The 214,498-nt window shown below is 48.8% G+C and overlaps 4 protein-coding genes, 1 long non-coding RNA gene and 1 other non-coding gene across 38 annotated transcripts; 5 read left to right on the forward strand and 1 right to left on the reverse strand.

Annotated features, from left to right (window-relative positions):
* Positions 1–7,959: 7,959 nt before the first annotated feature.
* Positions 7,960–41,603, forward strand: ACAD9 (acyl-CoA dehydrogenase family member 9). Of its 7 annotated transcripts, none has more exons than XM_063602565.1 (19): positions 8,072–8,321; positions 13,150–13,243; positions 22,038–22,139; positions 23,791–23,897; positions 24,920–25,020; positions 25,706–25,816; positions 26,124–26,202; positions 27,791–27,965; positions 29,748–29,821; positions 31,026–31,101; positions 32,536–32,606; positions 32,860–32,979; positions 34,593–34,721; positions 36,656–36,735; positions 37,444–37,570; positions 37,815–37,892; positions 38,492–38,620; positions 39,212–39,284; positions 40,973–41,603. In XM_063602565.1, the coding sequence occupies exons 1-19, from the start codon at positions 8,172–8,174 to the stop codon at positions 41,071–41,073; spliced, it is 1,977 nt and encodes a 658-aa protein (XP_063458635.1). In that variant the 5' UTR covers positions 8,072–8,171; the 3' UTR covers positions 41,074–41,603. The 7 variants fall into 7 exon arrangements, with proteins under 7 accessions (XP_003829456.1, XP_063458636.1, XP_003829457.3 ...); XM_063602567.1 differs by having other exon boundaries at positions 8,082–8,497; XM_003829408.4 differs by lacking the exon at positions 25,706–25,816 and having other exon boundaries at positions 7,960–8,321.
* On the reverse strand, positions 38,323–159,327 carry CFAP92 (cilia and flagella associated protein 92 (putative)). Of its 24 annotated transcripts, none has more exons than XM_055110406.1 (17): positions 155,681–156,106; positions 155,487–155,559; positions 119,413–119,706; positions 115,048–115,238; positions 113,936–114,149; positions 104,388–104,528; positions 103,322–103,409; positions 102,122–102,246; positions 97,620–97,766; positions 91,833–92,017; positions 74,001–74,905; positions 64,069–64,263; positions 61,642–61,939; positions 44,597–44,761; positions 43,844–44,050; positions 43,606–43,762; positions 38,323–38,804 (listed from the first exon to the last, which is right to left on the reverse strand). In XM_055110406.1, exons 2-17 carry the CDS (start codon positions 155,548–155,550, stop codon positions 38,770–38,772), a joined length of 3,411 nt encoding a protein of 1,136 aa, XP_054966381.1. In that variant the 5' UTR covers positions 155,551–155,559; positions 155,681–156,106; the 3' UTR covers positions 38,323–38,769. The 24 variants fall into 24 exon arrangements, with proteins under 24 accessions (XP_054966381.1, XP_054966380.1, XP_054966384.1 ...); XM_055110405.1 differs by having other exon boundaries at positions 155,677–156,106; XM_055110409.2 differs by lacking the exon at positions 119,413–119,706 and having other exon boundaries at positions 155,681–156,105.
* LOC134729906 (uncharacterized) lies at positions 43,504–44,575 on the forward strand. The gene is made up of 2 exons (XR_010111461.1): positions 43,504–44,022; positions 44,392–44,575. It is a non-coding gene; the product is annotated as an uncharacterized LOC134729906 (long non-coding RNA).
* Positions 130,118–170,254, forward strand: EFCC1 (EF-hand and coiled-coil domain containing 1). Of its 3 annotated transcripts, none has more exons than XM_034957308.3 (8): positions 130,118–131,139; positions 132,614–132,915; positions 159,763–159,920; positions 161,897–162,041; positions 163,234–163,399; positions 166,040–166,180; positions 167,900–167,969; positions 168,800–170,254. In XM_034957308.3, the coding sequence occupies exons 1-8, from the start codon at positions 130,444–130,446 to the stop codon at positions 168,934–168,936; spliced, it is 1,815 nt and encodes a 604-aa protein (XP_034813199.2). In that variant the 5' UTR covers positions 130,118–130,443; the 3' UTR covers positions 168,937–170,254. The 3 variants fall into 3 exon arrangements, with proteins under 3 accessions (XP_034813199.2, XP_034813198.2, XP_057157874.1); XM_034957307.3 differs by having other exon boundaries at positions 161,894–162,041; positions 168,800–170,253; XM_057301891.2 differs by lacking the exons at positions 159,763–159,920; positions 161,897–162,041; positions 163,234–163,399; ... (1 more) ...; positions 167,900–167,969; positions 168,800–170,254 and adding exons at positions 135,250–135,316; positions 141,796–141,942.
* Positions 170,255–187,949: 17,695 nt separating this feature from the next.
* On the forward strand, positions 187,950–191,920 carry GP9 (glycoprotein IX platelet). Of its 2 annotated transcripts, XM_003829412.4 has the most exons (4): positions 188,015–188,056; positions 189,765–189,856; positions 190,500–190,624; positions 190,733–191,920. In XM_003829412.4, the coding sequence occupies exon 4, from the start codon at positions 190,745–190,747 to the stop codon at positions 191,276–191,278; it is 534 nt and encodes a 177-aa protein (XP_003829460.1). In that variant the 5' UTR covers positions 188,015–188,056; positions 189,765–189,856; positions 190,500–190,624; positions 190,733–190,744; the 3' UTR covers positions 191,279–191,920. The 2 variants fall into 2 exon arrangements, with proteins under 2 accessions (XP_063458771.1, XP_003829460.1); XM_063602701.1 differs by lacking the exon at positions 190,500–190,624 and having other exon boundaries at positions 187,950–188,056.
* A 9,496-nt stretch (positions 191,921–201,416) lies between these two features.
* Positions 201,417–201,524, forward strand: LOC112439504 (small nucleolar RNA U13). Its single transcript, XR_003027778.1, has one exon. It is a non-coding gene; the product is annotated as a small nucleolar RNA U13 (small nucleolar RNA).
* Positions 201,525–214,498: the final 12,974 nt, after the last annotated feature.

The raw sequence follows: 214,498 nt of genomic DNA on the forward strand, positions 1-214,498 counted from the left end.
CGTCTCTACTAAAAATACAAAAACAAAATTAGCCGGGCGTGGTGGCGGGCGCTTGTAGTCCCAGCTACTCGAGAAGCTGAGGCGGGAGAATGGTGTGAACCTGGAAGGCGGAGCTTGCAGTGAGCTGAGATCACACCACTGCACTCCAGCCTGGGCGACAGAGCGAGACTCCAAAAAAAAAATGTTAAAAAAAGGGAGAAGGACTCATCAACACATTGCTGCCTGCAAACCCAGGGAAAGACCACCTTACACCACATTATATGGCATCTGTAAATCAACATGGGCCAGCGGGAGACACCAAGGCCCTACCAGGAGCTGCTCTTTGATCACGAGGTTCACGCTGCATCTTTTCGGGAAGGTTAAAAAATAATAAATGACCACCAGGATCACAGAAGGAAAGAGCTCATGATGTCCATGGAATTCACGCAGACCACATCCAGGAATCTTTGGAACAAAAAATTCACAACACCATGGCCTCATACAAAAATGCTGGGCTGCAGGAAACCTGAGGCAGAGAGCTCCATCATCACAGTGAAGTCCCCGCCTTCAGCAGATCCCACCAACAGCCACAGTGCTTCCCATCACCTGAAAAAAACTCATGTATCAAACTATTACACTTCTTCAGAATATTGGAAAATGGTGCATAGTTCATATGTTCTCATTTGTTTATCTTGTGTCCAAAGTGTCTTGTCATTCCAGGCCACTCTATTTCTTGTGTATTAATAAAAAGTTTGAGGTATAATAAGGCCTGCAGATCATATGAGTAAAACTGAAGATAGTCACAGTTCCCAGAAGGAAGGCAGGGCCACACAGGAAGCAGCAGGGTTGGTCAGGAGGCAGAGGGAGGGGTACTCTGAGCAAGCACCTTTCCTGTGCTGCCTACAGGGAGAAGAGTGAGGGGCAATGAGCAAGCTTAGGAGAGGGCAGTTCCAATCATTCCAGTCCATAGGGGTCTGGTTCCTGTCACTGAGGTGATTAGGGCAGTAGGATAATGGTCCCAGTGTGACAGCCCACAGGGGAAGTGTCTGGGGTGCGGACACTGGATTGGTTGGTTTGTATTTGAAAAGTGGGTTGGGTACAGTGGCGCACAACTGTGATCCCATCACTTTGGGAGGCCAGGAGCTCAAGACCAGCCTGGGCAACATAGTGAGATCCCACCTCAACAAAAACTTGAAAATGAAAAAATTAGCCAGGCAGGGTAGCACACACCTGTAGTCCCAGCTACTTGGGAGGCTGAGGCAGGAAGATCACTTAAGCCCAGGATTCGAGGCTGCAGTAAGCTCTGATCACGCCACTGCACTCCAGCCTGAATGACAGGAGACCCTGTCTCTCTCTTGAAAAAGAAAAATAAAAAAGAAAAGTGTACCCTTCAGAGGAAGATTGCTCTGGGGAAGAAGGTGACGTGGGAGATAAGGGGCCAAGGCAAGGTGACTTGGCATATCATGAGGTTGTTCAGAACATGACGTCCCGCGTATACGTAGAGGGCAGGTGTTGAAGCTCCAAGTTCACAGAAGCTAGAAACTTGGCCAAGGCCAGGGCTCAGTACAGTGTCACCTCCTCAGAGAAGCCTTTTCTGCCTATGCCATCTACAGTGAGAGCCTCCCCTGTGCACATGTCGCTAGCCGTTCCCACTTCATTCCCTTCATGACATTCGGGGCCTGTCCCCCTCAGCTCAGCATCCTTCTGGGCCTCCCACCTCACCCAGAGTAAAAGTCCTCAGAGCAGCCCCAAGGCCTGCAGGACCTGGGACCCCTGATGTCCTAGGTCTCCTCTCCCACCACTGCCCTTCTCTCAGGCCACTCCAGCCCCATCTCTGCTGTCCTGGTTTCCCTGAGCCCTGCTTCGCTCTCTGCGGTGTTTCCCTCTGCCACCACACCGAGCAATCCTCTGTTTGTCTCTCCTGCACAGTACCAGCAACAAGGAGCAGCTGGTTTTGTTTTTTTTTTCTAAATTCCTGCTTTTGTCTACAGCCTAGATCATGGCTGAGCACATAATAGGGGTCAATAAATAGTAAAGGAGCAATTCTTCTCACCACCTGATAGGTGTTTGTGCTCTCCAGTATCTACTCCTTCAGTGCACATTCACTGAGGCCCCACTGCATGCTGGGCCTGTTCCAGAAACCAAAGCACACCAAGGGGAGAAGCAGGCAGAAATCTCCATTCTGATGGGCTGACAGCCTAGTAGGAAAGAAAGAGAAAAAAATAAGGAAACAATACACAGGCAGGTGATGACATGTACCATGAAGGAAGACAAAGTCAGGACGTTTCTGAGAATGCCTGAAGGCATTTAGAGAACAACTAACGCAATGCGCAGAGTGTTCCAGATGGAGAGAATGCCAAGCGCAAAGGCCCTGGGGCCACGATGGACTCCATGTTTGAGTGTTTAGTCTGGATTCCTGGTTTTAAGTCTGTATTCAGCCTTTATTTCTAATCCTTCATGTTTCATCTTACCTAATTAACCCAAGTCCCAGTAATGCTGAGAGATGACGCTGGTTTGACCCAATGTAGTATCAGAGGAGGGGCCTAAAAGTGGTCATTCTCAATATAACTAACTTGAAGGCAGAGAGCACTGGACTTGCTGCTCAATTGGATGTTGACTAGGAGAATAAGAGGGGACACAAGTGACCGCATATGTTTGGTCTGAACAAGTGGAATAAGAGTCACCATTAACTAGATAAAGAACACTTGTGGGAAAACAGGACTGGGTGGGATGGGGAACTCAGATTTGCATATGCCACTTTTAGATGCCTATTAGATCTCTATATGGAGCTTTTGAGTACAAAGACAGATATAAAAACTAGAGTTGAGGGGAAAATCTGCGCTGCAAGAGAAATGTGAGCCATCAGGATATTGATGGTAGTTAAAGAAGTCAGGACACTAAATTAGGTCATCCACGGGATGGTTGTAGAGGAAAAGAAATGTCCACATTCTGAGCCATAGACAACTCCAACTGTGCTAGTGAAAAACATGGCCAGTGTTTAGCAGTTGAGGAGCCAAGAAGGAACCAGCAATGGACACAGAAGTATCAGCCAGTGAAGTATTTAGAACATTCAGAGTATAGTGAGAACTGTGATTCAGAAACCAGAGAACAAAGTGTGTCAACAGGGTGGAAGGATGAACGGTGTCAGATGCCAAAGATGGGCCAAGTAGGATGAGGTCTGAGAACAGATCACATGATTTGACAACAGAGAGGTCACTACTGACTTCCATGGCCATTAGGGACAAACGCCTGAATGGTAAGGGCTCAAGATCCATTAGAGAGAACAGTTAATGATGCAGAGAAAGGAAATTACCCTTCAGTAAGTGAGAAGGTCTGGGGTCTAATGAGAGGTTGGTTTTGCCAGGAGCAGACAGTTCATAGTAACAGAATGTAGATAATGTGGGCACATATGCAGGGGGAAGGGGTAACTGTGCCTGTGAAGTTCTCATCTGACTGCATGGATTTTCCCAGTGGAATGGGAAGCAAAGCTGACAGCTGAGAGAAAGGGCAGGGCAGGACAGGTGGTGCTAGAGGTTTAAAGATGGAAACAGATCTGAAAGATTTGTGTTCTTTCTTCGCCATGCTGCTGGGAGGCAGGAGGTCCCAGGATAGAGCACCACACTGCCCCAGGTCCTGGGTAAAAGGGTTTCCCATATGTTAAAGACATAGCTCTGCATTTCCTAGCAGGGCAAGCTGCTTTTAGTCTGAGTCTTAGCTTCTGCATCTGTAAAGTTGCTTGCTATAAAGGGATCAGCCTGACAACCTCAGAGGAATGTTCCAAAGAGAAGCCAGGGAATAACTTCTGTGATACAGGATCAGCCAACATTCAGCCAAGCTGAAAACAAGGCACCCCTAGGAAGGGGGAAATGCTACTGTGTTTACTCCTATTTTGTAGATGAGCACACTGAGGAACAGGGAGGAAAAGTGACTTGCTCCAGGTCACAAGATCTTCTTGAGCCTGCACTGTCCATGTCCTCTGCTGCACAGTACCTTCCAATCTCCATGCACTACATATCTCACTGGGCTGTACAACATCTTCACGTGAGACAAATCACTAGCTCCATTTTAAAGCTGAATGAATTGAACCCAAGGCTAAGCCTTTCACCTCTAAGAGGATGGTGTGTTTAATAACCTAGCTGTTACTATTGGCTGGGTTGTGCGACCTGTGGAAGTCACCCTGCAGCTAGATTTCTGCGGAACCTCAAAGGCGGGGGTAGGGCTAGGGCTCAGCTGGCAAGGAAGCCCACAGGCCACTAGATGGTGACATGGGAGCGGCATGGCCTGAGATGTTTAAGAATCAGAGAGGAAGCCTTGCACATTTTGGTGTCAAAACACCAGAGTCGAGGGTCACTCAGTAATCACTCACCTGGGTTTTCCCAAATTGTCCTGATAAGAACGCTTGACAAAACCATGTTTCTGCCCAGGCACTCCCTTTCCTAGCCCCTGCTCCCAAATTAAGTTCTTCCCAAGGGAATGTAAGTGGAAGGAATCCGTGATTTCTGTCCGGTTTTTAAAAGATGGGATCGTTCTTCGCAGTCTCCTCTTCCCCCAGCTGCAGGCAGAGGCCTCTAGGCCCTCGGGGATGGTGGTGTAAGGTGGAAGGGGCAGGTCTTTGCAGCAGCATCTGCAGGAAAGCCTTTCTCCTACCTTTTGGTGGTTTGGTGGTCTTTGGCTTGTAAAATAATCAGTCCAATCTCAGCCTCAGCTTTAATAGTAAGGGATCAAGCAGTAGTTTCTACTCAATGTTCCTCATACCCAGAGTCAAGGATTCTGCTATGCTAACACTAATATTATGGCTAAAGAATGTTCACTTTCTGTTAAGTTATGTTGTGAATCAGTTGTATTGATGTGAGGAGACATTCAGAACTACCGTGAGGATATTTTAAACAGTTGTTAAATCAAGTTTAGCCTAAAGCTGCTTCCTTATATATTTTAAGTTCGGCTTATAGGTTTTCTGCACATTGTGAACTATAAGTGGAGGCATAAACAGACCGTAGCCTATACTCGTGCCAATCACAGAGTTTTTGCCAATCAAATGTAGCCAACTGTTCAAACCATGTTCAAATAAGGCAAGGCAGAGCTGTAACCAATCCAGCTGTTTCTGTACCTCACTTTCTTTTGCTGTCCATAAATCTTCCATTACATGGCTGCGCTGGAGTGTCTGAGCTTGCTCTGGCTCAGAAAGCTGCCTGATTTGAATCGATTGCTCAATTAAACTTTTTTTTTTTTGAGACAGAGTCTTGCTCTGTTGTCCAGGATGGAGTGCAGTGGTGCAATCTTGGCTCACTGCAACCTCCACCTCCCGGGTTCAAGTGATTCTCATGCCTCAGCCTCCCGAGTGGCTGGGATTAGAGGCACTCACCACCATGCCCAGTAATTTTTGTATTTTTGGTAGAGACAGGGTTTCACAATGTTGGCCAGGCTGGTCTTGAACTCCTGACCTCAAGTGATCTGCCCACTTCATCCTCCCAAAGTGCTGGGATTACAAGTATGAGGCACTGCACCCGACCCGGCCAATTAAGCTCCTTTAAATTTAATTCAGCTGAAGTTTTTCTTTTAGTACACTGAACAGGGGAAACTGTTTAAAACAACATCATATTTCTCAGAGGCTAATACTTAAATATAAGATGGAAGGATCAAAGTGTAACTATTGTCATTTTTATCACTTGCTGTGCTAAGTGCTTTCATGTGGATTATTTTACTTAAACCTCTTAAAAGTCCTGTGAGATAAAGGGTATCATACTCATATTTACAGATGAGGAAACTGAATTTAGAAACTAGTATAGTAGTGAAACAGCAAAACTCTTCTGCTATACTCTATTGGAGCAATTAGAGACTATGCCTTAACATTTTTCTAATTTTTGTTTTGTAAAATTCTGTGCCACTGGATTTCTCATTTGGTTGATTTAGGGAGACCTGTGTACACTAAACATTTGACACATTAACAGAGTACTTGACTGATTTGACTACATTTGTTTGGCAAAAAAGTACAGCAGCTCAAAATTGAAACAGTTTTTGCAACATATGTATATTTTTCTTTGTTTTACCTATGGGGATAATTTACAAAGGCAGTTGTTTCCAAATACCTTCTTGTGAAGCTGAATGCTAAGCAAGTAAATATCAACCACTGATGAAGAAACCAGGTGAGAGACCTTAGACAAGGTAAAATAATCTGAAAAGATGCCTGCAAATATTTTGCAGTTTAGACTCTACGCCTTGCAGAGTTTTGAGCTCTTTTTTCTTGATGTTGTGTTAGCAATGTAATCTTTTTTGGTGCTGAGCTTAGCTTGCTGAGATGAAAGGGATTTCTTTTTCTTCTCAAGGAGTTGACACAATGGAAGATGGAGGCATTTCCCAACACTGTGGTCAATGCTACAGTCGGGGAACAAGCAAGTCTCCCCCAAAACAGGGATCGGAGTTTTTAAGGATAATTTGGCGAGTAGGAGCTCGGGAAGTGGGGAGTGCTGACTGGTTGGGTTGGAGATGGAATGATAGGGGGTTGAAGTGAGTTTTTCTTGCTGTCTTCTGTTCCTAGGTGGGATTGCAAAACTTGTTGAGCCAGATTACCAGTCTGGGTGAAAAAGCAGAGTGGCATTCTTCCTGGAGGAAGATCTGTAGAGGGCCCATGTGCCACGTTCAGAGCACTGTTGGGCTGTGAGGTGCCAGGCATGCCCTGCCTCCTACGTGGGCCCCTATGGCCTGGCCTTGAAACCGCCACTGCAAAATTATAACCGAGACAATGAAAGAGATCTGACCTAACCAACTCCATCTTGCTTCTAACCTCCAAGCTGTCCTTGTTCATTCCTGAGCGTAGGCTGAACTAACCTTGGGAAGGAATGAGTTTATAGTTTAACTTCAAAACAAAAATAGCCCTTTCCCGGGAAAACAACAACAACAACAACAAAAAACAACCTCTTCTTGCATTGGACCAGTTGGCCTTTGGAGGACTAACAAATTTGCTATAAGATTAGAAATTACAGTTTAGAGGCCATACAGCCTTTGGTTGCAAGAGTCTGAACGTCCCCCAAATGGTTCCTGGGAATAACATCACTGTTGTAAAACCTACCACCACCCAGACTGGTAATCTGGCTCAACCAGTTCTGCAATCCCATTCAGGAACAGAAGACAGCACGAAAAACTCACTTCGACCCCCTATCAGTCCATCTCCAACCCGACCAATCATGCACCTCCCACTTCCCGAGCTTCTACTCGCCAAATTATCCTTAAAAATTCCGATCCGTTTTTGGGGAGACCGATTTGGCTAATAAAACTCCCTCTCCAACACACCCGGCTCTGCGTGAATTACTCTCTCTCTATTGCAATTTCCGTCTTGATAAATCAGCTGTCTAGTCAGCGGGCTGTAACCTTGGGCGGTTACAGCCTGGCCTGTCCCATCCCATCCAATAGTTCCCATCTCTTCTCAGCTCTCTCTGTAGTTTCTCTTCCTCCGCCTGCCTTTTAAGTTAGTGTTTCCCAGGACAGAGGTGACTCAGTTGTATCCAGACCGCTCTGTGACTGAACACCCATTTTCTTTTCCTTTTCCAAAAAATATATGTAACATACATGTCAACTAGGAACAAAACAGTATCTCAGGAATCCACCATCCAGTTAAAAATGGACCCTTACCCTTACCGTGCCCCTGCAGAGACCCCAATACAGCGCATTTCCCTCATTCTTTTGCTTTTCTCAAGTTTTACCACGGCCTCGTGGCCACAAGTGACAAAAGAGACAAGTGGAGGCAGCTGAGCCGGCCTTTAGGTTTCTGTACACAGGGAGATTTCCCATGGCTGGCATTTATGGAAACAACCGCTGGTATGTGAAAAACAGGTCCGTCACCGCCGTCACGACGGCCAGAGCTTATACCCGCCGAGATGCCCACGGCCCCGGGACTACAGTTTCCTCCGGCCAGCTCCTTTGGCCGCGCAAGCGCAGTGGGGCCGGCGGGAAGCGTAGGCGTGTGACGTCATCAGGCGGCGCGGGCCAGCCAGGTGCACGTGACTAAGGCCTTGGGCGCGGCAGGTGGTAGACTTCCCGCCCTTCTGGCCTCTCCATCCCCTGCTGCGGGGGACCGCGCAAGCGCAGTGAGTACTGCACGTTGTCGCGGGCCAGTAACGTCATCAGACGTGTGTGTGTCCCTGCGGCGCTAAGCAAGAAGGGGAGACTGAGGCTGAGGCTGGGGAACATCGGGCAGCATGAGCGGCTGCGGGCTCTTCCTGCGCACCACGGCTGCGGCTCGTGCCTGCCGGGGTCTGGTGGTCTCTACCGCGAACCGGCGGCTACTGCGCACCAGCCCGCCTGTACGAGCTTTCGCCAAAGAGCTTTTCCTAGGCAAAATCAAGAAGGTAACGCGAGCCCTGGGCGAACCCTTGCTGTCTGGCTCCCGCTTTTCACCCTCAGCTGCAAAACTGGTGTTGAACTTTGTGAGATTCCCCAAACCTGCCAGAGAGATACACCCTGCGGCCGAGGCGTGTTAACACTCCGGATTCCTGAGTTCCAGGAAAACCTTCCCAGAGAAAGGGTGAGACATTTCCAAGACGGGGGACCCTTGGAAATGTGGTGGTGACGTGTTCCAGCTAAATTTTGTCAGGGGAATTCGGAAAACTCTAGGCTAGGTAATTAACAAAGCAGCCTTCATCTCAGCTGGTCTGGTCTCGAAATGTGTGGGTCTTCCTCTCTGATTCCTAAACAGCTTACACCATGTCCCTCCTCAGTCACCTTCCAGCGCCCTGGGGCTTCCTTCCCCAGTTGAGCCCTAGCGCCTCTCCCTGCCATTGAGGTTCCTCAGAAATCTGGCTCCAAGATGCTTCCCAAGGGTGGCACAACCCAGCCAATAGTAACAGTTTGGTTATAAAACACTCATTGTCTTCTTAGAGTTGGAAGACTTGGGTTTGGTCTTGGCTCGTTGACTTTGAAACTCAGTTGTTTTTTTTTGAGACAGAGTCGCGCTCTTGTCGCCCAGGCTGGACTGCTCACTGCAGCCTCCCTCCTGGGTTCAAGCGATTCTCCTGCCTCAGCCTCCGGAGTAGCTGGGATTACAGGCGCCTGCCCGGCTTTTTTTTTTTTTTTTTTTTTTTTTTTGGTATTTTTAGCAGAGACGGGGTTTCACCATGTTGGCCAAGCTGGTCTAGAACTGACCTCAGGTGATCCGCCCATCTCGGCCTTCCACAGTGCTGGGATTACAGGCGTGAGCCACCGCGCCTGGCCAAGACTCAGTTCTTTCAGCCTTAAAATGGAGATAGTGTTGTGTCTCCTTCACAGATGTGTTGTAGAGCCCCAGTGAGATAAACAGTGCATGGAGAGTCTTCTTAAACTGTAGAGTACTGTGCAGCAGAAGAGAGAGCTGGCTTCAACACTTACTAGTCTTGTGACCTTGGAGCTGACGGCTGCACCTCCCTGTGCCTCAGTGCATTCATCTACAAAATAGGAATAAACACATTTCTTGCTCTTTCCTTTGTATTTCATTTTATCTTCTAAGGAAACCAACAGTATACTTGCTATTTCCTCGAGGTGCCCTGCTTTGAACTTGGCTGAATGTTGGCTGATCCTGTATCACAGAAGTTATTCCCTGGCTTCTCTTTGGAACATTCCTCTGAGGTTGTCAGGCTGATACCTTTATAGCAAGCAACTTTACAGATGAAGAAACTAAGACTCAGACTAAAAGCAGTTTGCCCAGCTAGAAAGTGCGGAGCTATGTCTTGAACATATTGGAAAACCTTTTACCCAGGACCTGGGGCAGTGTGGTGCTCTATCCTGGGACTTCCTGCTATCCAGCAGCATGGTGAAGAAGGAACACAGATCTTTCAGATCTGTTTCCATCTTTAAACTTCTGGCACTACCTGCCCTGCCCTGCCTTTACTCTCAGCTGTCAGCTTTGCTTCCCATTCCACTGGGAAAATCCATGCAGTCAGAGAACTTCACAGGCGCAGTTACCCCCTCCCCCTGCATATGTGCCGGTATTATCTACATTCTGTTACTGTGAACTGTCTGCTCCTGGCAAAACCAACCTCTCATTAGACCCCAGGCCTTCTCACCTACTCAAGGGTAATTCTTTCCTTTCTCTGCATCATTAACTGTTCTCTCTACTGGATCTTGAGCCCTTACCATTCAGGCATTTGTCCCTAATGGCCATAGAAGTCAGTAGTGACCTCTCTGTTATCAAATTGTGTGATCTGTTCTCAGACCTCATCCTACTTGACCCATCATTGGCATCTGACACCGTTCATCCTTCCACCCTGTTGACGCACTTTCTTCTCTGGTTTCTGAATCACTGTTCTCGCCATTCTCTGAATGTTCTAAATACTTCACTGGCTGATACTTCTCTGTGTCCATTGCTGGTTCTTATTCAGCTCCTTGACCGCTAAACAGTGACCAGTGTTTCCAACTAGCCGAGTTGGAATTTACTAAGGCTGGGTCTCGTTTCATCTACAGCCATCTGCTGGGTGACCTTATTTAGTGTCCTGGCTTTAAATATCATCAATATCCTGATGCCTCAAGTTTCTTTCTTCAGTTCAGATTTCTCCCTGAACTCTAGATTCCTTTTGCTTTTTCAGAGTTGGGGGCTTTCTCTGTCACCTGTGCTGGAGTGCAGTGGTGCCATCATAGCTCACTGCAACCTTGAACTCCTAGGCTCAATAGATCCTCCCACTTCAGCATCCCCAGTAGCTGGGACTACAGGCACGCCCTGCCACACCCAGCCAAGATTCTTTTTTTAATCTACCTTTGTACTCAAAAGCTGTACTAAGAGGTCTAACAGGCATTTGAGATTAATAGATCCCAAACTGAGTTCCTGGTTCCCACCCAATCCTGCTCCTTCCACCAGCCTTCTTTATCATAGTTAATGGTGGCTCTGTTGTTCCACCTGTTCAAACAGAACACCTGGAGTCACCTTGTACTCTTATTCTCCTAGTCCACTTCTAATTCCACAGAAGATCTGGTTTTCTCTACTTTTAGGTTTTTAGAATCTGACCACTTTTAGGCCCTTCTGCTGCTACTTTGGATCAGGCCAGTGTCATCTCTCACAGCCTTACTGGGATTAGAGCAGAAACATGGGACATGATGCTTAGAATCTCAGATTGTGTAGGCCAGTGGTTGTCACCCTGCCCTAAGCTGGACTCAAGCTATTCATGGAGTGTCCTGGAACTGCTGCAGGGATGGGTGGGAAGTTGAGTGGGTGGGATTTGGGTGCCTGTTTTCCCTATCAGCAGTCTCAGTCAGAGCCGCCTGCTTCTGTCTGTTTTACATATTTGGTTTCTGCACTAGATTTCTTTGAATAACAGGTTCCACTTTTTTAGATAATTTACAAACTGTTTATTGCAATTGAACTCTCCTCCCCTAAGGCATTGACCTGATTTGATAACATCAGGATCTTTCTCCCACGCCCCTGCAATCTCTCCTGTGTGGCAGGTTTTCTGTGGTTGTACCTGAAGGCCAATTAGTTGCCAGGCTGTCTTATCTGGCCTGCCCACTGGTACCAGAATGATCTCTAACACAGCCCATTGCACAAGACCCAAGTGTCAGTGAGCCTCTGTGTTCAGTGAAGGAGACTGAGCTTTGATATAAAAGGCTGCAGAGTGATGGAGCCATCAGCTTGTTTTTTTTTTTTTTGTCTTTTTTTTTTTTCCTTGAGACAGTGTCTTACTCTGTTGCCCACCCTGGAGTGCAGTGGTGCAATCACAGCTCACTGCAGCCTCAACCTCCCCAGGCTCAGGGGATCCTCCCACCTCAGCCTCCTGAGTAGCTGGAACTACAGGCGTGTGCAACCACGCCCAGGCTGGTTTTGAACTCCTGGGCTTTAAGCAATCCCCCTGCGTCAGCTTCCCAAAGGACTAGGATTACAGGCAGTAGCCACTGCAACCAGCTAAGCTTGTTTTTTTCTTTTTCTTTTCTTTTTTTTTTATGGAGTCTCACTCTGTCACCTAGGCTGGAGTGCAATGGCGCAATCTCGGCTCACTGCAACCTCCACCTCCCGGGTTCAAGCAATTCTCCTGCCTCAGCCTCCTGAGTAGCTGGGATTACAGGCGCGTGCTACCAAGCCCGTGTAATTTTTGTATTTTTAGTAGAAACGGGGTTTCACCATGTTGGTCAGGCTGGTCTCAAACTCCTGACCTCATGATCCGCCCGCCTTGGCCTCCCAAAGTGCTGGGATTACAGGCGTGAGCCACCGTGCCCGGCCTCCAAGCTTTTTTTTTTTTCTATACCACCTTCAGGGTGGTTTTGGAATGGATGGAGGCAGGGATTCCTTTAAGTTGGCTGTCACTTTTAGTTAGGGACTCACCTATAAGCCTGTGGTCCTGGGCGCAGAGAGGAGAAAGCAGTGCGAGCATATTGATAGAGTAGAGAAATCTGTTGGCTGATTAGCTGTACAAGGTCTGAGGAGAAGGTTGAGGTCTCCCCAAGACTTCTCTAGAACACTTGGTGAGAGGCGCCATGAGGACAGGTGATGCTTGGGCTTATAGCTCTGACTCAGGACATCACTGCTCAACAGCCTGAAGCCCACATCCAAAGCTCATGTCATGCTGGCAATTGAAGGGGTAGCAGAGCCCAAAAGTCCAGAGGGGCTCAGCACAGGGAGCAGATGTCTGTGAGCAGGAGAGACAGCGGCTGTAGGGATCGATGAGACTTGGTAAGCATGATGTGCTCTTGTCAGCATAGCATCTTTGAGCTCACACAATAATTGATGTAGAATTGTCCATTTCAGTAAGGAGTTTCCACATTCACTATCTTCCACGATTCTCACAAGGGCCTTGAGTAAATATTACCTGCATGTTATGGGTGAGAAAGGGGTAGTTTAGAGAGCTGAAGGGATTTGGTGAAGGCCACATAATTAGTAAGCCTGAAATCAAGGACCAGACCCCCAGGCTTCTAAATGTTAGTCTTGGGCTCCTTGTTTCATGGGACTATTATCATCCCTTATACTGAGAAGGAAAACTGATGAAAATCGGGAAGAACCTATTTGAACAGGGGAGGGAGATGGATGTGGGTGGTGGAGCCTGCACATAGTTTCTGTATCTCAGGAACCTTGTGAGGTTTGCTTTCCAGTTCCTTCAGTACGTCATGTCCCGCTGGCCAGGGTGGAGTGGAGCACATGTTTTTCCTTCCCTTTTAACTGATATTTCCATGATGGGAGTGTGCTAAAAATTAAATTTTTTAGAAAATATTTACTATTTTTAGAAAGAAGTTTTCCCATTTCCAGAAGTTAGCCAAGATGAACTTAATGAAATCAATCAGTTCTTGGGACCCGTGGAAAAATTCTTCACTGAAGAGGGTATGTATGGTTTTCTTTACCATTGCCGATTTCCATTTTAAGGGCTATTTGGTTGATATTTATATTAGAAGTGACATACATAGGAGAAGTCTTCTTGAGGGAGAAATGGTTTCCACTCATAATATTTTGCTTTAGGTTTCATCCCTATTGCCATTTAATTAAAAAACATCCAGTTAAATGCTTCTCATTGTATTTGTGGTTCAGGACCACTTTAAACATTTCCATACTGTTCCAGGCCAACACTTCCATAAGCTATAATAAAAATGAATAACTAAAAAAATTAGATGGCAAAAAGCCAAGGCCACACACCATACAAGCCCATGGAGCATGTGTTGGTTGTTGTGGCAGTGTACAGTTGCTCTTAGTGTTTCTAAAGGTTGAGTTTCAATTTCTGTACTTTGGTAATTGTAAACAAAGAGTGATTTGTGGACCAGCCACAGTTTGGCACCTGCATGGTGAGGCAGCATTTGACCTCAGGTCCCTCTCTCAGAGCTGTTGGCCGGTCCTCCAGCCAGGGCCTTGGTGGAGAGTTCAGTGATGGTGGATGGACAGCAGGTCTTCCCTAATAGTAGGATCCTGGAGAGCTTTTGTTTATATGAGTTTTATCTATCAATATTTGCCATCTTAGGGGTTATTTTATTTTTATTTTACTTTATTTTTTTGAGAAAGGGCCTAGCTCTGTTGCTCAGACTGGAGTGCGGTGGTACCATCTCATCTCACCACCACCTCCATCTTCCAGGCTCAAACAGCCCCCCCAACTTCAGCCTCCTGAGTTGCTGGAACTACAGGTGCGCACCCCCATGCCCAGCTAATTTTTTTGTATTTTTCATAGAGACAGGTTCTCACTATATTGCCCAGGCTGGTCTCTACTCCTAGGCTCAAGTGATCCTCCCACCTTGGCCTCCCAAAGGGCTGGGATTACAGGTGTGAGCCACCATGCCTAGCCCCTCTTAGAAATTAAAACTGAGAAATTTAAAATATACTGTGGGGCTGGGTGCAGTGGCTCACGCCTGTAATCCCAGCACTTTGGGAGGCCAACGGGGGCAGATCACCTGAGGTCTGGAGTTCAAGACCAGTGTAGCCAACATGGTGAAACCCTGTCTCTACTAAAAATACAAAAATTGGCCGGGCGTGGTGGCGGGTGCCTGTAATCCCGGCTATTCAGGAGGCTGAAGCAGGCGAATTGCTTGAACCCAGGAGGCAGAGATTGTAGTGAGCCAACATTGCACCACTGCACTCCAGCCTGGGTGACAGAGTGTGACTTTGTCTAAAAAAATAAAATAAAATATACTGTGTTCATTTGTTTAAAAATAATAAATCCATTACATGTTAACATAATATTTTTAATAAAAAATATTTTGTTTTTTGTTTTTCCGAGACAGAGTCTCACTCTGTCACCCAGGCTGGAGTGCAGTGGTGCAATCTCGACTCACTGCAACCTCTACCTCCCAGGTTCAAGTGATTCTCCTGCCTCAGCCTCCCAAGTATCTGGGACTGCAGGCATGCACCACCACGCCCGGGTAATTTTTGTATTTTTAGTAGAGATGGGGTTTCACTATGTTGGCCAGGTTGGTCTTGAACTCCTGACCTCATGATCTGCCTGCCTCAGCCTCCCCAAGTGCTGGGATTACAGGCGTGAGCCACCGCGCCAGCTAATGAAAAATATTTTGAAAAATAATCAGGCCAGGCGCGGTGGCTCACACCTGTAATCCCAGCACTTACGGAGACTGAGGTGGGTGGATCACCTGAGGTCGGGAGTTCGATACCAGCCTGACCAACATGGAGAAACCTCATCTCTACTAAAAATACAAAATTAGCTGGGCGTGGTGGTGCATGCCTGTAATCCCAGCTACTCAGGAGGCTGAGGCAGGAGAATCGCTGGAACCTGGGAGGCGGAGGTTGCGGTGAGCCGAGATTGCGCCACTGCACTCCAGCATGGGCAATAAGAGTGAAACTCTGTCTCAAAAAGAAAAAAAAAAGAAAAGTAAGTTAAAAAAAAAAAAAAATTGATGGAAAGAGTGACATTGGTTGAAAGTTATGCAAGTCCTTTTAATGTTTGGCTTATTAGAAGACAGCTGGATTCTCATACCTGTTTGTGCACGTAACCTCTGGAAAAGTCCACTGTGCAGTCTTTTTTTTTTTTTTAACTGTCTTTTTTTATAATCTTCACACATGCTTTTTGTTTGTTTGTTTCTGAGACAGTCTTGCTCTTGCTTTGTCACCCAGGCTGGAGTGCAGTGGTACGACCTCAGCTCACTGCAACCTCTGCAGTTGAAGTGATTCTCATGCCTCAGCTTCCTGAGTAGCTGGAATTACAGGCACGCACCGCCACGCCTGGCTAATTTTTGTATTTTCAGTAGAGATGGGGTTTCACCATGTTGGCCAGGCTGGTCTTGAACTCCTGACCTCAAATGATCTGCCTGTAATCCAAAGTGCTGGGATTACAGGTGTCAGCCACCGCACCTGTCCTGACACGTGCATTTAAAGCAAGAAACACACACTTCCAGGACATAGGGCTCTGTCAGCAATCACTGTCATCTTCGTATTTGCAGAGATGTAAATATATAAGAAACCGGCTGGGCACGGTGGCTCACACTGGTAATCTTAGCACTGTGGAAGACTGAGGGGGGCAGATTGCTTGAGTCCCAGAGTTTGAGACCAGCCTAGGCAATGGAGCGAAACCCTGTCTCTACTAAAAATGCAAAATATTAGCCGGGCATGGTGGTGCGCGCCCATAGTCCCAGCTACTTGGGAGTCTGAGGTGGGAGAAGGTACTCAAGCCTGGGAAGTCAAGGCTGTAGTCAGCTGTGTTCATGCCATTGCGCTCCAGCCTGGGCGACAGGAGTGAGACCCTGTCTCAAAAAAATAAAAAAAAAAAAAAAAAAAAAAAAAATATATATATATATATATGCAAGAAACCACTGCAAACCAAACCCACTCCCTCTCACAGGAACAAAGGTCTCTTGGAATAAATAGCAAATGCTGGAATAAAAACTGTGTTCATTCAGCTGCCATGATGTGAATTCAAAAAGGAAGTTAAATCCAAGGGCAAAGCAGAGAAAAGAACATACAAAAATACACCTATTTCATGTACATTCAAAGAGGAGGCTAATCACTGTGGACAAAGGGCCCTCTGGAATGACAGCTGTAGGCAGCCAGCAGTGCCACGGAAATAGAGGCACTGTCATCTGGAGACACAGAAAAATCACATCCTCCCACAACTGGCCTCTATGAAAACCAACCAGGACAGACAACCCTTCCCCAAAAGTAATGGCCAAGAATAAAAGCACAAATATTGCTGGAAATCCAAGTAGCCTGTTTTACTGCTTTGAGTGACTTATATGCAAACCTAAGACTTTTTTCTGAATCCTTGATCAAGATTTATTCATGTAAAGGCCGTACATAAATTCTGGGAACATGGTACTTTGGACTATATATTGGACTCTGAGCCAAAACACTAAATACACTACACTGCGCCCCACTGTACAGTCTTCGGAGAATTAGAATTTAAAAGCAAGTAACATCTTAAGTAGTTTTAGGCCAGGTATGGTGGCTCATGCCTGCAATCCCAGCGCTTTGGGAGGCCGACGTGGGTGGATCACTTGAGGTCAGGAGTTTGAGACCAGCCTGGCCAACATAGTGAAACCCTGTCTCTACTAAAAATATAAAAATTAACCAGGTGTGTTGGTGCCCGCCTGTAATCCCAGCTACTGGGGAGGCCGAGGCAGGAGAATCACTGGAACCTGGGAGGTGGAGGTTGTATTGAGCTGGGATGGCGCCACTGCACTTCAGCCTGGGTGACAGAGTGAGACTCCATCTAAAAAAAAATAAAAACTAGTTTTGATCCTGTGGGACCCCCTAGAAGCAGCTCAGGTCCCCCAGAACCTCTTTGAGAAGTGCCAAATTGTCAGCTGTCATTACATTGCTTGGTTTTTGTTTGTTTCTTATTTCACATCTGGTGATCACAAATTATATGTTGCTAGTTTTAAAAGTTGCTTATTTATATATAAACATAATTTATAATTTAGAAATACTTATTTCTGCTTCTTTTCCTAGTGTTTATCTTCCTATTTGTATCTTTTTTTAGCTCCCATGGTCTCTTGTTCTTTTATTTAAACTTTTCCTATGTGGTTTGTCAGGTTTTTTTTTTTTTCAGGATTAATTAAGGAATAATTGATTTACAATAAATTGCACACACTGTCATGTGTCACATAATGACATTCAAGTCAATGACAGACCATATATACAGTGGTGATCCCATAAGATCATCATACCATATTTCTACTGTATCTTTTCTATGTTTAGCTGTGTTCATATACATAAATACCATTGTGTTACAGTTGCCTACAGTGTTCAGCACAGTAATATGCTGTACAGCTTTTTTGTTTTGTTTTGTTTTCCTTAAAAAAAAAAAAAAATATTTAACAGTGAGATGGGGTTTCACTGTGTTGCCCAGGCTGGTTTCCAACTCCTGGGCTCAAGTGATCCTCCCGCCTCAGCCTTCCAAAGTGCTGGGATTATAGGCATGAGCCACCACGCCCGGCCTACTGTACAGGTTTGCAGCCTAGGAGCAATAAGCCATACCATATAGCCTAGGTGTGTAGTAGGCTCTGCCACCTAGGTTGTGTAAGTCCATTCTGATGTTCATACAGGGAGAGAATCACCTGACGCATGACTGTATTTAGAGAGTACCCCTCAGGAGCCATCAGTGCAACAGAGGAAGTGAACGTACTCATTACCCGTCAAAGTTTCCTCGTGCCTCTTTTATTTCCCCCCTGTTTCCAGGCAACTGCTGATCTGTTTTCTCTCACTATAGATTAGTTCGTATTTTTTGGAATTATATTATGTGTGATTTTGTCTGGCTTCTTTCTGCATAATTTTGAATTTCATCCATGGTGCATGTATTGGTAGTGCTTCCTTTTTAATGCTGAGTCATATTTCTTTCTATGGATATACCAAGATTTGTTTATCCATTCAAGTACGTCAACATAGGGTATGTATCCAGATTTTAGCTATCACCAAAAAAGTTGCCATAAACATTCCTTTTTTCCTCTTTTTCTTTTTTTAAGAGGCAGGGTCTTTCTTTGTTGCCTGGGCTGGAGTGCAGTGGTGTGATCATAGCTCACTGCAACCCTCGAACTTCTGGGCTCAAGCCATCCTCTGCCTCAGCCTCCCGCATAGCTAAGACTACAGGCACACGCTACCATGCCCAGCTAATAATTCTTAAAGTTTTTTGTAGAAATGGGTTCTCACTATGTTATTCAGGCTGGTCTCAGACTCCTGGGCTCAGGTGATCTTCCTACCTCAGCCTCTTAAAGTGTTGCGATTACAGGTATGAACCACTGCGCCTGGCCTGTATTTCCTTTTTTTTTGAGATGCCATCTCGACTCACTGCAACCTCAATCTCCCAGGTTCAAGCGATTCTGCCTCAGCCTCCCGAGTAGCTGAGATTATAGGTGCGTGCCACCACATCTGGCTAATTTTTGGTATTTTGAGTAGAGAAGGGGCTTCACCATGTTGGCCAGGCCAATCTCGAACTCCTGACCTCGGGTGATCTGCCCGACTCGGCCTCCCATAGTGCTCGGATTACAGGTGAGAGCCACCTCGCCCAGCCTGGCCTGTATTTTATTTTAGAAACTTTATAGTTTTGGCCGGGCGCAGTGGCTCATGCCTGTAATCCCAGCACTTTGGGCGGCCGAGATGGGCGGATCACGAGGTCAGGTGATCGACACCATCCTGGCTAACATGGTGAAACCCCGTCTCTACTAAAAATACAAAAAATTAGCCGGGCGTGATGGCAGGTGCCTGTAGTCCCAGCTACTCGGGAGGCTGAGGCAGGAGAATGGCGTGAACCCGGGAGGCGGAGCTTGCAGTGAGCCAAGATCGCACCACTGCCTTCCAGCCTGGGCGACAGAGCAAGACTCCATCTCAAAAGAAACTGTATAGTTTTAATTCAGGTTTAGAACTATGATTCATTCCAAGTTAATTTGCATTTCTTTATCAATTTTACAATTTTCAATGTCTGCAAAAAGGCCTACAATTCTTAAATGGTTGGTTTATCTTTTAGAGCAATTTTTTTTTTTTTTTTTTTGAGACGAAGTCTCACTCTGTCACCCAGGCTGAAGTGCAGTGGCGCTATCTTGGCCCACTACAACCTCTGCCTCCCAGGTTCAAGCGATTCTCCTGTCTCAGCCTCCTGAGTAGCTGGGAATATAGGTGCGCATCACTATGCCCGGCTAATTTTTATATTTTTTAAGTAGAGACAGGGTTTCACTATATTGGCCAGGCTGGTCTTGAACTCCTGACCTCGTGATCCACCCGCCTCGGCCTAAAGTGCTGGGATTATAGGCTTGAGCCACCGTGCCCGGCCAGCAATTTTTAAAATAGGAAAAAAGGATCTTGTGGTTACCCATGTAGTTACTGATTCCAGGGCTCTTCATTCTCTCATGTAGAGTCAGATTCCCTTTTGCTACCATTGCTCTTCTGTGGGAAGGACTTCCTTTCACTTTTCATGATGTGCAGCTCTGCAGGGGATGCATATTCTCACTTTTGTATGTCTAGAAAAGTTTCAGCCAGGCATGGTGGCTCATGCCCATAATGCCAGCATTTAGGGAAGCCGAGGCTGTCGGATCACCTGAGGTCAGGAGTTCGAGACCAGTCTGGCCAACAGGGTGAAACCCCGTCTCTACCAAAAATACAAAAATTAGCCAGATATGGTGGTGTGCACCTGTAATCCCAGCTACTCGGGAGGCTGAGGCAGGAGAACCACTTGAACCCGGCAGGCAGAGGTTGCAGTGAGCTGAGATCACATCACCGTACTCCAGCTTGGGCGACAGAGCGAGACTCCATCTCGAAAAGAAAAAGAAAAAGAAAAGTCTGTTTCATCAGAACAGGTTTCTGTGTTGACAGGATTTACCTTTCAGGCCATTAATTGTGTTGCTCTGCTCTCTTCCTGACTTCATATTGCTTCAAAAGAGATGTCTGCTTCCATTCTTTGTTCCTTTGTACATAGTGTTTCTTTCATCTCTGGCTGCTTTTCAGTGGTTTTTAGGAAAATTGATTATCACATTTATTTATGTAGTTTTTTGCACATTTATTTTGCTTGGAGTTGTTTGAACTTCTTGGCTCTGTGTGTTTATACTGTTTATTGAATTTGGATAAACAGTTATACACCCATACAGTGAATACTGAACAACAAAAAGTAATCAAGTATTTATACACGCAACAACACGGGTGAATCTGTAAATCATGACCTGAGTTAAAGAAGCCCGGGAAAATAGGTGCCATATGGATTCATTTATATAAAACTTGAAGATGCAAACTGATCTACAGACAAAGATTTGTGGTTGCCTGGGGATGGTGGACAGATGGATCGATCACAAAGGGGCATAGAGACTTCTGGTGAAAAAGGAAATGTTTTTATCTCGATTGTCATGTTTTCACTGACAAGTATGTCAGAACTCAACAAATTATATATTATAAATATGTGCAGGTTATTCTTCGCCAATTATGTATGTCAATAAAGTTGTTAAAGGATAAAAAATGAAGGGTTTGGCCTGCACTTTTGGGAATCTGTAGTTCTCTTAGTGACCCATGTATACAAAAATTCTTAAGTGTAGGTTATGGTGTTTTTAACAATTTATAATACTGATGAAGTTTAATTAGCAATTCAGAAGTACACTTTAATTAATTTGATGCATACAAAAGTGTGCAATTATAGGTCTAATGCTATGCTATTGATTGTTCAGTTTTGCTGTAGTGAATGTGAATTTTTATTTTAGAGATGAGACCTCACTCTGTCGCTCAGGCTGGAGTGCAGTGGTGCCATCACAGCTTACTCAACCTCCCAGGTCAAGTGATCCTTCCACCTGAGCCTCCCAAGTAGCTGAGACTACAGGCTGAATGTGAATGTTGAATGAATGAATAAATTGGTGTTAAACAGGCTAAACTATCTCAGAACTTGTGGATTGTGCTGAAAGCAGTATGGCCTCTGGCAGTGAAGTAAACCTTGGCCCAGATACTGCCATGAGGTGGCTATCTAGCTGAACATTTTAGTACAATTCTGAGACTTGCATATTTATTCTCTCATTTCCTAGAAAATACTGGCCAAAAAAAGTATGAGGAATATAAGGAGGAGGAAAAACATGAAGTTTAACATGCCTATAGAAAAATTTACATCCCATGAATGTATATAATTTGCTGCTGTTTTACACAGCAAAAGCACCCCTGTGACTAGCACCCAGATCAAGAAATAGAACACCACCTAGCTCTGGCAGCTTTTAACAATTTTATTCTGGCCGGGCGTGGTGGCTCACACCTATGATCCCAGTACTTTGCGAGGCTGTGGTGGGAAGATTGCTTGCGTTCAGGAGTTCAAGACCAGCCTGGGTAACATAGCAAGACCTCGTCTCTACTGGAAAAAAAAAAAAAAAAAAAAAAATTAGCTGGGTGTGGTGGTATATACCTGTAGTCCCAGCTTCTCATGAAGCTGAGGCAGGAGGCGCACTTGAGCCTGGGAGATTAAGGTTACGTGAGCTATGATTGTGCCACTGCACTCCAGCCTGGATATCAGAGTGAGACCTTGTCTCTAAATAAATATATAAAAATAAAATTTTTCCTGGGCTCATTACATAAAATTGAACACAGGCCAAATGACCATGACTACAGAATTTCTAGTTTTGAAAAAGTTTCTACTCTGGGATTATATATGATTAATATATAAACACTGTCCTGTTTACTTATATTTGTAGAAACATAGCTTATATTTGTTTAATCAAGATTTTCCTCTTGGCAGTGGACTCCCGAAAAATTGACCAGGAAGGGAAAATCCCAGATGAAACTTTGGAGAAATTGAAGAGCCTGGGGCTTTTTGGGCTGCAAGTCCCAGAAGAATATGGTAAGTCAAGCAAACAAGCACCCAGCCAGTTTAGCTCTTAAGAAAGCACTCTGTATTTGTCCATAACAGGTCTAGTTGCTGGAATAGATGACACCATCTGTGGTGGGCTACATGGTAGGGGTGGACTGACTGAAGGACCTGTAGGGAGGAAGTGCTCTCGGGTCCTGTGCTTCTCATCCTAGCACAGAGGAATGAGGCATGTGGTCTGGCTGGCTGTAGAGTGCAAGGCACATCGAGGTGGGAGATTGGACCAGTGGGAACCTTTGAGCAGGGTCCTTTGTCCTATGGACTGTCCCTGTAATTCTTTGAGCATCCTAGTGATGTTTTTAGCCCCCAAGTGGCAGTTCTGCCTTATTAGAGTTGGCCAGTCACTACAACTTGCCTCCCTTATGCGTTTTCTCGAGTTGGTCACCTGAATTCTGCAGAGGTTAAAGGGACAGGCAAGCAGTGTGTAGAAGGCAAGGTAGACCTTCAAGGTTCAAAGGGATAGACCACACACATGTGTGCCATTTGTGTTTACCCTCAGGCCCTTTTGATATAAAATTATAAAGGCCAAGGATGCTGCTAAGCATCTGACAATCCACAGGACAGACCCCCACAACAGAAAACAATCCATTCCAAAATGTTACAGAGCCACAGTGGAGAAGCTCTGTCCTGGAGTCCTCTGGATACTGGGCAGTGGGTCACACTATAGTTGTTGCATTTATAAAGACCTACAGCTGTGATGGAAGATTCTCACTACATGTTAATTGATTCGATGTGTGTGTAGATATCTTCATATTTAAAGTATATATCTACATATGCTTGTATGCCTAGAAAAAGTGTGGATGGAAGTATATACACAGAAATGCGCTTTCTGAGGCACAAGATTGCGAGCTTTTTTTTTTTTTTTTTTGAGACAGGGTCTCACTCTGTCATCCAGGCTGGAGTGCAGTGGTGTGGTCATAGCTCACTGTAGCCCTGAATTCCTCGGGCTCAAACAATCCTCCCACCTAAGCCTTCCAAGTAGCTGGGACTACAGGCGTGCGTCGCCATGCCTGGTGAATTTTTTTTATTTTGTAGAGCTGGGGTCCTGCTATGTTGCCCAGGCTAGTCTTGAATTCTTGGAACCAAGCAATCCTCCCACCTCAGCCTCCCAAAGCGCTGGGATTACAGGTGTAAGCCACTGTGCCCAGCCCTCGATTTTTGTTTACTTTGTACCTTTCTGTATTGTGATTTTTTTTTTTTTTTTTTTTGAGACAGAGTCTCTCTCTGTTGCCCAAGCTAGAGTGCAGTGGTGCGATCTTGGCTCACTGCAATCCCTGCCTCCCAAGTTCAAGTGATTCTCATGCCTCAGCCTCCCGAGTAGCTGGGACCACAGGCACGCACCACCACACCTGGCTAATTTTTGTATTTTTAGTAGAGACGGGGTTTTGCCATGTTGGCCAGGCTGGTCTCGAACTGTTGACCTCAGGTGATCTGCCCGCCTCAGCCTCCCAAAGTACTGGGATTACAGGTGTGAGCCACCATGCCCGGCCTGTATTGTGATTTTTTTTTTTTAATATGGTGATCTGGCATTACTTTATAATCAGAAGAAAAAAAAAAGCCAATGAAGCCTTAATGGGAGGAATCTAGGGCTGGCCTGTGATTGATGCTGGTCCATCTCTCCTAGGTGGCCTGGGCTTCTCCAACACCATGTACTCACGACTAGGGGAGATCATCAGCATGGATGGGTCCATCACTGTGACCCTGGCAGCGCACCAGGCTATTGGCCTCAAGGTCAGGTATCTGGGGATTCTGTGTGGTGCTCTCTGTAGGTCTTCTGGAGTCACATGGAGGCATAGAGGCCAGAGGCTTGGTCCCTCTGAATTGGGCCTGATATCTGACCTTCAGCCCTGCCCTTCAGTTCCCTCACTCTGGCCACACCTCATGGTGCTCAATCCTCACACACTGCCCACATGCGCAGTGGCCTTTGGGTCGCATGTCCCTTCCTTCTGAATCCACCTCCTGTCCCCATTGCCTCTGATCCACCCTTCAAGGCCCAGGTAGGGTGCCACTGTCTTCGCCTTGGGCTGGAAGTGGTCTCCTCTCCTGAGCCTTCGTCCTTCAGCCTGAGCATGCCCCCACTCTTTATGCAAGCCACCTTCTCCCCACTGGGCTTGGAGCACCTTAGGGCAGGCCCAGGGTCAACCGCCCTTACTGGCAATCTCATTACTCAGATTATTTCTGCTTAATGTTGACATCAAAGAGAGCTGAATGCACACCATGCTCGGCTCCCCCACCCCAGAGAGCACACACATTCATGCAGATGTTTAGTGAAGAGGGGGACTGTCTTTGTGGCACTGGGAGGGCAGCAGGTGGGACAGCCCTGACACTGAGCACCTTCTTTAGGATAGGCTTGGTTCCAGCACTCCTGTGTCTTCACATTGCATCATCCAGACCCTGTCAGTGGGTGGGAGTGGCCCAGTTTGTGGATGACAAGATGGAGGAGGCTTTCTTTGGAAAGGGATATCCTTTGCCCAAGACCACTAGTCTGGGAAATGAAGGAACTGATATGAAAGTTTTGGACACAGACTGCAAAGCACTGTGGGTCGCACAGGCTCACGGCACTGGCATGTGCGCCCTGACCGTCTCCTCAGCAGCTTGGCTCCCTGGGCTCTGCCTGTGGCCGCTTGCTCTGAGTTCTTGCTGTCTTCTCTTGCCCGAAGTAAATATTTGCCTCAGAAAGGAAATGTTTCACAAACACCTCATGCTCTCCTTTCTCCCCACAGCTGACATTAGTCTGTGTCTGTTTTGTTTAGGGGATCATCTTGGCCGGCACTGAGGAGCAGAAAGCCAAATACTTGCCTAAACTGGCATCCGGGGAGCACATTGCAGCCTTCTGCCTCACGGAGCCAGCCAGGTCTGTCTCTGCACAAAACGTTATCCCTCAGCAGCTGTGATGTTGCCCAAGATTCACTGGGGCAAGGGGCTGTTGGTTTTGTTGAGTAGCTGACTTTTCCTTCTTTCCAAAATCTTGCAAAGCATCAACTCAGCAACTGTTCTTGCCATTCCTCTTATCTTCACCTTATTTCTCTGTCCCAGTGAGACTTGCAAGTGAGATACCACGCTTGACAGCACTTATTAAATAAATTTTTGTGGTTTACAACACACCTTGACATACAATATAGTAATAACGTTCCGGCTTCAAAGCACCTTTCAGAATATATAGCGTGGGTGGTACTGCTCCCACTTACACATTAGGAGCTGAGGTTCAGTGAGGCTGTGTGATCTGCTGGATGGAGCAGGGCTGCGGCAGCACTCGGGACTCTGATGATAAGTCCATCACCTGGACCATCCTCCATCCTGCTTCACTTTGCATGAGAACCTGGGAACAGTCATCCTTCCTGGGGTGCCCAGAACTCATCCTCACAGGACCTCAGATGAGCCCATTGCAAGCACCCATTTCCATGTTTAAACCTAAGCCCAAGTTGTTTTCACTGCCGCTTTTTTACGTGATGTATTGAAGCAGAGGTCGGCTAAATCCAGCCTCCTGCCTGTTTTTTATAAATAAGTTTTGTTTGTTTGTTTGTTTGTTTTTGAGACAGGGTCTTGCTGTGTCACCCAGGCTGGAGTGCAATGGCTCAATCTCATCTCACTGCAACCTCCGCCTTCAAGCGATTCTTCTGCCTCAGCCTCCCGAGTAGCTGGGACTACAGGCATGCCCCACCACACCCAGCTAATTTTTGTAATTTTAGTAGAGACGGGGTTTCACCATGTTGGCCAGGTCTCAATCTCTTGACCTCGTGAACCACCTGCCTCAGCCTCATGTTCTATTAATAGCAGCAGAGTTGAGGAGGTGAGACAGACATCCTGTAGCTTGGAAAGCTGAATATGTTATCTGACCCTTCATTTTAAAAGTTTGCTGACCTCTTACAAGTACTAAAACCTCCATTTTCAGGCCCTCAAAAGCATTCATATTTATTCCCAGTATTCTCCCTTGACCACATCTTTCTGCATCTGCAGTGGGAGCGATGCAGCCTCAATCCGGAGCAGAGCCACACTAAGTGAAGACAAGAAGCACTACATCCTTAATGGCTCCAAGGTAGGGTTCCTTCCCCATGGCCACATCAGGGTCTCAGTCACAACCTTCACTGCCACTGAGTGAGCACTCTCCACACACCAGGGATTGTACCTGCTGCTGTAGCACCAACTACCTTCTTGAGCTGCTTTTATGTGTTTGTTTTTAATTTTTTTTAGTTTTTTTAATTTGAGACGGAGTCTCTGTCACCCAGGCTGGAGTGCAGTGGTGTAATGTCAGCTCACTGAAACTTCTGCCTCCCAGGTTTCCAATGATTCTCCTGCCTTAGCCTCCTGGGTAGCTGGGATTAGAGGTGCGTGTCACCACTCCTGGCTAATTTTTGTATTTTCAGTAGAGATGGAGTTTCACCATGTTGTCCAGTCAGGTCTTGAACTCCTGACCTCAAGTGATCTGCCCACCTCGGCCTCCCAAAGTGCTGAGTTTACAGGCAATGAGCCACTGTGCCTGGCTTGTAAACCCAAAAAATCTTTAAATTTTTTGTTACACAAAGTTTCAGACATATTCTGTGTGCCGGGCTGGCCCTAACTCCAGCAGTCACCTGCTTATGGCCACTGTGCCTCTTCCAGCAGCATCGCCACCTCCAGATCGCATGGTAACAATCTCAGCATGCCTCTCTAAAAGACAGGAGTTTTTTTTGTTTGTTTGTTTTTGTTTTTTAATAAACACAAAGCCGTAATACCCTTATCACATTTTAAAAATTGATAATTTCTCTTTTCTTTTGAGACAGGGTCCCGCTCTGTCACCCAGGCTGGAGTGCAGTGGCACGATCTTGGCTCACTGCAGCCTCAACTTCCTGGGCTCAGGTGATTCTCCTACCTCAACCTCCCAAGCAGCTGGGAGTACAGGCACACAGCTAACTCTTTGTATTTTTTTTTTTTTGGTAGAGATGGGTTTTCACCGTGTTGCCCAGGTTGGTCTCAAACTCCGGGGCTCAAGTGATCTGCCCACCTCGGCCTCCCAAAGTGCTGGGATTACAGGCGTGAGCCACTGTGCCCAGCTAATAATTTCTTACATCTATCAGCATTCAAATATCCCTGATTGCCTCATACCTATTTTTGGTTTAACTGTTTGCTTGAATTAAGATCCACACAAGTCCCATCTGTTGCTGTTTGTTAAGGAGTCTGTTTCTGCCTCTGTCTCCCTCTGTTTCCTTTCCTCCTCCTCACCACCCTCCCGCCTTCTCTTTTTTCATTTCTTTGTAGAATTAACAAATAAATGTTGTGTGTATTTACATCTACAACATGATGTTTTGATATATGTATACCTTAAGAAATGATTAAACCCTTTCTTTCTTGAAGAAATGCAGTTGTCTGGCGGTGGAGCCTGAGCTGTCTGACAACTTTGGATGTTCTTTCCCCCGCCCCCGCCTCCACCCGGCCATCCATGTCCCTTGGGAAAATCCATGCTCTGGGGAAAGTGGGCTGAGCCCTGTCCTCTATTCACTCATGCTTGGTTGGCTTCTGCAGAGCCAAGGACCCTGCATGTCTGGCCTGAGGTCTGACTGGCAGCTGGAGCTTGATGGACAAAGACAGAGCTGAGGTGGGTCACATAGGGGTTTGGTTTTCTCCAAAGTCCATCTTTCTGTCCTCAGGTCTGGATTACTAATGGAGGACTGGCCAATATTTTTACTGTGTTTGCAAAGACTGAGGTCGTTGATTCTGATGGATCAGTGAAAGACAAAATCACAGCATTCATAGTAGAAAGAGACTTTGGTGGAGTCACTAATGGGAAACCCGAAGATAAATTAGGCATTCGGGGCTCCAACAGTAAGTAGCTCCTGTGCGCGCGCGCGCGCGTGTGTGTGTGTGTGTGTGTAAGGGGGAGACTGGCCCTTGACTCTGTCCAAATAGCAAGATAAAATGAGATTTAAACACTTTCAGTTTTTGTTAAGCATTTTAAAAAGATCAAATTAAGAATGCCACTTGGGCTTTTTCTTTGTTCCTGCAGCTGAGTGCTGCTCACTTGAAGGCCTGCTGGTCATCCCCTGCTGTAGCTGCCCTAGCAGACACACCACCTTAGAGCTCAGCTTACAGTCCCCAGCCTTTAGTTGTCTCAGTCTGCAGTGCCTGGCAGCCTGCTTCAGGCTGTGAGTTGGGTTCAGGTCCATCTGGGTTCAGGTCCATCTGGAGGCTTGTTCTTAGAGCAGATCATAAGCACCTAAGGGGCCAAGCCAAGCCATATAAGTACTATTTTTGCCGTGGGAGACATAGTCTCCCTCTGTCACCCAGCCTGGAATGCAGTGCTGTGATCTCAGCTCACTGCAACCTCTGCCTCCTGGGTTCGAGTGATTCTCCTGTCTCAGCCTCCCAAGTAATTGGGACTACAGGCGTGCACCACCACACCTGGCTAATTTTTGTATTTTTTGTAGAGATGGGGTTTCAACATGTTGCCCAGACTTGTCTTGAACTCCCGAGCTCAGGCAGTCTACCTGCCTCAGCCTCCCAAAGTGCTAGGATTACAGGTGTGAGTTACCATACCTGGCCACTTTTTTTTGGTTTGTTTTTTTTGAGACGGAGTCTCGCTCTGTCGCCCAGGCTGGAGTGCAGTGGCACTATCTTGGCTCACTGCAAGCTCCGCCTCCCGGGTTCACGCCATTCTCCTGCCTCAGCCTCCCGAATAGCTGGGACTACAGCTGCCTGCCACCACGTCCGGCTAATTTTTTCTATTTTTTAGTGGAGATGGGGTTTCACCATGTTAGCCAGGATGGCCTCGATCTCCTGACCTCGTGATCCGCTCACCTCAGCCTCCCAAAGTGCGTGAGCCACCACACCCGGCCTTTTTTTTTTTTTTTAATAGAGATGAGGTCTTGCTATGTTGTCCTGGTTGGTCTCGAACTCCTGGGTTCAAGTGATCTTCCTGCCTCTGCCTCCCAAAATGCTGGGATTATAGGCATGAGCCACCATACCTGACCGACCCTAAAACACATTTAAGGTCTCTGTTCATGTTGGGTCAGCTCTTTGTATTGGCCACAGGAAGTCACATGGTCATACCTAGCAGGCAGGGAAAGGGAGGGAGGTCCATCCCTCCTCACAGTGGGAGAGTGCTACAGTTAGATTGCAGGGGTGTGATTGTGTTAGAGTTAAGAATTGAGACCAGTGGTCCCAGTCTACCCTAAGGCTTCAGGAAATGCTGTTCTTTCCCTCACTTTGCTTGTTCTGGCTCTTTATATGCCTGGTTCTTTTCATTCGTAAACTTCTGCTAAATGTCACCTTAGAAAAGTCTGACATAGTCCTTAATAAAAATATTATTATCCACCCCCTTGCCAACCTCCATTTCTCTTTATCGTGATGCCCTATTTATTTCATCCATAGCACTGATCACAATATTACATTGTTTTGTTTATAGCTTTTGTCTCCCAAATCAAAGTATGAGCCTCCACAAAGATAGGAACTTTGTCTTTCTATACTGTCCTACCAAACATTGGATGGATGGATGGATGGATGGATGGATGGATGGATGGATGGATGAATGGATGAATTGCCTGCTTGCAGGTCAGATGCAGAGTGGTTTGCATTGTCAGATGAGATCTTAAATTTCATGTGTTTCAGCTTGTGAAGTCCATTTTGAAAACACCAAGATACCTGTGGAAAACATCCTTGGAGAGGTCGGAGATGGGTTTAAGGTGAGTTGCCAGCCACAGCCCCTTGTACCAGGTAGTGTCATGAGTGCAGTTTGTCGGCCCCCAGCTTTTGCCCTATCCCTGCTCGTAGCAGAGTAGCCTGTGCATGGCAGGTGACTTTGCATGGTTATCTGTTGGGAAATTGGCAAAATGGACACTGGAAAATTGGCTGGCTCCTAGAAGAAGTGTATGGTAAGGATTGGGAATCTCCCTTCACCTCTGAGGCCCTATTCGCCTCGAGCGGAGGCTAAGATTCCCTTCTGCAGTGGGTATGAGAAAGCAGCCTGTGGGCTCTGGTGAATCTCAAGCTCTGTGTACCACAACCCTGGTCTGCATCCCTGCCCTACTCTTTTCTTTTTGGACTAAGACTTATTTTTATCAAGAGATGATTCATATGACAAAGGACTCACCATTTAAAAATATTATTTCAGTGGTTTTTAGTATATTCACTATGTTGTTCAAATATCTCACACAGAACATTTCCTCACCCCAAAAAGAAATGTTGTACCATCCAGTATGACCCTTACCCCATCCCTTGGCTGCTACTCTTTTACTTTATGTCCCTATGGATTTACCTGTTTGGAACATTTCATAAAAATGCAGTCATATACAAGATCCAGTCTTTGGTGACAGGCTTCTCTCACATTGCGTGATGTTTTCAAGGTTCATCTCTCTCATAGCATGAATGAGTAATTCATTCCTTTTATGGCTGAATTCTCTTCTGTTGAGTGGAGATACCACATTTTGTTCATCCATTCACCAGCTGATGGACATTGGGGTTGTTACCGCTTTTGGCTGCTATCAGTAATGCTACTTATGAACATTCATGTCAAGTTTTAATGTGGAAATAACGTTTTCAGGTATTTTGATTTATGCCTAAAAGTAGAATTTCTGTTTGGCCCCAGTTGGTCTTGAACTCCTGGGCTCAAGCGATCCTCTTGCCTTGGCCTTCCAAAATGCTGGTACTACAGGCGGGAGCCACCATGCCCAGCTCTGGCATGGTCCTTTGGAATAACGTTCAGTGGTCTTGTGTGTGGGGATGTTGGTGGAGCTGCAACAGTGACTGAACCACCTTGTTCTGAGGCATTAGGATGGTGCTTTCTCCCAGCTTGAGGGAAGGCAAGCTGATCCACCTGGCCTGGTTTCGTTGCGGCCTCCTCCCTCTGCCTCCTTCAGGGCCCCTGGGCTCTCCCTGTTCTCCCTGCAGGTGGCCATGAACATCCTCAACAGCGGCCGGTTCAGCATGGGCAGCGTTGTGGCTGGGCTGCTCAAGAGATTGATTGGTAGGTAAGTTAGGGACAAGGCCCTTTGTGCCCCACCCCCTGCTGCCCCGGCTCCAGCCCTGGAGGCTCTGCCATTCCCCCGGCCCCTTCCAGGCCAGTGCTGAACCAGGCTACCAGCCTGAGCTCAGTCCCTGGGCTTTTGTGGAGACCAGAGGGTCTCCTCAGCCTGCCCCTGAGGTTTGTTGTCTTCCGCATTCCTCTGTTTCACCTCCACACGGGTGATGCCGACTGGGGGACAGGCTTTCTGTCTGGGGTGGGGATGGGGATTGGGGAATGGGCTGTCTGTCTGGAGTGAGAGGTTGCCACTGACCAGTAGGAGCAGAGCTGCTTGGTGAGCACACACCAAGAACCAGGCTTCCAGGATACACGGCCTCTGGTTCCCAAGGTCCGTGCCTCCTGGGTGACTCTGCACGGTGGGTGGGGAGTAGGATCGGGTTTGGAACCCAGGTCCCTGGGCCCCTGGATCTTACCTTTGTTCTCTTCTGTCAGAATATCCCAAACCTCCATTTTCCTTTGCCAGTGAACTTAGAACAGCCCTGTAACCATCCTGGTTGTGGTGGAAGCATTTGTGGGGAAATGGGGGTACCCGGGGCAGCACACCCCTAAGTGCTTTATGAAGCTCCTCTTTGGTGCCAGGCTCTGGGCCTGTTTTGGCTTCCCTCCATTTTAGAGATGAGAAGACAGAGACTCAGAGAGGGCAAGCGATTTGTTCCAGACTGTGCTCCTGGACCCAAAATGAAAGCTGTCAGGCTCCAGGCTCAGGGCTCTTCTTACTCAGGCACAAGGCCTCTGGGGAGCTCCTCTGCCGGGGCTCTGAGTGGGGCTCGGCCCTCTACACCTCCTGAGTGCACCACACCTGGGAGAGCCTGTGGAGGACATGGCTACGGCGGGGCGGGGGTGCTTCTGCCTGGGAGAGGCGCCATGTCACTCTTGGGCCCTTAGAGCTCAGCACTTTGTCACAGCCACACACCTGGAAGCCCCAGCCTGAGTATTCAAGCCAGGCGGCCCCACCTGCTTTGGTCACTGCACGGGGTGTGAGCCTGCACCACCTCTGTCTGGGGCCTCTGTGCCTGGCTTTGTGCGAGGCGCCCTCCCCCTTCCACCTGGTTGCATCTTCACAGCGACTCTGAGGTGGGGGATGGTGTTCAGGGAGGTGTCGCACTTGGCCTGAGGCATAGCCTGTAAGAACCATTGCCAGGATTCAAGTCTGTATCTGACGCCAAACTCTGTGTGTGGGTGCCATGAGGAGGGGTGGTTCTCCTCTGACCCACGGGTGCTGGCAAGTGGGGGTGCCAGCTTCTGGGGTATTTGACCTCAGCAGACACGCTTCTCACAGTGCCCGCCTGTGGGAAGGGTAAGGATGATGGCCATAGGAAATCATGTTTGAACCACAGAAATATTCCAGTTCATTCTAATAACTCTGCTCTTCCTCAGAAATGACTGCTGAGTACGCCTGCACAAGGAAACAGTTTAACAAGAGGCTCAGTGAATTTGGATTGATTCAGGTACCAGTGGTTGAGTACTGTATTTGTGCATTTCACTGTGTGACATGAACGGTGTGTTCTTTTGATGTCTCTGTACTGGTGACTTCTGTGGTGATTTGGGAAGAAGACTAGTTGAGGCTTTATTTGACACGGGTCACTGGGCTTGCTTCTCTTGGGCATTGAGGCTTCTGACTTAATTACTTTCTCTCCTGTTTCACAGATTTGGCTCTCAGCACATGCAAATTGTTTCTTGTGTTTTTTCTGAACACTCCAGGAGAAATTTGCACTGATGGCTCAGAAGGCTTACGTCATGGAGAGTATGACCTACCTCACAGCAGGGATGCTGGACCAACCTGGCTTTCCCGACTGCTCCATCGAGGCAGCCATGGTGAAGGTAACCCTGGCATAGCCAGAGAGCTGACGCTGGAGGGAGGCTTGGGAAATCTCCCTCACTGTGACCTTTCAAGCCCATGCTGTTGCCTGTCATCTTCCTCCTGTCATCTTCCTCCTGTCATTGATCCAGTATTTATGATGCACTTGCCCTGTGTAGCACTCCAGGGATAGGCAGGCAGCGGGGAGCAGCAGTAGGGAAGTGTCCAGTGGGCCAGTGGATCAGCAGTTTATAGCAGAAGGAGACCGTTATGATAATATCCTTTTAGAGTAATAACATTACATCTGGCTTGTGTGAAAAAGACTTCTTTTTTCCTTAGTCTATGGCCTTCCTACTTTCTGGTATCAAAACTTTATCTTAAAAACTAAGCATATGGCAGGGCGCGGTGGCTCACACCTGTAATCCCAGCACTTCGGGGGGCCGAGGTGGATGGATCACCTGAGGTCTGGAGTTCAAGACCAGCCTGGCCAACATGGTAAAACCCCATCTCTACTAAAAACACAAAAAATTAGCCGGGCATAGTGGCGGGCAACTGTAACCCCAGCTACTTGGGAAGCTGAGGCAAGAGAATCACTTGAACCCGGTGGGGGCGGAGGTTGCAGTGAGCCGAGGTTGTGCCATTGCACACCAGCCTGGGCAACAAGAGCAAAACTCCATCTCAAAAAAAAAAAAAGTGTATGAGCCTGAGCAACATGGCGAAACCCCATCTCTACAAAAAATACAAAAATTAGCTGGCATGGTGGCACACGCCTGTAGTCCCTGCTACCTGGGAGGCTGAGGTGGGAAGAGCATCTTATTTGGTTGAGGTAGATACTAGAATTTGCTTTTGTTTTGTTGAGGGTGGAGGGTGTCATTTTTTAGCTGTAATAAAAAAGATGGCCATACTTGGGGGGACCCTACTTTGTGCCCCCCACAATTGTTTTTAAGCTGGTCTCTGGAATTGAGCTCTTGAGAGAAATAGTGAGAGGTATGGCAGCTTACAGAAGCAAACATCCTGGTGTCGGCAGGAGAGTCTACCTAAAAGGTTGGGATCCTGAAGTGGCAAGGTCCCTAAAAAAATAAAAAAAACAAAAAGGCTGGGCATCTTGGACCATGTTTGAGTCTTTTCTAGGTGCAGTCTGTGTACTGGGTGCATTTGCATGTGTTTTATCATCTCGTTTTCTTGTCACCCTTGAACAGTGACCACAGACATTAGTTTGCTGTAGGCCAGCCTCTTCCAGATGCTAAGCCTAGGGCTAAACATGGCAGTATGTTTGCCCCCAAGGCACTTATAGTGTGCACAGACAGAAAGAAGTCACGGCCGCTGGGGCTTGGCAGGAACAGGTCAGGTTTTCTCGGGAAGGGGAGATCTTAGGTGGGTTTTAAAGGAACAGGAGCTCAGCCAGGTGCAGATAGGGTGAAGACAGGCCCAGAGGTACAGAAGGTCATGGTGGGGTAGGGAACACAAGCTGGCCAGTGTGGTCACGGAAGGCAAAGGACTTGACCACATCACCCTTCAAGTTCCTCCCTGGCCGATCTCCTCCCCAAGCCCGGGTGCCTCCCATGCCTCCCCAGCCACCCAGCTCCCTGCAGCGTAGGTCCTCCTTTTGGAAAGGATTCAGTGTGACACCCCACAGGTGTTCAGCTCCGAGGCCGCCTGGCAGTGTGTGAGTGAGGCGCTGCAGATCCTCGGGGGCTTGGGCTACACAAGGGACTATCCGTACGAGCGCATACTGCGTGACACCCGCATCCTCCTCATCTTCGAGGTGAGTGGCCCCGCCACCAGCTAAGCTGTGCTCCACCCCCACCCTGCCTGGTCCTAAAGATGCTGCTCAGGGCCTTGCAGAGGCCCCCGCAGCCCAGGGCTGGGTCGCATGCTCTCAGGGGCTCTCCTAGCCCTGGCACGTCTCCTTCCCGATTGCTGCCCTCCATGAAGTCACAAGCCTGAGGAGTCAGTTCAGTTAGCATGTGCCAGGTGGCAGGGGAGGGAATTGGGGCCACAGAGATGACTTCGGGTGCTGTGTTCTGATTGTGCAGCAGGGCCGACCAAGGGAGATGACAGAGTGTAAAGAGGCAGGGAGCGGGCATCCTCCAGAGGCAGCCAGAGTTTTGTGAAGCATGCGCTCCTGGCTCCTAGGGGCAGAAAGAAAGGGCTTCAACCAGGGCCGGGTGGAGGGCAGTTTGTCCCTAAGGGCAGGGTAATAGAGCGCGCCAGGCCCAGATGGGACTGATCTGCTGGCACAAGGTGAATGAAGAGAGAGTGAAGGGCTTTCTGGGAGCAGCAGTCAGCCCTGCTAGGTGGGCTGGGGCAGGCAGTGGGTTTGGGGGTGTTGAAGAAGGTATATGGGAAGGCTAAAAAAGTAGCCAGACTGTGGAGGACCTTGATTGACAGCAGAGGAATTTGGAAGCCACAAAACGTCTTTAAGCAGGGCATTATTTGGTTGTATCTGTGTTGTGGGAAATGCCCCCAGGGGCTCAGCAAGTGCTGGACATGTGGACGGGGCTCATGTGGAGAGTGAGTTGCAGGGATGAGGCCGGAGACCAGGGGCTCTCCTGCTGGGAGGGAGGGGCTAGACCTAAGAGAGCACAGCAGGATGAGTGGGATATGACGGTGGGCATGGGTATACAGGAGGCAGGCCTGAGACAGGGAGAGGGTTTGGGCCTGAGCAGCAGGTCTGGTGATGAGAGGCATCATCAGCCTCTGGGAGTATAGTCTTGTCTCCTGGGCCATCCTGCCCAGTGGGAGGCCTCCTTGGCTGCTTTTGTTCCCGGCCTACCCATTGGGTTCCAGCCATCTCCACTGTTGCAGTGGACATACGGGGCAAGGGCCAGCCTGAGGGCACTGGAGTGGTCTCAGCCCTGCAAAGGGTCTTCTCCAAAGGCCCTTCCCTTAGCCTGGGAGGGTTGGGGTTCTCCAGGGCTGGGGTGGTCAGCAGGGTTCAGGAAGCCCTCAAGGCCTTGGAAGAACACAGGGCTCTCGATGTAGGGTGGGAGCTCCTGTCTGCAGCCTGCTCGGAGCTGGGTGGTCCTGCCAGGAGGCCCCTGCAGTCTCCCCTTTTCCTGTAGGGAGTCCTGCTGTCCGTGATGTCAGCCTGACTGCAGGGGACAGTCCTCAGTCCCTGGTGCTGGCTGTGTAGCCTGGGTCAGGCCCCTGCACCTGACACACAGTTCCATTGTGCAGAGTGGGCAGAAGCCCACTGGCCTCTCACTGATCAGAATCATGGGTTGGGGGAGTGGGGAGCATGTGGCCCTCTGGGTGTGTTGACACCTGGCACTGAGGAGGTTCTAGCTGCCACTCAGCAATTTCTGGCTTCCGTGAGGAATCTGGCCTCCACCTGGAGCCAGCAATGTCTGTCTGGCACTGGCTGAGCCCCAGGCATCAGCCCCCCTCACCACCCGGGGAAAGCTGGTTTCCATTTTACAGAGGACCTGGAGACTTGGAGAAAGGCTTGACACACGTGAGGCTGGTCACGGAGAGGTGGGGAGTCCCAGTGGGAGCTCCTGGCCATCTGGTCACCTCCCTCCTCATCCCTGTGCACTCCCTGAGCCCTGGTCAGAGCCCTGCTCCCAGCTACTTCAGGAGCAGTGGCTTTTGTGGCAATGGGCAAGCAGGCAGTGGGCGGCCCTAGCCAGCACATGTGGCACTACCATGGCTGCCTGGCCGGGGGGCAGCCTTTGACCTCTACACTACTGGCCACAGGGAACCAATGAGATTCTCCGGATGTACATCGCCCTGACGGGTCTGCAGCATGCCGGCCGCATCCTGACTACCAGGATCCAGTAGGTGCCATTGTCACCGTGTGCTTCTCAGGTCCCATACCTGCCCAGCAGGGGCCAGTCCAGGGCAGTGGGAGGAAAGAGCTGCCTTGACCTGGAGTGGGGGCATGGGGGTGTGGCGCAGCCTTGTGGAGGGGACCTTCCCCTGTGGTAGTGGGGGGCTTGCTGCCCAGGGAAGCCCTCGCTGCCCTGCCCTTGTGGCCACACCACCCTACAGCTTCAGCATAAATACCGTATCCCTCATCTGGTCCCTCACACTAGAGGCAGCTGGTTTTTCAGAACCTGAAGAATGAGAGGTGTCCCTTTAAAGGTGCCAGGCCTCACAGCCAACATAAGCCAGTGTTTCTCTTCTCTGCCCTTCTTCCCCTCATGCTCCCCTCCACCCCCACCCTAGGGGCACAGTAATCCAAAATCACTGCTGGAGGCCAAGTACAGGTTGCTAGTAGCATTTTGTCTCCTTCACAGGAGACAGCTGCTGGGAAGCTGGCTGTGACTCCACCCCTCATGGGGGAGCACATGTGTGGCTCCCCTGAGGAGACTGGCTGCTCTCTGGCAGGTGGTGGGTTTGGGGGGGTTCAGGCTGTAGCCAGGGGCCCGGCATACCCAGGCCAGAGTGGGGCACGGAGCTTCTGGGTGCCGAATGGGCCACGTTGCTGGACAGTGAGAGCCAGCAGCGAGGCCTCCAGTCACAGGACCATGGACTTTCTGCAGTGAGCTTAAACAGGCCAAAGTGAGCACAGTCATGGATACCGTTGGCCGGAGGCTTCGGGACTCCCTGGGCCGAACTGTGGACCTGGGGCTGACAGGCAACCATGGAGTTGTGCACCCCAGTCTTGCGGTGAGTGGGCCTAACAGGCATACCCCCTATTTCAATGCCCTCCTGCCAGATCTCCTCGTGGCAGAAAAGATCTCACTGTGGGGGGTCTGGGCTTCTCCAGGGGAAGTTGGGGAACACCAGCTAGTCCATGACACCCTGGATTGCTTCCCCCAGATGGGGCATCTCTGCCTGGTACCCGGGCTGTGAGACAGGACAGGGCACTGTAGGGATGAGGTGCTGAACTGAGTCCTGTCTTGGTTAATAGGACAGTGCCAACAAGTTTGAGGAGAACACCTACTGCTTCGGCCGGACCGTGGAGACACTGCTGCTCCGCTTTGGCAAGGTAACCAGGCCCTCCCAGGCCTGGGTCGCAAGTGGTCCTCCAATTTGGCCAGCATTCATGAGACTACTTTTTGTCAAGCATCCTTTGGGACCAGGCCTAGAACAGAAATCTTGATCACCCTGGAGGGATGGGGTGGTGAGGTCAGGCTGACTTTGTCAGCCTGGGGCCCACTTAGCTACTCGGACGGGTACCCTTGCTGGGTGAGTTTTCTGCAGTGTTTTTCTGTGCACCTTTCAGGTAGAGAGGCTCCCTAGAATCGGGAGGGCAGCTCCACCTGGGGCCTGAATCTAGGGACCTGATTGGTGGGGCCCTTGCTGCTGAAGGTGACAGTAGCACAGTAAGCACTGGCTTCTGGTCTCAGCCAAGCTTCTGGGACCTGGTCTTGCCTTAACCCCTCCCTGAATCTAGAGCTCAAAGAGAAGGGAAAACAGAAGGTGGCTGGGAGCCGTTCTCCCACAACCTGAAGAGAAAGGTGTTATTGACTCCACTTTCTCAAGGAACACAGGAGACTAAGACAGGCAAAGATGCAGCCCAGGGAGGGACCGTGTGGGGGACTGGTCTAGGTAGTGAGTCCCCACTTGGAGCCTCTGTGATCCCAGACCATCATGGAGGAGCAGCTGGTACTGAAGCGGGTGGCCAACATCCTCATCAACCTGTATGGCATGACGGCCGTGCTGTCGCGGGCCAGCCGCTCCATCCGCATTGGGCTCCGCAACCACGACCACGAGGTGAGCCCAGCCCAGCCTCACACAGGGCCTGGCTGCTGCCATCTGTCCTGCTGCACTTTAATGAAGTTGATTGTTGAGGAGGGTGTGGTCGGGTGTGGGGGAGGCTGTGCAGGTTCACCATGCGGTGGCCGTGGGAGGGTCTGTGCTGCTCAGGAGATGGGGCCATTCCCTTTCTTCTTCCTGACTGAGAGAAGAGGGGTTGAGTGACAGGGGTTCCTGATCCCAGTGCCCCTACCCCCAGCAAGGGACAGACCCTGCACATTGCCCGCTGTGCTGGAGGGAGGCGGGTGCAGTCTCTGAGGACCCACTGTATACCAGGATCTCTGCCTGCACTTTCCAGAGCACCTGCAGATACCAGGATTGTGACATCTGCCTTTCAGAGGAAACAGGGTCAGAGATGTTGAGTCACTTGCTGTTGGGGAAAGGCTGTATCCACAGGGCTGGAATTAGAACCCAAGACGGGGTGACTCCTGTGCCAGGCCTTGTGACCCCTGCCATGCTACCCAGTTTGGCTGATAGGCTGGGTTTTTGAAGCTCAGAGGTCTGATTCCAGGAATTTGGGCATATCTTTTCTGTCCTCGGTTCTGGCAGGTTCTCTTGGCCAACACCTTCTGCGTGGAAGCTTACTTGCAGAATCTCTTCAGCCTCTCTCAGCTGGACAAGTGTGAGTGGCATGTCTTGGGGGAGGGAAGGAAGGGCCCACTTCTAGGCCCCTATTGATGGTGAGCTGTTTCTGGACCCTGTCAAGCTACCAGAGTCTGCTAGCTACTCACAGACCTCTGCCTTGAGCGAGGGCCTGGGTAGGCCTGGGCTTAGCTGCAGCAGTGCCCACCGGGCACTGTAGGTGCATACCTGCCCCATTCACCAAGGCAGTTGTATGTATATATGTGTGTGTGTATGTATGTATTTATTTCGAGATGGAGTTTCGCTCTTGTTGCCCAAGCTGGAGTGTAATGGCGCAGTCTTGGCTCCCTGCAAACTCCACCTCTTGGGTTCAAGCGATTCTTCTGCCCCAGCCTCCCAAGTAGCTGGGATTACAGGCGCACGCCACCACGCCCGGCTAATTTTTTGTATTTTTAGTAGAAACAGGGTTTCACCATGTTAGCCAGGCTGGTCTCGAACTCCTGACCTCAGGTGATCTGCCTGCCTCAGCCTCCAAAAATGCTGGGATTACAGGCATGAGCCACCGCGCCGGGCCTGCCAAGGCAATTTTAGGTTGAGCAAGTGCAGAGCCCTTTGCGCAGGACCCCTGGCATCTGCCCTGCATGCCTGGCTGTATTCTCTTTTTTTTTTTTTGGAGACATAGTCTCACTTTGTCACCCAGGCTGGCTGGAGTGCAGTGGCATGATCTTGGCTCACTGCAACCTCCACCTCCTGGGTTCAAGCAACTCCTGTGCCTCAGCCTCCTGAGTAGTTGGGATTACAGGCATGCACCACCATGCCCAGCTAATATTTGTATTTTTAGTAGAAACAAACAGGGTTTCACCATGTTGGCCAAGCTGGTCCCCAACCCCTGACCTCAGGTGATCCGCCCACCTTGGCCTCCCAAAGTGCTGGGATTACAGGCATAAGCCACTGTGCCCAGCCCTGGCTGTATTCTTGAAGCTGCCCAGGGAAGGCTCACGAAGGGAGGAGCACCTGGTTGTACCTGATTCTGGAGACAGCATTTTACCTGCCCCTTTACCCACTGTACTCCATCCAAAATGACCCTGCAGTGCCCTGCAGAGGTCTCAGGCCTTGGCCTAGAGAACAGAGGGCTTTGCTCGTGCTCCCCGCTCTGTCTGCAGTGCTCTTCCTCTTCTATAGCCACTCGACCATATCTAGGAATGCCCAGCTCAGTCTACCTCTGACCCTCACAGTCCTGTTGACCTGAGGTTCTGGATCAGTGTCCCCGCAAAGCCCAGTCGTGTTGCCAAGTGATGGGTGTAGGCGCCAGCACTGTGGCACTTGCTGAGAGTGGCATATGATTTTTTGCAGGTCCTAGCCCTGGGGGTAGCCCAGACACCCCCCCAGTGCTGACAGGTTATGTGCTGTGGAGGGTGCTGAAATGGTTTCTCCTCCAGTGGGCTGGAATCACAGATGGGCTGTTTACGGAGCAAGTGCCGGCTCCACCCCATGAGATCTGGGGGTTAGAGATGAGCAGGATGAGTCCTTTGTAACTGAGAATGAAGCTGTACCCCTTTCTCTCCCTGCAGCCCTGAATCACTTGCTGGGGGTCTGGAGGAGGGGTTCACCCTTAGGGCTGCTTCATGGTGGGTGGGCTGACTTTGTGGAAAAATGCCCCCACTTCAGCCATGTTTGTCTTATCACGGTGCAGAAAGATCACCCACCATCTCTCCTTTTCCTTCCCAGATGCTCCAGAAAACCTAGATGAGCAGATTAAGAAAGTGTCCCAGCAGATCCTTGAGAAGCGAGCCTATATCTGTGCCCACCCTCTGGACAGGACATGCTGAGGCAGGGGACAGTGTCCCCTGCTGCCGCCCGCCCCTACCCATGGCCCGTTGCTGGATGACTGTTACTCTTTTTTCAGAAGGTGTTGGGATTATCACAGGTTAAGCCTTTTGTTCCCCATCTGCACCTGAAGGGTTGTCGCCTGGCCTGGGAGAGCCTCTTCCAGGTTTTGACCTGCAGGCAGTGCTCTCTAATAGGACCATCACAGCTTCTCTAATAGGACCATCACAGCTTCTGAACTGAGCCGGAGAGAGAGAATGGAATTGCTGACCCCTGGAACTGGCGGGTATTCTGGTCATTGAGGAGACACCATAGTGGAAACTGGGGCTTATGCTGCTGCCTCCAGGGCGTGAGGTGGGTGGGGACCTGTGTCAGGTGTGGATAGCCATTTCTGCTCAACCACACATTCTCTAAGAAACAGCTTGAAAGCTCTGTCTGGGTCATTCATTTAAACTAGAAGCAGAGGCACTTAAAACATGTACCAGGAACCATTTAACAAAGAATATAAAATGTCACAATCTGTGTACTGTTAGCCTTTGCTGTACTTGTCACACTGTTCCTTAGAACCAGCCTTTAATGGGTGACAGCAGGACCCTGAGAACCACCCTTTGGTGATGGCCTCGGGTCCCCTTTGTCCTCACCCTGCAAGGAGGGCCCAGAACGCTAAGGAGCAGACACACAGTGCAGGCCACAATCCCTTGGGGTTATGAGCCCTTAGTTTTTATCCTTCTCAGGAGATGATGGGGAGGCTGTCTCAGCTGATGTTCCTACCTAGGGACTTTAGTTTCTTTACAAGAACTGGCTTCTACTCTTGAGGAGAGGATGAATGGTATCTCCAGGCCAGCAGGCCTTTGCATTTCTCCAGCCTCCCTTCTGCTGGCACTTGAAAGATTACACCAGGTCCCAGCGTGCTCACTGTGGTGAACTTTAAGCTTTGATGTGGTCCTTGGGTGGTCTGGAGCTCTAAAATGCCTATTGTGGACACTCCCTTGAGCACAGAGAAGGCAGCCGACTCTTTTTCCTCCAAGTATATTCCCAATTTACTGTGATGCTGGAAATAGGCAAGGAGGAGACTGGGAACTTGGAGAGCTGAGCTGGCTGAGTGGGGCTGGCCTGAGCATTCTGCCAGGGGTTTGGTAACTAGTTTTTAAAATGGGGAAAGTTTGTAAATATTGTGACCGTGTAAATAACCTCTCAGTGAAACCTGAAGTTCTGTTAGTGATAGCAGGGCAGCATTTTGCACAAAATGAAGCATGCATACCTCTGAACAGAAGGCTGCTTGGAGTTTCTTTGCACAGGAGAAGTTTGGGGAGGGGCTGTCAGACCCACCCCCCTTCTGTGCAGCCTTCTGGAAGGGGGCTTCACTCTAGGCTGGTGGCGTGTAAGGCCTCAGTCTTACATGCCAATGGAGAATGGCAAGTTCTCCATTCATCCATCTGGGTTGAAAAGGCCTAGCGACCAGTTCAAGCCTCTCCCTCTCATCTGTAGTTGCTAACTTTTCTTAAACATGTTGTGGGAAGAGGAGACCCCAGCAAGTGTTTCTTAAGTGATTTCACCAGTGAAACCCCCAGGAGACTTTTGCTGGGAAGGCTGGCAGTGGAGCTCACTAGGAAGCCTTCTTACCAAGGAAAAGCCTTGTGTTCTTAGGCTAGACAGCTCTCCTAGCTGGAGCCTTCTTGAGAGCCACAGCAGTAACTGTGGGCCTGGGACATGCCCACAGAGAGCAGGTCTCTTCAGGCAACCTGGGAGATCTAGGGCCTACTGGGGAGGGAGGGAGCCAAGTCTAGGCAAATGGAGAAAGTGACATTTCAGCAAACTTGTTAGCACTTCCATGGAGCTGTGATCAGTTGTCCTTAGGAGTCGAGGAGGAGAGGAAGCCATCACGTTCACCTGACCTAGTTTTCTGGGAGAGGTTTCTCTGGCAGACCTTGTTTTTAGATAGGCTCATGTCTCTTTCTCCCTGAACAAAGGTTCTGGCTCTGTTAACCAAGTTTGGGTTCTATGTTAACCTCTAGATGATCCTGAGATCAATTTTCATAAACAGGGATAAAGAGGAAGAGGACTTGGAGGGACTGGTACAGCAAGACCTACGTTTCCTGTCTCTGCCTTTCCCCCACAGAAAGAACTGTCAGTATCTTTGCCGCTGGAAGGTCCCAGTGAAGCCCAGAGCCTCTGCCCCCAGCTCTTGGCTGGACACCTAGAGATCAGTCATGGGTAATAGTGTTGAAGCTCAGGAAGCCTTTAGACCTGTCTTCCAACTTCCCCACTTTATAGCCAAGAAACCAGACCCAGGGCATGAAGGGATTTGCCTCAAGTCACACAAATGTCACATTTGGGGCTAGAATCCTGGTCTGAGTTCCAGCCCAGCATTCAATCTCTTCTTTCAGACCCATTCTGCATCTTGCTTTTCTTAGCATAGAAAGTTTGGTTGATAGTGTAAACAAAATGGATACCACTGAAGATGCAGAGTGGCACAGAGCTCCTGCCTGCCCACGGCATCAGGAGGCCCAGCTTGGCAAACCCTTGCCTGTTACCTGTTACAGGCTTTGGTGCGGGCGAAGGGGGCAGCTCGAGGAAAGGTGGTGGTTTCTTGTACAGATCAAAGTCCACGTGGTGCCTGTCCCAGCTCCACCTGTCTCGATCCAACACAGGCTCCAGTACATTAGCAAACAGGGAGTTTTCCTTCCACTCCTAAATTGGGAGAGTAAGTAAATCAGGAGGAGAAAGGTCCCTATGGACACCCCACCTGAGACCCTGCTCTTCCCTGTGGACCTCATTCAGCTCTTTGATGGGTGGCAGCTTGAGATCCTGAAAGCTGCTTTCGGTGTCGCTCTGAAGACCTGTCACTTGGAATCCCCTGGCTGTGAGCCAGGCCTGGCGGGATTTCTTCTGGGCTTTCTTCTCCTCTTCCTTCAAGTCCAGGGGCTCCACCATGGCTGAGAGGTAATCCTGTGAGTACGTGAATCTCTTTCTTGGCTCCTAGAAATGGGGGCAGACAGGTTGGGGTGGAAGGGCTAATAGCAATCTTGGATTTATTTCCAAGTAGGAATCAGAAACAGCTGGGGGCATAATCATAGTTCCTGACAATGTAAATAGTGCATTGAGAGGAAATGACTGTGCAGTATTATTGTCCCCTTTGATGGGAGAAGCCGTTTCCTAAAGTTAATGTGTGCTGGAAGCCTAAACCATGGCTTTCCCTTCTGTTGGTAGCTGCCTTGATAAGCAGCAATCATAAAGTGTTCCCCAGAGGTAAGGATGCTACAGTTGTTCTCCTTTATGTACATCTGAGCTTACATTGAGGATCTTGGGCTTACCCTCAGGTGTGGAGGATTCACATTTGGTGTGGAGGATTCACATTTAGTGTGGAACAGAACACCTCTCAACATCTGAGCCTTGTCTACTCCCCCTAGCTGATTGGCTTTCATCTGTATAGTTGAGATCCCCCACTGACCTCCAAGCAGGCATGGTCAGAATAAAGAACTCATGGGATTTGCCAACTGCCATCATCCTGTCTGGGTCTCTCACCTTGGCCATCTCTTGATACAGCTCCTTCTTGGCAAGCTCTGTAGAATTCATGGTCTGGGTACTATAGTTGTAGACGGCCTTGTTGGCAGGGGCTGAAATTTTAATCACCTTCGCCACGGACTTCGGAGGCTTCTTGCTGACCTGGTAGGCTTCTGTGATATTTTTCTGAAGAAAGAGACACCAGTCACTACCCACACCAGGTCATCCTCACCCCCCATGCCAGCTCATATGCAGTGAGATGATCTCTGGGACTTAGCTGTGGTGCAGGTATTGATTGATTCTTCAATACTGGTGCTGTTATTTCATCATAGAACCAGGGCAAAGGGCCAACTAGTCCAACCTCTCACTATCCAAAATGGAATTTAAGAGGACCAAAAAATTGAGACCCCTAAGGTCACTGTAACTGGAACACACATCATCTGGCCACTCATCTCCCAACCACCTTGTGATAAAGACAGAATTTGTGTCTCACATGGTCAGAAGTAGGAGAGTGTGGACAGGGGATATTACAACCTAAAGCAGCAAGGACTGCCATCCTTGACCATGGTTAACTGTCAAGTGTGCATAAGGATTATGACCCTCATTCTCTCCAGCAGGCCCAGTAAGGAAATGGGAACTCTTCCCTGAACAGAGAGAAATAAGATGGTCTGTTGGCTTCCTTTGTGAATGAAAATAGAAATGTGGAAGGAGATAAAAGACAACACAGAAGGCTGGGGGGAAAGGTGGCTGGGACCCAAAACAAGGGAGAACGGGGAAAGTTACCACTCTAAATTGTTGGGCACTGTGCAGTGTTTCATATGCATATTTCACAGTAACCTTCAGCAAAATACCATCTTTTACCTTTAAAAAATTTTTTAGCACAAGATGGTGACCTTAGCTCAACTACAGTGGCTTGACTTTGGAATCTTTGAGGAATTAATGCACAAGAATGCAAAATAATCAGGGGAGGACAAAATCTGTGATTCACACACATGAAAGAACAGACTGTCCAGGCAACAAGGGATGCAAGGTAAAGGCAAGTCTAGGTCCTCAGACTTTGGAGCACCTGCGAGAAGATTATACTAGGGATGCCACATAGAGCAAGGATCCTGTCATGGCCCACATGGAACTTCAATCAATATTTCTTGATGTGTCCAGTTTTTCTAGTTGTCCTTAGTGGGGGAGTTGATCTGAGTTTCTCAGTTAGCCATTCCTAGAAGTCCCCTGCTCCTTCCAAATCCTAGAATTCGTGAATTACAACCTAGGGGGACAGATTCTTCTTTCCATGCTACTCCTTTCTTACAATTTGAAGTTGAAATTCTGACCTAATGCTTATTACAGGGAAAGCAAACTGTTCCATAGTTCTTCTGGGTGCCTGAGATTGTCTGCCGAGGGGTGACACCTGCAGGAGAATTTGGACTCAGAGCAAAAGTAACTAGATGCTGGAGAAGTAAATACAGTATTTAAAAAAGGCCACAGACTGAACAACTGAAGCTAAATTATTGGAAAAGATGGGCTAAGAATTTAACATAAGAAATTGTTTTAAAATAAGAGTGAAGATAGCAATATGAAGCAGAAGTAAAACTAAAAGAAAAAGTATTGAGTATGAAAATAGTTGAAATAGAAGACAAGAGAATGAGATATATTGCAGAAGTGATACTGTTGTAGAACGAATGAATGAACTGGAAGATCCACTTGAGATATGCTTTCAGAAAGCAGTCCTGTATAAAAAGATAAAATTAGAAACTGAGTATAGAGGATGGAAATAACATCCAAATAACAGAAGTCCCAAAAGGAGGGGAAAAGTGAGAACAAGAAAATTTGAAGCAATAATGAATGTCAGAAAAGACAAAACTTCCAAGCCTGGGTACACTATTATTAGTGGGATTTAAGCAAACAAATACAAAGATAAACTCTCAAAGCTTCTAGAGGAAAAGAGCAGGCCACCTGTAAAGAAAAACTATCACTTGTGATCAGATCCACAACAGCAACAAGGTAAGTTAACTTCAACCTACAATTTCATATCCAAGCAAACTAATTGTGAGGGCACATGCTTAGGTTTAAAGGCCTTAGGTTTTACATAAAACCCTCCTTTAAAAACTCTTGGGGCCAGGTGTGGTGGCTCATGCCTGTAATCCCAGTACTTTGGGAAGCCGAGGGAGGCAGATCATCTGAGGTCAGAAGTTCAAGACCAGCTTGGCCAACATACAGTGAAACCCTTTCCATACTAAAAAATACAAAAATTAGCTGGGCATGGTGGCACACGCCTGTAGTCCCAGCCACTTGGGAAGCTGAGGCAGGAGAATCGCTTGAATCCAGGAGGCAGAGGTTGCATTGAGCCGAGATCATGCCACTCTACTCCAGCCTGGGTGACAGAGCCAGACTCCGTCTCAAAAAAACAAAACAAAAGTCACAAAACTCTTTGGAGAAATTCAAAATGGAGGAGGAACATGCAGGAGGATTCAAGGTTAGCAAGTAATGTCCGATATCCTAGTAAAGTTGTCTTAAAAGGACTATGAAAATAAAATTTCAGAGCCTGGAATTGAAATTCTAGAGACTATAAAAGGGATGGTGGAGTGTGGGTAGGAGATGAGATAAAAGGGATGTAAATGTACAATTTGTCTTATAAAGAGAATATAGTTTTGTGAGTTTAATGTTCAGTAGGAATGCCTAACCATATGGTCTTCAGGATAACCACCTTAAAAAGAAAGATAGAATGTATAACTTAAGTCCACAGAAGAAAACTTGATCTATCCAAGGAACACAGGAACGGAGGGTTTAAAAGTAGATTAGGTGGCAAAAATGCCTAACCTAACAGTAATTAATGTTAAGCTTGCCAATTAAAGAATCTCAGATTGGATTTTTTTTTTTTTTTTTTTTTTTTTGAGACAGAGTTTTGCTCTTGTTGCCCAGGTTGGAGTGGAATGGCGCGATCTTGGCTTACTACAACCTCCGCCTCCTGAGATGAAGTGATTCTCCTGTCTCAGCCTCCCAAGTAGCTGGGATTACAGGCGTGTGCCACCACGCCTGGCTAATTTTGTATTTTTAGTAGAGACAGGGTTTCACCATGTTCAGGCTGGTCTCGAACGCCAGACTTCAAGCGATCCACCCACTTCAGCTTCCCAAAGTGCTGGGATTACAGGCATGAGCCACTGCACCCAGCCTGGATTTTTTTTTCAAGCTAACAATATGCTATCTACAAAACTTTCAACACAAAGATACAGGTTTGACAACTAAAGGGAGACAGCATATACACTAGGCAAAAAGGCATGAGAAAACAAAGACAAAAAAGCTGTGTGGCATTCTTAATATCTGCTGAAACAATTCAAGTTAAAAATCTATCAAAAGGGGCAAAAGGATATTGTATATTGAGGACAACAAAAAGGGATAACTTGTAAATATATATGCACCTAGCAATATAGTCTCAAAATATATTAAGAAACAACTGACAGGATTACAAGAAGAAATAGACATCTATCTAACATCACTGGAGAACAACCAAGGCAGCCAGGATTTGAGAGTCCAAGAATCTGGAGAAAAGGGAAATAATGGTGGTTCCATTTTCTTTTTTCAGTTTTCTCTCAAGGGATTTACTGACTCCTAATTTGCACATGGATAAGGCAGAAATAAGAACATAAGCAGAAAAAGAAGCTTAAGAAGTTTAGAAGCTAAGGAGGTATTTTGGAAAATGCTGCATTGCTAGGGAAACAAAATTGGATTTCAAAATTGGAAATTGTGCCAAGGAGGAAGGGCCCTGGTACCTCTAGGCCTCCAGTTTAGAATTCAGAAAATCTGCTTTAGGAGTAAGGGCAAGCCTGACTCTGACTAAGGAGATTTATCTGTCCTCTGTCTCCTGCTGTATCATCTCTGGAATAAGACATCAAGAGTCTCTATAGTTTTCAATACCCTCTTTACCATTTAACAAAAAATAACAGACATGCCAGGAAACAGGATGAAAAGATGGAAACCAAGAAAAAAGACAATAGAAACAGACCCCAGGTAATCCAGATATTGGAAGTATCAGACAAGAACATTAAAACTAGTCTGGACATGGTGGCTCATGCCTGTAATCACAGCACTTTGGGAGGCTGAGGTGGGTGAATCACCTAAGGTGAGGAGTTAGAGACCAGCCTAACCAACATGGTGAAACCCTGTTTCTACTAATATACAAAAATTAGCTGGGTGTGGCAGTAGGTGCCTGTAATCTCAGCTATTCAGAAGGCTGAGGCAGGGAGAATTGTTTGAACCCAGGAGGTGGAGTTTGCAGTGAGCCAAGATAGTGCTACTGCACTCTAGCCTGGGCCACAGAGCAAGACTCCATCTCAAGAAAAAAAAATTAAAATAATTATGATTAATCAAAATAAATGAAAATGAGAATTTCACCAGACACCTGGAACCTATAGAAAAAGTAAATGGAAATCATAGAATTGAAGAAATCATCATTAAAGTTACAATCCAGTGGATGGGTTTAATTGCAGCTTGGACACAGTGTTGGGGAAAAGCTGAGTGTTGGGAAAAAGGCTGAGGCAGGGCTTGCATGTCTGACGTAATGTAAGAGTCTTGGAACATGTCCGGCGTCCAGGGTCTAAAACCCCTTGTGGCCTTTGGAACACCAAGCTCTGTTCCAAAGGGTGGAAGGCTGCCCTGCCGCACTACAATCTAAGCCCAGGGCACAAGCCACAAGGGCGTGGCTTGGATGGAATCCAGGGAACAGCGCATAAAACCCCTCGCCTCTGGAATGTGTCTCAACTTGTTGGCTCCTTGCTTCTAGCACTCCAAGGCTCATAGATCGATTGTGTCTTAAACTAGAAGAATACGTTTCCCATTATCTCAAGTAGCAGAACATGTTCCATATGCTTCAAAGAAAATTCTAAACCATCACAGCTGTAGATCATGCACTTGATACACTGCTTTCTTTCAACCCCCACATCCTCACCACCTGCTTCTTTGATCACCAATAAATAGTGTGGGCTTCCAGAGCTCGGGGCCTTCACAGCCTCCATACTAGTGTTGGCCCCCTGGTCCCACTTTATGCACTCTTGTGTCATCTGTTTGACTCTGCCGGACTTCATAGTCCCCACAGCCTGGAGTTGGGTCTGATCACCCCAACATTCCTGGCGCCCAATATGAGGCAACGAACACCCCAGTGAAGGAACGCTAGAGTGTGTGAAAGAGGATGCATCATCAGAGGACACCCGAGGACGACTGAAAGAAGCTCAGCAGGAAAGCTGAGCACTTGGAAGGACCAGGGTAACAATGGCACAAAGTGAAAGCAAACATTCTGCTCAGGATGTTTTAATACAGCTTCTTACATACAATAATGCTAATGCAGTGTCAAACTGCTATTAGACCCCTGACAGGGAAGGTTCAGTTAGCTGAATGTATTAAGGCTTGCGATGGCATTGGAGGTAACTTACATAAGGCTAATCTTTTAGCTCAGGCTATGGCTGGATTGAAAGTAGGAAAGAATATGCCCATTTCTTGGGCCATTGTTTCAATTGTGGGCAATTTGGACACAGAAAAAAGGAATGTAGAAAAGGAAATCAAAAGGCAAAAACTACCATCAATCAACAGAAAAGTCCCAGTGTATGCCCCCAGTGTAAGAAAGGCAATCACTGGGCAAATCAGTGTCATTCTAAATTTAGCAAAGATGGACAACCTCTTTCGGGAAATGGGAAGAGGGGCCTGCCTCAGGCCCCTCAACAAACCAAGGCATATCCGGCACAGCCAGTGCCCTTACAAACATACAACAATTGTCTCCCGCCATAGTAGGCAGTGCTGCTATAGACCTTTGCAGCACAATTCCCATCTCCTTCCTGGGGAGCCACCAAAGGTCCCCACGGGTGTTAGGGAACCCTTACCCTCAGGAACAGTTGGTCTATTACTTGGAAGGTCTACTTTAAATTTAAGAGGTGTCAGTGCATACGGGAATAATTGACTCTGATTATACCGGAGAAATTCAATTAGTTTGCTGGGCGCGGTGGCTCATGCCTGTAATCCTAGCACTTTGGGAGGCTGAGGTGGGCAGATCACGAGGTCAGGAGATCGAGACCATCCTGGCTAACACGGTGAAACCCCGTCTCTACTAAAAATACAAAAAAAAAAATTAGCCGGGCACCTGTAGTCCCAGCTCTCAGGGAGGCTGAGGCAGGAGAATGGCGTGAACCCAGGAGGTGGAGCTTGCAGTGAGTCAAGATCATGCCACTGCACTCCAGCCTGGGCAATAGAGCAAGGCTCCATCTCAAAAAAAAAAAAAAAAAATTCAATTAGTTATTAGTTCCTCGACTCAGTGGTCTTCCTCCCCAGGAGAAAGAATTGCTTAGTTATTGCTGTTACCTTACACAAAACTAGGAAGCAGCACAGTGAAAAGAACAGGAGGCTTTGGTAGTAATCCAGCAGGAAAGGCTATATATTGGGTTAATCTAGTGTCTGACAGAAGACCTATTTGTACAGTAACTATTCAGGGAAAGGATTTTGAAGGACTAGTAAATACTGAAGCTGATGTCTCTATTATTGCTTTAAATCAATGGCTCCAACACTGGCCCAAACAAAAGACTTCCATGGGTATCATTGGCATAGGGCCTGCTTCAGAAGTTTTTCAAAGTTCCTTGATTTTACCATGTCACGGGCCAGATGGCCAGGAAGGAACAATTCAACCTATTATTACACCTATTCCTATCAATTTATGAGGTAGAGACTTACTGCAACAATGGAGTGCCCACCAAACATCTGAAGATCTATCATGAGCCACAGCATCTAGTGGACCCACCTGTATGGTGCAAATTTAAGGTTTAAGGATTGCTTTTTTGCTATACTGTTGCACAAGAAGGATAAGCTTCGATTTGCTCTCTCTGTGCCTTCTGTTAGAAGGGTCCTGCTTCTCATTATCAGTGGAAAGTTTTACCCCATGGTAATTAACCAAAGAGGCAGAAGCTGAGTTACAGCTTGTAGAACAAATGCTTCAGCAATGGTATGCCTCCCAGCTACAGCCACAAAAGTTTTTGCTTCTGTTTCGCTAGATTTACTAACGTGGGGTTGAGGGTATGCTTGTGTTTTTGCAGGAGATGAACAAGCCGTGTGGGTGCCCTCAAGATGTGTACGACCATGGAACGGGAGACTGGAGGGACCCAACCATGGAGCGGGTTCCCCCAGTACGAGCCATGGGCCAGTTGAATCTGAATGTGAAGATGGAATGAGGACCGACTGGAGTCACGCTGACATCAACCCCCATAACATGGGGGCAGATCAAGAAAACCACACAGGAAGCTGAGAAACTGCTGCAGTGCCAGGGTTTTACCTTTTGCTGGAACTCAGGGGCACAACAGATGCTTAATGGACCAATGCTTTCTGACTGAGCTCCTCTCTACCCTGAATACAAGAGACCCTAATAGGCAGGAATATCATCGCCCCTGTTCAGCATGAAGAAGTTGCAGAAGATGGACCTTCATCCTTCTGCAGCCCTTAGGATTAAAGGTCCTTTTGTAAAAGGGAAGGGGGAAATATGTAAGAAGCATTCAAACCAGAGCGACTACATTTTGAATAAGGGCTAAGACAAATGAAGCTGGATCACCAACTGGCAATTAAGGGCTGCACAGCCTGCAATTGCCTTGCTCAATTAATTTAAAAACAGACCTTTTGGATTCAAAGTTGTGTTCGGCCACCTTTTATGCTAGCAATAGGAAATGTTACTCTTAAATGCCATCTGGAGGGCAAAGATGAAAATCTCACCCTCGATATTGTAAAACTAAAAGAGAAGGTTTTTGAAGCCTCTCAGGCTCACTTAGCCCTGCTCCCTGGAACTGATATTTTGAACAAGACAGCCAATGGGTTGTCCACAATCAATCCTCTTAAATGGATTAAGGCCATTGGAAGCTCTATACTTGGCAGATTTTGTTCTAATAATTATGTGTTTGTGCAGTCTCCTTTTAGTCTGCAGATGCGGAAGCCACCTCGGGAGAGACAGCTGCCGTCGAGAACAAGCAATGATAGCTGTGGCGGTTTTACAAAAAAGAAAAGGGGGCATGTTGGGGAAAAGCTGAGTGTTAGGAAAAAAGCTGAGGCAGGACTTGCATGTCTGATATAATGTAAAAGAGTCTTGGAACATGTCTGGGGTCCAGGGTCCAAAACCCCTGGTGGCCTTTGGAACACCAAGCTCTGTGCCAAAGGGTGGAAGGCTGCCCTGCTGCACCACAATCTAAGCCCAGGGCACAAAACCCCTCATGGCTTGGATGGAATCCAGGGCTCAGGGCATAAAACCCCTTGCGGCCTCTGGAATGTGTCTAGACTTGCTGGCTCCTTCCTTCTAGCACTCCCAGGCTCATAGAACGATTGTATCTTTTTTTTTTTTTTTTTTTTTTTTTTTTTGAGACGGAGTTTCGCTCTTGTTGCGCAGGCTGGAGTGCAATGGCGCGATCTTGGCTCACTGCAACCTCCGCCCCCTGGGTTCATGTGATTCTCCTGCCTCAGCCTCCCAAGTAGCTGGGATTACAGTCATGTACCACCACGTCCAGCTCATTTTGTATTTTTTTAGCACAGATGGGGTTTCTCCATGTTGGTCAGGCTAGTCCCGAACTCCCAACCTCAGGTGATCTGCCTGCCTCAGCCCCCCAAAGTGCTGGGATTACAGGCGTGAGCCACCACGCCAGACCAATTGTATCTTAAACTAGAAGAACATGTTTCCCATTATCTCAAGTAGCAGAACATGTTCCACATGCTTCAAAGAAAATGCTAAACTGTCACAGCTATAGATCATGCGCTGATACACTGCTTTCTTTCAACCCCCACATCCTCACCACCTGCTGCTTTGTTTGATCACCAATAAATAGTGCAGGCTTCCAGAACTTGGGACCTTCACAGCCTCCATACTAGCGTTGGCCCCCTAGTCCCACTTTATGCACTCTTAACTTGTTTTGTCTCATTCCTTTGACTCCGCTGGACTTTGTGGCCCCCACAGCCTGGTGTTGGGTCTGATCACCCCAACATACAGCAGGGGATAAGATTAGTGATTTAGCAAAATAGCAGTTTCCAACCTTTTTGGCACCAGGGACTGGTTTCATGGAAGACAGTTTTTCCACGGCCAGTGGGAGAGGGTTGTATGGGCATGGTTTGGGGATGAAACTGTTCCACCTCAGCTCATCAGGCATTGGTTAGAGTCTCATAAGGAACATGCAACCTAGAACCCTTGCATGTTCAGTTCACAATAGTATTCACGCTCTTATGAGAATCTAATGCCACCACTGATCTGACAGGAGGTGGAGCTCAGGTGGTAATGCTCACTTGCCCACTCTCACCTCCTGTTGTGCCACCCAGTTTCTAACAGGCCTCGAACTGCTACTGGTCCATAGCCTGGGGGTTGGGGACTCCTGCATCAGAAGATATATTGGTTGAAAATAATCAGGTTGAAGGATGAAAAGGAGAAAAAAATACTGTAAAATAAAAAGTATGAGATGTATAAGTAATATCAGATGCAGATCATGGTGAAAATATCTAACATTGGAGTCCCAGGAGGAGAGGAAGAGAAGATGAATATAAGTAATATCTGAAGAGAAATACTGTCCTAGAACTTTTAAAACTTAAAAAAAAATCAAGCTACAGATTTAACAAGTTCTAGAAACCCATGGCAAGTTAAATACAAAGAAAAACACACCTACAAACATCATCATAAAACTGCCGAAAACCAAAGAAAAGAAAAACAAAAAATTTAAGCAGCCAGAGACAACCAAATTATCTTCAAAAGAACAAGACTGGCAGCTGACCAACAGAAACAATGGAAGTCAGAGGACAACGGAATGATGTCTTTAAAGTGTTAATAACTGCCAAGCTAGAATTCTAAACCCAGGAAAAATACCCAAAAAATCGAATCACAGAAAAATTAATTGATACTCAAAAACACTTCTCAACACTGAAACAATGAAAAGACGAGTCACAGACTGGGAAAAGATACACATCTAACAACTCATTTGAATAAAAGTAAAACACTGTCAATTAGAAAAATACAACTAGATTTATTTTAAATGGAGAAAATAAATAAATTTGAACAAGCACTTTATAAAAGGAGATATCCAAATAGCCAATCGTGAAAATGCTCAACATTATTCAGAGAGAGACAGACATTAAAGCCTGAATGTGGCTGGGCATGGTGGCTCACGCCTGTAATCCCAGCACTTTTGGAAGGCTGAGACAGGTGAATCACCTGAGGTTAGGAGTTCAAGACCAGCCTGGCCAATATGGTGAAACCCTGTCTCTAAAAATACAAAAATTAGCCAGGCATGGTGGCACACACCTGTAGTTCCAGCCACTCAGGAGGCTGAAGTAGGGAGAACTGCTTGAACCCAGGAGGCAGAAGTTGCAGTGAGCTGAGATCACACCACTGCACTCCAGCCTGGGTGACAGGGCAAGACGCCATCTCAAAAACAACAAGAAACCTGAAGGTAATACCAGTACACCTCACCTGAGCAGCAAACATAAAACCAAATCTAGCCACATATACATGATGATTATACATGAAGAAGTGAGATTTATCCCAGGAATCCAAGGCTGGTTTAACATGCAAACATGAAATAATGTAGTATAGCATATTAATGATGGACAAAAACCACATGATCACAATATTTGCATTCAACAAAAGCATATATTTCACAATATATGCATTTTTCGTTAAATGCATGTATTTTCACAATGAAATTTTCATAATTTAACAAAAAAATGCATATATTGTGAAAATATATGCATATATAATGTGGAAAAAGCATTTAACAAATATCCAACACCTATTCATACTGAACTCAACAAACTAAGAAGGGAACTTCCTTGACCTGATAAAGGGCATCTCTCAAAAATCTGCAGTTAATGTCCAACTTAATGGTAAAAGCCTGAATACTTTCTCCCCAAGATCACAAGCAAGGCAAGCATGTCTGCTCTCACCACTCCTCTTCAACACTGCACTTCTTTATACCAGACATTCTAGACAATGCAAAGGGAGAAAGGGAAGGACAGAGAAGGAAGAAAAGAGCAAGGAAAGGAAGTGTTATGGACTGAATGTCTTCACCCTCAAATTCCTCTACTGAAGCTCTAAACCCCAGCCTGGCTCTATTTGGAGTAGGGAAGTAATTAAGGTTAAATGAGGTCATAAGGTTGGGGCCCAGATCTGATAGGATTAGTGTCTTTGCAAGAAGAGACATCAGAGGCTGGGCGAGGTTGCTCACACCTGTAATCCCAGCACTTTGGTAGGCCGAGGCGGGCAGATCACAAGGTCAGGAGATTGAGACCAGTGTGGCCAACATGGTGAAACCCTGTCTCTACTAAAAATACAAAAATTAGCTGGGTGTGGTGGCGCATGCTTGTAGTCCCAGCTACTTGAGAGGCTGAGGCAGGAGAATGGTTTGAATCCGGGAGGTGGAGGTTGCAGTGAGCCGAGATTGCACCACTGCACTCCAGCTTGGTGACAGAGCAAGACTCTGACTCAAAAGAAAAAAAAAAGAGAGATATTAGAGACTCTCTCCATTCACACACAACAAAGAGATCATATGAGTACACAGCAAGATGGTGGCCACCTACAAGCCAAGAGAAAAGGCCTCAGAATTAAACCGAACTTGTCAGACTCTTAATTTTGGACGTTCCAGCCTCCAGAATAGTGAGGAAATAATTTTCTGTTGTTTGAGCCTCTGAGCTTGTGGCACCCCAAGCAGAAGGAAAGGAAAGAAGGAAGGAAGAGTATCCAGATTGGAAAAGAAAATGACCTTTCTTCACAGATGACGTGATCCAGTTCAAAAGGTTGTAAGATACAAGATCAATGGACAAAAAATTAATTCTAGGGCCGGGGACGGTGGCTCACACCTGTAATCCCAGCACTTTGGGAGGCCGAGGCGGGTGGATCAACGAGGTCAGGAGATCGAGACCATCCTGGCTAACATGGTGAAACCCTGTCTCTACTAAAAATACAAAATAAAATTAGCTGGGCGTGGTGGCGGGCGCCTGTAGTCCCAGCTACTCAGGAAGCTGAGGCAGGAGAATGGCGTGAACCCAGGAGGCGGAGCTTGCAGTGAGCGGAGATTGTGCCACTGCACTCCAGCCTGGGCGACTGAGCAAGACTGTCTCAAAAAAAAAAAAAAAAATTAATTCTATTTCTATATTATGGAAACAATACAAAAAGTAATTCAATTCATAACACCATTAATTTCACAAAAGAAGTGCAAGACTTGCACACTAAGAACTACAGAAATTGCTGAGGAAAACTGAAGACCTAAATAACAGCAGAGACATTCCATGTTCATAAATTGGCAACCCCAAAATTGTTAAGTTTGGCAGTTTTTCCCAAATCAATCTATAGATTCAATAAAATCCCCGCCAGGTGCGGTGGCTCAAGCCTGTAATCCCAGCACTTTGGGAGGCCAAGGCAGGCGGATCACAAGGTCAAGAGATTGACCCCATCCTGGCTAACATGGTGAAACCCCGTCTCTACTAAAAAATACAAAAAATTAGCCAGGAGTGGTGGCGGGTATGTGTAGTCCCAGCTACTTGGGAGGCTGAGGCAGGAGAATGGCGTGAACCTGGGAGGCCAAGCTTGCAGTGAGCCGAGATCATGCCACTGCACTCCAGCCTGGGTGACAGAGCAAGACTCCGTCCCAAAAAAAATAAATAAACAAAATCCCCATGAAATTCCTATAGAATTTGTTGCAGAAATTGGCAAGCTGATCTTAAAATATATGTGGAAATGCAAAGGACCCAAAGTAGTCAAAGCAATTTTGAAAAAGAACAAAGTTAAAGGACTTACACAATCCAACTAACTAACTATAATTAAAGTCATCAAGACAATGTGTTGCTGGTATATGGAGAGGCATATAAGTTAATGGAACATAGTTTAGAAATCAGATATACACCCTTACATTTATGGTCAATTCTTGACAAAAAGATGCTAAGTCAATTCAATGGGGGAATAGCTAGTCTTTGCAAGAAATGATGTGAGGACACCTGGATATCCATATGCAAAAAGATTAATTTAGACCCTTACATTGGACCTCAAAAAAAATGGTTCACAGATCTAAATGTGAGAGCTAAGAGTAAGTGTAAGAGAAAGGATATGAAATGATCTTCCTAACTTTAAGCAGAGTCCTTAACTATAACACCAAAAGCATGATTGCTAACAGAAAAAACATAAATTGGAATTTATTAAAATTAAGAACTTTTATACTTCAAAATTTTCTTATACCATTAAGAAAAAAAAGAAAAGCCACAAATATGGAGAAAATATTTGCAAATCATATTTCTCATTAAGTACTTGTATCCAGAATATATAACAACTCAACAATAAAAAGACAACTTGATTTTAAAATGGATAAATGATACAGATGGCCAGGCACAGTGACTCATAACTGTAATCCCAGCACTTCGGGAAGCCAACGTGGGAGGACTGCCTGAGCCCAAGGGGTTCAAGACCAGCCTGGGTAACACAGTGAGACCCTGTCTCAATTTGAAAAAAGAGATTAATTCAAAAAGATACAAATATATATTACATCAAAGAAGTGTTATAAATTCCTAATAAGCACATTAAAAGATATCTAGCATCGTCAGTCATTATAAAATGCAAATTAAAATCATGAGATACACACTAGAATGGCTATAATCAAAAGGACTGATAAGTGTTTGTATGAATGCGGAGAAACTAGAACCCTCATGCATTGCTGGTAGGGATGTTAAGATTGTGCAACTACACTGTAAAAACTGCTTTTCTTACAATGTAATTTCTTAAAATCATAAATATAAACCTACCTATATGACCCAGCAATTCCACTCCTAGGTTCTACCCAAGAGAAATGAAAACATATTTTCACGTAATGATTTGTATGCAAATGTTCATAGGAGCAATATTTATAATAGCTCCAAGCAAGAAATAATAGTAATTCCAAAAAGTGGTGAATGGATAAATGTGGTACATCAATTCAATGGAATAATATTCAGCAATAAAAAAAGAACACACCGCTGATATATTCAGGTACGTGGATGAACCACAGGAACTTTATGCTCAGTGAAAGAAGCCAGACACAAAAGTTTACATAATTATATGGTTCCAATTACCTGAAATATTCAGACAAGTCAAATCTATCAAGACAGAAAGTAGATCAGTGGTTATGTGGGACTAAGAATGGAGCAGAGATTGACTGTAAACTAGCATGAGAATACTTTTTTGTGGTGATGGAAATGTTCTAAAACTGGATTGTGATGATGGTGTTATAACTATAAATTTACTAAAAACTACTGATTTATATATACTTACAATAGGTGAATTTTATGGTATGTAAATTATATCTCAGGGTGTAAAAATGTGAAAAAATTAAATTATGGTTGGGTTTCAATTATTATAGTATGAATAGGAAATTTAAAGCCATTTTAGAGTAGCCATATCTAAGATAATAGGAACATGATTTTTTAAAAAGCTGGAACAATATTTACAAGCGATTTTAGCAAATTTGTAAGAGATAGGGGGCTAGTAAATAAATTGTATACTACTATATTATAAAATTCTCCATATTATTGCATTTTTTTTGAGATGGAGTCTCGCTCTGTCGCCCAGGCTGGAGTGCAGTGGCGTGATCTTGGCTCACTGCAACCTCTGCCTCCTGGGTTCACGCCATTCTCCTGTCTCAGCCTCCCAAGTAGCTGAGACTACAGGTGCCCGCCACCACACCCGGCTAATTTTTTTGTATTTTTAGTAGAGATGGGGTTTCATTGTGTTAGCCAGGATGGTCTCGATCTCCTGATTTCATGATCCGCCTGCCTCAGCCTCCCAAAGTGCTGGGATTACAGGTGTGAGTACTGTTCCTGGCCCTGCAAAATCTTTAAAAACCCTTCCTCGTGGCCAGGCGTGGTCACCTGTAATCCTAGCTCTTTGGGAGGCTGAGGTGGGTGGATCACTTGAGGCCAGGAGTTCGAGACCAGCCTGGGCAACATGGCGAAACCCCATCTCTACTAAAAATACAAAAATTAGGCAGGCATGGTGGCGTGTGCCTGTAATCCCAGCTACTCAGGAGGCTGAGGCAGGAGAATCACTTGAGCCTGGGAGGCAGATACCGCAGTGAGCCGAGATCACGCCACTACACTCGAGCCTGGGCATCAGAGCAAGACTGTCTCAAAAATAAAAATAAATTTAAAACACTTCCTTGTTATGTGGCATTAACAAAATTATATTAACCCATGAAATGAATATATATTCTTGTACATATCTAAGTGCATTAAGAGGTAGGATAAGGAAGACTGCAAATACTCTCAATATTGTTTGACTTTTTTTGTTTGTTTGTTTTTTTGAGACAGGGTCTCATTCTGTTGCTCTGAGTGCTGGAATGCAGTGGCGCGATCTTGGCTCACTGCAACCTTACCTCCCAGATTCAAGTGATTCTCCTGCTTCAGCCTCCCAAGTAGATGAGATTACAAGTGTGCACCACGACACCCAGCTAATTTTAGTATTTTTAGTAGAGACGGGTTTTGCCATGTTGGCCAGGCTGGTTTCGAACTCCTGGCCTCAAGGGATCTGACCGCCTCAACCTCCCAAAATGCTGGGATTACAGGCATTAGGCACTGTGCCGCATTGAGACAGGGTCTCACTCTGCCATCCAGGCTGGAATGTAATGGCGTGATCTCAGCTCACTGCAACCTGTGCTTCCCAGGCTCAAGCTTCAGTCTCCTGAGTAGCTGGGACTACAGGTACATGCCACCATGCCCAGCTAATTTTTTGTAGAGACGGTTTCGCCGTGTTGCCCAGGCTGGTCTCGAACTCCTGAGCTTAAGCAACCTGCCCACCTCGGCCTCCCAAAGTGCTATGAGATATATATATAGATGTGTATATATATATATACACACATACATATGTATGTATATATGTATATATATGTATGTATGTGTGTGTATATATATATATTACACAAGAGAAATAAAAATGAATGAAATAGCCAACTAGAGAAGATAGAAAAAAGGAGAAAGGTGTAAGTTTTAAAGTATCATAAAAATAAAAGCTGAAGTTAATGAATTAGAAAAACAGAAAAAGCAGAATTGATAAATCCAAGAACTGATTCTTTTGAAAAAGCTAAAAAGTTTTTTCCACTAATGGAAAAAACAGCCAGGCACAGTGACTCACACCTGTAATCCCAACACTTTGGGAGGCCGAGGCAGGAGAATCCCTTGAGCCTAGGAGCTGGAGACCAGCCTAGGCAACACAGCAAGACCCAATCTCTAAAAAAAAAAGTAAAAAAAATTAAGCAGGTGTGGTGGCGCATGCCTGCCTACTCAGGAGGCCGAGGTGGGAGGACTGCTTGAGCCCAGGAGTTGGAGGCTGCAGTGACCCATGATCAAGTCATAGTACTCTAGCCTGGGCAACAGAGTGAGACCCCGATTCAAAAAACATAAAAGAAGTCTGTTCTTTGGTTTTCATAAAGACTGCACACATACAAAGCTTACAAGCTTCTAGGAGTCTTTGTTTTAAACTGGAGAATTGCAGGGATGGTAGGGCCTTCACACAGACCACAGGCACACAACTCCAAGTCATACCACAGATGTCTGTGTTTTCATGTCTTTTTGGTTGGCATGGGGTAAGCGAGGTTCTCCTTGCCCATTCAGGCCACACAGCACCAGCCTTCTACCCCCTCACCAGCTTCTCAGTCTCCCATTCTCTCCCTCTGTCATGCAGATTAGTTTATGTCCCATGTTGCTTGGACATCTTATGACACTTATGCCCTGAGCAGCGTAAGCAACATGTTACACACACACACACACACACGCCACAGTTCTTTCTCTACAATGAACTCTGGGAGCCATGGTAAAGGTAATACAGCTAATAGCATTCCTTCTCACCTTTCAGGAAGGACAAGGTTATCTAGGACTGGGAGTGAAGGTTTCTGACATGGCTCAGCCCCACATCCTGCATTTCTTGCCCATCCAGCAGAGTAGCCCAGGCCAGGAGCGCAGGCACGACCAGAGGCAAATGTCCCACTCAGGAATATGCCCTATGCCTCTCAGCAGGCACCTGGACCGCCCAGGTGAGGCCTGGGAACCCCAAGTTGGAGAGGAAGGCGGCCCACCTGGATGAAACTGTGCTTTTTGTCTTTGTTCTTCAGCAGCATGGCACTCCGCCACTGCAGGTACTTCTCCTGGTGGGCGTGGATCTCTAAGGTGAGGGTGGAGTTCCGACTGTGGTAGTCCTCAAGATTGGGGGCAGGCTGAGGTGGTAGGGCAAACAGTTTCTCATCTGTGAGTTCTTCTTGCGAAAGGGGCATCCCAAACTCTTGGCTCAAGTCTTTTATCATAGCAGAGGAGGGCAGCAGGTCCCTCACCGTCACGTCCCAGAGGGTGGTGCTGTTATAGCAGATGTCGTGGATCCTGGAACAAAGAACCACTGCCCCACTGAACCTCTCCTACCTTGCAAGACAGGTGTAATCACTCCCATCCTACAGCAGGAAATGAACACTCAGAGGCTGCTTAGCTGGTCCCAAGTCCTGGAGCTTGTGACTAAAGAGCTCCGATTCCAGTCTGCTGAGCCTGGGCTCCTGGCAAAAGCCTCCTTCTCCATCTTCTCCCCAGCCCCCAGAAGCCAAAGGCTGCCCACGGTTTGCTCTGAGTGCTGCTCTGTTCCTGTGTCCTTAGCCATGCTTCCCCTCCTCCCATACCCCATCGGGACACAGCCCCACCAGCTGCCCATCAGGGATGTAGAGCACAGAGCCTTCCGCACCAGGAGGACATCATACACCGAGCCTCAGGGGGCTGGCTGTTAATAGAGGAGAAGGAGGAGCCTGGAGAGAGAGTCCTCAGCAAAGCTCAAGGACCTCCCCAGCCCCGAAGCCTCCTCCTGGGTGCCCTCTGCCATGGCCTGGTGTGCAGTGGGCATTGGGTCCAGAAACCATGCTCAGTCATGGCTGTTGGCTGCTCACTGTCTCAGCTGCCTCCGAAGTCCACTGTGCAGTAGGTGCCTGCCTTTGCACTCACTGTCCCAGTGACCCTGGCCCAGCCTTAGCCTTTCTGAATCTGGTTTCCTCACCCTCAGATAGAAATAAAGCCATATGGATGCAGCTACCTTGGATGCAGTAAGCACTTCCTAAAAAGTGTTCTTCTGTTTCCTTCATAGAACCCTCAGCTACCTCCTGTCACCTACCAGGCAGGACCGGGTCTGGCCTCCTTCCAAATGCTGTGGCACCACCCCACATGCCAAAGGTGAGGGCCACAGAATCAAAGAAAAGCCTCTTAGCCCCGACCAAGTTCTTTCTCCTTCCTATCTCTCCAGCCTCCTCCTCCTCCTTCATTAATACATCCAGCAAGCACTAGCTAGGGCCAGACCTGTTGCTGGCTCTAAAAATATAAAGACAGGGTTTGTACCTCCTGCCCCACACCCAGCAGCAAGTGAACTGTCTGCCTGCTGAACATCTCTGGCCCTTCCTCAACAGCAGCCTCTCCTGCCCTGGGGAAAGAAGCAGCCCCCTCCTCCGTGCCCCTGCTGGGTCCCAGGGTATCCCACTGCCTGTGTTCTTTATGTCATCTCTGCTTCTGAACTGTAGCCTCCTGAGAGTGGGGACTGGTGTGCCCACAGGCCCCCTAGAGCCAGTGTGAGCCAGCAGCTGCTCAATGAGGGAATGGTGAGACCCTGGTTGCCCAGGCTGGAGTGCAATGACGCAATCTCGGCTCACTGCAACCTCCACCTCCCAGGTTCAAGTGATTCTCCTGCCTCAGCCTCCCGAGTAGCTGGGATTACAGGCATGCGCCACCATGCCTGGCTAATTTTGTATTTTTAGTAGAGATGGTGTTTCTCCATGTTGGTCAGGCTGGTCTCGAACTGCCGACCTCAGGTGATCCACCCGCCTTGGCCTCTCAAAGTGTTGGGATTACAGGCATGAGCCACCGCATCCGGCCTGTTTTTGTTTTTGTTTGTTTGTTTGTTTCTGAGATGGAAGTCTCACTGTCGCCCAGGCTGGAGTACAGTGGCTCGGTCTCAGCTCACTGCAATCTCTGCCTTCCAGGTTCAAGAGATTCTCCTGCCTCAGTCTCCCAAGTAGATGGGATTACAGGCGTGCACCACTACACCTGGCTAATTTTTGTATTTTTAGTAGAGATGGGGTCTCACTATGTTGCCTAGGCTGGTCTCAAACTCCGGGGCTCAAGCCATCCTCCCACCTCAGCCTCCCAAAGTGCTGGGATTACAGGTGTGAGCCACTGTGCCCAGCCCACACCTGGCTAATTTTTAACAAATTTTTGTGGAGATGAGGTCTCGCTCTGTCTAACCCAGGTTAGAAAATGGGTTTTAACCAGCCACTCCCTCCTCAGGCAATTCTAGGACATGACCCAAGAACAGTAGACGCCACAGAGTCACAGCATCTGGGCGGATGGTCCTCCTCCCCCCACCATCTGTTGGGGCCACTATCTAGTTGTTGGATGCCCCAGCTTGCCTGTTTGGGTGCAGAGTGTTAAGAAGTGCCCCTCCCGCTGGGGTGCAGGACCACATGCGGGCTGCCACTGCCCACCTGGCTAGAGCCTGGAAGACCCGCCTCCGCTCAGTGTCTCGCAGGAAGAACACCGCCTGCTGCAGCAGCAGCTCCGTGGGCTGGAAGAGGTGCACGTGGTACAGGATGGCCTCCAGGTCCCCATAGAGCCGGCTGCGGAACAGCAGCTGTGAGTTGTACAGCACCTTGTATTTCCTGTGTTCTGACCTGGGAATCCTGCAAGAGACAGAAGGCCAAGAGCTAACTTGCATGGCAGCTTCCTGGGACACCGTGGTGAGGGTGCGCTGTCAGGTACAGCTTTTATATTATTTAAAAACAAACCCAGGGGCCGGGTATGGTGACTCACGCCTATAATCCCAGCACTTTGGGAGGCTGAGGTGGGCAGATCACATGAGGTCGGGAGTTCGAGACCAGCCTGACGAACATGGAGAAACCCCATCTCTAGTAAAAAATACAAAATTAGCCGGGCGTGGTGGCACATGTCTGTAATCCCAGCTACTGGGGAGGCTGAGGCAGTAGAATCGCTTGAACCTAGGAGGCGGAGGTTGTGGTGAACCAAGATCGCGACATTGCACTCCAGCCTGGGTAACAAGAGCGAAACCCCGTCTCAAAACAAAAACAAAACAAAAAAACAAGCCCAGGCAGGTGGAGGCTGCAGTGAGCCCTGATGGCACCACTGTACTCTAGCCCGGACAACAGAGTGAGACCCTGTCTCAAAACAACAAAAGACAAGGTTGGTAATGAAGACTATACTAAGATAAAAATAATAGCAATTTAGAAGTATAAAAAATTAACTAAAAGGATAGAAAAAAAACAAAAGGAATATGATGATGATGAATGCCTCCTGGTAGACACAACATCTTTCAACACCTGGGACCTTGACAGAGAGCTGGCAGTGAAAGGCTGAAACTGACCTGATCTGGCTCATGGCCTGTGCCTGTCTCACCCCCTTCCTACCCCCACTCAGCCCCTCACCACCCCTCCAAGCCCTGCCCTGGCACTCGTGGTCTGCACTATGGCAATACCAGCCTGGCAGGGTTTCTATGCACAGCCTGCTGTCATTGCCCTGCACTGGCCTATGCCATTCCTCTGCCTTTTTGAACCTGGTGAAGTCTACAATGCCTTCATCTCCCCTTCAGGAATCTGTGTGCTTGGTCAGGGGTAGGTCCTCTTTTGTGAAGTATTGGTTTGGGTATTTTGCCCATACTTTCTTTCCACTGGGAGGTTTTCTTATTGATTCACAGGACTTTAAAAAATATATTTAGGATACTAATTATTGGTCAGTTCCAGACACTGCAAATAATTTTGTTTGTAGCTTGTCTTTTCATGACTTTTATGGTGTTGTGAAAGTTGAGCACATGCATTGGGTCATTCTCATCACACCCAACTAAAACAGAGTCGACAGGCGGGGAGAAAGCACCCAGGGCACGTAGCACTGCTCCAGGAATGTCATTCTCTGCAGCCTGGCTGCTGAGGCTGCCTGCTCCAACCTGAAGCCAGTCTTATCTTATAGCTACTGACACCACCTGCTGCGACTCCAAGACTACTTTTACTCACTGGCACTCACCAGTCAGAGGTTGCCAGTGCCCCAAATTCTCAAAACAATACCTAACATTTTTATAATGCCCCTCCTTGTTATAAAACCTCCAACCTTCTCTGTTTTTCAGACATACTGAAGACTGCCCAGTCTGTGTGTGTACCTCAAATTGTAATTCTTGCTTCCCAAATAAAATTTTTAAATTTAGAGATTCATCTCTGTATTTTGACTTTGACAGTGTCTTTTGATGAGCAGAAGTTACTTTTAACGTTGCCAAATGTACGATTCTTTTCTTCTTTGTCCTTGTCTGGTTCAAGAACTCTTTCTCCATTCTGGGGTCATGAATATGTTCTTCTATATTTTCATCTATAAGCTTTGTAATTTTGCTTTCCAAAAACAGATTTTTCACTTTGGGAGGTCGAGGTGGGCAGGTTGCTTGAGTCCAGGAGTTGGAGACCAGCCTTGGCAACCTGGTGAAACCCCATCTCTACAAAAAATACAAAAATAATCTGGGCATGGTGGTGCACAGCTGTAGTCCTAGCTGCCTGGGAGGCTGAGATGGGAGGATGGCTTGACCCCTGGAGGTAGAGGTTGCAGTGAGCCCTTGTACCGCTGCAGTGAGCCTTTGTACCACTCAGCCTGGGTGACAGAGATAGACCCTGTCTCAAAAAAAAAAAAAAGAAAACCCACGCGTGGTGGCTTACGCCTGTAATCCCAGCACTATGGGAGGCCGAGGTGGGCAGATCACGAGGTCAGGAGATCGAGACCAAGGTGAAACCCCGTCTCTACTAAAAATACAAAAAATTAGCTGGGCACAGTGGCGGGTGCCTGTAGTTCCAGCTACTCGGGAGGCTGAGGCAGGAGAATGGCGTGAACTCAGGAGGCGGAGCTTGCGGTGGGTGAGCTGAGATCGCACCACAGCACTCCAGCTTGGGCGACAGAGCGAGACTCTATATCCAAAAAAAAAAAAGATTTTTCTGGTGAAATCTGAGTAAGATCAGATCATTGTAGTCTACTTAGTTGTACTGTGTCAATCAACAGTAGTTATATAAGATGTCACCATTGGGGGAGGTTGAGTAATGAGTACATGCAACCTCTCCACTATTTTTGCAATTTCAAAGTTAAAAGTTTAGGCCAGGTGCACTGGCTCACACCTGTAATCCCAGCACTTTGGGAGGCTGAGAGGCAGGTGGATCACCTGAGGTCAGGAGTTCGAGACCAGCCTTCCCAACATGGCGAAACCCTGTCTCTACTACAAATACAAAAAATTAGCTGAGCATGGTGGTGGGTGCCTGTAATCTCAGCTACTATGGAGGTTGAGGCAGGAGAGTTGCTTGAACCCAGGAGACAGAGGTTGCAGTGAGCCGAGATCGCACCATTGCACTCCAGCCTGGGCAACAGCGCAAGACTCTGTCTCAAACAAAAGAAAAAAAAATTAGCTGGGCATGGTGGCACATGCTTGTCGGTCCCAGCTACTTGAGAGGCTGAGGTGGGAGGATTGCTTGAGGTGGGGGGGGTCAAGGCTGCAGTGAATTGTGATCGCACCACTGCACTCCAGCCTGGGTAACAGCAATAAACCCTGTCTCAATAAAAAGAAAGAAAGAAAGAAAAAGCTCAAAAAAACGACAAAGTTAAAAGTTTAAAAACGGGCTTGGTCTACCTAGACTAGAGTTGATTTTCATGAATTGTGTGAACCAGCAAATTAGGAACAGAATGGAACTTCCTCAGACCCATAAAGGACATCTACAAAAACCCTACACCTAACATCATAGATAGTGGGGAAACACTGATGCCTTCTGCCGCAGAGACCAGAAACAAGGCAAGTGTGTGTGCCTTCACCATTCTTTTTTTTTTTTTTTTTTTTAAGAGATGGAGTCTTGCTCTGTCGCCCAGGCTGGAGTACAGTGGCGTGATCTCGGCTCACTGCAAGCTCCACCTCCCGGGTTCATGCCATTCTCCTGCCTCAGCCTCCTGAGTAGCTGGGACTACAGGCGCCCACCACCACACCCGGCTAATTTTTGTATTTTTAGTAGAGACAGGGTTTCACTGTGTTAGCCAGGATGTTCTCCATCTCCTGACCTGGTGATCCGCCTGCCTCAGCCTCCCAAAGTGCTGGGATTACAGGAGTGAGCCACCTTCACCATTCTTATATAAAACAGGACTGCACATCCAGGCCAGTACAACAAGGAGATGAAGGTATACAGACTGAAAGAAAGAAATGTAATTATCCCTATTTGCAAATGACATGATGGTCAGTGTAGAAAATCCCAAGCAATCTCCCAAAAAACAAAACAAAAACTCCTAGAACTAGTGAGTTTCAGCAAGGCTTTAGGATATAAGATCAACATTCAAAAATCACTTCTATTTTCAGATATAGCAGTGGTTGCCAGGGGTTAAGGATGTCTTTCCTTCTTTCCTATGAAAACAATTATCCCAACACCATTTATTGAAAAGTTTATCCTTTCCCTACTGAACTTTTTTTGTCCGCTAGAGTTATTTATTTATTTTTCTGAGACAGAGTCTGGCTCTGTCAGCCAGGCTGGAGTGCAGTGGCGCGATCTCGGCTCACTACAACCTCTGTCTCCTGGGCTCAAGCAATTCTCCTGCCTCAGCCTCCCAAGTAGCTGGGATTACAGGTGTGTGCCACCATGCCCGGCTAACTTTTGTATTTTTAGTAGAGACGGGTTTTCACCATGTTGGCCAGGCTGGTCTCAAACTCCTGACCTTGGGTAATTGCCCACCTCAGCCTCCCAAAGTGCTGGGATTACAGGCGTGAGCCACTGTGCCCAGCCTAGAGTTATTTTTTAATTGAGATATAATTTACATGACAGACAACTTACCCATTTGTAAAGTATAATTCAATAGTTTTTCATCTATTTAGTGCAACCACCACCACCATCATCAATTTTAGAACATCTCATCACCTCAAAAAGAAACCCCACACCCCTCAGCTATCACTCCGTATACTCCCAACCCCCTGAATACCCCCACCCCTGATCCACCGCCCTAAGTATCTACCAATCCAGCAGTCCCCAACATATTTGGTACCACGGACTGGTTTTGTGGAAGACAATTTTTCCACGGACGGGGTTGGGAGGATGATTTCAGGATGAAACTGTTGCACCTCAGATCACCAGGCATTAGATTCTCATAAGGAATGCGCAACCTAGGTCCCTCGCATGCACAGTTCACAAAAGTGTTCCCGCTCCTATGAGAATCTAATGCCGCTGCTGATCTGACAGGTGGCGAAGCTCAGGCAGAGCTTGCTGACCTCCTGCTGTGCAGCCCAGTTCCTAACAGGCCAGAGACCGGTACAGGTCCACGGCCTAGGGGTTGGAGACGCCTGTACTAATCTACTTTCTGATAGATTGGCCTCTTCTGGACATTCCGCATAAATTGAATCACATAACATCTTGTGGCTGACCGCCTCTCCTCAGCATGTTTTCAAGGTTCATCCATAGTGCAGCATGTCATGGTGTTTCATTCCTTTTTATGTCCAAATAGGATTCCAGTGTATGCATATCCATTATTTGTTTACCCTTTTACTACTTGATGGACATTTGGGCTGTTTCCATCTTTTGGCTATTATGAATAATGCTGTTATAAACATGAGTGTACAAAGTTTAGTACACTAATTGGCGATAATCCACACATTAGTGTGGATACATGTTTTCATTTTCTTGGGCACAGATCTAGGAGTGATATTCCTGGGTCATATGGGAACTCTGTGTTTAATCACTTGAGGAACTGCCAGAATGTTTTCCAAAGTGGCTGCACCTACATTCCTCCCAGCAGAGGACACTTCTGATTTCTCCACATCCTTGCCAACACTTGTCATTATTGGACTTTTGGTTTCTACCCATCCTAATGAGTATGAAATAGCATCCCATTGTGTAAGATTCATTCTTTTGAAGTAGAAAATTCAGTGTTTTTTAGTGTATTTATTCCCCACCAATTTTGCAATATCACGTATGTCATATGTCAAATGAACATTTATGTGTAGGTCTGTTTCTGGATTCTCTATTATGTTCCATAGGTCTGCTTGTCTATCTCTGAACCAATACCACACTATCTTAATGACTATAGTTTTATCATGAGTCTTGATATCTAGTACAGCAAGTTCTTCTATCTTTTTCTTATTCAACGGTATCTTCTTTAAAAAAGACCTTTACATGTTGCTGTAAAGGGTTTAAAATTCCAACAGCTTTTAAAGTATGGACTTTGATGAAAAAAAAAAGTATGAACCTTTATTAACATGCGGAAGTTTAAAATTTTAAAATCAATGTCCATACTTTAAAAGCTGTTGGGATTTTTAAAACTGGAAGTGCACTGAATCTATAGTTCAAATTTGAAGATAACTGAGCCTTTAGAATATTGAGTCTTCAAATTCATGAACATGGTATCTCTCTCCACTTATTTGTGTCTTCCTTAATGTTTCCTGAAGTTCTATAATATTCATGATGGATGTCTTTCACATCTTTTTGTCAAATTTAGTCCTATGAATTTCATACATTTTACTTTAAATGTGTTCCAATTTTTAAAAATTAGTTTTTGTATGTAGATGGTATTCAAAATTTGATAGATTTTTATACTAATTTTTATATTCGATACCACATTAAATAATCTTATCTGAACATACTTTTGGTATTTTTTTAATTTCTTATAATTTTTAAAATATATTGGCATAATTTGAAACACATATCAATGTCTGCAACAACTATAGTTATGTCTCAATAATTTTCAGGCATTTTTCATTTCCAAATAAGCATTTTAAGGTTATACATTTTCTTCTGACTAATGTTTCAATATCACTCTGCAAATTTTTATTTATTTATTTATTTTGAGACAGAGTCTCACTCTGTTGTCCAGATTGGAGTGCAGTGGCATGATCTTGGCTCACTGCAATCTCTGCCTCCTGGGTTCAGGCGATTCTCCTGCCTCAGCCTCCCGAGTAGCTGGGAATACAAGCATGTGCCACCATGCCCAGCTAATTTTTGTATTTTTAGTAGAGATGGGGTTTCACCATGTTGGCCAGGCTGGTCTCAAACTCCTGACCTCAGGCGATCCGCCCACCTTGGCCTCCCAAAGTGTTGGGATTACAGACATGAGCCACTGTGCCCAGCCCACCCTGCAAATTTAGATAATATATTGTTTTCATTATTGTTCAGTTCAAAAATGTCTAATTTCCATTATGATTTCTTTTTGACCCACAAGTTATTTGGAAGTATGGTTATTAATTTCCCTGCATATGAACTTTTTTCTGGTTAATGATTTGTGTTTTATTTCTAGCCTAATTCAACTGGGTTCAATGAGCATGCTTCATGATATTTCTGCCACTGGAAAAAGCTTTTGAGATATAATTCATATACTATCTGCCCAGCATTAGCCAAACCACAAAGTTTGAGGGCACAGTCCCCAAGACCGCCCTTACTTCTGACGCCGACTGCAAGTTCAGAAGGTTTCTGAGACCGCCCTCTGGTTTGATAATGCGCTAGAAGGGCTCACAGAACTTACTGAAAGTGAGTTCTACAGTCACAGTTACAGTTGTATTACAGGGAAAGAATACAGACTAAAATCTGCCAAGGGAACAAACACATGGAGCAGAGTCCACGATGGCTCCAGACACAAAGCTTCTACTGTCTTCTCGTGGAGCCAGATGTGCTACCCTCCTAGCACTGGTGAGTGGCGGCGTGCAAGCACACTGCAGCCAGGCAGCTCGCCCCAGCCCTGGCGGCCAGTTTCCAGGGGGCTCCACTGCACAGGTATGGCAGGCTGGCTGACCGCCTACATGGCTGATCTCAGTCTCCTGATTCTGCATGACCCAAAGCCCCCATCCCGAAGCACCTGGTTGGTCTTTCTGGAAGGTCAGCCTCCATCCTGTGACTGTCAGGTGTGACCAGTCCCCTCCCTGAACAAAGACACTCCTATTAGGTGTGACTCAGATCGCCTCCCAGGAGCCAAGGGCAGAGCCCAGACTGCTCCTGGGCCAGGCCACATTCTTTGCTACACACCACAAAACTCAATCTTTTTTTTTTTTTTGAGATGGAATCTTGCTCTGCCACCCAGGCTGGAGTGCAGTGGCATGATCTCGGCTCACTGCAACCTCCGCCCACGGGTTCAAGCAATTCTCCTGCCTCAGCCTCCCAAGTTCCCAAGTAGCTGGGATTACAGGTGCCTGCCACCACGCCTGGCTAATTTTTGTGTATTTAGTAGAGATGGGGTTTCACCGTGTTGGCAAAGCTGGTCTTGAACAAAACTCAACCTTTTTTTTTTTTTTTTTTGAGACGGAGTCTAGCTCTGTCACCCAGGCTGGAGTGCAGTGGCGCGATCTCACTCACTGCAACCTCCACCTCCTGGGTTCAAGCGATTCTCCTGCCTCAGCCTCCTGAGTAGCTGGGATTACAGGCACACACCACCACGGCCTGGCTAATTTTTATATTTTTAGTAGAGATGGGGTTTCACTTGTTGGTCAGGCTGGTCTTGATCTCCTGACCTCGTGATCTGCCTGCCTCATCCTCCCAAAGTGCTGGGATTCCAGGCGTGAGCCACTGTGCCCGGCAAAACTCAACCTTTTAAAGCGCATGAATGAGTGGTTTAGACTACATTCACAATGTTGTGCAGCCATAAACAGTATCTAGTTCTAGAACATCCTCCACATCCCTAAAGGCAACTCTGTGCCCACTGGCAGTGGCTCCCCGCTTCTCTCTTGCCCTCCCCTGAGTGGTTATCCCTGGCAACCACCGGCCTACCTATCTCTATGGATTTGCCGGTTCGGGACATTTCACAAACACAGAATCATACAATATGTGCCATTTTGTGTCTGGCTTCTTTGACTTAGCATAATGTTTCAAGGTTGAGATATGTGTATCAGTATTTCATTTCTTTTTTTTTTTTCTTGAGATGGAGTTTCGCTCTTGTTTCCCAGGCTGGAGTGCAGTGGCGCGATCTCGGCTCACCGCAACCTCCCTCTCCAGGGTTCAAGGTATTCTCCTGCCTCAGTCTCCCGAGTAGCTGGGATTACAGGCACGTGCCACCATGCCTGGGTAAGTTTTTCTATTTTTAGTAGAGACAGGGTTTCACCATGTTGGCCAGGCTGGTCCCGAACTCCTGACCTCAGGCAATCCTCCCGCCTCAGCCTCCCAAAGTGCTGGGATAACAGGTGTGAGCCACCGTGCCTGGCTTTCATTTCCTTTTATGGCTCAATAATTCTATGGACTTATTATCTTCTGTTTATCAGTTGATAAACATTTGGGTTATTTCCCACCCCCGCCCCCCCGTTTTTTTTTTTTTTTTTTTAATTTGAGACAGGGTCTGGCTCTGTTGTCCAGGCTGGAATTCAGTGGCGTGATACTGGCTCACTGCAACCTCTGCATCCTGGGCTCAAGTGATTCTCCCACCTTGGCCACCCAAGTAGCTGTGATTACAGGCATGAGCCACCATGCTTGGCTAATTTTTGTATTTTTTGTAGTAACAAGGTATCACTATGTTGCCCAGGCTGGTCTTGAACTCCTGGGCTCAAGTGATTCCAGGATCACCTTAGCCTCCCAAAGTGCTGGGATTACAGGCGTGAGCTACTGCACCTGGCCTGTTTTCACTTTTTGACTATTATACATAATGCTGCTGTGAACATGTGTGTACAAGCTCTTGTGTGGACATATGTTTTCAGTTCTCCTGGGCTTATAATAGATACAAGGCCAGCTTCTCCCGGTGCCTCTGGGCCCATCAGCACAGGAAGGCAGGTCTCCCAGAGGTGCAATCCCCTTCTGGGCAGACAGCCTCAACTCCTGGACTCCCCACTGCAGACAAGTGGGTCCTGGGGCATCTGAACTCTGAGGACAGATGGGGGCCCTCCAGACTAAAGGAGGGAGATCCTATCTACCCAAACTAGTATACTTGCAAATTGTGAAAGGAAGGGAGAGGTGTCATGTCACCAAAACTAAAAAATGGAGGAACTGCAAAGGGCTACCCGCTGCAGCCCAGAATTGGACACTTTAATTATTCACTTCTAGTGTTCCCACTGAGTGGCCCCCAGGTACCCTGAAGGCCTTCAGGGAAGGGCAATTTCCTGCAGCCTAAGCAGCCCCTCCATCTTCAAAATGATCTTCCCTGGGGCAAGCTGAAATCTAATACAGAATATTCTGCTCCTGTTTAGCCACAGTAGCCCTTGGCTCAGAACCCTGAAGACAGGCCCCACTCTCCTGGACCCCTCAGTCATCTTAGATACTCCCGAATTCCTCCCTGGAACCAAATCCAATCGAGTCTAACGACTAAACCCTGGTAAGTACCTCACAATGAACCCCGAAAGGAGACTCACAGACAAGGATGCTAAACCTAGGTTTGGCTCTGAAAGACCTCTCCACTCCCTCGGCATCCAGATGCCATCATTTTTATGTAAGATGTAAAACAAACCACCTACCAGCTTTGGTGGTTCTCCCACAGCTGCCTCAAGCCTTGGTCGGCCAGGCCTTCCAGGATGAAAAGGTGTGTCTTCCCGTCCAGCAGGTGGAAGCCAGTGAGCACATCCAGGTGCTGCTGCTCCTGGACCCGCACACGCACCTTGAAGGCTGACAGGATCTGCTGCAGGGTCCTGACAGGGTAGGAGTCCAGGCCGAGGGCCTTAGCGTTGATCATGGTGATGTCCTGCAGCAGGCTGTGGAGCAGGGAGACCTTCTTAAAGTCAAAGACGAAGATGATGCGGCCAAACTGGGAACCCCCGAGGTCGGGATCAGCAGCTCTGGCCCCGGCCCTTAGTGGCACCGCGATGTCCACTCGCAACTTGAGCTGGGAGTCAGCCTCTAGGTAGTTGCCCCTGGGCATTGGGCCGTGCTGGTGGCCATCTCTGGGGACCCCAAGCCCCACAACCTTCCTTCTCCTGCTGTCCTGGCCGCAGTGTGTGGGCTGAACCTCACAGCTGTGGATGGGGACGGCCAGATTCAAGTACTTGTGGCCAAGGAGGAGGTCAGCAAAACTGACCTGCGCGATGCCATAAGGGTACCACATCTTGTTCTGGGACTCAAAGGGGTTGTTCTCTGTCTCTCGGGGAGAGATGAGGGCCTGGAAGTTGAGGTATGAATCCAGAGGGTCCTCCCCAAACAGCACGGACTTCTGAGAACACTCCTCTGACTTGTGGTCCCGGTCGTGAACTTCCACCACCATGGGGGGGCCCTCCAGGTATTCCCTTAGGTCACTGGGGTGCAGTGCCCCAAGGAAGATGACGTTGATGTCCTGGAAATAAACGTGGGTTCCATGGGGCTCCCCCTTGGTCTTGTGAACTGGAGTCTTATGGAACTGGTACTTGCAGTACACAGGCATGCACAGCCTCTACGAGAGAGCAGGGCCACAGCAGGTCACCCAGCCACAAGGACAGTCACTCAGCCCCAGCATGAGGAGCTCAAATCCCAGTGCCAGGCTCATTGCCTGTCCCTGTAGCCCAAGTTTTCTCATCCACAAAATATCCATAAGAGACACTACTGTGCAAGGTCATTACTAGGACTGCAGACATCATGCATGTGAACGCACCAGGATGGCGACTGGCATGAAACAAGGACTCAAAAAGCATTCGTTACTTATTTTCCTCCCAAAATGTGAGTGCCATGAAGATAGGCCATGTGTCCTTTTTCATACCTGTACTTCTAGTTCCTATCCCGAGGCTGGGCACAGAAAAGGTACAGAGAAGTGATTTTTAGAAAGGAAATCTCTGTTTTCCAAATATATATCTGGGGGTCAACACAGACCCCTTTAGCAGAGCCACAGGTGCCAAGCTGAAAACTGACACTCTGGGCAGGAGACAGCCTCAGAGAGGTCTGGGCCTCAGAGAGCACGGAGAACAGGGTGGAAAGGAAGAGCCAAGCTATGCTGAGGCAGAAAGCAGGGACATTTGCATGGTTTGACCTTGGTGCTGAGATTTTATCATCACAAATTAAGCCTTACACAAGTCTGTGGTCTGAATTCGTAATCTAAAGGCACTATTTATTTTACACTGAAGCTGAGAATTTATTCTAAAATAATCCTGGATTGGCGGTGCTCCCAGAGCCGTGGGCAGAGACACAATACCTCTGGAGATACTCACTTTCAACCTAGGCCTCAAAGAATTCCCATCAAGAAAGTTCCATTGAACACGAGATCATGGTAAAAATCACAGAACACGTAAAGACAAAGGCACTACTAGTGAAATCAGATGCACCAAGGCATAAGATATTAGAATGATCAGAGATACAAAATAAGGATATAAGTTTAAGAAAAGAAAGAATATAATCAAGGTAAAACCTATTGTATTTCTATTTATTTGTAACAGGCTTGGCACAGTTGAGAAAGCCAAATACCAACCACACAATGGAGAAGCTGAGAACCAACCAGATTTTCTCTGTAAAACTCTCAAAAGACTTGGGAATGGCAAACCTAGTATCTCTGGAACTGGCAGTAAAAAGGAACGGCTGGAGCAGGGAGGACTGGGTGCAAGTTCCTTAAGAAGCAATCAGATCCCTAGGTGTCCCCCCAGTGGCTCGGCAGAAGTCTACTAGTTTGCTCTCCAGGCAAAATGTAAATAGGGGGTCCTGAAAACTTCAAAACACTGATGAAAAAAAAAAGATGTAAATAAATGGAGAGATGTACTATATACATAGATTGGAAGACAATATAGCAAAGATGTCAACTCTCCTCAAACCAATCAGTTTATAGGTTTACAAATGTAATGCAATTCCAATCAAAATCCCAGCACAATTTTTTGTAGATATTGATAAACTGATTCTAAAATTTGTATAGAAGAGCCAAGAAACTGGAAGAGCTAAAACAATGTTGAAAACTAAAGTTGGAGGAACCACTTCACCCATTTTTACGACTTACTACAAAGCTACTATAAGCAAGACAGTGTCGTGTTGCTGAAAGGACAGACACAGACCCACGGATCAGAAAAGAGAAACCGGAAACAGATCCACGCAAGTATGGCTAATCTATGTTTATCAAAAGTGCAAAAGAAAGAAACTTCAACGTAAACCTCACACCATATACAAAAATTCATTCAAAATTGATCAAAGGCTGGGTGTGGTGGCTCACGCCTTTAATCCCAGCACTTTGGGAGGCTGACGCAGGAGGACTGCTTGAGGTTTGAGGTTTCAACGAGCTACAACTGCACCACTGCACACCAACCTGGACAACAAATGAGATTCTGTCTCAAAAAAGAAAAAAATTGATCGAAGATATAAATGTTAACTATAAAACTATTAAAGCATTGAGAAGAAAACAGAAAAAAAAAATCCTTCTGACCAGGGGTTAGGCAAAGAGTTCTTAGATGTGACACAGAAACACAATGCATACATGAAAAAAAAATGTATAATTTGGACTTCATCAAAATTAAAATTTTTGCTCTGCAAAAGACACTGTAAAGAGAATGAAAAGATGTGCTTGTCACAGATTGGGTTAAAAATAAAAGAGAATGACAAGACAAACTACAGACTGGGAGAAAATATTAGCAAATAATATATCCAACAACAGACTTAAATCCAGAATGTGTGTGTAAACACCCATTTATTATATATATATATTTATGGTGAGACAGGGTCTTGCTCTGTTGCCCCGGGCTGGAGTGCAGTAGTGCAATCATGGCTCACTGCAGCCCCAACCTCCCTGGGCTCAGCTGATCCTCCCACCTCAGCTTCCCTAGTAGCTGGGACTACAGGTGTGTGCTACCATGCCCCACTAATTTTTCTTTTCTTTCCTTTTTTTTTTTTTTTTTGTAGAGACAGAGTTTTACCATGTTGCCCAGGCTGGTCTTGAACTCCTGAGCTCAAGTGATCCTCCTGCCTCAGCCTCCCAAATTGCCAGGATAACAGGCGTGAGCCACCGTGCGCATCCCGGAATTTTTTTTTTTTTTTTTCCCTGAGACAGGCTCTCGCTCCATTGCCCAGGCTAGAGTACAGTGGCTCAATCTCAGCTCACTGCAACCACCACCTCCCCAGTTCAAGCAATTCTCCTGCCTCAGCCTCCTGAGTAGCTGGGATTACAGGCACGCGCCACCAGGCCTGGCTAATTTTTGTGTTTTTAGAAGAGATGGGGTTTCACCATGTTGGCCAGGCTGGTCTTGAACTCCTGACCTCAAGTGATCCGCCTGCCTTAGCCTCCCAAAGTGTTGGGATTACAGGCGTGAGCCACCGTGCCCAGCCTAGAATATATATTTTTTAAAACTCCCAAAACTCAGCAGTAAGACAGTAAACAACCCAACTGAAAAATGAGCAAAAATTCGAGCAGAAATTTCACCAAATGGGATGTAAAATGGCAAATAAACACATCAAAAGATGCTCAACATCATTATCCGTCAGGGAACTACAAATTAAAACCATGATGTGATAACAATACAAACTTCTTAGACTGGCTAAACTTAAAATACTGACAATACCACATTCTGGAGAGGGTAGGGAGCAACTAGAACCCTTGTTCACTGCTGATGAGAATGCAGAGTGATCAGCCGCACTGGAAAATGGTGGGCAGTTTTTCATAGTCAGGCATATACTTAACATATAGCCTAGCAATTTCATTTGTTGGCATTTACCCTAAAGAACTGAAAACTTATGTTCCTATAAAAACATGTGTACACTGTTTTTAAGCAGCTCTATTCATAATTACCAAAAACTAGAAGCAACCTAAATGTCCTTTGATGAGTGCACGAACAAACTGTGGCACACCCTTGTGATGGAATACTGCTCAGCAATGAAAAGGAAAGAACTACTGATAGATGCGGCCACTTGAATGAATCTGAAAGGCATTACCTTGAGTGGAGAGGCCATGCACATTGTTACCTGCTGAATCAAAGGTTACAGCTGCATGATGCTGCAAAACACAGAGCCCCATTTACATGACATTCTTCCAGAGTTAAAACTATAGTCATAAAGAACACATCAGTGGCTGTCAGAGGTTATGTGTGTGAAGCAAAAGTGATTATGAAGGGCGAGTACAAAGGAGGGGTTTGGGGTGACAGAACTGTATCCTAACTGTAGTGGTGATAATATTGATCTATACGTGATTTTATTTTTCTGAGACAGAGTTTCTCTCTCATAGCCCAGGCTGGAGTGCAATGGCGCGATCTTGGCTCACGGCAACCTCTGCCTCCCAGGCTCAAGCAATTCTCCTGCTTCAGCCTCCTGAGGAGCTGGGATCACAGGCACGCGCCACCACGCTCAGCTGATTTTTGTGTTTTTAGTAGAGACAGGGTTTCCCCTATGTTGGCCAGGCTGGTCTGAAACTCCTGACCTGAAATGATCCACCTGCCTCAGCCTCCCAAAATGCTGGGATTACAGGTGTTAGCCACTGCACCTGGCCTGATCTATACATAATTTTAAATTTATAGACCTATAAACCAAAAGATAAACATCAATTTTACTGTAGAAAAATTTGTTTAAAAAAATAACAGAGGGTCTCTGGAATAGGGGATAGTTGAGGGCATCTGTGCCGTTCCCAAATAGGGAGATTAGGTGACCAAATGCTCACTGCTTAGTGCAAATTCCCAGCTCCTTTCTGTCTGTGGGCATTCAGAATGCAGCAGGCTAGACCCTGACCCCCCAGGCAGGGAACTAGGAAAGCCCTGTAGAACCCAGGGGTTCCCACCAACGCCCCACTCAGATCACCTGATGGTGAAGCTCAGAGCTGAGAAGCCCACCGTGCACCCAAAGCTCGCCTTTTAGGTCTGTGCTCTCTCAGCCATGAGCAATGGGCCAGGGGATTAACAGACAGTGGAGGAAAACGTCTGACATGGAAGGTGGAGTGAAACAAACAGGAAGATCAACCTAAAGGAAGCGGACTACACACGTGACGACATTGCCCATGAAGCAAGCTGGAAGTGCTGTGTCCCGGGCCCCCAACACCCTCAAGTTCAGTGATTCGCTAGGAGAACTCACAGAACTCAGCATGGGTGCAGCGCACTTGTGTCTGTGATTTATTACAGCAAAAGAGACAAAGCAAACAATAAAGGGGGCAGGCACAAGCTGCTGAAGTCCTCTCCCAGGGGATACACACAGGGGGCGCTCAACTCCTCCCTGATGCAGTGCAGCAACGTGTGAAATGCTGTCCACTGGGGAAGCCCATGAGGGACTCACTGCCTAGGGCTTTTGCTGAGGCCTGGTCACATAGCACCCCCTGCCTAGCATGTATGAAAATCTCAGCCTCCCAAAGGGAAAGCAGGCATTCAGCACAAACGATACTGTTTGCAAAAGCCATTAGGCACAGTGAGCCATTCTTAACGGGGAGTGCGGGGAACCCTCTCAAAATGCAAGTTCCCATATACCAGCCTGGGTCAACTCTGCAAACAGGACTTTTTAAGGACGGTAGTCTCAGGCCCACTCTGTTCACTCTTTTCTGAACATTTCCTAGAAAAAGGATCAATTAGGAGAGAAAGAACAATAAAAACAAGTAGAAGATAGCTGGGTGTGGTGCCAGGCACCTGTAATTCCAGCTGCTCAGGAAGCTGAGGCAGGAGAATTGCTTGAATCTGGGAGGCGGAGGTTGCAGTGAGCTGAGATCGTGCCACTGCACTCCAGCCTGGGTGACAGAGCGAGACTCCATCTCAGAAAAAAAAAAGGAAAGCCCAGGAGAGTCAGCATCTAGCTAACAGAGTCCCAAAAAGAGAGGGGGAAAAAAATGAAGAAATAATCAGTGAAATAATTTAAGACAATTTCCCAGTGCTGAAGGATGTGGGCTTCTAGGTTGAAATGGCCCACTGAATCCCCAGCTTCATGGGTAAAAATACACTTACAGAGCTCCTGTTCTGGATCAAGATGGAATAGACACACTTCTAGTTCTACTAAGTACAGCTTTAAAACTCTGCAGGTTGTATATATAAAAAAAAATACAAAGACTTTGAAAAGTACAGAAAAGGTGTTTAGGGAACATGGGACCCTGGGTCTTCTATTTGTCTCATATATTCTGGACTGGGTGCTGGAGAAGGCAGTATCAGAAATACCAGTGAGAGTAGGCAGAAAGGACCCCAAGAAAAGTCTGCTTTCTCCATATCAAAGACGAAGAAAGGGACAACTCAGCAGAACAGCAAACTTTTAGGCAAATAACCTCCCTACCCCAGACACACACCATGGAAAAAATCATGCCCCACCCCAGAAACAAAGGCTACATGGGAAGCCTGGACTTCTACCCTCACTGACTTTAACTTGGTGCTCCTTACCTCACTGGGGTAGTGTCAGAAAAGACCTGGTGGGGAGCCAGGACTTTCCCCAACACTCAATGGAAATGAAGCCTCCCATCATGTATCAGTGAAGTCCACAAGAGCAGTAACAAGATATCCCTACCCACAGGGTACAGTGGCCAAGTGGGGAACCTGGAGTCTCACCTGGCAGTATTGAGATGGTAACTCTCTCATCTCCCCCTCCACAGGCCTGCTACACATGCAATTTGGTGTTGGAGAAGGCCTGCTACACATACAATTTTTTTCTTTCTTTTCTTCTTCTTCTTTTTTTTTTTTTTTTGAGAGACAGGGTCTCTGTCATCCAGACTGGAGTGCAGTGGTGCAATCATAGCTCACTGCAGCCTCAGCCTCCTGGGTTCAAGCCATCCTCCCACCCCGGCCTCCTGAATAGCTGGGCTACAGGTGTATGCCACCACATCTAGCTAATTAAAAAAAAAATTAAGAAGGGATCACACTGTGTTGCCCAGGCTGGTCTTAAACTCCTGGGCTCAAGTGATTCTCCAGCACCCAGCTTAAACATAAGATTTAAATAAGATACAGTCTCATAATGTAATACTCAATATATCCAAGATAGAATTTTTAAAAAATCACCTGTCATACCAGAAAAATCAACTTGAATGGGAAAAACCAATGAACAGACACCAACACTGAGATGATACAGATCTTGGAATTATCTGAAAAGGAATCTGAAGCAGTAATGAACATGCTTGAAACAAATGAAAAAAATAGTTGCTCAGCAAAGAAACAGGAGATATAAAGAATAAACAAGGTGTGGTGGTGCATGCCTTTAGTCCCAGCTGCTCGGGAGGCTGAGGTGGCAGGGTCACTTGAGCTCAGGAGTTCAAGGCTGCAGTGAGCCATGATAGTGCCATTGTACTCCAGCCTGGGTGACAGAGCAAGACAAGACCCCATCTCTTAAAAAGAAAGTAAATAGGCCGGGTGCGGTGGCTCACACCTGTAAATCCAGCACTTTGGGAGGCCAAGGGGGTGGGTCACGAGATCAGGAGTTCAAGACCAGCCTGACCAAGATAGTGAAACCCCATATCTACTAAAAATACAAAAATTAGCCAGGCATGTTGACAGGTGCCTGTAATCCCAGCTATTTGGGAGGCTGAGGCAGAGAACTGCTTGAACCCAGGATGCGGAGGTTGCAGTGGGCCAAGATGGCACCATTGCACTGGGCGATAGAGTAAGACTCCAACTCAAAAAGCAAAACAAAACAAAAATGGAAATCTTAGAACTGAAAAATACAATAACTGCAATAAAAAAAACTCAATAGATGGACTCAATGCAGAATGGAATGTACAGAGGAAAGAATCTGTAAACCTGAAGACAAAACAATAGAAATAGAAATACCCAATCTGGGCCGGGCGCGGTGGCTCACGCCTGTAATCCCAGCACTTTGGGAGGCCGAGGTGGGTGGATCACGAGGTCAGGAGATCGAGACCAGCCTGGCTAACACGGTGAAACCCAGTCTCTACTAAAAATACAAAAAATTAGCCGGGCGTGGTGGCGGGCGCCTGTAGTCCCAGCTACTCAGGAGGCTGAGGTAGGAGAATGGCGTGAACCCAGGAGGTGGAGCTTGCAGTGAGCCGAGATCGCGCCACTGCACTCCAGCCCGGGCGAGAGAGCAAGACTCTGTCTCAAGAAAATAAAAAGAAAGAAAAAAAGAAATTACCCAATCTGAACAACACAGGGGAAAAAAGACACAAAAATCAAAATCAGAACTTCAGGGCCCTGTGGGACTAAAACAAAAGAACTAATATTCATGTCATTGGAGTTTCAGAAGGAGAGGAGAAAAAAGGTGGTGCTGAAAAGTATTCCAATAAATAATGGCTAAAATTTTCTCAAATTTGGCAAAATACATAAGCCTACAGATTCAAAGAGCTGAGAGAACCCCAAATAAGATAAACACAAAGAAATCCACACCAAGACATGTCATAGTCAAACTTCTGTAAATTAATGACAAAGAAAGAAAATCTTGAAAGCTGCAAGAGATAAATGCCACCTTACTTATAGGGGGAAAAAAAGTAATTTGAATGACAGCAGATTTCCCATCAGAAACTGTAGTGGTAAGAAGAAAGTGGTATAACATTTTTCAAGTGTTAAAAAAAAAAAAATCCAGCCAGGCACAGTGGCTCACACCTGTAACCCCAGCACTTTGGGAGGCTGAGGTGCGTGCATCACCTGAGGTCAGGAGTTTGACACTAGCCTGGCTAACTAACATGGTGAAATCCTGTCTCTACTAAAAATACAAAAATCAGCCAGGCATGGTGGTGCATGCTCATAATCCCAGCTACTCAGGAGGCTGAGGCAGGAGAATCACTTGAACCCAGGAGGCAGACGTTGCAGTGAGCCGAGATCATGCCACTGCACTCCAGCCTGGGTGACAGAGCCAGACTCTCTCAAAAAAAAAAAAAAAAAAAAAAAGAAATCAACCCCATTCTATACCAATTCTATATCCAGTAAAACTATCCTTCCAGAATGAAGGAAAAATAAAAACACCCTGAGACAAAGAACAACTAAAAGAATTTGTTTTCAGCAGATTTATCCTAGAAGAAAGGCGAAAGGAAGTTCTTGAAACAGAAAGGAAATGACAAAAGCAGTCTTGGAACATTAGAAAGGAAGAAAGGATAACGGAATAAGTAGAACCACGGGTAAACAAATACACTTTCCTTCAACCCTTGAGTTTTCTAGGTTATGTTTGACAGTTGAAGCAAAAAGTATAACATCATCTCATGTGGTTATCAATCTATGTAGAGGAAATATTTAGGAAAACTAAAGGGGTATGGAGGGAGGTAAAGTTTCTATATTTCACTCAAACTGGTAAAATATTGATACCAAGAGATTGCGAAAAGTTATGTTATGCGTTAAATATAATATCCAGAGTGCCACTAAAAATCTATACCAAGAGATATAAATTCAAAAATACTACAGATAAATCAAAATGGAATTCTAAAAATGGGTCAAGTAACCCACAAGAAAGCAGGAATAAAAACCAAGAGAAACAAAAAAACAGAAGGAACAGACAGAAAACAAAAATTAAAATGGTAGACTTAAGCTCTAATATATCAACATTTACTCTAAATATAATGGTCTAAATATGTCAATTAAAAGGCAGAGTAAATAAAGAAACATGACCAAACTACATGCAAGGCCATTATCCTGGAGTGGGGGAGAAGGCCAGTCTCAAAAGGTCACATGCTGGATGTTTTCATTTATATAACCACACCAGTTTCCTACCAAGCGCCATAAACTGGGGGGGGGGGGGGCTTAAAATGACAGAAATTTATTGTCTCCCTGTTCTGAGGCTAGAAGTCAGAAATTAAGCTGTTGGCAGGGCCACATTTCCTCAGAAGGTGCTCAGGAAGTTCCTTCCTTGCCTCTTCCAGCTTCTGGTGGCCCCAGATGTCCCCTGGCATGTGGCAGCATCCACTTTCCATGTGGCGTTCTCTGTGTGTCACTTTGCATAGTCTTCCCTCTACGTGTGTCTGTCTCTGGGTCCAATTTTCCCCTTTTCATAAGGATACCCTAATGACCTCATTTCAACTTGACTACCTCTGCAAAGACCCTCTTTCCAAATAAGATCACATTCTGAGACACTGGGCGTTAGGAGTTCAACATACCATTTTTTGGAGGAACACAATTCAATCCTTAACAATAACATTTTCAAATTGACAAAAGTATAGAGATAGCAAATTAGTGGTTAGGGATGGTGGGTGTTAGGGGGTTGTTGTGACTATGAAAGGGTAGCATGAAGGAGATCTTTGTGATGATAGAATATTTCTACATCTCAAGTGCTGTGACAGTTACATACATGTACAATAAAATGGCACAGACCTATATACACATTAGACTCATGTCAATGTGCTGATTTTGATATTGTGCTATAGTTATGAAACACCTAATTACTGAGGAAATTGGATAAAGGATACATGGGACCTCTCTGTACTGTCTTTGCAACTTTCTGTGAATCTATATTTTAAAGTATGACATATGTATATGGACATACTCACACTAAGACACACAAGCAGTTTCAGAAGACAAAAAGGGCTGGCACTGTGGCTTACACCTATAATCCTAGCACTTTGGGAGGCCACGGCAGGAGGATCACTTGATCCCAGGAGTTCAGGACCAGCCTGCGCAACATGGCAAAACCCTGTCTCTACAAAAAATACAAAAATTAGCTGGGTATGGTGGCGTGCGCCTGCAGTCTCAGCTACTAGGGAGGCTAAGGCAGGAGGATCACCTGAGCCCAGGAGGTTGAGGCTGCAGTAAGTTATGATCACACCACTGCACTCCAGACAGAGCAGTGGAGTGAGACCGTGTCTCAAAAAATTTTTTTTAAAAAAGGAGACACGGTTGGGCGCAGTGGCTGACACCTGTAATCCCAACACTTTGGGAGGCCAAGGCAGGTGGATCACCTGAGGTCAGGAGTTTGAGACCAGATTGACCAACATGGAGAAACCCTGTCTCTACTAAAAATACAAAATTAGCCAGGCGTGGTGGCGAATGCCTGTAATCCCAGCTACTCGGGAGGCTGAGGCAGAAGAATCGCTTGAACCCAGGAGGTGGAGGTTGTGGTGAGCTGAGATTGCACCCCTGCACTCCAGCCTGGGCAACAAGAGCGAAATTCTGCCTCAAATAAATAAATAAATAAAATAAAAAAGACAACAAAAAGGATTTTATAAGCATTTGGAGAAACAAAAAACAGTTCGCATACAAAGGTTCAACTTCAATGAAAATAAAAGATGATGGAACAATGCCTTCAAAACTCTGAAGGCAAATGATTTTTAGCCTAGAATTCTATATGCAGCCAAACTACCAGTCATGTGTAAGGATAAAAAAAGGTAGAAAAAAATATATCTGCAGACATATGAGATCTCAAAAATAAATCTCCCATTGACCTTTTCTCGAGAAGCTACTAGAGGATGCACTCCAGCAAAACCAGACAGCAGATAAAGGGACAGAATTCAGGAGACAGGGATCCAACCAGAAGAGGGAACAAGGAACTCACAGAATAAACAGCAGTGCTGAACCTGGTTGGTTCACAATGAGTGAGCATCCCGCTGGCAACTGCCACAGGAAGAGGGAAGCCTGGGGGCTCCTGAAGGGAGGTTCATGACGTGCATGTGAAGAGCACCTGCGGCATAGTAGGAGACCTCAGGACTGGTCACACCTAATCCCAGGAACCCCATCTCTTTTGTATCTCACTGTGGGATCCTAAATGGTAAAATGCAGGTGATGACTGTCAGGCCTCTGAGCCCAGGCCAGGCCATCACATCCCCTGTGACTTGCACATATACATCCAGATGGCCTGAAGTAACTGAAGATCCACAAAAGAAATAAAAACAGCCTTAACTGATGACATTCCACCATTGTGATTTGTTCCTGCCCCACCCTAACTGATCAATGTACTTTGTAGTCTCCCCCACCCTTAAGAAGGTTCTTTGTAATTCTCCCCACTCTTGAGAATGTATTTTGTGAGATCCACCCCTGCCCACCAGAGAACAACCCCCTTTGACTGTAATTTTCCATTACCTTCCCAAATCCTATAAAACGGCCCCACCCCTATCTCCCTTCGCTGACTCTCTTTTCGGACTCAGCCTGCCTGCACCCAGGTGAAATAAACAGCCATGTTGCTCACACAAAGCCTGTTTGGTGGTCTCTTCACACGGACGCGCATGAAATTTGGTGCCGTGACTCGGATCGGGGGACCTCCCTTGGGAGATCAATCCCCCGTCCTCCTGCTCTTTGCTCCGTGAGAAAGATCCACCTATGACCTCAGGTCCTCAGACCCACCAGCCCAAGAAACATCTCATCAATTTCAAATCCGGTAAGCGGCCTCTTTTGACTCTTCTCCAACCTCCCTCACTATCCCTCAACCTCTTTCTCCTTTCAATCTTGGTGCCACACTTCAATCTCTCTCTTAATTTCAATTCCTTTCATTTTCTGGTAGAGACAAAAGAGACACGTTTTATCCATGGACCCAAAACTCCGGCGCCGGTCACGGACTGGGAAGGCAGCCTTCCCTTGGTGTTTAATCATTGCAGGGACGCTCTCTGATTATACACCCACGTTTCAAGGGTGTCAGACCATGCAGGGACGCCTGCCTTGGTCCTTCACCCTTAGCGGCTAGTCCCGCTTTTCTGGGGAAGGGGCAAGTACCCCAACCCCTTCTCTCCTTGTCTCTACCCCTTCTCTGCTTTTCTGGGGAAGGGGCAAGTACCCCAACCCCTTCTCTCCTTGTCTCTACCCCTTCTCTGCTTTTCTGGGGAAGGGGCAAGTACCCGTGAACCCCTTCTCCTTCACCCTCAGCAGCAAGTCCCGCTTTCCTGGGGCAGGGGCAAGTACCCCTCAACCCCTTCTCCTTCACCCTCAGCGGCAAGTCCCGCTTTCCTGGGGCAGGGGCAAGTACCCCTCAACCCCTTCTCCTTCACCCTTAGCAGCAAGTCCCGCTTTCTAGGGGGCAAGAACCCCCAAACCCCTTCCCTCCGGGTCTCTATGCTCTCTTTTCTCTGGGTTTGCTTCCTTCACTATGGGCAACCTTCCACCCTCCATTCCTCCTCCTTCTCCCTTAGCCTGTGTGCTCAAGAACTTAAAACCTCTTCAACTCACACCTGACCTAAAACCTAAATGCCTTATTTTCTTCTGCAATGCCGCTTGACCCCAATACAAACTCAACAGTAGTTCCAAATAGCCAGAAAATGGCACTTTAAATTTTTCCATCCTGCAAGATCTAAATAATTCTTGTCGTAAAATAGGCAAACGGTCTGAGGTGCCTGACATCCAGGCATTCTTTTACACATCAGTCCCTTCCTAGTCTCTGTGCCCAGGGCAACTCCTCCCAAATCTTCCTTCTTTCCCTCCCGCCTGTCCCCTCAGTCCCAACCCCAAGAGTCACTGAGTCTTTCTAATCTTCCCTTTCTACAGACCCATCTGACCTCTCCCCTCCTCGCCAGGCCGAGCTAGGTCCCAATGCTTCCTCAGCCTCCACTCCTCCACCCTATAATCTTTTTATCGCCTCCCCTCCTCACACCTGGTCGGGCTTAACAGTTTCGTTGCGTGACTAGCCCTCCCCTACCTGCCCAGCAATTTACTCTTAAAAAGGTGGCTGGAGCCAAAGGTATAGTCAAGGTTAATGCTCCTTTTTCTTTATCCCAAATCAGATAGCGTTTAGGCTCTTTTTCATCAAATATAAAAACCCAGCCCAGTTCATGGCTTGTTCGGCAGCAACCCTGAGACGCTTTGCAGCCCTAGACCCTAAAAGGTCAAACGGCCATCTTATTCTCAATATACATTTTATTACCCAATCTGCTCCCGACATTAAATAAAACTCCAAAAATTAAATTCCGGCCCTCAAACCCCACAACAGGATTTAATTAACCTCTCCTTCAAGGTGTACAATAATAGGAAAAAGTTGCAATTCCTTGCCTCCACTGTGAGACAAACCCCAGCCACATCTCCAGCACACAACAACTTCCAAACGCCTGAACCGCAGTGGCCAGGCATTCCTCCAGAACCTCCTCCCCCAGGAGCTTGCTACAAGTGCCAGAAATCTGACCACCAGGCCAAGGAATGCCTGCAGCCCAGGATTCCTCCTAAGCCACGTCCCATCTGTGCGGGACCCCACTGGAAATTGGACTGTTCAACTCACCTGGCAGCCACTCCCAGAGCCCCTGGAACTCTGGCCCGAGGCTCTCTGACTGACTCCTTGGCTTAGCGGCTAAAGACTGATGCTGCCCGATCGCCTCGGAAGCCCCGTAGACCATCACGGACGCCGAACTTCCGGTAACTCTCACAGTGGAAGGTAAGCCCGTCCCCTTCTTAATGAATACGGAGGCTACCCACTCCACATTACCTTCTTTTCAAGGGCCTGTTTCCCTTGCCTCCATAACTGTTGTGGGTATTGACAGACAGGCTTCTAAACCTCTTAAAACTCCCCAACTCTGGTGCCAACTTAGACAATACTCTTTTATGCACTCTTTTTTAGTTATCCCCAACCTGCCCAGTTCCCTTATTAGGCCGAGATATTTTAACCAAATTATCTGCTTCCCTGACTATTCCTGGACTACAGCCGCATCTCATTGCTGCCCTTCTTCCCAATCCAAAGCCTCCTTTGCATCCTCCTCTTGTATTCCCCCACCTTAACCCACAAGTATAAGAGACCTCTACTCCCTCCTTGGCGACTGATCATGCACCCCTTACCATCTCATTAAAACCTAATCACCCTTACCCTGCTCAATGCCAATATCCTATCCCACAGCACGATTTAAAAGGATTAAAGCCTGTGATCACTCGCCTGCTACAGCACGGGCTTCTAAAACCTATAAACTCTCCTTACCATTCCCCCATTTTACCTGTCCTAAAACCAGACAAGGCTTACAAGTTAGTTCAGAATCTGCATCTTATCAACCAAATTGTTTTGCCTATCCACCCCGTGGTGCCAAACCCATATACTCTCCTATCCTCAATACCTCCCTCTACTACCCATTATTCTGTTCTGGACTCAAACATGCTTTCTTTACTATTCCTTTGCACCCTTCATCCCAGCCTCTCTTTGCTTTCACTTAGACTGACCCTGACACCCATTAGGCTCAGCAAATTACCTGGGCTGTACTGCCACAAGGCTTCACAGACAGCCCCCATTACATCAGTCAAGCCCAAATTTCATCCTCATCTGTTACCTATCTTGGCATAATTCTCATAAAAACACATGTGCTCTCCCTGCTGCTCGTGTCTGATTAATCTCCCAAACCTCAATCCCTTACAAAAGAACAACTCCTTTCCTTCCTAGGCATGGTTAGTGCGGTCAGAATTCTTACACAAGAGCCAGGACCACACCATGTAGCCTTTCTGTCCAAACAACTTGACCTTACTGTTTTAGCCTAGCCCTCATGTCTGCGTGCAGCGGCTGCCGCTGCTTTAATACTGTTAGAGGCCCTAAAAATCACAAACTATGCTCAACTCACTCTCTACATTTCCCAAAATCTATTTTCTTCCTCATACCTGACGCATATACTTTCTGCTCCCCGGCTCCTTCAGCTGTACTCACTCTTTAAGTCTCACAATTACCATCGTTCCTGGCCCGGACTTCAATCTGGCCTCCCACATTATTCCTGATACCACACCTGACCCCCATGACTGTATCTCTCTGATCCACCTGATATTCACCCCATTTCCCCATATTTCCTTCTTTCCTGTTCCTCACCCTGATCACGCTTGATTTATTGATGGCAGTTCCACCAGGCCTAATCACCACACACCAGCAAAGGCAGGCTATGCTATAGTACAAGCCACTAGCCCGCCTCTCAGAACCTCTCATTTCCTTTCCATCGTGGAAATCTATCCTCAAGGAAATAACTTCTCAGTGTTCCATCTGCTATTCTACTACTCCTCAGGGATTATTCAGGCCCCCTCCCTTCCCTACACATCAAGCTCGAGGATTTGCCCCCACCCAGGACTGGCAAATTAGCTTTACTCAACATGCCCGAGTCAGGAAACTAAAATACCTCTTAGTTCAAATAGACACTTTCACTGAATAAGTAAAGGCCTTTCCTACAGGGTCTGAGAAGGCCACTGCAGTCATTTCTTTCCTTCTGTCAGACATAATTCCTCAGTTTAGCCTTCTATACAGTCTGATAACAGACCAGCCTTTATTAGTCAAATCAGCCAAGCAGTTTTTCAGGCTCTTAGTAGGTTTCAGTGAAACCTTTATATCCCTTACGGTCCTCCATCTTCAAGAAAAGTAGAACGGATTAAAGGTCTTTTAAAAACACAGCTCACCAAGCTCAGCCACCAACTTAAAAAGGACTGGACAATACTTTTACCACTTTCGCTTCTACAAGGTACAGCCCATTTAAGCTCCTGTATAGACGCTCCTTTTTATTAGGCCCCAGTCTCATTTGACACCAGACCAACTTAGACTGTGCCCCAAAAAAACTTGTCATCCCTACTATCTTTTGTCTAGTCATACTCCTATTCACCGTTCTCAACTACTCATACATGCCCTGCTCTTGTTTACACTGCCGGTTTACACTGTTTCTCCAAGCCATCACAGCTGGTATCTCCTGGTGCTATCCCCAAACTGCCACTCTAAACTCTTGAAGTAAATAAATAATCTTTGCTGGCAGGACTATGCTGAATCTCCTTAGGCACTCTCTAATCAGATGTCCTAGGTCCTCCCAATTCTTAGACCTTTAATACCTGTTTATCTCCTTCTCTTATTCCATTTAGTTTCTCAATTCATCCAAAACCATATCCAGGCCATCACCAATCATTCTGTATGACAAATGTTTCTTCTAACAACCCCACAATATCACCCCTCACCACAAGACCTCCCTTCAGCTTAATCTCTCCCACTCTAGGTTCCCACGCTGCCCCTAATCCCGCTTGAAGCAGCCCTGAGAAACATCGTCCATTATCTCTCTCCATACCACCCCCCAAAAATTTTTGCTGCTCCAACACTTCAACACTATTTTGTTTTATTTGTCTTATTAATATAAGAAGGCAGGAATGTCAGGCCTCTGAGCCCAGGCCAGGCCATCGCATCCCCTGTGACTTGCACGTATACATCCAGATGGCCTGAAGTAACTGAAGATCCACAAAAGAAATAAAAACAGCCTTAACTGATGACATTCCACCATTGTGATTTGTTCCTGCCCCACCCTAACTGATCAATGTACTTTGTAATCTCCCCCACCCTTAAGAAGGTTCTTTGTAATTCTCCCCACTCTTGAGAATGTACTTTGTGAGATCCACCCCTGCCCACCAGAGAACAACCCCCTTTGACTGTAATTTTCCATTACCTTCCCAAATCCTATAAAACGGCCCCACCCCTATCTCCCTTCGCTGACTCTCTTTTCGGACTCAGCCCGCCTGCACCCAGGTGAAATAAACAGCCATGTTGCTCACACAAAGCCTGTTTGGTGGTCTCTTCACACGGACCCGTATGAAAATGACATTTCCCATGTGGGGCCATCGGGAGGACTAGAGATGGCATGTGACGGGCAGGTGGGTGGAAGGGGAGGAGCTCTAAACTCCATGCGTCCGGCTCATTCTTACCTCTAGTTCCTGAATGGGTACAGGCTGTGATGGAAGGCAGGAAGCACACTTGATCTTTATGGTCAGGGGATTTAAATCCTGCTTTTGCTCCTCGGTCATGATCGGAACTTCTGTTTTTAAAGTCAAAAGGCAATCTAAAATGTTGGCAGACTTCTCACTGCCACGACTCATGATGGTTTGCCATCCTGGGGGAAATACACCCAGCATTAGACCTTTCCTCCCGACACCCCCAAGACAAGCACAGAGGGATCAAGCAACCTGAGATGAGCCAATGATAAAATCACAACCCAAAAGGGAAAACTTTAATTAAAAAAAAAAAAAGAAAAGAAAGAATTGGGAAACACCCACAGGCAGCATGACCTGTGCTAGTTTCTCAAACTGAGGTCCCGTAAATTCTCTAGAATTGAATTTGTGTGACTTAATCTTGATGATATCTTTTAAGAAGTAATACAAGTATTTCCTGAATCATCTAGGACACAATAGGAACACCTATGTGTGGGTGCCACTCCCAGACAGTCTGATTTAATTGGTCTGGGGTGTGGCCTCCACAATGGGAGGTTTAAAAGCTCTCCAGGTAACTTGAAAACCAACGTTCTAAACCTGTGCTATCCACTATGGTAGCTGTGGGCCATAGGTAGCTACTTGAATTGTAACTAATTAAAATTAAATAAGATATAAAATGCACTTCCTTCCCCACACAAGCCGCATTCCAAATGCCCAGTACCCTCATGTGGCTATGGGCTCCTGTATGGGTCAGCAGAGAGCCTGGCCATCATTGCAGGAAGGCTACTAGATGGAGTGCTCCAGGCAGTTCTCCCACCAAGGACATATCATGCCAGTGTGTACATTTGGTACTCAGTGGGTTGCTTCATCTGTTGTGATTTGATGAGGAAAGCACAGATACTGATGTAGAACACAACGGGCACATCTGAGCCAAATACAAGCGTGCACACCTCCCACCAGGGTGGTTTTGCACTAGTGCGCCTCGCAAAAAGGGTGGGTGAATTGAGCCATTGCAAGGCATATAGGTAGCTGTCAGAGCTGTCAGAATGCTTTTTCTTTTTTTTTTTTTTTTTGAGACAGTCTTGCTCTGCTGCCCAGGCTGGAGTACAGTGGCGCGGTCTTGGCTCACTGCTAGCTACGCCTCCTGGGTTCACGCCATTCTCCTGCCTCAGCCTCCCAAGTAGCTGGGACTACAGGTGCCCGACAACATGCCTGGCTAATTTTTTGTATTGTTAGTAAAGACGGGGTTTCACCGTGTTAGCCAGGCTGTTCTCGATCTCCTGACTTCGTGATCCACCCGCCTCGGCCTCCCAAAGTGTAGGGATTACAGGCGTGAGCCACCACACCCAGCCCAGAATGCTTTTTCTATAAAAGGGATCCATGTATTTCACCAGTCAGAGATATACTAGGTAAGGAAAAAACAAAACAAATAAACAAAAAAAAACACCTCAAGTTTTGGAGGCAGGATTGACCTGGGTTTGAATCCCAGATCTGACTCTTTGTCATGTGATAAGCTAGAGTCTCCAAGGCTCAATTTCATCTTCGAAATGGGGATAGATACCACCTTCCTTGGGTTTAAAGGATTAAGAAAGATGATATATGAGATGGTGCTCAAAAAGATCAGTCTATTCCTTTCAACATGCCTGTAAATGTATTTCTAGGGCATGTAAAAGCCAAGTCGCTCACATTCAGAAAGAGTAGGCACTTCTAAAACAAGTCCCGGGCCAGGTGTGCACAGCCATCTGCACAGGCTGTGAACAGAGGCGTGCACAGCTCCTGGGGGTAGCCCTCACGCTCCCGCAGGATCCTCTTTAACAAAGCTGATTCATAAAAGCTGTCACCCATTACGCCTGTGTTCTATAATTTTGTGAGCCTTTTCACATAAAAGACTACCCAAGGGTAGGCCGGGTACGGTGGCTCATGCCTATAATCCCAGCAGTTTGGCAGGCCGAGGCAGGCGGATCACCTGAAGTCGGGAGTTTGAGACCAGCCTGACCAAAATGGAGAAACCTCGTCTCTACCAAAAATACAAAATCAGCCGGACGTGGTAGCGCATGCCTGTATTCCCAACTACTCAGGAAGGCTAATGCAGGAGAATCGCTTGAACCCGGGAGGCGGAGGTTGCGGTGAGCTGAGATCGCGCCATTGTACTCCAACCTGGGCAACAAGAGCAAAACTCCGTCTCAAAAAAAAAAAAAAAAAGACTACTCAAGGTAGAAGGAATCCCAATTGCAAAAATAAAAATAAAAAAAAGTGCTCAAATCATCAGAGTCAGGGAGACATACACCAGAACAGAATTCCAGGCTGCGGGCTCACAGCCTCCACACTGCTGACAGTTGGGGCAGACCATTCTTTGCTCAGGGGACAGTCCTGTGCATTATGGCATGTTTAACAGTATCTTACTAGATGCCAGTGGCACCCCACTCTCAGTCGTGCCAACCAAAATGCCTCCACACACAGCCAAATGTCCCCAGCAGACACAAGCCCCCTGAGTTAAGAGCCCTGGTTAAGAGTGGAATGGTGTAAGGGAATGTTTGTGCTCCTCCAACAGCCAGTCCCAAACATGCGCTAATGTCATTTCATCCTTAACCTTGTGTGGTTGCTGTCATCTCCACATTACAGATGGGGGAAATGAGGCCCAGAGTTCTGACGCAATCATCCAAGGTCTCTTAGAAAATACGTTGTAGAACCAGCATCCAAACCAGTTCTGTTGGGCTAAGTGGGGCCCCTCCGCTATGCAATACTATCCTTTTAAAATAAGAGCTCATTCCCAGACACAGAATCTTTCTAGAATCTTACTGGGTTACTAGCCAACCAATATTTACTAATAAGGTATACATACATGATCTATGGCCTAATTTGAAATTGAAGATGATTACCAAAAATAATTATGCTGGGCTTACAATAAATAATCTTATGCTATTAGTTTCTGGCAAAACCAGACATACAACTGGCCTGCTGAGCTGACCCGTTCTCTGTCGATGACCATAGGCTATGTCATGGGTATAATGGAGCGGCCCACACACATGGCCTCAGGACAGCTGCTGCCTCCACACCTGCACCGCCTGGGTCCCACTGTGCTAAGCAGTTTACACACGTCAGCTCCTGTGATCCTTAAAACAACGCTCTGAGGTAGGAGTAATCACCCCCATTTCACAGAGGAGGAAAGTGAGACTCAGAGAAAGTAGGTAACTTGCTGGTAAGTGGCTGAGCCATGATCAAAGTGTTTTTGTCACCAAAGCTCTTACATATGAACCCCTGCATTGTACAGCATTGTACATGACGGGGCAGGTTAAAGAGAGGGGAGGCTAGGTCCAGTGCAGTAGCTCACGCCTGTAATCCCAGCACTTTGGGAGGCTGAGGCAGGTGGATCACTGTCAGGCCTCTGAGCCCAAGCTAAGCCATCATATCCCCAGTGACCTGCATGTATACATCCAGATGGCCTGAAGCAACTGAAGATCCACAAAAGAAGTGAAAATAGCCTTAACTGATGACATTCCACCATTGTGATTTGTTTCTGCCCCACCCTAACGATCAATGTACTTTGTAATCTCCCCCACCCTTAAGAAGGTTCTTTATAATCTCCCCCACCCTTAAGAAGGTTTTTTTGTAATTCTTCCCACCCTTGAGAATGTACTTTGTGAGATCCACCCCCTGCCCCCAAAACATTGCTGTTAACTCCACTGCCTATCCCAAAACCTGTAAGAACTAATGATAATCCCACCACCCTTTGCTGACTCTCTTTTCAGACTCAGCCTGCCTGCACCCAGGTGAAATAAACAGCCTTGTTACTTACACAAAGCCTGTTTGGTCTCTTCACACGGACATGTAAGATAATCACGAGGTCAGGAGTTCAAGACCAGCCTGGCCAAAATTGTGAAACCCCCATCTCTACAAAAAATACAAAAATTAGCCTGGCATGGTGGCATGCGCCTGTAATCCCAGCTACTCTAGAGGTTGAGGCAGGAGAATTGCTTAAACCTGGGGGGGCAGAGGCTGTAGTGAGCCGAGATCGCGCCACTGCACTCCAGCCTGGGCGACAGAGCAAGACTCCATCTCGAAAAAAAAAAAAGAGAGAGAGAGGGGACCACGTCCTGGCTTCATTCTGCTGGAAATAGTCATGCCAGGCAGGCCAAAATGGTTGAACTTTTTCCTCTCACAGTAAAATCCAAAGCGGGGCAGGTCCCATGGTGCGCTCCCCCAGGAGGATCATGGGTTCCTCCTTGGGACTGTAGGACGAAGGAAGCAGCTAGCAAAGGCGTTCGCTCAAAGCTACTGTGTGCAATAGGTATGCTGGAGGGTCAGGCTGGAGCGTGGGGTGGGGTAAGACCCTCTGAAAGTTTACTCTCTGTCACTGTTGCCTCTCAAGAGGTTCTGATGCTACGAGAAAGTGAAGGTGATCAGGAAGGACAAGCTGTAGGTGAAGTATCATTTTCAAAAAGTCATTTAAAACTGCAAACTGCCAAATGCGGCAGCTCATGCCTGTAATTCTAGAACTCTGAGAGGCTGAAGCAGGAGGATTACTTGTGACCAGGAGTTTGAGACCAGCCTGGGCAACATAGCAAGACCTTGTCTCTACAGAAAATAAAAAAAATAAAAAAAATAGCCAGGTGTGGTGGTGTGCACCTGTAGTCTTAGCTATGCGGGCGGCAGAGGCGGGAGGCTTGCTTCAGGCTGGAGTGAGCTATGATCATGTCACTTACACTCCAGCCTGGGTGAGAGAGCAAGACCCTATCTCAAAAAAAAAAAAAAGTGCAAACTGAAAAGTTAATAGCACTTTCTCAAACTGAATTGACACCAACCCAAGAGCGCGAGAGGAGGATGATGACTGGCACCTGTGGAACTGAACTGGAGGCTCTGACTTACGGGGTTTTTGCCCCCTTCTCTATGAATGCTGGTTCCAGCTCAGAAAAGACCAACGCACGCGCTTCTGCAGAGTAGCCAGGAGAGGGCGCACAAGACACGTGATGGCAAAAAAAACGAACAAAGTCTGAATTTTCTCTAAAAAGAAAAAAAAAGGGGGGAGTTCACCCCATATTACTCTTTTTTGGAACAAAGCAACATAATTTTACCACAATATATGCTGAGCTTTCAATCATCAAAACATATTGATATAATATTTAGTTATGATTTACCAATATGTATAAAGTCCAGTTCATAAATTGTGGTAGATCTTATAAAGCAAAATAATTAAATCCCTGTTTGGCCACTGAGCTGTGTGGGATTAGGAAAGTTACTTAACCTCTTTGAGTTCTTTTCCTCACTGAAAAAAATGGTAACTATGATAACCACCACAGCCACCACCACACCACAGGTTGGCTGAGTGGGTCAGAATTTGGTCTGAGAAGTAAGTGATGTGTCACACGGGAAGTGCCTGCACCCAGAGGGGCTCAGTCAAAAAGGGTTCCCTTTCCTCATTCCCTTTACTAGATGTTTTTGTAAAAATCTGTAGGAAAGCATTTATTAAAAGCAGCATCTTCTTAACAAACACAATGATGACATTTAATATTCCCATAGGCTTCCTTGGATTTTGGAATCAAACAGAGCTGGGTTCAAGTCCAGGCTTCACATTTCCTAGCTGTGTGATCTCAGGCAAGGTAGCTACCCTCTCTGGGCCTTTGTTTCCCCCTGTACTATGAAGCCAATTCCCCTGAGTTTCCTGAGGTGGCTGTGAGGATGAAATGAGGTGGCACGCAGCAGGGTTGTCATTAGGAGCATCCGCTTATGGCCGTTCTGGCCACAAGACAAGCAGGAGCTGCTGGGAACAGGGCAAGCAGTGGGTACCGGCAAGGAGCGGCATGACGGCCAGCTGGATGGAGAAAGCGCTCTGCTTCCTGGGGCCTGTCAGCGTGGGGTCTGCCTCTTCTTCTGCCAGGGGCTTCTTATGTCTCCTCTGGATTTTCCTTCTTCCCTCTGAATCTTTCCCTTTAACTGTGAAATCAAACAAAGGAGATGAGCATTAAGAGGAGACTGTATCTGAGCTGCCATATGTGGACCTGAACATGCTACAGAGATTCAGGAAGGTTCCGGAAGCTCCTAGAAGGCAGGGGTTATTCTTTGTGTGACTGCCTCTTCCCAGCAACCAGAAGTGGTGGCTAAATATAGATGGCAGGCCCGTTGCCAGTTATATGTAGTAATAGGGTGAGGGCCTCTCATTCCCCGCCTCTGCTAACTGAGAACACAGACAGAAGAGGACTAAGGTCATCATGACAATGATGCCATAACACACTCAAGGCTCTCTTCCAGTCAGCTCTTAATCTCAGCGCAGGGTGGACGGTGGGCTTTTTTAAGAGACCCTGCTCTTAAACAAACAAAAGCCCACAGTCTGAGCCTCAGTAACCTCACCTGTTATATGAGGGCAACAGCACCTGCCTTCTAGGACACTGAGAAGAGGAAATTAGCAACGCTACATAAAACACTCAGCTCAGTGCCAAGCTCAGACCAGAAGGAAAAGGAGATGAGAACACATGTAAATCTACGGTCATCAAGACAAGACCAATGGGACAGACGAGAAAGCCCAGGAACAGACCCAAACACATAGGGGAACCTAACAGATGCCAGAAGTGGCATTTCAAATCAGTGGGTAAGTTATATTGACTATCCGTATGGGAGCAAATTAAGTTATTGAATTACTTCACGGCATATACAAAATGAATTCCAGACTAAAAGTATAAAACAAAAACTTTAAAATCATCAGAAGAATATCTAGGAGACTATACTGACATCTGGATGAAGGATTTCTTTCTTTTTTTTTTTTTGAGACGGAGTTTCACTCTGTTGCCCAGGCTGGAGTGCAATGGCACGATCGAGGCTCATTGCAACCTCTGCCTCCTGGGTTCAAGTGATTCTCCTGCCTTAGACTCCTGAGTAGCTGGGACCACAGGCGCGTGCTACCACGCCCAGCTAATTTTTGTATTTTTAATAGAGTTGAGGTTTCACCATGTTGGCCAGGCTGGTCTCGAACTCCTGACCTCAGGTGATCCATCTGCCTTGGCCTCCCAAAGTGCTAGGATTACAGGTGTAAGCCACCGCACCTGGCCTCTTTTTTCTTTTTTTTAAGAGATGATGTTTCGCCCGAGTGTGGTAACTCACTCCTGTAAACCTGGCACTTTGGGAGGCTGAGGCAAGTGGATCACCTGAGGTCAGGATTTTGATACTAGCCTGGCCAACATGGTGAAACCCCATCTTTACTAAAAATAAAAAATTAGCCAGGTGTGGTGGCGGGCATCTGTAATCCCAGCTACTTGGGAGGCTGAGGCAGGAGAATCACTTGAACCTGGGAGGCAGAGGTAGCAGTGAGCCCAGATCGCGCCATTGTACTCCAGCCTGGGCTACAAGAGCGAAACTCAGTCCTTGAAAAAAAAAAAAAAAAAAAGATAGAGAGATGATGTTTCACTATGTTGCCAAAGCTGGCTATGAACTCTGGGCTCAAGTGATCATCCCCTCAGTCTTGCAAGTAGCTTGGACTACAGGCGTGCACCAGCATACCCAGCTGAGGAAGGATTTCTTAAACATTCGTGAAAGTATAAACTAGAGAGGAATAGTTAAATAATTGGTGTACAAAACAAGATACCATAAATCAAGTCAAACGATAAGTTACATACCCCTGTCTGTGAGGATTACCATGCATATAACTGGCAATGTACAATTATCCAGATGTAAACACAAAGCTGGCAGATCAGTAAGACAATTTTTTTTAAACTAACAGAAAAATAAGCAAAGATATGAATAGGAAAATCACAGAAGAGTGTGACCAAATAAGCCTATGCAATGCTGCTCAGCCTCACCAGGAGTCAGGAACTAAACCATGCCCGTGCAGACCGGGGAGAACAGCAATCCTCAGGACTGCAAGCAGGGGGGAAAGAGATGCCGCCTGAGGCCGGGCCCGGTGGCTCACGCCTGTAATCCCAGCACTTTGGGAGGCCGAGGCAAGCGGATCACCTGAGGTCGGGAGTTCAAGACCAGCCTGGCCAACATGGAGAAACTCTGTCTCTACTAAAAATACAAAACTAGCCAGGCATGGTAGCACATGCCTGTAACCCCAGCTACTCGGGAGGCTGAGGTAGGAGAATTGCTTGAACCCGGGAGATGGAGGTTGTGGTGAGCCGAGATCGCGCCATTGTACTCCAGCCTAGGCAATAAGAGCAGAATTCTGTCTCAAGAAAAAAAAAAAAAAAGAGAGAGAGAGAGATGCTGCCTGGAGAGTAAACCACTAGCATCTAGCAATGGGGTCGAGGCTCACAGCCTGTGCCCCAGGGGTCCCACTGGGCCAATGCCGTGGACTTACATGTGTGCCCAGATGCTCACCATGGCAGTGCTGGAGAGCAAGAAATTGGAGACAACTCAGATCCCCGGCACGGGGACTGTGTGCATGCAGGACGGTCCACCCATAACACATGGCAAAATGCTAACATCTAAATTGTGAATATGTAGTTGTTGCATTTTCATGTGAACTTTCCTATCTTTATTTCAAAATAAAAAGAACAGTTTAAAAATCTCATTAAATGCTTAAAGCACATTTTTAAAAAGAGTGACACTTTTAATCCGGAAAAGACAAAAGTCAGGAGTTGAGAGGCATTCACATGTGAAAGTGTGACTTAGTCTTTGTGGACTGTAGGAATAGGAATGAGTTTTCTTCAACTGTGTCTCCAGCACCCAGCAGAGAGCCTGGCTCAAGCAGTCACTTCCCTCTGCAGCCATAGACTGTTGCACTAGAACCAGGCCAGTGTCAGGAAACAACAGATTAACTGATAGAGAGATGAGGAAATGATCTGTAGCAATTATAGCTAAAAGGACGTGAAATGGCCCATCCCAGGAGGCAGCAGTATACCCACTGGCTCTAGATTTTCCCACCTCACACTGGAAACACAACTTCTTAATGAGAAACTGGTGAGGGGATCTAAGCTGAGAATGAGGAAGTTGATTTAGTGGCTTCTGAGGGTTCTGCTCTCTTGACAGTATGTGAATAAGATTACATGCTTCTGCATGAACGGATCCCATAACACAGGATGCTGTGTTCTTCATTCCACCATAAGAGTAAACACTAGGCCGGGCACAGTGGCTCACGCTTGTAATCCCAGCACTTTGGGAGGCTGAGGCAGGCAGATCATTTGAGATCAGGAGTTCAAGACCAGCCTGACCAACATGGTGAAACCCCGTCTCTACTAAAAATACAAAAATTAGCTGGGTGTGGTGGTGGACGCCTGTAATCCCAGCTACTCAGGAGGCTGAGGCAGCAGAATTGTTTGAACCCAAGAGGCAGAGGTTGCAGTGAGCCAAGATTGCGCCATTGCACTCCAGCCTGGGCAATAGAGTGAGGCTCCCTCTCAGAAAAAAAAAGAAGAGAAGGCCAGGCGTGGTGGCTCACGCCTGTAATCCAGCACTTTGGGAGGCCGAGGCGGGCAGATCACGAGGTCAGGAGATCGAGACGATCCTGGCTAACATGGTGAAACCCCGTCTCTAATAAAAATACAAAAAATTAGCCAGGCGTGGTGGCAGGCGCCTGTAGTCCCAGCTATTCGGGAGGCTGAGGCAGGAGAATGGCGTGAACCCGGGAGACAGAGCTTGCAGTGAGCCGAGACTGCACAACTGCACTCCAGCCTGGGTGACAGAGTGAGACTCCATCTCAAAAAAAAAAAAAAAGAAAAGAAAATAAAAGAAAAAGAGTAAATAATTTATCTTTCAAGGAGAGTCTTTCCATAAACATGATTCTTTTATGCCTCCCCAACATACCACATACCTACCCATACCACAACATCTATCACAAAGAATTGTAATTCTTTATTTGAAAGTCTCCATTAGATATTAGAGATTTTCATGTTCCCCATATGCACAACACCATGGGTCAAAAATATTGATGGAATGGAATGGATGAGGGTGAGTGAATGACATGAGAAGAAATGGAACAAATGGATGGATGGATGGAGATGGATGGATAGGGATGGATGGATGGATGGATGGATGGATGGATGGATGGATGAATAAATGGAATGGGTGGGTGGACAGATGAACGGATGGGGATGTATGAATGAATGGATGGATGAATAGAGATGGATGGATAGATGGGGATGGACAGATGGATGAATGGATGGATGGGGATGGGTGGATGGATGGATAGACGGTAAGGATGGGATGCATAAGTTGAAAATGTATACAGTACTCTTACTTTTGAGAAACATTTTGTCAAATATGCAAGAATCTCATTGAAGTATCCTGAATTTAAAATATTTCATAATTATTCCAAGTCTAGTTATATTATAAAATTCCCAAATCCTATCCTAACTTACTTTGAGACCTTTGTCTGTCTAATATGTTTGTTAAGCTGCTAAGTGATTCACTCTCAATTAATTCCTTGATCTCCATCATGCTTGCTCCTGCCAAAGAAATGGTTGGTGTTCTTGAAACATTCCATCTAGAAAATTCACAAAGAGAAAAATTAATGAAGGTGAAAAAAATCAGGGGCCAGATCTGAGAATCTATTTACTGATGGACTAAATGAGAGCAGATTTTTTAAAAACCTTATAGTGCATTCCTCTAACCCAGTGCTTCTCAGTTTTCAATGTGCCTGTGAGTTACCTAGGGATTTTGTCAAATAAAATGTAGACTCTGGTTCAGTAAACCAGGGGCAGGCCTGAAATTCTCCATTTCTACCAAATCCCCACTAATGCTGACACACTTGGTCTGCATTCAAGGTACTAACAAACTCAAAAATATAATGGAAAATAATATATTTTAATAAAAATAACCCAAACTATAAAACATCTAAGAATTCACTTATAGGAATTATCCACAACATTTATAGGCAGAACAAATGAACTCTATTAAAGGACATAAGGGGGGTCTGAACTGAGTGAAAGGATATATACCATGATCATGGATGAGACACCTTAACAATGTAAAAATGTCAATTCTTCCCAAATTAATCTATATATTCAATACAAAAACAATTTTTAAAAATCAAAATTGCTTAAAGACATGTTCTCTCGGTTCTTCTCATTCCATTTCCCAAAACCACCAGCTGAGCTTCCATTCTCTCCCTTGTCCCCATAGCATCCAAGGAGTCTCCTTCTCCAGACCCTTCTTGGGCTACCAGAGACCCTAAGAGCAACTGACCTCATGCAGGATGGCTGGAGACTCAGGAGTCTGAAGGTGTGGGTTGGAAACCTGGCTTAACCAGGAATTCTGGTTTATCACTTTGTGTAAACCATTTAATTACTCAGTCACCTTTTTAGGAAACGGAGATAGTCATACCACCTCACAAAGTTATCATTATGAGGATCAAATGAGATAAAATAATGCATGCAGAAAGCTTGATGTGCAACATGTACTCATAAACACAAGCTACCCCTTCCCTGTTAGCTTAAGTTAGCCTGGATTGCATGAGCTCCAGTTTAACTGGATTTACTAAAAAACCTACCACAACTCATAGTAGGGCTAGTACAAGAGGGGCTCCACTCCCACCACCCAAAATATCGTTCAATCCTTACTGAATCGTGGAAGAATCGTCCATTTTGAGGGACTTCTCATATTCCTCACTGTTCTTGGAAGAAGTTTCGGGCTCTGCTTGGTGAGAACCTGAAAACAGTAGCAAATATTTCCAAGCTTTTTGTTACGTGCTAGTTCACTAAGAAATGAGGGCCCCTGACCCATTTCTGTAATGTCAGTCTCTATGCAGAAGGCCTGGGATGTGGTAAGGCCTGGGATATTGTTAATAACTGAGTGAATGAATAAACATACAGACTAATATTTGATTATTTGGATAAATGTAGTCAAGAGGAGACCTCCAGTTCCTTACATAACAGCCCACAGAGAAAAAGAAGAAAGTCTATTATCTATTAAATTGTCCATTTCAGTCCTGTTTACATTAGAGAATAATGAAAACAGTCCTAAGTTCCCAACCATAGGGAATGGTTAGCAAATTATAGTCTGCCCAGCAGATGAAATACTACATAGCCACCACACTACAATGTTACATAGATTGCTCCTCGTGATGAAATTGTTTTCCCTGTTTGTTTTATACTTTTATCTATTCACTGAATTTTCTAAAAACCACATATACAACTTCCACAGTCAGAAAAGTTTTTCGGACAAGGTGCAGTGGCTCACACCTATAATCTCAGCACTTTGGGGGCTGAGGTGGGTGGATCACTTGAGGTCAGGAGTTCAAGACCAGCCTGGCCAACATGGTGAAACCCCGTCTCTACTAAAAATACAAAAATTAGCTGGGTGTGGTGGTGGGCACCTGTAATCCCAGCTACTCAGGAGGCTGAGGCAGGAGAATCACTTGAACCCAGGAGGCAGAGGTTGCAGTGAGCCAAGATCGTGCCATTGCATTCCAGCCTGGGGGACGAGAGCAGAACTCAGAATCAGTAACAAAAAGTAAGCCATGCAGCAAGAGCAATACAGCCGTGTGGCAGGGTGAGCCCCGCCTGCCTCTGCTGCCAATACACAGGAGGGACGCCCATGCAGATGCATTGCTCCAGCACACCACACAACCGCTTTCCCTGCCATCGCCTTGCACTCAGCTTGTCCACAGAGGCCTTCTCCGCTCACCTTGCAAAGACTTTGGGTGTTTTTCTGTTTTTTCTTGTTTTCCTGGCGGATGTTCCTGGTTCGACTCTTCTCTGACAATGTTGGTATTCTCAATGCCCTGTTCAGATAATTTTCTCTGATTTAAAACCAAATGTCTCACTTCTAGAATGCAGGAGAAGAAAGGATCATTGACTCAATCAATCCAAAATATTTATTGAATAACTACTATGGGCATTTCTTGGAGACACTGGGCATTCGGTTTCAGACTACACTAAAGTAAATATCACAATAAAGTGAGTCATACATTATCTTCCCAGTGCATATAAATTGTTTATATCATACTGTAGTCTATTAAGTGTGCAAAAGCATTATATCTAAAAAAAAAAATGTACATACCTAAGTTTAAAAAATACCTTATTGGGGCCAGATACGGTGGCTCATGTCTGTAATCCCAGCACTTTGAGAGGCTGAATTGGGAGGACTGCCTAAGCCCAGGAGTTTGAAGCTGCAGGGAGCTGTGACTGCACCACTGCAGTCCAGCCTGGCTAAGAGATAGAGACTCGTACCGGTACCAAAACAGAGAAATAGACCAATGGAACAGAACAGAGCCCTCAGAAATAATACCACACATCTACAACTATCTGATCTTTGACAAACCTGACAAAAACAAGAAATGGGGAAAGGATTCCCTATTCAACAAATGGTGCTGGGAAAACTGGCTAGCCATATGTAGAAAGCTGAAACTGGATCCCTTCCTTACACCTTATACAAAAATTAATTCAAGATGGATTGAAGACTTAAATGTTACACCTAAAACCATAAAAACCCTAGAAGAAAACTTAGGCAATATCGCTCAGGACATAGGCAGGGGCAAGGACTTCATGTCTAAAACACCAAAAGCAATGGCAACAAGAGCCAAAATTGACAAATGGGATCTAATTAAACTAAAGAGTTTCTGTACAGCAAAAGAAACTACCATCAGAGTGAACAGGCAACAGAATGGGAGAAAATTTTTGCAACCTACTCATCTGATAAAGGGCTAATATCCAGAATCTACAAAGAACTCAAACAAATTTACAAGAAAAAAACAACCCCATCAACAAGTGGGCAAAGGATATGAACAGACACTGCTCAAAAGAAGACATTTATGCAGCCAACAGACACATGAAAAATGCTCATCATCACCGGCCATCAGAGAATGCAAATCAAAATCACAATGAGATACCATCTCACACCAGTTAGAATGGCGATCATTAAAAAGTCAGGAAACAACAGGTGTGGGAGAGGATGTGGAGAAATAGGAACACTTTTACACTGTTGGTGGGACTGTAAACTAGTTCAACCACTGTGGAAGACAGTGTGGAGATTCCTCAGGGATCTAGAACTAGAAATACCATTTGACCCAGCCATCCCATTACTGGGTATATACCCAAAGGATTATAAATCATGCTGCTATAAAGACACATGCACTTGTATGTTTATTGAGGCACTATTCACAATAGCAAAGACTTGAAACCAACCCAAATGTCCAACAATGATAGGCTGGATTAAGAAAATGTGGCACATATACACCATGGATACTATGCAGCCATAAAAAATGATGAGTTCATGTCCTTTGTAGGGACATGGATGAAGCTGGAAACCATCATTCTCAGCAAACTATCGGAAGGACAAAAAAACCAAACACCGCATGTTCTCACTCATAGGTGGGAATTGAAAAGTGAGAACACTTGGACCCAAGAAGGGGAACATCACACACCGGGGCCTGTTGTGGGGTGGGGGGAAGGGGGACGGATAGCATTAGGAGATATACCTAATGTAAATGACGAGTTAATGGGGGCAGCACACCAACATGGCACATGTACACATATGTAACAAACCTGCATGTTGTGCACATGTACCCTAAAACTTAAAGTATAATAAAATATATATATATATAAAAGAAAAAAGAGAAAAAGAAAGAAAGGAGGGAAGGAAGAAAGGAAGAAAAGGAGCGAGGGAAGAGAGAAAGGAAGAAAAAGAGAGAGAAAAAAATACTTCGTTGCTAAAATATATTACCGGCTGGGCACAGTGGCTCATGCCTGTAATACCAGCACTGTGGGAGACTGAGATAAGAGGATCGCTTGAGGCCAGGAGTTCAAGACAAGCCTAGGCAACATGGTGAAACCTTGTTTCTACAAAAAGAAAAATAGCTGGGTATGGTGGCATGCACCTGTAATTCCAGCTACTCGGGAGGCTGAGGTGGGAGGGCTGCTTGATTCTAGGTCAAGGCTACAGTGAGCCATGATCACACCACTGCACTGCTGCCTGGGGGACAGAGCAAGACCCTGTCTCAAAAAAAAAAAAAAAAAGCTAACACTCATCTGAGCCTGTGGGTAATCATCTTTCTGCTGTGGGGGTCTTACCTCAATGTTGACAGCTGCTCAGTGATCAGGATGGTGGGTGCTGAGGGCTGGGTTCACCTCACCATGAATTTGCCTGCATTGATCAACTCTTCCTTTCATGAACGGTTTCTCTGTAGCATGTGAAGCTGTTTCATAGCATTTTGCCCACAGTAGAACGGCTTTCAAAATTGGAGTCAATCCTCTCAAACCCTGCCACTTCTTTATCAACTAAATGTGTGTACTATTCTAAATCGTGTTGTCATTTCAACAATGTTCACAGCCTCTTCACAAGGAGTAGATTCCATCTCATCTCAAGAAATCACTTTCTTTACTCATCCCTAAGAAGCAACTCCTCATCTGTTCAAATTTGATCATGAGACTGCAGCAATTCAGTCACATCCTCAGGCTCCACTTCTAATTCTAGTTCTCTTGCTGTTTCCACCACATCTGCAGTGACTTGCTCCACTGAAGACTTGAACCCTTCAGAGTCAGCCACGAGGGCTGGAATCAACTTCTTCCAAACTCCTGTTAATGTTGATGTTTTTACCTCCTCCCATGAATCACAGATGTTTTAAAGACATCTAGAATGGGGAATCCTTTCCGGAAGCTTTTTCTCTCTTTTTTTTTTTTCGAGGCGGAGTCTCGCTCTGTCACCCAGGCTGGAGTGCAGTGGTGCAATCTCGGCTCATTGCAAGCTCTGCCTCCCAGGTTCACGCCATTCTCCTGCCTCAGCCTCCCGAGGAGCTGGGACTACAGGCGCCCACCACCACACCCGGCTAATTTTTTGTATTTTGAGTAGAGACAGGGTTTCACCATGTTAGTTAGGATCGTCTTGATCTCCTGACCTCGTGATCTGCCCCCCTCGGCCTCCCAAAGTGCTGAGATTACAGGAGTGAGCCACCGTGCCTGGCCTTGTTTTGTTTTTGAGATGGAGTCTTGCTCTGTCACCCAGGCTGGAGTGCAATGGCACAATTTCGGCTCACTGCAACCTCCACCTCCCAGGTTCAAGCAATTCTCTAGCCTCAGCCTCTCAAGTAGCTGGGATTACAGGCGCCTGCCACCACACCCAGATATTTTTTGTATTTTTAGTGGAGATAGGGTTTCACTATGTTGGCCACACTGGTCTCAAATTCCTGACCTCAGGTGATCCACCCACCTCGGCCTCCCAAAGTGCTGGGATTACAGGCTTGAGCCACCGCACCCGGACTTCTAGAAGGTTTTCAATTTACTTGGCCCATATCAATCAAAGGAATCATTATCTATGGAAGCTATGGCCTTATGAAATGTGGCTTTTAGATAATAAGATTTGAAAGTCAAAATTACTCGTTGATCCATAGGCTGTAGCATGGATGTTGAAACCAAAGTCACCTCTTTGTACGCCTCCATCAGAGACCTCAGGCAACCAGGTGCATTATCAATGAGCAGTCATATTAGAAAGGAGTCTTTTTCTAAGCGGTAGGTGTCAACAGTTGGCTTTAAATATTCAGTAAACCATGCTATAAACAGATGTGCTGTCATCCAGGCTTTGTTGTTCCATTTCTAGAGCACAGGCAGACTTAGCATCATTCTTAATAGGCTCTAGGGTTCTGGGAATGGTCAATGAGCATTGGCCTCTACTTTAAGTCACCAGCTGCACTGTCCCTATCAAGAGAGTCGGCCTGTCCTTTGAAGCCAGGCATTGACTTCTCTCTAGCTATGAAAGTCCTAGATGGCAGCTTCTTCCAGTAGAAGGCTGTCTCATCTACTCTGAAAATCTGTGGCTTAGTGTAGTTGCCTTCATCAGTGATCTTAGCTAGATCTCCTAAACAACTTGCTGCAGCTTCTCCATCAGCACTTGCTGTTTCACCTTACACTTTTATGTTACGGAGATGGCTCCTTTCCTTAAACCTCATAAACCAATCTCTGCTAGCTTCAAAGTTGTCTTTTGCAGCGTCCTCACCTCTCTCAGCCTTCATGGAACTGAAGAAAGTTAGGGCTTTGCTCTGGATTAGGCTTCAGTTAATATTGTGGCTGGTTTGATCTTCTATTCAGACCATTAAAACTTCCTCTGTATCAGCTATAAGGCTGTTTCACTTTCTTATCATTCCTGTGTTCACTGGAGTAGCACGTTTAACTTCCTTCTAGAACTTTTCCCTTACATCCTCAACTTGGCTAACTGTTCAGCACAAGAGGCCTAGCTTTCATCCTATCTAGGCTTTTCGATGTGGCTTCCTCACTAAGCTTAATCATTTCAAGCTTTTGACTTAAAGGGAGAGATGTGCGAGGCCTCCTTTCACTTGAACACTTTAGAGGCCATTGTAAGGTTATTAATTGACCTAATTTTGGTATTGTGTATCTCAGGGAATAGGGAGGCCTGAAGAGAGGGAGAGACAGGAGAATGGCCGATCACTGGAACCCTGTGTTCTGGAGTCAGAACACACACAGCATTTATAAGTTCACCGTTTCACACACATGCAGTTCGTGGCACCTCCAAACATTTACAATAGTGACTTCAAAGATCACAGATCGCAGATCACCAAAGCAGATATAATAAGTGTGAAAACTCCGAGAATTATCAAAATGTGACAGAGACACAAAGTGAGCACACGAGGTTGAAAAAACGGCATCAATAGACTTGTTCAACACAGGGTTGCCACAAACCTCCAATTTGGAAAACGCATGATCTCTGTGAAGCCCAATAAGGCAAAGCATTATCAACCAAGGTATGCCTATAAGTGACAGTCACCTTCCTCTGAAGAAGATGAAGCAATGGATAAGGCCCCTGTTCTCCTGGAGCTGCTGCCTCCAAATTCCAGGAAACTCAAAACAATAAGCACACATGTCTGGGATAGGCACACATGTTGAGGTTCTCAGACCTCAGCAGGCCAGCAGCCTCCTCCAAATGCGAGCATTGAGCCTGTGACATGTGCTGCCCCACTCGCTCCTAGCATTCCACTTTAAGGAGGGCAGTAACATTCCCCATCTCACAGATGAAGATCTGACACTGAAGTAACTTTCCTGTGGTCAGAGAGGTGGTCCTTAACAAAGCCAGGACTGCACCCAGAGTGCCTTGTCCCCAGCCAGGGTGTCAGCTCCTCAATGCCCTTCATTTCTATCCCTAGAGGCCTCGCATGCACATGGCAGCCACCAAGAATGGGTAGGATAATGAATGAATGGAGGAAGTGAATTGACAAATGGAGATGAAAGACGCTACAAGAAAGAAGTGGAAAAAAGGAGGTGAAATTGGATTCAGTGTTGAATTATAGATAACATTTTTGGGGAAAGAGATAAGGCTGAGAGCCATGGAAGAATGCCCAGCTGGCTGGAGGCAGGCTTACCACAAGGGAGAGCCACGCGTCTGCAGGGACCAGGAGGTGGGCTGTGGTGTGAAGGGGCAGTGGCAGTGAGGAGGAGGCTTGGAAACAGATTGTAAAATGCCTTCAAGGCCAGAACCACTTGGTTCTCTAAAAGGCCCTGGGGCAGCCATGAACAGCTGCAGAGCAAGGCAGCACCAGGGCCGAAGGGGAGACAGAGAGAGGCCAGGCCGGCAGGAGAGAGGAGGGGGAACAAACCTGAGTGCAGAGAAAGCCAGAGGGCAGGAGGGAAAAGACAGCTGGGCAGAGAGCTCTCAAGAACAACAGGCGGGGGACACCCACTGGGCACCAGGTGGGGGTGCCCAGAATTGAGAGCATAGGAGTAATTAAATATGACTGGGGGGCTTTGAAAAGAATGCTGTCTTCATCCAGTCCTGAGAAATCGAGCAGACGAGCAGATTAAAGGGAAAAGAAATGCTGAGTGTGATGGTTAATACTAAGTGTCAACTTGATTGAAGGAATGCAAAGTATTGATCCTGCTTGTATCTGTGAGGGTGTTGCCAAAAGAGATTAACATTTGAGTCAGTGGACTGGGAGAGGCAGACCCACCCTCAAGCTGGGTGGGCACCATCTAATCAGCTGCCAGCATGGCTAGAAGAAAGCAGGCAGAAGAACATGGAAGGAGCTGACTTCCTGAGTCTTCCGGCCTTCATCTTTCTCCCATGCTGGAGGCTTCCTGCCCTCAAACATCAGCCTCCAAGTTCTTCAACTTTTAGACTCTTGGACCTACACCAGTCGTTTGCCGGGGGGCTCTCAGGCCTTCGGCCACAGACTGAAGGCTGCACTGTCGGCCTCCCTATTTTTGAGGTTTTGGGACTCGGACTGGCTTCCTTGCTCCTCAGCTTGCAGACGGCCTATTGTGGGACTTCACCTTGTGATCATGTGAGTCAATACTCCTTAATAAACTCCCTTTCATATATACATCTATCCTATTAGCCCTTCCCTCTAGAGAACACTGACTAGTACACTGAGTCAGATTAGGATGTTTCTTCAAGACCAGCAGGCTGAATGCTAACAAGTTCTGGCATGCGACCTACCAGGCATCCAAGAAACATCCTATCCCCTTCATAACATGAGACAGAACTCTTACAGCATTTCTGCACTCCCAAGAAGTAAGAGTTTCTGTAAGAAATCTTTTTACGTGAGAAAAGGCAGGACTTAAGACAACATGTACACTAGATTCACAGGAAAAGTGTTAACAATGGCTATCTCTGGACAGGAATCATGTGGTTTTAATTTTTTCTCTTTTTTGCTAGGTGATATCTAAATTGTTTTACAAAGTGAATTCACACTGCTTTTTTAATGGGGAAAAACTTATTTAAATAAGAAGCAGTGATGCTAAGCTTGGGACAGGGTTCAGGAAGGAGCAGGTGCTGTCATTGCAACGTTTCACAGTGCTAGGCATAGTGGCTCACGCTTGTGATCCCAGCACTTTAGGAGGCCAAGGCAGGAGGATTGCTTAAGACCAGGAGTTAGAGACCAGCTTGGGTAACACAGTAAGACTCAATCTCTATAAAAGATAAAATTTAAAAAGTAGCCATGTGTGGTGGCACATACCCGTGGTCCCAGCTACTCAGGAGGCTGAGGCAGGAGGAATCACTTGAGCCCAGGAGCTCAAAGCTGCAGTAAGCTATGATCACATCACTGTACTCCAACCTGGGCAACAGAGTGAGACTGTCTCAATCAATCAATAAGAATACTCATAGCAGGAGGCCCTAGAACACCTTTTCTCCTTCCTTTTCTGGCCACCAAATTCCCTTTACCCACCCAAACTTTGCTACTATGGCCCTTCCTCCAGGAATCCTTCCTGATACTCCCACCTCAACACCCTACTCCAGTGAAAGCCCACTGCAGGGCAGATACTAACCAGAAAGTCTGGCTCAGCAGATCCAAACAGGCCTGGAATCTGCATGTAAGCATCTGATGCAGGTGGTCCACAGCCCACACTTTGAGGACATGGTTCTTTCCTATAGTCCAGGTGAGAAAAATTACCTTGAATCCCATTTTCTCACACTGGAAGCCTACGACTTGTAGTGTAGGTATATATATCAGTGTTTCTCAGCCAGGGGCGATTTTGACCCCCAGGGAACATCTGGCAATGTCTGAAGAAATCTGATTGTCACAACTGGCAGGCTACTACTGGCAGCTAGTGGGTAGAGGCCAGAAATACTGCAAAACACCCAGCAATCCACAGAACAGCCCCCACAGCGAGGAATTATCTGGCCCAAAATGTCAATAGTGCCAAGAGTAAGAAACCCTGGACATAAATGAAAGACTGAAAGTGGGAAGTTCCAAGCCTCCAAGGTCAGAAAGGCTCCTTGAGAAGGTGGGCTGGAAAATCAGAGAAAAGCAAGGCTTTCCAGCCACACAAAATTGAGGATAATTATACTCGTCTGGAAGGTGCTGACAACGATAATAGTACCATATATCATTGATTCTAATATGTACATCTGTTTTACTTTTTTTTTTTTTTTTTTTGAGATAAGGTCTTGCTCCATCACCCAGGCTGGTGTGCAGTCATACAAACACAGCTTACTGAAGCCTCGACCTCCCAGGATTAAGCAATCCTCCCACTTCAGCCTTCCAAGAAGCTAGAATTACAGGAGCACGTCACCATGCTGGGCTGATTTTTAAATTTTTTATAGAGACAGGGTCTTGCCACGTTACCCAGGCTGGTCTCAAACTCCTGCCTCAGCCTCCCGAAGTGCTGGGATTACAGGCATGAGCCACTGTACCTGCCTTTTTTAAATTTTTAACATCTCTAAGCATCAGGATGCATCTTACAATTAATGCCATGTCATAGTTTAGTTAGTAGCATTTAATTACAGTTCTTAAATTTTCTATAGACAATGCACACCCTCATTGCCTGCACCCAGGTGGACCACGCCGGTCAACCTGCCTCCAGTATTCCAGTGAAGCAGGTACTAGTTATTTTTCCTTTTTTACAGATGAGAAACGTATGTTCAGGAACATGCCCAAGTCACCAACAAGTACAAGATGGAGACAGGACTGAATTCTACCGTCTGGCTTCAAAGCCTGCATCTTTCGATCCCTCCTGGCTCTCCTTCAAAATGAGTTCAAAAGACTTTCTGACATTGGCTGGGCACAGTAGCTCACACCTGTGTTCCCAGTACTTCGAGAGGCCAAGGTGGGTGGATCACCTGAGGTCAGGAGTTCAAGACCAGCCTGGCCAACATGGCGAAACCCCGTCTCTACTAAAAACACAAAAATTAGCCGGGCGTGGTGGCGCATGCCTGGAGTCCCAGCTGCTCAGGAGGCTGAGGCAGGAGAATGGCTTGAACTGGGGAGGCAGAGGTTGCAGTGAGCCGAGATCGCACCACTGCACTCCAGCCTGGGCGACAGAGCGAGACTCCATCTCGAAAGAAAAAAAAAAGACTTTCTGATATTGATATATTTACACAAATGAGTCTGGAAGAGTCTACATGAGACTCTTAAGACAATTGGCTTGGGGTGGTGGGATTTTTAAGTTTTCTCTTTTGTTCCTTGGTATCCTCTAAGTTTGGTTTTTTTTTTTTTTTCAGTGAACATATAATACTAGTCCAGACTGGTGATGGGTGCCTGTGTCAGAGCTGCCCTGGAATGAAGGGCCCAAAAGGTGGAGTTTCAAGAACACTGCCCACCACACCCTCACTCCCCTATGTGGCACTTCCTGTCACCACAGCATGGCCTGGTGGGATGCCCTGCAACATCTGCAAAACCCGTGTGTGCACATGCCAATTAGATGAAGGAAACCAGGAGACACTGGCTTTTATGCTGTTACTAGTGAGTAAGCCCCAGGCTTCCAGAACCATTTCAAATAAAACCAGAGCACCTGACTTATGAAAAGCTCCCACGTCGTCTGTGAAGCCGGCAGTCTTTAATCGGTAATATCTGACTTTTCTTGACATCTTGTCTTTAGTGTTCCAGAGCCTCAAGGTGATTTTGTGGAAATTTATTTTCTTTAATAATTCCTTTGTCACATTGATATTAAAAGTCTGCTCCCACGACACCCAGGCTTTGTCACCTTCGTGCCACGGCTTCACAGTCTGTGTAAAACAACATTCAGAGATGTCAACTGGGGAAAGATGTGCAAAGGCCGTGGCGAACAGAGCAAGCCCCAGCCCCAGCCTGGCCCTCAGCAGCAGCGCTGCCTGACTTCAGTGCCTGGTCACTCTCCAGGCTCTGAGCTCAGGGAAAATGGGGCGTTGTGTGCTGGGCCCTGTCAGACTTTTGAATTCCTTAGGAAGAATAAAATCAAAGTAATTACCTGCAAATAGCATCCTCCTCGATTGCTTCTAAGCAATGACCCAGGGCCAAACCACTGGCAGGAGTGTGTGTGTGCAGGTAGTGTGTACACACACATGCACACACACGTCTGCACACATGCACACACACAGAAAAAAGAAATCTCAAGAACTACAAAAACTTTTGAAACATTCTGGAAATTACTGGGTAAAATATCTAAATAAAAAATAGGCCAGGTGCGGTGGCTCACGCCTGTAATCCCAGCACTTAGGGAGGCCAACGCGGGAGGATGACTTGAGGTCAGGAGTTCGAAGCCAGCCTGGCCAACATAGTGAAATCCCATCTCTACTAAAAGTACAAAAACTAGCTGGGCATGGTGGCTCGCGCTTGTAATTCCAGCTACTCAGGTGGCTGAGGCATGAGAATTGCTTGAACAGGGAGGCGGAGGTTGTGGTGAGCAAAAATCGCACCACTCGACTCCAGCCTGGGCAACAGAGCAAGACTCTGACTCAACAACAACAAAAAAGTCAGTAATTGGAATGATCAGGCCAGTGCAGATTCCCACTCAGGAGGTGGGGCCCGGGATCCTCCAATTCTAGCAAGCTGGAGGTGGAGCTGATGTTGCATATCCATGGAGCAGCACACTTTTCGTGATGAGCATCAGACCATACACAAGGCCACACACACTCACACACGCACCTTTACTCCTGACTCCAGGAATACTTTGGCCACCATTGGAAATAGCAATATGTCAACTTTTTTAGGTTCTTCATCGTCCGGCAGAAGGAAATACTCAATGTGGTAAAAACGACGCATCTTTGTAACAGAACTGTCTGTTTTAGGGTGTTTCTTATATTTTTCAATCAAACTTGCATATTTTCCCTTCTGGCCTTGAAGATACAGATTGAAAAAGTCTCGTTTTAACCTCATGTGGAAAAGCAGACCCATCTCCCCAGTTCCCTGGAGCTTGATGTTGTGAGAGGCTGAGCACTCCACATTGCCTGTCCGACTTGGGGAAGGAGGTACAGGTCCAGTGCTCCTAGCCAGCAGAGTAGCACGACCTGGACTGGGCACCTGAGTGCAAAATTTAAGTGCATGGTTTTCAGAGTGAGTGTCTCAGTTGGAGAGTGAGTGTTGGTTAGTAGGCCTAGGGTTAAAAAGGTGATAGAGTTAAAGTGAAATCACATGGCCAGGTCAGATGTTATTAGGAGAGACGCCCTACTTGCCTTACCCTAGTCCCTCCTGGCCCTAAGAAGCAGGTAAAAAAAAAAAAAAAATCACAGTACAATGTGATTTGTGCAATAATAGCAGCAGGAACAAGGTTGTGAAGAACGAAGGTGGAGGAGCAAACTCTGCATGGGGAGGGTGGGGTGGGCCTCCCAGGGGGACCTTAGCAGAGTCTTAGAGGAGCAAAGCTGGCAGATATTCCAGACAGACAGAGAAAACAGCTTCACAAAAATGTCATGGGTGAAGCTACCCAATGCAGGGTGGATAGGGTGACAGGATGTGGAAGGTACAGATGGGCTTCTGCCAGAGTCCAGAGCCCAAGGAGCCCCCTGACCCCACCCCTGGTTGCTTACACTCCAGCTTAAACTCCACACTCTAGGTTGGGGCTTTTCACATCATAAGAAGCTCCATAAACATTTAATCCAAATATCATTCTATAAAAACATGACTATCTTTAAAGCTGTAGTTTTTAAAGTCTAAATTTTTAACCCCAGGAGACTGCTGCAGCATTAATTTTTCTGCTACCAAAATAGTTAGCATTTGTGCAGAGATTGGAGTGAAGCTTCTCCTGCCAGTCTCTGGTAGCATTAGACCTTTTCTGATTCAATCCCAGGTGGGCCAGCAAGTGGACAAACAGAGCCTCTCATTTTCTGTAGACAGAAAGGCAAGTTATTTAGCCCTTTTAAAGGGGAAGTTGACAATATCTATCAAAAACTATTAATACATGCTTTCAATCCAGCAAATTTACTTCTTGGAATACAGGCAACAGAAGTGCCCACATATATGCACAAAAATGTATGTAAAGAATGTCTATCGCAGAATTGCAACAGAAAAACATTTGAAACAACTCAAATATCCACCAATAAGGGGTAGGATAAATTAGAGACATATAATGGAATACTGTTAATATATAGGTGTTTAAAATGAAACAACAAAATTAAAACAAGTATCCTTGCCCAGGCAAAGTGGCTCATGCCTGTAATCCTAGCACTTTGGGAGGCCCAGGCAGGAGGATGATCTGAGGTCAGGAGTTCCAGACCAGCCTGGCCAACATGGCGAAACCCCGTCTCTACTAAAAATACAAAAATTAGCTGGGCATGGTGGCATGTGCCTGTAGTTCCAGCTGCTCGGGAGGCTGAGGCAGGAGAATCGCTTGAACCCAGGAGGCGGAGGTTGCAGTGAGCCAAGATCTCGCCACTGTACTCCAGCCTGGGTGACAGAGGGAGACTCTGTCTAAAAACAAACAAACAAAAACAAGTATCCTTGATCATATTCTCAAAGATAATCTAAATCATGTCAAAAAATTTTAAAGTAAGTTGTAGGATCTCATTTCTCTGAAATAAACAATTTATAGGTCGGGCATGGTGGTTCACGTCTGTAATTCCAGCGTTTTGGAAAGCCAAGGCAGGTGGATCACCTAAGGTCAGGAGTTCAAGACCAGCCTGACCAATATGGTGAAACCCCATCTCTACTAAAAATACAAAAATTAGCTGGGCGTGGTGGCATGTGCCTGTGGTCCCAGCTACTTTGGGAAGCTGAGACAGGAGAATTGCTGGAAGCTGAGACAGGAGAATTGCTTGAACCTGGGAGGTGGAGGTTGAAGTGAGCCGAGATTGTGCCACTGAACTCCAGTCTAGGCAACAGAGCAAGACTCCGTCTCAAAAATAAATAAATAAATAATTTATATAAAGAAACATTTATGTACTCATCTGTAAATACTCAGGTATTGAAGGAAAAAAAATTAAACTAGAATTTTATGTGGAGCCGAAGGTATGTCATTTAAAGGTATTGGCATGATAAAAAAATACTCTTAGGCACACAAGGTCTCATGAAGTTTTGCCCCACAGAGATCCATTTTATAAATGCCTTTAGAGGACAACAAAAACAAAAACAAAAACACGCTTAGAAGATGCTGTGAAAGAGATGAGGGCTAAAGGAGGTCAAGTGCCAATTTTCTTTTGGTTGGTATTTGCCAGATGTCTTTTTCCAGGCTCTTTTGCTTTATAGCAATAGACCCAAGAGTAAAGGCATCATTTTAGACAGGAATGGTCACCATAAAATGACAAAAAGTTCAGTTCACCAAGAAGATGGAGCAGTTCTAAACATACTATACACCCAACCAGTCGGCCTCCAAAATAGCTGAAGCAACCATCTGTAAGACTCTCCCCAGGGCCTGAAAGCTTAAGGAGATGAATAACTCCTCCCTTCTCAAGCCTAGTCCCAAGGCGTAAGGCCACTTACGTCAGCAGCGTGCACCAGCAAAATAGCAGAAGCAGGAGGAGAGCCGGCTGGAATACACCTACCCTGGCCGGAAGACATGAAGATGAGAAAGAGGCCATCCGGGTACAGCGTAGCAGTTAACGCCAGACTAGGACACTTCCTGTTTACAGGAGACTATAAAACCTTTGCCCCGTCCTCACTTGGGGCTGACGCCATTTTAGGCCTCAGCCGGCCTGCACCAAGGCGTTCATTGAAACCGCATGTTGCTCCACACCGCCTCGTGTTGTCTGTTGGTGCGCTCTCGGGGTTCCAACCCATACAAGAAACTTACACCATCGACAGAATACCAGGAGAAGTTGAAATCATAATGGTGGGCTAGTTCAAGTAAGCAGATGAAAACAAAACAAAGCAAGGTCTATCGAGATGTGAAGTACTACTTGTCTCCTCCCCTCATATTGGGCTGGAACCATGTGACTTGGTTTGGCCAATAAAATGCTAGCAGGTGGGAGACACGCAAAGACTTGAGGAGTGTTTGTGGGGCTAGGCTTGCCCTCCTGTGTGTGTCCGTGTTTCTAGAACAAGAAGGGGTCTAGGATAGCCCACTGGTCCAGGAGGAAAAGGAGCAGCCTGAAGCAGAGCTGAGCTGTTGCAGAACCCAGCCTAGACCAGCGCCCAGCACCTCCAGGAGAACCTCAGGTTCCTGTGTGCAGCCATGAGCTTGGGGGCTTGTTTGGGTTTGTTGCACCGCATTTTTGTGGCAATAGCTAATTGATACACCTTTACATTCAGAGATCGATTCAACAGATCAGAGAAAATGTATTTTTTGGCCGGGTGCGGTGGCTCATGCCTGTAATCCCAGGACTTTGGGAGGCCGAGGCGGGTGGATGACCTGAGGTCAGGGGTTCGAGACCATCCTGGCTAACACGGTGAAACCCCGTCTCTACTAAAAATACAAAAAATTAGCCGGGCGTGGTAGCGGGCGCCTGTAGTCCCAGCTACTCGGGAGGCTGAGGCAGGAGAATGGCGTGAACCCGGGAGGCGGAGCTTGCAGTGAGCCGAGATCGCGCCACTGCACTCCAGCCTGGGCGACAGAGCGAGACTCCGTCTCAAAAAAAAAAAAAAAAAAAAAAAAAGAAAAAAAAAAAAAGAATTATTATTATTTTTTTTGACAGAGTTTCGCTGTTGTTGCCCAGGCTGGAGTGCAATGGCGTGATCTCTGCTCATCACAACCTCCACCTCCGGGGTTCAAGAGACTCTCCTGCCTCAGACTCCCGGAAAATGTATTTTAAACAAGGTATTAGGTGATGCACAAGCGCTTGTGAGAATCAATGCCTTAACCTCTCCATGGTTTTTTTTTTCTTCTGTAAAAAGCAGACAGAACATCACCTGCTTTAGGGTTGTTGAGAGGATTAAGTATGTGAAGCTGATGCAGCCACAGTTGGGCCTCTCCTAAAATTGCTGTTTCTTTTCAACCTCTGCTCCTGGCTGGCACTGGCCAGCCCGCTTTGGGGTGGGGCAGGTGGAGAGAGGATGTGGGGTGTATGCGCCCTAAACTCCTGCAGAAAGTCATGCACCTCCTTTTTTCAGAGGGTGTTAACCTTCTGCTCTAGCACCTACCCATATTCACAGGGAAGGCCAGTGAGATGGTGAATTTGCAGGGGACCACGTGGGGCACGTCGGAGCTGAAAGTGCTGGCAGGCTCAGATGAGGACTCGATGCTGCTGCACGGGCGGTCAGAGTCAGACTCCTGGGCCCTGGCCTTGGCCTTCAGGTGTTCCTCCACGTCACACTCGCTCGTGGACTGGTAAAAGCTAGTGATGGAGGAGATGGGCTCTATGCTTGCGGGGTCCTCTTCCCACTCCCAGGCATGTAGCGACATGCTGCAGAGCGCACTGCTGGCCGCCGGCGCTCCTGGCAGGGAGAAAGTGAAGGCTGTCCCCGCCTGTATTCCAGGGCTGCTCCAGGAGGTAAGCCCGGCCTCCTGCAGGAGCACCCACCCTTCTCTTCCCTGCTTCCCCCGCCTGCTCCTAGATGAACGCCGGGGCTCCTTCACTGCCTGCCACACAGTCGGTACTCAATCGACTTAGAGAATGAATGGATGAAGGAACAACAGATAAGGGTGGCTGGCAGTAAGCACGACGACGAGCAACCCCGTTTCCTTCGCCTAACCAGGAGTCAGTCGCCGGGCTTCTGGAATGCCTGCCCCAGGTGAGCAGCTCCCGGGAGCCACCAGGCGGGAGAGGGGACGTCTGCTCAGGCAGGCCTGCTGCGCCTAAGCACAAGATGCGTTTGCTATTTGGGGAGAGGCAAACCAGGCCGGGGGCAGCACGTGCAGGAGCCTGGCGAGGTCGGGGAGGGCAAGCCCTGTCCCCAAGACAGAACATGAATGTGCACTGGGTGCTGGGCTCGGGGCATCAGCTCAGGCCCATGGAGGCGGAACGCCGGGCAAACGCCGAAGAGGGAACACGCGTCGAGGCGAGGCGGGAAGAGTCCCGGGCTGCGGCGGCCGAGGTGGGGGCAGGGGTCGGGGTTCCCCTCCAGGTGCTGGCGGTACCTGCGAGTGGATGCGCTGGGCGGCAGCGGGGAGTTGGACCGCGGCGGCAACTCCCGTACCGGATCCACAGCCACCTGGGCGAAGAGACTCCAAGACTGAGAGGAGCGTCCGCGGGTGCAGGGAGGGCCGCAGGCCCAGCCACTCAGCTACGTTTGGCGGTTGCTAGGAGACGCGAGGGCGTGCGGCCTGGGGGCGGGGCTCCGCGGGGCGGGGCTTTCCCCCTCAGCCCCTGCGCGCAGTTTGTCAAATGGCTACATCCAGGTTCAGAAACCAGCTGCCTTCATTCCTTCACTCATGCATTCACTCATTAAGGAGTTTCTACTCGGAACGTCAGCACCTACTATAAGCCTGGTCCTTGCCCGTACGATGGGAGGTAGGGGTTGATGGCTCCTTCCTCCCCCTCCATCAGCTCCCACCTCCCATTCTTTAATAAAAGCAAAGGAAGCTGTGGGCTCTGCAAACTCCAGACCTCCCCACGATCCCTCTCATTAGATTCTCTGCTTCTGTCGCTGATGTCCTTAAAAACCAGACCTCCCCACGATCCCTCTCATTAGATTCTCTGCTTCTGTCGCTGATGTCCTTAAAATAGCATGAGAATTCTGGTTAGTGATCATGAGCGCCAACTCAGAGATGAGAAAACAAAGCTTAGAGAGGTGAAGCGATTCGCCTGAGGTCACACAGCAAGTAGGGCGCAGCACTGTGTTGAAATCCGGACTACCTGACTCCAAAGCCTCCGCTCGTCTGCTAAACCACCCAAGCTGAGAGCCCTGGCTGCGACTCCTAATGTAGAGGACCTCAGCACAGCAAGCGTCTGGGACAGAGGGCTGGGGTAGGCCTCATGGAGGAAGTGAGCAAAGCCAAATCTGGGGGGTGACTAGGCAGAGGCGGTGAAAGCAAGAGAAAGCATCCCAGGTAGAGGAACAGCATATGCAAAGGCCCATAGAGGTGAAAGGGCATGGCAAGTTTCAGGAATGGGTGGCGAGGCTGTAGCAGTGTGCAGGGCCCATGGTACATAGCCCCACAGGGCAGGTTAGGGCACAGGACTATGGGCAATGGGGAGCCAAGGCAGGTCTTCTGTTGAGGGAGGGCACCCTGCTCCGGCAGTCAGTTTGTTCAAGAGAATGGGAGCTGAGGCTACACACAAGCTTGGCTATTAAGAAAACTTTAGCTGAGTTGAGCTATGACCTACTTTGTGTCAAAAAGCAAAACTGTGGCGCAGCTGGGGCTGAGACCCAAGTCCTGAGCCTCCCAGTGCATGCCTCCCCAGACCGCTCTCAGGGCATGGGACAGCCCCTTTAATACTGGGTGCTCCAATACTCCTCGGGTTCAATCAGTCTGAAAAACAGCCTCAAGTACAGCTGTGAGGGAAGACACCAAATGGCAGTGGGCCCTGTGAGGAGTGGGTTCAAACTCCTAGCACGAGAACGGCAACCACCTTGCCCACACCCCACCTGCAGCAGCCTGGAGACTGCTGTCTATATGCCAGGAAGTGCTCAGGAGACACATGAAGGGCTGGAAGAATACAAAGCTACTCAGATACACCAGCCCCCAAAAGGGCCCTTTAACAAGGGCAGTTCAACACTACCACCACTCTTGGACAGACATCAGGCCTCCTGCTCCCCAGGTCCTACCCACTGGCCTGAGGCTGGTTTCCCTCCAAAGGTTCCTAGATCACATCACCACCTAGGACAGAAGCCAATCTCTTCCCAAGCTCAATAGTGAGAGGCCAGAGGTCTTGGACCAAGGGCCAATGTGCCATCCTGGATGTGCACTGGAAACACCTACATGTCAAAAATACAATTCTGAGGCTTCATTAAAGACCTGTGGAAGTGACTCTCCAGGGGTGGCGCTTAGAAACCAGTGGCAGATTGTATTTTCCAAAGACAGCCACCTCAAAAGATCCCCTCCCACATAATCTTCCGGCAGGCATTGTGAGGTTCACATTCCTCCCACCCAGTTGGGGGGTCTAGTCTCCTTCTCTGGAAACTGGGCAGACCTCTGTGACTGGCTCAGTCAAAAGAGTGCAGAGGAAATGACACTATGTGATTTCTGAGGCCAGGTCATATAAATTCCATCTACCTCTCCCCTGTTCTTTTGAGGTATAGTATTCATGCTAGGAATCCAGCTAGCATGTTGTGAGGAAGCCCAAGCAGCCATGTGAAATGGCCACATGAAACTGTTGTGACTGACGGTTCCCAGCCAATTGCAGCCTCAACCCCCAGACATATGAGAGTGCAAGACTTCAAATGATCCCAGCCCTCAGTCTTTGAGCCACCCTGGCTGACATTGAGGAACAGAAACAAGCTGTCTCCATCATGAGAAATTGTAGATTTATAAGCAAATTGTTGCTCTCTTAAACCACTAAGTTTTGGGGTGATTTGTTGTGCAATAAATAATAGGAACAGGAGCCATATTTTTATTTATTTATTATTTTTTTTCTTTTTTATTGATCATTCTTGGGTGTTTTCGCAGAGGGGGATTTGGCAGGGTCACAGGACAATAGTGGAGGGAAGGTCAGCAGATAAACAAGTGAACAAAGTTCTCTGGTTTTCCTAGGCAGAGGACCCTGCGGCCTTCCGCAGTGTTTGTGTCCCTGGGTACTTGAGATTAGGGAGTGGTGATGACTCTTAACGAACATGCTGCCTTCAAGCATCTGTGTAACAAAGCACATCTTGCACCGCCCTTAATCCATTCAGCCCTGAGTGGATACAGCACATGTTTCAGAGAGCACAGGGTTGGGGGTAAGGTCACAGATCAACAGGATCCCAAGGCAGAAGAATTTTTCTTAGTACAGAACAAAATGAAAAGTCTCCCATGTCTACCTCTCTCCACACAGACACAGCAACCATCCGATTTCTCAATTTTTTCCCCACCTTTCCCCCCTTTCTATTCCACAAAACCGCCATTGTCTTCATGGCCCGTTCTCAATGAGCTGTTGAGTACACCTCCCAGATGGGGTGGTGGCCGGGCAGAGGAGCTCCTCACTTCCCAGTAGGGGCGGCCGGGCAGAAGCGCCCCTCACCTCCCGGACGGGGCGGCTGGCCGGGCGGGGGGCTGACCCCCCCCCCACCTCCCTCCCAGACAGAGCGGCTGGCCGGGCAGAGGGGCTCCTCACTTCCCAGTAGGGGCGGCCGGGCAGAGGCGCCCCTCACTTCCCCGACGGGGCGGCTGGCCCGGCGGGGGGCTGACCCCCCCACCTCCCTCCCGGACGGGGCGGCTGGCCGGGCAGAGGGGCTCCTCACTTCCCGGTAGCGGTGGCCGGGCAGAGGCGCCCCTCACCTCCCGGACAGGGCGGCTGGCTGACCCCCCCACCTCCCTCCCGGACGGGGCGGCTGGCCGGGCGGGGGGCTGACCCCCCCACCTCCCTCCCGGACGGGGCGGCTGGCCGGGCGGGGGGCTGACCCCCCCGCCTCCCTCCCGGACGGGGCGGCTGGCCGGGCAGAGGGGCTCCTCACTTCCCAGTAGGGGCGGCCGGGCAGAGGCGCCCCCCCCACCTCCTGGACAGGGCGGCTGGCCGGGCAGGGGGCTGATCCCCCCACCTCCCTCCCGGACGGGGCGGCTGGCCAGGCGGGGGGCTGATCCCCCCACCTCCCTCCCGGACGAGGCGGCTGGCTGGGCGGGGGGCTGACCCCCCCACCTCCCTCCCAGACGGGGCGGCTGGCCAGGCGGGGGGCTAACCCCCCCACCTCCCTCCCGGACGGGGCGGCTGGCCGGGCAGAGGGGCTCCTCACTTCCCAGTAGGGGCGGCCGGGCAGAGGCTCCCCTCGCCTCCCGGACGGGGCGGCTGGCCAGGCGGGGGGCTGACCCCCCCACCTCCCTCCCGGACGAGGCGGCTGGCCGGGCAGAGGGGCTCCTCACTTCCCGGTAGGGGCGGCCGGGCAGAGGTGCCCCTCACCTCCTGGACAGGGCGGCTGGCCGGGCGGGGGGCTGACCCCCCCACCTCCCTCCCGGACGAGGAGGGAGGACGCTCCTCACTTCTCAGACGGGGTGGCTGCTGGGCGGAGGGGCTCCTCACTTCTCAGACGGGGTGGTTGCCAGGCAGAGGGTCTCCTCACTTCTCAGACAGGGCTGCCGGGCAGAGACACTCCTCACATCCCGGACGGGGCGGCAGGGCAGAGGTGCTCCCCACATCTCAGACGATGGGCGGCCAGGCAGAGACGCTCCTCACTTCCCAGATGTGATGGCGGCCGGGAAGAGGTGCTCCTCACTTCCTAGATGGGATGGCGGCCGGGCAGAGACGCTCCTCACTTTCCAGACTGGGCAGCCAGGCAGAGGGGCTCCTCACATCCCAGACGATGGGCGGTCAGGCGGAGACGCTCCTCACTTCCCAGACGGGGTGGCTGCCAGGCAGAGGCTGCAATCTCGGCACTTAGGGAGGCCAAGGCAGGCGGCTGGGAGGTGGTTGTAGCGAGCCGAGATCACGCCACTGCACTCCAGCCTGGGCGCCATTGAGCACTGAGTTAACGAGACTCCGTCTGCAATCCCGGCACCTCGGGAGGCCGAGGCTGGCGGATCACTCGCGGTTAGGAGCTGGAGACCAGCCCAGCCGACACATCGAAACCCCGTCTCCACCAAAAAAATACGAGAACCAGTCAGGCATGGCGGCGCGCGCCTGCAATCGCAGGCACTCGGCAGGCTGAGGCAGGAGAATCCGGCAGGGAGGTTGCAGTGAGCTGAGATGGCAGCAGTACCGTCCAGCTTTGGCTCGGCATCAGAGGGAGACCGTGGAAAGAGGGGAGAGGGGAGAGGGGAGGGGGAGAGGGGAGAGGGGGGAGGGGGGAGGGGAGAGGGGAGAGGGGAGAGGGGCGAAAAGGCTGTTTTTAAATCACACTGTCATCTGCATGCAGGCCGGAGCCATATTTTTAAATTACCACCAAGATTGTATCGCACAACCAGAATATGGAACCACTGCCCTGAGAGAGATGGTGTCTGGGTCAAGACCTAGGGCATCACAGGATGAAGTGAGGGCAAAGGTGTGCTACCCACTACTCAGGTATGAGAGAGTGGTGGGTCTACAACCCTACCTCAGTGAAGATGGCTTCAGGGCTGGCAGATCAGAAGCAAAGGAAGGGGGGGCTTCTGTTTCAGTTATCTGTTACTGAGTAAAAACCATCCCCAAACTTAATGGCGTCAAACAAACACTTGTTATTTCTCACCACTCCATGCATCAGCTGAGTAGTTCTCTGCTGGCCTCGCCTGGGCTCACTCCCTATGCTGTGCTCAGCTGGAGGACCAACATGGCTGGAAGCTGCCAGAAGTCCTCACTTGCATGTCTGGCAGTTGCTGCTGGCTCTTCGTGGGCCCGCTGGTTCCCCTCCATGGGCTCCCCCGCCCCCAGTGGTACACCAGCTTCCTTCTATGTGGTGCCTCATCTCCCCATAGCCCGGCCTGGCTTTCTCAGATGGCATTCTCAGAGCAGGGATCCCAGAGGGCAAAGAAGAAGTTGCAAGGCCTCTTGGGACCTAGGCGTGGAACCAGCACCATGTCACTCTGCTACATGCCATTAACCAAAGCAAGTCATGTGGCTGGCCCCACTTCAAGGGGATGAAGACACGGACTGTACCTCTGGTAAGCAGAGGGACAAGCATCCAGGGGCAGGAGGTGTTCAAGGTCACTGAACAATCCATCCCTTCATCCTTACTCTGCCGGCTGGAGGGTTCCCAAGCTCCCACAGGTTATGTAGAGGCCTTCCTGAAGCTATCCCAAGACTCTGGCAGCTGGAAGCATATTGGGAATCAGCTACATACACCTTCTTCTTGCCCCTTCCCCATTTTTAACAGCTTTATTGAAGTATTTTTTATTTAATAAAATCCATCCATTTCAAGCATATAATTCAATGATTTTCAGTAACTTTACCTAGTGCTGTAATCATCATCATAAATTCATTTTAGAACATTTTCATCCCCCAATAAGACTTCATGCACATTTATAATTAATCTCTGTTCCAACTCCCAGTCCTAGGCAACCATATCTACTTTGTTTCTAAAAATTGGTCTTTTCTAGACATTTCCCATAAATTGAGTCAGACACTATGTGTTCTGACTTTGTGACTGGTTTCTTTCACCTACCGTTATGTTTCCAAGGTTTATTTATGTTGAGGCATGTGTCAGTATTTCATTCCTTTTCATGACTGAATAATATTCTATTGTATGGACAGACCACAGTTTGCCTATCCATTCATCAGTTAATGGGCATTTGGCTTGGGCATTTAGACATTTATGAACAACATTGCTATGAACATTCCCACACAAGTCTTTGTGTGGATGTGTTTTCATCTCTCTTGGGTCGATATCTAGGAGTGGAAGAGTTGGGTCATATGGTCATTTTGTGATTAACTTCTTGAGAAACTGCCAAACTGTCTTCCACAGGGGCTGCATCATTTTATGTTCCCATCAACAACATGAAGTTTCCTGTTTCTCCAAATTCTTGACAAGATTTATTGCCTGTTTTATTCACTACAGCTATTCTCATGAGTATAATATAGTATTTCATCATAGTTTTCATGTGCATTTCCCTAACAAGAATACTGAGATTGTTTTATGCACATGTTGGCTATTTATACAACTTCTTTGGTGAAATGTCTGTATCTTCACCCACTTTTTGATTGGATTGTTTGTCTTCTTGTTACTGAGTTGTTAAGAGTTCATTGTAAATTCGGAATATAAGTCCTTTATTGGGCATATGTTTTACAAATATTTTCTCCTAGTCTCTTGTTCGTCATATTTTCTTAATAGTGTCTTTTGAAGTGCAAATGTTTTGAACTTTGATGAAGGTCCGATTCATCATTTTTTTCTCTTTTGGATCATGCATTTGGTGTTGTATCTAAGACATCTTTGCCTAACAACAGGCCTATTTTTAATAGAAGTAAAGCTTGGTGTCTGAACACTAAGCAAATCTACTAACCAAGACCCCTAAAAACCCAAAAGCTTTATGACACTGAAAATAATGGCCCAAGGACATTCCCAGACAGTTCTGGGCTCTGGATAGAACAACACAAGTTTCCAAAAAACAGTCTGATAATACCACAAGCTTATAAAATATGTATACTCCTTGGCCCAGTAATAAATAACTCAAGATATGGCACAAACTGTTCACAGTATGGTTTTTGCGGAGAAAAGCTGAAAACCACCTCAGTGGGCATCTGTGGGGGATGACAAAGCACCTTATAGTTCATCCCCAGGGAGCACAGAGCAGCCTCTGGAGCAGTGTCTGCAAAGAAACCACAGCCAAGCTGTTTACAAAGCTCAGTTCCTGTGCAAAGAAAGATCCCAATGGCGCCCTTTCCACTGTGCTTTTCATGTCAAGTTGAATGAGCTACAATTTGCACACTGTAAAATTCAGATGTACACAGTCATGCAACCACTACACCATGAAGATAGAGTATTTCAATCACTCCAAAAAGTTCTTTCATGCCCAAATACATAGAAAAGTCTGGAAATAAATACATCAGAAATACACAGTGATCCTCTCTTGGTGGCAGAATGGTGGATGATTTTTGCTTTTTAGCATTTTCCCGGACCTTTAAAAGACACTTTAAACAATATACTATTTGAAATGGCTCAAACAATACTGAACTGACTTCAGAAAATCATTTCTTTGCCACAGCCCTGACTCTCTCCCACACAGACACACGCCCATCCCCCCAGCTCATACAAAAGAACGCAAGGAGACCTCTGAGTTTGCTCACTTTGAACCTTAAACAAAAACCTTGTGGATGCAACCAGAATTATTTCAGAGGTGCCTGGTAACACCGCAGGGCAGACAGACAGGCCTGACAGCAAACCATTATCAACCCTTACTTCCCTGAGCTGTAGGGGAGTGGAGGCCGGCAACGGCTCCCAGCAAGACATTTAAAAGCTTTCTTTTCAATATTGACTGGCCCAGGAAAGCTACTGTTCAAAGGATTCCTTCACCAGCTGCAGGGATGGGGGGTGGGGAGGGTGTTGCACTCTTGCCTGGGCTACCAGCTCTTAGGGCTGACATGAAATAAAATCAGGTTCTTTTTTTTTTTTTTTTTTTTTTTTGAGACGGAGTCTCGCTCTGTCGCCCAGGCTGGAGTGCAATGGCAGGATCTCAGCTTACTGCAACCTCCGCCTCCCAGGTTCAAGCGATTCATCTGCCTCAGCCTCCCAAGTAACTGGGATTACAGGCGCCTGCCACCACGCCCAGCTAACTTTTTGTATTTTTAGTAGAGATGGGGGGTTCACTATGTTGTCCAGGCTGTTCTCGAACTCTTGACCTCAGGCAATCCACCCGCCTCGGCCTCCCAAAGTGGTGGGATTACAGGCGTGAGCCACCGCGACCGGCCAAGAAAAAGAAACACATGAGAACATCTTAACAAAAGGGAAATACTGCAGTGTCTCCCATCTGCAGAAAGAACCACTGAATCCACTTATGAATCCCTCCATCTTCTTCTGTGCACTCACATACACATGTCCTAGTAGAAAATACTTAGTATTGTTTTGTGTGTTTTTGTTCTTGTTATGTAAGCATCAGTGTTGTGCATAATCAGCTTGTGGCTTGCTGTGTCCGCTCATCCTCGTTTGCTGAGTCCTAGCTGATTTGATGGACACCAGGTTGTCTCCAGTTTCTCACTGTAATAAACAATGATGCAGTGAACATCCTGTGCACAGTGGCTTTCGAAGGTAGAAGCCAAGAAGTGGACGTGATGTAAAAACTTTGTCAAATTGCCATTACTTTTATAATTAAAAACAAACCTAAAAGAGTATGTCCAAAATGCTTGGGGAGAAGCCTCTAACTCCTTCCCAGCAGATATGTACTCTGGGCAAAGCCTTCAAGAACAAGTACGAATTTGCCAAATGGACAACGTGCTGATTCTGGGATACTGTGGCAGAGGAGACAGAATGCTATCGCTTTTCAAACGGCAAGATTTTACATTTAAACTCACAGAGTTATCCACAAGGCAAGATTCTGTATCTGTTATAGCTAGGAACAGCTGAAGAGTCTGCCTCTTGCTCCAACATGGCTGGGTACCGTGGCTGGATAACCGTTCCCGGTGCAGGTAACAGGTGGACAATATCACAATATCACTGCACCCCTCTCGTGAAAAAGAAAGGGAACACAGTCTAGCACTCACCAGAGAAGCAGGTTTTTCTTCATCTTCCAGAAATGTGTTCTAAAACACCAGAAAAAAACATCAGCCAATCATCAACCTGTTAACCTAACCCCAGCTCAAGAGATGGAACTCGGATCCCATTGCCAAGTCAGCACCCGCAGGCACAAAGGTGGCAGGGCCGGGAGACAACACTTTCCCGAGAGTCCTATCCCCACCCCCAACAGGGATCGGGAGAGAGCAGTTAGCACAGGGCTCATCTCAGATGGGCTTCTCACCAGCGGGGTGCCCCTAACCTAGACCCCTTGCCTCTCCAAGCCTGTTTCCCTCTCTTTCCCAGTTACTACTTGGGGCTCTTTGCACGGTCTATGGTGGCACAAGAAGTGGGTTCGGAAACCCAGTAGCTGAATTTAAGCGGAGGGGAGGCTTTTCCGCACCTACGGCTACAGGGCGGCGAGAGCAGGCTTGCCAGGCAACCCTCGAAAGGCCTTCCGGGAAGAGGGGGAAGAGTGACGCTTGGGTGTGGGGGCACATCCCCAGCAACCGGACGAGGCCGCCACCCCCAAGGCCCTCCTGGGCTTCGGATCCCGCGCCAACCCCTCGCCCAGGTCTCGGGGCGAACTCTCCGCGCCAGGCGGGCGGGGCGGAGGGAGGAGAGAGTTGAGAGTGGACGGCCGGGAGTGGGAGGAAAAGCGCAGACGCCAGGAACGCCCCGGGAGTGAGGAGAGGAGAGCGTGGGAGTCACGCGGAGAAGCCAGACCCGGACGCCGACCGGGCACTGGTGGCGCTGCCGGGGTCCCGAGGGTTCCTGGACCCCCTACCCCAGGCCCCTCCAAAGCAACTGGGGTAAACCAGACGCACTGTGAGGCCAGCGCAGCTGCTGGACACGGTCCCCGGCGCCGCTCCAACCAGACCGCGACCGCTAAGCCCCTCCTTTCGAGAAACTCTGGGGCCGCCCCTGGAAGTGGCGGGGCGAAGGGACCGGAGGAGGGACCGGAGGAGCGAGGCGCGCGGCGCAGCGATGGAGCCGGTCAGCGCGGGCGCGGAGGCCGGCATGGAGGGCGCGGGAGGTGACCCGTACCGGCGACCTGCGCGGCGCACGCAGTGGCTGCTGAGCGCCCTGGCGCACCACTACGGGCTGGACCGCGGCGTGGAGAACGAGATCGTGGTGCTGGCCACCGGCCTGGACCAGTACCTGCAGGAGGTCTTCCACCACCTGGACTGCCGCGGCGCCGGCCGCCTGCCCCGCGCCGACTTCCGCGCGCTCTGCGCTGTGCTGGGGCTGCGCGCGGAGGGGGCCACCACGGCCGGGCAGGCAGCAGGTGACGGGAACTCCAGAGATGTGACCCCCGGGGATGCGGCCGCTGAGTTGACCACGGACGGGGACTCAGATACCGACGAAGAGGCGCGCCTGGCGCTGCGCGCCGAGCCGCCGGAGCTCACCTTCCGCCAGTTCCACGCGCGCCTCTGCGGCTACTTTGGCACCCGTGTGGGGCCCCGGCTGCCCCGCGGCGCTCTCAGCGAGCACATCGAGACGCAGATCCGCCTGCGCCGTCCGCGCCGCCGCCGCCGCCCGCCCTGCGCGCCTGGCCCCGACAGCGGTCCTGACTGTGAGCGCGTTGCGCGGCTGGAGGAGGAGAATAGCAGCTTGCGCGAGTTGGTGGAGGACCTGCGCGCCGCGCTGCAGAGCAGTGATGCGCGCTGCCTAGCACTGCAGGTGCGCGCCGGCCACGAAGGGAGGGTGGTAACGCCCGGGAGAGGGCTCGAACTAAAAGCTGGCTGGCTGCGGAGCCTGACGGGACAGAGTCAGAGGAAGGGGAGACAGAGGGCAGCGCCACACCATCCCACTCCGCATCAGCCCACTTGCATCTTGCCCCTGTTCCTCCCCATTCCACTCCAGTCCCCAACCCTATTCTTACCACCTATTCCATTCCTGAAAACCCCAATCACACTCAGACAACCATACCCCACTTTTCTGCTCCACCCCCACATCATCGCGTCTTGCCCCTTTAACCTAGGAATTGCACCTGTCTGGGTAGTCTCACATATTCCCTTTCAACAAGCATCTTTCTCTCTCCTTCCTGCCAGGCTTCTGGGAGGTTTAGGAGACAGAAGTGTGAAGAAGGCCCTGTCCTCACCTTTAGGGATATCCCTGCCTCCTGGGGTAGACTGACAGCTCCTTCTGTCAATCAGCAAAGACTTATGGGGCTCCCTGTGGGAGAAACAGAGACAAGTGAGAAACAGACAGTGTGGCTCACACTGTGGATCAGGCACTCACGGGCCACCAAGTGCCTGCGGGAACCAGACCCGCTCTGGGCTATTGAGAAGAAACCATGGGGTGAGATAGGGACCCAGCCTTAGCATCTGGGAGCCGTCGACAAACACTTAAGCACTGTGCCAGCCGAGCACCAAGGGCAGTGCTGGGCCGCAGGGGTCAGAGGAGGAAAGGAACAGCCCCTACCCCAGGCGACAACAGGCCACGAAGAAACTGACGTTATATGACCCCGCCTTAGCTCAGGACACTGCAGAGTGCAGGGAAGTGGCAAGGTGTGGTTTTCAGTGTCGGTGTGCATGGAAGCCAGGGTGGAGGCGGGAAACCACTCCTCTGATGTGGAATCCCAAGTAACGTACGGGGAGCCATGGGATGCGCCTGAACGGTCTTCCAGCATCTCTCATGCTTGGTATTTATTGAGCACCTACTATGTGCCAGGTTTGTTTTAGGCTCTGGGAACACACCAGTAAAGACAGATAGAAACCACCCTCAAAAGCCTCTAGTGAGCAGGCACGGGAAGGGCTGGAAATGCCACTGGGGGGAGTCTAGGAGATGAGGAACCGCCACCCGGCAGGCTGAACGCCGCCAACACAGTAGGCCGAGAAGAGTCGCGAGGTTGGTACTACAGAGGGAACAGAATACAGGCGTCGTTGTCTCAGTGTCCTTCAGTGAAAAAACGTTGGGGGGTGGGGGATGAGGAGGAATCATTAGAGCTTGGGCCTCCCTGGGGATGTGGCGAGGGTTAAAGGAGCTTGGACGCACCGGACCTAAGGGCCTGGCACCCGGAAGCAGACGGCGCAAGAAACGTGCTCACGCGCTTCTGGGTGCAGAGGCATGGGGACCGCCGTCGTGGCGGGCGTTCGTCTGGTGCATCTGGCTGGGGCACTTACCCCCTGCCCCTGCTGCCCTGTCCCCGCAGGTCGGACTCTGGAAGAGCCAGGCGAGCACCCACGAGATGGGGCACGGCGGGCCGGAGGCTGCGGTGCGGGAGCTGCGTCAGGCGCAGGAGCTGCGGCAGGTGCAGGGCGCCCTGGCTGCGGCGGAGGCCCGCGCTGGGCGGCTGCGCCGTGGCCAGGCCGAGGTGCGGCGGCGCGCGGAGGAGGCCCGGCAGGTGGTGCTGCGCAGCCTGCACCGCGTGCGAGAGCTGGAGGCGCTGGCGCAACAGGTGCCCGGCTTGCAGCGCTGGGTGCGGCGGCTGGAGGCGGAGCTGCAACGCTACAGGTGAGCGGGGGCGCGTGCCCTGGGCCCAAGTGCCCCAATTCGGCTCCCATTTTCCCAAACTTCGGGTGTGCAATCCCCCTCCCACGCGCTCTCGTGTTCCGCAGTTTCTCCATGCGTTTATTCATGTATTCTTTCATTCCTTTGTCAGTTCTCCATTTCTTAAGTTATAAGTCTGCTCCATTGCTTGCTCTGCAACCATCTGCCCACCCATCCATTTATCCATCCATCTGTCCATCCATTCACCCACCCCACACACCCACCCATCCATCCATCCATTTGTCCATCCACTCACCCACCCCACCCACCCATCCATCCACTCACCCATCCATCCACTCACCCATTCATCCATCCACCTATCCACTCACCTACCCACCCGTCCATCCATCTATTCATCCATCCACTCACTCACCCACCCATCCACTCACCCACCCACCCATCCATCATCCATCCATCCCCCCACCCACCCAGCCAGCCAGCCGTCCATCCATCCTCCTGTTCATCCACAAACACCCTCTATTTGTTTATCATAGATTGCAGTTGAATGTGCTCATTCTTATTTGTTCCTGGATTCGATCATAATGATAATAGCTTACAGTTACTAAGCACTCGCTGTTTGCCAGGCCTTGAGCTAAGTACTTTATGTGGCTTAACTCATTTAAGCCTCACAGCTGCCCTGTGAGGTGGGTACTGCTATGTTTCCACTCTGTAGATGAGGAAACAGGTGTGTAATGACTGCCTGTGCTAGCTCCACCAGGGCAGGAAGCTGGACTTGGGACCCAGGTTCAAATCTTGGCAGGGCTTTTGGCAGATGTGTGAGTGTGGGCAAGTCACCACCCCTCACAGACCCTGCTTCCTCTTGGGTGGAACACAGATTGGGGTCCCTGCCTGTGGGAGTGGCTGTGAAGAGGCCATGAGGTCCTGCCTGGCACATGGTAGATGCTTGGTAGACAGAGCCTCTCTCCCTTTCAAATCACAAGTCACCCCTGCCTGCTAGCCGGCCTGACTACACATTTGCTGAGCACTTTCTGTGTGCCAGGGGCCATCCCAGGCATCAGGGATGTGACCACGTGACTAGGACAGACTGAATTCCCTGCCCTGAGCAGCCACCTGTGAGCAGGTGAGACCTTCACAGGAACAGATGCGTGGCAGCAGGCAGGAGGTGGGGGACACTCATCAGCCTGCCCCCAAAGAAGTGACACTTGAGGATAGGATGTTACCGGGCCAGATGGAGAGAGGAGAAGAGAGAACATTCCATTCTAGAAAATTGGAACAGTACGGGCAAAGCCCTAGGGCAGAAGGGACCATTCAAAAACTAAAAGGAGGCCAGAGTGGCTGGAGGGGTAGAGCTGAAGGGAGGCCCATTTAGGGCCTGGAAGGTGGCAGCAAGGATTTCAGTTTTTCCCTTAAGAGAAAGAACATGAAACCATGGAAAAGTTTTAAGTAAGGAGGTGACAGAAGCAGATTTCAATAAAAAGTTACCATGGCTACAATGTGACAAAGAGATGGGCAGATGGGGAGAGCAGGAGACAGTGCAGAGCCCAGTGAGGGGCTCCTGCCATCCCTGATCCTGAGAGGAAGGTGGTCTAGCCCAGGCTGGGGGTGGAGCAGCCAGAAGGGGTGGCCTTGAACCTACTGGACATCTGAGAAGCTCACAGTTGGGAGATGGTAAGGCATGGGGCTAGAGGGAGGCCTCCAAAGAGGCAGACTCTGGGCCAGCCTCCTGCAGCATGCAGTGTTTGGAGAGCCACTTCCTGTTTGCATAGCTGATGGCTAAAGAGCAGGGCTGGTTGGCTTGAGGCCCACATCCAGCCTTGGAACTTTATCCAAGAGGAGAAATAAAGGGGCTCTTCTTTGTTTATTTCTAAAATCACAACTAGTCCTCTATAGCAGAATGCTACAAGTGACTACAAACATTGGCATAGCCCTTTACAATAGAAAAAATGGATTCATAGCCAATGCACCATTTAGTCCCCATAAGGTTGTACAAGGTAGACGTTTTATCCCCAGTTTACAGATTGTGAGAAATGAGGCACTGAGAAGTTAAGTAATGTACCCAAGGCCACACAGCCAGAAAGTAGGAAAGTCAAATCAGCCTGGCCCCACTGCCTGTGTGCTTCGATTCACGGTTACACGATGGCTGCTGTGCCTCCAGACCTTGCATCTGCTGATCGGGCATAAGAAGAAACCTGCAAGGCTAGTCCTGTTAGTCAGTCCCAAACAAAACTGGGGTTCTGTTTTTTGTTCATTTGTTTGTTTTTTGAGACAGTCTTGCTCTGTCACCCAGGCTGGAGTGCAATGGTGCGATCTTGGCTCACTGCAATCTCTGCCTCCCAGGTTCAAAAGATTCTCCTGCCTCAGCCTCCCCATAGCTGGGATTAAAGATGCATGCCACCACGCCTGGGTAATTTTTGTATTTTTAGTAGAGATGGGGTTTCACCATATTGGCCAGTCTGGTCTCAAACACCTGACCTCAGGTGATCTGCCTGCCTCGGCCTCCCAAAGTGCTGGGATTACAGGTGTGAGCCACTGTGCCCGGCCAAAAGTGGGGTTCTGTTAGTAAGGAAGAAGGAGGAGCAGCTATTGCAGAGGCTTTGAAGAAAACACCTAGTGATGAGGAAATTGAGGACCAGAGAATGAGTGATGCTATGTGAAGGGCACACGGTGATTAGGCAGATGGCTGTGTCACTAATTTCTCTGCCCCTCTAGAAACATGCCTTCAACCCTACCTTGCCCGGGAGGCTGACCTCCTCTGCCCATTTTCTGTGGTCAAAGTTTGCTGGTTTGTGGACTGACCTGCCCCAAAGCTCTCACTCTGAAAAGAAGGAAAAGGAGAGGAGACAGAATAGCCATGGGCATTTATTGAGCATCAACTGCATACCAGGCACTTTTTCATGTAAGCTCATGGGGCCTCTAGTCTAAAAGAAAAGTGTTACTGTCAGCATTTCACAGACGAGAAAACCAAGACCAGAGAGGAAGCAGCTGTCCAGTGTGGCACAGCGACTCAGTGGCAAGGGCAGGACTCACAGCCCAGCCTGATGGCCCCAACCACAAGCTCAAGTTGGGTTTGGTAGTATGCACAAATCCTTCTGGATTCTCCTACCCCAGAAACGTCGGCCGGACATTTTACTGGCTGGGGAGGGACTGTAGGCTACAATTCACCTCTGCTTTTGCTTTTCAAGTGCCAGAAGCTCAGATGTCCGTGACTATTGAGCTGAATCAGCCCCCTCCTCTGCAGTTGGCCTAGAGGGCTGCATTCTAGAGGAATTACCGGGAGGAAAGGGCCCCATGCCCCAAACAGTAGAGCCCCATCACACCCTCTTAAGTGACATCACTCTGGAATGTCTCCAGGTGCTCTGCAGATGTGTCTTTGGGGGGAAAACAGAGCAATGACTGAACTCCCCCTGAGAATGACAGCTTGAAGCCATTTGGTTAGAATAAATGACCCAACAAACACTTTTCCAGCATCTCCCAGTGTTCAAAGCACTTTCACAGATACTGACTCATGCTGATCTTCTCATCTTCCCTCTAAGGTTGGTATTATGTCGGATGTTTCAAATAAGGAAATAGACCCTTGGGGTTGGGAGTGGTTTTACTAAAGTCACATACCCAAACTCAGCTGAATTCAGACTGCGTTGAATTTCCTAACTTTGAGTCAAACTGTGCTGCCACTTTCCTAAAATGGGATCTTGATGACTCTATTGTTCATGTTAGGGCTTCTATTGAGTTCTTTTTCAGACCTGTACTTTCTTTTTCATCCTTATCAGTCCTTGTGTTGTAGGTTCTGTCTAATCCTTTATCTCTGTAGCATTCAACCATACTAATTTTAAAGTCTCTTGTGGATTGCTGTAATATCTGAGCTTCCTGAGATGTTTTACACCTGCTGTCTTTGTCACGATGAGGCATTCTTGGCAGGCACTGTCATTTTGGGCTGTGAGCCGTCTTTGGCAGGGCCATGATCCTTGAGAGTCACACATAGAACTGGCTGTAGAGTTCCCTTCAGAGCAGTTTTCCATCTGCCTCCACCAGGCCCTGATTCTAGACCAGTTTTTAATTTTGATACTTAGCGTGGAGTTTCCTAGCTGCACAGGTAGTGAGAGATTGAGTCCCATACCTGGGAACAAAACCCCAAGACCAATAGGTGGAATATTTTTCATCTTTGTTCATGGATAAGACAGCCCTTGCTGGCCCCTGGCCTCATGCAGGGAGTCTCCTTCTGTAACTCACTATGCAAGGTCTCCTGTCCCTAATCCCTCCATGGGCGTTTCAGCTCCATCTCCTGCTTTCCACACAAGTTGGAGGTCTCCTCTTCTTGATTTTGACTTTGGCTCTATATTCTTTTAAATAGTTCTATTTTGTCCAGCATTTCAACATATTTGTAGATGGAAGAGGGGCTTCCCATAGCACCCCAAACCACCATCTTGACCAGCAGCCTAACAGGATGGACAATAAATATGTAAGCAATTGGAGACATTTATTTAATTCATTCAACAGTATTTTCTAAGCACGTTCTGTGGACCAATCCCCGTGCCACAATCCTTGGGTCACAGAAATGGCAGTAGACATGTTAGGGCACAGGTGTGCCATGTGCTGAGGGGCCACAAAGGAGCTCCTGCTGCTTTTAGAGTTGTAGGAGTTGCAGGTGAAATAGAAGCCTCCCAGGTGTCAAAAGGCATCTTCGGGCCTCCTAGAGCTGGGGAAGACTCAGGTACTCCCTGGCCCAGCCCCTGCCTGCTGAGGTGCGCAGTCCTCCTAAGAGGCTCCTGGTCCCCTCGCAGCCACATCAGCCTCTGATCCTGCTTTCCCACAGCTGGTCTCCACTCACACGACCTTGTCTGAGATGAGAAACTCAGCTCCTTATTCTTCAAATCCCACAAAATAGTCCATCCCCACACACATTTTTATGCATAGTAGACATTACTGATTATTGGCGGGGTGGGGGGCGGGGCGGGAATCTGTTGCAGTAATGCAAACAGCTTCATGTGGAAAATTTGACATCACCATTCATAAAATGTCATTCAATCCCTGCCCAACCAAGGTGTTTCAGTGGCACTTCTCCCAACTTAGTTCCAACCACTCTCCACCTTTCTTCTCTCCTCTGTTTTCTCTCTCTTTTCTTCCTTTCTATCATCCAGGTCTCCTGGGTGAATGCCAGAAAGCCTAATGCAAACTGACCTAGGTGAAAAGGAAGTTAGTTCTTAGAACTGAAAAGTGTAGGCATGTCCAGCTTCAGACATGGCTGGATTCAGGTACTCACGTAGTGTTACCACGATATACTGAAGTTCTGCTTTACTCTCTGGCAAATTCTCTCCCCCAGTAGCCCTTGGGGTGCCAGGCTAATATCCCCAAAGCTCAGTCCAGTAGAAAGACCATCTGTCATCTGAACCATCCCACTGAAGTCCTGGAACTGGGCCCCATTCAGCCAACTTGGAAACATGTTCATCCCTGAATTCATCACAGGGGCCAGGACAATTTGATGCTCTGACTGGCCAAACCTTAGTCACATACCCACCACTGGAGTGAGAGCAAGGCCCATTGAACTCTGGAAATGAGATCCTCCCAAGAGAATCAAGGGGCACTGTACCCCAGACACATTCAAGGAACACACCCCTTTGCCCCTCTCTGGAGCTCGCAGCCCAATCCTTTTCTTGTCTGGGTAGAATAGCCCACCTGTGGCAGCTCAAGACTGTGAACTCTGAAGCCCCAGGAGGAAACCTGGTTAGACACAGAGCAGGCTTGTCTGGAGGTCAGCTTTTCCTGGATGCTGGGTGCTTTGGGAGTGGTTTCGGGGGGACTCTGTAACCTCGCCAACCTGTGCCCATCCAGGTGATTCAGGGCTCACTGGGGAGGGTGGACAGAAAAAGATTGTTATCCCCAGGTTCTGTCCGTAGCTGGGAGCCCTCCTGAGGGAGCACAAGGGCTTGGCACTTCTGTGGCCTAGCACCCAGCCCAGCCTTGGCACACAGTAAGATGTGTGTGGATACACGAATGGACCAGCGGGCATGGGAGTGGATGCTGTCCTCAAAACTGGAAGAAAGGGCATAACGCCTGGGACTTCAGCACAAGGAGACCCCTAAGTGGTCCAGTGGCCTTGTCCTGCCTTGAGGGGTCCCCCTTCAGTCCTCAGTAGAAGGTCTCTGGTGGGTTTGTGACATCTCGTCCTTTTGAAACCGCCCGTATCTCAGCCAGTTGCCTGGCCTGGCCCCCTACCCTGCTCTGAAGCCAAGGAGCAGCTGAGTCCCCTTGATGGGGCCTTCAGGACACCTGGGCAGGGCAGGCAGCCTAGGGCCAGCACCACTGGGCAGGGGCTGGTGCTCAAAAAGACAGAAAAGACAGAGAGCCAGCTCAGCTCAGCTGGAACAGGGAGGAGAGGCCTGGCAGCCTGGCCTCTGGCTTTGTTGTTGGGGGAGGGTGAAAAGGCTGGGATGGAGGAAAGGGGGTGGGAGAGGGAGGGAGGAGGGACGGCAATTGGCTGGCCACCGTGGAGGGGACACAAAGATGAGGCCATCTGAGGGCTACCTCCTTTCTTCTGCCCCATTGCTGCTGCCTGGCCTGACCTGGCAGCCTTTGGGTGGGCCAAAGTCAGCGGGTCCAGGGTGGGAGGGAGGCGGATGAGTGGGGGCGAGCAGAGGGGGCATGGGGCACCATCTGGAGCTGGGAGGCCTCGGATTCCATCGTCCTTGGAGGTGGGTGTGTGGGTGGCTTTGGTGAGAAAAGAGGCCTTTCCTCCTCCAGGAACAATACTCAGGCTCACAAAGAGGCAGACCCACTCAGGCACCCACTGCATGCCCCAGGCCCTCAGGATGCACAGGGGGCTTGGTGGGTGGGGGCCTAGGCTCAGAAGGCCCAGCCCAACCTGGCTTTGATTCCTGGCTCTTCAACATGTGTGGTAGGAGCTAGAGCTGTTCCCTTCACTTCTGTGAGTCTCAGTTTCCTCTGCTGTAAAGTGGGTATGGGATTCTGTCTTGGCATAAACATTGAGTGTGATGGGGGAGGCAGCGTGGTGGTGGAGCTCTGGGAGTGTGACCTGCAGCAAGCCATTCTCACCTCTGTGAGCCTCAGCTCATCTGTAAAATGAGATGAGAATAATAATAATAATAATACCCACTTCATGGAGTATTTGAAGATTCAACTTGCTGTTGTGTTGAAAGTGCCTATAATAATGAAAGGCTTAATAAATATTGGAACTTATTGGACAGGGTGTGGTGGCTCATGCCTGTAATCCCAACACTTTGGGAGGCCGAAGTGGGTGGATCACCTGAGGTCAGGAGTTCAAGACCAGCCAGGCCAACATGGTGAAACCCCATCTCTACTAAAAATACACAAATTAGCCAGGTGTCCTGGCACGTGCCTATAATCCCAGCTACTTGGGAAGCTGAGGCAGGAGAATTGCTTGAACCCAGAAGGTGGAGGTTGTAGTGAGCCAAGATTGTGCCACTGTACTGCAGCCTGGGTGACAGAGCAAGACTCCGTCTCAAAAAAAAAAAAAAAAAAAAAAAGAATGAAGCAGGGACACTCATTCTTGTCTATCCAGAAAAGCAAGGCCTGTCCAGGGCAGGATCACAAAGGGGCAGGCCTTGAAAAGCAAGGAGGCAGAGGAGGAGGAGCCGTGGGCTCTCTGTCGAGGTGGCTGATCAGTGGTGTCCCCAGAGAAACCTGCCCTCATTCAAATACATGCCCCCAGCTGCACTTCTCGGACAGAGCCTGGGCCCACACTTTGGGCTGACAGCTCAGAGATACACCCTCTCTCGAGCCTGAGGCTTTGCACCCCTCCCAGAGAGAGGGGCCTTGACTGCACAAGCTAATATGTGCAATAAATGCATCCTTCAGAGAAGGAAGGAGCCTAGACAGGGATGGTAATCTGCCCAGGCTCACCCAGTAAATCAGGGGCACAGCCAGGCTGGATTCAGTCCACGAGTCTGTAGCTCTTTCTGCTACTTCCCACAGGTGGGTTGGAAATAAGCTTCAGCCTTTTCAGGCCTAAGGCAGCCACAAAGGACATGGGGTGGCCTGAAGTGCCAGACCAGTCACCCTTGGCCATGACCTGCCTCATCTGCTAACCTATGTATGTTGCACATTTTCTTTGGTGTCTTGATGCTTCTTAGGAAGCTTCAGCTCAACTTGCTTGTGCCTCAGTTTTCTCATCTGGAGAATAGGTTAGTTTTAGTACCTACCGCACAGGGTAAGAATCTAATGAGATAATAGAAAGCATTTAGAATGATGCCTGGCACATAATAAGCCCTCCTTAAATGTCATTGTCAGCTGGCCCTGGGGTGTGCCTGCGTTTGCTACACACTCCTCGGATGAGCTTTCGACCCCTGTGCCTCCAGCACTCTCCATCCACCTGTATCTCTGCTTGTCCCTGCCTGGTTCTACTCGCTCCTGCTCCACATAGCTGGGAACATGGCTGCAGGGACCCCAGATTCATGACTTTCCAAATTCTGTGACCCAACATTCTGCTTCCCAGCACCTGTAGATAAAGTCCTAGGAAAGAACGTGGATTGGCCCAGCCTGGGTCACAGCCCCACCTCCAGGCCGAGACCAGGACCAGGCTACTAGGATAGTCCTGTTGGCCCGGACCAGGGCACACACTCAACCCTGAAGTGGGCCAAGAGTTGGGTGGCCATAGAAGTGGGACAACTCCCAAAACGAAGGTTGGTGCTGTTACCAGGAGACAGAAAAGGATGCAGGTTAGACAGAAAACAATCAATGTCCACCTCATGAACTTCCCCTTAGAAGTGAAAATTCAAGAAACATAAAGGCTACAGCTCAGCACCAGGCACAGAGAAGGTGGAAGAGCGGGCATTGGGCATTTTGTATGTAGTGTAGCAGTTTTCCAGAAAGTCAAAGGGCCTGGCGCATGGATGGTTTTCCTTATTTAAGGTGGTCTCATCCAAAGAGAGAATCTCTTCTCACATAAGGATATGCTATTTACCCACAAGGAGACATTGGAAGAAGAGGCCAGTTCCTGGGTGGAGGCCTGGCTTGTCCTGTAGCTCCAGACGTGCCAGTGTCAGGACTTTCACATGACCTGGCCTAAGTCAGGGGTGGTATACATGGTTCTGCAGACCCAAGCCGGGTGAGCTCTGGAGGACACAAGGGGGTGGGCATCATGATCGCCAGATTGTTTTGACGGTACAGCCTTGGATATAGACAGTCAAAGTGGTCTTGTGTAGAAAAAAATGACAAAAAATAAAAGTATGCTTCCTTTGGATGGAGAGGGTTCTATATTATATTGGATTTTTTAGTTGCTAATGACTAAAACCACTCTCACTGCCTTAGGCCAAAAGAAAAGTAGGAACGGCACTTATTTATCAACTAAAAATCTCAAGCGTATATAGCTTCAGGCATGGCTAGATCCAGGAGCTCAAGTCATGCTACCTGGAATCTCTTTCTTTCTATCCTTTATCTTGTCTTTCTCCTAGTTGGCTCTGATTTCAGACATTCTTCCCATAAGGTAGCAAGACAGCTACCATCATCATCAGGATTAGCTCCTATCCTCCCAATCACCCCCAACAGAAACACTTTCTCTTTCCCAGTAGTTCCAACATAGGCCACGCCCATCCTGGAACCAGTCACTGGTACCAGGGAAATGGAGCATGCTGACTGGCCAGCCTAGGGTCATGTGAGTACTCTGGACCAATCACTGCCACTCTGATTAGTTAGACCTGGCTAAAACATTCCCGCCATTGGCCCTGCCCGACACATGGGCCAAGAGAAATGGAGGAGTCCGTTCTCCAAAGAACAGTAGTCAGGGGGCTGGATGGGGGGCTACTTGTGGGCAATGACGGCACCCAGTCCCCCTGAGCCGGGCAGAGGACCTGGCCAAGGAAGGGCGGTGGCTTCTTTGTGACTAGGCAGGGGCAGGAGCGACTGTCAGAATGTGCTCTGAGTTGGGGGTGGGGGCTTTTCCGGAGAGGACCGAGGTGACTGGAGAAGCCTGGAGCCACCCAAAGTCAGAGACCCAGGAAGGGGCAGACAGAGTCTTCAGGCTCTTCATTTTGCCTCTTCATGATTTTCTGTCAGAAATAACCATTGGCTTTTCTTCATTCAACCAAATTCTGTCAAGTGCCTAGAGAGGGCCCATGCTGTCCTGGGCATGAGGGAGGCAGCTGGGAAGAGGCAGAGACCCTGCCCTCGTGGACCGACTCTCAGTGCGTTACACTGTTGACAACCAGTAACTAAGCGGGTGGACGAGGGGAGGGTCAGGGAGTGTGAGTCAGCTCGGGCTGCTGTGACAAGCCCCACAGACCAGGAGCTTCAACAACAGGCATTTGTCTCCCACAGCTCTGGAGGCTGACCAGAGTGCGGCGTCGCAGCGTTGGCTTCTCCTGCGGCCTCTCTCCTGGGCTGGCAGACAGGGCCACCTTCTCCCTGTATCCTCAAGTGGTCTTCCTTCTGTGTGTATTTCTGTCCTAATCCCCTCTTCTTAGAAGGACACCAGTCAGACTGGATTAGGGCCCACCCTAAAGACCTCATTTTAACTTGACTACCTAATTAAAGGTCCCATCGCCAAATAAGATCACATTATGAGGAACTCTGGGGGTCTGGGCATCAACATATGAATTGGGGAGACACAACCAGCCCATCACAGGAGACTTCTCTGAGATGTGACCCTGGAATTGAGGCCTGAGTGGCAAGGTGGGGCCATGACTTGTGCGATCCAGGGCAGAGGTGACCCCCATAGCAAAATCACAGGGCTGGGCACAAGCTTGGCTTGTCTGCACTGCCTGCACGGGGACGAGCAGGTTGGAGCCAGCCTGGATGTGGAGGGGCCAGTGAGGAGGGGCCAGTGAGGAGGAGCACGTGAAGAGCCCTCCTCACCTGTACACACGGAGTCCTGCTAAGTCTCAGCAACAAGTGGCTCAGACCCACCTGCTACTCTCCAGTTGCACCCACCACCCAGCCCAGCCCCAGCACCACTCCTGGACAGCTGTCCTAGCCTCCTGACTGGTGTCCCAGCTCCATCAGAACCACGGACCACACAGCATCAGGTTAATCTTTTCAACACCCAGATCCCACCTCGGGCTTGCCCACTCACAACTCTCCTGTGACCTCCTCTGGTGACCATCATGACCGTGAGTGACCAGGCCCTTTCCCATCCTCTCCTGCAGCCACACTGACCCTCCAGGGCTCCCCTTCTCAGGCCCTTTGGGCATACGGCTCCCTCCACCATCCCCAAGCCTACTCCTGACCAATCCACATTCACCCTTCAGGTCTTGCCAGACCCCAACTCTTTAGGGAGGCCCCACCTCCATCTACAGCCTCTTCCTAACGTCTTTCACGGCCCCTGGACTTTTCTGTCCTTCATGCATTTTTGTGATGACTTCATTGAGGTCTGCTCCTTCGGGGGGGAGTTTGCGGGGTAAGCTCTGTGAGGTCAGGGGCCATGCCATTGCTAAGGACAGTGGCTGGCTCAATACTTCATCCTTCGGTGAATTAAAGAACCAAGTCAGCAGCTTGGGCTGGCAGGGCCTTAGAAGTCACCCAGCCCAGGCTGACACCCTGCACGGCGCCCCCGAGAGCTGAGTGTCCGTGTTTGCTCGCACACTCCTGTTGCACCCGTCCCACCGCCATCCCCTGCTCAGTAAAGTTGGGGGGGTTCCCGAATTCAGGTAGGGACCAGAGAGGAGTCACAGAGGACCCCTGAGGACTGTCCCCCGCACCCCTTGTGATTTATTTTCCGCCCTTCCTCTGCTGCATCCCGCCCCCCTACCCCAAGCTGTTCTTCCTGCTGTTGTTCTCTTGTTTTCACATGTTGCTCTCTGTTTCCTGTAAGGCTGCTTCACTCAGGAAACGCCATGCAGCAAAGGAAGCCGCTGTGTGCAAACCTCCAGGACCTCCCAGAGTAGGTGCTGCAGCGTGGCCGTGGCCTGATGGCCCAAAGTAGCCTGGCTGGGTTCTGGGGGACCTGTCAGCTCTGCAGCTTCCTGAGACTTGCTGAGTCACTGAGCGGCTCAGAGCATAGGAAGCAGAGAGAAAAAGACAGCAGTGACATTTTTCATCTATTCCAGAATAAACTGAGCCCAGGCGGTGTAATGGGCTTTTGATGCATCCCCCTGGCTTTGATGTGATGCCTTGACCGCTCCCTTGGTTACAGCAAGTTAACCGGTCAAACACTAAGCTACAGTTGCTGTACAGGTATTTTGCATATGGATTAAAGTCTGTCATCAGTTGACTTTAGGTAAGGGACATTATCCTGGCTGGTCTGGGTGGGCTTCAAGAGCCAAACAGGCTTCTATGTGAAAGAGAAGTTCCACCTGTGGACAGAAGGGTGTGGAATCCATCTACAGCCAGGCCTACAAGCTGTAGCTCTTTATGAAGAACTTTATGACAAGGAAGTGGGCTGTGTGATTGTGGGGGCTGGCTAAGCAAGCCTGAAGTCCACAAAAGGGAAGCTGGCAGGCAGGTGGAGCTCATGGGCATGCCCGTGTCTAGAGCCTCTGGGGAAGCCCATAAGCTGTGCCCGTGAGCTCCACCTGCCTGCCAGCTTCCCTTCTGTGGATTCCAGACTCATTTAGCCAGCCCCCGTGATCACACAGGCCACCTGCTTGTCATAAAGCCCTGGAGACAGAGCTACAGCTGCAGGCATGGCTGTAGATGGATTCCACACACTGGCCCCACTTCTCTGGTCAAACCCTGACTCGTACAGGGCCTGAGGCAGGAGGGGGCGGCATTGATTAAGGAACAAAAGCTAACATTTTTGAGCACTCACTGGGTGTGAGGCACTGCACTAAGGACTTTATCTGTACAACCTTATTGCACTCCCAAGCAGTGCTGTGAGTGGTTTATCAGTGATGATGCTTTATGCTGCAAGAACATAAAACCCAACTCAGAATGGCTTAAACCACAAGGACATTTATTATCTCATGTGAGAAGTCCAGGGGAGAGCAGTTCCTTGGCAGTTCAGTAAAGTTTTCAAGGACCTGATTCATCTTCCACTCTGTTTTCCTCAGCTTGTCATTTTGGCCTGTCAGCAAGGACCCCTCATGTTTGCAAGAGAGCTGCCATGGCCTCAGGCATCACTGCCATATCCACGGGTCCTCCTGGCAGACTTCCCCTCACCTCTCTTAGGCCAGAATTGCATCACATGCCTGTTTCTAAACCAATCTGAAGGAAGCTTCATGATTGAGGCTTCGTGAAGGCGGCTTCATGATTGGCTCAGGCCAGTCAAGTCTCTCTGGGAGCACAAGGCCACAGTCGGGGTTGAGCTGACAGCAGATGGGGTGGGGTTGTTTGGATGGCTGAATTTGGTTTCTATCACAACCATAGCCGATCACCACACTCTTAGTGACTTGAAACAACACCCACCTGTGACCTCATAATTCCGTAGGCCGGAAGTCCAGGCGGGCGTGGCGGGCTTCTCTGCACAAGCTCGCACAAGGCCGAAAGCAAGGCACCCTTGGCCGGGTCTGGACCCCCTGGGAAAGCCCATTCCAGTGTTGGCAGAATCCAGCTCCTTTTGGCCGTGGGACCGAGGCCCTATTTCCTTACCAGCTGTCAGCTGGGGTTGCTCTCTGCATTCCTTCACCCACATTGCTTTCATCTTCCAGCCAGCAACGACCTGCCCCATGTCCTTCTCACACTTCACATCTCTCTCACAGCCTCTTCTACACCAGCCCAGAAAGCTATCTGCATTTCAAGGGACTTGTGTGATTAGACAGGGATAATCCCCTGTCTTCTGGTCAGCTGTGCCATAGAACGTCATGCCATCTCTGAGTGACAGGCTCACTTCACTCACAGGCTTTGAGAATTAGGGTGTGGAACTTGGGGGCCCATTCCTAGACATTCTGCCCACCCCCGTGAGGCAGACATTTCACTGGAAAGAAAGTTAACCTCAGAGAAGTGAAGTGAGTTCCTCAAGGCCGTACCAGCCAGGGAGTTATGGCTGCAAACAACAGAAATCAATGCTGCTCATTGAAGCAAGAAAATAACAGCCCTCCCTCCTGGCTACCATATAGTATGCAGTCCTGGCCATACAAGAAGGTCCCTGTGCCCCTCAGGGTGGTCTTTTTATCCCCAGCCAGATGCTTGGTTTCAATTATTCTATAACCTAATAGGATTAGTTCTCTTAGGAAATCCAGAGGTGCTGGCTGGCCTTGGGAGTAAAGATGAGACCTCAGTTCTCCAGGCTCATTAAACATGTTTGCCTTGGACTAAATTGTCTCCATAGGGAGCAGAAGTCATCAGTTAAATCCGGGGTTAGCAAACTACAGCCTGTGGGCCAGTCCAGCCCCACCCTTATTTTTATACAATCCACAAACTAAGAATAGTTTTTACATTTTTAAATGGCTAGGAAAAAACTAAAAAAGGGATATTTCATGACATATGAAAATTTCATAAAATTCAAATTTTAGTGTCGATGAATAAAGTTTTATTGGAACACAGCCATGTCCACTTGTTTACATATTTTCTGGGACTGCTCCTGTGCAGAGTGGAGTAGCTCTGACAACAACCTCATGGGCTTCAAAGCCTGAAGTATTTACTCTCTGGCCCTTTACGGCATAAGTATGCCAGCCCTGAGTCAAATGACAATGTGCTGGTCATTGGTGACCAGCAATTCCAACCTTGGGATTCCTCATGTATTCTGAGCAGGGGACTGGGCAGGGGCAGGGATGGACTCTCTCACCTCTTGTTCCCACATGCCTTCCTGCCCTTCAGGCAGTCCCTGCCCGGTGATTTCTCTGTATCTTCTTGTTGGGATGTGTTCTTGCGAAGTGAGTCTTTCAGGTCTGTTTGCACCCCATTGGTGGCGTTGTGGCACATGTCTCACTGTGCCTCTGACTCCCCACTCGGTGCTGGAGTTCCCACCCCAAATGTTGTTCTGCGAGTGCATCTTCTGGCTGCTTTTCCCCTCTGCAAACTCCTCCATCCACTCCCAGGGGTGGACACTAGGCTGCCTCCAACTGCCTGCCACTCCAGATGACACCAAGTGCGTGTCCTCCCCCACACCACCGTGCAGCAGCCTGCTGTGAGAACTGTCCCAGGAGAGGGGTTGCTGGGTCTTGTGGAGACACATACATGATTTGACCAAGTGATGCCAGCTGGCCCCAGTGTGTTCTTTGATGTAATCAGGTTCACCAAATTCTTTTGGCTTTATGACTTTTGCCTTTGAATTCTTGAGTGGTCCTCCGTTCCTAGGTCGCAAGGGTATTCTGCTGGATATTCTTTTGTTTTAATTGTATCTTTTAGGTGTTCAGTCCACCTGGAGTCTACCCTTTTGGGTGATGAAGACAGGGACCCAGCTTTAAGTTTGTCCTGGGTAGATTTAGGTTTAGCGAGGGCTGGCTACCTTCACTCACGTGGGATTTAGAAGCCCAGTCAGTCCACTCATCAGTGTTTGTCTTAGTGGTTTGCTCATCAGTCCAATAATTCCTTTGAGGATGTGAGACCGCAGCAGGACCCTCACTTGTATATATTTTGTGTTTATATAAACAGTCACATTCTAGATTCATATAATTGTAGTACAAACAAGAGAGAACTACAGTTCTGGGAAAAATGACTGTAAACTATTTAACTTTTAATATAAGTTGTAGATCAGCACTGTCCAACTGGACTTTATGAGATGATGGAAACGCTTTCTGGCTTCACTGGTAGCTGTGAGCCACAGGTAGCTACTGAGCACTTGATGTAGCTAGCGTAACTGAGGAACTGAATTCTTAGTTTTATTTAACTTTGATTAAATTTACTTTTTTTTTTTTTGAGACTGAGTTTCGCTCTTGTTGCCCAGGCTGGAGTGCAATGGTATGATCTCAGCTCACTGCAACCTCCACCTCCCAGATTCAAGCAATTCTCCTGCCTCAGCCTCCCAAGTAGCTGGGACTATAGGTACCCACCACCACGCCCGGCTAATTTTTGTATTTTTAGTAGAGACAGGTTTTCACCATGTTGGCCAGGCTGGTCTCGAACTCCTGACCTCAGGTGATCCACCTACCTCAGCCTCCCAAAGTGCTGGGATTACAGGTATGAGCCATCGCAACCAGCCTGATTAAATTTAAATAGCTACATGTGACTGTGGTTACCATATTGGACGATGCAGGCCAGATTAAAACACTAGGACACCACTGCAGAAATTTATGCATTTATTTGAGGTTTTAGGGGGTAAAATGAGAAACGGAAAAGGAAAGATGAACAAGCAGGAAGCCGTAAACAGAGTGTGGGAGTTAATATTTGTTAAGTGCCTACTCTGTGCCAGGCACATACATCCCTAATTTAGCCCTGACTTGCACCCTATGAGCTTGGGTGACTTACTCCCATTTAAAAGATTCGGAAGGCTGGACAGATGGCCCACGCCTGTAATCCCAGCATTTTGGGAGGCCAAGATGGGTGAATCACTTGAGCCCAGGAGTTCAAGATCAACCTGGGCAACATAGTGAGACTCCATCTCTACAAAAAATAAAAAAATTGGCTGAGCATGGTGGCCTGCACCTGTGGTCCCAGCTACTGAGGAGGCTGAGGTGGGAGGATCACTTGAGCCTGGGAGGTTGAGGCTGCAGTGAGCTGAGATCACGCCACTGCATTCCAGCCTGGGCAACAGAGTAACACACTGTCTCAATAAATAAATAATAAAATGATGGGGAAGTTGAGTCTCAAAGAGGTGAAAGACTTGGTAAGGCACGCTTATTGGAGTGGCTGGCCCAGGATTAAACAGACACAGGCCAGATACCCTTCTTAAAAGGCTCTGTGAGCCCAGAGGCTCCAGGGGAGGGAGCCAGGAAGGTTACAGGCTGCCTGGGCACTTGCAGACGGGAACCCTGGACACCACCCTTCTGAAGGCTGGGGCATGGTCCAGTGTGCTGACCTGGCAGCCTCCAAGTCCAAACCCACAGGGGTGGGCACCTCGTAGTCCCAGGGTGAGGCTGCCGTGGCCAGTGGGATGTAAGGCCTCATGAGAGCTGGGAGGGGTCTGGAACAGGGCATCTCCTTGGGAGCAGTATCTCCCCCGGGACTTTCTGGAAATTCGTGGGGAGGAGGGTTTGCCTCAATGACTGGAAGGGTGGTGCTCCTGACACATGAGGGGCCCTGCCAGGGAAACAAGCCTCTGGGCAGATCCTGTATGACCAAGCATCACCCCAAACCCCACATGAGCTCCATGTGTCCTGCTGGACATTCATGCTGCGCAAACCTCACTTTCATCATGATGATCTGAGACTGGAGCCCACCTCTGTCTTATATATAAACACAGGGTTTTCCACAAGGTTTTAATATACAAAGGGTTTTCCAAGAATCCGATGCTGTGTGAGTTGAGGGAAGGTCACACTTTGTTTTGTTTGGCATTTTCCAAGAGTTGCTCATCATTTCAGAGGCACATCAAAGACAGTGACAACACTCATGGTGCCTAAGCTGCTGGCAGGGAATGCCTGGCCTGTAGTCCCAGCTACTGGGGAGGCTCAGGCAGGAGAATCGCTTGAACCCGGGAGGCGGAGGTTGTGGTGAGACTAGATCATGCCATTGCACTCCAGCCTGGGCAACAAGATCGAAACTCCGTCTCAAAAAACAAACAAACAAACAAAAAACACTGGCAGTCCTTATGCTTGTACTCCTGTGAGTCTGCGTGGGTATCCGTCTATTTATCAATCCATCTATCAATCTGGGTATTTTAAAATGCCAAATATAGGGAAGGATTATCAACAACATTCAGTTGAATGTTACCTTGCCCCTCTTAAATTCAAATGTATCCATCACAGACAGGTTAAAGTGTCTGAAAATTTCATTGTTTGTGAGTATTTACATATTGAAATGTGTATCATAAAACTCCTTTCCTTTTCTTTATCTTTTAAATTACCATTAGGGCATCACATTAATTTTTTTTTGAAGTACATCTGAAAATAGGGCATATTATGTATTCAGCTCATTTTGGAATAGCACAGGGCCATTGTAGAAAGAGGGCGTCAGTGTGTTAGGGTCGGGGTGCTCTGCTGTGAGGGGCAGAGGTGGCTGGGGCAGGCGCAGAGCTCTGCTCTCACAGCACCCAGAACTCACCGTGTGCTGGTGTCTAAGCATTTACCAAGCTTCAGATCTCCTAGGATCAATGTCATTTTTTTGTCATATCTATATAGAACCTGTATTATTTAACTAATATTTTTCCTTAAATTGGCTCACTTGTTTACTTGGATAATTTTAAAAGGAAGTTATATCACTGTCATAAATGTAAAACTAAGATTGTTTGATGTGCTCATTAACTTTTTTAGTACACATTAAAATAAATGCTTAGCTGTTTACAACACGTGCACACACTCCTAGCCATTCATCTGAGTGCCACCTAAAATTCTCTCAAATATTACCAGGGGCAGGAGCTCCACAAAGTTTAGAAGGACCATGTCATTTCATTTCATCCTCATAGGACCCCCAGGCCCAGCTAGCACAGAGTCCCCAGCAGTGTTGACTGATTAATCAATGAGGAAAATGAAATAGAGGCTCAGAGACGGGGAGGGAGTTGTGCAGGTCACACAGCAAAGCCACAGTCCTGAGGATGGAACCCAGGTTTGCGGCTCCTCAGATCCACCTCTTTGCATCACAGAACTGAAGGAGGGGTCTGTTACATGAAGATCTGGAGCCAGGAGCCAGGAGTGGCCAGGACAGCGGAAGGGAGGAAGAGCAACATCTGGCCCTTGTCAGATTGTATAAGCCCCTGGGCTGGCGGCCAGATGTGGCCATCAGCCTCCAGCAGGAGGAAGACATCAGAGGCTCACCCGGCCTCCTGGTGCTGTGCAGATGTGGCCAGCTGGAGGGAACACCCAACCGCACACAAGGACTCTGGGGTCTGCCAGGAAGTGAGGGTGTGAGGGGAGGGTGGGTGGCTACTGGGGCCTGCCTTTCCCCAGAACTGCCTGGAGCCCTGACAGAGGTGCTTCAGTAATGCCTGTTGAGTGACAAGTGTCTCTGCAGCTCACAGAAGGCCCCCAGACCATTTCCCCCATGGCTCCCGAAAGACAGTGGCCCAGAAGTGCGGCAGGCAGGGGTGAATGTGGGAGTCGCAGGCCGGAAAGCACAGGGCAGGGAGGTTGGGCCTTTGCCATACTTTTCCAGCACTAGTTCCCAAGCTGTGGTTTGGAGCTGAGAAGTCTCCAACTTCTCCTCACAGTTGCTAGCCTCTCTTGAATGGACAGAGAACAGCCTCGGGTTCAGAGGCAGACAGAAAATAAGATCTAGCTAGAACTGACTAACTGTGTTTCATTCTTGCTTTATGTATTTTTAGGGTGTTAAAAGGAAAACTTTAGACATATTAAATTTAACAGAGTTTATCTGAGTAAAGAACAAGTCATGAATTGGGCAGCTGTCAGGGCCAGCAGAGGTTTGGGGAGCTCAGCCTGCTATTTGTTACAAATATATGCTTCTAAATTAGAGTTTGATTTCTTCACATACTAAGTTCGGCTTCAGATCATCACTCAAAGTACAGAGACAGCCTCAGGCTAATGGCCTCTTGCTTCTTTTTTTTTTTTTTTTGAGACAGAGTCTTGAGTCTTGCTCAGTCACCCAGGCTAGAGGGCAGGCTAGAGTGCAGTGGTGCGATCTTGGCTCACTGCAAGCTCTGCCTCCTGGGTTCACGCCATTCTCCTGCCTCAGCCTCCCGAGTAGCTGGGACTACAGGCGCCCGCCACGATGCCTGGCTAATTTTGTTTTTTATTTTTAGTAGAGACGGGGTTTCACCATGTTAGCCAGGATGGTCTCGACCTCCTGACCTCATGATCCACCCGCCTCGGCCTCCCAAAGTGCTGGGATTACAGGCATGAGCCACTGCACCTGGCCACCTCTTGATTCTTAAATTTAACAATGGTTACTATTTATGGCAAGAGATGCTGGGTTTTCATTATTGGTTATAATATTTACTACTACATAAAGTATGTATTAGTAAATAAAAGGACAAATGACCAAAAATGTCTGCAGCTTAGGAATCTGCATTATCCTATCACGTAGGGTCCACCCCTCTCTGAGGTGTACAGAGGGCTTAGCCCCATTCCACAGGACAAAGCTGATAGGAACTGGGAATGGTAGGACTCAACCCATGTCTTGTGGCTCCAGATCTAGTGCTCTTCCTTCTCTGTCCTTTCTGGAACAATCCAAGAGCAGGTGAATAGGTGATAGGAGTAAACTGGATGCTTACCCAGGCTCTGGTCTTGTCCCTGGCCTGGCCTTTCCTTGCACTTCCACCCCTAAATCCCATTCATTCATTTGACAAACCTTCATTGGGCCACTCAGTCCCTGTGCTAACTGTCCTCAAGGAAATCCCAGTCTGGTGAGAGAGAAACACCATAACACACCACACGAGGGCTCTAGGAGCCAGGAGAGGTGTCTTATTCATATTTATTTGTTCTGCTGTAACAGAATACCACAGACTGGGTAATATATAAAGAAAAGAAATTTGGGGCTGGGTCCAGTGGCTCACACCTGTAATCCCAGCACCTTTGGAAAGCCGAGTCAGGCAGATCACTTGAGGCCAGGAGTTCAAGACCCGCCTGGCCAACATGGTAAAACCCTTTCTCTACTAAAAATACAAAATTAGCCAGGCATGGTTGCACACACCTGTAGTCCCAGCTACTCGGGAGGCTGAGGCAGGAGAATCACTTGAACCTGAGAGGCAGAGGTTGCAGTGAGCCGAGATTGCACCACTGCACTCCAGCCTGGGTGACAGAGCAAGACTCCATCGCAAAAAAAAAAAAAAAAAAAGAAAGAAAAAAACAGAAATTTAGCTAAGGGTTCTGGAGGCTGGGAAGTAAAGGGCATGTCACATCTGGCCATAGGCTTCTTGGTGCACCGTTCCAGGGAAGAAGGTGGAAGAGCAAAAGAGGGAGAAAGGGAGACAAACGCATTCCTGTATCTGGAGCCCACTCCTGCAGTAATGGTGTGGATCCACTTGTGAGGGCAGAGCTCTCATGGCCTGATCACCTCTTCAAGGCCCCACCTCTCTACACTGTTGCATTGGGGATTAGGTTTCCAACACGTGAACTTTGGGGGACACATTCAAACCATAGCAGAGGGAGAGGTGAGTTCTGAGAAAGTGACATTTTTGTTGGGGTGGGAGAACGAAGAACCAGGAGGATTTTCTGGGCACTACTTGCTGGAGCCAAACCCAGCGGCCACTCTTTGGGTGGTCAAGTGGGTGATAGCACACTTCACTGAGGGAGGGAGGAGCAGATGGAGGAAGACCAGGACAAGTCCAGGTGGCATGAGAGGCTGTGAGAAGCCTGTGGGACATCCAAATAGAGGTGCCACAGTTAAGTTGGGGCGCTTGTCAGGAACTGGATCTGAGCCCAAGGTTCAAGAGAGAGGCCAGAGCTGGAGATAAGAAGTAGGAAGTCATGGGCACGCAAAGCCATGGCGTTGGCTGAGACTCCTCCTAGAGCGAGTGCACACTGAGGAGAGAAGAGGTCCTCAGAGGGCGTCCCAGGGCTCACCGGCATTAGGGGTCGGGACGGAGAGGCAAAATGGCGAAGAGTGCCAGGGAGGCAGGAGGAATCCCAGAGGAGAGCAGTCTCCCGGAAGCTGCGGGAAGAGTGTGTAAGCGAGGGAGGAATCTGATGTCCAATCCTTTCTCTTTAGGCCAAGTCAAATGCATGCTGAGAACTGGCCATTGGGCTTGGCAGCCCAGTGCCGTGGGTGATGTGACGGGGACCAAGACATGATTGGGGCAGCATGTGTAGTAGGCACAGTGCTTTCAAGTTTTCTGTCAAGTAGGGCAGAGTAAGGGTGGTAGCTGGGAAAGTCATATGGTCAGAGGATGTTTTGTGTATTTGCTTGTTTGAAGGTGGAGCTATTATAGCATGTGAGTGTGATGAGGGGTGGCTGATCTGCTGAATAATCCAGCAGAGAGAGGGGCAATGGGAGAAGCAGTTGAATACTGGTCACTAGACAACAGTAGCACACCCCAGGGCTCCCTGAGGAAGCACTTGTTCCATTTCTCTGTAGCCACATTTTACTTCTTGGAAAATTCCAAAGAGTGTCCTCATCTGTCCTGCTCTCCAGATGGCTCTGTTCTCTTCCCAGCTTCACTGCCTGTGACCTGGAGTCACCCACTGACAACGGCAGCTGGGCCGGGTCATTCCAGAGCCTGCCTTCCAAGCTTCCCTTGTGCCTGGCATGTGGGCCTGGAGCCTCCCGCCTGAGTGCAGACCCCACCTCTCCCGCGGTGCGGCTCCAGCAGCTTCCTCCAGCTCTTAGTGCTTTGGTTTCCTCCTCTGTAAATGGAGATAATGACCTTACCTGTTATAGGGTTTTCATGAGGAAGATGTTTGAAATATTGAGAACAGCTTTCAGAACACTCTGAAGGGTTTAGTTGGTATTGTCGTTGCTGTCCGTGCAGGAAGCTGTGCCTGGAGCAAGCTTTCTAAGACACATGCAAGTGCTAGGAGGTGGAGTGTGGGGATCCAGTCCACCCCAGGCAGCCTGTGCCAGGAAACATTTAAACAGGCCCCTGGGGATAAAAGCTGTCCCTCCATCTCATTTTGCTTGTTGAAACCCTTAAATGATTTAGGGAATAGAAGAAGCAGCAGCATCTCATAGTGGGAAGATTTCAATATTAATGTCTAATTCAACCTCCAACTGTATTCACAATTCCAGCCGCTGAAGTCCCTTACCTGTTGACATACCTCCTCTGCCAAGAAGCTCACTGCCTTCCACAGCACATCCATCATTCTTCATCAGCAGTTCCTGCGAGAAAGTTGTTCCTCCCAGTGAGCTAAAATCGCCTCCCTTTGATTACCAACTCCCATCTTTGCTGTCTCACCCCAGTTAAACACCTCCCTATGGGGCCATATAACCAGGTACCTGCCTCTACCCTTGAGTCTTGGAGACAGTGACCTTATTCCCTTGTGTCTTTTCTTCTCCAGGCTGTAGTCTGGAGCCTGTGGTGCAGGGAGATACTGGCACCTCCCCAGTGAGATCTCAACTATTATGACCTAAGCTGTAGTCACGCGGTCTCACATTGAAGCAAGAATCCCCACCGGGGGGTTTTCACATTGGTTGCTGCTAAGCAACGTGCCCATTCTCGGCTTGCAATGGGGGACCCTGAATGCAGGATTTTATGAATCAGTCATGGGCTCAAAAAACACGAAATTTCAGGGTTAGCCCTGGCTTTAGGCAAAGCCTGACCCAGCAGCTCAACTGATGTTACTAAGGGTCCTGTTTCTTTTGCCGTCATCTTTGGGCTCTATCTGCAGCCCCCAAGCATCTCGGACGGTCCCCTCAGAGGCACAACTTCCCGCTTCGTCGGTCATCATACTCCGCGCCCTCAGGCAGTCAGGGAAGGGGGTCTGCGGGAGAGGACGCCGCTGAGGCCCGGAAACGCCTGCAGACACTCCTTGTGTTTCATTGGCTACCCGTGCAGCCCTGGGCCACTCACGGTGGCCAGGGTGGGGTTATGCTGATGAGCACGGGGAGGCCCCGCGGGCGGCGGCGGTGCTCGCCGCCGAGGTGCCGGCGGGGAGCTGGCCATGGGGAGGCGCTGCAGGGGGCCCCGGCGCCCGTGCCCCGTTTGGGCTGTGCGCGCTGCCGGCTGGCTCCCCTCTTGGGCTCGCGGGCCCTCCAAGTGCCAAGTCCACCTGACGGAGCCCGGGCCGGGAGCCCGCGCCCCTCACCTGCCCAGACTCTCCGCGGGGGCTCACCCCAGTCACGCGGATCAGCCGCGGGAGGCTCCCTGCCTGCCCCTCCTGGGTGCTGCAGGGCTTCCACCTGCGCAGTGAAAGGCTCAGCAAGGGGCCTTGGCTCCGAACGGCACCTCACGAGCAGGGGTCTTTGTGTTCCAATAATATTTGGTCATAGGAAGTCCACTCAGCGAGTCCATGTAAAATGGGGAGTCAGGGCGGGTGCGGTGGTCCACGCCTGTAATCCCAGCACTTTCTGGGGCCGAGGCGGGCGGATCACCTCAGGTCAAGAGTTCGAGACCAGCCTGGGCAACATGGAAACCTCGACTCTACTAAAAATACAAAAGTTAGCCGGGCATGGTGGCGGGCGCCTGTAGTCCCAGCTACTTGGGAGGCTGAGACATGACAATCGCTTGAACCCAGGAGGGGGAAGTTGCAGTGAGCTGAGATTGCGCCACTGCACTCCACCCTGAGTGACAGAGCAGGACTCAATCTCAGTAAATAAATAATAAAATAAAAATAAAATGGGGACTCTTTGGAGATTGAAAAATAAAGCTACAATGTATGAAAATGAGTTGTCATACTATTTAATAAGACCAGGTAATATTTTCAGCCATTTCATTCTTTTTTTTTTTTTTTTTTTTTCTTTCTTTTTTGAGATGGAGCCTCACCTTTTCACCTAGGCTGCAGTGCAGTGGTGCGATCTAGGTTACGGCAACCGCCACCTCCTGGGTTCAAGCTATTCTCCCGCCATAGCCTCCTGAGTAGCTGGGATTACAGGTGCCCGCCACCACACCCAGCTAATTTTTGTATTTTTAGTAGAGATGTGGTTTCACCATGTTGGCCAGGCTGGTCTCTAACTCCTGACCTCAAGTGATCCACCTGCCTCGGCCTCCCAAAGTGCTGGGATTACAGGTGTGAACCACCGTGCCCAGTCTAGCCATTTCATTGTTAAAAAAAAATAATCTCCATGACTGGGGTACAGTGCTCTCATTCTTAGACCAAACACAGAATGACTTAGGACTTTTATTCCTTTTGGAGTGATTTTTCCAACAAAACTGTGAGAACACAATGGTGCACCCTTACCTGTATGGGTTTTGTTTTTTTGGTTTTGGAGGTTTTCTTTTTGCAGCTTTACCATGAGGAGGGTCCCTTTTGCAAAAATATCTCAGGGCTTTGTTGGCTTTTCTTTTTTCTTTTTTTTTTTTTTTTTTTCTTCTTTTCTTTTGAGACAGAGTCTTGCTCTGTCGTGAGGCTGGAGTGCAATGGCATGATCTCAGCTCACTGCAACCTCCGCTTCCCAGGATCAAGCGATTCTCCTGCCTTGGCCTCCCGAGTAGCTGGGATTACAGGCACGTGCCACCACACCCAGCTAATGTTTCTATTTTTAGTAGAGATGGGGTTTCACCATGTTGGCCAGGCTGGTCTCAATCTCTTGACCTCGTGATCCACCCGCCTTGGCCTCCCAAAGTGCTAGGATTACAGGCGTGAACCACTGTGCCCAGCCTCATTGGCTTTTTTAAAGGTTTTCTTCGTGCAGCAGAGCACTCTCCTGATGCTCCTGGCTGATGCTCATCCTGCTGGTTTTCACTTCCTCGGTTGTAATCCAGTCCAGCCCTGCCACAGCCCCGCATCAGTGGCTCTGCCTGCGATTCGAGTTCTCCCGTGTCCCCCTGACCAACACCACTTGGCCTCCCCTTTTCCAAGATGTGGTTTTGCTTCATATTGGGTTCTATCGGGTTGTTACGACGAGATGGATGAGGGACAGATGCTAGTATAAAGTGGCCAGTTTAATAAGTGGCCCATTTATTAGTGAATATTTGCATGTTATGATAGATTTTTCTTTCTCCCCTATCTTGTAACTGCAGGGACATGGAAAATGAATATTCAAAAGGTCAGGCCCTTAAAATATCAAGAAAAGTGATTGGTGGGGTGTAATGTAGGTTCCCCAAAGCCCAGAGAAGGGAGATGTTTCAATTAAAGGCTTTCGGGGGCAAGGAACAGAAATGCAATTTAAACTAGTTGGGTGTGGTGACTCACATCTGAAATCCCAGTGCTTTTGGAGGCCAAGGCACTGGAGGATCTCTTAAGACCAGGAGTTTGAGAACAGCCTGGGCAACACAGTGAGATTCTGTTGTTTTTTGGTTTTGGTTTTTTTTTTTTTGAGATGGAGCCTGGCTCTGTTGCCCAGGCTGGAGTGCAGTGGTAGATCTTGGCTCACTGCAGCCTCCACCTCCTGGGGTCCCAGGTTCAAGCGATTCTCCTGCCTCAGCCTCCCAAGTAGCTGGGATTACAGGTGTGTGCCACCACACCCAGCTAATTTTTATATTTTTAGTGGAGACAGGGTTTCACCATGTTGGCCAGGCTGGTCTCGAACTCCTGACCTCAGGTCATCCACCCGCCTCTGCCTCTCATAGTGCTAGGATTACAGGATTCTGTCTCTATTTTAAAAATTAAAAAAAAAAAAAAGTAGGCTAGGTACAGTGGCTCATGGCTATAATCCCAACACTTTGGGAGGCCGAGGCAGGCAGATTGCCTGAGCTCAGGAGTTCGAAACCCGCGTAAGCAACATGGCAAAACCCTGTCCCCACAAAAAAATACAAAAATTAGCTGGGTATGGTGGCGCATACCTGTAGTCCCAGCTAATTGTGGGGCTGAAGTGGGAGGATCGCTTGAGCCCGGGAGGTTTGGCTGCAGTGAGCCAAGATCATGCCACAGCACTCCAGCCTGGGTGACATAGAGACCCTATCTCTTAAAAACAAACAAACAAACAAAAAGTAGCTGAAACAATGAAAACTTTTTTTAAAATTCCCCTATAATAAGAAGTACAGAGATGGGTGGCCCTAGGGCTGATGAACTCAACAGCTAAAAGACGTTAAGGCGTTTGTTCAGCTACTCAGTAATTCTCTCAGACATTTTTTCATGTCACAAGACGGCTGCTGCAGCTCCAAATATCACATTCTTACATGACAATGTCTAAAGGCAGGAAGGAAGGGGCATTTCTTTTCCTAGAGGTTTTTTTTAATAAGGATGAAAATCTGTTCCAGAAGATTTTGCCTTGAGTCCCATTGGCTAAAACTGGGTTCCATGCCTGTGCCCTAGCTGCAAGGGATGCTGGGAATCTGAGTATCTAGCACTTCCTCCTGGACTGTGGCAAGCTGACTCTGCCAGGGTGACAATGGGTGTTCATAGACAGCTTGCCCATGTACAGTGGGGAATGGAAGAGTCCTGTACTCTCCTCCTCAATGCCTGTGTCTCTCCCACCGCTCAGGTCAGAGGATTCCCAGCTCCCAACCCCGCAGCCAGCCAGCCCAGAGCCAGGAGACAAGAGTAATGAACCTGAAGATGCTGGGACCAGAGACCCAGACCCCACTCCAGAGGGAGCCTGGCAGTCAGACAGCAGCTCTGGAAGCAGAGCCCTGGATGAAGGTTTGTCCCTGTGCGCCCAGTCTTCCCACCAGGCTCACAGTCCCTCCGGCTGTGCTCAGCCCTGCTCTCAAGGGCCTGTCTGCATCCATGCTACCACCAGCCTCCAAACAGAGCCCACTCCCACCAGGTGCTCAGGCTGGGCTGGGGCCCTTTTCCCCAGCCCCATCATCCTAAGAACCTGGGCCTGGAGAATCTGGGGTGTGTAGAGCCATCAGGAGGTCAGGATACACCGAGACGTTCCCAAACTTGCCAGGTGGCCAGGGTCACCTTTAAAAGCATGGATGCAGGCTGGATGTGGTAGCTCACGCCTGTGATCCCAGCACTTTGAGAGGCTGAGGCGGGTAGACTGCTTGAGCTCAGGGGTTCGAAACCAGCCTGGCAACATGGCAAAAGCTGGTCTCTACCAAAAATACAAACAAATTAGCCCAGTGTGGTGGCACATGCCTGTAGTCCCAGCTACTCGGAGGGGGAGTGGGGGCTGAGGCAGAAGGATCACTTGAGCCTGGGAGGTAGAGGCTGCAGTGAGCCAAGATTGTGCCAGTGCAATCCAGCCTAGGTGACAGAGTGGGGCCCTGCCCCCCTAAAGAAAAAAGAAAAACGTGGATGCCCAGGCCCACCCCGGATCTCTGCATGTGATTCTCTGGGGTGGTGGGGGTGGGGTCATAAGCCTGGTTTTGTTTTTAAACAGCTGTATCAGTTAGGACATCATTTGTCTCCCAGTGTCAGATCATTCAGCCCAAACTGGCTTAAGTTAAAAGAGAATGTATTGGTTCACATAACTTAAAAAGTCCACGCAAGCTTCAGGCACAGCTGAAGTGTCAGCAGTGCAGCTGTCTGGACTCCTGGCCCTGCGTTGCTCTACAGTGATTCACTTCACAGCAGGCACTCCCCTCATAGTGGCAAGATGGTCACCAGTGGCTCCAGGCCTGGTCCTCTCAACTCCCAAGCCAGAAGCATGGAGGGCATTTCTCTTCCCTGCAAGTTTTGAGTCCAAGTCTTGGGTTAACTCCAGTGGCTCCCACTGGGTCCCTTGCCCTTCCTGAACTAGTTGCAGAAGAGGCTGCACTCAGCCTGGCCGGGCCTGACTCAAGTGCCCCTGGAGCTGGGTGGAGAGGAAGAGGAGGGAGTGGGACTCCCCTGGGGACGGGGATGGGGACTGAGGTTGGGCAGCAGAACACCAGGGGGCCACACAGACCCCCAGGCTTCCTGATGCTGACACAGGTGGGAGCCCACCGTCAAGGCCAAGCAATACTGTGGACCGCAGATAGTCACATGTGTCACACCCCCTTCCTCCACACTACTCCAAACATTAGACGCCTGTAGTTCCCTGAGCATTGAAAATCTGTCCATCCTGGTGCCTGTACCGTGAGGAGCCCACCCCAGCTCCTAAGAGACTGGCTTGGCCTTTCCTGACTGGGGTTGGTATGGCCTAAAATGGAAATAACACTTACCTCTGAGACCACAAACAGGGCCTGGCTTGTGTCATCTTAGAAAAGAGGGAAGAAGCCAGGCACGGTGGTTCATGCCTGTAATCCCAACACTTTGGGAGGCTGAGACAGGAGGATCACTTGAGCCCAGGAGTTTGAGGCTGCTGTGAGCTATCATCACACCACTGCACTCCAGCTTGGGTAACAGAGCGAGACCCTGTCTCTAAAAAAAAAAAGAAAAAGAAAAAGAAGAAAAAGAAAAGAAAGAGAAGAAAAAGAGAGCATTTCTCCCCATGTCCCTGTGTAAAGTCCCAGGAAGGGGCTCTGACTGGCCAGCTTCACTCCTGGGCTGGTCACATTACAAGGAGACAGAACCAGCCTTGGTGGCCTCACTGCACAGGAGCCTGGGATGTGGGGGGTGGCTGTCTCAAGAGGGGACATGGCACAAGAGCCCTCCCCTGGGGCTGTGCTGCACATGTCCCCCTGGGGAGGGATGCCTGGTTCCCCACCCTTTGTCCTGCATCCCCACATCCTGTGCTTCCCCAGCAGTGGACGAGCAGCTGTTCCGCTCCGTGGAGGGCCAGGCCGCCTCTGACGAGGAGGAGGTGGAGGAGGAGAGGTGGCAGGAGGAGAAGAAGACGCCGGCAGCGGAGGCCAAGACACTGCTGGCCCGGCTCTCCAGCTGCAGAGGCAGGTGTGTGGCCCGTCCAGCGTCAGCCACTGTGGGCTGCAGGCTCCAGAGGTGTCTGGGGAAGCCGGGAGCACCTGGGAGGCTGGTTAGCCTGGCTCAGCCACCTCCCAGCCCCTCTGCGACTCTGTCCCCTTGTCCCTCAGGGGGAGGTGTGAAGGCCCACCAGCCTGTAGAGGATGAAGTGGGATGACCTTCCAGGGCACACCTCGTGGCTGGCTTTAATTCCCATTCGTGCTTTCTCACCAGCACCTGCACTGGAGCTCTTGTAGCACTCCCAGACACCAGTGTTCCTCTCAGACCCTTTCCCAACCCATCACCCCTCGCCACACACCATTTTCACAGCTCTCCAGCCTGGCCCCGGGCAGGTGCTGGCTCCCTGTTTCATCCTCACCTCCACCCTCATGGGGACCGAGGACAGGCCCAGGACACCTGGGACACCTCAGACAAGTCACCTGGCTTCTCCGAACCTCAGTCTTGTCTCTAAGATGGGATGGTGACACATGTGTGGCAGAGGCTGTGTGAGGATTTGAGGTCAAAGATATACAATGCCTAACAGGTGCCTGGTGCACAGTAGGTGGGAATGCCAGTGGGGGCAACAGTTATTGATGTATGGTAAAATGCTGTTGATTTTCTGGGGTTGTTTTTACCACCAATTCTTCATGTCAACAAGCACTTATGAAGCACCTACTACATGCCAGGCAAAATCTGAGGCACAGGGAAAATCGCAGTAAACCAGACAGTAGCCTCTTCTTCTGGATCCTCTAGCGAGTGTGACAGGTGTGAGGAAGAGGGGTCACACAGGGACAGGGACAGAGGCGGGGCAGGGAGATGCAGGGAAGGAAATGAGGGAATAAGCAATGCAGATGCTGGGGGAAGAGCATTCCAGGAAGAGGGAAGAGCAAGTGCAGAGGCCCTGAGGCATGTTGGCGGGACCGCCAGGAGGCCACTGTGGCTGGAGCAGTGTGAGTGCAGGTGGGTGGGAGGGAAGGTCAGAGAGCTCATGGGGCAGATCAGGTGAAGCCTTTGCCTTTTCCTCAGAGTGAGATGGGGGCCATGGGAGGGTGCTGGGCAGGCAGGTGCCATGGCCTGGCTTTGCTTTAGGAGGCCGACCACACCACCACCACCTCTCCGAGGCTGGACAGAGCGGGCTCTGGGAAGCAGCCCCCTGCAATGCGGGCCCTCTCCTTTGCTGCAGGTGTGATGACCAGACGGCGGAGAAGCTCATGACTTACTTTGGTCACTTCGGCGGTGCCGACCATGCCCATACCCTGGGGGAGCTGGAGGCCTGCATTGCCATGCTGGTGGAGCAGCTGAGGACTCAGGGCTGCGGTGGGAGGACCCTGGGGACCTCTGGGGAGGAGGTCAGCAGAGCCTAGAGATCAAAGGCTGGAGCAATTCTAGAGGATCTCACAGCTGGAAGGGTCTGAGGGATTGCAGCCAAGTCTTGTGCCTCATTCCCAGATGAGTAAACCAAGGCCCAGAGGGAGGTGATTTCCTCTGATTTAAATTTAATAAGAAATATTTTGGTTGCAAATTAAAGGATTCCACCTCAAATTAGCTTGATTGCAAAACAGATATTGGAACATGGAGCTGAGAAGAAGATGGTCTGGGCTTCAGGCACAGCTGGGTCCAGGGACTCAGACCAGATTGTCTCCATCTATCTGCTGTGTTTTTCGGTAGGAGGTGGCCTCACTTTCCCCTACTTCAAAAGGGCTTACTCCATATGATGGGGGAAGGGAAGACAGGACCATGAACAGCCCTAGACTTCCATCAGCCCACCTGGGAAGCCCTCACAGGAAAATGAGTCTCATTCCTAGTACATGAAATCTCAGGGAGGAACTCCGATTGGCCACCTCAGTCATGTGCCCGTCCCTGAGCCAATCCCTGTGGTGGTGGGGCGGGTTCAGTGATTGGCACTGCCACCAAAGTCAGATGAAGTGGAGCAGGGGCAGTTTCCCAAAAGAAAGGAAGTGTGGTAGGAAGAAGAGGGAAAGGGGGGCCGAGCATCCAGCTGTCTCCATTTCAATACGACCAGTTCGCATTTCTCGTTCTCTCTACTCCATAGGAAAGTCTCTACTCCACAGTAGCCAAGTGTGCAATGCTGTTGAAAGTTGTCATTTCACTAAGCCCTAGCCCACTGTGCTTTTACAAACTGGTTTTGACACAGTTTTATATTTATACATCTGAAATTCTAAGTCTGTACTGCTTTTTACTTATATATGGCCTGATGAAGTCCTAGTTCCTTAAATAACTTTTTAAAAATGATACCAGCTGACTTGTACAACCCATGAATCACACGCTTGGTGCTGATGTGCTCTGTCTTATTTTATGTTCAAAGGGCCCAATGAGGTAGGAAACGGTTTGAGAGAGGTCAAATGGGCTGGGCGCCCATGCCGCATCCACGCCAGTGTGCCCACCTTGAACCAAGGCAGCCACACCACTCCACCCTGAGGCCAGGGGTTGAGTCACTGGGGGCAGGAGGGAGCAGAGGGGCCTGTTTGGGCTCCAGCCTCTTAGTGCATGAAATCAGAGACCAAGACAGAAGGTAGCAGGCCCTGGAGCGCTGCAGTAGATTGGACAAAGACCAGGACTATGCAAACATTCTGCTGAAATGTGCAAAAGGAAACAAAGTTGAATGTCATTACAGGGCAAGCCAGTGTGGCTGCAGCTAAACCTTCCAGTGAGATCGGGTCTGCACCACCTCCAGCTTCTGGAACCCTTGGCACCGGGATAGGGCCACCCCTCACTTACTCCCCAGAGAAGGCTGCTAACACCAAGTAGCATGGCATGGCGGTTATGTGCTGAAGCCAGACTGCCGGGATTCAAATCCTGACTCCATTTCCTATGTGACCTTGGAAAAGTTACTCAACTTTTCTGTGCCTCGGTTTCCTCACCTGTGAAATGGGCGTAATAATGGTACTATACACATGTATCAAACAGGTGAACACTTGTGGTGAGTGCTCAGCAAACATGCGCCACGGCTGTCCCTGTTTCTAGCACTCTTCTGTGTTGTGCAGGTCTCCTAAGTTGAAAGTTGTTTCTACATTTTCTCCACCACCGCTCTGGTTTCCTGGAGGCCTTGATCTTGCCTGCCCAGGCACCCCTCAGGAAAGTCATAGCCCTGTGGCTGGGGAGGGTGGAGTGTTGTGGGCCATCAGGAAATAAACTGGCAGTCACAAAGTTCTGAAGGGCATAGCCACCCCTTTTCTAAGGATATTTAAAGGAAACAGGGCTTGGAGGATCCTAAAATTAGCCGGCCTTCCAGTCACATCCCTAAAGAGCAGAGGCACTGGGCCTTCCCTCTTCCTGCCCAAGCCCAGGGTGGACCCTGAGTGCCCTCAGGCACCACACTTTCCACTGCTTCTCTTTCCCTCCATTGGTGCCAGGGGAAGGGACTGCCTCATGCCTGGCATGCCTGCTTTAGAAGGCAGGGGCCACAAAACACTTTGTGACTGCCTGGCATCCTAGTGTTACTGGGTACAACTGACAGTTTAGGTGGCCCCCTGGCCAAGAGTGGGCCCAAGACTCGGACTGGGCCAACCACGCCCCTCTCCTGGGGCTCTCCATGCTGGGGGATGGGGATGGCCAAGGGTCTTTCTCGGCTGTGGCTCTTGGATAAGAGGCTTGGGACACTCCCACTGTCTCAACCCTGTCCCATTCCTGAGGTTCTCCAGCTGCTAGTCCATTCTGGGATCTGCCCACTAGCCTGCCATAAATTTCCTCTCTGTGTAAGCTAGCCAGATGGGCTTCTGCAGCTTCCCACTAAACTTAATTTGTTTGAAAGAAACAAAACCAGAGAAGAGAAGGGAGAATGGAGTCCTTAGAGTGGGAAACAAAATATACAACTCTTACATCAGTCCAACCCGCTGTGTGGCTTTTGGCCACACACTCAGCTTCTCTGGGCCTCAGCACCAGCCTCGGGGAGATGGAGTAGTTGATCCTGCCACCTGGAAGGCTGGGAGAGGCCAGCAAAGTGAGCACTGAGCCCCTTCTCTCCCCAGGCAGAGTTGCAGCAGAAGGTGGAAGAGAATGAGCACCTGAGGCTGGAGCTGCAGATGGTAGAGACCGAGAGGGTGCGGCTGTCCCTGCTGGAGGAGAAGCTGGTGGACGTGCTGCAGCTCCTGCAGAGGCTCCGGGACCTGGTAGGCTCACGGGAGAGCTGCCACACTCAGGGAAGGGAAAGGAGCTCTTGGGAGGGAGTCCCACTTGTGTCAGGCACCAGGCTCTAGGCTCTCCTTACAGTAGGCAGCTGTTATCCCATTTTACAGATGCAGAAATGGAGGCTCAGAAGAACCAACCAAAAATAGGGTTAGGGGGGCTCCCCAGGTCATTTTAAGAAGCTAATAAAACTCTTCTATGTATCCTTTTCTGGTTCTGTTCTCAAAACCAGAAAAGGATAAATGGAAGAAAGACAAGAAAGGAAAATTATAAACTAATGTGACATTTAAACATGGATGCAAAATTATTAAATACAATACTAGCAAACCAAATCTGGCAGTGTTTAAAGAAATGCAACATGACCAAGTTGGACTTATCCTACAAATTCAAGGATGATTCCACATCAAAAAATCTATTACCAAAATACACCACATTGCAGATTAAAGGAGAAAGACCAAATGGTCATCTCAATTGATGCAGAAAAGGAAGTCAATAAAATTCAATCTCCTTTGATTATAAAACCCCTCAGCAAATTAAGAATAGTAGGGATCTTCCTTCACCAGATAAGGGCTCTCAACCAAATACTTCATGCAGATCTCACACTGACTGGTGACGTGTTCAGAGGAATCCCCCTAAAATCAGATGTGGCTGGGCCTGGTGGTGCATGGCTGTAATCCCAGCACTTTGGGAGGCCTAGGTGGGTGGATCGCTTGAGCTCAGGAGTTCGAGACCAGCCTGGCCAATATGGTGAAACCCCCACCTCTACAAAAAAAAAAAAAAAAAAAATTAGCTGGGCATGGTGGCGTATGCCTGTGGTCCCAGCTACTTGGGAGGCTGAGGTGGGAGGATTGCCAAAGTCCAGGAGGCAAAAGTTGCAGTGAGCTGAGATTGTGCTACTGCACTCCAGCCTGGGTGACAGAGTAAGACCTTATCTCAAAAAAAAAAAAAAATTAAAACTAAAATCAGACTCAAGACAAGAATGCCTGTCATCACTGTTTTCATGTGAAGCAGAGGTTCCATCCAGTGCAGCAAAAGGAAAGAGAAAGGCTATAAGGACTAGAAAGAAAGGAAGACCCAGGTCTGTGGGGCTCTGAAGTAGGCTGTGCCCTGTGCATCGGGCTGCCTGGGACCCGGAGCTGCCGAGGTCCAGCCCAATGTCCACATCCTAGGCAAGCAGAGACCTGGGGATGGGCCCCAAGAGGCCAATCCTAGCCCAGGCAGGGAAGGGCAGTGGTTCCCAGCAGAGGCCATAGGCCATGCAGCCTCACGGTAGATGATGCAGCCCCTCCACCTCCCAGCTGGGTGGCTTTGGCAAATTTCGCATTCTTTCCCAGCATTGCTTTTTTCTGCTGGTTAAAATGGGCATAATAAAATAAGTTGTTGCAAAAATCAAATGAGCAAATGCATTAAAATGCTCTTAGGGTTATTTCTCAGTGTCTACCTGGGCACAGATGGTAATCCTTAGGTACGTGATCTTTGATGGCATGGATCCTGCCCACTGCCCCACTCGCCCTCCAAGAGTCTCTGGGAAGTGCAGTGTGGCCAGCCTAGGGGTAGGGGGCCAAGAAGGGATGAGGGTGGGGGAGGAGCTTTATCTGTCCCCAGGGAGCTGCCTAGAAGCCTGTAGGGGCCACCAGTTCCCATCGGCTGAACAGGGACACAGCAACCAGTCTAATCCAGCCTTGTTTCCGTTTCTTTTTCAGAACATATCGAAAAGAGCCCTGGGGAAGATTTTGCTGAGCACGCTGGACGCTTTCAGGGACCCCACCCACGGTAGGAGAGCACCCTAGTCTCTCAGAGCCCACGCAGTGGCTGGAGGGTGTCCTGAGGAGGAGACTCCAGTGTGCTTCATCCTTAGCATCTTGTCTGCAAAACAATCATGTTATTCCTGCCCTGCATGCTTTAGAAAGCTGAAGGGGCTTTTAGCAAGAGCAGAGGCACAGAAGCCCCAGGCAGAAGTGCCAGACAGAAGCCCAGTGAGGGGATGGGTGGGCGCCACCGGCAGCACTGCAGCCACATGCGGGGGAGGTGCCCCAAGGGTTTTTAAACCCCTGAATCCTTACAATGGCCCTAGAAGGAATGAGTTGTTATCCCCTTTCCACAGAGGAAGAGACTGAGGCACAGGGGTCAAGTGCTGGCCACGCCCGAGGCTGGGGCATCTCCCTTAAGCACTCAATAACATGGACCCGGTGTTTAGACGAAGCTCAGGGAGCAGAACGAAGCTCAGGGAGCAGAACGGCAGGAATGCCAGCTTATGCCTGGGGCAGCCAGGCCGAGCTCCTGCCTCACGGGGCTTCACAGGCTGACAGGGCAACCAAGAGCCCTTTGCTCGCTGTCCTCCCCAGGCACCACTGGGCAGAGCTCAGATGCACCCACTGCCCTGAGCAGTCCCTGCCCTCGTGGAGGAGATCAGAAATTGTGTGCTCCAAGTCCCCTCTCCAGGGTCCTCAGGGGGAGGTGGTCCACAGAGCGAGGAAGCTGGGCAGGGCTGGGGAGGGGCACAGCGGGTAAGAGTGGCTGGGTCTCAGGAAGGAGGGACAGTGGCTCTGTGGGTGAAGGTGAGCAGACTGATCCTGCCCTCCCTGCCTGCTGTTTCCCTCCAGAGGGAAGGCCCAGCCCTGCAGCCATCCTGGATGCCCTGCACCAAGCCTTGGCTGCCTGCCAGCTGTTGCGGAGACAGCCCTCGGCACCAGCCTCTGCAGCAGCTGCGCTCACCAACCCCCTCCTCGTCTCCTGCTGAGGTTACTGGCCCACCCTGTGGGCACCCTGCTCAGCCTGACTGCCTTTGGACCAGCCTCCATGATCAGCCCAACCACTGACAGCTGGTCTGACCACCGTCACATCATCAGAACTTGAGTCTCTGCTGGCTCCTTCCAAGGTTGAGCCCGAGCCCAGAGCCTCCCATTGCAGCACCTGGCAGCCACCCCTTCCTTGGGCTCCTCCACATTACCTCGCAGCCCCTGCATTCCTGCCACCAGAGTCCACATTAAAGCCCTGCAGTTGCTGGATCAGCCTGCACCTGATGCTGTATCTTTCCCCTGCCCTCAGGGCAGAGATGCCCACTTTCTGACTGAGTCTGACCCCAAATCTCTTCCCCAGAGTTTCAGGATCTCCTCCCCTCCCAGCACTGTCTCCTTCCTCCCACCGGCATGCCTGCTGCAAGGGAGACTGGGCCCAACCTTTGGGATACCTGGTCTGTAGGAAAGCACTCCACACCCCAGGAAATGTTGATGACTAGGAAAGGCTGAGGGAATTCCAAGGAAGGAACAATCACTGTAGGCTCCCTGGTAGAAGCTGGCCTTGAACCAGCTCTAGAGGACAGGTAGGATTTAGACAGGTAAAGAAAGGAGGGAAGGGCATAGAATCTAAGGTAATGGCAAGAGCAAAGGTGTGGAACCAGAGGGGGGCCCCAGGAATGCAGTGCTTGGAGCCCCTGCTCCTGAACACGCATTAACTCCTGAACTGCGAGCCCCTCCTCCTGAACTGCGTCATGGGGTTGCAGGAAGGAGTAGGCCAAGATACCCAGTCTCACCTAACTTAGACTGTCATTAGAGAGAAAGATCCATTGCCAAACAGTGCCATGGGGGTGAAACCAGTGCTAAATGGAGATAAAATAAAGTGTTGTAAGAGCCCAACCACCAGGGGTCTTTCCGAGCCTCGGGATGCCTGGGGAAGCTGCAGGAGTCAGGGGAATCCAGTCTGCTCTGAACCTTGGTGGGGAGGGGCAGGGGCAGAGGAGGAGGTGGAGGGAGGGCCACAAAGATGATGGGTTTCAGGGAACCACTGCAAACGCCTCAGCAGGGAAACACAGGCCCAGCAACTTTCAGATGGTTCCTCTGGAAATGGAATAAAAGAGACCAAGGCCAGTGGCCACCACAGAAAGGCCACGCCCACCCCTGGTCCAGCCAGATGGGACCGGCCCCAGGACCCCTGGGGCCATGTGCAGAGCTGGCCCCGGGGAGGTGGTCTGAGCAGGCAGGGATGCGCCCAGCTTGCTCCTCGCATCTCCGCGGAGTCCACCAGCCCCGCACCTCAGGCTCTGCGCTGCCTGCGGGACCCAGGCCAGGCAGGCTCCCATGTGTCCCAGCTCGGTCACAGGGCCAGCTGTTCTGTGTCCTGATCATGGTGGTGGCTACATGAACCTACACATGGGTTAAAACTCACTGTGGACGTATATGAGAGTTCAAAGCTCTCATATGGGTTCCTTTGTCATTTTTTGGTAGTTCTATCAGTTTTTGCCTCACACTCTTATTAGATGTATACACATTAGGGATTATTACGTCTTTTTGGAGAATTGACTTGTTTATGATTAGTCTGCTCTGTAGGAAATTATTACAGCTACTTCAGCTTTCTTTTTTGTTCTTTTTGTGTGTATGTGTGAGACAAAGTCTCACTCTGTTGCCCAGCTTGGAGTGCAGTGGTGCCATCTTGGCTCACTGCAACCTCTGCCTCCCGGGTTCAAGCGATCCTCCCACCTCAGCCCCCCAAGTAGCTGGGACTACAGGCGCACAACACCATGCCTGCTTAATTTTTGCATTTTTAGTAGAGACAGAGTTTCGCCATGTTATCTCACAGGGCACCTCATCACAGGGGAACTCACACTTTTGCGAGTTTTACCTCCAGGAGCTTTACTATGTTCTCATGGTGAAAACAGAAGAAAAAGTCCCCTCGTGCTTCTGGCAGGAACAGGGGAAAGTAACCATTTAAAAATATGCCAGGACATTCTGTGCTTTTTAACAAAGCCTACCATCAAAAGAAACTATTTTATCAGGGCCTAACCCACTAGGGTTTTATTAGAGCCTAATCAAACTGGGGGAAGAGAAATACCCAACTCCAGTCCCTTCAGCCATCCTGTCCCACCTAAGAGAAAGAAAACCTTAGAAGTTCACAGCCCAGGGCCCAGGCTCACTAGAAGACTGAGATCTAATCATAGGACTATAGAACACATCCCTTCCCACCACATCACTAAAGGCCTCTTTACCTATGGGTAAAAGGTAAAAGTTCCTTTTACCCAGTGCAGCATGCCTGCCTTTTAGCAAAAAATGCAAGGCAGACTAAAAGGCAAAAAGCACAGTTTGAAGAACAGAGCAAGCATCAGAATCAGACCCAGCTATATGGCAGGGATGTTGGAATCATCAGGCTATGAACTTAAAACAACTGTGATTCATATGCAAGTGCTCTCTTGGAAAAAAGTCGACAAATGTAAGAACAGATGGGTAATGTAATCAGAGAGGTGGAAATTCTAAGAAAGAATCAAAAAGAAATGCTAGAGGTAAAAAACACGGTAACAGAAATGAAGAATGCCTTTGATGGGCTCATTAGCAACCAGGACACAGCTGAGGAAGGAATCTCTGCGCTTGAGAATATGTCACTAGAAACTTCCAAAACTGAGAAGCAAAGAGGAAAAAAGACTGAGGAGTGTGGGGGAAAGAGCAGAATATCCAAGAACTGCGGGACATCTACAAAACCTATAACATGCATAGTGAGAGTATCAGAAAGAGAAGAAAAAGACAAAGGAACACAAACCATGTTTAAAGTAATAATGACTTAGAATTTCCCCGAATTAATGTCAGACACAGATCCAGGAAGCTCAGAGAACACAAGTAGGTTACATGCAAAAAAGAAAAGAAAAAAAAAACTACACCTAGGCATCGTACATTCTAACTTCAGAAAATCAGTGATAAAGAACACACCTTGAAAGAAGCCAGAGGGAAAAATAACACCTAACCTATAGAGGAACAAAGGTGAGACTTACATCAGCCTTCTTTTCAGAAGCCATGCAAACAAGAAGAGAGTGGAATGAAATAGTTAAAGTGTAGAGAGGAAAAAAAAATACACCGAGAATTGTGTATCCTGTGAAATTATATTTCGAAAGTGAAGAAGGAATAAAGACTCTCATCAGACAAACAGAAATTTAGGGAATTTGTTGCCAGTACACCTGGCTTCCAAGAATTGTTAAAAGAAGTCCTTTGGAGAGAAGGAAAATTACACAGGTCCAAAATCTGGATCTACATAAAGAAAGGAAGAGCTTTAGAGAAGGAATAAATAAAGGTAAAATAAAAACTTTAACTTTTCTTATTATTTGATCTAAAAGACAACAGTTTGTTAAAAATATTAATAGCAACAGTGTAGGCAATTATTATAGTTGACATACAAGTGAAAGGGATGACAGCAATGATACAAGGGACAGGAGAGAAGAACTAGGAATATTTTGTCATTATAAGGTATTTGTACTACCCATAAGCAATACAGTATTATTCGAAAGTGGGCTGGCCAGGCATGGTGGCTCACGCCTGTACTGCCAGCACTTTGGGAGGCTAAGACGGGCAGATCACTTGAGGCCAGGAGTTTGAGACCAGCCTGGACAACATGGCGAAACCCTGTCTCTACTAAAAATGCAAAAATTAAGCAAGCATGGTGTTGTGCGCCTGTAGTCCCAGCTACCTGGGGGGCTGAGGTGGGAGGATCGCTTGAACCTGGGAGGCAGAGTTTGCGGTGAGCTGAGATGGCATCGCTGCACTCCAAGCTGGGCGACAGAGGGAGACTTTGTCTTAAAAAAAAAAAAAGAAAGAAAGAAAGTTGAAGTAGCTGTAATAATTTCAGACAGAGCAGACTAATGATAAACAAGTCAATTCTCCAAAAAGACATAATAATCCCTAATGTGTATACACCTAATAAGAGTGTGGCAAATATGTGAGGCAAAAACTGATAGAACTACCAAAAAAATGAATTCACTATTTTTGTTGGAAACTTCAACAACCTCTATCAGAAAGGGACAGATCCAGATCCGGCAGGCAGAAAATCAGTAAGGACATAGTTGAACTTAAGAGCACCATGTGTCAACTGGGTCTAAATGACATGGATAGAATACCCAAGAACAGCAGAATACACATTCTCCTGAAGCTCACACAGAGCCTTCACCAAGATAAACCACATTCTGGGCTATAAAACACGCTTTAACAAATTTAAAAGAATACAAATCATACGATGGGCTCAGATGACAATGGAATTAAACTGGATATCAATAATAGAAAGATAGCTAGAAAATCCCAAAATTCTCGGAGGTTAAACAACACACTTCCAAATAACAAATGGGTCAAAGAGGGACTCTTAAGAGAAATTTTTAAATACTGTGAACTAGGCTGGGTGCGGTGGCTCATGCCTATAGGCCCAGCACTTTGGGAGGTGAAGGTCGGGGGATCACCTGAGGTCAGGAGTTCCAGACCATCCTGGCCAACATGGTAAAACCCAGTGTCTACTAAAAATACAAAAATTAGCCAAGTGCGGTGGCGCATGATTGCAATCCCAGCTACTCTGGAGGCTGAGGCACGAGAATCACTTGAACCCCAGAGGTGGAGGTTGCAGTGAGGAGAGATCACACCACCGCACTCCAGCCTGGGCCACAGAGTGAGACTCTGTACCCCCGCCACAAAAAATACTGTGAATAAAATAAAAATAAAAATAAAAATACAGTGAAGCAAAATTTGTGGAATGCAGCAAAAGCACTGCTTAGAGGAAAATTTATAGCCCTGAATGCATATATTAGAAAAGAAAAAATATCTAAAATCAATAATTTAACCTTCCACCTCATTAAACTATAAAAAGAAGGGCAAATTAACTCCAAAGTAAGCAGAAGAAAAGAAATAATAAAAATTAGAGCAGAAATCAATGAAATTAAAAACAGAAAATCAGAGAGAAAATCAGCAAAACCAAAAGCAAGTTCTTGGAAAATATCAGTAAAATTGATAAGCCTCTAGCCAACCTAATTAAAGAAAAAAAAGAAGATACAAATTGCTAATATCAGAAATGAAAGAGGAACATCACTACAGAGCCCACAGACATCAAAAGGATATTAAAGGAATACAATGAAGCATCTATGCCACAAATTTGGTAATCTATGTTTAATAGATCAATTTCCTGAAAGACACAGTCTGCCAAAACTCATATAAGAAGAAACAGGCTGGGCGCGGAGGCTCACGCCTGTAATCCCAGCACTTTGGAAGGCCGAAGAGGGTGGATCACCAGGTCAGGAGATTGAGGCCATCCTGGCTAACACGGTGAAACCCCGTCTCTACTAAAAAAAATAAAATAAAATTAGCTGGGCATGGTGGCGTGCGCCTGTAGTCCCAGCTACTCGGGAGGCTGAGGCAGGAGAATGGCATGAACCCATGAGGTGGAGCTTGCAGTGAGCCGAGATCGCACCACTGCGCTCCAGCCTCGGCAACAGAGCGAGACTCCGTCTTAAAAAGAAAAAAAAGAAGAAGAAGAAGAAGAAGAAACAGATAATCTGAATAGGCCTCTATTAAAGACTTTAATAATAATCCTCCAAAACAGGAAGAACAGGCCCCGATGAGTACACTGGTGAATTCTACCTGTGAACATTAAGGAATAAATTATACTAATTCTCCACAATCTCTTGCAAGAGATAGAAGCAGAGGGAATGCTTTCTAACTCATTCTATGGGGCCAGCATGACCCAATACCAAAACCCAACAAGACATTACAAGAAAAAAAAACTACAATTTGCTCCGGCGGAAGTGAGGAGCAGGCCTGGGCCCTAAGGGCCGGGCTTCGACCCCCCGCAGGTCCCCGCGGTCCCGGTCCCCCGCCCAGGACATCTGAGGGACCGAGCCGCGCCCCCGCGGAGCACCACTTCGGAGGCCTGAGAGCGGCGACCGGGCAGGGCGTGGCCTACATCCCGGAGCCTCGCGCCTTCTCCTGCGCCGACTTCTGCAGGGCCTCCGGCTGCTCGAGCCGCCCTGCGCTGCTCCCGCGCCTGCACCCGAGGCTGGGGCAGCCGCGGCGCTGGGTGACGCCGGAGGGGGCGCCCGACTTGGACCAACTGCGGCGGACCCGGGAGCCGGGGTCCAGGAATACAGCCCGAACCCCAAGAATACAACCCGAACCCCAAGAGTACGTGCCCCTCAGAGACTGCAGCGGCTGCTGAGAGGAGCACATCCAGGGCGGCTACTGCCCCAAGGGGTCGCCACCTCTGGGACTGGCATCCGTTCAGGGGCCCTCGGCAAGGGACATGTCCGCCCGGCCGTGCGCCTCCCGGCCCAGGGCGCGCTGGACGTGGACGCCCCTCGCCTGGTCTGCGCTGGCCCTGCGGGCAGCTGGACCTGGTTCCGCGCCCACGCCTTCCGCTCCTCCAGCTGGTCCCGCAGCGCCGGCGGACAAGAGAAGTGGCTCCTCGTCCCCAGGTGCGCGAGGAGGCCCTGGGGACTCCCGCGGCTGCCTGCCCGACGGCCGGACCTCCCGGGCACTCCCGACGCGCCTGCACCCGCGACTCCAGCTCGCGGCCTGCCCTGGAGCTCACGCGCAAGGTGGGCGAGATGGTGCTGATGCCAGTGTGGGGCACCACCGGGTTCACAACCTGCTAAGGCCGAGGTACGTCCCGGCCACCCAGGCCCGGAACTAGAGTGTGCGCCCGCCTTCGACCATGGGCCCTTCCGCAGGAAGAGGGCAGCGCCCCTCCAGACTGTCCCTCCACTAGGAGGCGTCGCCGGGTCCCGGCCTTTGTTTCACCCTCGCGCGCTCCTTCTCCGGCATACTCGCTCTGGGTCCGCCGCTGCTGCTCATCATGAGGTCCTGCTCGGGCATCAGCTTGGAAGAACTTTACCACTTCCCCAGGGTTCTCACTGAGAGGCGGCTCCTAGTCCTGGGGGAGGCGGCGGGGGAGGATGAGGCCTGGCCGGGCCCGAGCAGATGGCCTTCGTCGTCGGGTCACGGCGGAGGTAGGTGTTGGCCTCCGTGCTCTCGCAGTGCGACTTCCAGAGAACCGGCAGCGACCGCCGGGAGGAAGGGAGGCCGCCTCCCGCTCCGGGGACCCCCGGAAAGAAAAACCGCCCTCCAACCCCCGTGGACTGCAGCCCCCACCTCTCCAGTGAGGCCAGGACATCTGAGCAACGGGTGTCTGGGTTGCCTGCTCTGGAGGCCCCTCTGTGCGGCCAGCTTCGTCCCTTTGTCCCAGGCGGTCACCTCCAGCTCTGCCCCGTGGGCTCAGGGAGGACTTGGGCGCGGTGCTGCGGACCCACGCCGGCCTGTGCTGCACTGGGCGTGCCCGCCAGGACCTTGAGGCAAGGGTGGACTGGCTGGTCCTCCCCCGCCAGGACCTTGAGGCAAGGGTGGACTGGCTGGTCCTCTGGGCGGTTGGCTGCAGAGCCAGCGGCCTGGGCCTTTGTTCCCCATCGTCCCCGACAGGGCTGGGCCCTGCTGCCGCTGAGCAGGGGCTGGCAAAGAGCCTGCTCCACTGCCACCTCCCCGCCGGCAGGGAAGCCTGGCACATCCTCTGCCTCCTGGCCTCTCCTCACTGAATCCTCTGCCTGGGCGTGGAGGGGCTATGCCTGCTGTTTGTTGTACTCACTGCATACAGTAGGTGCTGCATAAGTCCCTGCGGGAGGAGGAAACGCACAAGTCTGTCCTCCCCTGCCCAGCTTCCGCAGGGCTTTTATGGCTCATCAGAGAGGCCTTGTTTGCCGCGTGGCCAAGTCTTCCCAAGGATGCTGTTCTCAGGACTGCAGATTCAAGTCTCCGGTCCCATGGCATGCTGGGCAAGACTGAGGTGTGCACCGGGCTGCTCTCCACGCCCCATCCTGGGACCCCATCAAGGCATGGGCAGGCGAGCAGCACTGGGATGTGTGGTGGGGCCATGGGCTCTCAAGTGGCCCCATCCACAGCTCTGTGAGTCGTCCCTCCTGCAGGGGACATCCCAGACCTCTACCTCTACCTGGATCCACAAGATGTGGGGGCTGGGATTCTGCCAGCCCCACCCTCTCCACCCAAAGTCCACTCATTTTTTTAGCTGGCCCTGGGTGGCAGTCCCCACCCCAGCAGAGGAGGATGCATTCAAATCTGAAGGAGTAGCACATGCCACATGCTGTGTGTCCCACCTGCCCAGTGACGTCCAGTGGGGCCGGCTGCTCCCAGCTGGGATGGAAGCCCCCAGGAAGACAGGGATTTCTGTCTGCTCTGTTCAGTGAATTATGCTAAGTGCCTGGAAAAGTGACTGTACACAGGAAAAAAAAACTAGACTAACATCTCTCATGAATATAGATGCAAAATGCTCAACAAAATATTAGCAACTCAAATCCAACAATGTATAGAAAGAAGTAAACACCACGACCAAGTGAGATTTATCCCAGATATGCAGCACTAGTCCAATACTTGAAAATCAAGCAACCCATCACATCTACGGGCTAAAGAAGAAAAATCACATGATCATGTCAATAGATGCAGAAAAAGCACGTGACAAAATCCAACATCCATTCAAGGTAAAAACTCCCAGCAAACTAGGAAAATAGAGGAACTTCCTCAACTTCATAAAGAACATCCACAAAAAAACCCCACAGCTAACAATACATGGAATAGTGAGGAACTAGATGCTTTCTCAGTAAGATCAGGGGCAAGGCAAGGATGTCCTCTCTCACCATTTCTTTTTCAGCATCATACTGGAAGTCCTAGCTAATGCAATAAGATAAGAAAAGGAAATAAAGGTATAAAGATTTTCTACATAGATGACCATATCATCAGCAAAGTTGTAGAAAATCCAAAAGAATCGACAACATGTTACTGAAACTAATTAGCAACTATACCAAAGTTGTAGGATACAGGGTTCATACACAAAAGCCAATCACCTTTTTTTTTTTTGAGATGGAGTCTCACTCCATCACCCAGGCTGGAGTGCAGTGGCGTGATCTTGGCTCACTGCAACCTCGGCCTACCGGGTTCATGCCATTCTCCTGCCTCAGCCTCCCAAGTAACTGGGACTACAGGTGCCCATCACCACGCCCGGCTAATTTTTTTTTTTGTATTTTTAGTAGAGATGTTGGCCAGGATGGTCTCGATCTTCTGACCTCATGATCCTCCCGCCTTGGCCTTCCAAAGTGCTGGGATTACAGGCGTGAGCCACTGCGCCCAACCAAGCCAATCACTTTTCTATATACCAACAATGAACAAGTAGAATTTGAAATTCAAAATACAATACCATTTACATTAACACCCCCAAATACAAAATACTTAAGTATAAATATTTTAAAATATATGTATAAGCTCTATGTGAGGAAAGCTACAAAACTGTTATGAAAGAAATCAAAGAACGAAATAGATGGTGAGAGATTCCGTGTTTAAGAGCAAGAAGACTCAATATTGTCAAGATCTCAGTTCTTCCCAGCTTGATCTACAGACCAAATGCTATCCTGATCAAAATTCCAGCAAGTTACTTTGTGGATATTAACAAACTGATTCTAAAGTTTATATGGAAAAGCAAAAGACCCAAAATAGCCAACACAATATTTAAGGAGGAGAACAAAGTTGGAGGACTGACATGACCCAACCTCAAAGCTTATGCTAAATCTACAGTAATCAAGACAGTGTGGTATTGGTAAAAGAATAGACAAATAGATCAATGGAACAGAATAGAGAGCCCAGAAATATACCCATAGAAATATAGTCAACTGATGTTTTTACAAAGGAAATACAATGGAGAAAAATTATTTTCAATGAATGATGCTAGAACAACTGGACATCCAAATGGAAAAAAAAAATTTAGATATAGACCTTACACTCTTAGGAAAAATTAACCCAAGGCCAGGCACAGTGGCTCACACCTATAATCTCAGCACTTTGGGAGGCTGAGGCGAGTGGATGACCTGAGGTCAGGAGTTCGAGAACAGCCTCGCCAACATGGTGAAACCCCGTCTCTACTAAAAATACAAAAATTAGCCAGGCGTGGTGGCGGGGACCTATAATCCCAGCTACTTGGGAGGCTGAGGCAGGAGAATCGCTTGAACTTGGAGCAGGGCAGGGGGAGGGGCAGGTGGAGGTTGCAGTGAGCCAAGATCACATCACTTCACACCAGCCTGGGCGACAGAGCAAAACTCCATCTCAAAAAAAAAAAAAGAAATGAGCTACCAAGCCATGAAAAGACATGTAGGAACCTTAAATGCATATTACTAAGTGAAAGAATTTAATCTTTAAAGGCTAAATATTATATGATCCTAACTGTATGACATTCTGGAAAAGGCAAAACTATGGAGACAGTAAAAGGATCAGTGGTTGCCAGGGATTAGGAGATGGGGAAGGATGAACAAGGGGGCCCAGAAGATTTTTCAGGGCAACGACACTATTCTGTATGATACCATAATGGTAGATATGTGTCATTAGACATTTGTCTCGACCCATAGAATGTCTGACTCCAAGAGTGGGCCCTCAGAAACTATGGACATTGGGCAATAATGACATGTCCTTGTAGTTTCATCAGTAATAACATATGCCCCACTCTACTGGGGATGTTACTGATATGGAAGGCTGTGCATGTTGGGGGGCAGGGCGTGTATAGGAACTGACTTTCCACTCAATTTTTGCTGTGAACCCAAAATAAAGCCTATTTAAAAAGAAAAAAAGAAAGAACTAGAGAATGGATAGAGGCAGCCTCTTAGCTATCTCTGCACAGAGTCAGCCTAGTGTTGGGGCATCCTGGACCCTCTGAACGTCACTGGTTTGCAGCCTGGACGGCCTTCCCTTTTGCCCAGTGGGGAGAGGCTGAGACTTCTGTAATTTCAGCACCTTGGTGTTGGGTGTGACCTAAGCACCTGCCTGATGCCCTGCCCTGGCCCACAGCCGGCCTGCCGCTGCCAGCTCAGCATGAGCCTCAGAGTTCATGAGGGCCTCAGAGGACCAGGGGGCTTCCCTGGAGGAAAACTCAGATGAGGAGACTAAAGGCAGCATCAACATTTGTGATTCACAGAGACCAGGCATGGGGCTTCTCCCACATCCACGTTTTACTGCTGGGGACACTGATGAGGACTCGTGCTCACAGCCACACAGCACAATAGCAGAGCCAGGACTCAGAGCTCAGCCCGGCTCACCCAAGCCCACACTCGAAACCACTCGACAAGGCTGCACCATGATCAGCAGGCAGGGCCTGTACTGAGTGCCAAGCCCTGAGGCCACGGAAAGAGAGGGGGTAAGAGGGTGCAATTTCATAGAAAGATGGAGGTACGCCTTTGTCCACTGAGCTGAAGTCTGAGACGATGTCTCGAGGGAGCAAAACGGTGGCACCCAGGGAGCTGCAACCATGGGAAACATGGGGTCTCCTTTGGCCAGAAACAGAGTAAGCCAACAATTCCTGAGAAACCTTCACCAAAAAAAGAACCTCCCCTGATATTTGGGTCCAAGAAATAGCCACGACTCTGACCTAAAAGGTTCCTGGCTGGGAGCGGTGGCTCACGCCTATAATCCCAGCACTTTAGGAGGCCAAGGTAGACAGATCACTTGAGGCCAGGAGTTTGAGACCAGCCTGGCCAATATGTCAAAACCCTGTCTCTACTAAAACTACAAAAATTAGCTGGGTGTGATGGTGCACACCTGTAGTCCCAGCTGGCTGAGACGCTGAGGCATGAGAATCACTTGAACCCGGAACACAGAGGCTGCAGTAAGCGAAAATCCCACCACTGCACTCCAGCCTGGGTGACAGAGTGAGACTCTGCCTCAAAAAAAAAAAAAAAAAAAGGTTCCTGTAACTTGAGGGTCCTAGGGACTACTAGTTACTAGTAACTAATCCCTTGATTGATGCCTCTCCGTAAAGGTTAGAGCTTTATTTTCTGATAGAAGCCTTGCAGTTACTTGAATTTGAAAATTTCCTGTTAAGATATATGCACAAAGTCTCCTCCTTCAAGATGGGAAGCCTACATGTGAGCCCAGGAGTTCAAGATTACAGTGAGCCATGATTGCACCACTGCACTCCAGTGTGGGCAACAGAGCAAAACCTTGTCTCTTAAAAAAAAATCGTAAAGGCTCATTAACACTTTTCCCTTTGAAAGTGAGCTAGATAGACTTTATGACTCACCAATAAACAGAGTGTGGCAGAGTTGCTGGTGCAGCTTCTGAGACCAGGTCATAAGGGGCCTGGCAGCTCCCTCCTTGCTCTCCATCAGATCCCTTGCTTGCAGGGAAGATAGCTGCCCTGTGCAGAGAGCCACACGGAGAGTCACCGAAGTCTCCTGTCAATGGCAAGCAAGGAACTGAGGCCTCCTGCCAACAGCCACGACTCACATCTCAAAAGCATCTCCTCCAGCCCAGGCCAAGTCCTCTGATGCTGGTCTCACTGGGCTGAGATCTTGACTGCAACAGCCAGAACCACCCAGCTAAGCCACTCCCAAGTTCTTGACCCACAGAAACAAGTGAGATAATAAGTAAATAAATGTCATTGTTGAGCTGGGCATGGTGGCTCACACCTGTAATTCTAGTGCTTTGAGAGGCTAAGGCAGAAAGATCACTTGAGCTCAGGAGTTTGAGAACAGCTCAACCTTCGGAGACCCCATCTCCAACAACAATAACAACAACAAATTAGCTGGCTGTGGCAGTGCATGCCTGTGATCCCAGCTACCTAGGAGGCTGAGGTGGGAGGATCTCTTAAGCCCAAGGGTTCCAGGCTGCAATGAGCTAGGATCTCACCACTGCACTCCAACCTGGGTGACAGAGTGAGACCATGTCTCTAAAACATTTAAAATAAATAAATCATTAAAATTAAAAATGATATTGTTTGAAGCTGCTAGTTTTGGGGGATGGTTTGTCATGGAGCAGTAATAACAAATTTCCTAACAGAGACTCATGCTCCATCAGAGCATAAGGGCTACGCACATATGTCTGTGGCAGATTCTCGCAGTCCTCCACGCTACCCACTGAGCTGTCACAGGGAGCGCTGTGGCAGGCTTGTATGTTTACCAGTAACCACTGGAGCCCTGACAATAATCACTAGCAGGCTGGAAGGAGTACAAGGGTCCCCAGGCATGGAGCCAGCTGAAGGGGCACTCGTGGATGCAGAGATACAGGGGTCAGGGGAGTGCATACTTTTTCAGGCCCTGGGGTGGGGGTGAGGGGATAGGGTGCAGGGGCCCAGATAGTCAAAAGGCAAAGAGGTGCTGGGAGGGGCACCGCTTGTGGCCCAGGCTCCAAGTCCCCCATGCATGCCTACAGTCCCATCAGACTTCCCTTACAAAATACAAATTTAAAGATAAAATTGTTATGAATTTCAAGACAGCAGCCACAGAGCTTACAACCCCAGGCACAGGGCCCTTCTGAGCAGGGAGTCCCCTGCAGCTACCCCAGCCCCATGCCCACAAAGCCAGGCCTAGATGCATAGAGAGGCGGAGAGGGGCAGTCATCCTACAAGGTTTCAAAAAATAGGAGAATCGAACATTTATGCATAGACTTCACATCTTCCACTCTCCTTTAGCCTTTTTTCTATAAGAGCTTCTTTGGGATTGTTCAGATGGCCTGCAACACATTAAAAATGTTTTCTGGGAAATTCTAATTAATGTCCTCTCTCTCAACTTCTGGCAAAAAAAGAAAATCATTCCATTGACCTTAATTTGCTCTCCCCACAGCAAAAAATGTCCTGTAATTTCACACTGCTTCCACTGGGTGGCGAATGCTGTCCCTGAGAGGAAAAATGAATGGTAAACGGTTCCAAAGCGCCTCCAAGCATGAGCTCCGGGAGTCTAAGTTTAACTTCTCCGAATGAACCCCTGCCCCCTCACGGCCCCTGCTGTGGGTATTTGCCACATCTTCCCATCATCTGTGCTATTACCTGTGTTAACACACACACACACACACACATTTAGAAAAAGAGAAGCCTTTATTTCCTGTAAAAGGTGCCAGCCTACAAGGTGGCCATCTGCAGGCTGGGAAGTGTGCCAATGGCCAAGCACTTTGAAAGAGGAGGGGTTGGGGCAGGAGCTTTATGCTAACCTGTCTGGCTAAACATACATATTCAACTGGCTACAGGAGGAGCTATGAATATTCATAAAGGCACTGTGCCTCCTGTCTGTAATCCTAGCATTTTGGGAGGCTGAGGCAGGAGGATTGCTTGAGCCCAGGAGTTAGACACCAGTCTGAGCAACATAGTGAGATTCCATCTCTACCAAAAATACAAAATTAGCTGGGGTAATGGTACGTGCCAGTGGTCCCAGCTACTTAGGAGGCTGAGGTGGGAGGATCACTTGAACCCAGGAGGTTGAGGCTGCAGTGAGCCAAGATTGAGTCACTGTACTCCAGCCTGGGTGAGACAGCCTGTTGCAAAAACAAAGAAAACAATAGTCATGGCCGGGCGCAGTGGCTCACTCCTGTAATCCCAGCACTTTGGGAGGAAGAGGTGGGCAGATCACAAGGTCAGGAGTTCAAGACCAACCTGGCCAACATGGTGAAACCCCATCTACTAAAAATACAAAAATTAGCTGGGTGTGGTGGCATGCGCCTGTAGTCCCAGCTACTTGAGAGGCTGAGACAGAAGAATCGCTTGAACCCGGCAGGCGGAGGTTGCAGTGAGCCAAGATCACGTCACTGCACTCCAGCCTGGCAACAGAACGAGACTCCGTCTCAAAAAAAAAAAAAAAGAGTAGTCATTAAGGTGTTCCTAACACATTCATATTGAACAAACACTTAGGTGTTCCTAACAAATTCATATATGACCCATGTTTGCTCTGGGGTGGAGACTGAACATATAAACGTATTACAGTTAGGCCCTATATGTCAAAAGGCTTTTCAGGACACAAAGGCACTCTGTGCGCAACCTCTGTAAACAGGCTGGGGTGGACCATGGTCAGCGGTCTTCTTATCTGGAGAAAGTTATTGAAATCAGTCTCTTGCAGTTATGGCTGGTGGAACAGGAGTTGGGGGTCAGTTAGTCACATCTGGTGGAACTGCAAATTGTTTCAGTATTGCTTATCTCAAGGCCAGTGTTTGTTTAGCTGCTAGAGAAAAAGAAAAGCCTTGTGGCAGTGAGAACAGAGTTCATTCTTTAAGTGTGGGGTGACTGACGTAACCCTTGCCTGGCATGGCCTTAGGTTCTGTTTATAATTTAGCGTCTTATTTGCCACAAAGAGTCCGTCATGTCAGTCTTACTATCTCTATTTTGTCTATCTCTATTTTAACAGTAATGCTGGTCAGTTGTTGTGTCTGAAGCACAAAAAGGAGGAGGTATAACGAGGCTTCTGACCTCCTGTCCTGTCGTGGCTGGGAGCTCAGTTTTAAAGTTTTTCTGGGGTCCCCTTGGCCATAAAGGGGTCCATTCAGTTTGGCAGGGGCTTATAATTTTATTTTTAGTTTACACTTAATATTTTTCTTAGAATCAGTTCTCTTTTTAAATGTACATAAATGTATTTTAAGAAAGTTTATATGCTCGAATTTAATTGAGAAACCAGTCTCACCTGTCATACACACAGACTAACATCACAATAAGTTCATAGCAAATAAAGCATCATCATTCATTTCTGACCAGATACAGCCACTGAGCTGAAGGGCCAGACAGCAAGGCTGAGAGGCAGGTCGAAGTCCCATGGTTAGGGCTGTCAGCTGGGGAGGGGTATCTTTGTGCCAAGCTAGACTGTGTTTAATCCTTTTAATCACAAGAGACAAAAATCCTCGGACACGAGAAGGTACGTCAAAGGGTGTGAGGGCCCCTTTTTTTTTTTTTTTTTTTTTAAGACAGAGTCTTGCTCTGTTGCCCAGGCTGGAGTGCAATGGTACAATCTCGGCTCACTGCAACCTGCGCCTCCCAGGTTCAAGCGATTCTCCTGCCTCAGTCTCCCGAGTAGCTGGGATTACAGGCGCGTGACACCACGCCCAGCTAAATTTTGTATTTTTAGTAGAGAGACAGTTTCATCATGTTGGCCAGGCTGGTCTTGAACTCCTGGCCTCAAGTGATCCGCCCACCTCGGCCTCCCAAAGTGCTGGGGTTACAGGCGTGAGCCATCACGCCTGGCTGTCAGGCCCCCCTTTCTTCCCTGACAGTGTGCCAGTGGCCCCTGCCCATGATGACTTCCACAGTGCCTGCTGTGGCCAGACCCCCAGCAAAACACCTGTCAGGCTTATCTCACTCTTTCCTCACAGCAGTCTGGGAGGTGGGGTCTTTGATTTTCCCCATTCTGCAGATGAGGAAACTGAGGCAGAGATAGGCTAAGACTATTGCCCAAGGTCACAGAGCAAGTAAGTAGCAAAACCAGGTTTCAGAGCAAGGCAGGCTGCTCCACAGGCTGGCTCAGAACAGCCAGGGTGACGGAGACCTGCATCTGCAAAGATCCAGCAAGCAGAGGCTCTGTTCCAAGGGGGTCCAACAGTGGCAGACAGGGTTACCCATTTCCTGCTGGTTGCACACAGGCTAAAAATGCTACCTAATAATCACTGCCTCTTAATCCCCTCTGCTTCCCATGAGAAGGAAAAATTGTCTTGGGGGATATTGAAAGATCCCAGCCTCCAAGGTAAGTTTACCTAAGCAGTTTGCCTTGTAATACGATTACCAAACAGAGGCTGTTTCCTTCAGCTCAGGGGACAAGAAAGGAGTGGCTGTCTCCCTCATGTTTCTCGTTATTTGTGTCATAGGCATGTATCACCTGAAATTGCCTGAGAGGCTCAACCAACTTTTAGTCACAAGATCTGCAAACACTTCCCTGGTGGGTGCTGAGGTTCTCCAAGGAGCTGCTGGGCCCACTTGCAAACAGATAAGCAAACGGCTGGGTGAGTGCGTCGGGGAGGGCTTCCCGTAAGAAGTTATGGCCCTGGTGAATCTTAAAGGATGCAGCATGCCAGGCAAAATTCCACAGGGCTCCAGAAAGAGGGCAGTGCAGAGGCAAAAGCACAGACAGAAGTTGGCATGTGGGTGGGGAGTGAGGGACATGGCTAGCCTACCACGAAGCTTCAGATCAGGAAGAGATGAGAGGTGAGGCTGGACAGGGTGGCAGAGGGTGTCCTGAAGACAGCAGGGAGCCATGAAAGACACGGAGCAGGAGTGTAGTGAGATTAAACCTGTATAGTAGAGGCAGAGGCCAGCATCAAGGAGACAGCAGTCCTGGCAAGACACAGATAAGGCCAGCACTAGAGAAGAGACAGCCAGCAAGGCTGACAAGTATGTATTACATAATGCCCATGGACCAGGCAGAGGTGCTGGGGAGGGAAGAGTTAATGGGACAGAGTCTCTGCCCTCTTGAGTTTCACATCAATGGGAGGAGACATTTAATAAACACATAAAAATGTAAAAATAAGATCATTTCAGATCCTGATCAATGCTAAGGAAGATATGAAATGGAATATTATGGTACAGAAGGATGGAGCTGTGCCTTGGCAAGGGAGGCCTTTGAGGAGGGGTCATCTGAATTGAGATGAGAATGATGATCAGAAGGAAGCCATGCTCTGGGGGAAGGGCACTCCAGGCAGAGGGAACAGCAAGTGCAAAGTCCCTGAGGCAGGAAAGTGCTGGAGTGTTTGAGCAACAGAAAGAAAATTGGTGTGGCTGGACATTGATGAGCAAAGTAGACAGTGGGTGATGGGGTCAAGAAATAGGCAGGGGCCAAGCTACAGGGGGGCCTGTAGCTTCCTGACCACAGGGGCACGGGTTTTCTTTTATTTGCGATGGGAAGCCAAGAAGGCGAACAAAGACCAGAGCAGTAGCAGCACAGGGAGAAGTGGTTAAGTTCTGAATAGATCCTGGTGACTGAAATGACAGGAATTACTGATGGGTTGGACAGCAAGTAGAAGTGACTCTTCAGAGGAGTTTTATGGAAGAGAGAAGCAGAAAAATCAGATGGTAATTGGAGAAAGAGGTGGAATTAAGGAAGGATTTTTCAAAAGGGCAGGATTATAGGTTGCTTTTTTTTTTTTTTTTGAGACGGAGTTTTGCTCTGTTGCCCAGCTTGGAGTGCAATGGCGCGATCTCGGCTCACCACAGCCTCCGCTTCCTGGGTTCAAGTGATTCTCTTGCCTCAGCCTCCCAAGTAGCTGGGATTACAGGCATGCGCCACCACGCCCAGCTAATTTTGTATTTTTAGTAGAGATGGTGTTTCTCCATGTTGGTCAGGCTGGTCTCAAAACCCACTTTAGGCAGACCTAAAGTGATCTGCCTGCCTCAGCCTCCCAAAGTGCTGGGATTGCAGGCGTGAGCCACCGCACCTGGTCTGGCTGCTCCTAACCTGATGGAATGACCCAGTGAAGGAGAAATTGATCATGCAGAGGAAGCGGCACCTGATGGGGCAATGTCCTGGAAGGGTGGAGAGGGGACAACTCACAGCACAAGAGTGGGGCTTGGCCTTCGCCTTGGTTCCTATTGCTGCTGTCACAAGAGGCTTAATGCAGCACACATTTATTTTCTCATTCTTCATCACACAGCTCCTGTGGGTTCTCTTATTCCAGCCCTCCTGAGGTAGATCAGCAGGACCTGTTTTCTGAGCACCTGTCAGGACCCCTGGTCACCAGCCTGCTGATGGCAGCAGGATCTGGTTGAAACAAGGTGTAGTGAAGAAGCTGGCAGACACCAGAAACCAGCAGATGGGAACGAAAGCAACCGCTAGTTGCCCTCACTGCTCACTAACATAGACACTCCCCCTGGCACCATGGTAGTTTACAAATGCCATGGCAGCACGCCATGGCAACAACCTGAAAGTTACAGGGTTCTGGAAACTCACCACCCCTTTTCTAGAAAGTTTGAAATAACCTGCCCCTGAATTTGCATGTAATGAATAGTGGCTGTAAGTGCAGTTGCCAACAGCCCACACACTACTGCTCTGGGCACACTGCCTGTGGGGTAGCCCTGCTCCCAGGGAGCAGCACCTCTGCTATGCACTGCTGCTTCAATAAAGCGGCTTTCTTCACCACTGGCTCTTTGACTTCTTTCCTGGCCAAAGCCAAGAGCCCTCAGGGGCAAAGCCCTGATTTGGGGGCTCACCTGCCCTGCATCACTTGTAGGTGGAAATCAAGCTGCTGGCAGGGCTGCATTCCTCTCTGGAGGCTCTGGGAGAATCCACTTGCAGGCTCACCCAGGCTGTTTACAGATCCACTTCCTGCATTATCCTGTGCCTCTTGGGCAGATGGGTATGTATTTACCCATATGGGTACATACACATGGGGAAAAAGCCTTGCCTGATGTTGGGATGGAGGGAAATTTTTATTTTCTTCTTCCTGTTCATCTGAACATTCTGATTTCCCACAACAAAAATCATTTATTTGTTATTTATGTAGTTTTTTAAATTCACAAAACCCGTCTATGTTGATCTAGTTTTTTGTTTTAAGTTATACATGCTGAAAATAAGGAAATCTCAGAGGCTCAACAGGAAGGAGGGCACAGGCCCCACCAGATCTGGTCAGAACACCTGGCCTGGCGGCTCCAGCGCCCCCACTCACTCCAGAACCCCTTACCCACCTGCGTGGGGCTCACTGGTGAATGTGTGCAGGGCAGAGGAGGCGGAACATGCCAAGGCTCCATGGGGAGGGAGGGAAGGCCCAGACAGGCTGAGGCTCCTCTCCAGGGTCCAGGCTCTGGTCAGAGGCCCCACTGAGCACATACCAGGGGACCCCCAGCAGCAACCAGGCGCCAGAGCACGTGTGACTTCAGTGGGGGAACAGCACCTTCCCCACCCTTCTCTGAGCCCAGCATCAGTGGGTGGAGGAAGCAGAGCTGGGGCCTGGCAGCCTCTCAGGGCCTCCTAGGAGGGTGAACACCCAAATCCTGCCCTACCCAAATCCAGAACCAGGAGGCGGGGGAGAGAACAGCCAGCCTCCCAAGGAAGGACTCACCCTGCTTGGCCATGCAGGAGGAGGAAGGCTGGCCTGAGAAGGGTGTGAGACCAAAATAAGAACAAGCACACCCCCACCCCCGTAGGGCCGAGGAATATTCCCGAGGGTCCTGAATGTCAACGAAGTGCGTTTAAAGCCTCCATCAGCCTTTTGTCTTTGGCTTTTCCTGCCAGGCTTCTGTAACTTCTGTGTTTTTACCCTGTTTTATTTATTTTTTAAGACGGAGTCTCGCTCTGTCACCCAGGCTGGAGTGCAATGGCACGGTCTCGGCTCACTGCAACCTCTGCCTCCTGGGTTCAAGCGATTCTCCATCCCAAAATATATTTATCTTTTAAAGGAAGCTTTATGTCACTAACATAAATGGAAAATGGTGTCCCTCCCCTAAGTAGAATGTGCTCTAGAAGAAAATGTACTGCAAATGTTAAAACCATAGGCCAAAATTCTAGCTAGAGATTCACACTGGGTAGAGGCTCTGCTTCCCAGGCCTACAGCTGTTTGTTAGAAAGAGGCATGGAGAAGCACTAGGCAGGAGCTAAAAACACCATGGCACCAAGAAGAGACTCCGTCCTTGAGTATACAGGAGGAGGAGGGAGGAGAGTTAAAAATGAAGTCACTCTCCCCACCATGGTGTTCTCAGCCAGTGGGAGCTGCCCAGCCCACACCTCTGTGAGGCAGGCAGGACGGGTCACTGCTCCCACTTTACAGATGAGGAAAACTGAGATTCGGAGGAACAACCAGCAGAGCCACGTTTCTCGGGGGTCTCCTAGTTCCCACCTTCTGGGAGCAGGTGAGGGGCCACCCTCAGTCCTCCACAGACCCGATTCTAAAGCCCATCAAGGCACTGGCGGCACAGTGGGACCCCCTTCTATAAACTGGGGTTGAGATGTGGTTCCGTGCCCAAGGCACGGGCCCCTGAGGGCCTCCTGCCTCTGGAAATAGGCCCCAAGGCTGCACTGGGGGGATAAGCCAGGCTATTTTCATCACTTCCTTCCGCCCGCTCCCGCAGCGGCCACCTCAGCTGCATCCCATAGAGTTGCCACCCAGGCCTCAGCCAGGACCTTTCAGGCCAGACAGGAGCACCTGACCAAAGGTTCACAGGTAAGTGGCCCTCCGTATTACCCAGCATGGCCTCCCGCAGGGAGAGAGGAGGTCAGCTCCTGTCCCTTTAACAAGACAGGGTTGGGTGGGACATTCCCTCTGAGACACCATCTCCTTGGCTGAGTCAAGATGAGTGAGTTGATTTGACACTTATTCACTGGAAACCTGCTGTGGGTAGGGGGAGCTCTGCTGGTGGAGGGGAAACGCCTGTGGGGAAAAACCAAACAGAGGGCCACGGTTGCCGAGACCCGAGTGTGAGTCTGGCCTCTGACACCACACCGGTGGCCCTGGGCACATTGCTTTCCCTCTCTGGGCCTCAGTTTCCCCAAGTCAGTGTTAGCCCAGATGAGTGGTTTTCCAAATGGGGTCCCACTGAGTTCCCCTCCCTGCTCCAGCCAGTGTCCCTATCCTGCTGTCTTCTGCATCTGGGAATCAGGTAACAGCTCACTTAGCTGGTGGGGGGTGCTGGGCGCAGCCTGCAGGGCCCTCCAAGGCTCTTTCCTAGTCTCTGGGGACTGTGGTCCTGGGCTGGGACTCATTTAGCAGCCATCTGCTCCTCTCATCCCCAAGCAGGGGATGGGGTCTCTGCTAAGGGCCAGGAAGTCCCTTCCCCTTCCCAAAAACAAACTTACCCAATCCACAGCCGCCCTCACCACCCGGCCTTCTACGGTGTCCAGAGACAGTTAGCCAGGCCTGGGCTGGGCCACTCCACCTTCCCTAGTCACCAGCTGGTTTCCCAGAGGAGAAGACTGAGACCCGAGAAGGGAGGTGAGTGCACCCCGTCCCATGTCAGGCTCCGCTGCATCCCCAGTGCTTGCCATCCCTGAGGATGGGTCCAGGCTGCCAGGCCCTCCCTCACAGCCCCTCTCTCTGCAGCCAGCCTGTCCCATGCCCGCCTGGGGAGCCCTGTTACTGCTCTGGGCCACAGCAGAGGCCACCAAGGACTGCCCCAGCCCGTGTACCTGCCGCGCCCTGGAAACCATGGGGCTGTGGGTGGACTGCAGGGGCCACGGACTCACGGCCCTGCCTGCCCTGCCGGCCCGCACCCGCCACCTTCTGCTGGCCAACAACAGCCTTCAGTCCGTGCCCCCGGGAGCCTTCGACCACCTGCCCCAGCTGCAGACCCTCGATGTGACGCAGAACCCCTGGCACTGTGACTGCAGCCTCACCTATCTGCGCCTCTGGCTGGAGGACCGCACGCCCGAGGCCCTGCTGCAGGTCCGCTGTGCCAGTCCCAGCCTCGCTGCCCATGGCCCGCTGGGCCGGCTGACAGGCTACCAGCTGGGCAGCTGTGGCTGGCAGCTGCAGGCGTCCTGGGTGCGCCCAGGGGTCTTGTGGGACATAGCGCTGGTCGCCGTGGCCGCGCTGGGCCTGGCTCTTCTGGCTGGCCTGCTGTGTGCCACCACAGAGGACCTGGATTGAGCCAGGCCCCCAGAACCCCTGGCTCCAGGCCAGGGGGCAGTCCCTGAGGCAGGTCCCCAGACTCCACCAAGCCTGGTCAGCCCAAACCACCAGAAGCCCAAAATAAACTGGCAGCTCAGCTGTTTTATATAAGCTCAGAGATTTTTTTTTTTTCCCCTCTCAGCACTTGAGTCTGACTCCTTCTGAAAACCTGGCTCGATTTTGTTATAACCAGACATCAGTTGGGGCTTCCCTGTTTCTCAAGTTGTTAGTAAAATGGGCTGCCCACCTCCCCCACCCTTCACCCTTAACTGCACAGTCTCTGGACATCCCAAGCCAGGACCTGGGACTCTGGGTCTTATGGCCTCAGCCGTCTGCTTCTGGTGTGGGCCACCCTGGACAGGCCAGGCCAGCTTTGCACCGGGGCCAGCCCTCGCCACATTCCCCAGAAATCTCGCTCTTCCAGCACGGTAGTGAGCAGAGCAGGGTGTCCCAAAGGCCCCTGGAGGGAGGAGAGGAGGGGTTTCCATCCCCACAACAGAAATGGCTTGGCGGGCCCTTTTCCATCACGGCCTCTGACCACTCCACCTTGGCTGTGAGGCTGCCAGGGCGCACCTGGCCCCATCCTCTCCTCCGTCTTCTCTCTCCTTTTTCTCCTCTCTACTCTTCTCCACAAACAAGACAAATCCCTCTCTTTCTCATGGAAAACAAACTCCTACAGGGCTAACATCTGCACCTCCAAACCCTGGAGTCCCCCTCCTACCCCAAGCCCTGATCACCAAATCCTTCAAACAAGGCAACTCTCCCCCTCTGAGGAATCCTGGTGCCAGATGTTAAAATCATAAACTTTTCTCCACCACATGAGGTAACATTTATGGGCCTGTTACTGGCCAAGCCAAATCCAAATATAATTACACTAGGACCCCACCCCTCGAGGGGCTCCATGTGTAACCAGCAGACCAGCTTGGGTGGGCCTGTGGGTCGGAAGATTCCACCAGGTAGCCCAAGCGGGTGCAGAGTGCAGCTGGAGGGCACTGACTCACAGAGCTCAGGTGGGAGCAGGAGCCCCAAACCCAGAGGTGGGGGCCAGTAAGAAGTGATAGGGAATGTGGCAAACCAGGGAGCCTGTGTTCCATCCAGAGGGGCTCAGCCGATTGCCACCATGTGGAGATGGGGGCCCAGGTGCCAGGCGTCCAGTTCTTCCAGAGAGGTCAGAAGGCTAGATTGTTACATGAACTCTCTAAAGTCTTTAAGTGTTGGCAACTAAATAAGAAATTTTAAGGCCGGGCACGGTGGCTCATGCCTGTAATCCCAGCACTCTGGAAGGCCGAGGTGGGCGGATCACCTGAGGTCAGAAGTTCAAGACCATCCTGGCTAACACGGTGAAACCCCGTCTCTACTAAAAATACAACAAATTAGCTGGGTGTGGTGGTGTGTGCCTGTAATCCCAGCTACTGGGGAGGCTGAGGCAGGAGAATCGCTTGAACGCGAGAGGCGGAGGTTGCAGTGAGCCCAGATCGCGCCACTGCACTCTAGCCTGGGCAACAAGAGCGAAACTCCGTCTCAAAAAAAAAAAAAAAAAAAGAAATTTTAGGAAATACATAGGCAGGACAAATAGAACATCAGCCATTTGGATCAGGCTGAGCCTGCGATTTCTGCTGTGACACGGCTGCCTAAGAACAATCATAAAAGCTGGCATCTGCTCCTTGGGCACCAGGTGTGTCCAAGGCTTGCATGCAGCATCTCCCATGGGTGACTCTCGGGTTTCCCTGTGGAAGCCTGTAAGGAGGGAGATGTTCTGCAACCCGCTGCATGGAGGAGGGTGCAGGCCCAGGTCACCTGCTTGTTCTCTCTCACACGTGCTCCCTCGAAAGCTTCCAGGCCCGTGGGGGACCCTGGAACTAAGGCCCTTCAGTCCCCAACCCCTGACATAGGGTGCTACACAGATCCCCCTGCTTCAGTGTCTTCTTGAGGCCGTGTGTACCCGCCAGCAATTCCAGACCCCTATCCTGCTCGGTCCAGCAAGAACCTGCAGGCTGCAACAAGTCCCCTATGGGTGGAGAGGGTGGAGGGCCCTCTGAAGCCAGGCAGGGATTTCCCAAGGTGGATGGCTGGTCATACAAGCACCCCAGGAGACGGTGACTCCCTGGAAGGTCACGGTCTGCCTTCACCAGTTTTTGCTGCTACAACCAAATGCCACAGTCTGGGTACTATAAAAACAGTGAATATTTATTTCTCATGGTTCTGAAGCCTGAGAAGTCCAAGATCCAGGCACTGGCATTCAGTGTCTGCTGAGGGCCCTCTTCCTCTCATTGGCGAAGGGGCGAAAGGGATAGAAGGGGCAGCCAGTTCCCTCACACACATCTTTTTTTTTTTTTTTTTTTTTTTTGAGACAGGGTCTTTCTCTGTCGCCCAGGCTGGAGTGCAGTGGTGCAATCATGGCTCACTGCAGCCTCCCGCCCCAACTTCCCCAGTAGCTGGGACTATAGGCGTGCGCCACCATGCCCAGCTAATTTTTGGTAGAGACGGGGTTTCGCCATGTTACCCAAACTAGTCTCAAACTCCTGGGCTCAAGCAACCCTCCTGCTTTGTCCTCCCAAAGCCACCGCACCTGGCCAACCTCAAGCACTTTTATAAGGGCCCTAATTACCTTCCAAAGGCCCCACATCCTAATGCAAGCACACTAGGGATAAAATTTCAGCATTCAACAGCACCAGCCCCAGCCTCAGTGCCTCTCCCACCACAGGCATGGTTGACCAAACATACCCCTGCACAGGCAACTCTGCCAGCAATTCATACGATCTCCCCTCCCTCAAAGCCATCCACATCACCTCCCCTGACACCAGCCTCACACTGACCTCCTGCAGTGGTGCGATCATGGCTCACTACAACCTCAGCCTCCTGGACTCAAGTGATCCTCCTACCTCCCACCTCTCCCGAATAGCTGGGACCACAGGCATGCACCTCCACACTCGGCTGATTTTTGTAGCTTTTGTAGGGAAGGGGGAACTGGCTTTTCTCACCTGTGCGTGTTAGCCACATAGGCCCTTCTCTCTCCGTGGCTGCTGCGTAGTCTCTCTTGGTCTCTGTGTCCTCTGGCGCAATTGCTCCAGCATTCTCCTTTACAAACAAGCTGCCGTGTGCAGCCCTATGCACCTGTGCGGCTATTTCTCTAGGGCACTGGTCCTCAAAGCAGAGCTCCAGAGACCGCTGGGGAGAGGAGGTTCCCTGAAACTCTTTTAGAGAGGTCCACATATTCAAAACTATTTTCATACTGTAGGCCATTATCAGCCTTTTCCACTGTGGTTTTCTGAAATTAAAATCCCTCTTGAAATAAAAGAGAATTTTCCAGAGGCCACATGATTTGTGACATCACAGCAGTGTGTCTGCAGACACAGACATGGCATCCAGCTACCTCCTATTACACCAGACGTTTAAAAGATTTGCAAAAAATATAGAACAATGGCACACTTCTCACTATTTTGTTTTGGAACATATCTATTCTTTTTGAGACAGGGTCTCACTATGTTTCCCAAGCTGTACTCAAACTTCTGGGCTTAAGCAATCCTCTTGTCTCCAGAATTGGTGGGTTCTTGGTCTCACTGACTTCAAGAATGAAGCTGCGGACCCTCGCAGTGAGTGTTACAGTTCTTAAAGGCGGCACGTCCGGAGTTTGTTCCTTCTGATGTTTGGATGTGTTCGGAGTTTCTTCCTTCTGGTGAGGTCGTGGTCTTGCTGGCTCAGGAGTGAAGCTGCAGACCTCCGCGGTGAGTGTTACAGCTCATAAAGGTAGTGTGGCTCCAAAGAGTGAACAACAGCAAGATTTATTGCCAACAGCAAAAGAACAAACCTCCAACAGCGTGGAAGGAGACCAAACCAGTTCGCCACTGCTGGCTTGGGCAGCCTGCTTTTATTTTCTAATCTGGCCCCACCCACATCCTGCTGATTGGTCCATTTTACAGAGAGCTGATTGGTCCGTTTTGACAGGGTGCTGATTGGTGGGTTTACAATCCCTGAGCTAGACACAAAAGTTCTCCAAGTCCCCACCAGAGTAGCTAGATAGAGTGTGGACACAAAAGTTCTCCAAGTCACCACCACAGTAGCTAGATACAGAGTGTCGATTGGGCATTCACAAACCCTGAGCTAGACACAGGGTGCTGATTGGTGTGTTTACAAACCTGGAGCTACAGAGTGCTGATTGGTGTATTTACAATCCCTTAGCTAAACATAAAGATTCTCCAAGTCCCCACCAGACTCAGGAGCCCAGCTGGCTTCACCCAGTGGATCCCGCACCGGGGCCCAGGTGGAGCTGCCTGCCAGTCCCGCGCCGTGCGCCCGCACTCCTCAGCCCTTGGGTGGTCAATGGGAACGCACTCCTCAGCCCTTGGGTGGTCAATGGGAACTGGGTGCCCCGGAGCAGGGGGCGGCCCTTGACGGGGAGGCTGGGGCCGCGCAGGAGCCCACTGGGGCCGGCGGGGAGTGGTTGAGGAGGGAAGGCTCAGGCATGGCGGGCTGCAGGTCCTGGGCCCTGCCCTGCCGGGAGGCAGTTAAGGCCCGGCGAGAAATCAAGCACAGCAACTGCTGACCCAGGTGCTAAGACCCTCACTGCTCCGGACTCGCGGCTCCGAGAGCGGGGCCGCCGAGCCCACGCCCACCCGGAACTTGCGCTGGCCGGCAAGCGCGGCGCGCAGCCCCGGTTCCTGCCCCCGCCTCTCCCTCCACACTTCACAGCAAGCTGAGGGAGCCGGCTCCGGCCTTGGCCAGCCCAGAAAGGGGCTGGCCGGGGCTCCCATAGTGTAGCGGCGGGCTGAAGGGCTCCTCAAGCGCGGCCAGAGTGGGCACCAAGGCCGAGGAGGCGCCCAGAGCGAGCGAGGTCTGTGAGGGCTGCCAGCAGGCTGTCACCTCTCACCTCTGCCTCTGAAGTAGCTGGGACTACAGGCACACACCACTATGCCCAGCTTTGTTTTTATTAAAGTATTTTATTTTCATTAACATCCTTAAGCTTTATCATTATGATTGTAAACAAAGTGACACATTAAGTATGTTTAAACTGTCTCCCCTTATTTTCACACACTGTAACTATTGGTAGATATAACCCATAAAAAGCTCTCTATAGTGCTCCAGAATTTTTAAGAATGGGTCCTGAGAGCAAACAGTTTGAAAACCACTGCTCTAGACTAAAAAGCCCATGGCTGGGCATTGAGGCTTGCATTGTCTGAATTCTGATACACAACAAGCTCTAAAACGTTGCTGTTTTGCCATTCTGTAGGAGGACATGCAATATGTATTTCCCAAATTCGTGTCCTTGCTCTGTGGCAGCTCATGGGCACCACCCTACACTAGCCTCTTGTGGGTTTGAGAAGTGAAGCCATCTGGACTTCCTGGGTCAAGTGGGGACTTGGAGAACTTTTCTGTCTAGCTAAAGGATTGTAAATGCACCAATCAGCACTCTGTAAAAACGCACCCATCAGCGCTCTGGGTCTATTTAAATGATTGTAAATGCACCAATCAGCACCCCATAAAAACAAAGGATTGTAAATGCACCAATCAGCACCCCATAAAAACAAAGGATTGTAAATGCACCAATCAGCACTCTGTAAAAATGCACCAATCAGTGCTCTGTGTCTAGCTAAAGGATGTAAACACACCAATCAGCACTCTGTAAAATGGACCAATCAGCACTCTGTAAAATGGACCAATCAGCAGGATGTGGGCAGGGACAAATAAGGGAATAAAAAGCTGGCCACCCCAGTCAGCAGCGACAACCTGCTCGGGTCCCCTTCCACACTGCAAACTTTGTTCTTTTGCTCTTCGCAGTAAATCTTGCTGCTGCTCCCTCTTTGGGTCCTTGCCACCTTTAAGAGCTGTTAACACTCACCACCAAGGTCTGTGGCTTCATTCTTGAAGTCAGCACGACCAAGAACCCACTGGAAGGAACGAACTCTGGACACAGGCTGTGGGCCTGTTTTCTTCGTGCCTTCACAGACAGTACTGTCGCTGGCCAGCATACCACCCTCCCCAAATTATTTCCTTCTGGTGAATTCCCAGAGGACCTCTCATGGGCTCAGAACGTCCCCATCCCTGAAAGCATGGAACAGCCTCGTGGTCACTCTGCTGGCATGGGGTGCTCACAGTTTTATCAAGTTTCCTTCTATTTTAGTAACTAAAAATGTTATGTCTGTCAAGGACATATTGCTGGCGGGGTCCCTGAAGGCTCAGAGTAAGCTTCCTGTGGGTTTTTCCACCTCCTGTGCCCTCCCCGCTGTGAGCTCTGCCCTTCTATCTGTTGCACATCCACCATGTGTCAGCTTGAGTGCCCACGTTCCATGTCATGAATTCTAATGTTTTCCTTTATAGCTAGTTTAGGGAAATTCTGAATTTGTTGTTCAGATGAGGAGCAAGATGTGGAGAGGAAAAGATCACCAAGGGGTCACGTATGCAGGGGACATTTAAGTACCAAGCACTGCACCAAGTCCCTCACCCTTAGGAAGGTATATAAACCTCAGAACTGTTACTGCAACACCAGGGTCTAGGTCTAGGTCCCGCTGCTCACTTCACAGAAAGCCAGTAAGACAACAAGTATCGCCTGGGAAGAAGGCTTTAATTGTGTGCTGTAGTCAGAGATGGGAGATCAGTCTCAAATCCATCTCCCTGACGGACTAAAACTAGGGGTCATATAACAGAGAAGAAACGTAACCATGTGTGGGAAAACAGGAATTAGGGAGGTCAACAGGAAGCAGGTGGTCAGTTAGGCACTCATGATGGGTGAGAGGTCTAGCCTCTCATTGTGCAGATGATGTGGTGAGTTTCAACTCCTTGACACTATCTGGGAGGCCTGATAGTTGCTTTCCTAAGAGAGGAACTCAAATAAGACAAATGTAACTTTCTCAAGTTTTAAGACTGGGAGGATCAATTTCTATGTTTATTCAAAGAAACCATGAACAACAGTTCTGTGGGGCAGTTGGGCTGGCTTCAGAGCTACCTCTTGGTGTGGGCAGTGAACACCCTTCTCACCTCACCTTCCTCCTCTCCATTTTACAGATGGGGAAACTGAGGCACAGAAAGGTAAATAGCAGAGGTGAGATTTGGAGCCAAGCAGTCTGGCCCCCATGCCAATCTTGTAAGTCCTCTTCTCATGGTTGCTCACAGGCACTCAACTTAGGAACTGCTGGTCAACCCAAAAAAAAAATCTGTATTAAGCATGGAAACAAAATTCACAGAAAGGATGCCTGATGGCTGCGTGGCGTTCTCAGATGAATACAGCTGCTTTGAGGCCAAGTGCTCTACCTCTGCCCCCTACCTTCCTCCTTATTCACCCACCTGGGGTCTTTGATTCTTAAACTTTAGGGATTCTTGGAAACAAGCTAGGATGACAAATAGGCTATGGATTTGACCTTCTTAGTGATTAAGACACCACCGCGTGGCGTCCGCTGGAGTGGACCAGAATGTGTCCTCCACCAGACACAGCTTCTCAAAAGCTGTAGGCGCAGCGATTCTGGGCGCTCTGCCTGTGAGTTAGCCCTGCTCAACAAGGAGCAGTAAAAACCAAGCAAACAAACGGGAGGCAGCAGCTGGTGGGGGTTTATTTTTTGACAATACCCTCACCCCCCAACACAGACACTGACCTTTGGGAAGGGATCTTGGGGCAGACCCCTGCTGGCCGACTGCCCCTCGTCTGGGGTCTCAGGTAGGTGCAGGCTGAGCAGACTTGGGCTCTAGAAACCAACCTTTCTGAAATTTTACGCTAGACCAGGGGTGTCCAATCTTTTGGCTTCCCTGCGCCACATTGGAAGAAGAATTGTCTTGGGCCACACATAAAATACACTAACACTAATTAGTAGGGGATTTTGGAAATGTTACTTAATATTAGATCGATGCACAAAAATCTATTGCATTTTTAGACAATTAGAAATTATAATTTTAGCTGAGTGTGGTGGCTCACGCCTGTAATCCCACCACTTTGGGGAGCCGAAGAGGGAGGATCGCTTGAGCCCTGGAGTTTACGGCCAGCCTGGGCAACATAACAAGACCCCATCTCTACAAAAAATAAAAATAAGAAAATTAGCTGGGTATGGTGGCACACACTTGTAGTGCCAGTTACTTGAGAAGCTGAGATGGAAGGATCACTTGAGCCCAAAAGGTGGAGGCTGCAGTGAGCTATGATCACAGCACTGCACTCCAGCCTGAGTGATAGAATGATTGTCTCTAAAAAAGAAAAAAAGAAAGAAAAATTGTAATTTAAAAATAGGATACAATAAAAGGCAGGTATACAATTGACTTTCAAGTTGGAAAAAATAAAATTTAATTTATATCTCACACCATAAACAGAAAAAAAAATACACTAGCACTAATGATAGCTGATGAGCTAAAAAAAAATTGCAAAAATCCTCATAATGTTTTAAGAACGTTTACAAATTTGTGTTGGGCAGCATTCAAAGCCATCCTGGGGCACATGTTGGACAAGCTTGCCCTAGACCGAAGGAAAAGAGAAGACCGATACAACGGTGGCAAAATAGAAAATCCCTGTGGATTTCCCATGTTATAATAACAGGGAAGGAAAATGATCATAAAATGTATGTATGTATTTATTTATTTTTTTTTTTTTTGAGTCGGAGTCTCGCTCTGTCGCTCAGGCTGGAGTGCAGTGGTTTGATCTCGGCTCACTGCAAGCTCCGCCTCCTGGGTTCATGCCATTCTCCTGCCTCAGCCTCCCGAGTAGCTGGGATTATAGGCATGTGCCACAATGCCCGTCTAATTTTTTGTATATTTAGTAGAGACGGGGTTTCACCATGTTAGCCAGGATGGTCTCAATCTCCTGACCTCATGACCCACCTGCCTCGGCCTCCCAAAGTGCTGGGATTACAGGCGTGAGCCACCGCGCCCGACCTACAAAATGTATTTAGTTAAAATCTCCTGTCGTCTCCTAGGCAGGGGGCAAAGCCCTGCTTTCTTTCCTGGAGTCCCATGGACACTGGGTCAGCACTGCCTGGACCCCTACCCAGCTGTGCAGGTGCTGTTTTACCCCTGCAAGGCTCTCGGTCAGGACCGAGCCTCCTCCTTCAGCTCTTGCCCAACTTCGTTGCACCAAGACAGAAGTTTATGAGCATGCCCAGAAGAGGAACCAATATGGCCTGGGGGCCCTAGAGTGGTCACATTCCAAGTCAGAAAGTGGGTGGTGGCCACCAAGGCTGGGGGAGAGGGCACACAGGGAGTTTGGTGGGGACAGAGTTTCGGTTTGGGAAGACGGAAGCATTCTGAGATGGATGGTGTTCATGGTGGCACAGCAGTGTGAATGTGCCTAAGGTCCCTGCACTCTCCACTTTACGGATTTTATGGATGCTTAAAATTAGGAAAATTAGGAGCCTTTTGTAGTTTAAAAGTGTGATGATTGGCTTTTCTTGCTCTTGTGTGAGTGAGGTGTGCTTCTCTCAAAATACTATGTTCTCTCATAAATACTATGCCATGTATGGTTTGTTTTGGGGGTTTATTCTTGAGACAGGGTTTCGCTTTGCCGCCCAGGCCGATCTTGGCTCATTGCAGCCTCTGCGTCCTGGGTTCAAGCGATTCTTCTGCCCCCTGAGTAGCTGGGATTACAGGCATGCGCCACCTTGCCCAGCTAATTTTTGGATTTTTTTAGTAGAGATGGGGTTTTGCCATATTGACGAGGCTGGTCTTGAACTCCTGACCTCAAGTGATCCACCCGCCTTTGTCTCCCAAAGTGCTGGGATTACAGGCTTGAGCCACCATGCCCAGCCCATGCCGTGTATGTTTTACCACAATACATAGTAATAATTTTGTTTTAAGTAATACAGCAATCTCTGTAAGCTCCTTTAGCCAAAGACAGTCACTATTAACACACAGTTAGTCTAAGCATCCCAGCTTTTCTCTTTTCTACCTCTGGAAAAGATACATTCTTAGAAAGTAAACACACTAGCGTGAAGTCACGGAGGGAACAATGGGGCTCGCCATTGCAGTATTTCCTTCTGGTGTCCTTCTCCGAACAGTTGTATATAGTTGAGATCATAACCACACAAATTATCTAGCCCAACTTTTTCCCTTCTTTAAAAAATGGAAATAGCTTTATTGATTTTCCTGGCTATATATAACTAATTCATGATCATAACCAAAAATTTTTCTCTAAAACTGCAAAAAAATTAGGAGCCTTTTGTAGTTTCTAAGTGTGATGATTGGCTTTTCTCATTCTTGTGTGAGTGAGAACTTCTTTTCTCAAACCTTGTTATGATGTCAGCACATTACCTACCAGACATGAAAAATAATAATAAAAGGCCTAGGCCATGCGCAGTGGCTCACTCAAGTAATCCCAGCACTTTGGGAGGCTGAGACAGGCAGATCACGAGGTCAGGAGATCGAGACCATCCTGGCTAACATGGTGAAACCCTGTCTCTACTAAAAATAAACAAAATTAGCCTGGCGCGGTGGCAGGCGCCTGTAGTCCTAGCTACTCGGGAGGCTGAGGCAGGAGAATGGCGTGAACCCGGGAGGCGGAGCTTGCAGTGAGCCAAGGTGGCGCCACTGCACTCCAGCCTGGGTGACAGAGAGAGACTTCGTCTCAAAAAAAAAAATAAAATAAAAATAATAATAATAATAATAAAAGGCCTGAAATTGAAATCCAGCCCCCTCCAGAGAGAGATTTCTTCCTAACTTTGACTGAATATCCTTCCAGGCTTTCTCCCCAAAATGTGTGTGTATATATACATATGTGGGTGGGTACGTGTGTATATACACACCCATATATTTAAATATATATTTACGATTATTTTATTTATGAGAGTAATTGAGAACATATTTTCATGGTTCATCTGTTTTTACTTAGTCAATTTTTTTTTTGAGACGGAGTCTCACTCTGTCTCCCAGGCTGAGAGGCAGTGGTGCAATCTCAGCTCACTGCAACCTCGATCTTCTGGGCTCAAGCTAACCTCCCACCTCAGCCTCCCTGAGAAGCTGGGACTACAGGAGCACGCTACCATACCTGGCTAATATATTTTTGTAGAGACAGGATTTTGCCATGTTGGCCAGGCTGGTCTCGGACTCCTGAGCTCAAGTGATCTACCCACCTTGGCTTCCCAAAGTGCTGTGATTACAAGCGTGAGCCACCATGCCTGGCCTACTTAGTCATTTTTAATTTTATTGTGTTCATTCATTTTATTTTTATTAATTCATCTTTTATTGAGGAACATTTCAGTTTGGATGGGAAATTGCAATGATAAACAGCTATTCAGCTTATTTCACTTACTGGCATTTTCCAATCAATAGTATAATTCCAATCACTACTTCAATCAAATCCTTCATGAAGATCATTTCTATGTCACTCCTTTTCTGGGATATCTAGGTTGTTTCCAAGTCCCCCCTGCCCCCACAAATGGCATTATGTCTTAGTTTGTTTGTGTCTCTATAAAGGAATACCTGAGACTGGGTAATTTATAAAGAAAAGAGGTTTATTTGGCTCACAGTTCTGCAGGCTGTTCAGGAAGCCTGGTGCCAGCATCTGCTCCTAGTGAGACCTCAGGGAAGCTTTCACTCATGTTGGAGGTGAAGGGGAGCTGGTGGGTCACACGGTGAGAGAGGGAGCAGGAAAGAGGGGAAGGAGTTGCTAGGCAGCTCTTTTTGAAAATCAGGTCTCTTGGGAACTAACATAGTGAGCATTCACTCATTATCTCATTAGTGTGAGGATTGCACCAAGCCATGAGGGGTGCGCTCCTATGACCCACCTTCCACCAGGCCTCACCTTCAACATTGGGGATCACATTTTAACATGAGATTTGGAGGGGTCAAATAGCAAACCAGGCCAGGTGCAGTGGCTCACGCCTGTAATCTCAACACTTTGGGAGGCCGAGGTGGGCGGATCACCTGAGGTCAGAAGTTTGAGACCAGCCTAGCCTGGCCAACATGGTGAAACTCTCTAGCTCTCCTAAAAATACAAAAATTAGCCAGGCATGGTGGTGGGCACCTGTAATCCCAGCTACTTGGGAGGTTGAGGCAGGAGAATCGCTTGAACTTGGGAGGCAGAGGTTGCAGTGAGCTAAGATCACACCATTCATTGCACTCCAGCCTGGATGACAAGACTGAAATTCCGTCAAAAAAAAAAAAAAAAAGGAAACCATAGCACATTGTATTTGAATTCTTTGTACATAAAACTTTTTCCACATCTAGATGTGTTTTCTTGGGACAGAATCCCCAAAGTTGATTTGGGAAAAAGTAAAGTTTGGCCAAGTGCAGTGGCTCACACCTGTAATCCCAACACTTTGGGAGGCCAAGGTGGGTGGATTGCTTGAGGCCAGGAGTTGGAAACCAGCCCGGCCAACATGGCATAACCCTGTCTCTACTAAAAATACAAAAACCAGCTGGGCGTGGTGGCACACACCTGTAATCCCAGCTACTCGAGAGGCTGAGGCACGAGGCAGAGGGAGGTTGCAGTGAATCAAGATTGCACCATTGCACTCCAGCCTGAATGACAGAGTGAGACCCTGTCTCAAAATAAATAAATAAATAAATAAAATAAAGTAAGTTCATTTGGAGAGTCAAAGTTCAGATGCATTTTCTTTGTTTTTTGTTTGTTTGTTTTTCTGAGACAGAGTTTTGCTCTGTTGCCCAGGCTGGAGTGCAGTGGAGCAATCTCGGTTCACTGCAACCTCTGCCTCCCAAGTTCAAGTGATTCTCTTGCCTCAGCCTCCTCAGTAGCTGGGACTACAGGTATGCGCCACCACATCCAGCTAATTTTTGTATTTTTAGTAGAGATGGGGTTTTACCATGTTGGCCACGCTGGTCTCGAACTCCTGGGCTCAAGTGATCCACCCATGTTTGCCTCCCAAGGTGCTGGGATTACAGGCATGACCCAACATGCTCGGCCCCAGATGCATTTTCTTTTCTTTTTTTTTTTTTGAGATGGAGTCTTGCTCTGTTGCCCACGCTGAAGTGCAGTGAGTGATCTCAGCTCATTGCAACTTCCGCCTCCCGGGTTCAAGTGATTCTCCTGCCTCAGCCTCCCAAGTAGCTGGGATTACAGGCACTTGCCACCATGCCCGACTGATTTTTGTACTTTTGGTAGAGACAGGGTTTCACCATGTTGGCCAGGCTGGTCTCGAACTCCTGACGTCGGGTGATCCACCTGCTTTGGTCTCCCAAAGTGCTGGATTACAGGTGTGAGCCACCTCGCCTGGCCCCCAGATGCATTTTCAATAGCAAGAATTTTCCCTCTTCCTTCTCATTCCTCTCCCCACCCCACTTAAAATAAAGTTGGCCCTAAAGTGCTGGATGAAGAAAGGAAAAAAGTCAGCAGGGCAGAAATCATCATTACAAATACTCTGGAGTGCAAAGGATTGACCCTGTGTCTGAATGTCCCCTGGAAAATAAACATTGGCATCCGTGTATTAGTCAGGGTTCTCCAGAGAAACGACCAATAGGAAGCGTGTACAGAGAGAGTTGAAGGAATTCGTTCACATGATGATGAAGGTTGGCAAGTCGAAAACCTGCGTGCTGGACCAGCAGTCTGGAGAGCCAGGGACACAGAATCACAGGTCAAGTCCAAAGGCTGTTGCTGCAGATCCCCTCTTGCTCAGGGGAGGTCAGTCTTTTTGTTCTTTTCAGGCCTTCAACTGACTGGATGAGGCCCACCCGATTACAGAGGGCAATCTGCTTTTCTCAAAGTCCACTGTTGAAATGCTAATCTCATCCAAAACACCCTCACAGAAACACCCAGAATAATATTTGACCACATATCTCAATACCAGGGCCCAGCAAAGTTGGCACATAAAATAACCATCACAGTCTGTAATGTTTGTTTGCTTAATCATATACTTGGCATGGCCGGGTGCAGTGGCTCTCTCATGTAATCCCAGCTCTTTGGGAGGCTTGAGGGTCAGGAGTTCGAGACCAGCCTGGCCAAGAGGGTGAAACTCCATCTCTACTAAAAATACAAAAATTAGCTTGGTGTGGTGGTGCACGCCTGTGGTCCCAGCTACTTGGGAGGCTGAGACAGGAGAATCGTTTGAACCCAGGAGGCAGAGCTTGCTGTGAGCTGAGATCGCACCACTGCACTCCAGCCTTGGTGAAAGAGCAAGACTTTGTCTCAAAAAAAAAAAAAAAACATCATATACTTGGCAGTACTAATTACAGTGGAAACACCTCTTTGGTTTCCTATTTTTTTTTTTTTTGAGACAAGTTCCTACTCTGTTGCCCAGGCTGGAGTGCAGTACCACAATCATGGCTCACTGCAGCCTCTACCTCTCCTACTCAAGCAATCCTCCCACCTCAGCCTCCCGAGTAGCTGGAACCACAGGCACGTGCCACTATGCCCAGCTAATTTTTTTTTTTTGGTAGAGATGGGATCTCACAGTGTTGCCCTGACTGGTCTTGAACTCCTGGGCTCAAGCAACCCTCCTTCCTCAGCCTCCCCAAGTGCTGGGATTACAGGCATGAGCCACCGCACTCAGCCATATATATAATTTCTAATCTTCAGAAAACCCTGCAAGATAGGAAGAATTATCCTCATTTTTTCAAATGAGAAAACTTATGGTCAGAGGAAGAAAGGCTCCAAAGGTGACACAGCTGCATTTGAGGGAGATGGAACTGAAAGGCATCTTTAGTTAACCCAAAGCACCAGGCCTTTTCCAGCCACCCCTTCAAGCTGGGCAGGGATCACTCAATGTGGCAAGGATTGCTTGCTTGGCCTCTGAATTGTACTCCCCTTCTTCCACAGGAATTGAATTTTAACCAGGCACAGGGCCGTGCAGAATACAGACATTTCCCAGATGCCCTCAGTGAGCTGCGCCCACGTGACCAAGTCCTAGCCAAGGCGATGCAGGCAGGTGCTTCAGGCCATGCCCTTAAGGAAAGGGGTGACTGGTCCTCCCTTTCCCCTTCCCGTGGGGTGGGAAGCAAAGACTGGAGCTAGGCAGCACCTCAGGGCGTCAGTGCAACCGCACAGATATCCTATCCTATTCTGTTTTTGTTCAGACTTTTATAGGGATATAGATAGAATTTTATGCTGCTATTTGGGGTCTTTGTATCCCTGCTAATTAGAAAACAACTTTGAGGCCTAGTGCAGTGACTCATGCCTGTAATCCCAGCACTTTGAGAGGCCAAGGCCGGTGGATCACTTGAGGTCAGGAGTTCAAGACCAGCCTGGGCAACAACACAAAACCTCATCTCCACAAAAAAATCCAAAAATTAGCTGGGCATGGTGGTGCACACTTGTAGTCCCACCTACTCAGGAGGCTGAGGCAGGAGAATCGCTTGAACCCGGGAGGCGAAGGTTGCTGAGAGCCAAGATTGCACCACTGCACTCCAGCCTGAGCAAGAGAGTGAGATCCTGTCTCAAAAAAAGAAAAGAAAAAGAAAAGAGAAGAAAAGAGAAAAGAGAGAAGGGAAAGGAAGGGAGGGGAGGGCAGGGGAGGGGAGGGCAGAGGAGGGGAGGGGAGGGGACAGGAGGGGAGGGGATGGGAGGCAACTTTGAGGCTTTCTGTTTACAAATATTCCATAATAAAAAGGGAAGGCAGGCTCTGCGGTTCACCCAGCCTGCTGGGTTTGTACCTACCTGTCAGTCAATACAACCAAGGCCAGAGCCTGGAATACACTCTTCACCTGATGTCCTCCATTTCAGAAAAGCTCCATGGACTCCCATCATAACCTGAAGAATCATTCCTTCCATTGAGTTTAGAAAGTTGAATTGGCCGGGTGCGGTGGCTCACGCCTGTAATCCCAGCACTTTGGGAGGCTGAGGCGGGAGGATCTCTTGAGGCCAGGAGTTTGAGAGCGGCCTGGGTGACACAGTGAGACTCCATCTCTAAAAGAAGTTTTTTAAATTTGGTTTGTTAAAAAACAATGATAGCAAAATATTGTTGAGAACAGAAAGAAGGTTTGAATAAACAAAAAATGTACCCATTCATGATAGCAAGATTCAAGTCTCCCAGATGAACTCTAAATTCAGTTCATCCTATGAATATCTTGGCAAATTTCTTTCTGAGGAACTTAACAAAGGAAGAGATGAGGCTGACACCACCTGAAAGGCCTCATGAGCGATTTCAGCAGAAGGCTGGGTATAGCCAGAAGAGCATCTTCCAGAGTGTAAAAATCAAGGATTAAAATATAGAGACAAATCTCTAAATTTAACATTTTATGTGGGAAGCTATTTGGGTCTTACACACAGACCAAGTAAGTGGTCTTCAATATGTCTGAAGAACAAAGAGGAGGTTGGAGGTGTTATAAAAAGGAGAAATGGTACATACTGTTTTTCAGAAAGTTCATTGGCACCAGTAAAATCTGGGGACGCTGGCCAGCTCTGACTGGTGAGTGACAGCGAGTGAAACTCATCTTAGAGTTGCAACGGGTGGTATCAGTACCTATCAGATAAGACTGGCTTTGGCTGAGTGCGGTGGCTCATGCCTGTAATCCCAGCACTTTGGGAGGCCAAGGCGGATGGATCACCTGAGGTCAGGAGTTCAAGACCAGCCTGACTAACATGGTGAAACCCCATCTCTACTAAATACAAAAAATTAGGCGGGCGTGGTGGCTCATGCCTGTAATCTCCCAGCTACTTGGGTGGCTGAGGCAGGAGAATTGCTTGAACCCAGGAGACGGAGGTTGCAGTGAGCTGAGGTCGCACCGTTGCGCTCCAGCCTGGGCAACAAGAGCAAAAACTCCATCTCAAAAAGACAAAACAAAACAAAAAACTGGTTTCAGGTTGGAGCAGACAGCCTCAGCAGCCAGGCTGCAGAGAATGACATTCCTGGAGCCGTGTTATGTGCCACCCTCCTGCCCCCCACCTCTGGACTCTGTTTTATTTGGGTGTGACAAGAGTGACCCAATTCATATGGTCAACTGTCACAAGAGACAACCATCACAGACAACCTGTGCTGTGGGGACGCCTCTGGAGCCTGCCCCAGGCTTCCAGCTACACTTGGCATATTGACCACGCGGGGAGAGGGGGTCTCCTCTCCCTACCCACACCCCACCAGAATTCCTTGGCAGTTATTTTTATTTTTTAAATTTAATTCAACTTAATTTCTATTTATTTATTTATTTATTTTTGAGACACAGTCTCATTCTGTCACCCAGGCTAGAGTGCAGTGGCACGATCTGGGCTCACTGCAACCTCTGATTCCCAGGTTCAAGCGATTCTCCTGCCTTAGTCCCCCGAGTAGCTAGGATTACAGCTGTGCACCACCATGCCTGGCTAATTTCTGTATTTCTAGTAGAGTCAGGGTTTCGCCGTGTTGGCCAGGCTGGTCTCGAACTCCTGACTTCAGGTGACCTGCCCACCTTGGCCTTCCAAAGTGCTGGGATTACAGGCATGAGCCACCGCATCCGGCCTATTTTTAAAAAGGGATAAATCCACAAGGACAAGGGGAATGAGGGGAGGTGACTGTGGGGAAGAGAGGCCAACATGCTTCTGTGGAGCGGAGAGTGGATGGAGGCAGTGGCCACTTCCACAGATCACAGTGTGGCTGGCAGGGGGAAACCTGAGGAGAAGCAGCCACTGTGCCCCCAGGATCCCCAGGGGTCAGCACTCAGGTGCTGCAGATCGCCACAGATCACGAGAGAGGCCTGAAAATCAGGGCTTGCCTGGAAGTCTAGCTCCCAGCATTTGTAACCCTCAGGCCCCTCCCTGATTTCTGCATCTAGGGACCACCGCTTCACCCCGTCCAAATGGAAATTTGAGGGGCAGGGGTTCATTTTTTAAGAAATTGAAAAGAGAACCCCAGCCTTGGGAAAGCAGGCAGAGTGGAGGGCAAAAATTTGGTACAGGGCCAAAAATAGACGGGAACGTCCACAGTTCCTGCCGCAGGACCCTGGCTTCCTTCCTGACTGGCTACCCGGCGCACGCAATGGGGTTTCTCCCATCCCCACCACCCCCAGGAAGGAGATTAGAAGATCCTGTGCTAGAGAAATGGAAATGCTTCAGGGAAAAGATCTCTTCTCTCTGGCTACAGACATTAGGGGACCCCTCCCCAGTGGAAGAGCAGCTTGGCCCAAAATCACCCAACAGGGAGAAGTCCACCCATTGATAAGCCCTATCTGGGCACTCAGGCTTCCAGGAATCCCCAGACCTGAGGAACAGCCCTCACATGGAAGACAATGTTTAAAACAACAGGAGAAAGGAACGCCAGGCAAAGAACAGGAGAGAACTTAGAAGTTTGTTTTAAGAACAACACAAACCTCAAGGGCTCCTTGGAGTAATGACTGACTCCAGGTCTGCAGCGGAGAATGTATGACATGTGCCAGGAAGCAGAGGGGTGTGCGGGACTCGAGGGTCTCATCCAGGGACTCGGTGCCATCTGGAAAGGACTCAGCAGCCAGAGTCCAGCGGGCTCACTGGCATCACACAGGTAACAGCTTCAGTGGACATGTAGAAAGCCACGATGACCCACACCCCGCCCAGGAAGGAGGAAGGTGGGAGGAGGAGAAGAAAAGAGAGGAGGAAGAGGAAGAGGAGAGAAAGAAGAGAGGGAAGAAAGTTTCTGCCTGTTGGGGTTTAAATCCTCCTTACCTTAACCATATTAAGGGTCCTTTAACCACCTTAAGGGTCCCTTAACCGTCTCATATCCAGACTCTAGTTTTTTTGTTTGTTTGTTTTTTGAAATGGAGTCTTACTCTGTTGCCCAGGCTGGAGTGCAGTGGCACGATTTAGGCTCACTGCAACCTCTGCCTCCTGGATTCAAGCAATTCTCCTGCCTCAGCCTCCCAAGTAGCGGGGATTATAGCCACCCGCCACCACACCAGCTAATTTTGTATTTTTAGTAGAGACGGGGTTTCACCATGTTGGTCAGACTGGTCTCGAACTCCTGACCTCAGGTGATCCACCTGCCTCGGCCTCCCAAAGTGCTGGGATTACAGGCATTAGCTACCACGCCAGGCCCAGACTCTAGTTTTTACATCAGTCATAACATTTCAAATTTCTATATTTTGGTGTTCTGAGTCGTTCAGTGAATACTGCATCATAAGCATTTTTAAATGTTATATTGTTTTCATGACTCTTTCAGAGTTTCTTTCAGAGCTAACATAATATATACTTCTTACAGAAAACTGTAAAGTTTAGACCAGGCCCAGTGGCTCATGGCTGGAACCCAGCACTGTGGGAGACTGAGGTGAAAGGATCACTTGAGCCCTGGAGTTCAAGACCAGCCTGGGCAACATAGCAAGACCCCATCTCTACAGAAAATATAAAAATTAGCCAGGTGTGGTGGCACACACCTGTGGCCCCAGCTACTCGGGACGCTGAGGTGGGAGGATGGCTTGATCCCGGGAGGCGGAGGTGGCAGTGAGTTGAGAATGGTGCCACTGCACTCCGGTTTGGGTGACAGAGCTAGACCCTGTTTCAAAAAAAAAAAAAAATTCCTTCAGGGAGTTCCCTATAAGGGGTGTTATTTTCAGAAATGTTCATTTAGAATTATGTCCATGTTGTTGAATCTAATCCTGATTATGTGGTAGCTGTCGCTGCAGCCACCGTCTCACCCTCAAATACCCAATGTCCACTCTCAGGATTTCCAGGGTTAAGGCCCAGTCCCTGGAGCCCAGATGCACAGGGTTCTAATCTTACCTCTGCCACTGACTAGATGTGCAATTTGAGGCAAAGCACCTAAACTGTCTTATGAATTCTTGTACAATGCTGAGAACAATACAAGTTTACAGAAACCTCGCAATAAATACCAGCCCCCATCACCTTGGTTGGCTGTAGCCGCCGATCTGATAGAAGTTTGAAGATTCTAGACATGGAAATTGAGCAGCCTTCAGCCGTACATCTACTCACACCTGACAATGCACCATATTTGGCATCTATATGTGAATATATGTCTTTTCTGCCCAGAGAGTCTACAGCGTCAAGTTGGTCAAGGATCAAGAAGAGATCAAGGATCATATTAGGTCTTAGACAAGGTAACATGAAGAAAATCAACAACAACAACAACAAAAACATGATTAGGGATGACAAGCTTGCATGTTTCCAGGCAGAGTAGCGCTTCGATGATGAAAGTGCCCTGGGGAGAGTGTCTGGGTGTCAGGGTGATGCAGGGGTCCTGCTGACTCCATTCATGGCTGACTCCATTCATGGCGCTGTCTCTGGCTATGGGATGGAGTCTGAGCCTTGCTGAGGAGCAAGCCATGAGCCTTTTTTTTTTTTTTTTGAGACGGAGTCTCGCTCTGTCGCCCAGGCTAAAGTGCAGTGGTACGATCTCGGCTCACTGCAAGCTCCGGGACCGGATTTACGCCATTCTCTTGCCTCAGCCTCCCAAGTAGCTGGGACTACAGGTGCCCGCCACCAGGCCTGGCTAATTTTTTTGTATTTTTTTTTAGTAGAGACGGGGTTTCACCATGTTAGCCAGGATGGTCTCGATCTCCTGACCTCGTGATCTGCCCGCCTCAGCCTTCCAAAGTGCTGGGATTACAGGTGTGAGCCACTGCGCCCAGCCGCTGTGAGCCCGTTGACCTTGAAGTCTGCAGATGAAATTGGCACTTGTAGAAAGGAAGGAAAAGACACTTGACCAAGACATAAATGGATAAGATCCTTCAGGCCAATAGAAGAAACCAAAAATTCTAGGATGTCAGGGCCTGACCCTGGGCCATGCTTGTGCAGTGAGCAGGCTGTGTTGACCAGAGTTCCTCGGTCATGTGCACACAATGAGGATCCCCCTGGGGATCTTCTTAAAATTCAGATTCTGACTCAGGAGGTCTGGGGTAGAGGCTGAGGTTCTGCATTTTTGTATAGGCTCCTAGGTGATGCCCACACTGCTGGCCCACGGACCACAAGTGGAGCAAGGCAGGAGCAGGCAGGCCCTACTCACCCGGCTCCAGGGAGCTCCCTCGGGGCCACCTGGCCACGCTCTTCCCTCTCCCGGCCTCCTCTGCCATGTGCTGGCTTCTCAATGGGCCACACCTCTCCTGCTTGCCACCAACCAGCACAGACCGTGGAGCTTCCTGGCAGAGTGAAGGGCCAGAATACAGCAGACCCAACCGTTGTGCTAAGAAACAAATCTTTTTTTTTTTTTTTGAGAGAGAGTCTCACTCTGTCGCCCGGGCTGGAGTGCAGTGGCGCCATCTTGGCTCACTGCAAGCTCCGCCTCCCGGGTTCAAGCCATTCTCCTGCCTCAGCCTCCCGAGTAGCTGGGACTACAGGCGCCTGCCACCACGCCCAGCTAATTTTTTGTGTTTTTAGTAGAGACAGGGTTTCACCGTGTTAGCCAGGATGGTCTCAATCTCCTGACCTTGTGATCCGCCCACCTCGGCCTCCCAAAGTGCTGGGATTACAGGGGTGAGCCACCTCACCCAGCCGAAACAAATCTTTTAAAATCTGATATGAAAGGGAAACCTCCTTGCCCAAGTGTGGCAAGGACAAGACCAGATCCCAGGAGCCTAGGTGGGGATGAGCCCGACCCACCACGGCCTCCGTAGCCAGAGCTGTAGACAGGGTTGCTTGCAGTGGGCCGCACCGTGGCCTGCTGAAAGCACACAGTGGACACGAGCTGAGTCCAGAGCTTTCTCTGAGCTGGGACTTAGCCCTCCAGTGGGGAACCATGGTCAGCGGCTGCAACCCCTGGGCAAGATGGGGCCTGGCCTCCTGCCCTCTGCAGGGTCATAGGAGTGTCTGGGAGCTCAGGGTCAGGGCCAGATGGCTGTTCCTGGGGCCTGGGGCTACAGCTCAGGATGTTTGGGAACAGGAACTCTTGGCTTGGAGAAGCCCATTACACCACAGGAGGCCTGAGATGGTTGGTCTGCGGGGAGCAGCTCAGACTGGGGGTGGCAGAGCAGCGTGTGGCTGTGTGTGGCCAGGTCAGGGGAGAGTGGCCAATGCTGGGCCCTCTCTAAGGAGCCCAAGGGCCACAAGGACCGTGGAAGAGGTCTTGAGTGAGGGAGTCGGGACCTTGTGGCTAGGGGTCTTGCTTGAGGATGCTCTCTGCAGCCACAAGGAGATGCCCAGGCAGGACCAGGTCAGGAAGAGGCTGGGGCAGAGGCCCAGGCAGGAGGTGGGTGGGCTGGGTGGGGATGGGAGTAGCCAGGGTGAAGGTGAGGACAGGGAAGGGGCCCCCCTGCCTCCTGGCTTCCCTGAGGGCGGGGCTGGCCAATCCCAGCAGCAAATGTGTGCAGGGAGGAATGGGGTCCAGGTTGGAGCTTTGGGAGCCCTTGGAGGCAGCAAGGCAGACTCGCCTCTGGGACCCAGCACCCAGCTTGGGCGTGCAGGTGGGGGCTCAGGAGTGAACATCATGGGGGCTTTGAGCAAGACTCTCTGGGATCCAGTCTCAGCTTCCATACTTTGAAGTCAAGGAGTGGACCTGTGCTGTCTCAGTTTGCTCTGGGGTCTGGGCAGTCCTGTGGTTTGGGCAGAGGCCTCAGAGGGCCCTAGGGAGAGACTGACCCAGGTCTGAGCCTCTTGGGAGCGTGGGGATGGCCGGCCTCAGACAGGCCTGGTTGTGGGTTTGACTTACAAGGGGCACACGCGCACTCTGGTGCTTCCTGGCATTCAGAAGAGAAGGGGGAATCCAGACATCAGGCCTTCCTTCTCCCTGGGAAGGATGGCAGGTGCCTGGAGCTAGGCCTGTCTTGAGAGCCAGGGCTCTGGGTCTTCCTCCTCCAGTGCCCTGTTCCACGCCTTCAGTGCATAAAGCACTCCCCTCCTGGGGTCTCTTCAGGGCTCCCCGGGATGCAAATGGGACAGGGAATAGGATCCCAGGTTTGAGGAAACCAAGGCCCAGAGAGGAGAAGTGACCTGCCCAGAACCACAGGACAGTCAGGGCACACCTAGGTTTCAACAGCAGGCTGCTATGAGCCCCATCATGTCAGTTTGTCTCAGGCTTGGCAAGGTGGTGCAGCACTGCTAGGCCCCCCTCTTCTCCCTCAGGGTGACCAACCAGCAGCCCTGCTGTTTAAGAGTCCCTTTCAGCAGAAAACCCCTTATTTGAGTGACCAGGAATAGACCCCTGATTATATTGGTGGGCAGGCTATGGATTTCATGGGCTTCCCAGTGCCAGAGACCTGATTCAGGCACTTCTCTAAGCTGAGCATCTACTGTGTGCCTGGTAACATCTCTGTGCTGGTCACATCACAGAAGCAAGAGCCCCTCGTGGTGTTCTTAAGTCCTAACTCGGAATAACAACAGGTCAGAGCCCCCCAAAGCCCAGGCACAGGCCCTGAGCCCCTGGACACTGGCGTTTGTGTCTGAGAGGGGGTGAGAACACTTCTCTGTAGGAAATGTCTTCAGCCCAGGATCCAGGGGTGGGGGGAACCTCGACCATG

This window comes from Pan paniscus, chromosome 2 (assembly GCF_029289425.2).
Source record: "Pan paniscus chromosome 2, NHGRI_mPanPan1-v2.0_pri, whole genome shotgun sequence".
NCBI lineage: Eukaryota > Metazoa > Chordata > Mammalia > Primates > Hominidae > Pan > Pan paniscus.

What these genes read in the sequence shown, in the direction of transcription:
- ACAD9 (XM_063602565.1), top strand. Translation starts at nt 8,172, where the DNA reads ATGAGCGGCTGCGGGCTCTTCCTGCGCACCACGGCTGCGGCTCGTGCC. An exon ending in AAAATTCTTCACTGAAGAGG is followed by an intron (nt 13,244 to 22,037) that starts GTATGTATGGTT and finishes TCCTCTTGGCAG; the next exon opens with TGGACTCCCGAAAAATTGAC. An exon ending in CCTCTCTCAGCTGGACAAGT is followed by an intron (nt 39,285 to 40,972) that starts GTGAGTGGCATG and finishes TTTCCTTCCCAG; the next exon opens with ATGCTCCAGAAAACCTAGAT.
- EFCC1 (XM_034957307.3), top strand. Translation starts at nt 130,444, where the DNA reads ATGGAGCCGGTCAGCGCGGGCGCGGAGGCCGGCATGGAGGGCGCGGGA. An exon ending in CGCGCTGCCTAGCACTGCAG is followed by an intron (nt 131,140 to 132,613) that starts GTGCGCGCCGGC and finishes CTGTCCCCGCAG; the next exon opens with GTCGGACTCTGGAAGAGCCA. An exon ending in TTTCAGGGACCCCACCCACG is followed by an intron (nt 167,970 to 168,799) that starts GTAGGAGAGCAC and finishes GTTTCCCTCCAG; the next exon opens with AGGGAAGGCCCAGCCCTGCA.
- CFAP92 (XM_055110404.2), bottom strand. Translation starts at nt 155,550, where the DNA reads ATGAAGAATGATGGATGTGCTGTGGAAGGCAGTGAGCTTCTTGGCAGA. An exon ending in GGCCTTCCCTGTGAATATGG is followed by an intron (nt 115,239 to 119,412) that starts GTAGGTGCTAGA and finishes TGTATCTTCAAG; the next exon opens with GCCAGAAGGGAAAATATGCA. An exon ending in TCCTGGAGTCAGGAGTAAAG is followed by an intron (nt 114,150 to 115,047) that starts GTGCGTGTGTGA and finishes TGTTTTACACAG; the next exon opens with ACTGTGAAGCCGTGGCACGA.
- GP9 (XM_063602701.1), top strand. An exon ending in ACCTGACCAAAGGTTCACAG is followed by an intron (nt 189,857 to 190,732) that starts GTAAGTGGCCCT and finishes CTCTCTCTGCAG; the next exon opens with CCAGCCTGTCCCATGCCCGC.